General features: G+C 42.0%; 3 protein-coding genes across 6 annotated transcripts in view; 2 read left to right on the plus strand and 1 right to left on the minus strand.

Annotated features, from left to right (window-relative positions):
• LOC144699627 (ras-related protein Rab-40B) overlaps positions 1-13,814 on the plus strand; it is a 73,682-nt gene extending 59,868 nt beyond the window's left edge. For both annotated transcript variants that reach the window (XM_078570703.1, XM_078570704.1), the window contains 2 exons: positions 6,110-6,332; positions 12,771-13,814. In XM_078570703.1, the coding sequence (XP_078426829.1) occupies positions 6,110-6,332; positions 12,771-13,039 (492 nt within the window). In that variant the 3' untranslated portion in view covers positions 13,040-13,814. The remainder of the gene's footprint in view (positions 1-6,109; positions 6,333-12,770) is intronic.
• A 16,456-nt stretch (positions 13,815-30,270) lies between these two features.
• wdr45b (WD repeat domain 45B) lies at positions 30,271-72,871 on the plus strand. Of its 3 annotated transcripts, none has more exons than XM_078570700.1 (10): positions 30,271-30,450; positions 44,138-44,233; positions 45,397-45,498; positions 50,600-50,687; positions 54,000-54,094; positions 57,643-57,833; positions 59,245-59,330; positions 66,130-66,231; positions 67,340-67,461; positions 70,549-70,672. In XM_078570700.1, exons 1-10 carry the CDS (start codon positions 30,384-30,386, stop codon positions 70,602-70,604), a joined length of 1,005 nt encoding a protein of 334 aa, XP_078426826.1. In that variant the 5' UTR covers positions 30,271-30,383; the 3' UTR covers positions 70,605-70,672. The 3 variants fall into 3 exon arrangements, with proteins under 3 accessions (XP_078426826.1, XP_078426825.1, XP_078426824.1); XM_078570699.1 differs by having other exon boundaries at positions 30,275-30,450; positions 44,138-44,212; positions 70,625-72,871; XM_078570698.1 differs by having other exon boundaries at positions 30,277-30,450; positions 70,625-72,871.
• A 21,404-nt stretch (positions 72,872-94,275) lies between these two features.
• LOC144699624 (forkhead box protein K2-like) lies at positions 94,276-199,896 on the minus strand. The gene is made up of 9 exons (XM_078570697.1): positions 199,273-199,896; positions 128,168-128,362; positions 126,209-126,362; positions 123,147-123,293; positions 122,827-123,020; positions 115,776-115,951; positions 100,076-100,360; positions 99,218-99,427; positions 94,276-95,607 (listed from the first exon to the last, which is right to left on the minus strand). The coding sequence occupies exons 1-9, from the start codon at positions 199,788-199,790 to the stop codon at positions 95,411-95,413; spliced, it is 2,076 nt and encodes a 691-aa protein (XP_078426823.1). The 5' UTR covers positions 199,791-199,896; the 3' UTR covers positions 94,276-95,410.
• Between the last annotated feature and the right edge of the window lie 88,462 nt (positions 199,897-288,358).

The raw sequence follows: 288,358 nt of genomic DNA on the forward strand, positions 1-288,358 counted from the left end.
TCAAATTCACAACTCTTCTCAGCACAGAGCTGGTCTCAGGATTTCTCTCCACACCCCTGCCCCCACTCCCAGACAGCCAACACAATTCAACTGGACATCTTTCCTTAAATATTCTTTTTGCATTTGATCTTGGACTCCCTATGTTCCAAGCACCTCTCTGAACACAATTTTTTCCAAAATGTAAAAATCTTCCATGTCTTCCTCTTGCCTCCACTTCCAGGTCAAATAAAATTTAATAACCTGCTCTTGTTTGCCTATGAAACCTTAAGTTGCAAAAGTCCCTTGTCACTTCTAAATTCCCTTTGAAATTTAACAGTTGAAAAGTCAAGTTCCTAATTATCTTTATAGTGCAAATTTCCAACCCAACATATTTACTCGTACATTCAACTTCACCATAGCCTCTCATTATAAATGCATGCATATAGCACCTTTTTTATCTTCCATCTCTCTACCCCCACAGATGAGCTGTCTTTAGTAACCTTTCCCCAGTTTAATCACACACACACATATATACACACACACACACACATATACACACACACACACACACACACACACATATACATACACACACACACATATATATACATACACACACACATATATACATACACACACACATTTACACACACACACACACACATATACATACACACACCCCATATTCTCACAAATACGAAAAGGGACATCCATGGTCCTGTGTAGCCTGTGCACATTTGCACCAATCGTTGGGTTAAGACATTTCTTCAGATTTCCCTATTAGGTTCCTTGGTGATTATCTTATATTGATTTCCTTAGTTGTGCTCTTCCCCATAAATGAAAACATTTTTCCTGTATCCACTCTATAAAAATCTTTGATAATTTTAAAGACCTCTATTAGGTCACTGCTCAGTCACCTTTTTTCAAAAGAAAAGTGGCTTAGCTTGTCATTCTTTCCTGATATGTATACCCAAGTATTTCTGGTCTCATCCGTGTAAATCTTAGCCAGTGCCTCTGCTTTTTTTCTAATTATGGCTACCAGAATTGTAGCAGGACTCTTAAGTGTGGTCTAACCAAAGTTTATCATAACGTCCCTACTTTTCAGTTACATCCCTATAGAAATAAAGCCTGTTTATGTTGTTTTAAGGCCTTGCTAACCTGTGGTGTAATTTTTAGTGGTTAGTATATTTGTACACCAAGATCCCTTTGTTCCTCTACCCCATCTAGACTTGCACATTCCAAGTAATAAGTGCCATCTTTTAGTTGAGATGCATATGTACCTCATCTAAGGCTTATTAAGAACTTCCCGCTGATATCCTTTTGACCGTGTCAGATGATGTGATCGGAATTCCCTTTGTTAAAATCATTGGGCATTCTAGTATTTGACTTGTTGAAGGTTGCATGCGTGTGCTCTCTTTCTCTTGTGCTCTGTCCTCTCAAAGCCGCAACTCATAAGATGGCAGTATTGGTTTGGTACACGTGTAAGGTTGGACTGTGTCACTAGCTATGTACTTCCAAGAGGGAGGTGATGGACAGTAATAAGGATTCAATAAAAACAGAATTTTGCACACTCGTGTGTGAGTTGCTAAGTTCTTTCTTCTCTGCTGCCATTCCCAAGCAAGCCTTTACTATCAAAGACTAGGATTAACGAACTTGGAACACGTTATGTGGAACCTTACCGGACTGTGGTTACCACACCACACAGTGCATTGACCCACTGAACCATTGGAGGGAGGATTTTCTTTCAAAGAAGTCACATTTGGTGAACATGCATTTTGTCAGATACTGCAGAGGCCTTATTACGTTCACAAATTGATGACACAAAAGATTGTAAGAGTTTAAATTACTTTTTATTCTTTCAAATTAGATGGGACATGTTGGAGAATTCCTCCATGGTTACTGTGGTTGTTCGTCCAGCACTAATAGCTCTACTCCTGTCTTACACACGAGTGGTTCTTTATAATGAGTTTTATTACATTGACTAGTAGCAGTATTAGATTTTTGCAACTGCTCTACAGTTTTATATTAAATGACAAGATGACATGGAATTAATACAAACTGGTTCACGGGCATAAAATGATCACGTGTCACAAGAATGATAGCTCTCAGCTATCTGTGTGTCTGTAGGCTTCCTGCTGACTCAGGGTGCTCTGATTGCCAGGAAAACCTGACCTCCTTTGTTTCCAAGATGGAGCAACCGTCTGCAGGCGTCCGTGGATGCTTAAACGCCCATTATTATGTACAAAGCTATATCATTTCTGTTTACTGTCACAGTTGCTGCATTAATTTGGACATTGTTGTCAGACATAATCATTTTAATTTTAAAAGGTGAAAATACAACATCTGTTTAATCTTATCCACAAATCACATGTCTAAATTCAATAATAAAGGGATAAAACAACATAGAAAACTATCTAGGTTGGATATTGTTTGTGACAATGTTTGTGTTTATTATAGCGTGAGTTCCCATTATAGGCTCTATCCCGTTAGGCTAAATGAAGTATTCAATAATACCCCAAGATATAGAGAGAAAATCTTAGATAATTCAAAAACAAAATCTACATTGTTTTCCATAGCAATCATCATTCCTAAAGTTTAAAAACTAGAAAATTTGTGTGGACGTTTAGGATTATTCATCAGAAGATGTTTGAAGATTTTGAAATTTCAATGGGCTGAGGCAATGGTGACAAAATATGATCGATTAAACAAACTTATTTTTCGGCATTTACTCTTCTAACAATGTAACCTCTGACTGACAGGCAATTTTGCTAGTTTTGCTACAATGTTATGATTATGGCGAAAGGTTCAATGCAAAGTATGCTGATTATTTTACAACACTACTTGTTTGGTAAAATGAGGGAACTTTAAGATCTTTCTGGATGGAAGAACTAAAATGGATCCACTGGCCTTCCTTATTGGTGTCTATCATGTAATACATACAAAGGGAATGAATGAGAAGAAACTAATCCAATGTGACTCTGGAGCTGAATCAAAATGTTGTCCTGGTGATGTGTGAAATTACCTAGACCTGATGGCCTTGAAAGCACTGGGCAAAGATGTCCTCTTACATTTGTAAATGGTCTGCTTTTGAGACATGGCAAAGGTTGATTCTTAACCATAAACATAACCAGAAAACTGCAAAATGTACTGATAATTTCCAGAATTATTGGTTGATTTGGAAGTGCTCATGCAGGGCCAGAAGTTATATGGCTAGGGTAGGGTTTGTGTATTTCCAGAAACAGGATCAGCGGTGTGCAGTTGTTGGGAATTCCGAGAGGAGTCAGCTGTGTGGTAGTCTCAATTGAATTCTGAGTGCAAATGAGCCCATTGTGCAAAACTGTCCCAAATTTGCCATTACAGCAAACTCTCGATGAATCAAATCCCAGGGGAACCGCCTTGAAATTCAGGTTACGCAAAGCTTTGTGATAGCCGTGGAGGCCCAATGTGCCACATGAATGCATCTTAATATTAGCCAACATACCTATAGACAGAGTGCATTTAAAATGCTACATGTTGAGTCCTTACTGTGATGCATTAAATACCACCCTAATGCAGTGGTGTGAATGTGTGAAAAGGGGAAAAAAACCTTAATTCCATTTGTTCAGTGAAAGTGTAACTTTCTCTCAGGTTTTGCCAAACTTGCACACTTTGCACATTGCTTCACAGAGAAATCTTGATTTGAAATGATGGCTTTCCAGTGTTTCATATTTGAACGCGCTTTAGGTCTAACCACTCTGCTCTGATTGATCAGTGCAGTCACATGGTGGAAGAAGCTGGCTTGCGCCATGGAAGCACCTCTTTTGCAAAGGATTTTGCTGTTCTCCTTGCCAGTGCCAAACAAAAATTTGGCTAAACCAAATCAGCCACTGAAATTTCTGCTACTCATGGGCATTGTTCTATGATTTTGCTATTCTGCCAGCAGAAATGGTTGATAACTTTGACACTGAGGGGAATTTCCTGTCATCAAAGTTTGATTCGTTGAGACTTCACTGAAATGGAAGGAATAGACAACTTATAGCTGATCAGTTGGATCAAGTACTCCACGGCTGGGTTGGGAGGTAAATCGATCACTCAGTACCACTGGCAGAATCATGCTCCCTGTTAACTACGCAACTGTCAATCTGTATCCTCCTCATTATTAACAACAATTATTTAAGTAATGGAAGGATATGGATTGACTCGAATATTTGAACTTCTAGTTCAATATCAGAAAAATCCAGCATGAAAGAATGTCATTCTTCATGTTAGCTAATCGCATCAAGAAATAATGAAGCAGCTAAAAATGGTTTGACCTATGACACTGTCGTGAGCAACATACCCTCTTTTTTTTTGGTGGTGCGTGGGTGATTCATTTAATTGGACCACTTAGAGGAAACATTAGTTCTGAGGAGCTCCTGCAACAATGTCCTGGGGTGGAAATAATTGACCTGCAACAAACCACAACCATTTCCTTTGTGCTAGGTATGAAATTTTTCTCCTGATTCCTGTTGGCTTCAGTTTTTCTAAGGCTCCTTGATGTCACACTCAGTCAAATGCTGCTTTGATATTAAGGACAGTCAGTCTCACCCTGCCTCGAGAATTCAGCTCTTTTGTCCATATTTGGAGCAAGTCTGTAATGAGATTTGAAGCAGAGTTGCTCTGGCAGAACTAAAACTGAGTGTCAGTGAGCCAGTTGTTGGTCAGCAAGTACAGTCGACAATATGTTCTATCACTTTGCTGATGATTGAGTGTAGGCCAATGGGGCATACATAATTGACCAAATTGGATTTATTCTGCTTGTGGACAGGACATTTCCAGGCAATTTTCTACCTTGTTGGATAGATGCCAGTGTTGCAGCTGTACTGGAATGGTTTGACTATAAGTGTGGTTAGTTCTGGACCACAATTCTCCAACATTACAGCCTGGATATTGCCAGGACCCATATTCCTTGCTTTATTTGTTGCACTCTGCCGTTTCTTGATTTCACATGGAATGAATTGAGTTGGCTGAAACTGGTTTCTGTGATGGCGGGGACGCCAGATAGGGGCCAAGATTAATCATCCACACGGCACTTCTGGCTGAAAATGTTTGCAAATGTTTCAGCCTTGTCTTCTGCGCACTCTGCTATCAGGGGCATGTTCATGGAGTCTCTTCCTCCCAATAGTTTAATTGTCCTCCACCATTTGCAACTGCATGTGGCAGGACTGCAGACCTTTGATCTGACCTGTTGATTCTGAAATTGCTTAGCTTTGTCTGTAGCATGCTGCTTCCAAAGTTTACCATGCATGTAGTTCTGTGCTGTAGCTTCACCACATTGGGATCTCATTTATTGGTACGCTTGGTGCTGTTCCTGGCATGCTCTCCTGTACTCCTTATTGAACCACGGTTGGTCTCCTGACTTGATAGTAGTGGTAGAGTGAGGGATGTGCCAGACATGAGATTACAGATGGTGGTGGAATACAATTCTGATGCAGCTGATGATGTCTCTTTGAGCTGCTAGTTCTCTGCTGAATCTATTTCATTTAGCATGCTTGTAGTGCCACACAACACAATGGAGTGTGAAGACATGGGACAGTGCAGTGATCACTCCTGCCATTACTGTCATGGACAGATGCATCTATGACCGGTATATTGGTAAGGATGAGCTTGTTACTTGATGAGTCTCTGGAGACTGCTCTCCCAATTTTGACACAAGTCCCCAGATGTTACTGAGAAGAACAGTCATGTCCAAATCGGGTGTCTTGGTCAATGTGGGGTAGATATCTGGTTTTATTTTTGTACATTGTTGCCATGGTCTGGTACAACTGAATGGCTCAATTCACAGGACACTTGGGAGTCAACCATATTGCTGTGCCTCTAGAGTTACATAGGCTAGATAGAGTAAAAACAACAGATTCCCTTTCCTCAAGGAATCAGAAGGGTTTTTAATGACAATCCAGTAGTTACATGGTCACCATGACTGATGCTAGCTTTTTATTCCAGATTTATTTAATTAACTGAATTTAAATCCCTCAGCTGCCGTGATGGGATTTAAACTCATGTCTTTGGATTATTTGCCCATGCTTCTGAATTACTAGCCCATTAACATAACCATTATGCTGCTGTTCCTGGTTCTTGTTAAATTGTCCCTTTCTTTTCCTCCTTCCCTCAGCATGCCCCCGGTGTGCCTAAGATCCTGGTTGGGAATCGTCTTCACTTGGCCTTTAAGCGGCAGGTGTCGACAGAACAAGCTCAGGCTTACGCTGAACGGCAAGGCATGACATTCTTTGAAGTTAGCCCTTTGTGCAATTTTAACATCATTGAGTCATTCACAGAACTGGCAAGGATCGTGCTCATGCGGCATGGAATGGACAGACTCTGGAGGCCAAACCGAGGTACGGATTTTATTTAATGCTGTTAAGTCTGAGAAATGTATTTTTCTCTCAAAAATTGCAGGATCTGGAGGGTCAGCTCCAAAATGAAACCTTTTTAAACCTAAACATAAATATAAGAACTTTGACTTTTTTCCTTTTGTATTTGTATTTGTTGTATCTAATGCAAGCTGAGAACAGCACACAACAGGATAGAAAGTACTATCTTCCAGGTGTCTCCATCATAAGTTCCATCCCCCTTTCCCTGGGTGCACAATCAGGCTAGATGTCAGTGGCCTGTTGGCTCAGAACGATACTTCAGACTTCATAAACTTCAAGACAGCTTACTTGCACTCATGCAGCATTGCCTGATTTCTCTCCTCCTCGTTCCCCTCAGAGCCATAACTTTCTTCATCGCCTCTTGATTAGATTTGTCCAATAGTAGTCTCACTGACTGTGGCTTGTGCTGCACTGTCTTGCTTACTCATCATCCCATTGTCAATAAGCTACACTGGCTGAGAGAGCATATTTGAGGATAAGTAATCATCTTGCTCCATCCCTGATGCCCCTCCTTTTGAAATCTTAATTTTCTATCGCTCCCCTGATGACTTCCATTAGCTCAAAATAGCTAAAACTGTTAACTACTGGAGGATTACCCTGGAAAATGAAGGTAACTGAGTTTCTTTTCTTCTGCTGTCTGCTTAGATTCTTAGACTGGTTGAAAATCATTTTCAGCCATAGTCTATTCTTGATTGACATGATACTAGCTATCTCCTGTGCTCCTTTTTCTAAAAAAAAAAGATGGTGCAGAAGAGTTGTGATGAAAGATTTCTTATTCTGAAATTAATATTTCTGAAGCTGAAATGCAGCCCTGTATTTCAGCAGAGAATAATCCACAGTGAAGTTTCAAGTAGGGAAAAACATATGTTTGAAAATTAACCGGTGAATGAATTATAAGCCGTTATGTGCATAATCAGCATTTTAAGATGAGTCCAAATTTTTTCTTTGGCACCTTTCAGTTCTTATAAACCTCCTGACCTTGACTCCTTCAGCCTCCCTGTCTGTCATCTCGGGCTAAATCTCGATGAGGAGCAGATCCTTGCTATCTGAGTTTTCTTTCTCACATTCAGTCTGTTGCCAAAAATACGTTCTTTCACATATATAGGATTGGCTACCTCTACCCCACATTTCTCACTAATCTGTACTTTTATCATCTCAAAGCATAATTTATTCAAAGCTACTCCTACTGGCTTTTGTCCTCCACAACTTCAAAGCACTACAGCCAGGATCTCTTCCTCATGCAGTCAGATTCTCTCTTTCCCTGTCTTTGCCAAGCTTCACTGATTCCCAGTGGCTCCATTAGCAAATTCAAGACCCTTGTCTCCCTTTTCCACAACCATGGCCACGTTTGTTTGTCTCTCCAGCACTGGATATGTCTGTTCCATTCCTACATTTCTTTCAGTTGTAATTCTCAAAATCACTTTGACGCTGTTTTTTTTTTGTCTTCAGTGCTTCTCCCTTTCCCCCACCCACACCCAATCTTTTTTCTTTCTTATCCCTCTGTTTTCCTTCATCTCTATAAGACCCATCACATTATACTTTTTCTTCAGAGCTTTTTATGTAAAGTTGTTCATGTGTCTTACAGTTACCTTATTTACAAGTTAGTGTGTAGAGAATTGGTAACTGACAGCATATATGAAAGTCATGATTTTTTAAAACAATGTTTTTGTCATTGATCCATTTAACCATTTTGATCAACTGAGTGTTTTTTTGGAAATTCCATCATGAGTATATAACACTGCAATCTACAAAAGCTGTGGGATTCAGTCAGGATTTATTATAACTAATTTTAGTGAACTAGCACTCCCCAAAGAGGGGACATAAGTACACATTGCCCATGTTACTAACAATCTTGAAGGGAGTCAGCAATTTGTGGGTTAACTTGTCCAGTAATTTAGTTTCTATCTGATTCACTCAAAAATGTTTAGACTAGACAAATGTGGCATGAAGTATCAGACCTCAATATAATTGGCTCACTACAGGGTAGAGAATATTGACCCATTAGCTATGCTGTCAGATCAGTCCAAAATGTCAGATTGAATGTCTGTTCCACTAGACAGGAAACCTAGCTTTGGAATGTATAGTGTACTGCCACCATCTGGTGTATGTCCTAATGAACTACACGCCATACTTTGACATTTTGCAGTGATTCCTGTTTAAACCACACTAGAATTGCAGTTAACTCTCCAGGTGACAGATATCATCCTGAAACATTTTTTTTCTATTTTATGGTGGATATTCATATGGTTAGGGCAATAAACACTCCACCCAATTTCAAGACTTGCATTTTTCATTCTATTGTCAACGGTGAAAAGGTTTCTGGTTCCCAAACCCACCTCTAAGGAGAGGCCAGCCACTCTGGAATTTTCACAGAGGTGCCCCTGTAATTGACTTAGAGGCAGGTTCCCTCTCCTTTTAATGGTGTCAGGTAGGCTCTCAAATCTGGAGGGCCAATCAAAGGCCGTAAAGATTGAGAGGAGTAGCAGGCTGGCTTTCTTAAACTTTCTTTAACTGACTTTAACTTCCTTAAAACTTCAGATAGAAAACAGATACATCAACCAGACCACCACTGAGGGGGTGATGGGAATCTCTCCACAGTGCTGGCTTTGGCTGCAGCAGCACCCAGGTTGGCAGAGAGCCTCTAGGCCTGCCTGGAGCACTGCTCCCTGGCCTGCAACTGGGTGCTCACCTACAAGCAGTTAAGCTGCACCCCCGTCAGGTTGGGAAACTGGAGGTCAATTGGGAAAGTCCCAGTCGGCCTCCTTTTAGTGCCCTTAGCAAGGCTTTGATCAAGCCTAGTTGGCTTACCCACCTTTTGATGGTGGCTAGCTGTGCCAACTCCAAACCTGGCAAAAATGGCCAGTATTGGGAATGGGTCAGATAACCAGCACAGCAGCTAGCACTAGTCAGCACTCGTCCACCTCCATTTCTGCCCTCAATGCAGCCTGAAAATTCGAAACTTGAATTCTCTTCCAATAAATTAGGAATTTGAATATTGCCGTAAAGGAAGACATGTTGCCGAAGTTTTTCGTCTTGCACTTATTGGGACAAACAAAAAAATGCTAAATTTTAAACGATCAAAACAAGAAGAACCAGACAAGACCAACATCCTTGTGGGGAGGTTTGCTCGTACTGTTGGGGGGGGGGGGGTTTAATTAATTTGGCAGGGGGGTGGGATACAGAGTGGAGGTACAGTAGATGCACAGCCAAATATAGAAGAAAAACTAAGTCAGCTTGGAAGGCAGAGCAAATATAGACCTGTTAAGGCACAAGGGAATAATGCAAGGCTGGGTTGCATCTATTTTAACACAAGGAATCTTACAAGTCAGGCAGATGAATTGGGGGTGTTGATCAACACATGGGAATATGATATTGTTGCTGTCACAGAGACATGGTTGAGGGAATGGCAGGACTGGCAGCTCAATATTCCAGGGTATAGAATCTTCAGGCGTGACAGGAGGATGTAAAAGCGGAGGTGGCTCTGCACTATTGATGAAGGAGTCAATTACTGCAGTAAGGAGGAATGGTATCTTAGAAGGTTCCTCAAATGAGGCCATATGGGTAGAACCTAAAAACAAAAAGGGGCAGTCACTTTGCTGAAAGTGTACTATACTCCTCCAAACAGTCAGGGGGGGATAGAGGAGCAGATATGTAGGCAAATCTCAGAAGTGTAAAAATAATAGGGTAATAATCGTAAGGGATTTCAACTTCCCCAATATTAACAAGGATAGTCTTAGTGTGGAAGGCTTAGAGGAGGCGGAATTCTTAAAGTGCATCTAGGAGAGCTTTTTGAGCAAGCATATAGAAAGTCCTACAAGAAAAGGGACGATGCTAGACCTAATCTTAGGGAATGAAGCCGGGCAAGTGGTAGAAGTGTCAGTGGGGGAGCATTTCGGGCATAGTGACCATAACTCTGTAAGATTTAAGGTAGTTATTGAATAGGACAAAGAAATAAAGGGCCTGAATTGGGGGAAGGCCAATTTCAATGTGATAAGACAGGATCTGGCCAAAGTGGACTGGGAGCAGTTACTTGTAGGAAAGTCCACATCAGACCAATAGGAGTCATTCAAAAAGGAAATAGTGAGAGTTCAGGACCAACGTGTTCCCATAAAGGTGAAGGGTAAGACCAACAAGTCCGGGGAACCCTGGATGTCAAGGGATATAGAGGATTGGAGAAGGGGGGGAGAAAAAGCAGATACGGAGGGCTGAAAACAGCAGAAGCCCTGGAGGAGTATAGAAAGTGTAGGGGGGTACTTAAGTAATTAGGAGAGCGAAGAGGGGGCATGAAAAAAGCACTGGCGGGCAAGATAAAGGAAAATCCCAAGATATTTTATAAATATATTAAGGGCAAGAGGATAACCAGGGAAAGAGTAGGGCCCATTAGAGACCAAAGTGGCAATCTGTGCATGGAGCCAGAGGATGTAGGTGAGGTTTTGGATGCTTTATTTACTTTTCATCTGTGTTGGCTATGGAGAAGGACGATGTAGGTGGAGAAATCAGGGAGGGGGACTTTGATATACTTCGACAAATTAGTATTGTAAGGAAGGTGGTATTAGTGGTTTTAGTAGGCTGAAAAGTGGATAAATCCCCAGACCGAGATGAGATGTATCCCAGGCTGTTATGTGAGGAGGAGATTGCAGGGGCTCTGACACTAATTTTCAAATCCCCTCTGGCCACAGGAGAGGTGCTGGAGGACAGCGAATGTGATACCATTATTCAAGAAGGGTAGTAGGGATGAACCAGGTAATTACAGACCAGTGAGTCTAACATAAGTGGTAGGGAAACTATTGGAAAAATTGAGGGTCAGGATTAATTTCCACTTGGAGAGGCAGGGATTAATCGGGGATGATCAGCATGGCAATCGTCAATCAGCATTTGATTGAATTTTTTGAGGAGGTGACTAGTTGTGTAGATGAGGGTAGTGTAGTTGATGTAGTCTATATGGACTTCAGTAAGGCTTTTGACAAGGTCCCGCATGGGAGAATGGTCAAGATGGTCAGAGCCCATGGGATCCAGGGCAATTTGGCAAATTGGGTCCAAAATTGGTTTTGTGACAGGAGGCAGAGGGTGATGGTCGAAGGTTGTTTTTGTGATTGGAAGCCTGTGATGAGTGGTGTACCGCAGGGATCGGTGCTGGGACCCTTCTGTTTGTAGCGTACATTAATGATTTAGACATGAATATAGGAGGTATGATCAGTAAGTTCGCAAATGACACGAAAATTGGTGGTGTCGTAAATAGTGAGGAGGAAAACCTTAGATTACAGGACGATATAGATGGGCTAGTAAGATGGGCAGAGCAGTGGCAAATGGAATTTAATCCTGAGAAGTGTGAGGTGATGCATTTTGGGATGACTAACACAGCAAAGGAATACACAATGAATGGTAGGACCCTAAGAAGTACAGAGGATCAGAGGGACCTTTGTGTACATGTCCATAGATCCCTGAAGGCAGCAACACAGGTAGATAAGGTGGTTAAGAAGGCATATTGGATACTTGCCTTTTATTAGCTGAGGCATAGAATATAAGAGCAGGGAGGTTATGTTGGAGCTGTATAAAATGCTAGTTAGGCCACAGCTGGAGTACTTTGAGCAGTTCTGGTCGCTGCACTATAGGAAGGATGTGATTGCACTGGAGAGGGTGCAGGGGAGATTCACCAGGATGTTGCCTGGGCTGGAGTGTTTCTGCTATGAAGAGTGACTGGATAGGCTAGGGTTGTTTTCCATAGAGCAGAGAAGGCCGAGGGGGTCCTGATAGAGGTATACAAAATTATGAGGGGCATAGGTAGGGTAGATAGGAAGAAACTTTTCTTCTTAGCATAGGTGTCAGTAACCAGGGGGCATAGATTTAAGGTAAGGAGCAGGAGGTTTAGAAGGGATTTGAGGAAAATGGGATTAGAATAGATAGGTGCTTGATGGCCGGCACAGACGTGATGGGTCGAAGGGCCTGTTTCTGTGCTATATGACTCTGACTGCAAGAAGAAAAGGGTGTTATTTGGTTAGCAAGTCAACTCTGATTGTCTGAAGCATTGCCATGGAGAAAGCAAGGGGGAACTGTAGGCTCCCCAAGTTCCTGGGTAATTGAAAATAGACACAAATTGGGAGGGATGCTAATTGCCTTAACCATATGAACATCTACCGTAAAATAGAAAAAATGTTTCGGGATGATAACTGTCACCTGGAGAGTTAACTGTAATTTTAGTGTGGCTGAAACAGGAATCACTGAAATGTCAAAGTATGGTGTGCGGTTCGTTAAGACAATACACCAGATGGTGGCAGTACACTATACATTCCAAAGCTAGGTTTCTCTGTCTAGTAGAGCAGAGTTTTGCCTTTTGTTTGCTTATGAAGGTATATTGTCTTACTATTCCTAGATAAGTAATTTTAAAACTTTTTTTTCAAACAGTGCTGAGCCTACAGGATCTCTGTTGCCGAGCCATTGTTTCATGCACACCTGTACATCTAGTGGACAAACTGCCCCTTCCTGTTACCTTAAAGAGTCACCTTAAGTCTTTTTCAATGGCCAATGGACTGAATGCCAGGATGATGCATGGACGTTCCTACTCTCTCACTGCTAATGGTAGCAAGCAAAACAGTCTGAAGAAATCCAAGATCATTCGTCCTTCCCAAAGTCCAACACAGAGCTGCAGTCGAAACAGCTGCAAAATCTCTTAGCTAAATCTAAACATGAAAAAGGAAAGTGAAATCTGATCACTACTTATGCAGCCATGACAAGCCGTTGTCTCAGCTGTTCCAGTGAGAGAACTTCTTCGACAATGATATTTGCAAAGGGCCCATAAACTGTAGGTTCAAAGTTTGCACAAAGGAATGAGAAATTATGCTGCTAATTTAAACAGTGATTGTGAAAGGCATGATGGGGATCTGTTTCCCTGTTGAGTGTTTCAATTGAGGCAAGGGCAAGAGTTTGTTTCATGATAGCTCTGTCAAAACTATGTCCATTTTTGTGTGAGCCAGACAACTGAGTTGTCTCTGATTGTTTTAAGTAATTTGGAAGAATTAAGCATGTGTGATGTTGCTGAGTATTTAAATTGATATTGGGAGTTGGAATTTTAACTGCAATGTATGCTATACTGTATGTTGTTTAAAACATTCTTAAATATTGCAGTCAGAACGTGGATCCTGCTAGCAGTTGAAGGATCACTTTCTAGGAATATGGTTTGCCATGACAACTTGCAGGCACCTATAAAATAACCTTCAAATTTTTATGTACAAATCATATGCTGAAAAATATTATGGACAATTTTTATGTTAATCTATTTCCAAGTTGCTCTGCTGGTTGTTAACTGTTGTGAATTAATATGACTTCAGTGATTTGTAAATATAATTTTCCTTGTGGGACAACAGTTTGTTTTGTACAAAAACAAAAAAAAAAACACTACAAAGTTTAATACTAAGGGAATAGAAATGCCAAAGATGATGTTGGTGGAAATGTTACCAGTATGGCGGATGAAGATTTATGAATCAATTATCCATAATGTTTTGTAATTAAAACACTTTGTTTGAAAAAAATAATCTGGGCAGAAGCATAATTTGTAATGATTTTAAGTGTGCCTGTTTTGTAAAAATTGACATCTGTCCTAGGTTTTTCATTCATAATGCTGATGGTGACCCACTTATTTCAGTGGGTTACTGGTTGCATGGTGGTTTTCATAAACAAGATGCTTCTATTGCAAAGAGTGAAGATGCAGTTGCTTTTTAAATATTTAAATCTTGATGAAATGTAAAAAGATTTCAAGAGTGGAGCGACTGTCCTAAAGTTCCTGTGCTGGATTCTGAACCACAGTATCTATGTTTGCATTCCAAGCCTGAGCCTTAACTCGTAGTCCACATAGTTCTCAATGGGAAAGATATGTCAGTTTCTGATCAAGTGCCAAAGCGAAGGCAGAAGAGGCCTGCCAGAACAAGTCACACCTACAACAGTGCACCTGATATCAGTCAGTTTTAATATGTTGATGTTGTCAATACCTGTGGAAAAACTCAACCTCTTTGATCCATCCCAACTTCCACGTTGAAGCATTTTCTCTAGTGGCGGTTGGAATTGTGGAGGGGGGGGGGTCTTGTTTCTTCTTAGTTATCTGGACAAGATCGTTATGCAAGCTAAAGTAAAAACTCTTAATTTTTAAATTGACTAAAGGCTTTCAAGGCAGATCACTACAATGTTAAAATGTAAAGAATTATTTTGCATCTTAATTTGTAATAAAGATGTATGTATCAGTATCCACTGAACTTCTGTATAAAACCAATTCTCAACCATTTACCACTGAGCCACCAAGTATGATAAGCTTATTGCTTGCAGGGCCATCATAAATGCATGTATTTCAACGTTGCATATCAGAGTGTGTTATATACAATAACCTGCTATGACACAGCCACAACCCATATACAAATTATGACGTGTGCCCTTCTAACTGTTTCAAGGTTTCTGGTATAGTATCTAGTGAAAGGATTGAGTTCTGTGTTGTCTTGGTTAATCAAATTTGGGTCCCATGTACATTTTCTGTCACCAATGTTGGACCCAAACAAAATAATCAGCTTACTTGATTGAATCTTATTCTTTATTTGAAAAAAAAGTGAGTGACTGTGGCTTGTAGAGTAGCATGTTAGTACACCAACAGGAGTTCACCAATTTACACCCACAATCTCTCTCTCCACTGACTATGCATTTGTTGCGACATTGCAGTGATGAGCGAGCAAGAAGAGATCAGGTGGGCATCATTTTTACATTCAACAGATATTAATCAACTGATGACCTAAACCTCATCAGAGTACCTAATGTATAATTTATTCTTTTTAGACACACATTAAGATGTGACAAATAAGAAATTGGGCTGCATATTGCTTTTGTCAATACGAAAGAACAACATTTTGTATCCTATTGGATAGGTCTTTATACTTCTGAATTTAGGCTTTTTTTTTGGTAGCGGTCCTGGTACCCCTGTCATTGGCATTATTCACAAATAGCCTGGTGACTCATTGCAATTCTTGATGCTTACTATGGTCTGCACTATAGCTTAAATATGACAGTAGTTTGTCTATTGCTTTAATACAGCAAACTTAAGCTGTAAATCCAATGAATGCAAAAATAAAAATATTACACACCATATTGATGCTGAAAGAGAAGGCCTCGGATATATTTAGTACAATTTCTCAGCACGTCACAAAATTTAAGATGCACGCTACTGTATTCTTCTCTACCAAAAACCCTCTTCCCCAGTTAATTGTATGGTATATTGTTTTTGCTCTGCTTTCCATGATGAAATCATGGTATTTGATTTCTCTTTAATGGGATGTGGCTATCACTGGGAAGGGCAGCATTTGTTGCTCATCACTAATTTTTTTTTGGAAAAATATACTTTATTCATAAAATATCTGAAAGAACATTACAAAACATTTCCAAATGGCCTTCACAAAAATGCAATCAGACTCAACCTTTACGCATGGATCACGAGGTGCTTCAATACAGTCAGTGAACACCACAGACACTTCAACATGGTCATTGCAGATAGACAGACAGTGCAGTGGGATTGGAGTTAGCGACATACATCACGTTGCACTCTGCAGTGCTTCAATACAATTATGATACATTTAGCATTCACTACATACATTTATTGTCCCTTAAACTGACAGACTTGCTGGGCCACTTCAGAGGCCAGTGAGGAGTCAACCGCACTGCTGTCGGCCTGGAGTCACATTTAGGTCAGACCAGATAAGGATAGCTGATTGTCTTCCCCTATAGGGGGCAATTAGTGAAGCAGCTGCGTGTTTACAACAATCAATGATAGTTGCCATGGTCATCATTACTGAAGCTAACTTCATATTTCAGATTTAATAATTGAATTTAAATCCCACCAAGTGCCATTTGAACCAATGTTTCCCCAAGAGCTTTTGTCTGGACCTCTTGATTACTAGTCCAGTGACATTACCACTACACCGCCATTCCCCTCTCTAGAACACAAATAATCTCATTTGTTTATTCTTCTCCTCAACCTCAAAATGTTCTTATTTTTCTGTTACTTGCATAATTATATTACTTTTCTCTCCTATACTTCCAATGGTGCTTTGTAGTTCTGTTTGAAATTGTTAATACAACACTGCAGAGATTTTTCTCCCACTCTTATGAATTTAACTAGGATATGAACAATATTAACAACAACTTGTATTTATACACTAATTTCAACTTAGAAAAATGTCCCAAGATGGTTCACAGAAATTAAAAGACAAAAATGGATGTCAAAGAATGATGTACCAATAGTAACCAGAAGCTTGGTCAAAAGAGTGTTTTTTAAGGACGGCTTTAAAGGACAAAGTGAGGTGGACAACCTAAGAGGAACAGGGAGGAAATTTCAGAAGGTTGGGCCGAGACGGCAGTAGATATGGCCACCCCTATTGAAGCAGGGTGGCTGTATGGGAGCTTTAGGGTCTGAATGAGTGCTTTACCTGTGCCAGGTAGATGCGTGGGGATAAGGTCATAGGTTATTGCTGCACTAATTCCCGCCACCTGCAAGCACAATCTGGTCATTCTGGGCTAGGTCAGTGGTGGCACGACTGACCTGCTTCTGTGATGGATAATGCTGGGGCAAAGGGTGGAAGATATGCACAAGAGACCAGAGGACGAGAGGGTTGCAGGGCCGGAGAAAGTAATAGGGATGAGGAGGCATAAAACCATGGAGGGATTTGAACATATGGAGCTTGCTAGGTCATTTCAGAGGACAGTGAAGAGTCACATTGCTGTGGGCCTGGAGTTAATTTTAAAATCAAGGCAAAAAGGGCAAAAGTTGTCTTAGACACTTGCTTTTGTATATTTCTGTACTGATTATGAATGTCAGAAATTTGAGGATCGAATAAGGAGGTTAAAATTGAGCACAGAGACTCCCAAGATAATGAAGGAAATTGGCCTACTTGGTCCACAGAAATTGGTGATGAGTTAAAGATTCATTTACTATGGAACACAAAGATATGGCTTTCATTATGATAAGTCAGGCGGCACTTTTTAAGAGTAGTAGAGTTGTAGGGAACACTACTAAAGCACAATATTAATTATTCTTAAATTGGATACTTTATAAAGGGATTTGGGGGAAACAACAGCAGTTTGGGGTTGAAAGATCAGGTATGTTGGACCTAAAATATTTTCTCTATAGCTTAAAGAAGTTCTGCACAGAAACAACTGACTAAATGATTCAGCATTGTTTTATATGTGAATTATTTTATAATACAAGAAAAATAATTTTTGCTTTTACCTGAGCTTAATTGTGGAAAATAATTTGGAATAAACACTGTTACAACATTTTTCCATTGGAAAAAACATGAGGGCACACCGAGAGGTTCCCTTTCCATGCTTTTAGTCAGAGGCTGTTCAACAATGCTGGCATAGACCTGGCTTCCCTTTTAGTAATGGAATATCAAGTAGTGCATGGAAGTTGGAAAGGGAACAACACAAATTGATAGACAAAAAAAAAGACCAAAGTCCATTGAGTCTGCTTTGACCATGCTCTTATCTGCATGATATTGACTAATCAAAGCAATGACTCTCTATCCGTTATCCCAAAACACACCCAGATACGATAGGAGGAAAACCCCAGTGGTGGAGAACTTTGGAAATCAGAGGTCCAAATAGTTAAAGAAAAATAAAATCCAATATATATCTTTGGTGCAATGTTTATAACAAACCACCAAGTGGCATTTGTGCAGATGTACTTTCCATTGTGTGATGCCAGCCGTACGTCAGCAGGTGGTGTATGTTGTCAAGTGTAATTCCCTGTTACAATTCCATAAACTGGTGAACTTTTTTGGTTTTTTTTCTGATACATTTTTGAGGGATTATAATAGATATAGGCTGTAGTTATTTTATCGTTGAAATAAATTGACAGTGGATCAAGCTGAAGTTAAGTTAAGATTATTGGTAGAAATGGTCAGCCAGTCTACGGCACTAAACTTTAATATTTTAATACAAAAATCAATTTCTAAACCAATAGTGCAGCACACCATCAAGGTTGGAAAAAGATGAAAGGAGAAAAAACAGGATGCAACAAGAAATAGTAATTAAACATCATGCTTAGGTGCAAAAGTCTGTCTGAAGATAGCAAGATCAAAGAGGGTAAGCAGTTTCAGTTTTGAGGTCCCAGAAATTAATTAATTAGATTAGGAAGTTGCTCAGTGAGTCTTGATTTCAAACTGAGGGTGTAGGAAGGGAAAAGAGAGTATTAAATGGTGTCTTACTCATGGAAGAAACAAGGTAAATTCAAAATAGCATTGATTAAAGTAGCATTGAAGAGTAGAGGTGATAAGGGATATTCTATATGATAAGCTTTTCTTACCTGAAATCTCCATGTCAGTCAGAATCACATCCATTGCTTTATTAGCATAGATAGCCAGATTTTTCTTAATGTGATATAGAATGCTCAGATAGCATTTTAAACAACTTGTGACAGTCAAACAAGACAAGTTTATCTTTTGAAAGATTTGTTTTCAAGCTTTTGCACAATATGAGAGAGTGGTCAGAAGAGCACAACAATGAGGAAATACAGTTTAAGAATTAGGATTGAAGATCAGGGAAAGATCCAGAATATCAATTAAATTGCCAGACCAATTAGCTTTATGAGTAGGCTGATTTGAGGCCATTTAGGATAGCAAAGAACTCAGCATTAGTCTGAGTCTGGGAAGAGTGTCCTGCAGTCAGCATCACGGTGAAGCAGTCTGGGAAGAGTGTCCTGCAGTCAGCATCCGGTGAAGCTGTCTGGGAAGAGTGTCCTGCAGTCAGTTCTTGTCACTCTTGTTATTTTCAACATCACAAGACAGCACGAGAACGGCGGAGAGATCAGAACCACCACAAGTGCGGGAAAGCTTCAAAAAGTGGCATCACAAAGATGAGAGCTGATTGGTGAGTAGTGGGTAAGTGTTTTTTCTCCAGTTTAAAATAGATTAAGCTAAGGAAAGCTAAGAGTTCTAGTTTTTATTTAAAGTACATAAATAATTTAACTTGTTTTACTGTAACTTAAAGCAAGGGTTTTTTTCAACTAGAGGCATGGCAGGGCAGCTCAGTCTCGTGTTATGTACCGCCTGCAACATGTGGGAAGTCCTAGGCGCTCCTAGTGCTCTGACCGACCATGTGTGCAGGAAGTGCCACCAGTTGCAACTACCTGAGCTCCAAGTTTCAGAGCTTGAACGGCATTGAGGTGCATCCACGAGGCTGAGAGTTTTGTGGATAGCACGTTTTTAGATGTGGTCACCCCACAGCTTAAGGAAGTGCAGACATTAGAGGGAATGGGTGACGATCAGTCAGAAGAAAGGTGTCAAGCAGGTAGTCAGGAAATCCCCAGGGTACATCTCGCTCGAGAACCGTTTTTCCATGTTGGAAAACGCTGATGGTTCCTTTGGGGGGTGCCGCCACACTCATGGCACTAAGAGTGGCTCAGCTGCACAGTTGGGGAGGAAAAAGAGGGGAAGAGCAATAGTGGTAGGAGGCTCAATAGTAAGGGGAACAGACAGGCGTTTCTGCGGCCGTGGATGTGACTCCAGGATGGTATGTTGCCTCCCTGGTGCCAGGGTCAAGGATGTCACTGAATGGCTGCAGGGCATTCTAAAGGGGAAGGACAAACAAACACAGATTGTGGTACACATTGGTACCAACGACATAGGTAGAAAAAGGAATGAAGTCCTGCAAGCAGAATTTAGGGAACTAGGAAGCAGATTAAAAAAACAAGACTTCAAATATAGTAACCTCTGGATTACTTCCGGTGCCATGTGCTAGTGAGTATAGAAATAGGAGGTTAGTCCAGATGAATGCGTGGCTGGAGAGATGATGCAGGAGGGAGGGCTTTAGATTTCTGGGACATTGGGACTGTTTCTGGGGGCAGTGAGACCTGTACAAGGTGGACGGGTTGCACCTGAACCGGAATGGGACCAACATCCTTGCGGGGAGGTTTGCTAGTGCTGGTGGGGAGGGTTTAAACTAACTTGGCAGGGGGATGGGATCCTGAGAGGAGCTTCAGCAGGGGGAGATGCACAGCCAAAATTAGAAGACAGAGCAAGTGAGTCTGGAAGGCATAGAAATTATAGGCCAGTTAAGGCACAAGGGAGTTTGGCAAGGTTGGATGGTGTTTTAATGCAAGAAGTCTGACGAATAAGGCAGATGAGTTGAGGGCACAAATTTTCACATGGAAGTCTGATGTCATTGCTGTCACAGAGACATGGTTGAGAGAGGGACAGGACTGGCACTCAAAATTCCAGGATGTAGGGTCTTCAGGCGAGAGAGGGAAGGAGGTAAAAGAGGAGGGGGCTTCACAATATTGATCAAGGAATCAATTACAGCAGTAAGGAAGGATGACATCTTAGAAGGCTCCTCAAATGAAGCCATATGGGTAGAACTTTAAAACAAAAAAGGAGCATTCACATTGCTGAGAGTGTACTATAGGCCCCCAAATAGTCAGAGAGAAATAGAAGAGCAAATATATAGGCAAATTTCAGAGAAGTGTAAAAAATAATAGGGTAGTAATAGTGGGGGATTTCAACTTCCCCAATATTAACTGGGTTAGTCATAGTGTGATAGGTTGAGAGGGAGCGGAATTCTTAAAATGCACCCAGGAGAGCTTTTTAAGCCAGTACTTAGAAGGCCCGGCAAGAGAGGGGGCATTCCTGGACAATTTTAGGGAATGAAGCCGGGCAAGTGGTAGAGATATCAGTGGGGGAGCATTTTGCAGATAGTGATCATAACTCCGTTAGATTCAAGGTTGTTATGGAAAAGGACAAGGATGGGCTAGAAATCAGAGTTCAAATTGGGGGAAGGCCGATTTTAATAAGATCAAATATGATTTGGCCAGAGTGGACTGGAAGCAGCTACGTTTAGGTAAATCTGCGTTAGAGCAGTGGGACTCATTCAAGAAAGAAATAGGGAGAGTACAGGGCCAACATATTCCAGTAAAGATAAAGGGTGGGACCAAAAAATCCAGGGATCCCTGGATGTCGAGGGATATACAGGATTGGATAAAGAGAAAAATGGAGGCTTATGGCAGATACCAAGGGCTCAAAACAGCAGAAGCCCTAGAGGAGTATAGAATGTGTAGGGGGAGGACTTAAAAAGGAAATTAGGAGAGCAAAAAGGGGGCATGAAAATACATTGGCAGATAAAATAAAGAAAAATCCAGAGTTATTTTACAAGTACATTAAGAATAAGAGGATAACTAGGGAAAGAGTAGGGCCCATTAAGGACCATAGTGGTAATTTGTGTGTGGAGCCGGAAGATGTAGGTAGGGTTCTAAATGAATACTTTGTGTCGGTGTTCACAAGTGAGAGGGACGACGTGGGTATGGAAATCAGGCAGAAGGACTGTGATATAATTAAAGAAATTAGCATAGAAAGGGAGGAGGTTCTAAGTGGTCTGGCAGGCTTAAAAGTAGATAAATCTCCAGGCCCGGATGAAATGTATCCCAGGCTGTTGAGTGAGGCAAGGGAGGAGATAGCAGGGGCACTGGCAATAATTTTCAATACCTCTCTGGCCACAGGAGAGGTACCAGAGGACTGGAGGACAGCCAGTGTGGCACCATTATTCAAGAAGGGAGGAAGGGATAAACCAGGGAACTACAGGCCAGTCAGTCTAACCTCAGTGGTAGGGAAGCTATTGGAAGCAATTCTGAGGGACAGAATGAATCTACACTTGGAGAGGCAAGGATTAATCAAGGACAGTCAGCATGGTTTTGTTAAGGGGAGGTCATGTCTGACCAATTTGAATTTTTTGAGGAGGTGACCAGGTGTGTAGATGAGGGCAATGCATTTGACATAGTCTACTTGAGTTTCAGCAAGGCTTTTGATAAGGCCCCGCATAGGAGACTGATAGCAAAGGTAAGAGCCCATGGGATCCAAGGCAATTTGGCAAATTGGATCCAGAATTGGCTGAGTGGCAGGAAGCAGAAGGTGATGGTCGATGGGTGTTTTTGTGACTGGATGACTGTGTCCAGTGGGGTTCCGCAGGGATTGGTGTTGGGTCCCTTGCTGTTTGTGGCATATATAAACAATTTAAACTTGAACATAGGAGGGTTGATCAGTAAGTTTGCGGATGACATGAAAATTGGTGGGGTGGTAAATAGTGAGGAGGATAGCCTTAGATTACAGGAGGATATAGACGGGCTGGTCAGATGGGTAGATCAGTGGCAAATGGAATTTAATCCGGATAAGTGTGAGGTGATGCACTTGGGCAGGACAGACGAGGCATGGGAATACACGATGAATGGTAGGATCTTGGGAAGTACCGAGGATCAGAGGGACCTTAAGGTAGCGGGACAGGTAGATAAGGTGGTTAAGAAGGCATATGGGATACTTGCCTTCATTCGCCGAGGCACAGAATATAAGAGCAGGGAGGTTATGCCGGAACTGTATAAAACGCTGTTTAGGCTACAGCTGGAGTATTGTGTGCAGTTCTGGAATCTGCATTATAGGAAGGATGTGATTGCACCAGAGACAGTGCAGAGGAGATTTATTATGATGTTGCCTAGGCTGGAGAGTTTTAGTTATGAGGAGATTGGATAGACTGGGGTTATTTTCCCTGGAGCAGAGGAGATTGAGGGGAGACATGATTGAGGTGTATAAAATTATGAGGAGCATAGATAGGGTAGACAGGAAGGAACTTTTCCCCTTGGTGGAGGGATCAATAACCAGGGGGCCTAGACTTAAGGTGAGAGGCAGGAGGTTTAGAGGGGATGTGAGGAAGAATTTTTTCACCCAGAGGGTGGTGGGAATCTGGAACTCCCTGCCTGAAAGGGTGGTGGAGGCAGAAACCCTCATCACATTTAAGAGGCATTTGGATGTGCATTTGCGATGCCATGGAATACAAGGCTATGGACCTAGTGCTGGAAAATGGGATTCGAATAGTTAGGTATTTGACCAGCGCACACTCGATGGGCCGAAGGGCCTTTTCCTGTGCTGTAGACCTCTTTGACTCTACTAGTCTGAATGGTTAAAAAAAAAAACTGTTGCAAGTTTTAGCCAAGCTGGTCACTCCCATGACAGCCGAAGCTCCAGCTGCCCTACCTCTCGAGCCAACCTTCCCATCCCGAGCACCTGCTGGGGCTGCAACCTGCCAACCTCCTTCCCATCCTGCTCACCCAGCCCACTATTGTGCCCTTATACTCTGCATTTAAGCCAAAATATTCCTCTGCGATGTGGGTTTTTCTCAGCAAAATCCGCGGCATGGGTGCAGAGGAGTCAGCTGCGCAATATTGCTTCTCTTTCAAGAGCCCTCATCCCATGGATTGCCACACAATAAAAGCATTCTGGCTGATTCCAGGACAATAGCCACTGATGTGCATCATAATAGTTTGGCGGCCAGATATCAGCTAAACGATGTTGTGAGTGCAAACCCTGTCTGTTCATGAAGGTCATGGCATCGATGTGTCAGGCTCCTATTTTTAAAAAAAAATGGGTGTCATCATGGCAAAATACTACAGATGCTGGAAATCTGAAATAAGAACTAAATGCTGGAAATACTCAGATCAATTAGTACCTTTGGAAAGAGAAATAAAGTTAATGTTTCATGTCGCTGACCTTTCGTAGGAAGAGCATTACCAGCATTTTCTGCTTTTATTTGGGTGCTATCTTTGATGTCTTGCAATCAAAGGAGCTCTGTCCCTTCACAAAGTTGTACATCCTGCTCCAAATCACTCATCAGAGGTGGTTCAGCCTGGGATTGGATCATGAAGGGTCAAGTGCCTCATTTTTTTAGACCTCGTGCTCACGGCTCAATTCAGTACAGGGCTTGGAAAATCAGGGCAATTTTTTTTTGTCAGCTAGGAAAATAGCTGGACTATCTGAAAATTTCAGTTATTTCCTCAGGATGTGCATCATCAGCATTTATTAAATTTATGCTGCTAAACTGCCATTGACGTAAAGCACCCAAACTCTGTTCCTTCTTTAAAAACAGTGGAAGTTAAAGTTTAAAAAGAAAAAACAATTGTAGTACAAGAGGGCACATGACATCTTTCAGCATTTTCCACTCTGAACTTTCCACAGTGGATTAACTAAAATGGACAAATGCCAGTCTAAACTATCCCTGATTAGCATTGTCCCCTTGCTGACTTTTCTGACAGTAGTTTAGCATTTAACTCAGCTGCTGTTTCCAGCTTATCCTAACTAGAAGCAATCAGAGCCCTGTTCATTCAGGCAAGTTCATACAAACTGCAGCATATAAATTTCAGTTTTTTAAACTCTGGGAACATTATAATTAGAGGATGAGATTGATGACTATGGAATCTGTTTGACTACACAGTTACCTAGATCAATAGGATTGTCTTTGGGTCTGATACTTTAGCTGGCTTTGTTTTCATCAACAACAGGATGTGAGTTTAATAAATTTATAATTAGCTGAAACCATGTCAGAATAAATTTAGTAGGACTCCTGGTGCTCCGACTTGAGAGTGCCTCAGAACCTTTGGGGTTGCTTTTGAACTATTTCCATCATACTTACTTGCCAAGCATTGTTATCAGAGTTGAGGGAAATCTACAGGCAAGGCAATTATGTAAGCCTGTCCAGCCTCGCAGTTTAAGTGCTGTAAGGTATGCCAGTTTCAACATGGTACTGAACTATATTTAATTCAGTTTGTTTCCCTCCAGTTGGAGACTGTCCAGTATCACTTCCATCATGAAGCCACAGTCTGATTTTTCTATCACCAATAATGGCATTATATAATTAGCTCACACATGATATCATTAAAGCAGAATTGAGTGAATACCATGAGTTTGTCTTCCCCAGTGATTGAAAACTTCAGGGGAATTAATGACTGAAAACTTAAGGGGAATTTTCAACTCATTTCTCACCTGAGGAAAATGTGGTGAGGGACCTAGTGCACCGTTTGCCTGCCTGAATCAATTTTCAGGGAAGAGGTTGTTTAAATATGCAAATTACTTCCCTACATTTGTTGTAGGGCCTCAATTGCAATTTGTGGGGAGATGGGTGGAGTATGCTGGTAGGGTTGCCAACTCTCCAGGGTTGGCCTGGAGTCTCCAGGAACTGAAGATCAATCTCCAGGATACTGCTGTGTGCAACCCTGGAGAATAATCAGAAAATGGTGGGGGTTTTTTTGTAATTTTCTTTGAACATTATCAGGTATAAAAATATTGAAAATGGGGAATAAGGCTGTTTGGCTGACAGCCAAGCATCATCCAATTGGGTAATGTGTCTTTGCTTTCCAATTGGATGAGTTAAGGGTGAGGATTGACACGTGGAATTGTGATATAGTAGCCATCACTGAGACATGGTTGAGGGAGGGGCAGGATTGGCAGCTCAACATTCCGGGATATAGAATCTTCAGGCAAGACGGGGGGAAGGGGGTAATAGAGGAGGAGGCATTGCATTATTAGTTAAGGAGTCAGTTACTGCAGTAAGGCGAGATGATATCTTGGAGGGGGCATTGAATGAGGCTTTTTGGGTAGAGCTTAGGAATAAAAAAGGGGCAGCCACATTGTTAGGTGTTTATTATAGGCTCCCAGATAGTCAGCAGGAAATTGAGGAGCAAATATGTGCACAATTTGCGGAGGTGTGTAAAAACAATAACAATAGGGTAATTATATTAGGTGATTTCAACTTTCCCAATATTAATTGGGATAGACATAGTGTTAAGGGCTTGGATGGAGTGGATTTCTTGAAATGTGTACAGGAGAAATTTTTAGGTCAATATGTAGAGGGTCCAACAAGGGACGGCGCAGTGCTGGATCTAATTCTGGGGAATGAAGCCGGACAGGTGGCTGAGGTGGTGGTGGGGGAGCATTTTAATGATAGCGACCACAACATGGTACAATTTAAGCTTGTTATGGACAAAGAAATGGACAAGTTGCAAAAAAAATGTTTTGGATTGGCGGAGAGTGGATTTTAGTAAAATAAAGCAGGATCTGGCCAAGGTAGACTGGGAACAGCTACTTGTGGGGAAATCTACAGAGGAGCAGTGGGGGCATTCAAAAGAAATGGGGAGAGTACAGGCTCAACATGTTCCCTCTCAGGTGATCGGAAGGAGTAACAAACCCAGAGAACCATGGATGACCAGAGGTATTAAGGATACGATGAGAAGGAAAAGAGAGGCTTTTAGCAGGTACAAGGGGAATAAATCAGCGGAGGCATTAGTGGAGTACAGAAAGTGCAGGGTGGAGCTTAAGAAAGCAATTAGGAGAGCAAAGAGGGGATATGAGAAAGCTCTGGCTGGTAAAAGATGGGAAAATCCCAAGATATTCTATAAGTATATCAATGGGGAGAGGGTAACCAGAGAAAGAGTAGGGCCCTTCAGGGGGCAATCTATGGGTGGAGCCAGAGGACATTGGTAGAGTGTTGAACGAATACTTCACATCTGTCTTCACCCAAGAGAATGAGGATGAAGATATCGAAATCTGGGAGAGAGACTGCGAGGTTCTTAAGCAAATTGATATAGGGAGTGACAAGGTATTGGAAGTGCTGGCAGGCTTAAAAGTGGACAAATCTCCAGGCCCGAATGATTTGTGTCCCAGGCTGCTGAGGGAGGCAAGGGAGGAGATCGCAGGGGCTCTGACCCAAATTTTTAATTCCTCTCTGGCCACGGTGGAGGTGCCAGAGGACTGGAGAACCGCTAATGTGGTTCCGCTATTTAAGAAGGGTTGTAGAGATAAGCCAGGGAACTACAGGCCATTGAGTCTCACGTCAGTGGTAGGGAAACTATTGGAGAAAATTCTGAAGGAGAGAATCTATCTCCACTTGGAGAGGCAAGGTTTGATCAGGGATAGGCAGCATGGCTTTGTCAGAGGGAGGTCATGCCTAACAAATTTGATTTAATTTTTTGAGGAGGTGACCAGGTGTGTAGATTAGGGTAGTGCAGTTGATGTAGTTTATCTGGATATGAGTAAAGCCTTTGACAAGGTTCCACATGGGAGGCTTATAAAGAAGGCAAATGCACATGGGATACAGGGTAATTTGATGAGGTGGATTCAAATTTGGCTTAGTTGTAGGAGACAGAGGGTGATGACAGAAGGATGCTTTAGTGACTGGAAGCCAGTGCCAGTGGTGTACCACAGGGATCTGTGCTGGGTCCCCTATTATTTGTCATTTCTATAAACGACATAGATGACTATGTGGGGAGTAGGATTAGTAAGTTTGCGGATGACACATAGATTGGCCGGGTGGTTAACAGTGAGGTTGAGTGTCTTGGGCTACAGGAAGATATAGACAGGATGGTAAAATGGGCAGACAAGTGGCAGATGGAATTTAACCCTGAAAAGTGTGAGGTGATACACTTTGGAAGGAGTAATTTGACAAGAAAGTATTTAATGGACAGCATGACACTAGGAAGTTCTGAGGAACAAAGGGACCTTGGCCTATCTGTCCATAGATCTCTGAAGGCGGAGGAGCGTGTTAGTGGGGTGATGAAAAAGGCATATGGGACACTTGCCTTTATCAATCGAGGCATAGATTACAAAAGTAGGGAGGTCATGTTGGAGTTGTATAGAACCTTGGTGAGGCCACAGCTGGAGTACTGTGTGCAGTTCTGGTCACCACATTATAGAAAGGATGTGATTGCACTGGAGGGGATGCAGAGGAGATTCACCAGGATGTTGCCTGGGATGAAACATTTAAGTTATGAAGAGAGGTTGGAAAGACTTGGATAGAAACAAAAAGCTACTGCGGATGCTGGATATCCAAAACAAAAACAGAATTACCTGGAAAAACTCAGCAGGTCTGGCAGCATCGGTGGAGAAGAAAAGAGTCGACGTTTTGAGTCCACATGACCCTTCAACAGACCCTTCTGTTGAAGGGTCATGTGGACTCGAAACGTCGACTCTTTTCTTCTCCACCGATGCTGCCAGACCTGCTGAGTTTTTCCAGGTAATTCTGTTTTTGTTTTGGAAAGACTTGGGTTGTTTTCGTTGGAGCAGAGAAGACTGAGGGGTGACCTGATCGAGGTGTACAAGATTATGAGGGGCATAGACAGGGTGAATAGGGAACAGCTGTTCCCCTTAGTTGAAGGGTCAGTCATGAGGGGACATAAGTTCAAGGTGAGGGGCAGGAGGTTTAGGGGGGGATGTGAGGAAAAACTTTTTTACCCAGAGGGTGGTGACGGTCTGGAATGTACTGCCTGGGAGGGTGGTGGAGGCAGGTTGCCTCACATCCTTTTAAAAAGTACCTGGATGAGCACTTGGCACGTCATAACATTCAAGGCTATGGGCCAAGTGCTGGTAAATGGGATTAGGTAGGTAGGTCAAGTGTTTCTCGTGTTGGTGCAGACTCGATGGGCCGAAGGGCCTCTTCTGCACTGTGTGATTCTGTGAATTGGCGTTGGAAGACAGTACATCACCAGGGTTGATGTGTTGGCAAACTAATGGCTGGAGTGTGAAGCAAGTCCTGTGATGAAACCTCCAGGGATACAGTTAACCACAGTTGGGAACCCTATATGCATACCAGGGCACACACTGGTTCAACTTTCTCCAAGTGCTGAAAGGTATTCCCAACTGCTCTTAAAGGGACCGCTGGAAGCCTCTCCGGTAAAGTACGTTTTTGGTTTCTTGTTGAAGATTTTTGTGAGGCCAGGAGAATCCCCTTCAAGTATTTATCCAATTCTCTTCCGAAAGTTATTATTGAGTCTGCTTCGACCAGCCTTTCAGCTAATGCATTCCAGATCATAACAAGCAAGTACATTTAAAAAAATCTCCTCACCTCACCTCTTTGCCAATAGTCTTATATCTGCATCTTCTAGTTACCAACCTTTAGCCTGCTGGAAACAGTTTCTCCTTATTTACTATATAAAACCTTCATGATTTTGACCACCTTTATTAAATCTCCCTTTAACTTCTCTGCTCTAAGGAGAACAACCCAGTTTCTAATCTCTCCGTTCAAATAAAGTCCCTCACCCCTGTACCATCCTAGTCTCTTCTGCACGCTCTCTATGGCCTTGGCATCCTTCTTAAAATGTGGTGCCCAGAATATTCCAGTTGGAACCTAACCTAAAGGTTTAGCATAACCGTGCTTTTGTACGCTGTCTCTGTTTGTAAAGTTTTCTCAACATGTGTTACCACTTGCAAAGGTTTTTGTAAGTTTACTCCCATGCATCTCTATTCTGTACCTGCTTTAAAATTGATTGTCATTTATTAACCCATTAGCACTAGAGGTAGAACCTGCCTCTCGAGGATTGGCCTTCACAGCCATCAGCAAAGGTGTACCAAACAACACTGCACCACCCCCCCCTCAAATGGATGCTGCATGTCCACCGTCTCTCATAAATGGAAGGATGCCAACAAGGGATTAGCCTATATTCCAAGAGACAATTAATTGTATCTTGAAATATTGTCTTCATTGTAGTCATGAATTAATTTTGCTAAGTCTCTAATGCAGGTAGTCCAAAATTAATGAGGTTATTCCATTTATCGACAAGGATGGCAGGGACACTAAGATTAGGAGTGAGATTTCTGGATCAAATAAGAGTGAAACAAAATGCATATCCATTTCGACACGTGTTTCATTTTAGGGCACAGATTTAAAGTAACTGGTAAAAGAAGCAAAACTTGACATGAGGAAAAACTTTTACACGCGGCGACTGCTGGTGCCTGAGTGTGGCAGAGGCAGGTCCAACCGAAGCATTGAGAAGGGAATTAGGTGCTTATCTGGAAAGGAAGAAGGTGCAGGGTTAAGGCGAGAAAGCGGGGCAAGGGCACTCAGAGAATTGCTCACTCAGAGAGCTGGCACAGGCTTGATGGGCTGAATGGTCTCCTTCTGTGCTGGAACAGTTGTGTGATTCTGGTTGGAGCAAATCCAATTGGGTTACATCTAAAAAACCCAAATGAGTGAGGTTTCCAAGCTGCTGTGACCAGTCACTGTGTCTGTCTGTGTGTGTGGGGTGGGGGGGGGCCCTTTAAAGCGAGCGAGCAGTTCGGCGCTCCTCTGGATGCCATGGCGGATCGCTGGCTCGGTGTTTGACTTGTTGCGCTGGAGGAGCGGCTGGCGCCGGAAGTGAACGGGCGCTCGCTCGCTCTCGCTCGGAGGGAGGGAGAGGCGGGGACGGCGATGGATCTGCTGCCGGCCAACCCGCACGGCAACGGCCTGCTGTACGCCGGCTTCAACCAGGACCACGGTGAGCGCCCGGCCCGGGCAACAGGCCCGGACCCAGGGCGGCGGCTGGTGTTGGTGTTGACTGGGAGGCGGGTCCGGGTTGTTGTTGTGTTGGGGGCTGTTGTTGACTGGGGGGGGGGTGGGGGTGTTGGGGGCTGTTGTTGACTGGGGGGGGGTGGGGGTGTTGGGGGCTGTTGTTGACTGGGGGGGGTGGGGGTGTTGGGGGCTGTTGTTGACTGGGGGGGGGTGGGGGTGTTGGGGGCTGTTGTTGACTGGGGGGGGTGGGGGTGTTGGGGGCTGTTGTTGACTGGGGGGGGTGGGGGTGTTGGGGGCTGTTGTTGACTGGGGGGGGTGGGGGTGTTGGGGGCTGTTGTTGACTGGGGGGGGTGGGGGTGTTGGGGGCTGTTGTTGACTGGGGGGGGTGGGGGTGTTGGGGGCTGTTGTTGACTGGGGGGGGTGGGGTTGTTGGGGGCTGCTGTTGACTCGGGGGAGGGGGTGGGGGTGTTGGGGGTTGTTCGAGTTGCTGGGGTGGTTGGTGTTGGGGGTGGTTAGTGGGGGTGGGTGTTGTTGACTGGAAGGTGGTGGTGTTGCGATTGTTGGGGTGGGGAGGGGTTGGGGTTGATGGGATGTGGGCCCAGTTGCTCCGCTCAGAAACCAGGCCCCGAGACTCATATTAAGGGGAAGAGGGGAGGGTGACTGACCCAGTCTCTCCTCTCTGGCTTTGCCTGTCTCTCAGCATCATGTCCAAGCCATACATCCCTTTCCAAGGGGTCGCTGGTGACTATGCAAGGGATGTGTGGGGGTTGGAGCTTGGCAGGGTGATCACTTGTCCTGTATTTTAAGGGATTGTCCCTCCTTTTAACTGTTTGCCCCGCGTCCCTTAAGGGATGCCTATTGTCCTGTATTTCAAGCACAGCCTATGGGAGATGGATTCTGGGAGTCTCCAGGTTGAGTTAGTAAGTTGAGCAGGACTGCAAGTGTGAGTTGGCCAACAGAAAGATGATGATGTTGTGATTCAGCGAGATAAGTTGAAAGTTTTTGTTGATTTAAACTCCCCCACCACACACCATTTTGAAAACCACCGGCCCCTGCTCTAACAGCCCTCAGCACCCGCCACCCTGGTCCCACAGTCGAAGTGTCCCTTATTTTATTTCATAAGAGCTGGTCGCCTTGGTATTTTGTAAGCTTCAGAGCAGGGATGGGGAGGATTTCAACATGAGAGGAGGTGGTGAGGAGGGCCTTGAGACCATAATAGCATGGAGGCAGAGGTTTAAAATCAACTAAAGTTTGCAACTTATTCTGAAGATGAGGAATTTCTTCTCAAGGGGTTTAGTCTTTAGAATTCTCTTCCTCAGAAAGCAGTGGAGACTAGGTCTTTGAATATATTCAAGGCTGAGTTAGACAGATGTTTGATTTACAAAGAAGTCAAGGGTTATGAGGGGCAGGCTGGAGAGCGGGTTGAGTTAAAGTTGCAATTGGATCAGCCATTGAATTGCAGAGCAAGTTTGAGGGGCCGATTGGCCAACTCCTGTTTTTATTTCTTGTGACCTAGAGAGTCACAACATTATCATCTCTCTGCTGGCTGACTCAACTCAAATCACTCAAACTCGCCCTGAAGACTCCTAGGATCAGTCTCTCAGGCTGCCTTGAAAGTACGAGTCAAAATGTATCCCTTAAGAAACAAAGGGCAAACAGTCTAAATAAGGGTCAGTTCCTTGACATAAATGACAGTTGGCCATCTTGCTGACTGAGTCCCCCGTTCCCTACATATCGATAGACGTGGCTTTAAAAAAACCAGGAGATATGTAGTAACAACAAGGGTGCATTTCTGGTGTGAACCCCACCCCTTCATGAATGCACTGTTTGTCTTCCTGAGCTCAGTAAGAAGTAACCTGCTTGCACCTATGGGAAGGTACAGTCTCCTCATGATCTGCTGGGTTCCTCTTAACTTCAGAGGTTGTGTGGTTGGAGCTGGCTGTTGCAATCCAGGAAATGTTGAAAGTAAGGTGTATGATCAAAAAGTAAGGATTGGAAATACCCTTTTAAAACTGGTGTATTTTATGGAGCTAAATCAAGATGGGTAATGTTTAAAATTAAGTCAGTCTCATTAGAAATGAGCGATCTGTTTTTTTTTAAAAAGGTCGTACTCCTGTTAAATATGTTCATTGACTCCTTCACCCCATCCCCCACCTCCAATCTGTGTAGTTGCTGGGATTGTAGAATTACAGATATAGGTAAATAAGATTTGTTCTAAAAAAATAAACTTTGTGCAATTGGAAAAAGAATTATGAGATGTTTGCACTAACTAAAATTTAATGCAGTGCTTGCAGAACCAGCTGATCAAGTATTATTTGAATTATCAATGTTAGAGGTTGAACAGCCAAACAACAGAAAAGTAACTTTTTTTTTGTCTGGTACAATGACTCTCTGCTGTAATTCAGTATAGTGCTTTTACCAATGTGAGTGACCTCATCTTCCGACTAGGCACTTTACAGCCTTCCGGACTGAATATTGAGTTCAACAATTTTAGATCTTGAACACTGTCCTCCATCCCCACCCCCTTTCCGATCCCCCTTTTTTCCAATAATTTATATAGATTTTTCTTTTCCCACCTATTTCCATTATTTTTAAATGTATTTCCATCCATTGTTTTATCTTTGCCTTTTAGCCTATTTTGATCCCTTCCCCCCCCACCTCACCCCCACTAGGGCTATCTGTACCTTTTATTATCACATTCCTTAGATAATATCACCAGCTTCAGCACCTCTTTGTCCTTTTGTCTATGACATCTTTTGGTTATCTCCACCTATCACTGGCCCTCTATCCAGCTCTACCTGTCCCACCCCCCTTAAACCAGCTTATATTTCACCTCTTTTCTATTTTTCCTTAGTTCTGTTGAAGAGTCATACGGACTCGAAACGTTAACTGTGTTCCTCTCCGCAGATGCTGTCAGTCCTGCTGAGTTTTTCCAGGTATTTTTGTTTTTGTTTTGGATTTCCAGCATCCGCAGTTTTTTGCTTTTATCTGAGTGACTGAGGCTTCCCACAAGTGACCAGCCGGTCATAGATTCCCAAGCAGAACTTCGCACAAAGACAGCTGCAGCAAATCACTGACATTCTTAAACTGTGTGAGGACTTGTGGTTGCTCTTCCAGGGTGGAGGTTTTAAACCATCAGATGTTTAAAATGATGGGGTAGGGTTTTTGCTTTGGGCTCAATTATGCTGGCTAGGTCAGGCTTTGTGTTTTGGCTCAAATTAATTTGCATAATCAGAAGTATAAAATTTTCCATGAACCCATATAATTGAGCATTTTATAGGTAACTTTTTTTTTCCTTTCCATCAACAAGTATTCTTTGAGTTGAGTGATAATCGGATGCAATTTTACTCGTACAGTATCACCAATAATAAACACTTTAATTTCTTTCTTTATTCTTTAGTGGGATGTGGGTGTTGCTAGTAAGGCCAGCATTTGCTTACCCCTAATTGCCCTTGATGTGCTTGCTAGGCTATTGCAGAGGACAAACCAACCCCATTGCTGTTGGCCTGGAGTCATACGTAGGCCAGACCAGATAAGGACAGCAGATTTCCTTTCCTAAAGGACATTAGTGAACCAGGTGGGATTTTATGACAATTGATGATGGCTTCATGGTCACCATTACTGAGACTGCCTCCCAATTCCAGATTTTATTAATTGAACTTAAATGTCACCATCTGCCGTGGTGGGATTTGAACCTGTGTCCCCTGGGCATTAGCTTGGGACTCTGGGTTACTGATCCAATGACATTACCACTACATCACCACCTTCCCCCATAAGGGTATCATGGACTCAATTTTTACCTACCCCTCCAAATATTTCCTTTAGTTCAGTGTTGCTTTTTATCAGATCAGGTTTCTGTGAAGTACCTTGGATTTTTTCACATTAAAGATGCTATATAAATGCAAGTTATTTGAAAATCAGATTACCTTTCCCTCCTACATTACAACAGTAACTGCACTTCTAAAGCATTTGATTGACTATGAGGCACTTTGAGACATCCTGAGGTTGGAAAAGGTGCTATAATAAATGCACCTCTTACTTACTTTGTGCTGTATGGCCCCTTAGTTGCAGACTGACCAGTAAACCTGCATTCCAACTATTTCTGTGGCCTCTACCAAAGTAGTTTAGTTATTCTTTCATGGGATGCAGGCATTTCTGGAAAGACCAGCATTTGTTGCCTATCACTAATCGTCCTTGAACTGAGTGGTTTTCTGGGCTATTTTGGAGAGCCGTTGAGTCAACTGCATTGACTGCAGACCCACAGCACATGTAGACCAGACCAGGTAAAGATGGCAGATTTCCTTCCCTAAAGGACATTAGTGAACCGGATGGGCTTTTACAACAATCGATAGTTTCATGCTCACTATTACTGAGACTAGCTTTATATTCCATATTTATTAATTGAACCTAAACTCTACCAGCTGCCATGGTGGGAATTGAACCCATGTCCACAGGGCATTAGCTTGGGCCTACTGGATTACTAGCCCAGTGACATTACCATTATGCCACCATTTCCCTAGTTTGAATGATTAAACCTAAGTGACACAAAATCTTCTGGTTTCAAATCATATCCATTCACTTTTTCTAAGGAAATGGCATCAATTCAAACTGACCATCCTGCACCAATAAATCTAATCTTTAAATTCCTTTAAAATTTCACCAATGTTCATTATATGATGTGAATTAAAGGTGCGGTTTGAACTTTGGGTTTGCCATCATTGTTAATGGTATCTTGACCATCTCTTGGACAGCTCCACTCCCTGAAGACACCCATTGTAATCTGTGTATAGAAATTTCTTGCGCTCATCTGCTTCTCTCTAAGGCTCCACCATGTTTCTCACTTTCTTGTTAAAGTGGTGCACTCAGTTGATTATAAAAGAATGTAAAGGAAGATATTTGTATGCAAAATGCTGTTTTATGTTGCTTACTTTTTTTACAGTGCAGACTGCTGCACCCCAGCAGTATGTGACATTGCTAAGTTTGTGGTATCACAAATGGGCAATGCTGTCTTCAAATGTTCCTATTCCCTGTGCCACATGTTAGGTGAGATGCATATATAAATTTTTTTTTAAAGTTGTAGGGTGGCTTCTAAACAACAGTTCAAAAATATAAAGCGTATTAGCAACAGACAATTAATACGCCAGTAACAGTGTTTTGGCAGTATTTACTACTGAAATAATTGATCCAAATTTATTTCTACCTTTTAATAAATGTATCCTTAGTCAAGCACTTGCTGTGCACGCTAATGGTTTTTTTTTAATGTTGCTGATTTCAGTATTGCTGCAGGGTCAGGGTCTTCACAGGTTTAAAAGTCCTTTTAAAAATATGCTGGTTGCAGACTTGAATCCAGTACTAATGTAAAACAAAACTACTTTATCTCACTTGGTAGTTAACCTTGCCATTATTTGCTTCCAACAGTGACATTCAACAACATGAATTTGCTAAAGACTTGTATTATAGTAATACGTTCATTGCACATACAATTATTTACATGTAAAGGCTCCAAGTAACAATAGTGAGTTATGCCACTAGCTGTACTGTACCTTAATTAGTTGGACCATTTGCACCATCCCTCCGATGGGCTTACTTAAACTAATTATTTTTAAAATGGTATTTGGTGCTGAGCCTGTGATTGTAATTATTGGTGATCGCCAGTTTTATTTATTTATTCACAGGATGTGGGCTTCATGGCTAGGCCAGCATCCATTTATTACCCATCCCTAATTGCCCTTGAGAAGGTGGTGGTGAGCTGCCTTCTTGAATTGCTACAGCCCATGTGGTGTAGGTACACTCACAGTGCTGTTAGGGAGGGAGCTCCAAAATTTGGCTGATTTTACTCCCTGTTCTCGTAACAATATCACATAGATGGAAGCATAATGGTCTCTGTGGCACCTCAGCAGCATAATTTAAAGGATGTCTTCTCACGCTGCATTTAAATGAAGTGCTAAAATGTGTTTGCTGATTTGGGACAGTCATTTGTGGAATTGCAGCATCACACTAAGGGAAATCTAATCTTATGTATGTAAAGTAGTTGATCCATCACAGATTCTTGTAGATGATTTATCATTCAGCTATCTGCTTAAACTCCTGTAATTGTCATCTGTGCCATATGTCTCTGAATGTGGTTATTCCATTGCAATTATCTGATCACTCATTTGCAAATGTTTAACTAATTTTGAACATTATACAACAAATTACCAATTTGTCATTTCAAAATCAAACTGCACTTAATTGCAACCGACTATTGTCATTTATAAATGGGCTTTAAGCTGAATATGAGAGTCAAGAAAATGGGAAGGAAAGGTAGGAGTGAAGAGGCAACGTGATGGAAATGTAGATTTTATTAAAATGCATATAACAATTGAACACTCAAAGAAAATGAATCAATCTTAAACTTTTACAATTGGTAAGTTCCAAAGCCAAGACTCTTGTCTTGGGGGATATTGATGCGTGCAATTTACTGTAAAAAAAAAAATTGATATGAAATCCATTGTTGTCTTTGAGTGAGCACCATTTTATCAACTTGAATAGGATGCAGTCGAAGGAAACCCAAGTTTGAGGAAATTAAAGTTCTAATCACGTAAGCAGCCCTGTAAAAGGAATGTGAGTGTGCAAAGACAGTAGGGGACCCATCTAAAAGAATCTTTGAATTGCTATTCCAGTAAGCAACTGTATTCAGTATCTGGGGAGGCTTTCACCCCCCATGTCGGCCACTTGCGTTAGTTGGTCAGAGGTGACAGATTGCTAACTTGAGTATCACAGCCAGAGAAACAGATTAATTGATCTGCAAGAATCTTCCATGATTGGAAAATACCAAGTAATTATGGCCAGTCACTCCTTGTAAAGGCTCTGACGCGCAGTAACTCAAAACAATCTCAGAACTTAATTACAACAATGCAATTGTCAAAAAATAAGCTTTTACTCTGGGTTATTCAGTATATTTTTTTCAAAATATTGATGTTCTTGTATTTTTAAAAAAAAAATCTGAATAACTGTGAATTTTTCCAAAACATTTCTTTTGGTCTATCGGAGTTGTAAGATATATTTGTCCATGGAGGATTGAAAAGTACAATGGTCAGTTGCTGTGCCAAGTCCAGTCTTCTGCTATGCTCTCTGTTGCATATTTTGACTTTTCTTTCCTAAGCATTGTGTGAATTTGCCATGGTAAATCCATGTTTTCACATCTCTTCGTGGCCTTGCACCTCTCTACCTCTGGAACTCTGCACCCCCCCCAACTCTCCCAAATCTCTGTGCGCTCCTCCAATTCTACACTCTTGCACATCTACAATTTTCACTGTTCCCCTATAGGCAGTTGTGCCTCTGGCTGCTTGGGCCAGGGGCTCTGAAATTCCTTCCCTAAACATCTCCATCTTTCTCTTTTGAAGATGCTCCTTAAAGCCTACCTATGATTTAAATGTTTAGCTGCCTGTCCTGATATGTCATTGTGTGGCTCAATGTAAAATTGATTTGTTTACCCCCTTATAAAAGGCCTTGAGAAATTTTTTACTACATAAGGCGCTTGATAATTTCAAACAACTTGTGTTCATACAGTAGCATGAATATAGCAAAAATGTTTTCTATGGTTGGGGAATCCAGAACAAGGGAATGAAATTATTAAAACCAGATTAGGCTATTTAGAGGTGAAATCAGGAAGCATTTTTTTCCACTCAGGGTTGTAGAAATCTGGAACTCTTGCCCAAAAACCTGTCGATGTAGCAATTCAAATTTTCTAGGTTTGAGATTGATATCTTTACCTAATTTTCTTTACCTAATTTTTAAAAAAACTGAAAGGTTACAAATCAAATATGGATAAAAGAGAATTTGGAAGTTTTTATCACCTGAGGGTGGTGGTCTGGAACTCACTGCTTGATGGCTTGGCGAAGGCTGAATCCTTCATTATATTTAAAACGTGGAAGCATTGTAACCCACAGGACGACAGACCAAGAGCTGTAAAGTGGGATTAGACTGTGTATTATCTTCCCTGCTTGGGAATGTTGGGCCATATAGCTCCCTTCTGTAAATTTTCTGTTTTGAAGATCAGCAACAATCTGAATGGTAGAACTCATGGGACCCAGTCCTGTTTCTATATTCCCAAATGAAGGGAACCATATAACTCCTGAGCAATGGAGTCTTAAGTGATTTCCACAGGTGGTCTTCACAAATAAGAAACATTGCATACAGCAACCTCTATGCATTAATCTTTTCATATGAAATTGGCACAGTTTAAAAATGTATAATATTTAGTGGAATTTTATTTGCTTCCCTCTCCCAATTGCACTCTGTCATGTCATACATGTTCTTGAACAATTGCATTTTGTTTGCTGTTCATCATGAACACTCTTATGTGGAGCAAACACGACAGCGTGCTCAGACAAGTATTGAGCACAAACTGTTACAGTTCCATAAGGAGCTCATGTGAGGTTATTTGGGTTTTTTGTTTCGACTGTTGGATTGATTGGATTATTTCAGTAAATAGAGGAAGTATTTTGTGATTATAAGTATAAGTTCAATTAAAATCCTTAGCATAAATAAGCTAGTCAGCGAAATGGTCGTGCGTGACAGATGCTGCCCGGGGAAAATGATGAACTGAGCAAGCAATGTAACATTTTGGAAATTGTTGGTTTATTAAGAGATGATGATATAGGCACTTGTAATGGGAGAGTCCTTTCAACGTTAAGCTTTCCTTCAAACCTTAGCAAGTAATTTGTATATAAAATTTAAAACCCCAACCTTTGTAGAAGATCTTGCTGTTTCTTTTGCCGCGCCCTTGATTTTAGTCATCTGAATTAGCAGGGGGAGGACTTGTGCAAACTCAGCTGCAGGCATCCATCTATGCAGTGCTACTTGGCATCTGTGAGAGTTGATAAACATTAGTTAATGGCAGTCACGTTACCAGCTTGGAAACCTGTAGTGGGGACCTAAAGCAGCCAGTTACCAACTTGTTCATTAGAGCTGTAAGGAATGGCAATTTTTTATTTCTAAAAATGTAGGGGGGGGTGTAAGGAAAGAAGAATGCATTGAAACTGCTTATCCTTTAACTCATTAAGATATAACTAAGAATTTCTTAAAATCTGCGGTAAATTGATATTCATATTAATTTGATGGAGTGTTGTGTGCTGATTTTCAGAGTGGCATAGTTTAATTTCATGAGTTGTTTTAATGTATGTGAGACACTGACTTTTAGTATTGCAGTAAACAGACAACAGAATGATCTACTAATATACTTGGTCATTTTTGGGGTTTGGGTCTTGTTGCCAAGGCCATGCAGCCTTGTGCATGGTGGTTGTAGTTGCTCCTACAATGCTGTTAGGTAGGTAGGAGTTTCAGGATTTTGACCCACTGTGAAACAAATCTGTCAAGTGGTCAGTGCATAATGTATAGGTAGAAAATGAACATGTCAGCCAGGTATTGATATATTTGTACTATAGATTGGGAGTCAGTGTTCCAAGCATGCCTAAGCCTTGTTAATTTTGCTGAAGTGCAGTGCCTGTGGTGTTTTTTCCCCAATGGCTTGGTATGTACTAAACCATTAAGAGGATCGGGGTAGGCCATTCAGCCCCTATTTGGCACGCAAGTAGTCCTATGTTGTAGCTTCACCGGGTTGACACCTTATTTTAGGCATGCCTGGGCCTGGTTCTTCTTCTGACATACCCTCCTGCACTCTTCATTGAACCAAGGTTGATCCCCTGGCTTGATAGTAATGGTAGAGTGAGGGATGAGGTTACAGATTGTGGTTAAGTACAATTCTGATGCTGCTGATGGCACACTGCACCTCATGGTTGCCCAATCTTGAGTTGCTAGACCTGTTCAAAATCTATCCCACTTAGCATGGTGGTAGTGCCAGACAACACGATGGAGGGTATCCTCAATGTGAAGATGGGACTTTGTCTTCACAAGAACTGTGCGGTGGTCACTCCTACAGACATTGTCATGGGCAGATGCATCTGTGGCAGGCAGGTTGGTGAGGATGAGGTCAAGTATGTTTTCCTTCTTGTTAGTTGCCTCACCACCTGCTGCAGTCCCAGTTTAGCAGTTGTGTCCTTTAGCACTCAGCCAGCTCGTCTGCAGTGATGCTACCGAGCCACTCTTGGTGATAGACATTGAAGTCCCCCACCTGGATTACACTCTGCGCCCTTACCACCCTCAGTGCTTCTTCCAAGTGGTGTACAACATGGAGAAGCACTGATTCATTAGCTGGTGGGGTGGATTGCGGTATGTGGTAATCAGCAGGAGGCTTCCTTGCCCATGTTTGACCTGATGCCATGAGACTTAAGAGGCAACTCCCTCCTGACTCTCTACCTCTATATACCACCTCTGCTGGCTCTGTCTTGCCAGCGTGACAGGAAAAACCGAAGGATGGTGATGGTGCCTGGGACATTTTCTCTTAAGTTTTGGTTCTGTGAGGATGACTATGTCAAGCTGTTGCTTGAATAGTCTGTGAAACAGCTCTCCCAAATTTGGCACAAGCCCCCAGATATTAAAAAGGAGGACTTTGCAGGGTTCTCAGGGCTGAGTTTCCCTTGTCATTTATGATGCCTAGGTCGATGCCGGGTGGCCTGAAACGTTTCATTCTTTATTGACTCTTTAGTGGTTTGATACAACTGAGTGGCTTGTTAGGCCATTTCAGAGGGCAGTTAAGAGCTAATCACATTGCTGTGGGTTTAGAGTCACATGTAGACCAGACAAGGTAAGGATGACATTTATCCTTCCCTAAAGGGCATTAGTGAATCAGATTTGTTTTTATGACAATTAACAATGGTTTCATGGTCATCATTACACTTTTAATTCCAGTTATTTATTGGATTCAAATTTCACCATCTGCTGTGGTGAGATTCAAACCCAGGTCCCCAGAGCATTACCCTGGGACCCTGGATTACTAGTCCAGTGACAATACCACTATGCCACTGCATCAACTTGCTGTTGAGTCCAGAAGGCTGAATTGAAAGTTGAGGTGCTGTTCTTCTCGCTTATGTAGAGCTTTGTGGAAGCAGTGTAGGAGGTCAAGGATAGAGAGGCCTGAGTGAGAGAGGGGCAGAGAATTAAAATGACCTGCAACCAGAAGCTCTGTTATGCTTGCAGACTAAATGAGGATGTCCCACAAATCTGTCACTAAATATGTTTGGTCTCCTCCATGTAGAGAAGACTGCACTGTGAGAAGCCAATAGTAAATTGGAAGTGTAAGTAAATCACTGCTTCACCTGGAAGAATCACTAATATTGTCATCGGTGTACCAGAAAGAGGTGCGAGAGGGAAACTGAATAGAACTGGAACAAAAAGTTCCACATTTCCCATAGAAAAGCAGGTATAGATAGGACCCTATAGGTTTCCATAGCAACAACCTTTTTTGGAGGTAATAGGTGGAGTCACAAGTTGTTCAATGCAAGAACAAGTTCAATGGGGACTGGTGGATGGGAACTGGTTGCGTCATCTTTCAAGGTAGGAGTGAGAGCCCTTGGGCTGTCCTGGTGGGATGTCAGTGTAAAGGGATTAGATGTCTGTAGTGAGGTTACGGTTTTGAGCTTTTCAATGGGCTAGCTACAGCTTTTGGGAATAGAATTTCAGGTTTCTGCTACTCTTTTGAGTGAAGAAATGCTTTCTGACCTCACCTGTGATCATCTAAACTCTCAATTTTAGGATTGACCTGCTTGTTCTGGGCTGTCCCACTAGTGGAAGTAGTTTCTTTCTGTCAATCGACATATTTGATCATCTTAAATATCTCCATTAGATCACTTCTTAATCTTCTATATTCAAGGGAGCAAAAGCCTCGTCGATGCAACCTGACCCATAATTTAACCTTTTTATCCACAGCGCAGGTGGAGAGAGCCTTTGGTTCAGTGGTAAGATTCTTGCCTTTGAGTTAAAGTGTGTGGTTTAAATCCTACTCTAAATTATCTGACTCTGAAATCTAGGTTGAAGTCCAGTGGGGCACTCTCATTTAGTGGGCCTGGATCTCTGGTTTACTTTGTTTGAGCTGAGAGACTAATCATTCTGCTGCTTGTGGCAGTTGAAGGAATGCTCTGAGTTGGAGTCATACCCAGCTCAAAGGAAAATATGGTGGTGGTTGTTGGAGGTCAATTGTCTCGGTTCCAGGACTTCACTGCAGGAGTTCCTCAGAGTAGTGTCCTAGGCCCAAACATCTTCATCTGCTTTATTAATGACCTTCCTTCCATCATATGGTCAGAAGTGGGAATGTTCACTGATGATTGAACAATGTTCAGCGCCATTCGTGACTCCTCAGATACTGAAACAGTCCATGTCCAAATGCAATATCCAGGCTTGAGCTGACAAGTGGCAAGTAACATTGCCTGGCACTTGTATGGCACTAATGACCATCTCCAACAAGAGAGAATTTAACCATTGCCCCATGACATTCAGTGGCATTACCATTGCTCAATCCCCCTCTGTCAACACCTTGGAGGTTACCATTGACCAGAAACTGGAGTAGCCATATAAATACTGTGGCTACAAGAGCAGGTCAGAGGCTAAGAATCCTGCAACGAGTGACTCTCCAAAGCCTGTCCACCATTTATAAGGCACAAGTCAGGAGTGTGATGGAATATTCTCCATTTGCCTGGATAAGTGCAACTCTAACCACACTGAAGAAGCTTGACACCATCCAGGACAAAACAGTCTGCTTGATTGGCATCCCATCCACAAACATTCACTCCCTCCACCACCGATGCACAGGGGCAGCAGTGTGTACCATCTACAAGATGCACTGCAGGAACTCACCAAGGCTTCTTAGAGAGCACCTTCTAAACCCACGACTGCTACCATCTAGAAGGACAAGGGCAGCAGATACATGGGAACGCCACCCCTGGAAGTTCCCCCTCCAAGTCAATCACCATCCTGACTTGGAAATATATCGTCGTTCCTTCATGTAACTGGGTCAACATCCTGGAACTCCCTCCCTAACAGCACCATGGGTGTACCTACACTACATGGACTGAAGCGGTTCAAGAAGGCAGCTCATGGCCACCTTCTCAAGGGCAATTAGGGATGGGCAATAAATGCTGGCTTAGCCAGCGATGCTCATCCCATGAAAGAATGGGGGGTGGGGGAAAAGGTTGCTAATAAGCCTGAGAGATAAGAATGTAAGAAAATTAAGATGGGGAGGAGAACAGAGCTCAGTACTGGTTTTGGAAGTTAATCCAGCCTCCTGACTAGCATAACCTACCTCTGATCAGCATTCTGAGACCAATTCTGATCTAAATCCTGGATCTGAAAAGAAGTGGAGGTTGCACTTTATTTTTAAAAAAAACCTATTGTCCTGAATATTCGTACCTTCACTGGCAGCTTTGTGGAATGTTCAGTGGTTGCTGTGCAAAGGCTAAAAACATTTCGCTAGTACTAGAATGTGCTATCCTTAAAACATTTGCAACTTTTTACCTTGCCTTTTTAACTTTAAATTTCTTTTGTAGGTTGTCATAAGTGATTATGGTCTCTGTTCAGTAATGTATGCATGGCTGTAGGTTACATTTTGGTTGTTTCAGGAGAGCTTACTAAGTTCTTTTGAATCCAAGATACGTCTTGACCACTTTGTTTCAGTGCAATAATGAAAACATCATCTTGTTGCTTGGCTTTTAAAAATGAGCAAGGCTTTTAATTAACAAGTTCCTTCGCAGAACTATGGGTTGTACGAAGATTCTCAATGATTTGTTTCTTGATTGCAGGTTGTTTTGCATGTGGAATGGAAAATGGATTCCGAGTCTATAACACTGACCCACTGAAGGAGAAGGAAAAACAAGGTGAGGCGTATCGCCAGTCAGGTAATGCAGATTTGTGATTACTATTGCTTTTACAAATGTTGAGTTTAAGATTAATTTTGTCGTAAATAAGCCATTAACTTTTGATTTCTGTCTCCATGATCTAAACTATCTGTGAGAAGCTAGATTTTTTTTAAAATGCTGAGTTGTTAATGATGTGAAACATTTTAGCAAGAGGTGCATTTGGAAAATAACGTTCAAGCTGAGGGACAAGAGACAATCTGGTGTCTTATGTGGCTTCTCTTGGCAACAGCACTGGCAGCAGCAAGTGAAAGCATTTGTCTCAGCCAGTGCCACCTGTTTTGTTTCCTTTTTCTTGGCCAAGTTCTCAATGCACCTGTGTAGGCCAACAGTGCAGCTTTCTTGCTGGTGACCTGTGGAGAAGTAATGACATATTACTCCATTGTTGGGTCCCCTGTTTTGAAGACATACTAATCCATGCCCTGCAAACAGTCATAAATGATGCCATGGTACGGATTTGAAGAGAAGCAAGATAGTGCTCTCTTGGCTGCCAACTTTGACCCTTCTTACTAATTGACATACAATGATACTTTTTAAGCAACATGCAAGCTTAAAAGGACAATGGTATTTTCCACTTAATTTTGCAATGCAGCATTTGAGTATTAACAAGTTCTTTGGAATTGATGTACAGATACATTTTGATTGCCTTCTAGTATAAGGTGGTGGTGGTGTGTTACAGTTCACTTGAAGCCTGAGTTCCTATGGCAACACACACTTTATGTGCATGATATAGTTTGAGACTATGACTAGTGATGGCAGAGGCTCCAATGTTCTTTCCATCACATGGCTGACCATTCTTACTACCCGTTATTGATATTTGTTGGAAGGGGGGGAAAAAAAGCCTGGGGTGGAGCTGAAACTTTTAGCTTAGAGGCAGGGACATCACCCACTGCACCACATGACCTCCATTTGCTTAAGATAAATAGGTGTAAATATTATAGTTCCAAGGCCAGACATTTCTGTCCCAAGTGCAATATATCAGTGAGCAAAAGCATGATAGATATTTGGCGTAACAATGTGCTGGGAAGGTTGCATTGTAATTCTTGATTTATTTTATGTTATACTCATTTGGACACTGTTTTGGTAAATCTGTCTATTGTGTGCCATTCGACATTTGAACAACTATGATTTTTTTTCTTTTGCAGAATTTATGGAAGGAGGAGTTGGTCATGTTGAAATGCTTTTTCGATGTAATTACTTAGCTTTGGTTGGAGGTGGTAAAAAGCCCAAGTATCCTCCCAATAAAGGTATAGCTTGGTCAGGGGAAATGTGATATTGAGATTAACCCTTTTGTTGACTATGCCCTTTACCAGCTGTGCCATTTTGAAAAATATTAGGGTGGTTTGTGACTTCAGTTAAAATGCAACTTCATTTGGGTGTAACAGTGTAGTGGTGGTTATCCTACTGGACTAACAATTCTGAGTTATAATCAAACCATGGCAAATTGTAAAATTGATATTCTGGAACCAGAGAAAATTACCGTTAAAGCTGCTAGATTTAAATTAAAACTCAACAGTTTCACTATTTGCCTCCTTCAGGGACTGTAATCCCACAATAGCTATTAATGCACTCTGAAGTATCACTGAACCAATGATTCCAGAAGATCATCTCACCCCAGGGCAAATAGAAATGGACAATAAATGCAGCATTATCAATGTTACCCACATATTGTGAAATTTAAAACAAAAAACAATTTAATTTTGTAATTTTTATTTCTGGTCACAGAGGTGTTGCAGTATTGTCTGGAATTTATCTTTCAATTCACCATATACCAAGTGTTTTTTCACTGATTCATTTTGCCATATCAAGATGAATTTTCTAAGACAAGACAGCAGGCCCCTTGTTGTTCCATATGTGTAGCTTGAACACCTCTTTAAAAATGAGGTGATGTGTGAACTTTGATGTAGTGATATGCATGTTTTGAACTTTTTGTATAATTGAATCAGAGCAGTTGATTTGAGATTTTAACTATTTTTCCACAGGTAGGATTTGAGAGTTGTATTTTGAATGTAGGGATTTTAAAACTTTTTTTCAAAAAGGAAAATAAGCACTGATGATAGTTGGTTAGAATACAAATGGGCTAGACACTGAAGTTATTCATCCAAATTCGAAACGATAAATGATCCTGGATTGGTAATCAATAAACAACTTGCTCTCGCAGTTCGAAATTCACTGGTCTTCAAAGATGGCCCAATAATGTGGGGAGGTACACTGCATTATTTTATATTGCTTTGCCAAGGCAAGTGGCACTGATTTCTGATGTGAATCTTCTCATAACTCATGCTCTGTTCACTGTGTGGGGGAACAGGAGTAGGCCATTAAGCTCCTCGAGCTTAATCTGCCATTCAATGAGACCATGGCTGACCTGTGACCGAACTCCATATACCCATATCCCTTCATATCTTTGGTTAAGAAAAACATCAATATGAGATTCAAAACTTGCAAACAGCATCAATTGTCATTTATTGAAGAGATTTCCAAACTTCAGCCATTCCTTTTGTGTAGAAATGTTTCCTAATTTTGTTCCCGAGAGGCATGGTTCTAATTTTTAGATTGACCCCAGTGAAAATAGTTTCTCTCCATCGACTCTATCTGTTCTCCTTAATAACATGCAAACTTCGATTAAATCACTCCTTTTAACCTTCTAAATTCCAGGGAGTACAATCCTAGTTTGTGTAATGTTTTCTTGTAATGTATCCCTTGGAGTCTGGGTATCATTCTGGTAAAAGCAAAATGCTACAGATGCTGGAAATCCAAAACAAAATGCTGGAAAAACTCAGCAGGTCTAGCAGCATCTGTGGCGAGAGAAACAGAGTTAAAATTTTGAGTCCGTATGACTTTTTCAGAGCTCCTTGTTCGGATGTGTGTCCAGAATTGCTCAGTTCTCCAGGTGTGGTCTAACCAGGGCTTTGTATAGCTGAAACATGACTTCTACCTCCTTGTATTCTAGTCCTCTAGATATAAAAGCCAGTATTCCATTGGCCTTTCTCATTTTTCTGTATCTGTTCAGACTTTTTAAGGATCTATGTACCTGGACTCCCATGTCTTTTTGAACCTCTGCTGTATCTAGTGTTGCACCCCAGTACCCTGTCCTATCCTTTAGGTCTAAAATGGATGACCTCACATTTGCCTGTGTTGAAATCCTTTTGGCCCCCATTTAGTTATTTGCTTAATTTATCAATATCTTTTTGATTTTGGCTCATTGCTGCCTATCTTTGTGTCATTGGCAAATTTGAATTGCTTGTAAGTACACCGAATAGTTGAAGCTCCAACACAGATCCTTGTGGGATGCCATTAATTACATCTTACTAGAGCACCTGCCCATTATCCCTTCTTTTGGTTCTACTGCTGCATAACCTAACCAGATCAGTAATTTGCCTTTAATTCCATGGACTTCAATTTTAGCTAACACTATCTTAAGTGGGGCATTATTAAATGCCTCCTTGGTTTCCATATAAAAATAGTCATAGATATTCTCCTGTCCTGTATTTAAGTCATCTCGACAGAAGATTCAACCGAGCTCATCAGGCATGACTGACCTTTCGTGAATTCAAGCTGGCCATCTCTCTGAACAGTTGAGAATTGCAGTGGTTATTCATCCTATCCTCGATTATAGACTCTGGTAATTTCCTGACAACAGATGTTGGATTAACATCTGTAATTCCATTGTTTTCTCCTCAATTTTTTTAAAAACGGTGAGTGAAAGGCACCATTTTCCAATCTAAAGGTACGGCTCCCAAATTGAGAGGACTTTTGATATTACAATTAGGGCATCAGAAGTGTTCTCACCTATTTCCTTTTAAGCTCAGGGATGGAAATCATCTGGCCCTGGATATTTGTCACTGTGGTGCCAATATTTTTTTTTACTGTTATTTTGTCTGTTAATTTTGTTGAGGGCCTGCCCATTTTAAAAATTCATTTACGGGATGTGGGCTTCGCTGGCTGGGCCAACATTTATTTCCCAACCCTAGCTGCCCTTGAAAAGGTGGTGATGAGCTGCCTTGAACCACTGCAGTCCATGTGGTGTAGGTATATCCACAGTGCTGTTAGGAAGGGAGTTCCAGGATTTTGACCCATGAAGGAATGGCGATATATTTCCAAGGCAGGACGGTGAACGACCTTGGAGGGGAACTTCCAGGAGGTGGTGTTCCTATCTATCTGCTGCCCTTGTCCTTCTAGACGGTAGAGGTCGTGGGTTTGGAAGGTGCTGTTGAAGGAACCTTGTGAATTCCTGCAGTGCATCTTGTAGATGATGCACACTGCTGCTACTGTGCGTGTGTGGTGGAGGGAGTGAATATTTGTGGATGTGGTGCCAGTCAAGCGGGCTGCTTTGTCCTGGTTGGTGTCAAGCTTCTTGAGTTCTTGAGTGTTGTTGGAGCTGCACTTGTTCAGGCAAGCGGGGAGTGCTCCTGACTTGTGCCTTGTAGATGGTGGACAGGCTTTGGAGAGTCAGGAGGTGAGTTACTTGTTGCACGATTCCTAGCCTCTGACCTGCTCTTGTAGCCACAGGATTTATATGGCTAGTCCAGTTCAGCTTCTGGTCAATGGTAACCCCGTCTCCCTCCCCCTCCCCCCCCAGAATGTTGATAGTGGGGGATTCAGCGATGGTAATGCCATTGAACGTCAAGGGGCGATGGTTAGATTCTCTCTTGTTGGAGATGGTCATTGCCTGGCACTTGTGTGGTGCAAATATTACTTGCCAATTGTCTGCCCAGGTCTGGATAATGTCCAGGTTCTGCTGCATTTGGACATGGACTGCTCTCTTGTTGGAGATAGTCATTGCCTGGCACTTGTGCTGCTCCTGGCATGCCCTCCTGCACTCTTCTTTGAACCAGTGCTGATCTCCTGGCTTGACCCTAAACTTGTAGCATTTAATGGGAACTACCTGAGATTCTAACAGACATGAGGTGTTCTTTGATTATTGAAATTGTTAATTGCTTTTGATCTTTGGGGAAACAACTTCAACACCTAGGCTGTTAGTATTTAGCCAGTATTCTGTTATCTTTTTAAAAAAAAAATGCACTGATGACTAAGATGATTCAAAACATATAAACTATCTTCAATAATGTACAAAAGTATTATGTTGCAAACTTTAAATATTATTATTTGATTTTTGCATTGCAATGGATTATGACTTGAGTTCTGAATGTTGCTGCTATGAAAGTTAATTTCAATAATTAAAGTTGCCTCCAGATAATAGTAAATAGGAATGATTAGAGGAATTTTTTTTTAAAGCTCCTTGGTATGTGGTTTGCAAACTTGAGAAATTTCTAGCCAATTCGCTCTAGTCTCTCAAAGTCCCACAGATAGCAAGCATGGATTAACAACCTGGAATCTGCTAGCAGTTAATGGCTATCTAACTTGGTTGGCATCTGTCCTAATCTGCCAAAATTTGCTGTAGGAGTGAATCTAACAGTGAATGCCCTTGGTTAGGTTTACCATTGCTAGTTTAATATCGACGATACTTAATGCTGTAAATTACAAGCATGAGCTGAAAAATTCTGAAGGAAAATGGGCACCTGGGACCTGAGCAAACAGAGCAAGCAATTGTGTACTTCCTTAACTTATCAGGTTGAAGGATTGTGAATAAACAGAGCAAGGACTGAAAAAGGAGTGTGAATTGTTTCTCTTTCTGTTAACCATTTCAATGGTGGGGGAGGAAAATTGGATTTGAGGGAGGGAAAAGTTTGTTAAGATTAAATTTCATGTTTTTAAAATATCCAACAATCAAAACTCGAAGGAATGAAATTCCACACTTATAATGGTTAATTTTTCGTGCTTGAGTGTTTGTTTGGCTGTAATGCACAATTCGCATATTGTTAAAAGAATCTCTGGACAGGCTTAATTAAAACAAAAGCAAAATGCTGCTGATGCTAGAAATCTGAAATTAAAATAAAAGCAGGAATTGCGGGAAATACTCAGCAGATCCGCCTGTGGAAAGAGAAACCAAGTTAATTTTCAGGAACAAAAACAAAAATACCTGGAAAAACTCAGTGTGTCTTACAGCATCTGCAGAGAGGAATACAGTTAACGTTTCGAGTCCGTATGACTCTTCACTAGAACTTCTTCAGAATGTTTCAGGAAGTTACATTTAATATTTTAAGCGGACAACTAGAGGGAAGGCCTGTGAAGAAGTAGAAGGTGGTGTGAGTAAATAACAAAAGGATAATGGTGCAAGGGAAATGCAACAAGTAAGAAATAAGATCAGCCTAGAGTTTGATGATCAGCAATTGTATTTCTTGTAAGGTCCTGAAGAAAGGAAGGATAATTATTCTGTTAAGCTTATTTTGTAGAATTGACTTGATTTCATATTGAGCAGAAATGACGAAATGCTGTGGTATTTTACAGTAATGATATGGGATGATTTAAAGAAGAAGACTGTTATCGAAATCGAATTTTCTACTGAAGTCAAAGCAGTTAAACTACGGAGAGACAGGTAACCTTTGGAAATGTAATCACCCTCCTTGAAATTTGGCTTTCTACTCTTTTCCCATATGTGTTCCAAGTCTAAAATTCAATGTTTAATTGAATATTGAAGACTGCTCAATTTCAATCAGCATTTTGCATTTCTTACTTAACTAGATCACAAAAGAATTACCATGAGGAAGGCTGTTCATGTTCATCTCAGTTCATGCTCTTAGGCCTTGAAGTTTGCCATTATGGCTTATGCATTCCCAACATTGCATTAGCATAATAGAGAGGGGTGACCTAAGTTCAGGAAACCAGGATGTGGAAACGGTTTGGGTAGAGATGAGAAATGGTAAAGGCAAGAAGTCACTTGTGGAAGTCGTGTACAGGCCCCCTAATAGTAACCAAATGATAGGATTGAGCATAATGGGAGCTTGTCAGAAAGGCACGGTGATAATCGAGAGATTTTCATCTACATATAGAATGGAAAAGTCAGATGGGCAAAGTTAGCCAAGATGAGGAGTTCATGGAATGTTTCCAGGATAGCTTCTTAGAACAGCATGTTCTGGAACCAACCAGAGAGCAGGCAAAACTAGACCTGGTGTATTGTGCAATGAGCTGGGATGAATTAATAACCTCATAGTGAAGGCGGCCCTAGGTAGCAGCGACCATAATATGATTGAATTTTACTTTCAGTTTGAGGTGGAGAAGAGTAGGTCTGAGACTTTTTAAATAAGGGCAATTAAGAGGGCATGAAAGCAGAGCTGGCTAAAGTGAATTGACAATTAGGTTAAGGAATAGGTTAATAGAGATGCATTGGCAAACTTTTAAGGGGATTTTTCAGAATACACAGACCAAAATACATTCCAACGAGTAAGAAAAAGTCCAAGGGATGGGTATACCATTCGTGGTTAATTGGAAAGGTTAAAGGTAGTATCGAACTTAAAGAAAAAGTATATAATTGTGCAAAGATGGATGGAAGGCCAGAAGATTGGACAGAATTGAAGGAACAGCAAAGGACGACTAAAAGATTGAGGAGGGAAAAACTAGAGTATGAGAGAAAGCTAGCCAGAAATATAAAAACGGATAGTAAGAGTTTCTATAAATATTTTAAAAAGAAACAAATTAACAAAGTGAGCGTTGACCCTATAGAAAGTGAGTCTGGAGAATTGATAATGGAAAACAAGGAAGTGGCAGATGAATTGATCAGATACTTTTCATCAGTCTTCACTACAGAGGATACAAGTAACATCCTAGAAGCAGCTATAGATCAGGAAATGGAAGGGAAGGAGGAATTCGGGAAAATTACAATCACCAGAGAAGTGATACTGAGTAAATTGTTGGAGCTGTGGGCTGACAACTGCCCAGGTCCTGATGGACTTCATCCTAGGGTCATAAAATAAGTGGCTAGTGAGATAGTTGATGCATTGATTTTAATTTTCTGAAACTTTCTAGATTCCGGGAAGGTCCCATTATATTGGAAGATAGCAAATGTTACTCCATTATTCAAAAAAGGAGGGAGACAGAAAGTGGGAAACTTCAGGCTAGTTAGCCTAACCTGTCATAAGGAAGATGTTAGAAGCTATTATTAAAGAAGTTATACCAGGGCACTTGGATAAGTTCAAGGTAACTAGACAGAGTCAACATGTTTTTGTGAAAGGGAAATCATGTTTAACCAACTTATTGGAGGTCTTTTGAGGAAGTAACATGTGCAGTGGGTAAAGGGGAACTGGTGGATGTACTGTACGTAGATTTCTAGAAGGCATTTGATAAAGTACCACATCAGAGGTTATTGCAGAAAATTAAAGCTCATGGTAAGGGGGATAATATATTGGCATGGTTAGAAGATTGGCTGGCTAATAGGAAGCAGAAAGTAGGCATAAATGGGTCTTTTTCAGGTTGGCAAGGTGTAACGCATGGCATGCCGCAGGGATCAGTGCTGGGACCTCAATTGTTTATAATTTACATAAATGACTTGGATGAACGGATGGTTGCCAAATTTGTTGACACAAAGATAGGTAAGTAAGTTGTGAAGTGGATATAAGGAGGCTACAAAAAGACATAGGTTAAGTGAGTGGGCAAAGATATGGCAAATGGTGTATAATGTGGGAAAATGTGAAATTGTCCATTTTGGCAGGCAGAATGAGAAAGAAGCATATTGTCTAAATGGTGAGAGATTGCAGAGCTTCGAGATAGAGGGATCTGGGTGTCTTTGTACATGAATCGCAAAAGGCTAGTATGTAGGCACAGCAAGTAATAAGGAAAGTGAATAGAATGTTATCATTTATTGCGAGGGGAATTGAATACATAAGTAGGGAGGTTATGCTTCAGTTATACAGAGCACTAGTGAGACCATATCTGGAGTACTGTGTACAGTATTGGTCACTTTATTTAAGGAAGGATGTAAATGTGTCGGAAGCAGTTCAGAGAAGATTTACCAGTGTAATACCTGGAATGAAAGGGTTGTCTTATGAGATACGGTTGGACAGGCTAGGCTTATATCTGCTGGAGTTTAGAAGAGGCGATTTGATACAAATAAGATCCTGAGAGGTCTTGACGGGGTGGATGTGGAGAGGATATTTCCTCTTGTGAGAGAATCTAGAACTAGGGCTCACTGTTTAAAAGTAAGGGGTCACCCATTTAAAACCGAGATTAGGCAATTTTTTTTCTGATTGTTGTGATTCTTTGGAACTCTCTCCCTGAAAAGGCTGTGGAAGCAGAATCTTTGAATGTTTTTAAGGCAGAGGTGGTTAGATTCTTGTGAAGCAAAGGGGTGATAGGCTATCGGGAATATGGGATCATATTATCAGATTAACCATGATCTAATTGAATGGTAGAGAAGGCTTGACACTATTAAAATAGATAGAAATTGGATGGAATAGGAAATCTCAAAATAGGTAGGACTCTGGGTTCAAATGATATGCATCCAAAGGTGCTGAGATGGTAAGGTGTTGAGAGTCTTTGCCCATAACTTCAATAGCTCTATGCAATATGGGATAATTCCTTTTTCGATGGAGGGTAACTCATAGTTCCAATTTTCAAAAAGTAACAAATCAGTGCCAGGGAACCACAGGACCATCAACCTGTCATCCATCATTGGGAAGATGCTTGAAGTGATCCTAAGAGATGTCCCTTAAGATCACTGAGAAAGAGAAGAGGCCATAGGCGTTTCTCAACATTAAAAGATGGATGTTTCTTAGATAGCTTTTTTTTTGGAAGAAGTTACTTAATTAATCGATAAGTGTAATCCGGTTGACATTGTTTACCTGGACTTTTGAAAAACCTTTAAGTACAATTGAATGTTTTTCCTTCCCTGCTATTTACTTTCTCTTTGTTACAGAATTGTAGTAGTTCTGGATTCCATGATTAAAGTCTTCACATTCACTCACAACCCTCATCAGCTACATGTATTTGAAACCTGTTACAACCCAAAAGGTGAGTTAGTGTTTATCAGAGGGTTCAGCGCAGAGCTTTCCTTGTACTGTTGACATCTTTCATTATTGTGTTATAAATTTTGGAGTTTATTTCTATGGGTAACTGTAGCAGTGAAGAATTCAACTCTATTCTAGTTTGGTTTTCAGCAAAATTCAGGATATGAAAGTATTGAAAGAAATTCTTGTGATGAGTTTGCAGGTGACATCAGATTGGGCGAGGTGGTCAGTGCTATTAATCACTGAAAATTCCAAGGGATTGATATAGACTATCTCCGTAGTAAAATTGATTCTAACAATAATCAGTGTAAAGTTATGAGAGGGGGCAGAAGTGAAAATGTGGAGTAAATATTTAATATGATTTAGGTAATAACACAGCAGAGAGAACTGAATTTCTTTGTATACAATTAAGTCGGTTTAGTGTTTGCAGACAGTTAAAGCAAATAAAATGGCATCTATATTGAACTGGTTTGTGATTTTGAAGTTGTTTACAGCCTTGATGAGACTGCATCTGGAACACCTTTTTTCCCTCCTTTTTTTACTATATATAGAGGAATTTAGAGGAGAGTTGGACACTAATTCTTAAAAATTAAAGGGCTGATTTATAAAGGACTACTGAACGTGGGATTTACTCTCGAAGTGAGTGAAGGACAACTTGATGGAGGCTTTATTACAATTTCCAGGATTAGCACAGTATTCAAGGATGAGAGCATGCAAAAGAAAATAAACTTCTCAATATTTTTATACTGTCAAAATTGCTGTTGATAAATAAGATTCCTTTTTGAAAACTGCAATAAGAAACCCGATGGGAGTTTTGGAAGGATTGGCTTGATTGCTGCTCAAAACATTACTATGTGAGCTGCTAATCCCAGCTTTGTTGCTTGAGGGGACTGGAGAAGGGCTTGTCCAAAAGACTAAAAATTGGAGCTAGACTGTTGCTTTCTACCTCATAAAAAGGGTATTGACAGAGGACTGGACATGGATTGTCTGCTCATCTTCTAAGAGTAATGATGCAAGGGAGCCTAAATGGAGAGAGGAATTAAAAATAAAAATACTGAAAAATGTTTCTTTCAGCAAGTATTTTCAGGCTGGTTAAGTGGCCTTTCTATTTTTATGCAAATCATTTGCTACATGTTGTCCTTTGCCACTTTGATAGTGTCTGACATCAGTGAAAACATTTCACCAACTGCTAGAAGTCATCTTTTGTAGTAAACTAGTTAAAAAACACAACATTTGCATTCTTAACTGTATAGTGAACTATGATCTTGATGTGTTTAGGTGAGCTAATAAATCACTGTGTAACTTATTTTAATCACTTGTCAAACATTGTATAAAGAGAATACATACCAAGCTAGAGAAAGCGACTTATCTTGTACATCATCCATGTGTAAAATATATTGTAAGAAGGCAAGCAGCAGCACCCACAAATAGACCACAGATGTTCTATGGTTAGTGTTTTTCAAAAATTTATATACACAGTGGTGAAACACAAACCTCGTGATAGGCTTAAATTATCCAAATCCAGCCACAATATTGGTTTGTGGGAGTATGATAGCTTCCACCTAATAGAATATTAGATTTACTGTGTCTTTTCATTTTAATTCCCACAGTCTTTCAACAATACAGATTTCAGCAATTTGGCTTTTTAACCGGCTTTAAAATTCACTGCAAAGGGAGTGATTCCATGAAATTAATTCAGAGTTCTTAATATGTTTGCACTAATTAAAATGCTGTGCTCCATAATGTATGTTAATTAACTCTTGGCAATACATTTGATGATTAAAATTGTGCAAAGTGTAAAATTAGAACATTTACAAGGATGCTATGAGTCAATGATTGACTGTAGTACTCCATGCACAGCCCATTTTTCTATTTCAGTATTTACAATGAGAGCCCATAGTGGAACAGGTGCATTCTGATTACTGTTGCCATAAAGCTGTCCACCAATTACAGTACTTGAACCTGTTATTATAAAATGCTTTTTTACTCACCCCAGCATTTTTCCTGGTTCCATGAAGTTGCTGATTTTTCTTTCTCACCCCTGCGCACCTCCCCCTTGTTTTACCAAGTGGGTCGTTGATATTATTTCAAGGTGCACACCAATCTTTGCCTGTTTCTCCTGCTGATCAGTACCAGCAGCGTGATAACGTATAAGCCATGAGCATGCAAATTGTATTCTCCAAGTGTTCCAGTCAACCCCACTCTCGTACCTTTTGATTAGAAAGCAGTGATGACCTGTCTGAACTCCCTATCTCTGTAAATCTGTATGTGCAGACAATTGCTTTCATTTTGCCTTCCTTTTCCTTCGATAACTGAGGTCCTGAGCTAAATGTATTTGCAAATTGTTCATCAACTTCAGACGTATTTTTTAAAAGCTTCATCCATAGCTACCAAAACTTGATAAAATTTTAGTCATTTTTTTAGGGTAGAACTACAAAAAAAATGTGCATTTATAAATTTAATTGCTAAATTGTTACCTCTTTGCTATACTTTGGTTTTGAACTTTGTTTCTTTTTGTAGCTAGGCTCCCAAAACAATAAAGAAGCCCACCAATAATGTATAACAAAACAGCAATATTTTTCTCACACCTTCAATTTATGATTACAGGAAGAGAAATTATTTTCAAAAGCTATTTGAACTTAGTGCAATATAAAACCCATTATCTATCCCTTTAGATATTCAGCTTACATGAGAATTTGACTAGAGTTTAAATATTTGCACAAGGAAAGGTCATTTTCTGTGCAAACTGATATGCCAAAAGTGCCTTGCCATTCATCTGCTTTCAACAAAGTTTAAAATGAAGATTTAGTTACTTTACCTGTAGCTTGAATCTTGCAACTTTTCAAATGAAGTAAATGGAGCTTGTAGAAGCATAATTCAGTAAAATTATTGTATTCTTGCATTAATATGTGGCCCTTGAGATTAGTGGACCACTAGTGATTTAAAACACTTTTTAACCAATTTTAGTGGAATTCTTTCAAGAGGTTACTGATATGAGACTGAGGGAATGAATGTTATCCATCTGCGATTCAGAAAGGTATTGCCAACTATGTATTATACATCAGACTGATTTGCAAAGCATGTGTCTGTGGGATAGATACAAACTATTGACCACATCAATGCTTAGCTGGAAAGCTAGATAACAACGTGGCGGTATTTGGAAGGACACAAGTGCAGTAATTACCTGTTAGCAGAGCCCCATACAGGTTAGATTCAGTGTTGTTTGAAGTTTTTAGAAGAGGATGGAATAAGATTCCAAGATTTTAAGTTGATAGGCAAACCCAAAATGGATACTGAGGCCATTGAGCCTTCATCCAAATGGACTTTGAAATAACTAAAGGCACGACCGAGTAAGTTCAATACGGATAAATGCTCTTTTCAGCACATTCTGTATCCTAATGGCTTAATGCATATGTAATGTGTTTGGAATTCAGGCTATAAATTTATTCTATCTAAGGGAAACCAGGCTTATTTTAAAGATTTTGGCAAAAATAAATAATACACAGTAACCTTATTTAACTATTGTTTTGCCTTACCTCCTCTTCCTTCCAGGATTATGCGTTCTTTGTCCAAACAGCAACAATTCCCTTCTAGCATTTCCAGGAACACATACCGGCCATGTCCAAATAGTGGATCTTGCCAGCACAGAAAAGCCTCCAGTAGATATACCTGCACATGAAGGAGTTCTAAGCAGTATTGCTTTAAACCTTCAGGGGACACGTATAGCCACCGCTTCAGAAAAGGTAAGTAAAAAATGATTCATTTGGACAATAATGAACGTAATGTCTTTAAAAGTAAGCTCGTTTTGCACTAAACACCCATTGTCCTGTTCTGTAGGCAATTAAGCAAAAGGTTATTGATCAGTAACTTGACATTTCAATTTAATCCCCCATGTAGTGGGGCTAAGGTAATGGTTCCTCAGTTTTTATCATTCAGCAGTTTAATCAAGTTCATAAACAAAATAATTATTTTACAGATTGAAAGCATTTCAAATTGACTTTTTAAACCTAGTACTTGAGATGGATTTTTCAAAATTTGGCTTGCTGTCTCTGAAATGCTAGATATTAAACCTATTGAAACACTCTGCCAGTTAAAAAGGGGTCAAGCATGACTGATCTGATGTAAATCAGCCTTCCCATTTTTCTATTCCTACTACCCCCTAATGTGTGGGCAGTTGCTTGGTCTTCTACAGCACTTTCTTTCTTTCTTCCTCTTTCTCCCCATGCCGCAACCACTACCACACCACCCCAACCTCTTAGTACACCAGAAATAATGGTCTCACATTTTGAAAAAACACAAAGTTACACCCCAGTATTTATCCAACCAAAGAATAACATGTATTGTATTGGTACACCAGTTTGCTATAGCTTCCTGGGAAGGATAATGAATGACTGTGCCTAAAAAAACAAACATTCTATATTTGGGAAGCTGAATTTTTCCATCAGGAACAAAGTGAGTGATCTCATCCACAAATGTGCTGATGCTGGAAATCTGAAACAAAACAAAAAAAATGCTGGAAATGCCCAGCAGGTCAGACTCTTGGTAGAGAACTCATTATGGATACAGACATTTGTCAAAAGTAGAAAATATTACCAATGAGAGTATTTCAAAAGGAGGAGGCATTGGCATCACACCCCAAAAATATAATTATCTGTACAGTACTTAAGTGGATTACATGAGGGAGTTGTATAGCAGGTGTGATATTTGCATGAAACAGTAAGTGGCAAACAAGATAAATGAATAAAAGACATCCATCTGTGAAGTGTGAATAGCTAAAAATGAGGAAATTAAGTGGTTAGAAAGGGAAGCATGAAGGTGGATAAGTATGTTGATACCCAAGATTGCAAATTACCAATATGGTTATGTGTTAGCCATCTTGTGATACTCTATGATATGATGAAACAAATTTGCTTATCTGCATAATAGTAACTCAGCAAAGAAATTAAATATCCCTTACTTGAGACTCTTTCCCCCATTATCTAATTGTATAGTATGTCAAGATATTTCGTAGAAGAATCTGCAGTAGAGCAGCAGTTGACTGATGACCATGACTGGATTTGCCAGAAGTTGTAAAATTGATTTTATATCTGCATTTAAGACATTTTAAAAATTGTAACTTGAATATATCTAGAGAAATTTTGTTACTTTGCACAGGGAACGTTGGTCCGAGTTTTTGACACTACCACCGGACAACTCATCCAAGAATTGCGAAGGGGATCACAAGCAGCAAACATTTATTGGTATGTTTAAAACTCTGCACCTCATCTCTGCATCAGTTAACTGGTTCTAGCTGTATGATTTTTGTCCTTTTAAGAATACAGTGTGTTGCTGAGTTTCAAAGCTAGTGCCTCAGTTTGTATTTAAATAGAATTTATGCCTGTGATCAATCTGATAAATTGTTTCAGCAAGATTCTTTTCAATTGCATTTACTGGAAGTGACACAAAACCAGATGTATCACTGACTGAAGTATACTGACCAGGAAAGACTCAGAAGCATTCAAACATTTATTTTTGTTTTACAAACTAATTCAGAGAATAAAGTTTGATCTGATTTATTTTTGGAACAGATTTTTAGTCCTAGATGATGTAATTTTCATGCATTCATAGTGTGCACTTCCATACGTCATTCTGAACCTGGCCAGTTGAATGCACCCCCTCAGACGGTCCATTCGGATTTTAAAAGGGCAGAGCGTGGCAGTCAATTAATACTTTGGCAAAAATGCTGAGGTCCGCATTTATAAACATGTTTTTGTGCATCATCCAGTCAATGTTCATGGAAATTGCACAAAGAAATGTTGCCTAAATGCACATCCACTTAGATCATCATCTACACAAAGCTGACTTGTTTTTGCCTAGCCTTGAAATCTATTCTTTTATGCTGACCAATGAAAGTCTTTATCCAGTTATAGAATGTGTTTAACATTGCAATGTTAATATTCCTTTATTCAGGTGTGTTAACCTCTTCAGTACTGAGTATTGGAGGCTATAGCTGCACAAGCTCAAACCATGTTAGTAGTCATCCAGCCTATTGAATTGTAGGTTGGCAAGTCCGATGTATTTGCTTGCGTCAAATCGGGACTTCCCTGACATTTTTCTTGGGGTTTTCCATTTAAAAAGGTGTGTGTAAGCTCTCCACTAATTATAACTTCAAAAACAAAACTAGCCAACATATGCCATAAATTCAAGTGTGGATAAAATTGATTTTGGGTTTTAAAAGACTGGAAAAAATAAAATGAAATATCAAAGTACATAACAGATGGTAAGCCATTTTATAAGCCCGTAAGTAACAAGGAGAATTAAGAGGAAATAAATTTGCAACTATTTGAATTCTTTGAAGAAAGCAGTGGTAAAGAGCATTCCAGTGGATGTGGCATACAAGGAGTTTCAGAAGGCCTTTGATAAGTTACCACATAAACTCACTACATGGTTGGTGGTATTGGGGCTAGCCTCTTGAAAAGACTGTCGACAAAACAAGGCTGCTGTTGCTTTTTAAGAAAAATGTGCATTCCCACACCACTTTCACAAATGTTAACAGATACTGGTCATAGCAAGAGCTGTTTGAATAAGAACAGTCTCTCCTTTTGATTTAAAAACAGAAAATGCTGTAAATACTAAGCAAATCGGGTAGCATCTGTGGAGAAAGAAACAGTTGTTAACTTTTCAGGTTGATGACCTTTCATCAGAACTGGGAAAAGTAAGAGGTGTAATAGGCTTTGAGCAAAAGATGTGTGGGACAAGGACACAGGAGGGTCTGTGATAGGGTGGAAGATGGGAGAGATTGAATGAGGGAAGACTTAGTCTTACAGGGCCTAAGGGGATGGTGATGGGACAAGAAAAGAAACAATATGTGCCTAGGGAAGGTGTGCTGCTGTGTGAAAGCAAAAAAAGAAAAATCAAAACATGCAAAGAAAAGAAAACAAAATTGGAGGACAAGAGTTTATGGCCTGCAATTATTGAACTCCATGTTGAGTCCAGAAGGCTGTAAACGCGCCTAGTCGAAAGATCAGGTGCTGTTCCTTGAGCTTGTGTTGAGATTCTTTGGAACAGACAGGCGAAGGACAGATGTCAGTGTGAGAGCAAGGTGGAGAATTAAAATGACAGGCCACCGGAAGCTCAGGGTCATGCTTGCAAATTGAACTGAGGTGTTCCACAAAGCGGTTTGTCAAATGCAATGTAATTGAATTTTACAGAATGCCAATACTGTGTATGGAATTACAGCCCCCATGAGATGTAGGACTGGTACCAAAATTGACCTTATCCCTCATTATAGGACAACCTGATGTAAAATGTTACCGTAAAATCTCAACTAGGCCTGCTGAGGCATCCACAAACAAAACACATTCAGACCAAACTTGCTCACATGGAGGAGAAAAAGACCTTCTCGAACAACTCATTGATTAGTACTACCTTTACCTAAAACGCCATCCAAATCAACCTGGCAAGGTAGACACCAAGCCCTGCTCACTTGTTGGCACAAACCTAAAAACAATGCCTTATCCAAGACCAGAAGGAGAAGTTGGATCTCCTGAAAACTCTCAAAAAACCAGGAGAACAAGGTGTCCTAATAAAAATGGAATCTAGAAAGAATTCACTATTCTTTGGCGTTGCAAAACCACATGGGAAGTGGAGATTAGTGGTTGAATATACAGCCTTAAATAAGGTGATGGCCCCCACGTAAAGCACAACAACAAATTCCACAGCCCTCCACTCTGAAACCAAGAGGGGAAAATATACATCTTTGTATTGATCTCGTTAATGGCTTTAGGTCACATCTAATCGCAGAGACTGGCCAACAACAGCTATGACTGGACCCGATGGGTATCAGTTCTGCTGGACCAGGTTGCCCACGGGATTTCAAAACAGCCCTGTTCTCTCTCCTGCTCACGCCATTGATCTTTTAAAAAACCTGCTCAACGTCAACCCTTGTGTGGAAGATATGTATCTTCCACACAACGACCTCCAAGAGCACTTGAAAACCACTGATAGTGGCAAGTCTGGATAAAAACACTGCTACACCTAATCAACATCAAAAAGAGTCAACTGGTTAGGGAAGAGAGATTTTCTGGGCCAATGAATAACTGGAAACAGTAGAGGATTAACTCTTTCTTGCAAAGAAAAATTGGCCACTATCCAATACTTTATATGCCGACCTTCACTGAGCTCTCAGCACCCCCGCTCCCCTATATGCTACAGTGGGCGAAACAGCAAAAGGGAGCATTTGTATTTTCACCGCTGTTACTCAAAACTGCAACAGTTATGCAGAGAGGGTACAGAAACTACTGACCTGGAACAGTGATTTGCAAGTTCCCCCTCATTATTCACATCAGGACATCACCTAAAGCAGCAGCTGTTTTTTTTGCAATGAAAAGAGCATTGTGCCCGTTCAGTTCCGTTCTTATAACGACTTCAATGTTGAAAGAAGGCATTTTTTTTTAAAAAAGGGTCATGACTGGTAGTCCAATGCCTCTAACACAATCCTTGAAGGGGGATGCACCATTATCCTCTATACTAAAGTACCTGGCTTGAGATCAGTACTGAGAATAGCCTCTGAAAATGGATCCAAACCCAATGTGATAAATGGGCATTGTTCTTTAATTATCCCACACTCATTTTTAAATTCCTATCCTTGGAAATGGACTTCGATATTTCCCCATTAGGGGGATGATATGGAAGAAGGAATCAAACACATGCCTAAGGCCACTTATAGATACCGTCAAGTTATGTACTATGATGGTTCATAAATGATGGCTTTAAAAAAAAAAAGGACATTTTAATGATCCTCAGCTGGGATGAGGATGGTAGTTAGGACTTTTCAAGATTCTTGTTTTCTTTATTCAGAAGAGTTACCCTTGGCCATAAGACACAATGGTATGTTGAAACAACAGCAGTACTTAATGCTTTAGAAAAGGATGACCCTGTACCCACATTAACTGTACAGATAGTGACTATTGTAAAAGAAGATATGACCAGGATCTAGTATTGTGGGAACAAACAAAGTTTACCAATTATAAGGGTAAACCCATAAGTCATTATGCAAAAATCTCCATTTGAGGACGGAGAAACAAAAATTGTCAGGTATTTCATGTATATGGGCATACCACAAGGGCAGAGTTTAAACAAGCGAAACGTTCGATCTACATAATGCCCCCTTGAGAGTGGTCTTCAAAAGTTAGCGTTATCGCTAGGGCAGAAAGAGCAGCTAATCAGGATGATGAACTGATTCAGCTATTGGATCCAACAAAAGAAATCCACCGGGATATCCATCAAAACACTCCTTTCTCTGCAGTTCCGAGAGGGTTTACTACATTAATTGCTGGAAAAACTCAGGTCTGACAGTATCTGTGGAGAGGAAGACAGTTAACGTATCGAGTCCATATGACTCTTCATCTGAACATCATCACTGTTCTGATGAAGAGTCATATGGACTCGATACGTTAACTTGTCTTCCTCTACACAGATGCTGTCAGACCTGCTGAGTTTTTCCAGCAATTTTTGTTTTTGTTTCAGATTTCCAGCATCCGCAGTATTTTCCGTTTACTACATTTATACCTGAAATGGGCTGTTTGTCTTATGAGGAAATGCTGGACTGGCTAGGCTTGCATCTGCTGGAGTTTAGAAGAGTAAGAGGTGACTTGATTGTTTTTTATTCGTTATGGGTGTTGTTGGTTTGGTCACCATTTATTGCTCATCCCTAATATTGAAACATATAAGATCCTGAGGGGATTTGACAGGGTGGATGTGGAAAGAATGTTTCATCTTGTGGGAGAATCTAGAACTTGGGGTCACTGTTTCAAAATAAGGGGTCTTCCATTTAGGACAGAGATGAGGAAATTTTTTTTGAGAGTTGAGACTTTGGAATTCTTTCTCTCTAAACTGTATCCAATGCATTTACACTTTTCCTTAAATGAGGGAAGCAATGCTGTACAGAGTTCTTCAGATGTGGTCTCACCAATGCCCTGGATAACTGAAGCATAACCTCTTCTATTCAATTCCCCTTGCAATAAACGATAACTTTCTATTAGCTTTGCTAATGACTTGCTGGACCTGCATACTAACTTTTTGCAATTCAGACATTAAGTGACGGTGTTGAACGAATACTTTACATCCGTCTTCACCCAAGAGAATGAGGATGAAGGTATGGAACTCGGAGAGAGAGAGACTGAGAGGTTCTTGAGCAAATTGATATATGGAGGACAAGGTATTGGAGGTGTTAGCAGGCTTAAAAGTGGACAGATCTCCAGGTCTGGATGATTTGTGTCCCAGAGTGCTGAGGGAGGCAAGGGAGGAGATCACAGAGGCTCTGACCCAAATTTTTAATTCCTCCCTGGCCACGGTGGAGGTGCCAGAGGACTGGAGAACAGCTAATGTGGTTCTCCTATTCAAGAAGGGTTCTAGAAATAAGCCAGGGAACTACAGACCAGTGAGTCTCACGTCAGTGGTAGGGAAACTATTGGAGAAAATTCTGAAGGAGAGAATCTTTTTCCACTTGAAGAGGCAAGGTTTGATCAGGGATAGTCAGCATGGCTTTGTCGAAGGGAGGTCATGCCTAACAAATTTGATTGAATTTTTTGAGGAGGTGACCAGGTGTGTAGGTGAGGGTAGTTTATATGGATTTCAGTAAAGCCTTTGACAAGGTCCCACATGGGAGGCTTATAAAGAAGGCAAATGCACATGGGATACAGGGTAATTTGATGAGGTGAATTCAAAATTGGCTTAGTTGTAGGAGACAGAGGGTGATGACAGAAGGATGCTTTAGTGACTGGAAGCCAGTGTCCAGTGGCGTACCACAGGGACCTGTGCTGGGTCCCCTATTTGTCATTTCTATAAACTGCATAAATGACTATGTGGGGGGTAGGATCAGTAAGTTTGCGGATGACACAAAGATTGACCAGGTGGTTAACAGTGAGGTTGAGTGTCTTGGGCTACAGGAAGATATAGACAGGATGGTCAAATGGGCAGATAAGTGGCAGATGGAATTTAACCCTGAAAAGTGTGAGGTGATACACTTTGGAAGGAGTAATTTGACAAGGAAGTATTCAATGGACGGCATGACACTAGGAAGTTCTGAGGAACAAAGGGACCTTGGCTTGTGTGTCCATAGATCTCTGAAGGCAGAGGGGCATGTTGGTGGGGTGATGAAAAAGGCATATGGGACACTTGCCTTTATCAATCAAGGCATAGATTACAAAAGTAGGGAGGTCATGTTGGAGTTGTATAGAACCTTGGTGAAGCCTCAGCTGGAGTACTGTGTGCAGTTCTGGTCGCCACATTATAGAAAGGATGTGATTGCACTGGAGGGGGTGCAGAGGAGATTCACCAGGATGTTGCCTGGGATGAAACATTTAAGTTATGAAGAGAGGTTGGATAGACTTGGGTTGTTTTCATTGGAGCAGAGAAGACCGAGGGGTGACCTGATCGAGGTGTACAAGATTATGAGGGGCATGGACAGGGTGGATAGGGAGCATCTGTTCCCCTTATTTGAAGGGTCAGTCATGAGGGGACATAAGCTCAAGGTGAGGGGCAGGAGGTTTACTGAACAAATTGCCTGTCAGCATGTGTGACTTATTTTTCTGTCATCTAAACAGTTGCAGAGTATATTTGTTTAGTTTTTGACACAAATGGCTGATGTAGACTGCAAAACTGACCCTGGATCACAAGAAAAACAATTGAAATAATGCAAACTAACTGTGCTTCAATTCTCATCCTGCCATCTACTGGCATGAGCTGGAATTTTTTTTCTCTTTTGTTATCCCATTTCTTCCTTTTGACTTTTTTACATTCAGGCAAGTTGTTTGTGGTAACTGAAACAGAATGGTTAAGGTAGAATGGTTTTGCTCTATCCCTTCTCTCACTGCTCCTCCCTCATCCTGGAGGCAGATTAGTTGATGGGCAATTTTAACTTTAATTTCCTTTTTCTTTTGGAAATATGTAAGTAGTCGGTGCTCCAATATTTAAGCATTTATTTTTAATTTTTTTTCTGTTGAGATTTCCTTCTCTTGCAACTAATGGACATTTATTTATTTATTTTTTGCCTTGCAGCATTAATTTTAATCAAGATGCGTCCTTAATCTGTGTATCGAGTGATCATGGGACTGTTCACATTTTTGCTGCTGAGGACCCCAAAATGAATAAACAATCCAGGTAATTGGCATTTGGCAATGAGATTTAAAATGGTTGTGCAACATCTTAACTTAAAATTAATAATTCAAATGAAGCAATCATTGCAAATTTGCCTCTGGTGCTGTTTTGGTTAGACTGAGCTGCCAGACAATTTAATCCTTTTGAGCAAAAAAAAACCCCCTTGAATTTAGAAAATTATAAGGAGAAGCTTATTTTGAAATTCAAACAAATGAATGATAACTTAATAGCTTTGTGAGGTAATTTAAGAACGTTAAACATTTTCAGAAAAATCTGAATTTGAGCTCTTGTAAGTGTAAGAGTAGGCCATTCAGCCCCTTGAGCCTTTTCTCCCATGTGATTTAGATATTTGATCTATATTTCCAACTGCATTTACCGACTTTTGTTTCATCTTCCTTGAGACCCCTGCCTAACAACAACAAAAAACTGTTGCTCTCCATCATAAATTTCGATTCACTCAGGATCCCAAAACCCAGCTATCAGATTTTTACTACCTTTTTGTGTGGCAAAAGTGCTTCCTGATTTCACACGTAAAATGGCCTAGCTGTAGTTTTAATATTGACGTCTCTTATTCTGGACTCTCCGACCAGACAAAATACTTTTTGAATCTACCCTATTGAACCTCGTAATCCTTTTAAATACCTCAGTTACATCCACTCCGTTACCTTCTAACTTGAGGGAAATACAAATCAGGTTCATGCAACCTGTCCTCACTATTTAACTCTTAAAGCACTGGCATGATTCTGAATCTCCACTATGCTCCTCCTAGGTCAATATATCTTTACAGAAGTTTGACACTAAAAAACTGGTGCAGTACCCCAGATCGGGACTGACAACTGAAACATCACCACCTCACTTTTTTGAATTCCAATCCTTTTGAGATAAGGCCTTTCTGGTTTACTGTGTTGGAGTGCTTGGGCCTGTTGCAATCTGTGGGCAGAATGACCAAAATTGCAGATTTCTCACCCAGTGTTGCATGCAGCCACAGTGTATTTGACAAACTCTGGATCCAAAATACTTTTCTAAAGGGTGGGGGCGGGAAACTTTGCATTCAATAAATTTTATCGATGAGTTTTAGCAGTCGCTAATTTTTCTCCAATTCTAATTGCAGTTTAGCATCTGCAAGCTTCCTTCCAAAATACTTCAGTTCTAAGTGGAGCTTCTCCAAGTTTCAGGTTCCTTCTGGCTCGCCTTGTATCTGTGCCTTTGGTACTGAGCCAAATGCTGTTGTAGGTAAGTTCTGTTCTTTTCCATCCAAGTGCTAATTATGTAATAACAGAGACCCACAGAACATTTGTGGTGATGTCAGTATTTTTATTTAAATACATGATTTTTGATTATTCTTTCACCAAATACTTTAGCAGAATCCAAACTTCTCACTCTGAAAAAAGCTATATAAATCTCTGTTCTTGTGTAAAAACAGGCTTAGGAATACAAATACAAATTTTATCAAGTGATACAATATGAAAGTCTAATTGGGAACTGTTTTCTCTTGAGTTGAAAAGGCATGTTTAAACTGATGGGTCCAATATTATTTGAGGAATAAATACCCTTTCCTTGAAATCTGCCTGTTTATAATTTCAGCCTCTATCGTCAAAGTAAACAGCTTCCTAACTACCAATCTTGTTTCTTGACAAAGTCCTTGTTTACAATTCAAGTTTGTAGCAATACTATAACAGCTCCTTCCCTGAGTCTAAGCTGGTGCAGTGGGATGCCTATTGAAGTTAGACTGAGAAGTACTGGAGGGTATGAACTGTTACCGTCGTCTACAAAGTCGTGGCGAAGTATTTTTTTTAATTCACCTGGCAACTTTTTCTAAAACTTTTTTCATTCAAATCTAATGAATCTTCATTTTTAGCATAAAGGTGAACTTTCAAATGTGATATTGAATACATCAATAGTTTCACCAAATAGAATATCAGTACAATTGGACTCTTAGCAAAAAGTTTACTGGTATCTCGGTTGAATCTGAATTTTCCATCCCCTAGTCTTCAAACACTTTTTTTTAGTTTGTGTCCTTCTCATGTTTTTTTTTTAAGTTTGAATTTCTTAAATTGTAGCCATATATTGCTTTTGTTTAATATAGCTTCCTACAATATACCCTCTGTTCTAGGAATAACGGATGGGAGCTGTCAAATCACATCCCAGCAATGCACTTTTCCCTCAAATATAATATCGTTATTATTAAATCATTACTTAATCCATTGTTAAGAAATAATTTTTCTAGATATTCTTTCACGAAAAACTAATGGAATCAAAACAATCAGACAAAAGAAGAGGGCACTCAGGATGGTGATTTGTGCTTCACTGTGGTGTTAGCGCTATATATTAATACAATTATGCGGCTCTTCCTTGAGGCTTTTCCCTACTTGTTTGATGCTCTGTAGCTACAAAGCTGAAGAGAGAAGATTTTTTATTAAGAGCTTCCATCTGACTCAGGAGGCTTCAGACCAATCCACATCCAACAGCCTGCTCTGAAAACACACACACAGTTGTCAAAATGTGAGCAAATTCCACCACAGCAACTGAGACAATCCACAACATACTTTTAAAAAAAAAGTCAGTTCACCGTACCTCCAAATATTAACGGATCCTTTAAAAAAAGAATTCCAGGATTCCGATCTACTGCCAAAAACTCTGTTCTTCCTTGGGCCATACCCTATCTGTTTAGTTGAAATCCGTCCATTAGTTTTTGAGCTGTATTGTTTGCGGACAAACAGACTAATGGGCAAAAAGATCCCATCTGTCCACTTCAGTGGCGGAGGTTTTTAAAAAAATAAAAATAAAAGCCAGGGAGACCCAGAAAAGGAAACCATCCTCCAGTCTGAAATGCAGTCTGTTACCGCACTTGTTTTCTGTCCTGAAGCCATTTTAAAAAAATATCTACGCTAATGCTGATCCTCCTATTTCACGGGCCTCAATTTTGTTAACCAGCCTTTTAAGTAGTTGAATTTGTGATCCTTGCTCTGTGGGAATGTTTCAGTATTTGGTGAGCATATTGACGCAGTGACATGTTGCAGCTGTGAGCTGACAGTTGGCTGAATAGATGATAAAACATTTCATTACAACATTACGGCACCGTTTATATTGAGTGGAGCAATGTTTGCCAGGCGCTGCTCACCAAACACACCAGCAGACACATTACTTAAACTGACCAGTCAAAACAGTCTGGACAGATAAAAGCTGTGTGTTTATAAATTGAAATGTGTAGGCATAGATTAAATGTATTATATTGCAACTCCTGTGTCTGTCTCTGCATCATGCTTCATAATTCAAAATGCAAGAATTCAACTAACTAAAAGTGTACTATTAATAAAGCACAAAACGGAATCAAATCGCCCAACTTAAATTAAAATCTCTTGGTTGTCATTTTATTATAGTAACTGAAATTTTTTAAAGTTGAGAATGTTAGCATTTTAAACCTGGAATTTTGGATCCTATTCAGATGAATGTTCACTCTTTCAACAGTTTTTAAAATAACTACCTGAGGAAGAGATTAGAGCGCCTCCGTTTTACTTTGTTTATGCTGAGGGCTTGTTTGCATAAAGATGTTTTCGACTAAACGTGAGGCACACCTTCCCTTGCACCACAATATTTGAATCGGTTTTTCTAAATTGTTTTAAACCACCTGGTGAATGCATTTTTTCTTTTTGGAATGAGAGATTTGCATTGATGACAGTGCTTTTCCCCAAATGCCAAATATTCCAAAGCACTTTTACAAAAAGGTATTTCATTGGCTGTAATGTAGGAAACGTAGCAGACAACTTTCGCACAGCAAGTTCCCACAAGCAACACTGTGTTAACAAAATATTGAAGAATAAATACTGGCCAGGACACCAGGGATAACGCCCCTGTTTCACTGAAATAGTGCCATGGGATCATTTACATTTTATCTGAGAGGACAGGTGGGGCCTCAGTTTACACCTCACCTGAGAGATGGCATCTCCCACAGTGCAGCTAACAGATGCAGGGAAAACATATTTGCTATATTTTATATAATATATATAAATCCACATACTTTGTTTCCATCGTGTGTCTTGCCATGAATCTTTTTATGAAGTTTGAAGCTGAGTTCCTTTTTAATACTTGGAAATCCTAGAGCGTGGTAATGGCCACCAAAAGCACAATAAGGTGAACATTTTCGCTATTCAAAGTTTGCATACTAGAAAAAGTTACAATTGCACATCAGTAGTTTTTTTTTAAGTCGTACATCTTTAGTTAATTCTAATGTAAGGTAGCAGTGTTAACCAGCCAAATAATTTTCTATTTAATTTTTGTTCATTTTATAATGAGATTATTTTAACCTTTATTTAATTTCAGGTGGTTATAAAAATGCTGAACAGAAACTAATTTTCCTTAGAAATAAAATTCAGTAATCTGGTCTGTTTTGTTGCAGCGATTTGCGCAGATGGCAGCTACTACAAATTTTTATTCAACACCAAAGGTGAATGCACCAGGGATGTCTATGCCCAGTTCCTGGAAATGACAGATGATAAGATATGACGGCAAAAGATATGAATGCAGATAATTACTTTACAAACCGGTCTGCCTGTTGCTTTAGCCTGCCACCTAAAAGAGGAAAAAGTGTTACGTGACTAAACAATGATAAAATGAGGAATATAATGAACCTCTAGCAATGGACTATTAGGCAGACAGCATACAGATGTCTCTGTTTATTATTTTTTTATCATTTTCCAATTCTGTTCTGGAATGTTTTGGGTTGGGGGAAGAATTCACTTTTTATTAAAACGAATAGAAACACTTAACCTTTGTGACCATAAGGAAGTAACCAATCCTTCAAACTTTTCTTTCATAAAAGAACTCTTGAACTAATTGTGCCTGTTTAAACTTGTTTCTTTGTGACTGGATCTTTACGGTATGAAATTTTGAAGCAGGTTTTTCCTTAGTTTGGTTTGCTTGCTGGCACAGGAAATTATCATTGCCTAATGTGAGCAATTACTTGTCAAAGAAGCAAGCCCAAAGGATGGTACAGTCATCTCAACTCTGTTTCATTCTAACTATATATATTGTGGCCTGTGAATGTGAAAAGCTTAAATGGACATCAAATTGCACAATCGTGTTAACAGCTAAATTGTTAACTTCAGGTCAGCTCATGGAGTTAAGTGCACAGTGAATTTTGCTTTTTCCAGTTTGGAATCCATGAGTACAGAAAGTTATAAGCTGGTGTCTGCTTAAAACAAGATGCCCAATTTGTTAGCATAAGTTTTGTGCTAAATGTATTTACAGTACAAAACTCATTTCTAGTTACAAAATGCTGTTTTTAAAGTAGTCTACACACTAATAACTTGTATATTGCTGATGTAGATTAATTTTTCTTTGAAAGAAGGCCTGATACTTTTTTTAAAGGAAAGGTGAGATTTATTTTTGTCTGATGGTGATTCAGACATTTGTACTTGTCTGTATCTGGTGCACTTAAGTGAATAAATTGGCATCCATGTTGAGAACAAATCATTGTAGTTTTTGCAGAATAAACTAATACAAACCTCTACATAAAATTTAGTGGCTTAAAACTAATTTTGTATTGATCACCTTTTGCATTCAATCTAACTTTCAAAGGGTAAGTAATCTTCTGAATTTATTTGTTCCCTTAAGTTGGTAAATTTGACAACTAAGTTTAATTTTAACCGATGTAATAGTGTAACATAATTAGACCACCACAAACTCTTAGAAAAATCCTCCCTGTGACCTGACTTAACATCCAGTTTGGGTTTCAATTTCATTAAAAGGCTGGCAAGTAAGCTAAAGCTTTTTCTGCAAATATTTCCTTAACCAGACTGGGTGTTTGAACAAAAACTAGTTCATTAAATGCATAGCATTTTATTAAATATTTTGGCAGTTTTTGATCAGTGGTATCTTGTAGGAAAGGATTACTTAGAATGATTGTTATCCCACAGGGTTTTTCCTGGAGATTGTCAGAATAGACCCAAGTGAAAACTGACTTTCTTTCAAGTGTTAAAGTCTATTTATTTATCCAGACTAATGTAGATTTATTATGGATTTTCTGTTGGCATGTACAGAGATATGGTTCATATGTGGAGGTGGTCCAGTAATATGTGCTATATTTTATGGACAGAAAAGGTTCACAAATGTAACTGACAAACTACTGTTAATCAGCAAAGTTACACTATAATCTTTCCTGCTTTTATAGAATTTAAAATATGTGCAGCACTGTACCTCAAACATAATACAGTTTGAAATTGTAATTAATAGGACAACTGCATGCAGACATATTGAAAAATTCAGCTTAAGGTTTCTACAAAACTGCTTCCAATAAGCTTCAGGAAATTTACAGTTGAAACGGCATTGGGTTAAGCTGTTACATGTAATTAACAGTTTTCACTATAGCTTTTACTATAGCTATGTTCCTGTAATTGTACAGTTATTGAACTGAATCTAATGAGTTCTTAAGATAACTTCATAATGCACCTTTCTTTGCTAATGTTAGCCAGTGTTTTGAGCACCCATTGTTCATTCACTTCTGGGTTCTGTAGTGTAAATTAAAATCAAGTAAAAATGATGTACATACAAGCATGTGCCTGTGTAAATTCTGTTAATGAGAAAAGCTCACAGTTGTGTCCACTTTTTACGAAAAATGTTTGATTGTATTAAATTTTTTCACTAACTTGTTTGACCCATGTCATTTTTTTGTATCTTATCTGGTTTCCATGCACTAATAAGATCATATGTAGTAACTTTAAACAGTTAATTTGTACTATTGCAGGGAAGATGCAGCATTAATTCTAAAGTACACTTGGTCCAAAGCATAATCCAATTGTGTTGTGCTTAATTTGTCATCTTTCCTTATACTACATCATAATATTTAATTTATAGTTTTAGTTGGATGATAGTGCAGGACAGCACTGGGGTTAAAAAAGGTTGAGAAATTGGTATTGAAAATAATTGATGGATTCTCTTTAAATAGTGTAGAGATATTTGCAGCACTAGTTCTATGCTTTGCAATTCACCTAATTGAGCCCCATTGTAAAGCATGTTTGTCATTTGCGGTTTTGCTGTTTGCGAGGTTTCATGGGAATATAACCTCCATGAAAGGCAGGACTTTACTGCATATAGCTCAACTATTTACTGCCTTGTATGGCTGAGTCACTGAGCAAAGCTCGCTACACTCACCTTCGTATTTACAGTCTTTCCTAATAGCCAATCGTTAGGGGTACATTGTAGTTATGTCACTAGACAACCACTCCACAGATCCTGCTTAATGCTCTGGGGATACTGGGTCAAATCCAACCATGGCAATTAAAAGATACGATGAAGCTAAGCATAGTGTCCTAGGCCTGTATAAAAGACTTCTGAGGTTCAGAGAGGTAAGTAAGGCAATGGAAGGGCAGAATGCAGAAAATAGCAAGAGGTAATTTCTGGTTAGGTTTATTAAATGGCATGTTGGAGTAGAGCTTGTTTAAAGGATATTTTCAAAAGAAAGACCAGAGCTGATCAGTAAATGGCAGATTGATTACAATTGTTCACAATGTCAAATTAAGACCGGTCAAATTTTATAAAAACGGAAATCCAAAAAGTATCTGGTATCAAAGAAGTTTAAAACATTAGGATGTGAAGTTCACTGAGCTGCCTCCACATTACTTGATCAATTGTCCACCACCATTCTTCACGATTGAATGAAGCAGGATTGCAGGCTCCAAAAGGACCACCGGCATCTCTTGCAGAGAGACAAGTGGTTACATAGCTTGTGGGGTACCACTCTGCATCAAGCATGGGCAAAGGCAGCCCTCTATGAACTCCCACAGTCATCACTGTTGGCAATATTCTAGCTAACTGGCCCCCCAACTGAAGAATCTGTATTGATATTCAAAAGCAAAAGTGAACCATAGGCCTAGAAATTCTAGACCAGCTAATCTTAATATCTGGGGAAAAACAATATAATGGGAAAACTGGGGAGGAATTATTGTGCAGATGAACAAAGCCATTGGTCCTTTTTCACTTTTCACTAACCTACTGGACATCTAGAGTACTATATATATATATATATATATATATATATACATAATTTGCCTTTATATGACCTAAGGACTTTGTAATTTCAAAAGCAATTATGTAAGACATCTTTGTGGATGAAGGCTATTCAATGGACACAATTGTCTTCCATTTCCAAATAGCTGGTGAGTATTTCAAAGGTTAAGGCTGATGGACTTAATCATGGGCAGAATCTTTGGCTCAGCGAGTGGGAGCGGTGCCCGCTCACTGAGGGGTAAAATGATGTGGGGTGATGTCGGGAGTGCGTCATTTAGATTTTTAGTTCGGTGGGCTGACTCAGCTGCGTACCCACCAAACTGTCAAAGGCCTATGAAGGCAATCAGCTGAGCTGCCCGTCCAAGTAGGCCAAGAGCCCAGGCGGCCTTCACATTTTTCATTGAACCTCATCCACGGGCGGGATGAGGTTTCATGAATGATTTAAAATTTTCAGAAAGAAAATGCACATGTCCCAGCTCATGTGACAGTTTCACATGAGGGGACATGTCATAAAAATTATCTCGCCACTTCATTAAACTTTTTGGACTTAAAACTAATCTCCCTGAGGCACCTTTGTGCCTCAGGGAGATTTCTGTGCTCTTTCACGTGCACTCCCGACTCAGGCAACCCCCAAACCCACCCCCTCCGGCACGGGGAGCGCAGTAAATTCTGCCCCATATATCAGTTTGCTGTATTGTAAACCTATTTAGCATTAGGAAGCAGGGGGTACTGATCAAACTTAGTTTTGAGGCAGTGCCTAATTTGAATGAGGCCTTTATTTGGGGCCAATGTTATTCAGAAGCTGCTACTAGGATAGAATTTCCGCTGCTACCACCAATCTATGCGAGCAGCTGGTGATGCCAAAATTGGGTGCATCAAAGTTATACTATGGAATGTACCCAATCAGATCATTGGGCGCTGTATGTCGTGCAAACTCTAAAGCAGCCACTTTTTGGCCTGAAAAGTGCCCATTCTACCTTAAATTACCCTGGAAGGGTGAGGTGTCTCAATAATTTGAGCAGCAAGTGAAGTTGGCCATCTCATGCTGCTACTATGCAGTCGCAACATGAGAGGTATTCTCCACTAACAGGATGTGCTGCCGCCAAAGCAAAAAGATGCCCTGCCTTCCACACAAATGAGTAATGTGGTATTTGAATTTCAGTGTCAGTGTGATACCAGGTATGTAGGCCCTATATGTCCCTATGACTGAGGAGTCGTATCAAACAGCACGTCCCTTTGGTTGTTTGCAACAGGCAGAGTACTGACTGTGCCCAACCAGCCTGTGCTTGCAAAACCCAGCACAGCATCCAATATTAGATGTGATTCTTTGATTGGACAGTGCTTGCTGTACAATCCTGAGTATGCTCAGAATTACACTAACAACCAATTTAAGGTTATCAGTTGGGCTCACAATATGGCTCACTTATTCTTGTTAAAAGCTACATATATTCTTACACAGGCCCCTGTCCTCTGTAAACAGAAAGATGAGAATGACTGTCCTTGACCTCAAGGCAGCATTTTACTGAGTATGGCATCAAGGAGCCATAACAAAACTGGAGTCAATGCGAATCAGGGGGAAAACTCTCTTAGTTGGAGACATACCTAGCACAAAGGAAGGTGGTTGTTGGAGGTCAGTCATCTCAGTTCCAGGACATTACTGCAAAAGTTCCTCAGGGTAGTGTCCTCAGTCCAACCATCTTCAGCTGCTTGATCAATGACCTTCCTTCCATCATAAGGTCAGAAGTGGGGATTTCACTGATGATTGCACAATGTTCAGCACCATTCGCGACTCCTCAGATACTGAAGCAGTCCATGTCCAAATGCAGCAAGACCTGGATAATATCCAGGCTTCAGTTGACAAGTGGCAAGTAACATTTGTACCACAAAAGTGTAAGGCAATGACCATCTCCAACAAGAGAGAATCCAACCAACGTCCCTTGATGTTCAATGGCATTATCGTCACTGAATCCATCACTATCAACATCCTGGGGGGGTTACCATTGATCAGAGACTGAACTGGACTAGCCATAGAAATACTGTGGCTACAAGAGCAGGTCAGAGGCTAGGAATCGTGCGAAGAGTAACTCACCTCCTGACTCCCCAAAGCCTGTCCACCATCTACAAGGCACAAGTCAGGAGTATGATGGAATACTCCCCATTTGCCTGGATGAGTGCAGCTCCCACAACACTCAAGAAGCTTGACACCATCCAGGACAAAGCAGCCCACTTGATTGACACCACATGCACAAACATTCACTCCCTCCACTACCGACGCACAGTAGCAGCAGTGTGTACCATCTACAAGATGCACTACAGGAATTTACCAAAGCTCCTTCGACAGCACCTTCCAAATGCACAATCACCACCATCTAGAAGGACAAGGGCAGCAGATAGATGGGAACACCACCACCTGGAAGTTGCCATCCAAGTCACTCGCCATCCTGACTTGGAAATATATCACCATTCCTTCACTGTCACTGGGTCAAAATCCTGGAACTCCCTCCCTAACAGCACTGTGGGTGCATCTAAGCACATGGACTGCAGCAGTTCAAGAAGGCAGCTCACCACCACCTTCTCAAGAGCAATTAGAGATGGACAATAAATGCTGGCCCAGCCAGTGAAGCCCGCATCCCATGAATGAATGAATAAAAAAAAGAAAATGTCCAGGCATTGCGCCTTTTTCAATTAAATCAAAGCTTTCAGGCAACAATTGTTCCCTGGTTCATTCCCCATAACAACACCTCGACAGAATCTATTTGCCTTTTTAACAGAAGCAGAACTTGTTCAATATGGGAAAGTGTGAGCTTTTCCACTTTGGATCCAACAAAGACAAATTGGAATATTTCTTAACAATGTCATTGGATATTCCCCAATTTGAGATAAACAGAAATGGATTGAATTGAGTGAAAGCTTTTAAAAAGTAACCTGTAGCAAGTAGGAATAGCAGATCATTTAACCAGATCGATCAGCATCTCAACTCAATTTACCCTTTGCTCCATATCTGTTAACACCCTTCACTAACACGAATCTGTCCAGCTTATTTTTAATTTTTTTTTAATTGACCTAGTCCCCACAGCTTTTTGAAGGAAAGGGCTCCCGATTTTCCACTACCATTTATGTGAAGAAATGCTTCCTGATATCACCCCCGAACAACCTAGCTCTAATTAATTTTAAGGTTATGGTCCATTATACTGGCTCCTTACTTGAGGAAGTATCAACCCTGTCTAGTTCTCTAACCATCTTAAACACTTTAATTAGATCACCCTTTACACTTCTATACTCAAGGGGATTAATAGGGTTGCCAATTCAGGTTGAACCTATTCCTGGAGGTTTCTTCACATGACCTCCGAACTCCAACCACTCTGCCCCCACAAGCTTACCATTGGTTGCCCGAAATGTCCAGCCTGATGGTGCATTGACTTTCTATCCTGATTGGAAAGTAACTAGATTCTTCATTGTATTATTCTTGACTTTTAGGCAAGCAGTGATTATTGCCCATGTCCAGTATTTTTGTAATAGAAAATGTTGGAAATACTCAGCAGATCTGGCAGCATCTGCACAGAGAGATAGAAAGACAGAGAGGGGTAGGTAGAGCTAATGGTTCAGGTCAATGACCTTTATAGGAATGCGATTCATCAATTCTGATGAAAGGTCATTGACCTAAAGCATTAATACTCTTTCTCTCTACAGATGCTGCAGACTTGTGTTACGATCCAGCTGATGTTAATACTGGACAAGTCAGGTTCCATCTGATGTTAATACTGGACAAGTCAGATCCCAGAGTGAAACCTGGCTTGATAGATCCTAACATTTTATTTTAAGAAACCATGGGGGAAAGTTACTTAACAAATTCACAGGAGTCTGCCGATGAACTGTTAACACAAAAGAATAAAACATTTAATAAACAAATAAAATGAACTATATTACACCAGACAAAAAGGTTGGAAAGATCTCAATACAAACACAAGAAAATGATTCCAATTCATTGTTCCTTTTATTCCCAGCAATACCTTTACAGACACATGTAAAATGAATTTGTATAAGATAAAACAATTTACAATATCTATCATATACTCTAATATTCAGGATAAGTATGAGGTACATGAGAATTAACAGGTGAACTGTGGTCAGACACACTGCATTCCAAAATAAATGACAGGTGTGACCAAAGCAGATTCCATGGATTTCTCAACAACCCACCCAGATGTTTGACACATCGTGAGCCAACCAGTCTCATGGAAACTTTGTATTTCTCACGAGAGTTCCAATTTCCACATTTGAAGAACTCGCCAGGAATTCCCTTCGAATGGCGCTCCCACCTGGACAGCCTCAACAAAGATGCACCTTGAGGTTTTCAATCTCACCTTCCAAGATTCCTTCCCCTGGATCTCAGAGTACACTTGAGCTTCACCTTCCTAGCACAATTTCAGATCTTTGACCGCCTGAAGTGGAACACCTCTGCTCCAAAAGCTCACAGTAAGGAGTCACCAACCTTCAGCTGCCTCCTCAGATCTTTAGGGGTTCTCTTGAGCCCACTTTGCTTCAGGTCTGCTCCTTGCAGCTTTGTCTTTAATTCAGAGCCTATTTCTCTGCTCCTCTCTTTCAACTTTACTTATCAAGACCTATTTCTGACTCCTGTCTCTGTCACTTACCTGGGACCTCTTTCTGATCCCTGTCTTTGTCCCCAGGACAAAGGATCTTTCTACTAGGACCTCTCCCTGTCCCCTTCCCTGGAATGGTGCTCTGGTTTCAGGTCACCTGACCTGCTTTTCATGCCGTTTGGCTTCCTCTCTTCTGCTCAGGCATGCAGGGCTGATTCTTGGCTCGAAGAAGGGAAAAAATACCTGCTGCACGTGTGCGGCCACTTCCCGGCTGACGTGTGCGCAGGTGACCCCAAGCCCGCTGGGAACTGGAGTTCCCAGCCTCTGACTTTAAATCAAGGTAAGCACTTGCGTTTCTTAACACTTGCTAAATATTTCCAGTATTTTCTGTTTTCATTTCATAGTTCCTGCATCCAGAGTATTTCACTTTTGTCTAATATTTCTAGAATGGGTAAACAAAAAAGTGTTAAGATTTTTTTTCCTGAACTTTATTTTATTGTTCCTAAAAATTTTCACAAGACCTGCTCATTGCAGCATCTTGGATCTTCATTTTTCATTTCTATAACTTTAAGGGCAATCATGCAAGGGCTATCTGACCGTAGAATACACGAATACACTCTAGTCTACGCAGGCTGGTCTACTCATTTAACCCTTTTAATCCCAGTGTCATTTGAGAGGGGATCTATATTTATAAAGTAATTTAAAACCTACCTCAAAACAGAAGCCGAACGAAAATGAAACCAAAAGAGAAGCAGGAAGGGTAAACAGAGAAATGAAACTGAACTTCCCAGTTTTGAAGGAAATCAGGAGCAAGCAGAGGTTGGAAAATTGAAACTAATCCTCACTGAAAGGCACAAAAGGACACAGTTCAGACCAAGCTGTGCAGTAGCAGTTGTTGAGTCCACTGGAGAAGAACAGGAGACTGAAGAACGCTGAAGACTCAAGAGGCTGTTAGATCCAGAAGCTGAGAATAAGTGAAGAGAATATGTTTCTACAGCCGTTTCTGTTCCTTGAGAATAACATCTATAGTCTATGCCATCCAGACCAAGTCGAGCAAGTTCTGCAGATGTATGCCACTTATGGTGAAGACCAGGTCCGTGGAACTTGTACTGGTTGTGTGCTGATGAGCTGAGGATCAGGAGAGCTCCCAGAAGAATTGGAGCTGAAAGTCAGTGTTTGAAGGGCTTTGTAACTCACTGGGATCACTAAAATCCAAGTGAGCTGCTGAGCCAATTTGTAAGATCTTAGTTGTATCGGAACTTTAATGTGCAATTTATAGTTTATATTCGACCACAATTTGTGGATTTCTGGATGTTGGAGGATAGGATAGATAGTATTTAGTGTTTGCTTTGTTGACTCTTGTAAAGAAAAATTCTTGTTTTAAACTGTGGAATCATTTCTTTAGTAAATAACTGGGATTTTCTATTTTGTCTTCTTTAAAATAAAAGTCACTGATCATTACTGAGATTGTAACACATTCTGGTGATTCTGCACTTCACCTTGCCACAAAATCAATATATCCTTTCTAAGGTGTGGCGTCCAGGTCTGGATGCAGTACTCCAGAGGGGTACACTTGGAAGACACCTAAAGACAGTTAGTGGTATGTCATATGGATCCATCTTCACACCACAGCCGTGGATCAATTTTATAAAATGACTGAGATAAGTCAGCTCAAACTTACCATTATAAGCTGACCTTTGAAGCCTCAAAAAATCTTTGCATACAAGCGACCCCCATTTCAGGAGAGTATAAAATGCAAACTGCCAGTGTGGGTACAGGCGGTCGCCATTTTTGAAATGCTTAAAAAAAACACCAGTAATTCAAATTAAATCAATGTGATACTTTTATTGAATGAATTAATTCTACAAGCATACCTTTAAACATCAAAATGTTTTTAAAATAGTCAAATTCATTGTTTTCAGCATCCAATGCAAAGAGTTAATCAAGTTCATTCTCAGTCACTTTGGTTTTGGCATCATTGTTGTTATGATCGTGGTCCAGACCCTCCAAGGTTTTGATACAATCCAGGTGGGGGCCAAAAACACTGTTTAAAGTACACAAAGTTTGAGATTCAAGACAATTGCTAAGAGAATAAAGCCATAAGATTTCATAGATTTTGTACAAACAAAAATAACCTTTACAAGATCAAAAAGATTAAATAATTTACAATATCTATTTTATACTCTAACATTCAGGGTTAATATGAGGTACATGTGAATTAACAGGCAAACTGTGGTCAAACACACCACACTGCACAATAAATGGTAGATGCAATCAAGACAAATTCCACAGATTTCTCCATGGAATAACCTACCCAGGTGTCGGTAAACACTGAATAAACAAATCTCGGTGCAATTCAGTTTCTCTCGGGTATTCCAGTTTTCACTTTCAAAGATCTCGCATTGGAATTCTCTCCATAAGTCACTCCAACTCAGACGGTCCCAATGATGGCCCTGTCAGGGTTTCCATCTCGTTTCCCAAGACTCCATTTCCGTGGATTCCCAAGTCTGCACCCCAGCACTAACTCACAAGCACAACTTCAGCTCTTTAGCCATGCTGAACAGAATACTACTGCTCCAAAGGGATGTCTTTGCCCCAGTGGCCCGCAGCATGGAGTCACCATCGTTCTGCTGCATTCTTAGATCTTCAGGGCTTCTCCCATTACTTAACAGTCTGCCAACTGCAGCCCTTTTTCTGCTTGGATCCTCCTTTTCTGCACTCTGTTTCTTCCTGAGACCTCGCAGTGTCTGGGATTTTTCTCAATAATGGCACGCCATTCCTGGTCACGAGATCCAGTTTTCATACCATTTTCTTTTTGTGCAAGTGCACTGGGCATGGTCTACGCATGCGCGGAACTCCCGAGACCTACCGAGTCTTGGAGTTCCCAGCCTCCACTCTTGACAAGATTGAAACCCTGCGAGGTGGGCTGTTGTTGAAGCCACCCAAGTCGGAATGACTTTTGTAGAGAATTCCAAGGCGAGGTCTTTGAAGGTGAAGATTGGAATCCCTCGTGAGAGAGATGGAGCTTTGGTGCGATTGGTTAACTCAGTGTTTCCGATGTCTGGCTGCGTTGCTGAGAAATCCATGGACTCCGTCTTGGTCACATTTGGCATTCATTGTGTAGTGTGGTGTGTTCGACCACAGTTGGCTTGTTAATTCACATGTCCCTCAAACTTACCCTGCATGTTAGAGTATAAGATAGATACTGTAAATTGTTTTATCTTTCTGACCTTGTATGGTAAAGTTTATTTTTGTTTGTTTAAAACTTGTGAAATCTGTGATGTAATTCACTGAGTGTCTTGAGCCTCAAGCTTTGTCTACTTTAAACAAAACATTATTGGTCCCTAACCAGAACTTACCAAATACATGAGCGTCTGGTCTAGGATCATAACAATACATAACTGTCATTGTTACATAAAATCATAAGGATCCTACTCTAGATCAGATTTGGCACTTTTGTTTTCAGAATTATCCCTCCACAACTAATCATCTTCCTCTCCATCCATTGAATTGGATAATCTGCATTTTTTGAATAATCTGATGACAGTTATTTATTGTTATAATCCTAAACCAGACCCTCATATTTTTGGTAAGATCTGGTTAGGGACAAATAACGTTATGTTTAAAGTAGACAAAGCTTGAGACTCAAGACACTTATTTAATGAATTACACCACAGATTTCATGAGTTTTAAACAAACAAAAATAAACTTTACTATACAAGGTCAGAAAGATAAAACAATCTATCTTATACTCTAACATTCAGAGTACGTTTGAGGGACATGTGAATTAACAAGCCAACTGTGGTCGAACACACCACACTACACAATGAATGCCAAAAGTGACCAAGACGGAGTCCGTGGATTTCTCAGCAACGCAGCCAGACATCGGAAACACTGAGTTAACCAATCACACCAAAGCTCCGTCTCTCTCACGAGGGATTCCAATCTTCACCTTCAAAGACCTCGCCTTGGAATTCTCTACAAAAGTCGTTCCAACTTGGGTGGCTTCAACGACAGCCCACCTCGCTGGGTTTCAATCTCGTTTCCCGAGATTTTGTTCTCCTGATTCCCGAGTCCGCACTCAAACCCCAACTCACAAGCACAACTTCAGATCTTCGGCGTGCCAAGCAAACACTACAGCTCCAAAGGGGTACTATTGTTCCAACGGCCCACAGCATTGAGTCGCCAACCTTTGGTTGCCTACTTGGATCTTCAGGGCTTCTTCTGAGCCCACTTCACTGAAAGTCTGCGACTCACAGCTCTTTCTCTAAATTGGAGCCTCTTTCTCTGCACCTCTCTCTCTCTTTCCCTTAACTTAACTGGGACCTGTCTCTGTCCCCTACCTGGGACTTCCTTTTGTGACCTCTCCCTATCTGGGACACTTGCTGGCTATGGCGCGCTCGCTCCCAGCCACCCGATCTGACTTTTCACGTTGTTTTTATTCTATGTGTTGGCGTGCTGGGCCTGCCCTTGGCCCAAAAAGAGCTTACACTGCCAAACTGTACATGTGCAGCCCACTCCCGGTCTGTGCATGTGCAGGAAGTCTGAGGTTTGTTGGGAGTTGAAGTTCCTGTCCTGACAGTTCATAACAGTATTAATGACGTCCCATGATGACCAAACTACATGAACCATCAAGTGGGGGAAGCACACATATTTCCACTCTTTGTGAAAGTTCTTTATTCATTAACTGTCTGCCTATTCCATTGGGCATTAACATGATCCTTGAATGGCATGTTGAGACACATCCAAAGGTTGAACGACAGACCCCCTGGTATAAATGCAATGTGGGTGTTATTTCTTCACAGGGACCTCATGATCTCATTGGTTATATGAACATGTCCACACTAATAAGCTGCATACTTTATGTAGGGCACATATTTATCAATTCAGTTTCACTCCATCCTCATCCATCCAATTGTTGTCAAAGACATGCACAAAAATTCCTGTAGGAGCTTAATTTTTAAAGTGGTTTTACATTTGAAAATTATCATAGGATTTAATTTCATTCCATTGGCCACCAGGCTGGTACCACCGTGAATCTTTTTTTAATTCATGGGATGTGGGCGTCGCTGGCTAGGCCAGCATTTATTGTCCATCCCTAGTTGCCCTTGAGAAGGTGCCTTCTTGAACTGCTGCAGTCCATGTGGTGTAGGTGCACCCACAGTACTGTTAGGAAGGGAGTTCCAGGATTTTGACCCAGTGACAGTGAAGGAATGGTGATACATTTCCAAGTCAGGATGGTGAGTGACTTGGAGGGGAACTTCCAGGCGTTCTCATGTGTCTGCTGTCCTTATCCTTCTAGATTGTAGTGGTCATGAGTTTGGAAGGTATTGTCTAAGGAGCCTTGGTGAGTTCCTGCAGTGCATCTTGTAGATGGTACAGTTACGGCCACAGCCGGTGTTATTTGCTGCACAAACCAGATCCCAGAGGAAATGTGTCTCATTGTTAGTGTCTTACTGATACTAACCTTTTTTTTGGTATTTTGAAAACGAGGAGGAAAAGCTACTGATCCCACAAGCATAGAACTCCAGTTACACCTTTAGGATTTTAAAACGTTGAAAGATTTATTAACACGGAAAACTTAAGCATATAAGATTAAAATTACACAATTGAAACAGTCCTACAAAAAAATCCCCCCCAAAACACCCACTTGGTCAGAGCACACAAATAAACTACCTACCTTACAAATTTTAACTATAAAAATCCAGTAATATTATCCCAAGGCAAAACTGCTGTTACTTTAGTAAAGATATACCACACAACTCCTCAAACACTTCCATTCTCCAAGAAAGTTCGGGACACAAACTGCTTTCTGAAACAAAACACTTTCCTGGTTTGACTGGATGGCTGCATCAGATTTCACACCTTCTCCCAGCACAGAGCTGGTCTCAGGACATTTCCTGCATGCAGCCACACAACTGAGCTCAACATCTATCTTCAAGTGTCCTTTTCCCCTTAGATTTCATTGTCCTCAGAACTTCTCTGAACTCCACTTATCCAAAATATAAAAATCTTTCATGCTTTCCTACTGCCTCCACTTTCAAGTCAAATAAAATTTAATAACCTTCCCTTGTTTACTTATGAAAGCTTTGTAAGCTGTAAAAGTCCCTTAAACTACCCTTTGAAATTTAACAGCTGGAAAGTCAAGTCCCTACTTATCACAATGCAAATTTTAAACCCAAGTTCACCATAGCCTCCCATTACGCCTTTACCCTTTTATCTTCAACTCTCACAGACAAGCTGTCTCTATGAACCTCCCCCTCAGTTTCATTAATCCTTCTTTACAGAATATCACGATATTCCCAAAATTTTAAAAGAAAATAACATCCATCTTGACAGTACACGTTGTGTGCCAGTGTGTGTCAAAGGTGTAGGGACTGCCAATCAAGCAGACTGCTTTGTCCTGGATGGTATCGAGCTTCTTGAGTGTTGTTGGAGCTGCACTCATCCAGGCAAGTGGAGAGTATTCCATCACACTCCTGACTTGTGCCTTGTAGATGGTGGACAGGCTCTGGGGAGTCAGGAGGTGAGTTACTCGCTGCAAGATTCTTAGTTTCTGACCTGCTCTTGCAGCCACAGTATCTATATGGCTAGTTCAGTTCAGTTTCTGGTCAATGATAGCCCCCAGGGAGTTGGTAGTGGGGGATTCAGTGATGGTAATGCCATTGAATGTCATGGGGCAATGGTTAGATTCTCTCTTGTTGGAGATGGAGCTTGTGTGGTGTAAATGTTACTTGCCAATTGTCAGCCCAAGCCTGAAAGTTGCCCAGGTCTTGTTGCAGTTGGACATGGACTGTTTCAGTATTTTCCGGAAAGTGTGAACTTTCAATGGGTGATTACCCTGCTCCCCGGGGCCCTCTGAAGAAGTCTGCAACCCTGAGTTAGAGTCAGAGACTTTGGACAGTTCTGGCTTGCTTACCTGAAGTTATCCAGGAAACTTTAGACTGAAAAATCATAGTCTAACTCCTGGGTAACTATACAACTGACCTCCCCAATCACTCACACTGACCACCCCCCCGCCCCCCCCCCCCCACCTACCTCCCTACACACTTCCGCACTCATCCATTCACTTACACATGGAGAAGTTTGGGGATACTTACCAGAATACGGCAGCTGGCACCATACAAAAGGAGTGTTGTTTCTGCGCAGATTCTCTTCACTGCTCTCTGTGAGGAGGGAGTTCCTCTGCATCATGGATTGGAAATTGGAGCCTTTTCAACGTATGCAGATAAGTGGGTGGTTTTCTGTTTGATCAGCGTTGGACACACGGTTTCCGACTTTGATTGGAAGTTTTGGGCCTGTGTTTTTGTACAAGGACATCAAAATCCCTCTGAACACCAACTCTTAGAAGTTTCTCACCATTAAAAGAAAGTCCTGTTATTCTATTCTTACCAACGTGCCCTCTAGTTTTTTGGGGGAGTGCGCCATTTAAGTGCACGGACCCTTTAAATATTTTTTGCATGGCTGAGTTGTCTGGGGTCCTTCAGGTCACTGCAGCTTTCGGGTCGTTTCCACACAGAGAACATTACTTTCCAAAAAATTCCCCCACATTATACTCCATCTGCCACCTTCTTGCTTCAGTTAGCCTGTCTATATCCCTTTGCAGACTATAGGCCCTCCTCACAGCTTTCCTTCCTGCCTAGCTTTGCATCATTAGCAAACCTGGATACATTACACTCAGTGCCTTCCTTTAAGTAATTAATATAAATAGTTGAGGCTCCAGAACTGATCTAACAACTGCTTCCTAAACGGTAAATGACCATTTTATTCCTATTGTTTTCTGTTCTATAACCAAGCCTCTATCTGTCCTAATACGTTACCCTATCCCTCTGCGCCCTTCTTTTGGCAATAATCTTTTGTGCAGCGCATTATCGAATGCCTTTTGAAAGTCCAAATAGACCACTGGTCCCTCTTCATCCACTCTATTACATCCTCAAAAAATTCCAATTCATATCAAACACTATTTCCCTTTCATAAAATCACATTGATTCTGTCTATGATTTTCTAAAAGCCCTGTTATTACTCCTTAATAATGGATTTTAGTATTTTCCCCAATGATAGATGTCAGGCTAACTGGTCTGTAATTTCTTACTTTCTCTTTGCCTCCTTTTTGAACAAGTTCCTTCACTGAGTCACAGGAACCTAACCCTATATCAACATGCCAGGCAAGGCCCTGCTTTTCAATTAATACAAGCAAACTATAACCATTGAGTTTGGGAGATAGCTTTATGTAAAAGGTAGCACTTTTGAATTGCTTCATCAATCTAGATGCATATGTCCACTTCACGTTGTTAGTTTTCCTTTCATCTCTTGTCCCTCACCCAAAGTCTGAAAATGGGGTTGAAAAAAGCTGGTGTTACTAGAACTGAACCAGCAAGAGCCTGGTCTTGAATGAGCCAGGAAAGAGGTCATTTCTGCTAATATTCTTGTCCCTTTGACCTGCCATTAGACAAGATTGCTTGTAGTTACCAGGGAACTTCCTGGGATTGTTCTAGTATCTGTGGTAGTTTTACTTGTCTGAAAACCTAACAGTACTTGATATAAAACTAGAGATTCCACAAGTCATCAACTGGAAAAAAAACACACACAAGACATAGTTTTCGCTATGGATTGATCACCCCAATACACTACTGAAATTATTAAAAAACTAAACTAAGGCATTTCCTTTAAGACATTACAAAACTGCTGGGAAGAAAAACAAGTACAAGTAATACAAGTGATTAAAGTGCTGAAACAACACAAGTGACAATTGGGGTAATCCAGTGTCTTCACACCCAAGTTAAGGTTAAAATGTATTATGGAGGGCTTCGCCCATTGTTCTATTCCTCATCCTCACTCCATTAAGATGGATGGACTCATGTTCACATAAGAGGGGGGTGAATCTTTGGAATCATCTACCCCAGAGAGCTATGGAGGTTCAGTCATTAAATGTAGAGATTGATAGATTTCTAGATATTAAAGGTATCAAGGGATACAGAGAAAGCGCAGGAAAATGGCGTTGAGGTAGATGATCAGCCACAATCTTGTTGAATGGCGGAACAGGCTCGAGGGGCCAAATGGCCTGTTTCTGCTCTGATTTCCTATGTTAGTCTTTGCAAACTGATGTAAACCTAGTGAATGCTTACAAGCATTCAAGCTTGTGTATTTGCAATTCAAATTAGGGCGGAAGGAATCACTCATGCCAGGATTGTTATTAAAACAGAAACAGGAGAACAGAGCTTTTTATTTTGCAGTCATTGATCTGCCATTTGTGACAGCCCTAGGAAATATTTGGATCAACATTTTACAAGTATGTTGCAGGTGCTATACTTTTATGGGATTAGATCCAAATTCATACACATCAGGAAGTTGACTAAATAGACAATTTCCTCTGGTAGTTTGGGGTGCTCAGTTAAAGTTCCCTTTGAGGGCTAGTATTAGTCAATAATCAAATTATTTCAAATGAGTGCACAACTGAGTTTAAAAAAATGCCAATATGTTAACCAGTGGGCTGCCAGAGGAAATTAAGCACCAAGTGTTTAACATATATTTAACCATCAGCAAGTATCCATAACCTCTTGTAAGATTCAGTCTTGTAACTCTCTGAAACAAGATTAAGTGCCATTGCTGATGCTTTATTTAAAACAAAGACTCCCATAATTATTTTAAAAGTGAATATATCAGTTATCCAGTGCATTCAAAAACTTAATTTAACTCCAGTTGAATTTTTGTATGTGCACATTGCAGAACACTGGTTTCTCTTTAGTGGTGGTTTAAAATGCCTGTTCTGTCCCACTGCTGAACAGTGGGAAAGAGCACTAACATGGCATCTTGTATATACATTTACACCATGCAAAAATATTTCTCTCTAAATTAACTAATGAGATAAAATTGTAATTTTCCGAAAATTTACAAAACAAAAATTACACAAGTGAAACTACTTTTGGCTTTGCAAGAGGAAGTGGGCTGATGAGAGCTGGGTCTTTTTTGGAAGGAACCCAATGGAAGTTATAATGGATAGTTAAAATCTGTTGTGTTTCAGAGTTGAAAGAGGATGTATATTCTACTGGATTGCCACATAATCCCAATGTTTAAAAAAAGCAGCATCTGTTTAGTAATCTGTATTTGAGATTGCTTTGTTCCATTGTTCAGAAAAGATAGTATTGAATCAGTATTTATTGCAGGAATCTCCTTTGATGGATAGCACAAACTGAAATGTTGGACTGACTATTCCCATTGACACTAATGTTGTGTATAAAATATCTATTTCCAGGTGGCAGCTAACCAGCATTAATAGAGCCATAACACTGAGATCTCTAGATAATAAACCAGCAGTTATCTCCCTTTACATTGAATAAAACATAAACATGACATTTTTGGTGACGCCATGTTCAAGAATATCTGTGCTGAGAAATGAGCCTAATTATCCACAGCAAGCACCCACAGGTCAGGAACAATCTGGGTTATATGTAAAGTAAAATTTCCTCTACCGCCCTCCCCAAGTGTCTTTAATGTCAACTCTTAAGAGCATTCCTCTGTTTCAGCATTAAGAATATTTTCTTTTCCCGTGCAACTTTTTAGTGGCAAATTGAGTTGTCCTGAGCTTGTATCGTCCATGAACAACATTAAAACTACCCTATATTGGGCCTTTACAACAGTCTGTGCCTGATGTGAATCCAGACAGATGAAAGGTCTTCATCTTGTTGCACCATCCAGCCCAATGTCTGTTTTAATATGGGATTAACAACTTTCACAAGCGCAGATTTCCTTTATCTCATTATTTCCGCCCCATGAGGGGAAATGTGTAACCTGCAGCCACTGTTCTGTAGTAGCTGTAGTAAGAACGGCTCAAGGTTACTCATCCCTCCCTTGAGAGAGTAGCATGGCTTAGCATCTTGCGTCTCAGACAAAATTTAAACTGTTCATTTATCTTTACCTCCCCACATCAAAGGTCTTAAATGCATTATACCTAGCTGCCCCGTGCCACGCTGTACTAATGATCCCTTTCATATACCTCAGCTAACCAGCAAAATACTTTGACAGTCACCATTTCTGTGCAGGTTCAAAGATCTGGTCAGCAGTTGTTTAGACATATTGTGAAACATCAGAAGCATTCTCACTGTCTGGGTTCCAGATACAACCAAAGCATTATTAGGGAGCCAAACAGATGTGCAAAAGATACTCAAGGCACTAAAATGCTTTGATCTTAAAGATATAAGTTAAAATACTGTCAGATGGGATAAAGACTAACTTTGCTGGTTCTGAGGGTCATTTATGAAATGACCACATGAAATATACACAATATACACTATGAAAAGTACAATTGTGCAGAAATAGGTCCACAGTGAGCTTCTTTCCTGTTCGGCCAAGTTTTTTGTGAATCCGTATTCACATTGGCAGCGTGAAGGCTGGAGAGTTAAGCATTTTAGGACTTTGGAACCTGTATCAACAACTACAATTGCAGATTATCTAGAGCAAAACAATAGTAAACCTACCTTATTATGGCTTAGTGATGCACGTTCTCCAGAACTTCAAAAGCACATTCGCCACTGCAGCATGAATATTCCACACCACCCACCCCTGTGCCACCACAAATCATTTCCCACGCAAGTAATCACTATAACCTCCAAGAATGCTGAGTGGCACAGTATGTTACACCATGAGTACGTAATGGAGTGCTGGGTTGAAACCTTAACCGAAATACATTTACTTCCCAATTTCTGCAGTGTTAAGGGATGCGCTAAACAGAACGTTAGGCACCTTACCACAAAGAGAGAAAAATCGGGACCACCACTGGCCTATTCCTACTCATCTGCTGATTGATTGAAGAATAGGACTGCTGAAGTCTGAAAAAGGTTTGCACAAACTCCCTCTTACCTTCCTGTTTCTTGCATCACTAAATATATAACTTTGTAAAGCATGGTACATTTTTCAATGAGGGGAGGGAATGAAGGGAGAGAGACTGAAGGACAACATACCAATCCCATGGAAAGAAAGTGAACTGAACTTTGGAAATATACAAGGTGCTAACCATAATATCCTACCTCCATGTGGAGAAGGCTGCACTGTGAATCTGTATTCGCACGCTATAAAGTTCTATTAAAATTAACTTTATAAATCTGGCTGATGTGGCTTGTTGATTTAAAAAAAAATCTGTACACTGCAGTGAAAGGGAAACAAGCTTTGAGTGCAACAGATATTATTAAACTACTTGCTAATACATATTAAACATTTTCCCCTTGCTTCCCAAATGGTGATAATATGGAATTTGAAATGTCGATAGTTTCAGCCAACATTGCGGTGCCCAATCAAACTGTTGTCCTTATTAGTGACAAAACCTAAACAAGCCTGTAGCAGCTGATATTTTCTGCAATGCCAGTATTGTTTTACAAAAAAAAATCTTTACAGTCCTCCTATAGTGCAGAATACATTTGCCCAGCAGCCTGCAGGTAAGAAACTTGCCTTCCAATGTACAAAAGATTGAATTGAAATTAATTGCTGCCCCCTCCACCAGAACACTTAAAACACACTAATCATTCCAATATGTTGCAGTTTCCTTGCTTCTTGATGCTGTACAAGTTTTAATGTTCAGTTGCAGTGCAAAGAGGGTAAACTTTTCATTTTGTTCTAAAAGGTAAAGAAAGTTACAAGGTCATACTCAACAAAAGGCATATTAACACAGCAAAGGTTGTGATGTTAAGACAAACAAATGAAGTTTAACTCTAGCTGATTAATGGTATTCAGCCAAGTACCTGATGCAATTTTTCAGTGAGTTTAGATATAAAACTAAATCCAGTTGTACTAATCTTCCAATTTACCAAAAGAATACATTAATTAGTGGTCAAACTACCTAGATGCTGCTTTCGCATCCTCTTATTTATTATCTCGTTTTTCTGAATTCTTTCAGTGACAATCCTCACCTGGAGAAAGACATCACTTTAGCAAAGCAACTGTACATTGGAATTATGCCAGATGTGAATGTTAGCAACGTTATCTACCACTGTACAGTTTTTCAGTAGTCAGCCTCCTCGTAGCTGTTCTATTGACATTCACAAAGGGTTAAAATACTCTAAAAATCCAATCATGGGCAGCTGCTGCTTTGGACTATAGCATAGTGAGGGGTGGGGGGTGGGGGAGGAGTGGGAGAAGAGAAGAGGGAAAGGAGGGTCTTTTAGATGAAAGAAAGGTTTACATTTATACAGCACTTTTTCACTCCTTTCTCAAACATCACAAAAGTGCTTCGTGTACAAAGAATTACTTAATAGTGCAGTGACTTGTACAGGGGAAAATTGGACAATGTAATGGTTGCTGTAGAGCTGCACTAATCTTTCTAGATTAAGCGATTTAGCATATTTAATATTGTGAACACCAATGGGATGATCTACAAAGCTTATCTACAGCAATTTAGTGTCAGGAATTTTCAACTCAAAAGTTAAAGCACCTCCAATAGGACACAACCATCTTGAGTTTAATGAGATTGCACTATTTAATATATGGCTTAAAATATGAATGAGTTATCAACTCAGTAAATACATTTGGGTTAAATCTCATTGCCTCTTGAATAATCCATTTATTTTATATACATCTACCCATCTTTTGTGTTTTGCTTCTTCCCAGGTTCAAGGGTCCTTGCACTCCCCAACAGTCAGCAGGCCAACCATTCTTGATCTCGTTTCTGGTGCTACATGGACAGCAAGTAACATGGTGGCATAATTGACTAACTTTTCTCACCCATTCTTACAGCAAAGGCTTCAGATCTTACCTGAACTAGCAATTCAAGTGATTGAGAATTATGGCTGCACTGCTCCAATTATCCTACCAACATCAGATTGCTCCATTTTAACTTTGGTTACATTTCAATCTTTATTTGCTCGCGTTTACTTTCTTAATACCACAAACATGATTTTAAAATAGCGTACTTGCCTGCAATCTTTGACAGAGTACACCATTATCCTCCAGTGCCTCCCCACTTCTGTCCAGCTGGGTAGGGCTCCACTCATCTGGTTCCATTCTTATCTAATCATAGGCAGAGTATCACTTGTAAAGACAACTCTTTCTACACCCATACCATTATTTCTGGTGTCGTCCAAGAATTTAGCTAGAGCCCCTTCCTATTCCTCATCTACATGCTATCCCTCAGTGACACCATCTGAAAACACAGCATTAGTTTTCACTCGTACGCTGATAATGCTTGGCTCTGCCTCACCACCAGCTCCCTTCACTCCTGCTAAATTATTCGACTGTTTGTCTGACATCCAGTACAGGAGTGGGCAGAAATTTCCTCCAATTAAATACTGGGAAGACCAAAGCAGTTTTCTTTGGTGCCTGCTACAAACGCTAATCCCTAGTTAACAATTCCATCCCTCTTCCTAGCAACTGTCTGAGACTGAACCACACTGTTTGCAGCTTTGGTGTCACATTGGACCCCAAAATGAGCTTCCAACCACATATCCATGTCATCACGAATTGTTTATTTCCACCACTATAACATTGTAACTCTGCTCCTGCCTCAGCTTATCTGCTGAAACCCTCATCCTTGCCTTTTATGCCTTCAGGCTTGACTATTCCAATAATCTCCTAGCTGGCCTCCCACATTCTACCCTCCATAAACTTGAAGCCATCCAAGACTTTGCTGTCCATGTCCTTACTTTCACCGGGTCCAGTTCACCCATCTGCTCACTAACCTGCACAGGTTCCTGGTCAAGCAACGTCTCAAATTTAAAATTCCATCCTCATTTCCAAATCCCTCTATGGTCTCATCCCTTTCTCTATAATCTCCCTCAGCTCCAGAGTCCTGAGATATCTGTACTCATCTAATTCAGGCCTCTTGAGCATCTAAATTTTACACCATTCCACCATTTCAGCTTCAGCTGCCCCGGCCCTTAGATCTTGATTTTGTTCTCTATACTTCTCCACCTCGCTTTCCTCCTTTAAGACCCTATTTTAAAATCCCTCTCTTTGACTAAGCTTTCGGCCATCTGCCCTAACATCACCATAGGAAGCTCATTCTGCTTTACAATGCTCCTGTGGAGCACCTCTACTTGCTTTATTATGCTAAAGGCAGTATATAAATATACGTTGATGTGTAAACCACTGAAGAATATAATAGAAATGTAATAGGGAGATTTTTTTCGGTCATTCACATGAGCCATAAACCTAGACAGGTTATTCAACCCTGGGACATCACAGATGAGCCTCACCCTGTTACTGGTGAGGCAGGGTCTACTGGATAACTATTATGAGTGCGGAAACTGGCTGATAAAATCCACTAGAGGGCCCAACCGAGGTCACCTAATTCAGCAGGCCTAGAATTGAACATGGGACCTCCCTGGTCTATGCAGCTCAGCTACCCTGTGAATAAAAGCCACTAAACTGCTGGACATCAAGAAAAATGGACCTTGCAGATATGTACATTTTGTGCCCATTCATATTTTGAATATTTGTCATCCTGACTACATGGACATCATAATTAAACAAGGTTTTTATTCTGCAGTTTGATTTTTAGCAACAGTTACCAGGTCCCAATAGCCCAGAACAGATATGCACTTTTCCCCCTCCTCCTCTTAAATAAACAGTTTGCAGCAATGTGTTTTTCTCCTTTTCATTTGAAATATAGCCTGCAAAACCAAGCCAGGAATAGCCAACGTCAACACAAAGTAACAAATAAGCAAAGAAAGCAAATAAGCAGTAGGTAAGTGCAGCACCGGTCAAATTAATAGCTGTTCATTTAGGTCAGGTAACGGCTCAGTTACATTGGCGTCTTGCCCAAAACATGCAAACCCGAAGCATTTGATCACTACACATTAATAAAAATTGATTAAATTCATCAGGAATCTGTTAAAATATGAAAATCTGCAGGTGTAAAGTAGATTTATCTGGATTTAAACAGACTGAAGTAAACTTTTAACCACTCCATTGGTTATTTAAAAAAACATAACTACATTCATTTTCACTGAACATAAAATTAAATTTACGTACGAAAACAGTTGTGATTCCAAAGCTTCTGAAATATAAAATGGAGTGATCTGAAATAATAGTAACCCCATTTTCATCTGCAGAAATGAAATACACCCAAAAATATCCTAATTCCACATGTGAACAAAATACTGCATATTTACTAACAACTGCATTAGGTAGGTCATTAAAGGCTAGCTGCCAGATGTAGGAAATGGGTCCACACCTTTGTTTCCTTTATGTAATATACAATCTTTTGTAATTGGTGTACAGTAAGCATTTGCCATGCTGCCGTCACACTGGTCTGCTCAAGTCTTTAAGTATCTGATGAAGAACCTCAGATGTGCGTGGCTAGTTGTGGCCCTTCCCGTCTCTCCCTTTCCCAGTGAGCACTGAGGTAGTTGAGCAGGAGGAACAGCCTCTTATGAGGGGAGTCATGTTTTTAAATTTGTTCAGTTTCCTTAATTTATTCCTGTGTTTTAAGGCTTCCTGTTTCTCAGTGCTACAGTTTACAGTCACTCATACAGGTCCCCTAAACCCATAACGAGTCAACACATTCTGAAGTTCCAGATGTTAAGGTAGACTTGTCCATTTGGCACCTTGCATTTGATAAAAATTAAGCATTGTTTCCCATTCCCCAGTCTTTAGTTTTGGCTGTTGTGCACACTTGCAGCCATAGCTGGAGCTTCCACTTTGACAGCAACAAGTATGCTTTCTCCATCTTCCGTTTTGATACGTTTAATCTCTGGCTGCTCTCCTTGGTCTCCATTTTGGCGTTTTGTGGGAAGGGATGCTGATGCGGAGGCATGGGTTGCCAACATGTGTAATGGGCTTGCAGCAGCTGCAGGAAACAGAACAGAATGTTTATAGGCCTATTTAATGAGTCAATTCCTAATAAGCTTGCCTTGATAGCTCCCCACAATTATTAAGGATCCTTCTGAATACTTGCATTGAAAAGTTCTAATTTAATTTGATGCCCATATTCAGTTAAATAAATTTGCTTCATTTTTTAAGCTCGTTAATATCCGAAAAAATATTAAACCAAATATGAAAAAGCCTGAAAAGATCAAGTTCAGTTAAGATTAAGTTCTAATGAAGGGTTGGTTACATTGGAATTATTGATCAATTGTTTCTCTTTCAGATGCCGACCTGCTGTTGATCATTTTTGGTTTTCGTTTCAAAACAATTTTTTACAGTGCAAGTCCTCTTCTGCTGGGAGATGAGAGGAGGGACAGCCATCTGGCTATCCTAGAATTTATGGCGGGGACATATATGGTCACTGTGTTTACAAAGCAAAGTCATAAACAGAATGTCATGATCACCAACCTATCTAACACTTCATCAGGTGATAAACAGGATTTTAGTTACTTCTGTTCTCTTAATTCTGCAACAACATGCCCAGTGTAATGAGATTATAACATACATTGATTGGAATTGATTACACACATTTTATGATGGACATGGATTGGGAGCACATCATCTATCTAGTCAATCTCCTAGCCAAAAGCAACAGGACAATCACTAAAGTAAATGCTTGAGAGTGCTTTGAGCACTAATGGCTTGCCCCTTGACTCACTCGTGCTCTTCATTTTGTATAGAAAGCCCTTCTGTGCATATTGAATTCTTTTCACAGAAGTAAAGGTACGCTCAAAAATACATTAACTAACAGTGACTATTTTCAAATGATAACTAAGTACATAACTTTCAGGTTTAAAGAGTCTGAGATCAGCTGAACACATTGGTGGAGAATGCTTCCCACTAAATGAAAGCATGAATGAAGCTGTGCCTAATCGAAAACTAATCTATCTTTCAACTTCATTTGAATAATTGACATCTGTCTCCCATCTTTTGGGCTTTGCATATAATTTCAGTAACAGATAGCAGCAAAAATGAGATTTTCACTGGAAGACAAATTTACCTCTCTGGCACAATAGTAACATTCTTCAATGATTCATACACACTCTAAAGCAATCAAGAGACAGATCCCACCATTATTTACTAACTTCAAAAGAAATATCCTCTGCCTAAAAAATCAGACTCGATTTTGGGGGTTCTAACAATAAACAGGGTTAAGCAAGTTTTGAAATGAGTCAACTTCCATTTTTTAAACTTATGGAATCTTATACAATAAAAGAAAAGAGCAGATAAAATTCTGCAACCACCAAGTCATGAAAACTTCAGATACAGCACCTCATGAAATTTCTTCAACTGAACCTAGTCCTCTTGTGTCTTTAACTGCTGCGGGTTATTAGGTTTGGCAGCATGTAGATGAGAAATAGGTGGGGTGAAGGACAGATGATTGGGGATACGTAAAGTAACGGTACCAAATCAAGAGAAACCATTGAAGGTGATTCTGTAGCCAATTTGATTCTCACCATCTGATATCAAGAAATTGCTGAGCATATTGGATGCAGCAGAGGCTATGGGCCCCAATAACATCTGAGCTTTAGTGCTGAGGATGTGCTGCAGAAGTAGCTGTGCCCCCTAGCCAAAGTATTTCAGTACATCTACAACACTGGCACCTACTTGAAAAAGTGGAAAATTGCTCAGCTATGTCCTCACACAAAAGGAAAGACAAATGAGGACTCTATCAGCTGCAAAATGATGAAGGTGTTACTGAAGGTGCTTACCAACATGCTGCAATTGGGTTCATTAGCAAAACCCTGAATGTAGGTAAATAATTGTAATTTTAATTGGAGAAAGTCAAAGAGTGGGAGAGAAATCTCAAAATAAATACTTTTTGGAAGTGCTTGACAATGTTAGACAAAAGTGAAAATGGAAGGATGAGGAATGCTTACAAATTTCTCTGCCCATCACCCAAAAAAGTGGTCAAAATGGGATCAAACAAGATTAGGGAGGCAATAATATCCAGTGCCAACTGGCACCTCAAATATACATAGATAAATGGATCACAACAATCAGTACTGAAAGCTGTCATCATTCATTCTTAGTTGGCAGCCTTTGAACAATAAATGGTGGAGATAAGGGATATCTTTATTTGTTGTATTATCATCGACATGTCAGTGCATTCTGCCACAAGTTCTTTCAGTCAAATACATCATTATCATCAGCTAGCCTTTTATGAATTCACAAAGTACGTTTTAAAAAAAAAAACATTTACTGCTCCACAAATATTTTGATGAAACGTGCACAATAATGACATTTTATCGGTTTGTCGTGTGAGACAGAGCACTTTTTCCTATGATTAACCCAAGGTGAAGTGGTTAAACCAAACCTCTTCAATCCGATACATGCATGGCCTTTGTCCAGCAAATCTGATCACCAGGTCACGTTGCTTTCTGCTGCACTACATTAAACTGGGATTGTGTGTGTACTGAGTGAGCTCTATATAAATTCTTTCATTTCCATAAAAATTAATTGTTCCCTCCCCCCTCCCCCGCCGCGAGAGACTTAATTCTGCTGTCCTGTTTATCTGATTGAAAACAAATCATTCAGATCGGTCTTATCATCTGTGAAAGTTAAATAGCAGGAAATATAGGCACACTGTAAATATCAGGCTAGTATTCAAAGCACGAAGCTCTACGAATTGAAAAAATAATTCAGTATTAGTGATGGTTACTATGTGCAGTTAATATCTAACGATGTCTTTAACTGAGTATTCAATTTCACTGGGAAATATTTTCAAAATATGTTTCAACCTTGGCTCAGTGACAGCACTCACTTCTGAATCAAAAGTTCCAGTTTGGAGACTTTTGCATACACCTAGGCTTCAGTGCTGTACTGAGGGAGTACTGCACCATTCTGCGGTGCCAGCTTTCAGATGAGACATTAAACCGAGGCTCCATCTTACCTCTCAAGGTAAAAGATCCTATGTTTGAAAAGGGAGTTCATTCTATGCCCATTTCTCTCTCAACCAACAATAGATTATCTGGAAAATTATCTCTACTACTTGTGGGATCAAGCTGTGTATAACTGGCTGCTGTATGTTTCTACATTATAACTGTGACTATGCTTCAAAAAGGTATCAAGGGAAACAAATAGGGTTGATAGAGAGAAATCATTTCCGCTGCTTGAGGACTCTAGGACTAGGGGGCATAGTCTAAAAATTAGAACCAGACCTTTCAGGAATTAAATTAGGAAACACCTCTACTCACAAAGGGTGGTAGAAGTTTGTAAATAGCAATTGATGGTGGAACAATTGCAAATTTTAATTCTGCGATTAATAGATTTATCATCCAAAGCAATTTAGGGATACGCAGCAAAGGTGGGTGTATGGAGTTAGGTTCCAGATCAGCCACAATTTTATCGAATGGCCGAACAGACTCAAAAGGCTAAATGGCCTGCTCCTGTTCCTATGTTGTTTTTATGTTACAACATTAGTATGAAATGCCCTGAAACCTCAACTGTAGGTAGGTATTTATATTCAATGTTTAAAAGAAATGTGGTGTACAGTCAAACCTATAAAAGGAAGTACAAAAATATATTATTACCAGTGTTAGGTTGTCCTTGTGTTGCTGAAGAGATGGGCACCACGTGTGTTCCATTCTGTGCAACTGGTTTAAGGGGTAACTGATGCTGGCCCAAAGGAGCCTGTTGTAGTATAGTAACTGTCTGTATGGGTGTACCCTGTGAAGTCTGAATGAAGCGACTAGCAGTGCCTATCGAAGCTGGTGCAATTGCAGGAATAGGCTCCACTTTGACTGCAGAACAGAAGAGAAGAAAAAGTGTCACATATCAAAATTACACTTAATCTATCACTGATTATAAATCAGTGTCCTCATTTCTTTTCCAATTAGAGTATTAGAAACAACTGTTGCATTTCTTGATATGTTTTGCCTTTTGTCCTCTTCTCCCACGAAAAAGATTTAGGCATAATCAATAATGCATACATTTTTGTAATAAAGAACTGAAATGCAAACCACAGTGGCAGTGTGAGCACTAATCAATACAAGTTCCATTTTCATTATTATTATTTGGGAAAGGGGGGCAAGAAATGTTCAGAATGCAAATATGAAAACTAGTTTTACAACAACTCAATATTTTCACCAGCGAGATTATTGCATGAGGTGAAATGTTACACATTTAGTTTTGAATTGTGCAGCTTTCAAAATTTAACATAATCTTCCACCTTGCATTCAACACCAGTTTTATCCTTCCTCTATATCTTGTCCAAAATTACTGACAATTGATAATGCTTTTGTATGGAGGTTTTATTAGTCACTGAAAAGCTTGACCAGCAGAATGAGAGAATAAGACATCATAATTGATAATTATCTTGCCTGAATACACAGCAATGATTTGGTGCATTATATCAAGGTGCGGCATTTGAAAATCCTAACTCCTATTACCTTTCACTTCTTTATGTTCCCCATTTTCTGGCCGATCCATTTTAGCCTGGCTGACCATAGCCTGTGTCACAACTGCCTGGTTTGCTACAGTGTAGCTGTTTGCTGCCAGGCTAGCCATAGTAACAGACACAGTCGGTATCTGATGAACCACATGAACAGTTTGCAACATGGACTGCTGGGACGTTGATGTAACAGGTGTGGCCACGGTATATGTAACAGGTTTCATAGACTGTGAAATTTGCCGTTGGACGGTGATTAAAACTGGCTGAGTGGACAGAGGTGATCCTGAGAATAAGAAGAAAATTAGAAAGCAATTAATTCCTCCGTAAAGGTCTACTTCAAAAGTTGTAAACATGACTTTAAATATATTCATGGATGACACTCCACATCTCCTTTACTACAGAAAGAATTCAACATCTTCAACAAATTAAATGACAGTTTGAAAATGATCTTTCCAAACATCATATCCTTACTCTACACAGCAATAGATTTGGCTAAAAGTACTGTAAAATGGCATTAAGTAGACTTATGCTAATTTTCTTATAGAGGCCACTTTTGAAATGGTCCTCAATTACATTAGCTTAAGCTCATTTGTTAGACTGCTCAACATTTTATTTCATGATTGAAGCTGGACTATTGACGTTATTATCTTCAAACTATTTCATAAATGAACATTATTCAGCACCTTTATACTATCCAAGTAGATTCTGCACGGTGGAAGTTTTGGTTATTGTTTACGCCGAGAAAGGCAGGTTTAGCCAGATGTGTTTATTTATAATGGGCGCTTTAAAAAAAATATATTGAAGTAGTATCATAATTAAATCATTGTCAAGAATACATTGAGGAACTTGGCTGGAAGGCCATGGTTTGTGGTATAGAGAAAAGATAAAGTAAATCTTCATCAGATTTCATTGACCCCAACTCTACCAACGTGAGCCAAGGCACAGAGCACATTAACTGAATGCATTGCAAAAAGAGTGGGAAGTTGAGAAACCAGTGAGAGTGGGATTCTATGGTAAATTTGAGGGTAGGTCAAACTGAAATTTAATCTTAACATTAAAAATTGTAAAAAGCAGTTATCAGTTAAATTTTCAAAGTTAACAGTCAGCCAGTTGTATGTGCCTGCCTGAATGGGGTCAGTTACTGAGAGCTGGAAGCTGAATGAGCAGTTGTCACCTGGGTGTGGCTCAAAAGATGTATAAAAGTAGAGGGTTTAGGGCACAAGAATGCAACATTAACTGAGTGTGTCATGGAGGGAGTGAGAATTCAGTGGAGGGAGATAGGTGTGTATACTTTTAGTTAGTTTAGGATAAGATAATTAAATTCATTGCATAAAACTTGAATTACTTAAATGCATAAAACAAGTTTAGATAGAGGTCACGGTGAAGGAGGCCACATCTGCAGTGTTAGTGGAGAGGATTGTGATCCCAGGCAACAACTTTCAACTAAAAGTTTCTGCAATTCTAGAAATTTCAGCTCAGAGTTGTTGATCTGAAGTCTGAGGTGCTGACATTGCAATGAATTAGGAAGGGGAAAAGAGTTACTTTGACATTTTGACCCAGGAGGCAGTAACATTCCTTAGGTTAGGTAGTGAGGGGCAGGAGGCTGTGACTGTGACTCAGGAAGATAGAGGGACTGCAGATGCAGTAGTCAAGGAGTTTCAGTCTTTGCCATGGTCCAACACATACGAGGTACTTGCTACCAGTGTGGATAAGAACAAGGGTTGCAGAAGAATGGCAAACTGACCATGGCAGGATGGTACTGTCCAACATTCAGTTGGGGTGAGGGTAGGAATGTGATAGTGGTAATGAATAATACAATCAGGGAAATAGATCTCTGTTCTCTGCAGCTGCAAGAAGGTGGTGGTTGCCTGACAAGTACCAGAGTTAAAGATATTCCTCGAGACTATAGAAGAACTTGGAGGAGGAGGAGAAAGTTCCAGTTGTTATGGTCCACATAGGAACTAACGGCATTGCTGGGACTAGGAATGAGGCTCTGCTGAGAGTGTTTGAGGAACCAGTGTACAAATTAAAAAGAACTACAAAAGATAATCTCTGGTTTACTATCTGAGCCATGAGCAAATTGACATAGCACCAGTCTGAGGTTTAAAGAGTGGCGTGGGATATAAGGGTTTCAATTCATGGGGCACTGGTACTATTTGGTACTGGGGAAAAGTGTGAGCTGTCCCCACTGAGATGGACTCCACTTAAACCAGGCTGGAACCAATGTCCTGGTGAATCAAATAACTAAGGTGGTAGATAGGGCTTTAACTAATATAGGGGAAGGAGGATTCAGATAAGTGCAAATTTAGCAGTCTGAAGTGACAGAACAAGACTGAATAGCTGAGTAGCAATTTGGGTAAAAATCAAGCTGATTATGTCAGGAAGGGACAGAGTTTAATTATGGTAATATGACATTATTACTATTTTTCCCCAATATGGCTTTAATCAAAGAGTTAAAATTAGAGGTGCCATATCTGAATGCATGTAGCATACATAACAAGATATTTGTCCAGCATTTATTATCCACCCCTAATTGCCCTTGTTCAGAGGGTATGTTTAAGAGTCAACCCCATTGCTGTGGGTCTGAAGTCACATGTAGGCCAGACAAGGTAATGTCAGCAGATTTCCTTCCCTAAAGGACAGTAGTGAACCAGATGGATTTTTGCGATAATCGGCAATGGTATCATGGTCATCATAATATCACTATGCTACCGTCTCCTCCCAAAATGAATGAATTAATTAGGGGGAGATGTGGTGGCATAGTGGTATTGACACTGGACTGGCATTCCAGGAGACCTAGAGTAATGTTTGAATCCCACCATGGCAGATGGTGAAATCTGAATTCAAAAAAAATTCTGGAATGAAAATGACCATGAACCATTGCCGATTGTCGTAAAAACCCATCTGGTTCACTAATGTCCTTTAGGGAAGGAAATCTGCCGTCCTTACCTGGCCAGGCCTAGACCTACACCAATGTTGACTCTTAAATGCCCTCTGAACAAGGGCAATAAATGCTGGCCTAGCCAACGATGCCTACACTCCATTTACAAATAAATAGCAGACGGCTAAATGGGTTTAAGCTAGTACCCATTACTAAGACATGGGTGCACCGTGACAAACATTGGGAACTAAATAGTCTCAACTTTTAGAAAAGATAAGCAAAACGGAAAAGCTGGTTGGAGTCCTGATAATAAGGAATGAGATAAGGGCACGGGACAGAAGACTTAATCCAGAAGATCAGAATGCTGTAACAATGGAGCTACAAAATAATAAAGAGCAGAAAACACTGGTAAGAGTAGTTTATAGATCCCATAACAGTAATCAGGTTGTTGGACAGAGTCTAAATCAGGAAATTAGAATATGTGACAAGGACATGGCAATAATTGTGAGGGACTTTAATCTAGATAGACTGGACAAACCAAACAGGCAAAAATAGTTTGAAAAACAAGTTCATGGAATGCATTTCAGACAGCTTTCTAGAACAAGAAATGGAATCAACTAGGGTACAGGCTATTTTAGATCTAATATGATGTAATGAGACAGTTGATTAGTAATCTTATAGGAAAGCATTCTCTGGGAAAAGAGTAACTATAATGATATAATTTCATATTAAGTTTCACAGTCATGTGGCTAAGTCAAGCTAGAGACTTAAATTTAAATAAAGTCAATAATGGAGGTATGAGGAGTGACTTGGTGAGGTAGACTGGAAAATTAGATTAAAAGATATGAAGGCTGATAAAAAATTGAAAACTCTTAAAAAGAAATAATTCTCACCGAATATACATTCCTGAGGATTAAAATTCACCGGAAAATTGGTACAACGATGACTACCTGGAGAAGTCACGGTAAGTTTTAGTTTAAAAGCAGCCTACAATGTTGCCAAAAAGGAATAGTAAATCTGAGGATTGAGAAGGTTTTTAAAGTCAGCAAAGGATGACCAAGAAATCGATAAAAAGAGGAAGAAAATAGAATGAGTAAACTAGCAAGAGATATAAAAAAAAGTGCAGGTTTTTTTTATAACAAATTTACAAAAAAGAGATTAGCAAAAGTAAACGTGGGTTCCTTAAGAGGCAAAGACAGGAGAAATTATAATATGAATTAAGGAATTAGCAGAGATGTTAAACAAATATTTTGTGCGTGTCTTCACATTAGAGGACACAAGGGACATACTGGAAATTCTGCCGAATCAAAGAGGTAATGAGAATGAGGATTTTAAAGTAAATATTATCCCTAAGGTTTAAAATAGCGCACAATTTGGTGGTAAAATTAATAAAATATATAAGAAAGCAACATAAATAAGTGATTAATATAATTAAGTGATTATTTAAAACGCATTAACGATGGCAGGACATGTGATGCGTCAAGGCATGTGGGAGCTCCTGGAAAACATTGTGATCCAGGGCAAACGCATCTGCAGAAAGTGTTTGCGGCTGGAGGATCTTTGGCTCAGAGTCATTGAGCTGGAGGCTGAGCTGCAGACTCTGCGACACATCAGGGAGGGGAAAAGTTACCTGGATGCTTTATACCAGGAGGCAGTCACACCACTTAGGATAGGGTCTTCTAATTTGGTCAGTTGCCAGGGACAGGAGTGTGTGACTAAGAGTGCAGGTGTGTGAGCCTTTGCAATCGCCCAACAGGTTTGAGGTTCTCTCAGCTTGTTTGGATGAGAGTGGGGGCTGCAGGGTGGATAAGCAAACTGACCATGGCACCGTGGTACAGGAAGCCACCCAAGTCTGGGGAGCAAAAAGGAATGCAGTAGTAGTAGGGGACAGTATAGTAAGGGAGATTGACACTGTCCTCTGTAGCAAAGAGTGAGCGTCCAGGCAGCTTTGTTACCTGCCCGGTGCAAGGGTTCGGGACATCTGCTCAGGGATGGAGAGGAAAGGACTCAGTGGGTATGGTCCGTGTAGGTACCAACGACACAGGCAGGGTGAGCAAGGAGGCTCTGCATAGTCAGCATGACTAGTTAGGTACCAAATGAAGCAGAACCTCAAAAGGTAATAATATCTGAATTATTATCTGAGCCATGTGCAAATTGGCATAGGGCAAATAAGATTAGAGAAATAAACCTGTGGCTCAAAGATTGGTGTGGGAGAAGTGGGTTCTGGTTTGCGGGGCACCGGCACCCGTATTGGGGAAAGTGGGATCTGTACTGCTGGGGCAGTCTACACCTGAACCGTGCTGGGGCGGTGTTCTTGCAAGCCATCTGAGGGTTTTAAGCTGAATAGTGTGGGCAAGGGATCAAATTTGGGAAGATGTGGCAAACCAAAAAATAAAAACAAGACAAGAGAGACAGGTATTAATATGGGAAATGATAAACAGACTCTGACAGTCAGGGACAGAGAGCACAAATCTAAGAGTAAATCAGCAGGTACGGCTAGACGCTATAAAAAGGACAGAAGGATAGAAGTTAGGAAAAGGTGGCGAGGCGGCTCTGTTAATTAATAATGGTAGTAGCACATTAGAGAGGGATGGCCTAAGTTCAGGAAACCAGGATGTAGAAGTGGTTTGGGTTGAGATGAGGAATGAAAAGGCAAGTAGTCACTTGTGGGAATGGTACATGCCCCCTAATTGTAATTACAAGTAGGACAGAGTATAGGAGAAGAGATAATGGGAGCTTGCCAGAAAGGTACAGCAATAATCACGAGGGATTTTAATCTACATATAGACTGGAAAAATCAGATGGGAAAAGGTAGCGTAGATGAGGAGTTCACAATGTTTTCAGGATAGTTTCTTAGAACAGCACTTTCTGGAGCCAACCAGAGAGCAGGCTATACTAAACCTGATACTGTGCAATGAGATAGGATTAATTGATGACCTCTTAGTGAAAGCACCCCTAGGTAGCAGCAGTCATAATATGATTGAATTTTATATTCATTTTGAGGGAGAAACGAGTGTGTCCAAGACTAGTATTTTAAACTTAAATAAGGGCAATTGTGAGGGCATGAAAGCAGAGCTAGCTAAAGTGAACTGGCAAATGAGGTTAAGGGATATGTTAATAGAAGTTCAGTGGCAGACATTTAAAGGAATATTTCAGAATACACAGAATATATACATTCCAATGAGAAAGAAAAATTCCAAGGAGAGCCCACCATCTGTGGTCAACCAAAAAGTTAAGACAGTATCAAGCTTAAAGGAAAAGCATATAATTACGCAAAGATGAGTGGCAGGTCAGAAGATTGGAAAGAATATAAAGAACAGCAAAGAATGACAAAAAGATTAATAACGAGGGAAAAATTAGAGCATGAGAGAAAGCTAGCTAGTAACAAAGACAGATAGTAAGAGTTTCTATAGATATTTAAATAAGAAAAGAGTTAAAGTGAGCGTTGGTCCTATAGGGAGTGTGTCTGGGGAACTGATGATGGAAAGTAGAGAGATGGTGGATAAATTAAAATGCTTCAGTCTTCACTATAAAGGACACAAGTAACATCCTGGAAATAGCTGTAAATCGGGGAATTGAAGGGAGGGAGGAACTTGGGAAAATTACAATCACCAATGAAGTGGTATTGAGCAAACCGTTGGGGCTACAGACTGACAAATCTCCAGGTCCGGATGGACTTCACCCCAAGGTCTTGAAAGAAGTAGCTAGTGAAATAGTTGATGCATTGGTTTTAATTTTCCAAAATTCTTTAGATTCGGGGAAGGTTGCATTAGATTGAAAAGTAGCAAATACAACTCCTTTATTCAAAAAGGGAGGGAGACAGAAAGCAGAAAACTATAGGCCAGTTAGCCTAATGTCCGTCATAGGAAAAATGTTAGAAGCTATTATTAAAGATGTTATAACAGGGCACTTGGAAAATTTCAAGACAGTCAGGCAGAGTCAACATGGTTCTGTAAAAGGGAAATCATTTTTAACCAATTTATTGGAGTTCTTTGAAGGAGTCACATGTGCTGTGGATAATGGGGAACCAGTGGATGTACTATACTTAGATTTCCAGAAGGCATTTGATAAAGTGCCAATCAAAAGTTATTGCAGAAAATAAAAGCTCATTGGGAAGGGAGTAACATGTTGGCATGGATAGAAGATTGACTAGCTAACAGGAAGCAGAGAGTTGGCATAAATGGGTCTTTTTCTGGTTGACAGGATGTGACTGAGTGGTGTACCAAAGGGATCAGTGCTGGGGCCTCAACTTTTTACAATTTCTATAAATGACCTGGATGAAGGGGCTGAAGGAATGGTTTCTAAATTTGCTGAAGACACAAAGATAAGTAGGAAAGTAAATTGTGAAGAGGACGCAAGGAGGCTACAAAGTGACAGAGATAGGTTAAGTGAGTGGGCAAAGATCTGGCAAATGGAATATAATGTGGGCAAATGTGAAATCGTTCATTTTGGCAGGAACAATAAAAAAGAAGCTTGTCTAAATGGTGTGAGATTGCAGAGCTCTGAGATTCAGAGGGATCTGGGTATCCTAGTGCATGAATCACAAAAGATACAAAATGTATGCAGATACAGCATACATTATTAGGAATAATTAGGAAAGCTAATAGAATGTTAGAATTTGTGAGGGGAATTTATTACAAAAGCAGGGAGATTATGCTTCAGTTGTAAGGGCATTGGTGAGACCACATATGGAATATTGCGTACAATACCAGTCTCCTTTTTTTTTAAAAAGATGTAAATGCGTCAGCAGTTCAGAGGAGGTTTACGAGACTAACACCAGGAATGGATGGGTTGCCCAATGAGGAAAGGCTGGACAGGTTAGGCTTGTATCCACTGGAATTCAGGAGAGTAAGAAGTGATTTAATTGAAACCTTTAAGATCCTGAGGGGGTCTGGACAGGGTGGATGTGGAGAGGATGTTTCCTCTTGTGGGGGAATCTAGAATAGGGGTCAGTGTTTAAAAATAAGGAGTTGCTCATTTAAGACAGAGATGAGGAGAAATGTTTTCTCTGAGGGTTGAGTGTCTTTGGAACTCTCTTCCTTAGAATGCAGTGGAAGCAGAGCCTTTGAATACTTTTAAGGCAGAGCTAGATAGATTCTTAATTAACAAGGGGGCGAAACGTTATCAGGGTTAGGCAGGAATGTGGGGTTGAGGTTACATTCAGATCAGCCATGATCTCACTGAATGGCAGAGCAGGCTCGAGAGGTTGAATGGCCTACTCCTGTTCCAAATTCGTATGTTAAAGAAAAAGTACTGGAGCACCGTAGGGTCTTAAAAGAAGCAGCTGCGAAGATAAAGGATGCACTGTTTTTGATCCTCCTGAACAGTCCCCATGGATTGGAAGGTAGCAAATGTAACCCTGCTAATTAATAAAGAAGGGAGTGAGAAAATGGTTAGCCTGACCCATTAGTAGTAAGGAAAAGGCTAGAAACTTTTGCTAAGGACATGGTAATGTTTTCGCAGGGCACTTGGGAAAATATTCACAATAATTAGGCAGAATCAACAGTTTTATGAAAGGAAAATACTGTTTAGAACATAAGAACTAGGAGCAGGAGTAGGCAATTCAGCCCCTCGAGCCTGCCCCGCCATTCATTACAATCATGGCTGATCTCACTTCAGCCTCAACTCCAATTTCCCGCCCTCTCCCCATAACCTTTCAACCCATTACTGATTAAAAATCTGTCTATCTCCTTAAATTTATTCAGCGTCCCGGCATCCACTGCACTCTGAGGTAGTGAATTCCACAGATTCACGATCCTTTGAGAAAAGTAATTCCTCATCTCAGATTTAAATCTACCACCCCTTAGCCTAAAACTATGGCCTCTTGTTCTAGAATGCCCCACAAAGGGAAACTTCTGCTCCACGTTTACTTTGTCTATCTCCTTTAGCATCTTATATACCTCAATTAGATCGCCTCTCATCCTTCTAAACTCTAGCGAGTATAGGCCTAAACTGCTCAATCTCTCCTCATAAGACAAGCCCTGCATCTCTGGAATCAATCTAGTGAACCTCCTCTGAACCGCCTCCAGTGCAACTACATCCTTCCTCAAGTAAGGGGACTAAAACTGTGCACAGTACTCCAGGTTCGGTCTCACCAATGCCATGTACAGTTGCAACAACACTTCCCTATTTTTATGCCCTATTCCTTTAGCAATAAGTGCCAAAATTCCATTTGCCTTCCTTATTACCTGCTCTATCTACATACTAGCTTTCAGCGATTCATGCACGAGGACACCCAGATCCCTCCACAATGAAGCATTCTGAAGTTTCTCTCCATTTAAATAATAAGTCGCCTTTTTATTCTTCCGACAAAAATAGATAACCTCACTTATCCACGTTAAATTCCATCTGCCAAATTTTGGCCCATTCACCTAACCTGACAATGTGCATTCGTAAATTTCTTATTTCTTCATTGCAGCTCTTATTTCTTCATTTGATAAATTTATTGATTTCTTGAGAGCAACTGGTAGTTAAGGAGGATCCAGTGGATGTAGTGTATTTGATTTTTGGAAGATATTCGATAAGATGCCACACATGAGTTTGTTAACAAGATGGCTCATGGGACTATAAGTAATATATCAGCACAGATTGGGAATTGATTATAGAACAGAAAACAGAGTAGGAATAAATGGGTCATTTTCAGGATGGTAGGGTGCAACTAGTGGAGTGCTACAAGGATCAGCTATTTACAATCTATATCAACGACTTCGATGAGGGGACTGAACGTAATATATACAAAGGCAAAATATTGTGGATGCTGGAAATCTGAAATAAAAACAGAAGATGCTGGAAATATTCAGCAGTTCAGTGGAGAGAGAAGCAGAGTTAATGTTTCAGGTTGATGATCTTCTGTATATTTCCAGCATTTTCTGTACTCGTAATATATACAAGTTTGCTGATGATACAGAGCTAGCTGGGAAAGTAAGTTGGGAGGAGGATGCAAAGAAGTTGTAAAGGAATACAGGTTGGTTATGTGATTAGGTAATAAGGTGGCCGATGGAGTATAACATGGGATATGTGAAATTAGCCACATTGGTAGGAAGAATGGAAAAGCAGGATTTTTTTTTTTAAATAGTCGAGGGACTTGCAAAAGTTGGTATTCAGAGTGATTTGGGGTCCTTGTAGATGAATCACAGAAAATTAACATGCAGGTACAGCATGCAATTAGGAAGGTAATGGCATACAGGAACATAGGAAGTCAGAGCAGGAATAGGTATTCAGTCCCTTGAGCCTGCTCAGCTATTCAACTAGATCCTTGCTGATCTTCTACCTTAACACTATTTTCCTGCACTAAACCCTTACCATATATTTATTGCAAGGGAGTTGGAGTACAATCGTGTTATTGCAATTATATAGGTGTATAATTGTTATAAAATTATGATTATATAGTAGTGTGTACAATTTTGGTCTCCTTACCCAAGGAAAGATATACTTGCCTCAGAGGAGGTGCAACGAGGGTTTATTGGAGTGATTCCTAGAATGAGAGGGCTATCCTATAAGGAAAAGCTGAAGAATGTGCCTATGTTCTTTGGAGTTTAGAAGAATGAGAAGTGATTATGAGAGGGCTTGACAGGATAAGATACTAAAAGGCTGCTTTTCCTAGCTGGACAGTCTAGCACTAGGAGTCTCTCTCAGGGTAAGGCCATTTAGGAAAGGTGAAACCTCTTAACTCAGTAGGAGTTGTGGAATCTTTAAAATTCGCCACCACAGAGCACTGTGGATGCTCAGGCAATGAGTATATTCAACAGTGAGGTTGATAGATTTTTGGGTATTAAGGGAAATTGTGGGGGGATGGTGGTGAAGGTGGTGGCATAGTGATAAGGTCACTGACTAATAATCCAGGAGCCCAGGCTAATACTCTGGGGACATGGGTTCAAATCCCACCAATGGTGGAATTTAAATTCAATTAATAAAATCTAGAATTGAAAACCGATGTCAGTAATTGTAATCATAAGAACCCATCTGGTTCACTAATGTCCTTTAGGAGAAGGAAATCTGCCATCCTTACCTGGTCATAGGACTCCAGAAAAACAGCAATATGGCTGACTCGACCTACAAGGGCAAGGGCAATTTGAGATAGGCAACAACGCCCACATTCCATGAAAGAATAAAGAAAAAGGGATATGGGGATAGGGGTGGGGGTGGAGAAGTGCAGTTGATGTAGAAGTTTAGCCGAGATCTTACTAGATAGTGGAGCAGGCTTGATGGGGCGTAAGGTCTACTTTTATGCCTATTTCTTATGTTCCACCTATCAATGAATCAATTTGATTGTACCTAGTTCCACCAAATTGTATATTTCCCTGAATTGAACGTACTGACCAAAATATAAAATTAATTATCTTTGCCCATTATAGTCTGATCAGGCTTTGATGGCTTTTAAGCTAACTACATTCCTCGAAACTTAGGAAGGTGATCATGCCAAAATCAAAGTTGAAGCAGGGGACTGCACTTATTTTTGAAGACATTAAATCTGCCCAAAGGAAAGAGCCAACGGCATCTTTCCAGGCAAATCTGAATTTTGCAAACCATTTTCAAATAATCTGCTACATTCCAAAGTATTTTAAATTGGACACTAGCTGAATAAAAGTATGAAAATGTAGCAGCTTTAGTGCAGTGCTGACAAACCCATTTATTATCACCAAGATATTGATATAAAAGTTAATACTTTTTCATCAATACCATCCCAAAAGTGTGTTTATGGAGTACCATAGAAACTTCAGAAAACGTTGATGACAAGGAGGAGTGGGATAGAGAGTACCCCTGCCTAACCCCTCTGCACCATCCTATAAATGGCAACAGAAGCCATTGACCTATAGACTGCTGGAGCCAAGTTTCCTCAAAAGCTGCAGAAGAGGGAGGCATGGACAATCACTTTCCAAGAAGGGAATAGTAGATTAGAAGTGGTGAAAGCATATCTTGACTCCATCTATCCTCAATACATAGATTTGCTTTGGTGCCATTTTGAACATTTTTTCTCTACGTTCATGATATCTAGACCATAGGTTTTCAAACTGAGGTCCATGGTGGGATCCCACAGGAACTATGAATATCTTTCACCATGATTATATTGTCTTGAGAATTCTGCACTCTTATTTTTTTGTAAATGTTGTTGCTGTATACTAATAGAAATCATGCCCTGCAGTGATGGGACCTTTTCCCTTTGGACAGCTTAACCTACAGAAAAGTTTGAAAACCATTGATCTGAATCATGTGACAGTGGACAGACTCCACTTTTGAAGTAGTTAAGTGTTCAGTTAGCATTATTTCCACAACTTGCATATTGTGATTGTTGACATACTTCAGTTAAGCTTTGTTGAAGTATTTTCTAACTGATCTAACTTAGCCTTGCTCACCTTTTTCTGCGTGGGTGATTAATATATTATCCTTCCTCTAACAAAGGCCTTGTATGCTTTCCACTCTGTACCAAGAGAGGAGGTGCATTTTTCATTAATTGTGAAATACTTTTTCATCCTTTTTGATAAACTCTATATATTTGGTGTTTTGTGTAGTGACACACTGACGTGTCATTAATAAATTCTAGGGTTTGCTAAGATTACTGAGAACTTGATCACTTTCAAAGATTACTTATCAAGTAAGGTACAATCATCATTTGTCCAATAAAGTTCCCGACTAACTTTGGGCATTCACCAACATTGTAAATATCTAAAGTTTTATAATCAAACATCAGTCCCTTTGAGGGTATGCTATCCTTATTCAATTCCCCATTCTTACATATTATCTATACTCAAAATGTATTTAACCCTATTAGAAAAATAAATATCCAGAAACTCAATGCATCAATAAGGATGGGCTCAGGCCCAAGTCAGTTCCCTCCTTACACCAACAGAAAATGTAAGCATATGCAATATTCCCATAATGTGTACTAATAATTAACCTCTCACTGGAATTTATGGCAATCAAACGTTGCAAGTTGGAGAAATGACCAGAGATCCACTAAGGATAAACTAAGCATTAGTCCCTAGAAGTGACTAATGGCAGCAGTGCTATATAAATTAAGCCCCTTATTGTGTCATATCTACCTACAGGATCAAGAAAAATCCAAGTGATGTTCATGGTAAGCCTGCTGTCCAAATACGAAGTTGTGCTGGTAGAAAATAACCCGAGAGCCTTCAATAAAGCCGTAAACCACTTAACATTTGCCTCAAAAGCAAGTCCAGTGAATTACATCTTCAGTAACAGTGGGTAAATATGTAGGAATGTTGAACAGATGACAACATAATGACTACCCCCAACAAAACATTCCACACAACAAAACCCAAATTTTGTAGAAGGAAGGGAAAGTAGCCATTGAAGAGAACATTACCTCTTAAGCAGAAGATTTACTGACCTGAATTGCACTAAGAATTGAGATAAGCAAAAGTCATCTCATATTATATCAGCCATGATCTCACTGAATAGCAGAACAGTCTCGAGGGCTGAATAGCCTTACTCCTGTTCCGGATTCCAAATGACAAGCAATGTTATATCTGACCTCCTGTCTTACGCCTCTCCAGAAATTGAGAGAACATAAGAACACAAAAAATAGCAGTCAGCCATACAGCCCTTGAACCTGCTCCACCATTCAGTAAGATCATGGTTGATCTTCTACATCAACTCCACTTTCCCACCTTATGCCCAAATCCCTCGATTCCCTTAGTCTAGCACTTCCTAAACTATTTCCCCCAGTGTGACTCCATTTTAATGCCCCAGACTACATGTGACCCCAGAGTGAAAATTTGGGGATCCAAGAGTTGTTGAGTGGGGAGGCTGGGGTGAGCTTCAGCTATTGAGCGGGGAGGGGAGTAAGGTTAAGCATAGTTGGAAGTGTTTAAACTGCAGGGTTTTTTTTTTTAGAAACCTACCCTTTCATAGCCAATTTTGCAGCAGAATCAGGCCTCAAAGATCTGTCCGTTAGGCCACGCCCACCATTAGAAAAAGACGTAAGAATTTAACAGGGCCTCGCAGCTGTTAGCACCCAGACTGAGCTTCACACCAGTCATTGCTGCCTCGGAGCTGGCAACCTAAATATTTCTGCTCGTGACCCCACTGGGGATTGCAACCCACAGTTTGGGAAGCCCTGCCTTAGTGCCCTAAATCCTAGCAATCTCAATCTTCAATGTATGCTCATCAATTGTACAGGCACAGCCATCCAGGGTAGAGAATTCCAAAGATTCACAACCCTCAGTGAAGAAATTTCTCATCTCGTCCTACATGGCCAACCCCTTGTCCTGAGACGGCGACCCCAAGCTATAGACTCTCCAGTCAGGGAAGAGTCTCTCAGCATCTACCTTGTCAAAGCCCCTATGAATTTTATATTTTAAAAATGGGATTGCCTCTTTTTCTGCTAAACTCCAGAGAACATAGGCCCTTTCTACTCAATCTCATCTTGAAGGACGGCCCTCTCGTCTTATGAGGTACTTCTGACTAAAGGTAACTTGTTTGGAATGATATGACTGCTTGAGACTTCGCATTTTACAAGCCTGAAGCTAGTACTCAGATGTGGCTGAATGATCTGTCAACTGGAGTAGATTTCCAACATGGTTGTGAATGACAACCTCCTCTACCAAGGGCTTTGTGCTTTCTTGATTTCTAAAAACTTCAGTGATTGCAGAAGAGCACATACTCCCAACACTAATTGTGGAACAGTGGCCTATTTTTCTTAGGAACTATCCTATCAGATTCAAGGTATGATCATGTACCCAATTTTAAATACTTGATTAATATATATTTTTAGAATCATTTTTTCTGCAGTTCCTTAAAATGAATATAATTTCCTCTCAAAATAGATCTCCCGGTTGATGAAATATTGCTTTCCTATTTATTGACTTTGTAACCAAGAGGAGAATAAATTAAAGAGGAAGGGCCGGGAACATTTAAGTTCTAAATTTTTAGATTTCTGGATTCGTCTTACACAGTTGCAGGAGAAAGATATATTGAATACCCCATCTTCATTCCTGGGGGTTAGAGTACAAACTGTCCAGAGTATTTCGCTCAGTTATATTAAGATATTCCCATTGTGCGACAGATCTGATATATCTTCCTTAAAACTTTTAATTTAAAGCTGCCTGGACTCAAAGGGAGAACAGAACTTAAGCATACATACAAACCAAACGTTTATTGGTTGGGGAGGTCGGGGTTGGTGAGGTCGGGGATGGTAGAGAGAGAGAGAGGGAAGAGTTTATATACAAGTTTGAAATGCTGGAATCAGGTTCTAATGCAACTGTTTGTTTGAAATGTAGATTGAACACTTCCTGATATAATGAAAGAATTGGCAGTGTTGAAGGGGGAAGTTAATTCCATTTTCCCATCGAGTACTGGATTTAAACAAACTTTTACAGTTTTTATTTGAAGGGCATTTTGTTAGGATAATGGATGTGACTATGTGGCACCATGATTTAACAAGATTAACATACCTCCATTACAACATTGCTTACCCCCACCATCAAAATAAATAAGATATTCAACTTTATCCAGCATGATTTTTATCATCATAAATGCAGGCTTTAACATTTGTCTTTAACTTTTTGTGAAAAAAGGAAGTTTAGTTATTTTCGATTGTTACGTAGATTGCAGCTCATGTCAGTCAGCTTGAGAGGCTAGCGGTTTCAACCCAATAAAAATGCAACAAGTCATATGCATGTTACAACCAAAACAAGAATTAAAATCTGATTAAAGTCCAATTTGGAAACAGGAATTTCAGTTTCATAACTGGATTAAGAAATGAAAGATTTCTACTGCATAAAATAACATTCCTTCCTTAATAATGGCTTAATTAATAATGCATTTGCTTACAAATTTGGATTTTTACAGCACTCACCTGGTGCACTCTGAGCATATCTTGCCTCTTGTATTACTGCTAACTTGGGTTGCACAGTGTTAGGTTCATGGTCTGTGGGGACTGGAGAGCCTTCCCTGGACAGGCTCTCTGGAGTTTGTACACCGCTGGAGTGTGAGGAAAACACACCAGGATGGCTTGGAGAGGCTGGTGCACTTCTGTGGCAGGAGGTGAAAAAAAGCAATAAGAGCATCACTTAAGTAAACACCAAGAAAGCCTTACAACAGACTGGCAGTTTAAATAGCGACCAGTAAGTTTAATTTCATCTGATTTCAAACTAAAGCTGGAATACTTGATGTTGGAAGGTCCTGAAAATACCAATATACATGTTAATCAATTGGAACTCAAATATTTCCTCAAACATTTTGCGTGTTCAAAAGGCAATCAAAAGTTACTCCCTTAAATAACTCAATCTACTTCAAACTTAGTTTATTTTTTGGCACAGTGATAAGTTGATTGTCATCACTAGAACATGCATGTCAATTGTATATGCATAAATTGGATACATGCTGCACATCAAGAATGCATCCATGTTACATTCTGATCAATCTTCTTCATGCAAACAGTAGTACTCGTTTACTACAGCAAGCTGTACATTACTATAGTTCAAAGAAAAAGACTTGCATTTACATGGTGTTATTCACAACCACCAGTTGTCTCTAAGCACACTGCAGCTAATGAAGTACTTTTTGAAGTGTAGTTACTGTTTTATTGCAGGAAAAGTGGCAGCCAATTAGTGCACAGCAAGCTCCTATAAACAGCAATGCGATAATGACCAAATAATTTGATTTCATGATATTGATCAAGGGATAAATATTGGCCAGGACACTGGGCTAACTCCCCTGCTCTTCGAAATAGTGCCATGAGATCTTTTGCATCCACCTGAAGGGGCAGACGGGGCCTCGGTTTAATGTCTCATCTGAAAGATGGCACCTCCGATAGTGCAGCACTCTCTCAGTACTGCACTCGAGTGTCAGCCTTGATTTTTGTGCTCTGATCCAGGAGTGGGGCTTGAACTCCGAACCTTTTGAGTCAGAGGCAGTGATGGTGGAACAGTTAGATTGTTTTCTTCCCTCTACAGATGATTCGTGGGAGTGTTTTTTCATTAATTTCTGTCATGGAGAAGAAGTGAATACATTCTTTAAAATATTGCTCTTGGAAAGTTTTATCAGCTATTGGTTATGCACTCATGCACAATGCCTGTGAACCCAGAAATTGAACTTCACTGGGAACTACTTGATAAGTAAATATGTTATTAATTAAATTAGTCTGCTTAATTTAGTTAGTATCACTCTCGTGTGTCAAGTTATGAGTTCTATATCCACTCCAACAGTCGAACCTAATCTAAGCTAACAATTCCAATGTAGCAGCAAGATAATGTAGGAACGGCAATCCTTCAGGTGAGGGGTTAAACTGAGCCCTCAATTGCTTGCTTCGGTTGATCTTTCAATATTTCACAAATTACTCGTGTACGACATGAACAGCCAGTTTGTGCTGAAAATTATATGCAGCGACTGAAAGAACAGAAAGTTCTCCTGGTTTCCTCACCAACGTTTCTCTCAAACAAACCTTGTCAGAAACTCATCATCATAAAGAGACATTCAGTTCACTGCAGTCTGTGAGATCTTGTGCATAACAGTCGCTGCATTTTAAGTTAATTGAATGTGAAGGTCTTCGAGATGAGGCACAAGATTTCAAGACTTCCTTGGGCATTTTATATTTAAACCTTCTGTAGCTTGGATTGCAAGATTCTGCTGAGGTACACGATCATTGCTGTCCTGTGGTCCAAGCTATAGAAATCCTAAAGGTACAAGCACCATATAAGGTGATTCTGTAAAGAAAGGAAGCAGCAGCTATTATATTTGACCATCAGCTAATGTTTGTACAGGATGGAATGGTAACTTTAGTACACACTGTTGTGCAACCTAATCTGACCAACTGGAGTAGCCTTAAATGGAAAGTTGTTACCGTAGACCAGTAACTCATCTCATCAATAGACTCTGATTTCATCTGGCAGATTTAATTTGAAAAGCAGGTAAATAAGACTTCCAGTCCTATTTTCACAGAGATTAGCCAAAAATCAGAACATCAAGTGACAGGTGAGGCTATTTCCAGAAGCAAGTCCGATTTACAAATGGTCCCATCATGATTCACCAGATAACTTCAAGAATTGTTTTAAATTTTTCCCACATGCTCTAAGAATGAATGATCGGAGTTAAATATTGTGCCCAGTTTAATGTTGTGCCCAACTTCCATACCTGTTGTTTAAGAAAATGATCACCCGCTGCATCTTTATTGCTAAGATATTGCTGTTTACCAATCCAGAACAAGTGGGTAGCAGAAATGCCAAAAGATAGCAGTCCAATTAAACAAACCAAGGTTATGCACAAGAAAGTTAAACTGGATCTTCAAAAATGTGATCTTTTCTTCAAGTCCAAGAGGTACAGATATCAATTTATGTGGCACACAAACATCCAGTACCAGATTTTGCTGGGCCACATCATATTCTACTCAAACCCATTTGCCTCTTCCCAAACTATCCACTATTTTAAGTTCATCCTGGAGGGAAAAGACAACTCCAAGCTTCTTTTCTCCACAACCAACCATCTCCTTAAACTCCAAACCGCCTCATGCTACCTCCTTCCACCCTAGCATACAACAAGACCGAGGAGTTCATGGACTTTTGTTACCAAGGTTAAGGCCATCCATTCAGCTGCTGCTACTGTTTCTTCTCTTTCCCTTGCCCACTGAGCCAAACTGCCTCCTGGGCCCCACCTACTTTCTCTCCCATTCCTCCACCCATCCACCCCTTCATTCCCTCTTCAAGGTCACTTCATCTCATTTATTAACATTACTGTCTTGATCCCATTACAATGAAATTGCTGACCACTGGACCAGCCTTCCTGGTCCCACATGCTACCTGACATTGGAATGTTTTAAAACCACTATCATATCATGCCCTTTAAAATAAGTTCATCCTCAACCCGTGTAAGCTACTTCCCTATCTGCAACCTTCACTTCTCTGAAGCCGCCCCCATACTCACGTTTATCTTTTGCAACTCCCTATTGAAATTCTTCCCAATTGATTTTCCACCTCTGCCACTGCATGACCGACTGTCACTTTGGTACATTGTCTCTTTTTGTCCTCCTTGAATGCTATGCAGTCTCAGGCATGGTTGCTCCATTGAGATACGCACTTGGGTGCGTACTTTATTCAGTGGGTATAACCCATATTAAATGGGTGCTATTTTATCCCAAACCTATCAATCAGAGGTCCTACATGATATAAATGGCTTGACTGGTTCTTCATCCTCAGCAATGGACTGCTGCATATTAAGATGGGTTTTTTTGCCCTCTGCAATTGACCATTTTGTAGAGTAGTTAAAAACTTCCCATCTGAAAAAAGCGGTGCTCAAATTACTGCTGTCAGATACATAAATTGGAGCAAGCAAATGTGTCACCTTTGGCATTTGGGAAGACATGTCAACAACTGTAAAGAAATCAGGGTTTGACATGTGGTACGTGAGTGATATCAAAATCCGAAAAGTAAATTGTTAAAAATTCATTCAGCTTCTTGGCTTGATGATTCCATCTCATCTATGGTGGAGCAAGCAAGTAGCGAAACTAGCTGGAAAAGGAAATCTTCAAGAGAGCTCTAAATACTTGTGACTGCCAACAACTGTTACAAAGCAAACCCATTATTAGAATTTCAAAGCCATAGAGACCATTGAACCTAATGAGGATAGCCTTTTCAGAGCCAAGTTCCAGATTTCGAACATCAAAGAGGTTGTGTTGTTCAGAAGGTTATGACCAAAGCAGCAGAACCATTTTTAGTGCTTTAACAAGACCTTCTCATTCCTGCCAGGAACTGCTTCCGACTCAACAATTTTTAACCAATCCAAGTGGTTCATTGAATAGCAATGATGAACTTTCACACACCATTTCTTTTCCCTGTGAAGCTCTCCCAATCAATGTTTTCACCAATGTGCACACAAGTCAAACACAGTATTGCTGAATTAGGTTGCTGGAGCATCTAAGATGATAAAATCCTGCAGTTTGGCCACCAATTTCTCAACAAAATTTTCTTCATTCCAATGATACGTTAGCATATTATGTTTGTCTCCAGCCTCATCCTATTATTCCAGATTGTTTGAAAAAGAACCAAACAGTGAAAGGTTTAAGGAGGACATTTCATCTCAGTCCATAATGGCACTAATAAAACAATTCTCAAAAATATCAAGTGAGGCCTGTCCGGATGGGAAATCTTCAACAGAAAGGGGGAAAAAACTCCCAAACATTTGGTCAAATTCTTGTAAAAGCAAACTGACATCTTACACTAGCAAATGCACAATGAGTCTTCAAAAAACTTGAGCAACACTAATGTTATAAATAATTTTTTAACAATTACAAGATTTTTCAAAAAACACTGGCTACACAAGGACGTCTGATCAACAAATGGTTTCTTGTTCTGCTCAACTGAACAGGGCAAAGAGCTTGAAGCGGTATTCTGCGCTGTACTGACACTGTCACTTCAGTGAGTTCTGATGGCAATGGATAATAATCCATTAGGATTTTTCCCAAAGGGACCAGTCAAACCAACATATAGCAATCTCTGTTTATAAAATCGAAATACTGCAGATCTGAAATAAAAACAAAAAAGTGCTGGAGAAACTCAGCAGCTTTGACTGCATCTGTGGAGAAAGAAACAGAGTTAACGTTTTGAGTCGAATATGACTCTTCTTCAGAACCTATGAATAGCTATTTTAACCAGGTGCGATAGCAAACCCACAAGGTTAAATCCACTCCCCCCCCAGCCTCACTTATCAGATGATCTAAAATCAGTAGCATTGGGACTAAAATTCATCCAAAAGATGAAAAGAAACTTCTTTGAATAGCAGAAGAGGAGCTACAGCCTGATGCTAAATAAAAATGAAATACATTTTTATCCAGCTAACAGAATAATCACACCATTAGATATCTGTGAAGTGGCTCAGCAGGACATTGGAAGCCATTGTTCTGTGTTGCACTCTCCACTTCAGATTCCTCAGGGTGCAGGGGAGCATCCCCAAATCTAAGGCTTCTCCCACATGTCTAAACAGAATGTAGGGCTGTACAGTAATGCAGGAAATTCCATAGAAAGATGGAATGTCAGAGGAGACTCTCCTTGTGAGGGAGAGATTCTTAAGGGGGATTCTATGGCTTTGTGCTGACCAGCAACTTTGCCCTAACGTGGTGAAAAATATGAGACTGTTTGACACATCCAATGGAGTCAGGCCACAGGAAGTTTTTCGTGCCAAGAGCTGGACATTCAGGGCAGCCACTACCTCTAGTCCAGTTCCCTTTGCCATCATCCAGTACGTTCGCAACCCTGGTTACTTCTGCAGCAAAGGTTCTTTTCTCTTCCAGTCACGTGTCCTTAAAGAACAACATTTTTTTGTGAAGTTGTACCAAGCATCAAGTTACATTTTTTGGGGCAGAATGTCTCAGAATCCCCAGAAAACAACTTGGTGCCTCCAGTGGGTGCATGAAAGATTTTGACATTTTTCTAAGGCTTGGTCAACAGTGAGAACAGTGGGGTTAGTTAAGTAGTACTTAGTATTGATTTATCTGTCCATGGGTCAAAATCCAAACATTTAATTCAGAAGCAACAGCACACAAAACTCTTTCAGTCATAATATGCTAACTCCCAGGTCTAAAAAGGGATAAGCCTGGTGAAAACAAAGATCAAGACCCAGGTTGGAGAGCAATTGCCCCACAATTGGTTTAAGTCGATGCCAAAAGTAAATAATCAAAATCTAAGTTGTTTTGCACACTTTATATATTCTACAGCTACCATTTTAACATTCCTTAATTGTTCACAGCTCCCTTGTCTGTGTCTACAGTTTTACTGCCAGTGATGTCAGCAGACAAACGCTTAACCCATTAGTATGACATTCCACATTCTGCTATTTCAATGGAGTTGCTAGCCATGATTAATATCTAGACAAGTATTACTACATTTTACACATCCCTCTGTTTTTGCTGGATTGTCAGTATGCTATCTTTACATTTTTCTGATTTTCCACCTCACTTTTTCTCAGCTTATTCAGGTTGAAGGATAGAAGTCAGTTCTATTAAGCATATGTCACATATGTTTCTCATAAATGCATGAGCAACAAACCTCAAATACTTATACCATGAATCATGTTATAGCTATGACTACGACTGTCACAGGCAAGGTCACTTCTGGCTATCATATAAGCACAAAATCATTAACCGGCACTACAGTTTTAAGTGTGCACTTCCCCCCTACCACAGCATCCCCCCCACCACCCCTCACCCCCCCACCCAAGTTTTCTCAATGATTACTTGCTGAACGGACATTCTTTCTTCAGTTTCTTTAGCATTCCAGCAGATGGCACTCTAGAGAACTTTCTAGACCGCAGTTAAGTGGATGTTTCTTCCCTTCATGCAATCCATAATGCAATTTAATACAGTGCTATATATTTAGAAAGACAGCAGCTGTACAACACCAACTGAGTGCTCTCATTGCATCGCTCCTATGTTTAGAATTTGTAGATATGTAACTTTTACAACATCACTGTTACGGAATAGAAATTTTAAGTACAACCTTTTTAATACCAATCTTCCAATTACATATCTTGCCTGAATATAAACTAAAAAGCATTTTCCCTTAACCAAACTCTCAAAATGGGTTCAATTTTTAGGGTTGTGTTAGAGAATCCCACATGAAGCCAAATTTAAAAATTTATTTCCCAGTCTGTGCTTGTCCAATTGTAATGAAGAATCACTTGCAAAACGATCAATAGCAGCCCCCAAAAATCTGGGTTTTCTGAGCATCAGTGTGTAACTATGCTGATCAAAAAATAAAATCCCAATATAACATACGCTTATTAGGTAGAATACTGAAATTATGAATAGATTTTTTAAAACCTGAATGCTGTTATGAATTATTATGTCACTAATGGAATGTGTTAAATTCAAGAAATAATACTCGTTTAAGTGGGTCAAAGATTACATGCAGTTTGTCTACCTGGAAGAAAGAGGTCCCATTGGAGTTCTGAAGCAGGGCACGCCCCTGGGCCTTCTTTTCCTAAAGGCCTGCTCTGTTAGTTTGCTTTCAGAAGCAGGGTCTATCCTCCAGAATGAGCCTTTCCCAGGCTCCTCCTGGGAACGTGGGACCTTAATGAAGTAGCGATTCAGGGAAAGATTATGTCGGATAGAATTCTGCAGGAAAGAAGAGAGAAACAGGATATATTGTGTGTTCTACTGAGATGCATAAATGATTTTGAAACCACACAGGAAGTCTTGCATCACAAGTTTTGCAGATATTAACAAAAAATATTTGTTTACCTGCCAGCCTTTGTCTGCTGTCCTGTAATATGGATAATTCTTTGTGATGTGTGTATAGATTCCACTTAATGTAAGCTGTTTATCTGGTGCTGTTGTGATGGCTTGAACTATTAACTGTGCATAGGAATAAGGTGGCTTGGCATCATCCTGTCATCAAAGAACATTCTGTTAATGCTAGAAAATAGAAAATTTATGAGCTTATTTATTCAGTACTTAAAAGTCTTAATTTTTCCTAAAAACAAAATTGGTATTGCATGTTGCTCAATATAGTAAGTTTTCACTTTTCTACGCATTCAAAACCCTTCCACCAAAAAAAGTTTCTTCTGACTGATCAGTTATACTATGTTGCTTCTGAGCTCCATATTCATAATCATTTATGAAAAAATGTCCCTAATGATTTTAATTAATTTAAAAAACAAATGCTTCTAATGTACTACTGCTGCAGCTCTTTTATAGTTTTCAGTGCAGCTTTAGAAACAGAAGTTTAGGATTTGCTTTAGTCAAATGTTTTTTGAAATTATGATTTTATTATTTTGGTGGATTCAAGACTGATGTTACCCCTCTTTTCCCTAGCTAGAAGAGTTATAAATAAAATGTGTTTGGGCACTCAGCGAAAAGCCAAAGCAGATGTACATTATATAATGGAAAACAAATTGCAACTTGTGTCAGTCTCACTTAGATGGGTATTAAAAATTAATGCAACGGGGCTGCTCTAAGGTTGGTTATGGCATATTATTTGGGTAGAGCAGACAGAACTGTATATTACACCCAGTCTATGCTTTATCTAACTAGCAATGCTCAATGTAAACATACATTCACCAAAAGGAAATTGAAAATATATCTGGCTCTTTAACAAGCTGCCTTTTCAGAAAAATGTATTAAGAGTTTTAAAATTGTGGCAAGATGTTTCCCATCATTTTGAATCTTCTTTAAAATGGAAAATTAAAGAAACATCTAGTGTAAACTCCTTACTACATACTTAGAACTTTGCATAGTTTAATTCTGAAGGCAACTTGATGTAAATTCGCATGAAATAGTACAACCACCAACTTTGGTTAGTACAGGTTAAAACAAATTTGATGCTGTTAAAACAGTAACTGCTGTATAACCAATATTTATAAACACAAATTTAGTCAAAATATGAGATTTTCAACCAATAAAATGCAGTCTTTATATACTTTTGTTACTGCAGTTGTCATGGAATAGCAAGAAGTTAATCTCTGTCTTCTCTCTCAGGTAGACATAAAAGATAATAAGTTAACACTCAAAGAAGGGCCGCAGAGTTCTCCTGGCCATTACTCATCTCAACCAAAAATAATGAAAACAGATATTCTGGTCACTTGTTTCTCTGCTGTTTGTGGAATCTTGCTGTGTAAAATTTGTTACCACATTTCCCTACGTCACAACAGAGATTAAGCTTGAGACATACTTGACCGGCCATGAAGGGTTTTGAGGTATCATGAGGGTGTGAAAGGGACCATATAAATGGAATTTATTTCATTCTTGGGACGAGCAGCAATGTGGAGGGCAAGCAGATCCATGACACTGTTATACCTTAAGTATCTGGTGTAGAATAACACCACACATATCCAAATAGCTCATTTATCTACCCTCAAATCAAGAAATCATGGAGGATATTAAAAAATATAAATGGGGTACAGATGTTTAATATATATAGGTGATGGTGCACAAGAGACAGAGCGCGCGAGAGACGGCGATGGGCGTTTAATCAGGCTGGAGGATGGCAAGTGGAGACTCCGCCACTTCCCCATCTCTGCCCTGATTAAGTTCGTGGTGGGAAGGCCTGTAGGCGGCCTTTCAGCCCCACGGCCAATTGTGGCCCTTGTGTCCAATTGATGCCCATTAAAGGGCCTCAATCCTCTGCCGCTGGAAGGACTCTAGGCGAGGAGCATAACAAGCAAACCCCCTAGGGAGTTGCTTCAGGGCTCCAGGGGATGAGGGGCAGCTCTAATTCAAAGGCACTCTGTGCATGATCAAGGAGCCCACATCGGGAAGGGTGGGTGGGGGGGGAGCGACTACTGAGAGTCACACCCCTGCCCTTGTTGCCCACACCCCTCCCTGCGAACAGCACCCCCACCCCACCATCACTCGCCTGTGGCCTTGGTCCAGTGACAATCCTAGCCTTGGCTAGGTGTTGTACCAGCAGCAGCCTCAGCCTGTCCAAAGGCACTACTGATTGGCTGGCAGCTCTTGGCAGGTGGGACTTCCACCCCCGGGGTCCTTGATCCTTGCTGGCCTTGTCAAGTGCCTGAGCAAAACAGGATGTGGTAGGCATTCCCACAAAGAAGCAACATGGGTTCTCAAGCTGGCGGCCGAGATCACGGTCAACGATTCCACCGTGTGCGAGAGTGGGAGAGGGAGAGAAGAGAGAGAGAGAGAGAGAGAGAGGGAGAGAGAGAGCGCGAGTGAATGAGTGAGAGTGCAAGAGAGGTTGGAGAAGAGAAGCAGAACTTCAAATCTTCTACGGCAAAACCATTAAGAAAAGGAATACTTGCTTTGGAGATGGTACAGCGAAGGTTCGCTAAATTGGTCGCTGGGATGAGGGCCGTGTCCTATGATGAGAGGCTTACTAAATTGGGCCTATGTTTTCTGGAGTTTCAAAGAACGAGAGGTGGGTGATCTCATTGAAACATACAAGATTCCGAAGGAGATGCTGAGAGTATTTCCGCTGGTCAGAGAGTCTAAAACATGGGGACACAGTCTTGGGATAAGGGGCCAATCATTTAGGACTGAGATGAGGAGAAATTACTTCACTCCAAGGGTTGTGACGTTTGGAATTCTCTGCCAAGAAGGTTGGGGATACTCCATCGTTGAATACGTTTAAGACTGAGATAGACAAATTGACAGATACATTGACAGAAAGGTGCTCTCTACCATTTAATCAAAAAATCACATTTATATCCACAGGGTGTGAAAGGCTCGTCTGCCAATTAAGAAAATGATATATAATTTTAGACAACTCTGATTATTTACTTTCCTCCTCATTCAATTTTGTTGCTCAAACAGGCTTTAAAAGCAATTATTTCATTTTGGGTACTGACCTTTGGGCTGTCTCCATCTGATGTTTCCTTATCATTCTCAGAATTGTTCTGTCCGTGGTCAGACATTATTTGCAGGTCAGAATGAAGTCCACGACTTATCCGGTAGCCAGAAGAACCTGCACCCCTTGGACTAGAGGGGCAGGAGTTTGCAGCACTATGAATCAAACCAAGTAGTCTCAGTGCATCAAATGTTGCAGCAAAAATGCAACATAAAATCAGTTACAAACTGAACTTTAAAAGTTAAATGATTAATTATAGTGGCACTAACTTTGAAAAGAGCATAGGTAAAATATGATGAGAGGAGAACACTATAATATGATAATGAGGACAAGGAATATATACAACACTTTTAACATAGGGCACTTCACTGGGGAGTAAAGGAGGCCTTTAAGGGGGGGGGTTAGGAGAGGTGACCAAAAGCTTGGTAGCAAGAATTTGACTTGGGAGGGCAGCAGGCAAGGAATTTATTTGAAAGGTAGGAGGTGTGGAAAAGGATGAGGTGACTGAAAAGAAAAAGGTAGAACTTGGCAGTGAGAGTCATGTTGCCGCTGTGGTATGGGCACGGCACAATGTACAACCTATAGCCTGGTAACAAGGTTTCAATGAAAGGGGAAGGGGTCATCATCTGTAAGCTAGGTTCTTGTCAGCTTCAGGCCATTAACTCATGTTTTCCCCCAATATGGTCATGGGTGGATAAACCTCATTTGTGAGAAAGTAACAATTTGAGGGTGGTGTTACATGGATTAACTGTTGATGACCAGTGAGACCTTGGGAAGAGACACTGGGAGATGAGACTATTGGGGCTGATACTCAGTGAAAGCCAGTGGCTTGTGCCATGATGGGAGCACCAAGAGTGGAGCAGAGGAAAGCCGTGGGCTTGTTGATATGCGGTGAAAGTCAACAACAACTTATTTGTATAGCACCGTTAACATAATAAGGTGCTTCACAGGAGCATTATAAAACAAAATATGACACTGAGCCACGTCAGGAGATATTAGGTCAGATCAACACAAGATTGCTCAAAGAGATAAGGACTGTCTTAAAGAAACAAATCGAGAGGTGTATGGAGGGGATTCTAGAGTTTGTGGGCCTAGTCCAATAAGGGGCAGCCACCAATGGTGGAGCAGTTAAAATCAGGAATGTTCAAGAGGATAGAATCAGATGGGTGAAAACATCAGAGGGTTGTGGAACTGGAGGAGATTACAGAGGTAGGGAGCGGCAAAGCAATGGAAGGATTTGAAAACAAGGATGGGATCAAGACGCTGGTTGGCCAAGACCCAATGTAGGTCAGCAAGCAGAGGGGTGATAAGTGAACAGGACTTGGTGGAAGTTAAGACACAGGCAGTAGAGTTATGGATGACCTACAGAGGGAAGAATGTGAGACACAAGTGAGGAGTGCGCTGGAATAGCCAGGCCTAGAGGCAATAAAGGCATGAATGAGGGTTTCAGCAGCAGATGAGCTGAGACAGGGGTGAAGTTGGGTGACACTTCAGAAGTGCAAATAGGCAGTCTTAGTGATGGAGTGAACATGTGGTCAGAAACTCATCAAGGTCAAATATAACACCAAGGTTGCAATCAGACTGGCTTAATCTCAGACTGTCAGAGATGTTCAGAGGCTGTGAGGGAGGTGGGAGGAATCCAATTCCCGAGAAGGTGGGTCATGAAAAGGCCAAGGTTAGCAAAGCTGCATCTTACCATTCCCAGATCTTTAACTTATATAATATAGTAAATGTGCTGGGTGTCATGTTGCAGATCACCTACATCTCAAACTACTCTCTAGAACACGCTCTTGCAAATCTTCCTCTGTCATATTTCACTCTTCATCTTCAAAATCTGAATGCCAACCTTTTCAATGAAGATTTCAGTAGTCTCTTCTAACTCTGTCTTCAATTTGCACTGTAATGAATTAGTATAATGGCAGAATTTGGAGTGCAGAAATAGGGTTATCCAGCAGCTTACCTGATTGTTCCAGTAGGAGAAGGGAGGGGACTGATCAGATCAGCTATGTTGTCTGGAATGTTTATCTTCAGAGGGGAGATTTGTGGTTGGACTGGCCTCACTGGAGATTCTGGAGCCTCCTGTTTTTCCTTCTTTTCACTGCACAGTGCAGTAAATGAGATCTTAATGTTTGTGCTCGGGAACCTGAAGGTACATCTGGAAAAGACAAAACGCAATTTTCTGTTATTTTTTGGCTTTATGGTTTCCTTATCCATTTATTGATTTTATTTTTAGATCTTGCACAGATACAATAAACTGTAATTTCTGGAGGTGCCTAATGAGCAATAATAGTCTAAAATATTTGTGAAATATTGTTTTAAATATTACATTAATACTATCAATTCAAGGGTGACATCTGCTCAGGGTTGCAAGTTTCTGCCATGGGTCTTCATGTAACTGAACAGGCCAATTCTTGACCCACAGATCTACGGGCACATGGGGCAGAAAGTCCCACAAGGGAATGGGATCTGGAGTGTAAGATTTGCTTTCTTTCCTTTCCTTCTCTGCCACCAATCTGTCTCATCATTAAGACGTTGTGACTCAAAGCGTGATGCAGCTTACTGGACAAGTTATCACCATTTTGAATGATCGTTGACAAGTTCCTCCTCCCTTTCATTACTGTCAATGCTGCCGCTCTTCAAGAAGAGCTTCAAAGTGTCTTTGGAGCATTTTCTTTGTCTTCCCTTGGAATGTTGCCCATTTGAGAGTTGAGAAAACAGGACCTGGTGGGGACACCACCGTGGTGACCATCCAGACACCGTGTCCAGTCCATTTGATTTTGCAGGATTTTTGCCTGAATGCTTGTGGAGCTGGCTTCAAGAAAGACATTAGCGTTTGTTTGCGCTCCTCCCAGTGGATCTGGGAAGATGCAGCGGAGGCATTGCAGATGGAATTTCTCTAGTGTTCCTGAGTCCCCGATACACAGTCCAGGTCTCACTTTAGTACAGGAGTGAGGTGACTACAACTGCTCTATACACTAGGATTTTTGTTGACTTGCAGAGGTCTTTTTGTCAAACACTCACTGCTGTAGTTTGTAGAAGGCAGAGCTGGCGCAGCTGATCCGTTGTTGGATCTCCTCATCAATGGTGGCCTTTTGCGAGAGGCGGCTGCCAAGGTATGGGAAGTGCTCAACATAGTCCAGACTCTCTCCTTCAACATATATGGGAGGTGGAATATATGGCTGACCAGGTGTGGGTAGATATACAAGTTTTGTTTTGGAAACATTCAAAGGTAGGCCGAGTTTCTTGTATGCAGAATTGGAGAGTGGTTTGTAAATCTGGTGTTGATTGGGCAATGACACTGTAGTCATCTGCAAACTGCAGATCATTTACGTCTATAGTGGTCAGTTTAGTTATGGGCAACTGAGGTTGAAGAGTTTTCCATCTATGCAGTATTTAATACTGACACTACAGGGCAGTTGATCTTTATGAGGCAAATAGTCTCTGTCAAGTAGCTTGTAAGTAGTATGGGGGCTATCACACAGCCTTGCTCGATACCAGTCGGATTTTGAAGGCGTCTGTTTTAGATCTCCCAGTCAAGACAGTTCCAGTCATATCATCATGAAGAAACTGCAGGGTTATGAAGTAGTTTCTTGGTCATCCAAATCTTTGAAGCACAATCCACAGAACCTCGCGATTTACTGAGTCACATGCTTTGGTCAGGTCGATGAATGCAACAAAGAGTCCCTGGCGTTATCCTCCACATTTTTCTTGGATTTGTCTGACAACAAAGGCCATGTCAGAGGTTCCTCTGGAAGGTCTAAAGCCACACTGTGTCTCTGGGAGGATTCCCTCAGCTACAGGAAGTAGGCAATTCAGAAATGTCAGGATTTCCCCTGCTATGAACAAGAGGGAAATACAGCGATAGTTTCCACAACCTGATTCATTTCCTTTCTTGAAGATAGTTGCAACTGTCACATTTCTGAAATTGGGGGGAGGGAGAAAGAGGGAGAATGTTCTTTTTCCTCCCCTGTAGGATGAGTGCATGGAGCTTTGATGCAAGCAAAAGTCCACTAGCTTTGAAGGCCTCAGCTGGAATACCATCGGGGTCGGAGTCTTTGTTTTTCATCTGTTTGATTGCTTGTTGCCGCTCTCCCATAATGGTAATGCACTCATGGATTCTACCACAGGGTACTGGGGGATAACCTAGTGAGAATCAGCCGCCACTGTGGATTCAGGATTGAGTAGTTGTTGATAATGTTCTTTCCAGTGTTCTCAACCATTAATGCTATACACAAAACTACACACTCAAGTTGATAGTTTCACAAAGTAGACTTTAAAACTACTTATGAGAATGTTTGGAGAAACTGCCTTTCTGGACCTTAACCCGCAATTGTAAGCAGCCTGATCCGCAAATCCTAACCTCAATCTCTTGGATAGTTAATACATCAGTTAGTGCTACAAAAGTTAGGCAGCTTATGTAGGCAACACTACATGTACAAGGTTCAATAAACCAGTAAGGATTCAATTTTAAATTGACCTGCAAGATTATTTTATAAAGTAAACACTAATTCACTTCCTCCAGAAGGTAAACAAGTAGAAATTCAACAGCTGCATAACAATTTTATTCATATATACTGCTGCATTTCATAATAAGGGAAATGTTAAAATGAACCACATTTAAGAATCAACTATGTTGGTAAACAAATGGACAACACATTCCATATTGTAGTCACCATAAACATCGACTGCAACTCTTAATTTCAAGAGAGCAAAGGGCTATTTATAGATGATACTGTGAATAAACAGTCTCACTGAGCATTCCCCAGCAGGGCTATGCACAACGTACGGACTGCAACACAATCACGCCCATGTTATTGGCTGGCCCAACCCCCTATGTTGATCAGTTGGTACTGTTTTCTGTGGTTGTTTGGCATTCTGCCTGAAGTAAGGAGTTAACTCCGAAGTTGTGTTTAAGCATTTCAATTCAGGCAGATACCAAGAGCAACTAGTGATATAGTATTATCTGTGGATCAAAATCACAGAATGCAGCCACACTAGTACAGCAATGTTTGCAATTAAAATCCTGACGTTATTAAAACTGCTGCTGTCTTTATCGCAGTCACATTCTGAAAACAACTACACCTCCTATACAAACATTTTAGAAGAACTGAACTTTTAAAAATTGTTCCAAGAGCTTAATGAAATTTTTGAATTGACATTTACTATATTGTTTTGATATTTTAGAAACATTTTAAAAAAGTGTTGTTCATGAGGAGCAAAACTTGAAAAGCTTCTTTTGAATGAAACCACTTGACCACAAATTCAGATTCTGAATTCATGACAAACAAGAGAAGGCGAACTAAATCACAGTTCACTTGCATTTGGGCACAGTATTGCCAAATTAAAATTTAGTTTCAGGTTTTTTAAAAAACTTTAAAAAAAAAGATGGGATTGTGCCCATTTAGTTGGACAGTTTTGTATTTTTGTCCCAAACCTTCTTTCAAGTTCTGCACCCACCTACCGCCTTTCAGCTAGAAGGAACAAACAATTTGCATTTATTTAGCACCTTTAACATTGTAAAGCATCCCATGGTGCTTCACAGGAGCATTAACAAACAAAATTTAACACCAGGCAATGCAAGGAAAGACAACCAAAAGCTTGGTCAAAGAAGTATATTTTAAGGACAGTCATAAAGAGACGCAGAGAGGTTTAGGAAAGGAATTCTGGACTCACCAATGGTGGAGCGATGAATATAAGGTACGTAAGGCCCAAATTGCAGCAATGCAGAGATCTGGTAAGGTTGTAGAGGTACAGGAAGTTATAAGGATAGAGAGAGGGGAAGCCATGGAGGGATTTAAGGCAAACATGAAAACTTTTAAAATCAGCCAGTTGGTGGACAAGAAGTCCATGTAGGTGAACAAGCACAGGGGTGAGGGGTGAACAAGACTTGATGCAAGTTAGGATATGACCAGCGGAGTTTTGGATGAGCTCAAGTTTATGTAGGGTGAAAGATGGAGGCCTGCCCACTTGAGCATTCGAATCGTCAAGACTGGAGTTAACAAAAGCATGAATGAGGGTTCTAGCTGCAGGTGAGCTGAGGCAGATTTGGAGTCAGGCGATGTTAGAGGTGATGGAGCAGACATGTAGTTGGAAGCTCATCCGGGGCACAGATTTGAAACCAAGGATGCAATCTGTTTTGGGCTCAGAGAGATGACAGAGAAAGAGAAAGAGATAGAGTTAGTGTGGAAGGGGCCGAAGACAATGGCCTTCAACTTAACAGGGTGCGTTGCATTGGTAGAAGAGGAACTGGGAAACCTGCCCGCATGCTGTAGAGTTTAAACTCTATGGAATGCATAATTTTTGTTTTGCAAGGACCTCCCACCCAGAAATCAGCCTGATTGACAGGCTTGGCTTCCAGTTAGGCAGGAAGTACTCCAGGGCAGCCAAGATGCCAGGCAGAGAGCCTGCAGTTGCTCCTGGAAGAAAGAGTGCATATATGGGAGGTGGATGTGCATATTTGGACATTGCAATTTATTAATTTAACCACCACTGTCATTCAAGGATTGCTAAGTTTATGCACCCAAGTTTAGATTGTGCAGCAAAAACTATTTATTTTATTCTTTCATGGGATGAGCGCATTTCTGGCAAGGCCAGCATTTGTTGCCCATTCCCAAATGCAGTCCATGTGGTGTGGGTACACCTACAGTGGTGTTGCGGAATTCCAGGCTTTGGCCCCTGTGACAGTGAAGAAATGACATAGTGTACTGCCTTGGAGGGGGACTTGCAGGTGGTGGTTTCCCATGCCCTTGGCCTTTAAGTGGTAGAGGTCATAGGATAAGAAATATACTGTTGAAGGAAGCTTCACAAGTTGAAGTGCATATGGTACAAACTGCTGTCACTGTGCGCCAGTGGTGGAGTGAGTAAATGTTTAAGGTATGAATGGGGTGCCAATCAAGCAGGATGATGTCAATCTTATTCAGTGTTGTTGGAGCTGCATTCATCCAGGCAAGTGGAGAATATCCCATCACCGTCCTGACTTGTGCCTTGTAGGTGGTGGACAGGCTTTGGGGAGTCAGGAGGTGAGAGTTACCCACTCCAGAATTCCCAGCCTCTGACCTGCTCTTGTAGCCACAATATTTATAAGGTTGGTCTGGGATGCAGCAATGGTAATGATGTTGAGTGTTTAGGGGAAATGGTTAGAATCTCTCTTGTTGGAGATAGTCATGGTCTGGCACCTGTGTGGAGCTAATGTTGCTTGCAATACATTTCAGGGTGATAAGTAGCAAGTAAACTGAAGATTTCACTGCCATACAGCCATTAGAATTGTTTTTCTGCAATCTGTGAATGCACAAGCACCAGTAACCATAACAAAAACAGAAAATGCTGGAAAAACTCAGCAGGTCTAACAGCATCTGTGGAGAGAAAGACAGAGTTAACGTTTCAAGTCCATATGACTCTCCTTTGGAACTAAAGAGAAGTAAAAATGTGATGAAATTTATACTGTTTAAGTGGGGTGGAGCAGGTGAAGCTGGAATGAAGGCCAATGATAGGTGGGGGCAAAGGCAAAACTGACAAAGACGTCATGAACAAAAAAACAAAGGAGTGTTCATGGTACTGGTAAGGGCTAAAGGAGGTGCTGATAGTGGCATTAAGGTAAGAAAGCAGAATGTGGTAATAGCAGAACAATGGTAAGCACTCTGAAAAGAACAACATGAATAAGTTACAGATGGCCCTTGTGGGGGTGGGGTGGGGGCGGACGGTGGCAGGGAAAAAAAGATCGAAAATAGGATAAAAAGTGGGGATAAGACAACGAATGAATGAATGAATCCACTTAAGTTCATTTATTTTCATTCATTGCTTTACCCCCACCTTGTATCCTATTTTCGAACTTTTTCCCCGCCACCGTCCCCTCCCCCACCAGGGCCATCTGTCACTTGTTCATGTTGTTCTTTTCAGAGTGCTTACCACTGTCCTGCTATTACCACATTCTGCTTTCTTACCTTAATGCCACTATTAGCACCTCCTTTAACCCTTACCAATACCATTAACATCCCTTTGTCCTTTTGTTCATGACGTCTTTGTCAATCTCTCCTTTGTCCCCACCTATCTCTGGCCTTCTATCCAGCTTCACCTGCTCCACCCCCTTAAATAGTACAAATTTCATCACATTTTTACTTCTCTTTAGATCCAAAGAAGAGTCATATGGACTTGAAACGTTAACTCTTTTTCTCTCCACAGATGCTGTTAGAACTGCTTGAGTTTTTCCAGCATTTTCTGTTTTTGTTTCAGATTTCCAGCATCCGCAGTATTTTGCTTTTATATCAGTAACCATAATCATGACCTGAAACACTGTTCAGCATTGTACAAGTTTAGAGCAGTCCGAGGATTCACATTCCACTGCTTACTAATTTTCAAGCGAACTTCATTGTTGAGCTGTGCAATGTGTCAGAGGACTGATAAGTTACATCAGGCAGTGAGAATGGCAGTTTAATCTCCATTCCACCCCACGTCAAGTCTAGGATGCATTATTGTAAGGAGCCAAGAAGCAGAGGCCAGGTACAGAAAAGGAAATGAGTAAAAATGGCACCCATTTTCAGTGGTACAGGAAGGGCGTGGTGAGTAATTTGCTCATTTGCCTTCAGCTATATGTTGTGCCTGGCTGAAGAAGGGCATTGAAAAAGTCCATTAGAATAAAATAATTAGGCACTGTTCTCATGATGAAATTTGTGTGGTCTTTTCCAACATAAACTGCATAAGTAAAATAAAAGGTCCTCAAAGCCCAAGGGTGGTGGTGGTTGGGGGTGGGGGGGGGGGGGGTTGCAATGAAGAAATCAAGTTGGGTCTTTTAAGCTCCTCCAACAACAGGATGGTTTTGTCACAAATTCTATTGTGGTTTCTGGTAATGGTGCGCTGCTTCCCAAAGAGCCATGACCCGACCACATAAAAACATTTCTAACATAGTTTTCATCTTACTCTCTGAGCATTCATGCACATTCAGCAACTTGGGTTGCTAATAGAAGTCAACTCCAGCGGACCTTTTGATGGATTATATGACTAGCGGTCAGAGAAACCTCTCAGTACCCACACAAGACTAACTTCGGTTGATAAAACTCTTCAACTGCTGGATAGTACAAGTCACAATATGGCAAGAAAATGGTGCACTACTACATTTGATACAGAATGAAAGCAATTTATTTTAACCTTCTACTATACTTCTGCTAGCTAGTGTATAACATACAGACGTCTTGCAGTGGAAAAATAAAGCAGAGAAAGGTAAGAAAAGGGATGAGAAAGAACAAGAAGAAAAGGAGAAAGAGACGAGGAATGAGACAGAAATAATTAGCATTTACATATCTTTCATAGCTTTACAACATTGTAAAGCGCTTTACAATTAATAAAGTACTTTTGAAGTGCAGTTACTTTCATAAAGTAGAACAATTGTGCATAGTAAAGCCCCCAAAACAGCAATGAAATAAATAACCAGATGAACTGTTCTAGGTGTTGGTTGATCGATAAATGTTAACTCCCCAGCTTTTCAAACTGTGCAAGACATCCTTTTGAAGGTGCAGATGGAGCCAATGCTCTCTTTAAGCTGTGTGGAATACACAGCAATCCAAAGGTTTCCGTGCAGGCTGCATACAGGTTGGCCCCTTTTGAGTTACCAAGCAATAATGTTTAAAGGGGCCGCATACGCCAAAAAGAAAATTAGAAGGCATGTTAGATGAAGACACAGTTTTGCATCTTATCCAAAAGGCAGCACTTCTGGAAATGCAGCAGTTCCTCAGTACTACACTGAAGTGCCAGCCTAGATTATGTGCTCAAATCTCTGGATTAGAACCCTCAATTTTCTGACTCAGGTGAGAATGCTAAAATTGAGCCAAGGTTGATGTTCAATAAGATGACAAGGCCAGAAAATGCTGTCCAGGTGCTTTTTCCCAAAATTATAGCGACTTTACATACCGTGCATCACTTCATAAAAAGTCCAATGCATAAGCATGAACAAGTTTGAACTTAACTGAACTTGGATGTTGGTCAGGGAAGGTAGCTTCTCCCACTGTCTTAATAAGACTGCGAATATAACTACCACTGAAATAACCTCCAACTGCCAAAAGCAAAAATATCTGCCCTATATTCCAAAATCTCAACTACAGCAGCAACTATTTCTTTGCCAAACTCCCAGTTAAAACAACCATAACATAAAACATAACATAACATAACTCACCAAATTCTGGCTGGTAAGTTAAGACCTGCTTAGTCATTCCCAAAGCAAGCATAACTTTGAAGCCTATAGAGATTGCAGCAGTAAATTCTTAATGCGCAGTACCAAGGGAGTGTTGCACTGTTGGAGGTGCTGTTCTTGGGATGAGACGTTAAACCGAGGCCTCATCTGCTCTGTCAGTTGGGAGTAAAAGCTTAACACTATTTTAACGAGCAGGAGAGTTATCCCTTGTGTCCTGGTCAATATTTATCCTTCAATCAACATCACAAAAACAGATAATCTGGTCATTATCACATTGACATTTGTAGGAACTTGCTGTGCGCAAGCTGCCTTCCATGTTTCCTACAATAGTGAATATACTTCAAAAGTACTTCATTGACTGTAAAGCACTTTAGAACTTCTGGCACTTGTGAATGGTGCTATATAAATGCAAATCTTTCTTTTCTTAATCTAGCAGAAATATAAAACCTCTAAGAACAAATGAACAGCTGAATCAAACTTAATCAAAATATTTTTTTTAAAAAAAGGCATCGAGAGCCTCATGTTAAATGCTTTCCTGACTATGACTCAAGATATGTTGGTGTTAAATCTGTGCGTGCTGAGGTTCAGTGAAAAATTAAAATGGTGCATTTTAACTGATTGACATACTGCTACGCTATACTATTTTTATTTTTAAACTGAACATAAAAATTCAAAACAAAACATAATATTGCATAATATCCAATGTGGACAAGTGCATAGCAAAATTAAAACTGTATTAAACAAATTCAACACTATACTCTCATTTTCAATGGATACCAGGGAGTTCCTCACCGACAGAAATTACACTGATATGCGAATAGTTTATCATTGAATTCAAAGATTAAACTGTTAAGCACATTTCGTGGTGTTTGTTATTTCAATCCATGTTATGAACTTAATGTATTCTAGGAAGTGGAACTGTTACCCATGGCACTCTCCATCGATGGATTGCCAACAGTGTATAAAGTGAGGTGATGTGCTTTGTTGGGTTGTAAAGTAGAACTTCGCCCAGGACTCATAACTGAAAATGTTCCACTTGTCTGCTAATATTTTGAACTTCCTAGAAATTATCAAAAATATTAAATCTTGACTGTTTCTTTGCACAGCAAGCATGAAAATACTTACCCACATTTGAAATGGCAGTAGTGAGGTCAGTGACTGCCCTTGACATCAAGGCAGCACTTGACTAAGTGACCATCAAGGAGCCCATCTTCAGCTGCTTCATCATTGACCTTCCCTCCATCATAAGGCCAGAAGTGGGGATGTTCGCTGATGATTGCACAATGCTCAGCGCCATTCACGACTCCTCAGACGCTGAAGCAGTCTATGTCCAAACGCAGCAAGACCTGGACAATATCCAGGCTTGGGCTGACAAGTGGTAAGTAATATGCACCCCACACAAGTGCCAGGCGATGACCATCTCCAACAAGAGAGAATTTAACCATTGCCCCTTGACATTCAATGGCATTACCATTGCTGATTCCCCCACTATCAACATCCTGGGGGTTACCATTGGCCAGAAACTGAACTGGACTAGCCACCTCAATACTGTGGCTATTAGAACAGGTCAGAGGTTAGGAATCCTGTGATGAGTAACTCAACACCTGAATCCCCAAAGCCTGTCCACCATCTACAAGGCACAAGTCATGAGTGTGATGGAATACTCTCCACTTGTCTGGATGAGTGCAGCTCCCACAACACTCAAGAAGCTTGACACTGTCCAGGACCAAGCAGCCTGTTTGACTGGCACCCCTTCCACAAACATTCACTCCCTCCACCACTGATGAACAGTGGCAGCAGTGTGTACCATTTACAAGTTGCACTGCATCTCACCAAGGCTCCTCAGGCAGCACCTTCCAAACCCATGACCACTACCATCTAGAAGGACAAGGGCCGCAGGTACATGGGAACGCCACCATCTGGGAACGCCACCATCTGGAAGTTCCTTTCCAAGCCGCCCATTATCCCGATTGGAAATATATCGCCATTCCTTCACTGTCGCTAGGAACTCCCTACACCTGTACCTACACCACATAGGCTGGAGCGGCTCATGAAGGCAACTAACCACCACCTTCTCAAGGCCAAATTAGGGATGGCCAATAAAGCTGGCCTAGCCAGCGACGCCCACATCCCATAAATGAATAAGAAAAAACAAAGATGCTGTCAGACCCACAGACCCAGGACTCTCAGACTGACTGCAAATCCATTCTCTGAAGGGAAAGACTAACTATATTGCTTGATTTAACTTTACTGATGCCAAATGACCTATGATGTTATTCAGGCATATTAGGTGGACCAGGCCCACTTTAAGCCAGTTTTGACAAAAGAAAAGCACCCATTACCATTAATAATGCAATGGTTACATCAATAGGAAGGACAAAGAGGTAAAATGAAACTTGGTTCAACCTGCTGAATATTGCCAGTGTATTCTACATTTAGGAGAGGAGAGTGGAATGACAGAAAACACAATGGTTGTCATCAGGCTTCCAAACATCAAAAGATTCTTGCAGGGCTCAATTTGAACAATACTCTAAGGTTCTAGACTGTACTAAAAAGTTACTTCAAAAAAAAAATCCGTATGTTTTATCTTGATGAGTCCTGATTCAAAGAAAAATGCACTATTTCTTTTCTACAATTTAAGCAATGTTTTTGCAACCACATATACTCAAGGGAAGAAAAAGTAATTTATACAAAACTTTACCAGACATGGCAAAAAACTTCACAACCAACAGATTAATTTTCAAGTGTAGTCATTTATTATGAGTGTAAACATAGTAGCCAATCTAGACTCAGCAAGATGAGATAAACTATTAGTCATAATGGCTAGGAGTGTGGGAGATCTTGTTCATCTTGGGAGTAGTGCCCTGATAAGGCAGACAAGGTCCAGGTTTTACATCTTTTCAAAAAATATTACTTCACACAATACAGCACTCACTCTCTTCTGCACTAATGTGGCAATTCTAAGTTCCATACAAGGTCTGGAATGAGGCTAGAACTCTCAACCCAGAATCAGAGCCAAGAGTGCTGGGAGAAAGGGGCAAGAAATGCCACATAGTTGGAGTATGCAGCTCCTCAATTCCAGTTTAGAACAGTTGGTAGCATTCTTTTCAGTGTCAGAAATTTATAGGTCCCACAACAGTACTTCAGCATATAATCCAGACCCCAACATTTTCAGAGGTACTATCATTTGAATGAGATACTTGACTGTCCCAGTGGTTCAGATGGACAATGTACAGCTTGCATTACCAAAGAGCATAGAGTTCTCATCATGCATGGCCAACATCCTTCCCTCAACATCAAGGCCTCTTTCATGTAGTGTTTAGACTTACTGAATTTGTATGTAACCTAGGTTGACACAGCACTGCATTACACAGCAAGTGCTACATTGTTTATTGCCAAAATGGCTGCTACATGCTCGCTGATTCAATGACAATAGCTCATTTAATGAGACATTTCTGAAAAGTGATGCTGGCGAGAGCGCCACAAAATTTTAGCATGAACAAAGTCCATTATAAAAGGTGACTTTAATTATTGCAAATGCTCTCAATTTGCAATGCAGAATGGCAACAAGAACTAATTTTGTGATTTTTGCTCTCATCTATAACTGTAAACGATATTAGGTGCTTGAGATGCATTTCCCAAAAGTCTACCTCAGCCTTAAATATATTTAATGATGAAGCATCCATAAACCTCTGGGATAGAGAATTCCAAAGATTCATAACTTTTTTGAATGAAGAAATTTCTCATCTCAATCCCAAATGATCAGCTCCTTATCCTCAGGCTATGCCTGTGTTCTAAATTCCCCAGCCAGGGAAAACAATCTCTCAGCATCTACCCTGTTAAGCCCCTTCAGAATCTTGAATGTTTCAATGATTCTTCTAAACTCCAGAGAATATAGACACAATTTAGTCAGCCTCTCATCATAGGAAAACCCTCTCATCCCAGGGACCAATCTAGCGAACCTTTGCTGTACTTCCTCCAATGATTATATTTGGCATGGCTAAGCCTCAATGATATCACCAGTCTATAGGAATCACTATTGTCATGAAGCTATTAGTGTATATAATATTTTGGAAAATATTTTTCTTTTAAAATAGAGGTTTAATCTGCGGGTATGTCTTAATTGGATTAAAACCAGCTAGTCTGGGTGCTTTGATGTACTAGTTTGAGATGCAAACAGAGAGATAGTGTGCATTTTCATTTTTTGAATACAGCATTCAAGAAGTGGGGTGAAAATTGACGTCTTTCTAGCAGCTACCAAGCAATATGTTTATATTACTAATAAAATTGGTATTATGAAATGGGTTTCATTGTTAAAAGGTGAAGTTCAAAGAGGTTGTTGCTACAATGAGAAGTAACATTCAATGGGGCTGGTAGGTATAACTTCAGTTGTTTTCGGGTGTGCAGGCAGAGGCAAAGGGCAGCTGCAAGCTTCCAACTGGTCCAACTTGCTCCACAGTGAAAATAACCTCATTTTGAACTGGTACGGTGAAAATGCTTTGCCTGGTGTTTGGTTAAATCTATAGGTTGCTGTTGCCTTAATGGAGATTAGTTTGGAAATTTGTTAAAAGTTATGATAGTAGTAATTTGTAGCCATGTGTACATATATTTTAACCTATGTAACTTAATAAAATGTTTCATTTAGTTTAATGTAAAACCTCGAGAACTAGTGGTCTGATCCCTGAGTTTAGAGTCGCATCTCAAACGTAACACTTAAAATTATTGGTTATGACAGTTGTTTAAAGATTCCCTCTGGGGTTTTTAAATAACTCAACTGTACCAACTGCATCGGTTATGGCACTATAAACATCAGTGGGACATTGGGATTTTTATTCTTAACACTATAAATACTCAATACTAACTGGTTCAGCCATAAACTTAAAAATGCATATACCCTCAATCAAGCCAGAGTATTACAGTTAGGATTCTTATAAAAGGTAGTGATGGAAATTTCTTTTGCAATAGTGAGTGTTAATAAATTGTCGAGAGAATTACTGAGTTTTACACTGTCAGGACTGCTGCCAGAATAAAACCCTGGCTAGTAATTGACATTTTAAAGACAAACAAGGCCATCTGAGCCTTTAGAGTTTTGGCCTAATTTCCCGTCTGTGCATATGATCTGTATTTAAGAACTGAAAATCTATGCAGCTTGTCATATACTCATCAGTAATTAAAGGGATTCACTGTCTTAGACTTTCCTATTGATTTCTACTAGTTATCTATCATATTGTTCTTAAAATTGAGCTCTCATAAAAGGCAGTGGTAAGAATTTCATACAGGAACATACTTTGTTTACATCCACAGTTTATCTCCCTGCTAATTCTAATATGAAACCACGGAAACTTAAGGTTTAAAGAACTGCAACCAGTCTCCTGAATACAGGTATGGTTAGCATTAGTTTTCTAATATTATCTTTCAGTTCCAAATGTAATTTCAAAATAACAATTCTGTGATCGTGAAAGTAATTTTTCTCCAAAACTCCTACTTGCCTTGTTCTTAATAAAATTATCCAATGTAATTAATTAAAGAGGTGTTCACACTGATAGTCAGCTTCCTTCACTTATGGCGCTTGACCCAGATTCTTAGGCAATGCACAGATTCGATCAATTTACAACTGTATCCAGGACTATACTTCTATGCTATTTTGAGATTTTCTACCTAGAATAATGTGAATTTCTTAAAGAAACCAATTCTTGTATTCTTATTCGCAATCATGAGCAGACTGTTTTTGTTTTAAAAAAGCAGTACAAATAGGAAATCACTCAAAAGTCAAAACACAGCCAATATTGGAAATGGAAAATTTACACTACAGTAAGAGTTTCCAAGCATCCATCTTCGTAGGTCATAAAAGTTCATTTCAAATATGGTTAAGTTGTCTATGCTTTTGGAACCACAAGTTTAAGCCTGGGGTGTACTGGAGTAGTGAGTGTTTGTCTGAGGTTAAGGTAAAGCAGAGACCTTGCACATGCAAATAGAACCAAAAGTCTAAAAAGTGAGCTATCCCAAGCAATATGACTGCTCTTATTACTGGATATTCAGTGGAGGTGGATCCCTCAGCGGTCCCAGTTCCTGATTTTTGGATCATGCACAGCTGCAACAGCCTCAGTAAAATTCTCTAAATCCGGCTGCTGGGAAGACCCAATTAAAGTATATTTTATGCTCAAATTAGTCTGAGGTTCGATCCCTGAATTCAACGGGGACTGCAGTAGAATTGCTATTGTTTGCGTCAGGATAATTGTTTGCGTCAGTATCCTGAAGTTGACATGAAAATACCCAGGGTTACAAGGAAATTCAATGGTGGTGCTGAGAGAATAACATAGAATACGTAGCAGTGGCAAGTCATTCAGCCCAGCCAGTGCATGGTGCTTACATGCCGCACATTCCACCTGCCTCACTTCAGCCTTTCAGCAGATCTTTCTATTCACTTTTTCACACGGTTTCCTTTTGAAAGCATCCTGGTTATTTGCCTCAACTATTTCCTGTCACATTCTAATCACTCAATCCTTACTCCCGATTGGATTTATTAGTAATTATTTTGTATCTTATTTATGGCTCCTAATTTTGGATTCTCCCGTAAGGGAGTCAAGGGTTATGGGGGGCAGACAGGAAAGTGGAGTTCAGACCACAGCCACGATCTTATCGAATGGTGGAGCAGGCTTGACAGGCCAAATAGCCTACTTCTGCTCCTAAATCCTCTCCACATTTACCCATCCAACCCATTCATGATTTTAAAAACCTCCATCAGACCAGCTCAAAGTTTTATAATTTCTACAGAAAAAAGTCCCATCCTGTTCAATTTTCCCCCCGATAGCTGCAATCTCTTCATTCTTCTAAATTGTTTTTGCATCGTCTCTAGTGCTTCTTTGTTCTTTTTTAAAATAAAGATAATTTTGAGGGTCCACTCATGGTGCACAGCCTTGTCATTGGTCATCACTGCAGAGTGGGCTGCAACAGTCTAGCTCTGAATTTCCAATTCAAGTTTGTCATTAACAGTAAGCCATCAAATCAAACTGCATTCTGCTTTTTAGGTGTGAAGGTTGGGGAGGTGGGAAGAGAAAAGGGATCAGAAGAAAAATAAACTCCAAAACATGCACAACAGATGGGAAAGGAGTAATACTGTTAAAATCATACAGATCAGTAAACTAAAATTTGAAGTCCTTTTATGTAATCCAAATTCCTATTCCAAATGCAATGTCCATTACCATAAGGATATAACTATTTCCCCTTGAAATAGGAGGATGTAGGAGGGCCGCTTTTGTTCATATTTACAAACATACAAATGAGGAGGGGTAGGCTATTTGTCCCCTTTTGTAGTGCAAAACAAACTTACTTAAATTTATGATGTCCCAAAGCTTCATAGCCAATGAAGCATTTTTGAAGTGTAGTCGCAGTTGTAATTTGACATTTAAGACAAAATGCAACTTTGTCAATAGAGAGGTTCGAGCAGCATCTCCTTCACAACTCGGCAATTTTGGTTGTACCAATTACAGAGCACACTCAGAACTGATCCTTGAGCAGTTTTATTATAAACAGCTAAGGAAGAGTGCACAAGCTGGGAAATTCCCAGCTTGCAATGAGATTTCCCGGCTTTATGCAGCTCCAGCTACTTGGGCTAGCTTGACATTGCAGCTGTCACTGTTTGTACCACAATGGTTCTGGGCCATTTCTCCAAAACAGCCTGGCAAGGAAGAAGCCCCTCCCCAAGGATCTCCAAATCGATGATAAAGTTGTCTTCTGTGGAGGTTGCACTTTGGGGGGAAAAAAAGCTCTCCATGATTATCCTTCTCCTTTAAAGCCCAACATAAACAGTAGTTTTTGTCCAAAGAAGTTCTCTCTTGTGCCTACTGGAACCAACACAAAAGAGATTGAAAGCACCCAATCAATAGGAAGCTTATAAAGCTTCACGTCACATCTGTTGTTCAAAAACCAGACGCTAATTCATTAAAGCTGCTCGTGTAATGCCTTTGGAATTTGAGTCTTCTCAGTCTCCAAGTACAAAGACAAAACTCCTATGGAAATACAGCTTTCTTGTCTTTTGTTTTACTGACAAAAAAACAACTACATGACATGCTTTGGGGGCCCTAAATTTTTCTCTAACTAGTCATATACAACGCAAATAAAAAAACTATTAAAATGCAATGTAATCACCACAAATTCTCACACATTGACTACATGGTCTGCATGCAAAATATCCAAGCTTTAGCTGTGTAACACTCACTTCAACAACTTCAAAGGACTGAAGCTACATGTGCAATTTTAGCTTGTACTATTTTTCTAGTGCCCCCCACTGCGTGACAAAATCTCAACAAATGATACTTTGATTCAAACTCTTCCGTTTCCCAGGACGTTAGTTTAGATTTATAATTACATCTCACCAGGCTGCTCAAATATATGCTAATTTAAGTTGTGTAATTTTTCATCAATGGTTATTGCCTCAATGATTAAGTATAAATGTACTCATTTATCAAGTGGATCGTTTCTCCCCAAACTCCGAGTTAACTGTGCTATCGACAAAAAGATTAACTGTAGCGGAAAATCACAGAAACAAAGAAAGATTAGAGATATAGTAAGCACTTTGCTTTTCTGTTTGCTGAAACTGGAAAATAACGTCCCTTTAGCTCGATGATTTCCACCCTCATTTGGTGCGAGGAAATTAATTCTTCCGAGGAGCAATAAAGAACAGCATAATATCTGCGAGGAATGCAACATATTATGGATGACAGGATACGTTGACAAAAGCTTGGCCACAGAATATATGATACTTGTCTTCAAACATATGGCAATAATGATGAGGTCTTGCATCATCACAAACAAAGATTTTTTTATATTGAACATATATAACCTCAGTTACTTGCAAGAATATTCATAGCACTACAGAAGCTTACAGCTCAGGAACGATGGACACAATGGCCGCATCCTGTGCTGGCTCTTCAAAAGAACAATCCAATTATTCCCACTCTTTCCCCATAGGCCCACGTATTTTTCTCCTTCAAGTATTTATCAAATTCCCTTTTCGAAGTTAATGAATTTGCTTCCAACACCCTTTTACCCAGTGCATTTCAGAACATCAGAACTCACTGTTTAAAAGTGCCTGGTCCCCCCTCTGGTGCTTTGGCCAATTATCTTAATTCTGTATCTTCTGGTTACTGACTTGTGCCAATGGGGACAGTTTTTCTTTATTTACCAAGTCAAAACCTCCCATAATTTTGAGAGTTTTTAAAAAAATAACCTCTATTAATTCTCCTCTTAGTCTTCTCTCCTATAGGAGAATAATCATAGCTTCTCCAAATAAATGAAGTTATTCATCCCTAGCATAAATCTAGCAAATCTTCTCTACACCCTTTCCAAGAATTTGACGTTCTTTCTAAACAAGGGTTCTCAGAATTGGGCAATCTTTTCCTTGGGAAGTCCCTTGAGATAATGGATGACTTGCTTCCAGTCCGGTTCGGTGGGTTCCGGGATGGTTGAGAAGTCCAATGCACAATCTGCACGCACTGCCACAAGGTTGGATAGATGGGCTGTTTGGAGGTTTGTGCGAACGCTTTACTTTCTCCTCTACACATTCCCAACAAAGTCTCTTGATGTATTTGGTGCCTTCCTGAAAGGGCCTTCTCCATTTTGGCTGGCCATGAACCAGGGTCTCCCATGAGTCGATAGGTATGTTTGACCTCTTCAGGGATTACTTGAGGACATCTCTAAAGTGTTTCTGCTGTTCTCCTGCAAGTTTCCTGCACAACAGTTTCAAACAGAGCAGTTGCTTCGAGAGTCTGGCGTCAGGCACACGAATGACATACCCTGCCTATTGGAGCTGCTGAAAAAGTTGGCCTGGGGATAGAAGGCTGCAATTTGAATGCTTTTCTTGCCACTGGATTTGGAGGGTCTTGTGAAGGCACTGCTGGAGGTATTTCTCCAGTACTTGGAGGTGCCTGCTGTAGGTCATCTAAGTCTACAAAGCATTCAGGAGCGTGGGGATCACTGCTGCCCAGTAAACCATGACCTGAGTCTCGGGTTCAAAATCTGGTCCTCAAATACTCTTTTCCTCAGTCGGCCGAAGGCGGAGCCGGGCATTTGAGGTGAAGAAGAATTTCGTCATCTATATTTGCTTTTGTCGCGAGCAGGCTCCCAAGATATGGAAAATGGTCCACGTTTTCCAGGATTTGACCTTAATCGATGGGGGCGGGGGTGGTGTTTTGCTGTGGGAGCTGGTTGGAAGAGGGCCTTAGTTTACCGGGTGGTTAGTGAAAGGCCCATTTTCTCCATCTGCCTTGGAGTCAACAATTGCCTGGCACTCAGTTTCTTAGTAAGCATACACACAAGCATCATCTGCATCCTGAAGCTCTAAGATTGAGGTTGGAGTAGTTTTGGTTTTGGATTGAAGGCGGTATAGTTTGAACAGTTTCCTGTCTGTTCTGTAGATTATCTCCATGCCTGTGGGTAATTTGCTGGAGGTGAGGTACAGTATTGCAGTGAGGAAAATGGAGAAAAGAGTTGGTGCAATGACACAGCCTTGTTTGACCCTAGTTTTCACTGAGATAGGGTTTATGGCAGTTCCATTGGAGGGGGTCACAGCTTGCACATCATTGTGGGGTAGGTGGACGATGGTGACAAATTTCTGAAGGCAGTCAAATTTGAGAATACTCCATAAGCCTTTGCAGTTAACAGTCAAAGGCTTTCACAAGGAAAAGCCATGTACAGCGGCTGTTCCTTGAATTTGACGTACTGTGAAGAATAGCCCAGACTTGGATAATATGCTAGCTGAGGCCAAAGCAGTGATTTATAAAGGTTTGGCATAACCTGCCTTCTTCTGCACTCTATACAGAACTTATTAACTGATTTTAAATGTTAAAAGTTTCCACTGAATTTAACCTTTTAAATTGACTGTGTTTTTCTATAAACTCCTGATCAAAATATTTCAGGAATCAAACCAAAATCAAAAAGGTGTCTTCTTTATTGGCTGTGGGCATAAGATAGACCAGTAAAAATCCAGTTCATGCACTGGAGTACGCATGCAGTTATTCAAATGGAAGTTGTTCAGTTTTCACCCTGCTGTGCCAGCAACAAACATTAATGTGGCACCTCAAATGTAGCAAAATGTCCCTAGTTTGACAGGATTGTCAAACAAAAATTTGATACTGAGCCATAAGGAATATTTTGGATCAAAAGCTTGATTAGAGGTAGGTTTGAAGGAGGAACGAGAGGTGGAGGGGTGGGGGAAGGAATTCCATAGCTTAGTGTCTATGCACCTGAAGGCATGGCTGCCAATAGTGGAGTGGTGCAAATCAGGAATGTGCGAGAAGCCAGAATTGGACGACAGCAGAGATCTCAAAGTTGTAGGGTAGCAGGGGATTAGAGACTTGCGTATGGGCGAGGTCATGGAGGGATTTGAAACAAGATTGAAAATTTTAAATCAAGACGTTATTGGGGCAAGAGTTCACGTAAGTCATCGAGCACAGGGGTGATAATTGAACCAGATTTGTGTAAGCTAGAATACAGGCAGCAGAGCTCAAGTTTACCGGTCAGAAAGCATTGGAATGGTCATGTCTTAAGGTAACAAAGGCATGGATGAAGACTTCAGCAGAGATGAATGAGGTAGGGGTGATGATGAGTGATGTTCCAGAGGTTGATGTAGGTGGTCTTGGTGACAGAAAAAATATGGTGACAAAAGCTCAGCGTAGGGTCAAATAAGACACTGTGGTTGTAGAAGGTTTGGTTTAGCCTCAGACAGTGACCAGGGAGAGGGATGGAACTGGTGGCCAAGGAACAGAATTTGTGGCAGGTACTGAATACATATTCGTTCTTTCCAATTTTCGGCTGGAGGAAATCTTTGTTCTTCCAATACCAGATATCAGGCAAATAGCGTGTATAAAGAAGGGCACTAGAGAGGTCCAGAAGGATGCTGTTGAGGTAGGGCTGGGTGCAGCAAGAGAACATGTGGAACCTGACATCATGTTTTCAGATGATTATGCTGAGGGGCAGCATACGGATCAGAAGTAGAGGGGCCAATGATGGATCTTTGGGGAACTCCGAAGTAATTGTGCAGAAACAGGCACACAAGCCACCACATTTTTTTTTGCTGTGACTAGATAGATAGGAATGGAATCATCAAGAAAAAAAGCATTCTTACTTTTTCTCTATTAAGAAACAAACAGAGAGCCCATATTGAATCAATGTTGCTGTACATATTGCTGTTGGTGCATACATTCAATTGCAACAAATTCCTTATTACAAATAGTGCAGGAAAGAAATAATTAGAACAATGGAACTATACAATATATGCAAACTTAGCAAACACAATGTTTTTAAAAGATGAACGATTATAATTAAAACAGCGAAAAAAAGTGTCCACAGGCAAGTTATTAATATCACATTGCTGGACAAACTGTACGAACAACATAAAGACTTAAATGTAATCATTTTCAACACTGTACACATTGTTACCAAGTTCTAAACATTACACCTTCATGTTGTTACTTCTGCCCTATAATAGGGAAAAAAATAAGCTGTCAACCAAACAGAAGTACGGAGACCACAGGAGGCAGCATAAAAGGGAATGTACTGACTGCATTGCTTTCTCTTTTAACAAAACCCTGACACTGCTGAATACAATATAAATGCAATACAGGCCTAAAAATTCTCACTATACTTGTCGTTACTAAACATAAGCAAAACCAAAGAACACAAGCATTTTGACAGTTCAGTTAGCATGTGAGAGTTGACAATTAACTTACCATGTGACAGCATGTAATTACTGAAGTATATTTAAACAGACTATTTAGTCATCATTGACTAATATGACTATTACTACAATGGCAGCCTTGCAAAGAATATTAACAGCAGCACACCATGACTCAGGCTAAAAAAAACCGAACAAATAGAATGACTGCTAGTTTACACGTTAGGAATATAAATGCTATTATATTACATCGTCAATGTTGAAAACATCAATTGCAATTTTTTTCAACTTCTTTATTTGTCATTTTTAAAAAGATCTACTTTCAGCTTCCCATTATTTAAGTTACTTTCTTTTCCTATTTGCATTCACAAGGGATGAGGCAAAGGCTTATCCCTCGTGCAATTACTCCCTCCGACAAGTATGCCTCCCTTTGACATCTCCCCAAACAATTCAGCAGGGGCCAGAAAACCAGGAAAAAAGTTGTGACAAAAACAATTAATACAAGATTTCTGCACTGGGAACAAAACTTAAAGAATTCCTTGCTTAGGGAGGTGAACATCAGAGCTCTCACTCTTGTTGCAAGTGTGAAGGCAAGGTTAAGATCAGTCTCTGCTGTGATGCCAACCCACCCTAATACTTGACTAGCCTATTGATGCTCACTGTCAAAGCTATATAACTAATAGGTTTGTAGGCTCAACCCCTGTGGTACCAAACTCCAGCGAGAAATCAACAGCTAGGGGGAGAGGATGGAATGAGAGGCAGTATATTGGCCCACGTTCTTGAGTGAAATAGTTTCATTTCTGGATGGCAGTAAATATTTATTTATTTTTTGTCATGAAAATATAATAATTCCCTCAATATTGTTGTGATTTATTGTAAAGGTAGGTTAATAGCGGGGTTTGGATAGTTTCTGTGTGCGTGAATGAGGGGATTTAATTGAATTGGAGACAGCTGGTCTGGAGGCTTCGAATCATCAGAAAGAAGCTAGGCTTGAAATGCTAAATGGAGGTGTCAGCTGTGGCTCAGTTCATAGCACCCTCGCCTTTGAATCAGAGGGTTGTGGGTTCATGTCCCACTCCCGGAAACCAAGAACTGTGATTGTACTCGAAAGAGTTGCAATCTGTGACTGTTGATAACTCGAAAGAGTTTGAAATGCTAAATATGGAAACATGGCTGAACTATTAGAATGTGAGGTGTGAGGAAAATTTGCATTTATAGCTAAATTAGGGTAGTTTGAATTTCAAAGGGACGGTAGGATGTTACATCTAGCCAGAAGAAAGTAAGCTAAACAGTGTGCTTATTTTTTCCCCAAAGGTTACTGATAAAATTAGTATTTTGAAAGACTTATGAGAAAAGTAAGGTTGCAAAAACATATGGGAACAATAGAATTTGCATTAAAAGGGAGTAACATGTATAAAGTAGATGAGGCTATTTGTAAGAGAGGAAAGAATTCTAAGATCTAATACAAGTGTGAGAAGCCTCCAGCCTCTGTACATCAAGTTGCTGTCTACAGGGACTGAAGTTGAGAAAACTCACTTTGAACGCAACTGTCCAGGGTACTGTGTGACTTTGCCTGGGTCTGTTTAAATCTATTTGTTTTTACTGTTGCCTTAATGAAGGTGTAACTGAGAGCCAGATTAATTAGGGGTTTTAGGAGTTGTTATAGTAGTAATTTGTAGACCTATGTATGTGCTTGAAATCTTTTCTTTCGTTAATAAATATTTAACTTAGTTTCCTAAAGACCTCGTAAGTCGTGGTAGTCTTATTACTACTGAATTCAGGGCACGGGTCTCGAAATAAAATACAAATTGCAAAACAGTTATGACCGCGTGATCAAGTTTCGCTCGTGGATTTGATCCGCCTGGCACATATCATAACATTTTTTAATTCATTCATGGGATGTGGACATTGCTAGCGAGGCCAACATTTATTGCCCCTCCCTAATTGCCCTCGAGAAGGTGGAGGTGAGCGGCCTTCTTGAACCGCTGCAGCCTTGTGGTGTAGGTATACACAGTGCTGTTAGACAGGGAGTTCCAGGTTTTTCCAGTGACAGTGAAGGAATGGTAACATATGAGGTGAGAGTGACTGCCCTTGACATCAAGGCCACATTTGATCAAGTGCGGCATCAAGGAGCCCTAGCAAAACTGGAGTCAGAAGGAAAACTTTCCACTGGTTGGAGTCATACCTAGCACAAAGGAGGGTAGTTGTGGTTGTTAGAGGTCAGTCATCTCAGCTCCAGGACATCACTGCAGGAGTTCCTCAGGGTAGTGTCCTCGGTCCAACTATTTTCACCTGCTTCATCAATGGCCTTCCTTCCATCATAAGGTCAGAAGTGGGGGTGTTTGTTGATGATTGTACAGTGTTCAGCACCATTCATGACTCCTCAGATACCAAAGCAGTCCATGTCCAAATGCAGCAAGACCTGGACAACATCCAGGCTTGGGCTGACAAGTGGCAAGTAACACTGACGTCACACAAGTGCCAGGCAATGACCATCTCCAACAAGAGAGTGTCTAACCATTGCCCTTGATATTCAATGGCACTACCATCACTGAATCCCCCACTAATATCATCCTTAAGGTTACCATTGACCAGAAACAGAACTGGACTAGCCATATAAATGCTGTGACTGAAGAGCAGGTCAGAGGCTAGAAATCCTGCGACAAGTAACCCATCTGACTGCCCAAAGCCTTTCTACCATCTACAAGGCACAAGTCAGGATGTGATGGAATACTCCTCGCTTGCCTGGGTGACAACACTCAAGAAGCTTGACACCATCCAGGACAAAGCAGCCCACTTGATTGGCACCATATCCACAAACATTCACTTCCTCCGCCACCGACACAGTAGCAGCAGTGTGTACCATCTACAAGATGCGCTGCAGGAATTCACCATGGCTCCTTAAACAGCACCTGCCAAACCCAGGACCACTACCGTCTAGAAGGACAAGGGCAGCAGACACATGGAAACACCACCATCTGGAAGCTCCCCTCCAAGTCACTTACCATCCTGACTTGGAAATATATTGCCGTTCCTTCACTGTCACTGGGTCAAAATCCTGGAATTCCCTTTCTAACAGCACTGTGGGTGCACCTACACCACATGGACTGCAGTGATTCAAGGCGGCAGCTTACCACCACCTTCTCAAAGGCAACTAGGGATGGGCAATAAATGCTGGCCCAGCCAGCAAAGCCGTAATCCTGTGGATGGGGTGCCAATCAAGTGGGCTGTTTGTCCTGGATGGTGTCAAGTTTCTTGAGTGTTGTTGGAGCTGCACTCATCCAGGCAAGTGGAGAGTTTTCCATCACACTCCTGACTTGCGCCTTGTAGATGGTGGACAGATTTTGGGGAGTCAGGAAGTGAGTTACTCACCACGGGATTCCTAGTCTTTGACCTGCTCTTGTAGCCACAGTATTTATACTGCTAGTCCATTTCTGATTCTGGTCTTAAGGATCTTAATGCTTGACATTCTCAGGAACACAACAAGGACAAAAATTTTTTACTAAGGTCCAGTAGAGAAATCAAACTTCAAAAATAATTGAGCTTCAACCTTTCATTCAGTAATCTACACCCTGTCCTAAACTGCAGATCGCCAACTCATCATAAATCTTTCTTTGCAAGTCTTATGGCCAATAATTGTGTGCTCTTTGAACTGCACTTAAAAATTTTGTTGGAAGGCTTTTAAAAAAAAGATAGTTTGTATTGCATTAAGGTTTCTTAAGAATGCGATTTATTTGTGCAGTGCTCATATTCGTGATTAAAATGTCTGAGTTACATAGAAATCTGCATTTGATTTTTTTTATCTTTTGCTGCGGCTGGAAGTTAGTCCATTTCATAAACAAAGTTTTAACTACTACACAAATTTATCCACCCAATTCAAAACCCAGAGTCACTTTGACATCTGGATGTGTATCAGTAGAGATGCTCCCTTCGGTATTATTCAATTTCCTCGCCCTTTCCCAGAAGTACAAGATACATTTTTTGTGGTGTTTCTGTGTCCTGTTGAATAGCTGCAATGTTAAAAGATAGGGCTTACACAGAAAAGTACACAGCTGCTCATCATTAACTCATCCATTATATTCAAGAAATTTTAGCAACCAAGCTGCCAGGTTTTGTTTGCACAGCGCAGTAATATTTGGTAAACCATAAAAACTTACAGCACAGGAGGTGGCCATTTGGCCCAAAGTGCCTGTGCTGGCTTTCTGAAAGAGCAGTTGTGCTTAGTCCCAAAACCTTGCTTTATCATTCTATCCCTCTATGTTTGCTGCTGTATCCAGGATCTTGGACTTCAAAACTAAACCGGATCTGGTTATCTAGATATCTAATTATAAGTAGACAACTGAAGAGTACACAATAGATGAATTGAAAGTATGAATTCTATTTTAAGCATTGAATTCCACCTTAGTGGTTTTACTTACACATTGCTTAATTCAAGTTATTGGATTATTTGTTTTAATTTAGCAATGGGAGGGCCTGGGAGGTGTGGAATGAGGGATGGGAATGATTTGAAAGGGATGAAAGGAATGGGATGGGTATGACATGAGATGGATGGCATGAAAGAGGATTTAAAAAGTACTGTTGCAATTCATTCATTTGTATATGCTCTGCCCAAAGGCAGGTCCTTTGTCTCATTGTTTCTGATACTTTATCCTGAGGTGTTTTCTTGGCAGTTTTTTTTGTCAGTGATGGTTTTCCATTGCCTCTCACTCTCAGGAGCAGGGCTCGAAGGCAGGTCTACCTCACCCAGAACAGGAATCAAACCCATGTTATTCTGAACCAGATGCTAGCGATCTAGCCAACCAAGTTAGCTGGCCCCATACTTCATTGCAATAAAGAGATTAATTTCATTGCAAATGTTTTGCAGGTCTCTGCTAGTGTTCACGTTAACAGCAATCTTATGAGAATATTTCACTTTTTTTAGATGTTTTAATAGATCTAAAAAAAAGGAAGTGGCAGCTTTGCAGACCAGTAGCAATGAGCACTATAAAGGTACAAAGTCCTCAATTGTCTGTATAAAACAGAAATTAAATGCAAGATTGTGGGCCACATTCACAGTTATATCCAAGGTGATTTTAGAATTTTGCTCTACTGGCAAGGACAGCGTTGAATTAAGATTCTAAGAGTCTTCTGCATACAAATACAAAGAAGGCTTCTGCAGTGAATCCGAAATGACATGTTTCAATTCTGACTAACTATATTGTGGCTTATGCTTCTATCATAAGAACACTGTAGGGGTGGAGAGGAAGAAATAGAAGACATCCAGTTCTGTAGTGAGCTTTGACATTTTCATTTGTATTCCTCTGGTAACCTTGGGCTGGGAAATGAAGCAGTTCTAAAAGATACAGGAATTTAAACCTTTCGAGATCTAACAGAAAAATCATTTTACTCATTCTCAGCATGCAGAGCACACAGCAAGCCATCAAGATGCCTCCATTCTAGGCTTTCAAAATAAGACCAGGGAAAGGATCCCAATAGGCCAGCAAGGCCAATAGATTTCTGTCAGTCTTTGATCATATTTCCTTATTTACTGATATTTCCAGCACACTATTTCTGAAACAGCACAAATGAAAAAGTATTTTCCCCCACAATGCTAGAATTTTTTTTTAAATAGTGTTTTGGATGTTAGGACAGGAGGTCCCTAGGAGTACATCAGTCTTTGCAAAGGGTCCCCTGAAATACATTCTATTGGGTGTCCCAAATAGAAAACCTTAAAAACTACTGATCAATATGGACGCACAACAAACCTCTCACTGTCTACAGAGTTTCTTCAAGAAACGAAGATTGGATTAGGTTGGGTGCACCAGTCAAATAAACAGTATCTTTAAATTTTGGTTAAGTTTTAGCAATTAACAACAAACGTTTTGTGTGATCTGCTATTTTGGGAATCTTCAACTTTGTTATGAAAGAAATCAGGTTTTCACACAACATAGTATGCCCAACCAAGATGGGTGTCAGTAAAAAAGATTACAAAACACATCTTGAATTTCCAATGTGTATGATAGTATGATAGAGCTGCGATCAACCATCATGTGGTCATACATTCCTGATCCAAAACTTCTGGCATAAATATGCTGGGTTAACTGGAAGAGTCACCATCAATTCCAGGTCCATGATAGGCCTTAAGCAACAGATACAGTACAAGTCTCAACAATTGCTAAATAGCTTGCTTCCCATCTTCATGTTCACAGTGCTTTTCGGTGGAACTATTTTGTCATAGTTTAGAAGCAAATATCAATTACTCTGCTTTCTCCCTTTACCATTCTTATCATACTTTTCCTCCTTGACGTGTGACCGTCTGTTGTTGTGAAGATATTCCCTTTTCAACTACCTCCAAGAATGCTGCCTGATCTCTGGAGTGACAATGGTTTTATGAAAAATCTACCCTGTCATGCTTTTAAGAATATTTTTCCATTAGGGCAATAGTCTATGATGCTGGAATTATCTTATAATTGAGCCATTTAACAACGGCTTGGATTTGTGAACCAAAATTGAAAGTTGTTCGTATGCCATCTCGGTTTCTGCACAGCTAAATTTTAAAACTGTAATTCCTTCCCATTTTAGTAAATTTTATAATTGATTATTTTAATTATTTTAAACTGAATCACCGTCAGCCTTGGCTGAGTGGTAGTATTCTTATCTGAGTCAGAAAGGGATGGATTCAAGCTCCACTCCTGTGATTTGAATACATAATCTGGGATGACACATTATTGCAGTACCGAGAGAATGCTGCATGCTGGAGGTGCTAGCTTTCAGCAAACATGTTAAACTGAGGCCCTGTTGCTCTCAGGTGGGCCAACATTTCTTTCTCAACCATCACCACCAAAGCAGATATATGGTCATTTACCTCATTGCAATTTGTGGTACAGAATAGAAAAGCAGCATATTATTTAAATGGAGAGAAGTTGCAGAACTTTTGAGGTGCAGAGTTGACCTGGGTGTCCTGGTACATGAATCAGGAAAAATTAGTATGGAGGCACAGGAAGTGATTAAGAAGACAAATGGAATGTCGTTGCTTATTGGAATGAAAATGAAATATAAAAGTTTTGCCTTTATGCTGAAGCCACATTTAGAGTACTGTGTACAGTTTTGGTCTCTTTAGGAGAAGGTTCATTCGACTTATACTTGGCATGAGGTGGGAGGGGGGAGATTATCTTACAAGGAAAGCTTGGACAGGCTGGACCTGAAGATTGAGAGGTGATCTTATTGATGCATATAAGATCCTAAGGGGACTTGACAGGGTGGATGCTAAAAGGGTGGGCAGTAATCTCCGACTAGTGTTGGAAAGTGCTGGCCAGCAGAAATGAATACCTACTTACCTATTCTTGAAAATTAGGCTGACGCTTCCGTTCGCCGGAGCTGCTTGGGGCCTGCATCGAAAGACTCCCCGCAGGCCCCAGTGAAGTGTACATCCAGCAAATTCAAGGAGACCATGCCCCCTTTTTTTTACGGATTTAATTTTTCTAACTTTTTCTGGGTAACTATTGATATAATCCCGGTGGAACCATCCGAAGTTTGCGATTTAAACCGTATTTTGTGATGGTACCCAGTGCAGTGCAATTGCCCAGAGGAAGTGTGCACTTCTGGGCAATTACTGTGAAAACCCTTACCAGGGAACTTGCCGGTGGATTCCCCAGCACATCTTTGGTACCCCCCAAATCTGCATTGGGGAGCATGGAGGTTATGGATCGATGTTTCCCTTTGTGGGAGAGACTAGAACTGGGGGGCACAGTTTAAAAATAAGGTGTCTCTCCCACTTAAGTCAGAGAAGAGAAGAAATGTTTTCTTAGAGGGTCGTGAATCTTTGAAACTCTTCCGTATAGAGCGGTGGAGGCAGGGTCAATAATATTTTTAAGGCGGAGGTAGATAGATTCTCGACTAACAAGGGAGTCAACGGTTATTGGGTGTAGGCAGAATGTCACGTTAAGGCCACAATCAGATCAGCCATGATTACTGAATGGCGGAGCAGGCCCAAAGGGCCAAATGGCCTACTCCTGCTGCTAATTCATATGTTTGTATGTACTGCTGTGCACAAGCTTCCACTGTATTATAACAGCGGCCTTGAGGCATTTTGAGGTCATGAAACCAGCTACATATATGCAAGTTCTTTCTTTCCAGACCTCCCACTGTTTTCTTGCCATCAACCAGCCATCTGCATCTGACCACACAATTTTTTAAAAAGTGGCTTAACTCCTGCTTTACCCACATTTCTGGAGGTCTTGTGGTGCAGAGGGTAGGTAGCATTCCAGCTCTGCGCCAAAAGTTCCGGGTTCAAGTCCCATTCCAGGACTTGATGGCCATGGAAGATAGGTTCATAATGTGGCCAAACAGGTTGATTATTAACCTGCAAATCCTTCCAACATGTCTATGGCAGGCAGTAAAAGTGTAAGAGTCTTCTGGTCAGCCAAGCTTGATGCAAAGAAGCACCCCTCAAGCTATAGCCTCTAGTGACAAGTTCCAGGAAAAACTAGCTATGGAAATGGACATAAAGCATGTGCACCACTATGCACAGGAAGAGAAAAGATGCTCACGTTTAGGACTGCACAATGTTCAGTACCATTCATGGCGCCTCAGATACTGAAGCAGTCTGTGCCTGTATGCACAAAGACCTGGACAATGTTCAGGCTTGGAGTGAAAAGAGACCAGTCACATTAAGGCCAGACGGCCATCTCCAGCATGAGAGAATCTAACTATCTCTTTTTGATTACCATCACTGAATCGCCCACCATCAACATCCTGGGGGTGGGGGGGGTGTCACCACTGACCATAAATTTACTGGATCAGTCATAAACACTATGGCTACAAGGGCAGGCCAGAGACTGAAAATTCTGGAGACTAATTCCCCTTCCTGATTTTTCAAAGCCTGTCCACCATCTGCAAGGTACAAGTCAGGAGTGTGATGGAATGCTTGCCACTTACCTGGATGGGTGCAGCTCCAACAATACTCAAGAAGCTCGACACCATCCAGGACAAAACAGTTTGCTTGATCAGTACCCATTCCACCACCTTAAACAAGGTGCACTGCAGCAACTCGTGGCTCATTCAATTGCACCTTCTAAACCCACAACCTATATCAACGAGAAGGACAAGAGCACCAGACACATGGGGGCACCACAACCTGCAAAGTTCCCCTCCAAGCCACACATACCACCCTGAATGTATCAATGTTCCTCCATTGTCACTGCGTCAAAAGCCTGGAAAGCCTGGAATTCCCTTCCTAACAGCACTCTGCCTGTACCTATACCAGGTGGGCTGTAGTTGTTCAAGAAGGCAGTTCACCAATTTCTCAAGGGCAATGAATAGGCTTTGCCAAAGATGTTCACATCCTATGAATTTTTTTTCTTCTGATGCTTTTCCCAATAATGGATCTTTGTTGTTCTTGTATCCCAGTTTTCATCCAGAGGCAAACTTCACTGGCCCACTCCAGGCCGTGCCTCAGTCCTGCCCGTTTCCTCAGTTAGGACTCTCTGTGTTTGGTTGTTCACACCCATTTGGCTGTTGCTTTCCAAAGCTGAGGCTCTTTTCATAAGACATGTCTCAAGACATTTCTGTTCTTTACTTTAACCTATTGCAACCTTGGCCTGCCTCAATGCTTCCTCTTCACTAATATCAAAGATGTATCGTATTCCTTAGCTCTTTGTAGGCAGCTGCTACTATTCATCTTGGGGGCAATTTATTTTAAGTGATTAGCAGCAGAGATTTTGATGTCATTTTTCACTAACCACTACAAGACTGTAGCTTTCGGTATGGAGGCAGTCTGAGTGAAGTAGACCTGGCAGTGCTTGGTACCTCAAAAGAGAACTGGTACAATGGAAGAACTCAGCATTATGAGCCACAGTTACTAACAGTGCTCAGCAGGAAGGAGGTTTGGAATTAGGACTGACTGACTGATTCCATTGTGAAGCACCATATGATTTTGCCAATGATCAGAGAAACAATAATTAGATTCTCAGTGATTAGGCTGGATAATGATCCTCCAGTTTTCACACTTAAAAGTTTTTGCTTTTTCCTTTATTTTATCCCCTGCCAGATTCACAGTTAAGTGTTCTATTCACAGCCTTCAATCAGTGGGCACTTCTGGAATGTCCTGTTCTTGGGGTGTCCCACATACTTAACTTACATGTAGCCCATTCTCAACCACCACTATTCTACTGGTCAGCTGCAAGGTTATTGTTGGCTGACTTCATTTATTTTATGGGGAGTTTGTAAGCTTTCTACCTCATCTTTTTTCAATAGTTTTATTGGTACCTTTAAAACAGTTCTCAAAAGTTGCCAGCAAAATATGAGTCATCCCCCTTTGTCCATTTCCCCAGCCCTCTCCAAGCCCACATCATCGGAGGACTACGGTTAATTTAATTAGGATGTGACAAAAACATCCACTAGTTATTTACTAGTTCTTCCCCCACCCCACTAATTTCTATCCTCTTGCAGGAAGAATGCCCACTCCTTCCCCTCTACCCTGTCAAGCACTTAGGTCCTCTACCTTTCCTTGTGGAAATTCCATAATTTGTTGTCCTGGCCTCAAACCCCTCTGGCAAGATCAGGTCTAAAGAGCCCATGGACTCCCACCAGAATCCCACTCCTCATAGTTTGTCACTCTTGATAAGCCTATTCTTGTCCAAGATGTTTGGTAGTTATGAGTCGTTACTTGTTGCAATGTATTTTTGAGTGACTCTTTCTTGGCATGTTGTAGCCACTATAATTTAATTTCCAAAATGTGTATTTAGTAAAAGGGTATTTGTGGTCAACAATACAGCAATTCCAATTAAGTGAAAGAGAATTTTCCTCAATTACACCCTATAAATATTTACTGGGTTCTTTTAGAGTTGTGATTCCTAATGTGCATTCCTCATTTGCAATGGGTAGTGATCATGGCAGCATTTTGTTACTCAAATGAGTAGTACATTGGCATACCAATCAAAAACTGGATCATGCATCAAGTAATTTAATATCCATAAGTGATGGACAAGTCCTTTGGCAATAATGAAGTAATAAAACATTTACCTGTGTTTTCTAAAAAAAAATTCTGCCTACTAAATAGGCATTTCTCAATTATAAATGAAAATCAAAACAAAGATTAGTATGGCAAGATTTTGTTACACAAATGGGTGGGTAGTGTCTGGTCAATCAAAATTAGGTTTTGCACTAAGTAGTTTACTCTGACAGCCTGCTGAAATGTAAATCACTAAGAATAAAATAAAGAATAAGGGTAAAACAAATACTGAGATTCTATAAACACCTGCTATTGGCGAAAGCAAAATACGTGGATGCTGGAAATCTGAAATAAAGTGAGAAAATGCTGGAAATACTCAGCAGCATCTGCAGAGAGAAACACAGAGTTAATGTTTCAGGTTGATAACCTGTCAGAGCTTACTGGCCTGAAACGTTAAGTCTGTTTCTTTCTCCCTCCACAGAGACTGTCTGACCTGCAGAGCATTTTCCAAAATTTGGCCAAAAATTTTAATCAGTAAAAATCAAGATTGTCTGATGTTTTGTGTTATAATAATTCTAACATTTGCAAAAGTTGAGGTGTGCTTGACTTATCAAGAAGAGATATTGTAAATACAAGCTGATTCTGCACATGGAAGACCTTTCACACCACATGAACTTCTGACAACCATGCTATTAAAACTGTTGCGGCGAAATCCAACTCCTGAACTACAAGAAAACAAGCAGCAGAAAATCTAACAAACTAAATTAATACAGATTTTCAGAAGCTACAGTTCTAGTCCTCAGGCACATTTTAGCAGCAATGAATTATAATCAAATGCAATTCTGTTTTTGTGAATTTATTCGTTCTAGCTATTAAGTTTTAACAGATAATTTCACCACAGTTTACCTTGGGGATGGGTTTTCTGTTCTGAAGCAAAAATCCATAATTTATATTTTCAATTGTAGCTGAGGACTGCCACACAAAAGGTCAGACAGAAACTTTCGCCCCCTCAAGCTTGCTCTGCCCATCAATAAGACCATGGCTGATCTTTGACTTCAACTCCACTTTCCCGCCTAATATTTTCTTCCTCGATTCCGAGTCTAACCGTCTATTGTTTGCAGCCTTGACTATACATAATCATCCACAGCCCTCTGCGGGTAGAGAATTTCAAGGATTTCCAACCCTCAGAGAGGATATTTGTCATCTTACTCCCAAATGCCTGATCTCTTATCTAGAGCCCAAAACGCCAATTTTTTGTGTGCAAGCGACTTATTCAAGTGAGCAGGCACTTTAAGTTACTGTGGTGTGTGGCCGTGCAAAAATAAAGGGGCTGACTTGCACAAGGTCTATGCAAGAACTTTCAGGTTGCTGCATGGCTGAACAGCTTATCTTTTGTTTTTATTTATGAAACATATCACTTTCCTCTGAAATAGTTGTCAATGACATCCTTGGCTTGTGAGTCTTTTCCATAATCCTTGACAACAACACAACTGCAGCCTACAACCTTGCGAGGTTTCCCTTCTCGGTCTATTTTGCACAGGCCTACCCATTCACCAAGTTTCTTGTTGTCATCAACCTTAATCAAGTTGATCTGATGCTCAGCACAGAGTGCCTCTACCAACTTAACATATTGTGCCTCATCGCAATTGCCTGCCAGGACACACAAGTGAGCCTGTCGCTTGTCCAGCACCTTGACAGCTTCCCGGAGACCACAACACAAGCCATCGTGGATGTACGCAGTTTTCGAAATCCAGCCAGGGGGAACAGCCTCCCAGCATCTAACCTGGCAAGCCCTCTCAGAATCTAGTGTTACAAAGAGATAACTCTCATTTGTCTAAACTCCAGAGTGAAAAGGCCATTTTATTCAATCTCTCCACAGAGGATGCCCTCTCATCTCAGGAATCCATCAAGTGAGCACCTTTGTTAATTTCCCTTAAGGCAAGTAAATCCTTCCTTAGATATGGAGACCAAATTTGTACACAGTACCCCAGGTGTACAAAGCCCAGTACAAGTGCAGCAAGACTTCCTTACTCTTATAATGGGGGAGGTAGTGGTATTGTCACTGGACTGATAATTCAAAGATCCAGGGGTAATGTCTGGTGACCCAGGCAGATAGTGGAATTTGAATTCAATAAAAAAAAATCAGGAATTAAAAGTCTAATGATGACCATGAAATCATTGCCAGTTGTCATAAAAATCTGTTTCACTAATGTCCTTTAGGGGAGGAATTCTGCCATCCTCACCTGGTCTGGCCTACATGTGGCTCCAGACCCACAGTAATGTGGTTGATTTTTAAATGCCCTCTGAAATGGCCTAGCAAGCCACTCAGTTGTACCAAACCGCTACAAAGTCAATAAAAAGGAATGAAACTGGATGGACCACCCAGCTTTGACCTAGGCACTGGAAGCAACAATGGCAAACTCGACCATGTTGACCCTGCAACGTCCTCCTTACTAACATCTGGGGACTTGTACCAACATTGGGAGAGCTGTCTCACAGACCTATCATGCAACAGTCTGACGTAGTCATACTCTCAGAATCATACCTTATAGACAATGTCCCAGACACCACCATCACCATCCCTGGGTATGTCCTGTCCGACAGGACAGGTCCAGCAGAGATGGCGTTACAGTGTTATACAGTCGGGAGTCCCAGTTTCCCTGGGAGCGCTCAACTTTGACTCCGGTCCCCATGAAGTCTCATGGCATCAGGTCAAACATGGGCAAGGGAACCTCCTGCTGATTACCATGTACCGCCACCCCACCACACCACCCCTTCAGCTGATGAATCAGTACTCCTCCATGTTGAACACAACTTGGAAGGAAGCACTGGGGGTGGCAAGGGCACAGAATGTACTCTGGGTGGGGGGCTTCAATGTCCATCACCAAGTGTGGTTTGGTAGCACCACTACAGACCAAGCTGGCCGAGTCCTAAAGGACATAGCTGCTAGACTGGGTCTGCGGCAGGTGGTGAGGCAAATAAGAGGGAAAAGCATACTTGACCTCATCCTCATCAACCTGCCTGCCACAGAAGCATCTGTCCATGACAGTATCGACTGTGGAGACAAAGTCCCATCTTCACATTGAGCGTACCCTCCATCGTGTTGTGTAGCACTACCACCATGCTAAATGGGATAGATTTCGAACAGATCTAGCATCTCAAGACTGGGCAACCGTGAGGCATGTGGGCCATCGGTAGCAGAATTGTACTCAACCACAATCAGTAACCTCATGTCCTGGCATTTCCTCCATTCTACCCTTAACACCAGTGGATCAACCCTGGATCAATGAAGAGTGCAGGATGGCAGGCCAGGAGCAGCACCAGGTATACCTAAAAATGAGGTGGCAACCTGGTGAAGCTACAACACAGGATTACTTGCATGCCAAACAGCATAAGCAGCAAGTGATTGACAAGAGTTAAGCGATTCACAAGCAACGGATCAGATCTAAGCTCTGCAGTCCTGCCACATCCAGTCATGAGTGGTGGTGGACAATTAAACAACTCGATGGAGGAGGCGGCTCCACAAATATCCCCATCCTCAAAGATGAGGGAGCTCCGCACATCAGTGCAAAAGATGAGGTTGAAGCATTCGCAACAATCTTCAGCCAGAAGTGCCGAGTGGATGATCCATTTCAGCCTCGTCCAGATCTCCCCGGCATCACAGATGCCAATCTTCAGCCAATTCGATTCACTCCATGTGATATCAAGAAACGGCTGATGGCACTGGATACTGCAAACGCTATGGGCCTTGATAATATTCTGGCAATAGTACTGAAGACTTGTTCTCCAGAATTTGCCACGCTCCTAGCCAAGCTGTTCCTGTACAGTGACTACGCTGGCATCTAACCAACAAGGTGGAAAATTGCCCAAGTGTGTCCTGTACGCAAAAAGCAGAACAAATCCAACCCGGACAATTACCGACCCATCAGCCTACTCTCCATCATCAGAAAAGTGATGAAAAGGGTCATCAACACTGCTGCCATGTGGCACTTGCTTAGCAATAACCTGCTAAGGAGCGGGTTATTGTTAAGCAGAAGCTTAGCAATAACCTACTCCTCCAGGTATCGCCCTAGGCCCAAACATCTTCAGCTGCTTCATCAATGACCTTCCTTCCACCTTAAGATCAAAAGTGGGGATGTTCACTAATGATGATTGTACAACGTGCAGCACCATTCGAGACTCTGCAAATACTGAAGCAGTTCGTGTCCAAATGCAGCAAGGCCTGAACAATATCCAGGCTTGGGCTGACAAGTGGCAAGTAACATTCATGCCACAAATGCCAGGCAATAACCATCTCCAACAAGAGAGAATCTAACCTTCGCTCCTTGACATTCAATGGCATTCCCATCGCTGAATGCCCTGCTATCAACATCCTGGGGGTTACCATTGACCAGAAACTGAACTGGACTAGTCACAAATACTGTGGTTATAAGAGCAGGTCAGAGGCTAGGAATCCTGAGGCGAGTAACTCACCACCTGACTCCCTAAAGCCTGTCCACGATCTGCAAGGCACACGTCAGGAGTGTGATGGAATACATTCCGCTTTTTAAAAAATATTCATTCACAGGATGTGGGCGTTGCTGGCTGGGCCAGCATTTATTGCCCATCCCTAATTGCCCTTGAGAAGGTGGTGGTGAGCTGCCTTCTTGAACCACTGCAGTCCATGTGTTGTAGGTGCACCCACAGTGCTGTTAGGAAGGGAGTTCCAGGGTTTTGACCCAGCGACAGTGAAGATATATTTCCAAGTCAGGATGGTGAGTGGCTTGGAGGGGAACTTCCAGTTGGTGGTGTTCCCATCTATCTGCTGGCCTTGGCCTTCTGGATGGTAGTGGGTTTGGAAAGTGCTGTCTAAGGAGCCTTGGTGAACTCCTGCAATGCATCTTGTAGATGGTACACACTGCTGCCACTGTGCGTCAGAGGTGGATGGAGTGCCCATCAAGCAGACTGTTTTGTCTTGTACGGCGTCAAGCTTCTTGAGTGCTGTGGGAGCTGCACTCATCCAGGCAAGTGGGGAGTATTCCATTACACTCCTGACTTGTGCCTTGTAGATGGTGGACAGCTTTGGGGAGTCAGGGGGTAAGTTACTCGTCGCATGATTCCTAGCCTCTAACCTGCTCTTGCAGCCACAGTATTTATATGGCCACTCCAGTTCAGTTTCTGGTCAACGGTAACCCCCAGGATGGTAATGCCATAGAATATCAGGGGGTGATGATTGGGTTCTCTCTTGTTGGAGATGGTCATTGCCTGGCACTTGTGTGGCACGAATGTTCGTTGCCACTTGTCCGCCCAATCCTGGATAGAAACATAGAAAATAGGAGCAGGAGTAGGCCATTCAGCCCTTCGAGCCTGCTCCACCATTCATTATGATCATGGCTGATCATCCAACTCAATAGCCTGCTCCCGCTTTCTCCCCATATCCTTTGATCCCTTTCGCCCCAAGAGCTATATCTAACTCCTTCTTGAAAACATACAATGTTTTGGCCACAACTACTTTCTGTGGAAGCGAATTCCACAGGCTCATCACTCTCTGGGTGAAAAAATTTCTCCTCATCTCAGTCCTAAATGGTCTACCCCGTATCCTCAGATTGTGTCCCCTGGTTCTGGACTCCCCCACCATCGGGAACATCCTTCCTGCATCTACCCTGTCCAGTCCTATTAAAATTTTATAGGTTTCTATGAAATCCCACCCCCATATTCTTCTGAACTCCAGCAAATATAATCCTAACTGACTCAATCTCTCCTCATATGTCAGTCCCACCATCCCAGGAATCAGTCGGGTAAACCTTCGCTGCACTCCCTCTATAGCAAGAACATCCTTCCTCAGATAAGGAGACCAAAACTGCACACAATATTCCAGGTGTAGTCTCACCAAGGCCCTGTATAATTGCAGCAAGACATCCCTGCTCCTGTACTCGAATCCTCTCACTATGAAGGCCAACACACCATTTGCCTTCTTTACCACCTGCTGCACCTGCATGCTTACCTTCAGCAACTGGTGTATGAGGACACCCAGGTCTCATTGCACATTCCCCTCTCTCAATTTATAGCCATTCAAATAATAATCTGCCTTCCTGTTTTTGCTACCAAAGTGGATAACCTCACATTTATCCACATAATACTGCATCTGCCATGCATTTGCCCACTCACTCAACTTGTCCAAATCACACTGAAACATCTCGGCATCCTCCTCACAGCTCACCCTCCCACCCAGCTTTGTGTCATCTGCAAATCTGGAGATATTACATTTAGTTCCCTCATCTAAATCATTAATATATATTGTGAATAGTTGGGGTCCCAGCACCGATCCCTGCGGTACCCTACTAGTTACTGCCAGCCATTTGGAAAAAGACTTGTTTATTTCTACTCTTTGTTTCCTGTCTGCCAACCAGTTTTCTATCCATCTCAATACCCTACCCCGAATCCCACGCACTTTAATTTTACACGGTAATCTCTTATGTGAGACTTTGTCGAAAGCCTTCTGAAAGTCCAAATAAACCACATCCACTGGCTCCCCCTCATCAACTCTACTAGTTACATTCTTGAAAAATTCCAGTAGATTTGTCAAGCATGATTTCCCTTTCGTAAATCCATGCTAACTCTGTCCGATTCTGCCACTGTTTTCCAAGTGCTCAGCTATTAAATCTTTTATAATGGACTCTAGAATTTTCCCCACTACCGACATCAGACTGACTGGTCTATAATTCCGTTTTCTCTCTAAAACCCGTTGTCCAGGTCTTGCTGCATTTGGACATGGACTGCTTCGGTATCTGAGGAGTCGCAAATGGTGCTGAACATTGTGCAATCATCAGCGAACATCCCACTTCTGACATTATGATGGAAGGGAGGGCATTGATGAAGCAGCTGAAGGTGGTTGGGCCGAGGACACTACCCTGAGAAACTCTTGCAGTGATGTCCTGGAGCTGAGATGACTGACCTCCAACAACCGCAATCATCTTCCTTTGTGCTAGGTATGACTCCAAGCAGTGGAGTCCGGATTCCTATTGACTCCAGTTTTGCTAGGGCTCCTTGATGTCACACTCGGTCAAATGTGGCCTTGATGTTAAGGGTAGTCACTCTCACCTCACCTCAGAATTCAGCTCTTTTGTTCATGTTTGAACCATGCTTTCCTGCATGAGTACAGCTCCAACAACACAAGAAGCTTGGCACCGTCCAGGACAAAGCAGCCCGCTTGATTAGCACCCCTTCCACAAACATTCACTCCCTCCATCACTGACGAACACTGGGAGCAAATAGCAGTGTGTACTATCTACAAAATGCACTAAAGAAACTCGCCAAGGCTCCATTGGCAGCATCTTCCAAACCAACGACTACTACCATTTAGAAGGACAAGGGCAGCAGCTACATGGGAACACCACCATCTGGAAGTTCCCCTCCAAGCCACTCATTATCCTGACCTGGAATTATATCACCTTTCCCTCCCAGTTGCTGGGTCAAAATCCTGGAACTCCCTCCCTAACAGCACTGTGGGTGTACTTACATTACAGGGACTGCAACGGTTCAAGAAGGCAGCTCACCACCACCTTCTCAAGGGCAAGTGTGGACGGCCAATAAACGCTGGCCTAGCCAGCACATCCCGTAAATGAATAAAAATAATTCCAACTCCCTTTGTAATAAGGGATAACACACCATTGCTTTCCTGCAAATTATCTTTCTATCTTTCATGTACAAGGAAACCTAAATCCCTCTGAACATCAACATTTAATAGTTACTCACCAAATAAAATGCTGCTTTTCTATCCCTGATACCAAAGCAAATAACCTTACATTTCCTCACATTATACTCCATGTGTCACATTCTTGCCCTATCTATACTCCTTGGCAGACAAGTATTAAGTTTAGTCTTAACTGTACATAGCTCTTGCTTCTTCTTCAGAATCTGAACCATCAGAACATACATGTAGTTTTGTAACATAGTTACTGCCCGAATGATAGAAAATTTCTAAATGTTAAGTACTTGCACTTTATAAAGACTTATAAAGCTGGCTTGAGGTAGACTGTGAGAATAGCATCATTAAAGGATTAATTTAATACTGAAGTTTGAGCAGTTAATAAAGTCAAACAAACTCAGATCCAGTTCATCAGTGCAGTCTTATAACTTCTTTTCAATATAAACACTAAAATGGTCAGAAGCAGAAGCTTTGGGTTAGGGAGGTCACATGGTTCAGTAACAACATGGTAGTCTTAAGCAATTTGTGTTCACGATAAACAGCATTGATTGAGAAAAAGGGATGCTAACAAAAATGGGTGAAACAGGTTATGCTAATGGAGAATACAGCTTACATGTATGTATAATAACTTCAAAAAGATGGAGCTCCTAAGGTGCCGTTTAAAGACTATTCAATGTAAAGAAAAATGACTAAAATAGTGGTGAATGCAGCAATATATCATTCATTCATTCATTCAACAATAGAATTTTAAAAATTTAAGGTTTTTTTTAAGCCAGTGCTTAATTTGGAATGTCAGTAACAGGCCCCAATAACACCCTGGCTGCAGCACTGAAGACATATGCTCCAGAATTAGCTGAACCTCTAGCCAGGTTGTTCCAATTTAGCTACAACACAGCATTGACCTCAAAGTGGAAAAAAGCCTACAGCAGGGCAAATACAATCCAGCCAATAACTGCCCTGTCTAGTATGAACCATCAGTGTTCAAAGAAGTTATCAACAGTGCTATCAAACAACACCAACTCACCAACAACTGCTCACAAATGCTCAGTTCAGGTTCCATCAAGGCCACTCGGCTCCAAAACTCACTACAGCAATAGTTCAAACGTGGATGCCTTTCAATTCCATGTTTGCATTTGTTCCTATGTGCTCCCGCAGGGCCATATAGAAACCTAAATCAGCAGCAGTACATCTCAAATGGTTTCCAGAATTTCAGTTGGGCTCTGCACTTCCTTGTGGAATGGGACCCATACAAAGGCAGCAATTTTTAGCCCAAATACTTAGCATAAAATTAGTGTTGGTTTACAGATATAGAAGAGAAAAACCTTGTCAGCACCAAAATATTTATATTCTTGCAAACCAGGCTTCAAAACTGAACTGACACCTCAAATGTTGATCCTATTTAATAGAACAGAAAGGTTTGTGAGGAAAATGATTACTGGAGGTACTGTTAACATTTAACTCACTTCAGGAAAGATCACCTTGGCAACATACCATCGAACAATCTCAATGTTAGTTGTCAGTCATCCGAAGTATGCCATCCTTGTAGTAACAACTCCAAAATAAGTGTTACATTAACCAAAAGCTTCCCAAATGCTGTATGCATTGATAGAATTTAGAGACCGTTTCTTTTTACTATCCAAATCAATTCTTTCAGTATTTTATTGTTGCAAGAAAGCAAATCAATGTTGTTATGCAGGGAAGATAAAACAGAATCATTCTGATTATTGTAAGATGCCAACCTTGGCTTGCTGGTAGGATGCTCATTTCTGAAGATTTGTGGACCTGAGCCCCTAGGGCTGGTACTTTAATACATGATCTAGTTTGAAACCTGAGGGCAATGATGAGAAAGTGTTACACTCTTGGATGTGCAATTAAACCATCAGTTGGTCATAAAAGAACTCTGCATCAATTAGAAGAGCACAGCAATATTTATCCCTCATCCAACATCACAAACAGATTGGTCACTATCTCACTGCTGTTTGTAGGTCTTTGCGTGTAAATTGACTGTACATTTCCTACATTACAACAGTGACTACACTTAAAAAAATAAATTCTGCAAAGTGCTTCAGAATGTCCTGCGATCATGAAAGACGCTATAGGGATACAAGTTCTTTTTAAATGAGATCATAATTTTTGAATTTTATCAACATTTGCACCTCAATCCTTTACAGCCCCAAAGTATTTTTCATAAGTACTGAAGTAGTGAATAATTTATTGGCTCTGATTGAAGCGATTACCAAATACAAGGCAAGTCAACTCTCATGTGTTACGTGAATCCTGCAAATAAAACCATTCTTTTGTCACAAACTGTTTAAAATCCAAGAGTAGCCAGGAGCTTCAAGTCCTTGACCACAACCAGGACTCTGCCCTGGACACGGCTGAGACCATGCACTGCACCCCTTATTCTGGGCAAATTTTGGAGATGGTATTTCCTTGATTTCAATACTGGAGGACTGACATCCCTGAATGGAGATAAGTGTTGCTATTCCTACTTTCTAGGATAGATGTAACTTATTCAGGATCAGAAAGTTCTATACAAGAATACCACAAAACTTTAACCTATCTTTTCAGATTCAGATCTTTACCAGCGTGGACACGGGCCGAATGGCCTCCTTCTGTGCTGTAAGTGTCTGAGATCAACTCGGTGTGCATTCTTGTGTTTTCAGCGCACACTGTGTATTGGAATTTCTCATACTCTTAAAAGAATGCTCACTTTTTGCTGATGAGTTCAGCTTGGAGCACATTGCGATCAAACAAGTTATCTGCAATAACATGCAAAGTTCCGCACCTTCAGCCAAGGTGCTCAACACTCTAAACATCATTTTGAAATGATTCTGCGGTGAAGGCACATGTCATGTTTTGATATGGTGGCTGCTCTAAAGTAATGCAATTTCAAATTTCCTTAAAATGTTATGTAAAATGGTATGCTTTTTATCTTTTAAGAAAACCATGTGCACTTCCTCTTTCATCAGTCTGTGCAGCTGGTCCAATTCTTGTGTAAACTGCAACTGCAGAAAGCAAATAATTAAACCACAGGAAAGGAAGTTGCAGTCTTTGTTCTCTTTAAAATCGCAAACAGGTCAATTTTATGAATGACTGCAGTTCTGACCAGCAGGATTTCCTTCTTTCTCCAGACCAAACATGGAGAACTTTATGGATTATTTTTAAAAATAGCTCATGATTCTTTAATTAAGAGTCTCTTCATTATTCAAATGTGAATCATAGGAAATTTGTAATGTAAACTAAATATAACCATAGCCTAAAAATCTGCCTTTTTAAAAAAAGGTCAAGAACAATACGTTTGAAAAACTCAAGTAGAAAATATCCAGTCAGTGGCCAGGAGACAACCGTTGCAATCTTTCTTGCTAGGGTACGACTGATTTTAATGTCATTGGGCTATTCAGTTTTGTTTTTATTTGTTTACAGATGTGGACGTCACTGGTGAGGCCAGAGTTTACTGTCCATTCCCAATTCCCCTTGACGTTATGGTGGTGAACTGCCTTTTTGAACTACGCCAGCCCATCGTTGCTGTTTTGATGCAGTTGTGTGGCTTGCTAGAACACTCCAGAAGGCTGAGAGTCTGGAGTTACATGTAAGCCTGATTGGGTAAAGATGGCAGGTTTCCTTCTGCAAAAGAAAATGAACCGTTGGGTTTCTACAACAATCTGGCAGTTTCATGGTCACCATTAGTTATATTAGCTTTTTATTCCAGCTTTATCTAAATTCCCCAACTGCCATGTTGGGATCTGAATTCACATCTCCAGATTATTAATCCACTCCTTTGGACTACTAGTTTAGCAACAGATCCGCACCCAATGTGTACATAATCACAACTGAACCAGAGCATTTTTCAATGATGCATAGAGAGAGTTGAGCACCTTGGCTGAAAATGCAGAACAATGCAACCAAGTTACTTGCAACAAAATGCAATCAACAGCGGGAAATTTGACTGAAAGACAAAAACTAATTGTAGCATCCCAACTGCCAAGCAAACTCTGTGCAGCTGGGAAATTGAACTTGGAACCTTCTGTTCTGCATGGCTTAATTCTATACCAGGCAATGTCTTCACCCACCATGCCATTGGAGGTACATATTAAAACTCTTGTAGAAATAATCACATTCAAAGGATGATCTGGAATTTCAGATCACCTTCCCTGCTGCTTCATAATCAGGAAAACAAGTTGATTCTGAACTCAAGGGAATGAGGTAAGCTTTAACCATTTAAAAACACCTGTAACCAGTCTTTTGTAGACCTGAAAGCTTATGTTACTACCACTCATTAAAAAGCGACTAAATAAACTTACAGCCTCAAATGTTATTACAATCTGATGGACCAACTAGAGGACATCAATTTGAGCCCCATTTCTTTTTTTAAAAAAAGCATCAAATGGCACCAATGAAATGAGAGAACACAGCACAATAAATCCTTAAAAGGAATGAATTTCGGGTTATGTCCCTTCAATAGCCTTGTCCTTAAGTTTCTCCAGCAATAAAAATATTTGAAAAATCTGTGAAAAATTTTGGAACAACCTCCCAAATTGACCTTAATAGGGCATCTTTAACTCATTTTAGTCAAAAAGTACTAAATGTTATGTTTATTCAGCCATCATTTCTCAGCACTTCTTTCCCTATCCAATAAAGCAATGACAAGCCTAGAGTGCTGTTTCACAGGAAAAAGACCAAGGGAGTACAAGCATGCAAGATATATTGGCTCCCGTGGGACTGCAACATCCAATTCATGTAATAACAACCAGATAGAAAAAGGAGCTCCTGAAGGTAAACAGTATAGGAGACTGATCCTTTACAAGAACTAGTTTTTATAATCACTTCTACAGAACTACAACACCCAGAGTACACAATGACAACTAGGCAGAAAACTACATAACTGTGAATGATGAGGAATGCATGGAAGAAAATGTTTTTTCTTGTTGATCAAAGAAATAACAAATGAAAGGACGATGTATTGGGGAGGAGGAAAAACAGAGCAAAGGTCTTGCATCTTAAGCTTTTTGCTCCAACAACACAGTGGGATATAGGTATGTAAATAACTGGGAATAAACCTTTAGGGAAAGAACAACAAAATACCTTGCATCTTTTTTGTAAAATTGTAGGTAAATAGTAGTCACAAACCTCAGAAAAACATTTGTTATGTCAGTCAGGTATGCAATACTTTTTGGCAATCGTGTTTCAATAAGTTCACAGGAATAAATTACAAGGATAGCATTTGCACCATCAATCCCATCCTTCCCTACAAACCTGTGATTCTCCCCCATCTACCCCCGCTACTGCCCCAACCCCAAACTCCCATCGCAGCTAAGTTTGCTGCATTACAATTATAGGTAAACCACTGCTCTGTATAGACTGCACTAAAAGCACAGCAAACATTAAAACCTGCATGCACCTGATTCCAGGCTGTTTACTGCATCGTAAGAGATCTACTGTATATACTCCTGTAAAAATTTAGTCTCTAAGACTAAATTTTTAGCCAGAAAAAAAAGGTAGACTTTTGCATGAGTAATATTTTCAAGGAGTTGAAATCCACCCTCCCCATCATCTCACCATCGAGTTGCCAGGTTGGAGACTGTTCATGCCAAGCCAACCCTGAAAAGTAGGGCAAAAAGAGCCATGAAGTATTTTTATTATTTTATTTATAAGTAAATAATGACTTCAATGGAAACAGACATTAATATTTGTGTGCACCAAATTTCTCAAATTCATCAAAAAACAAAAGCCATATACACAATTTCATTCAGTTTTTTTCATGGCCAGTTGTCTTCATTAACACTGTTTTCTCTCCAACTTTGCTCACCGTTTGACTGGCTGACATGTCAAAATATTCCCAATACAGAGCAATCTGTATACGTTCTTTTGTCAATGTTTGATCATAAATCGCTGAAATATGATAAGCCGGTCATCAAGTTCTGCTGGGAGATGCTGTGAAATCTTGGCCTTCTGTTGCACTGCAAAATTGTTTCTCTTCAGGTACACACAACATCCAGGTCTGGCTTTGAAATCTGCAACGGTCAAGTTTCTTGCTTGTTTCAGGGTGAAGATTCACATAGGTCCGCGAGAAACAGAGTCTATTCTGGCTATTTTCATTGACATATTTTCCAACTGCATTTTCCCCATGCGAGGCTTTTCTCTGTTTGCATATTTATTCTTAGGCGCTTGTCTAAGCTATGTAATGAGCTTTCCTCCAATCTCTAATGTTCTCCTCTGATATCTTGAATTCCCCAGCTGCACAATTATTTGTCTGCTCTGCAATCTCAATGGCGTAAGTTTGAATTGGGCTGGAAATCGAATGTACCTTCCTGATACTCTGTTACGATAATAGAGTGCGGGATTGACAGAAATGCAGCATGCGCCAGTGAGGTGGCCAGTGAGCCTGGACAGTATGTGTTGATGTGCGAGACACGAAGAACGGAATAGCTGCCTTCAATGTGTGCTATTCTATGATTCTATCAATGAGTAGTTTTGCACCAGTGTAAATTTGACTTCAGCAGCAAGCAGGTGTTAAGTACAGAGTTTGAATATTTTGGTCAAAAGTTAGGGTTAACCTTTACACGAATTCCACCATTACTCAAGTATATATAGTAATATAATAAAAAAAATTTCATGCTCATCTGAAATGTTGCATTTTTCGAAGGTTGTGTGTCCAGGAGTTGACTATAGTAGTTCTGCTCAACAGGCTGAAGAACACTGACCTGCTTCAGAACGCAGAAAAAAGACATGCAGGTCTAAATACTTGATTATAACAGAATTCTCCATACCAGAATCCATCTCCAATATGCAGGAAGGTTATCAGTTTTCAAAATTGATGACCAAAGCATCAGAGTTTCTAGCAATCCTTAATGTTTATACCAGAGAGAGTGAAACCTGTAAATTAGAGGGCATGAAGGGACTTGAATCTGGATGTCCTTCATTTGCAGGTATCCTCATTTTTGAAATGGTCATTGCATGTGCAGTAAACTGGCTGATCCAAAATTCCAGGATCGGCTAGTTCTCCTGGAGTGTTTCTTCTATGCCTAATTCTGAAGTCCTGTCAGCAGGCTGTGATTTGCTTGTTTCCTGTCATGTTTCCTATTTCATTGCTGTCTCTTGGTCCTACTCCATTTAGGAAGGGATGTCCTGATCCTTGGGTCTGCTACATTGGCAGCCTGAGCAGGGCAAGATGGCTGCTGTAGTGCTGGAGTGCTTGGTAGATCCCAGCACCTTCCAAATCCACGACCTCTACCACCTCGAAGGACAAGGGCAGCAGGTACATGAGAACACCACCACCTGCAAGTTCCCTTCCAAGTACACACCATCCTGGCTTGGAAATATATCACCATTCCTTCACTGTTGCTGGTTCAAAATCCTGGAACTCCCTCCCCAACAGTACTGGTGGTGTACCTACACCACATGCACTGCAGTGGTTCAAGGCAGCAGCTCACCACCACCTTCTCAAGGGCAATTAGGGATGGGCAATAAAAATGCGGGCCTAGCCAGTGGCACCCACATCCTGTGAAAGATTTTTTTTAAAAATTGGGGGTGTCCCCTATCCAGGTCCTTCTTCCTCCAGGTGTGACAGCTGCTATGTTTGAAGTTGGGGTTGGGTAGGAGACTGTTAGTAGCTCATCAATACCTGATATGCTGGTGGAGAAGGTCTGCCAATTCTAGTTGAACATATTCCTGGAAGTTTAAGCATGTGATGTTCTGACGATGACATCAGCAGAATGTCAGTGAGTCACATATCCTATCCCCATCAGCAAGGCATCCAGGCAATCACCTGGGATATTTAACAGGGGTTCCCGGATATGAATTCATCAAGCTACAATGGGAATAATCCCAATCATTTGAACGATGGGGCCCTGGCTGAGAGATGGGTTTCTCAGATATAAACTGATTAAATTACAAAGGGGAAATACACTAGTAATGACCAAGCTTGAATCACTGGGATTGTAACAGGCCCACCCAATGAATGTCTGCTTTTTCTGCAATAACAGGACAAGAAGCTGAGATACTGATGAGAGAAAACCCAAATGAGGTCCCTCCTTCCTCTCCCTCTCTCCAAACCACCTTGCAAGCTTTGAAGCCTATCTGCTGACCATGACCACCCAGGGACGCCCCTGCTGCAGGCAGAATTCTTGAAGGAAATGAACCCCACACTTGTGTCTCCAGAAGGAAGCCAAATCAGCTGTCAATCATCTTTAAACTGCATCCACGAGGGAAACAGGAGGACCACCAAATTCATCTCAAGGACAGCCATGCTACCAAACTACAGACTGTATACCCCTTTTATTTCTCTGGAATCTACCCTTCTCCACTCTGTAATGTATGCGAGAGCACAAAGCACGAGGGAGTAAGAGTGTGAAAACTTGTCCATTTGGTTCTTTTATGATCACAGCATGTAAACAGTTAAACACCCACTGAATTGGCAAATATATCCTTTTCACAAAAACTCTATTAAAGTCAAACAAGGAGTGGAAAAAGAGGGGAGCCATCCGACCTCCCCCTTCATGTGATCATATGTTACATAGCCATTTGGAAAATGCAATTAGAAACTCAAAGACACAAACTAAGCATGGTAAGGATTTGGATCAATAAAGAGTACAGAGAAACAGAGTTGTGCCAGGAAAATGAGAAGAGTACCAAGACTCGGGTGACAGAATGAGCTGAATGGCATTTTCCTGTTCCAACATCCTCATGTGATTACATGATAAATTCTATTAGCAGAAATCAAGTTGCAGGTATTTCAGAGAAATAGTATAAAACCACAAACAAAAAAATATGTCAAATGACATCTGCAGAGAGAACACAGTATTTTGGATGCAGACTCAAAGAAACTTTACGAATGATCTGCGTGCAAGTTAGAATAGAGGCAGCAAAATTTTGGATGAGCAGAAACGTAGAGAAGGTGTAAAGTTATAGGACGGCCAGGAGTGCCATGGAAGTCAAATCTGGAGGTAACTAATGTGAGGATAAGGGTTTCAGTAGATGAGCTGAGACAAGGGTAGACATGGATGTTGTTATATAGTGGAACTCTTCTTCTCGCTACACATGCTGCTTAACCAGCAGAGTGTTTCCAACATTTTCAGTTTTTAGATTTAATATTTGCAGGTTTTATTTTAAAAACTGCAGATTTAAGTAATAAACCACTCAATGTTTTAATAATTCCCAGGTAAAGGTTAAGCGAGGACAAATTTTGACACAAGGTTACCAGCTGACTCTCTGGTCACAAATGGAGGTCAATGTAATACTAGGTTATCTCACTCATCGGAAAGATTACCTGTCTATAACTTAAATCACCACACAATCATGTACGGCAAGGTTAGTAAATGAAGTTGATATATAACTGCATAATTGTCTTTAAATTGAAGTCAGCCGTATTATCAGTAATACCAGAAGCTGAAATTTCTTTAATTAAAGATAGTCAACAGTACATTTTACTTTGGTACATCAAATGGGATATCTCATACTTGAGGTATGATGCATCTTAATCTACATCCAATACTTTCCAATGTTATGCATTGTGGGTGACCCAGCTTTTCTATGCAGATGGCAGGATGTGGCTGGCTTCACTGGGTCTCCTTGTTACCAAGAAAAGAATTTGAGTTCCTTGAAGGCAACTGTGACTCTGCTAATTTGCTAACCAAAATGCATTCAGCAAATGTGTATTGGGGAGAAAATTAGTTCAGATTAATTAACTTATTTTTTAACTTAAGTAAGTACCCAACCTCTACTCAGTGCTGAGATCATCAAATTAGAATTTAATATAGTGCACTACATGCTTTCCCGGTCAGAAAATTGTAAAAACAACTTTTAAAAAAATAATTCTTAGGATGTGGGTCTTGCTGGTAAGGCAAGAATTTATTGCCCATCCCTAATTGCCCTTGAAAGGATGGCAGAGAGCTACCTTCTTGAACTACTGAAGTCCATGTGGTGAAGTCACAGTGTTGTTAGACTAGCAGGACTTTGAACCTATGACAATGAAGGAAATGAGATAAATTTCCAATTCAGAATAGTAGGTGACTTGGAGGAGAAAATGGAGCTGTTAGTGTTCCCATATGCCTGCTGTCTAGGTTGTAGAGACTGTGGGTTTTGGAGGTGCTATTTAGGAAGCCTTGGTGAGTTGGTGCAGTGCATCTTTTAATTGGTTCACACTTCAGCCACGCTGCACCAATGGTGGAGGGGGTAAATGTTTAAGTTAGTGGATGGGGTGCCAATCAAGCAGGTGTTTGACCTCGGTGTTGTCAAGCTTCTTGTGTTGTTGGAGCTGCACTCACCCATTTAAGCAAAGAGCATTCCAACACTCTAGACTTATGGTTCAAAGAATGAATGAAAGGCTTTGAAAAGTCAAGTGATGAGCCACCTACCACAGAATACCCATCCTCTGACCTGTTCTTGTAGCCATCATACTTATGTGGTTGGTTCGTTAAGTTTCTGGTCAACAGTGACCCCCAGAATCCTAATGCTGGGGGATTCTGCAGTGTATTGAAAATTGCATTGTGCATTTTGTCCACTTAAGGCTACCATACCCATATAATCAGCAAATGGAGTCTAAAGGAATCACGTTTTGACAGCATGTGCAATACTGATTCTGAAAGCTTCTTAAGTGAATTTTATTGCTTCTTCCCAAGAACTTCACAGTGGCAACAAAGAGGGTGAAGATATGAAACACTGCTTTCAGGTCTGCAACTTTTGGAAGGTGTTTGTCTACTTTCTGCAGACAGACAGCATTTTAACGTCGGAGATTTAGGTGGGAAGACATGGAGGCTGTAGCCTGTTGTTAGACACACTAGAGGCATTCCAGCTCAGTATTAACAAGAGAAAGGCCTGCACGGTGTACTCACACACTGCTCTTGAAGATAATCATCCAGTATGAAAAAATTAATCTTGGATCATCACAGCGAAGATTTTCTTTAGAAGGAATGTGATCCTGGATCTTTGATCTCACACTATCACTGATCAATATGGTATTATATATGCCCAATCTACCACATTACAATGTGTACTCACAGCCATCATCTGTATTGCCATGTTGGCAAAATTGGCTACAACATTTCAAAGGGTTGATGCCAGGTTTTGCAATCTCAGGTGACAAAAGGAAAAATGTCTTAAAGTTTCCCACTATAGAGAGAGGCAGATGTTTTTGAGACACTAACACCTGAGCAAAATGACCATGACTCAGCAAAAAAATGCACTAACAACCTATTTCACATCGAAGAAAAATATGGAACATTGCACTTAGCAAGATGCAAACAAGACAACTGACCAATATTGCACGTTATTGAGGCAACTGGTAAAAGTGATGCTGAACATATCAAATGGGAAATCAAAACACAAATAATTGAAGGTTGTCAGTCTAGTCAGCTATGTCAAAAAGTGCTCGAGAAAGACAAAGCTGTGAGAGCTGTTGGAGTTAACAAGATCACTATCACTTTCAGACCAGAGTTGTTGAAGTTGAGCCTGCCAAAAGCAACTGTTGTGATATCACTTGAGCTTTTTTAAAATTCATTAATGGGGTGTGGGCATTGCTGTCTAGGCCAACATTTATTGCCCATCCCTAATTACCCTCAAGGTGGTGGTGGTGAGCTCCTTTCTTGAACTGCTGCAGTCCATGTGGTTTAGGTACCCAGAGTACAGTTAGGGAGGGTGGTTCATAATTTTGACACAGTGACAGTGAAGGAATGGCGATATATTTCCAGGTTGTGGTGTTCCCATGTGTCTGCTGCCCCTGTCCTTCTAGATGGTAGAGGTCGTGGGTTTGGGGGATGCTGTCGAAGGAGCCTTGGTGAGTTCCTGCAGTGCATCTTGTACATGGTGCACATGGCTGCCATTGAGCATTGGTGGTGGAGGGAATGAACGTTTGTGGACGGAGTGCCAATCAAGCATGCTGCTATGTCCTGGATGGTGTCAAGCTTCTTGAGTTTTGTTGGAGCTGCACTCATCCAGGCAAGTGGGGAGTATTCCATCGCACTCCTGACTTGTGCCTTGTAGATGGAGGACAGGTTCTGGAGTTTGGGGGGGGGGGGGGGGCGCTGATGAAGAGGTGAGTTACTCACCGCAGGATACCTAGCCTCTGACCTGCCCTTGTAGCCACAGTATTTATATGGCTAGTCCAGTTCAGTTTCTGGTCACTAGGGAATTCAGTGATGGCAATGCCATTAAATGTCAAGGTGCAATGGCTAGATTCTCTCTTGTTGGAGATGGTTATTGCCTGGCACTTGTGTGGCGTGAAATGTTACTTGCCACTTGGCAGCCCAAGCCTGGATATCGTTCAGGTCTTGCTGCATTTGGACATGAACTGCTTTAGTCTTTGCGGACTTGCTAATGGTAAACAATCATCAGTGAACATCCCCACTTCTGACCTTATGATGGGAGGAAGGTCATTGATGAAGCAGCCGAAGATGGTTGGGCCTAGGACACTACCCAGAGGAACTTCTGCAGTGATGTCCTGGAATTGAGTTGATTGACCTCCAATAACCACAACCATCTTCCTTTGTGATAGGTATGACTCCAACCAGTGGAGAGATTCCCACCTCCCACCAGCGATTCCCATTGATTCCAGTTTTGCTAGAGTTCCCTGATGCCACACTCGTTCAAATGCGGCTGTGCTGTCAAGGGCAGTCACTCATCTCACCTCTGAAGTTCAGCTCTTTTGTCCATGTTTGAACCAAGGCCGTAATGAGGGCAGGAGCTAAGTGACATTGGCAGAACCCAGACTGAGTGTCAGCGAGCAGGTTATTGCTAAGCAAGTGCTGCTTGATAGTGTTATTGATGACCCCTTCCATGACTTTACTAATGATCGAGAACAGACTGATGGGGCGGTAATTGGTCAGGTTGGATTTGTCCGGCTTTGTGTACAGGACATTCCTGAGCAATTTTCCACATTGCTGTACTGGAACAGCTTGGCTGGGGGCATGGCAAGTTCTAGAGTACAAGTACTATTACTGGAATATTGTCAGGGCCCATAGCCTTTGCAGGATCCAGTGCCTTCAGCTGTTTCTTGATATCAAATGGAGTGAATCGAAATGGCTGAAGTCTGGCATCTGCGATGCTGGGGACCTCTAGAGGAGGCCAAGATGGATCATCTATTTGGCACTTCTGGCTGAAGATTGTTGCAAACGCCTCAGCCTTATCTTTTGCACTGATGTGCTGGGCTCCCCCATCATTGAGGATGGGGATATTTGTGGAGCCTCCTACTCCAGTGAGAGTTGTTTAATTGTCCACTACCATTCACAACTGGATGTGGCAGGACTGCAGAACTTAGATCTGATCCACTGGTTGTGGAATCGCTTAGTTCTGCCTATCACTTGCTGCTTATGTTATTTGGCACACAAGTAGCCCTGTGTTATAGCTTCACCAGGTTGATACTTTATTTTTAGGAATGCCTGGTGCTGCTCCTGGCATACCACCAAGCCAAGGGGTCAACCCTGGTTCAATGAAGAGTGCAGGAGCGTAAGGGTAGTGTGGGGGATATGCCAGGCCATGTGGTTACAGATTGGGGTTGAGTGTAATTCTGCTGCTGCTGGTGGCCCACATGCCTCATGGGTGCCCAGTCAAGTTGGCAGATCTGTTTGAAATCTATCCCATTTAGCATGGTGCTAGTGCCACACAACACGATGGAGAGTATTCTCAATGTGAAGATGGGACTTTGTCACCACAAGGGCTATGCAGTGGTCACTCCTACCGATACTGTCCTGGACACATACGTCTGTGGCAGGCAGGTTGGTGAGGATGAGGTCAAGTATGTTTTTCTCTCTTGTTGGTTTCCTCACCACCTGCCACAGACCCAGTCCAGCAGCTATGGCCTTTAGGACTTAGCCAGCTCGGTTAGTAGTGGTGCTACTGAGCCACTCTTGGTGATGGGACTTCAAAGTCCCCCACCCAGAGTACATTCTGCGCCCTTTCCACCCTCAGTCCTTCCTCCAAGTGGTGTTCAATATGGAGGATCTATCAACTGAGGGGGGGAATGGTACGTAGTAATCAGCAGGAGGTTTTCCTGCCCACGTTTGATCTGATGCCACGAGAGTTCACAGGGTCCGGAGTGAATGTTGAAGACTCCCAGGGCAACTCCCTCCCGACTGTATACCACTTTACCATCACCTTTGTTGGGTCTGTACTGCTGGTGGAACATGACATACCCAGGGATGGTGATGGTGGTGTCTGGTACGCTATCTGAAAGGTATGATTCCATGAGTATGACTATGTCAGGCCACTGCTTGGCTAGTCTATGAAACAGCTCTCCCAATTTTGGCACAAGTCCCCAGATGTTAGTAAGGAGGACTTTGCAGGGTAGACAGAGGTAAGTTTGGCATGGTCCTTTCCAGAGTTGAGGTCAATGCCAGGTGGTCTGTCCTGTTTCATTCCCTATTGAATTGTTTTTAGCGGTTTGTTGCAACTGAGTGCCTTGCTAGGCCACTTAGGGCAATTAAGAGCCAATCACATTGCTGCGGGTCTGGAGTCACATGTAGGCCAGACCAGGTAAGGACAGCAGATTTCCTTGTCCAAAGGATATCAGTGAACCAGATGGACTTTTATGGTAATCGACAATGGTTTCAAGACTTCTAATTCCAATTCAAATTCCTCCATCTGCCGTGATGGGGTTCAAACCCAGAGCATTACCCTAGGTCTCTAGATTACTAGTCCAGTGACAATACACTACGCCACTGCCTTCCCTCGCAAATAGTGCACACATTATCACTGAACCACAATGTAAAACACCATAGAACCACAGAAACATTATGGCGCAGAAAGAGGCCATTCAGCCCATCGTGTCTGCACCAGCCATAAGAGAAATAAGAGGTTAGCTGCTCATTTGTAATCCCACTTTCCAGCACCTGGTCCGCAGCCTTGTGGGTTACAGCACTTTGAAAATCTCAATACAACCAGGCAGAGTCAACATGGTTTTGTGAAAGGGAAATCATGTTTGACTAATTTATTGGAGTTCTTTGAGAAGTAACAATCAACATGGTTAAAGAGGAACCTGTGGATGTGCTGCCAGCAGGCTGCATGTGTTGAATCTGTAAAGAATGTATCTTTTTATTTCTGTTGGACTGTGGACTAAAATTACAATGGCTGCAGTTTGAAAGACATGTCTACTGGAACAGTGTGAGGGATACATACAATGTTGCTGTCCTGGAACAGAGTGCACCACGAAAGACAGGATGGTACTGAGGAGGAGTCCAATCTAATGGGGAACTGCCTGGCAACAATGTTTTAATTGGCTCCTGACCAGGTGGCCAAGGTTTGTGTGAGAGCAGTGCAGCTGAATAGCTCCTAGCCTGAAAAGAAAAAGTTCTAAAACCTCTTGCTCCTGTTTGTGTCAGATTCCAGTAATTCCACAGTAACAGCTAGCTGGCTTTTTCTCCTCATATCTCTATAACCTGCCCTTTCTCTGAAAACCCCTGTCAAGAGGCAAAGGGGGAAATCACTTTTAGAGACATTGAAAGGCAAGTGCTCAACCAGTGAACTAAAGACTGAAAGTGCTGGAAGACCACCTTGTGTCATCAACAAAGAACTGAAAGGAATTTGGAAGACATTGATCAAAATCAACCCATTAAATCCTGTACTCTGGAATTGGTGCTACTGAACTGTTTTATCCATCCTTACAATCCATGCTTTTGTGTGGCTTATGTGTCTTGCATGTGTGTGTATAGGGATTCAAGAAGGGGTAGAGTTTAGGTTATAGAGCTAGAAATGAGCAATTCATATTTCTTTCTTTTGCCACTGGTTAAATTTGTTCAATAAGAAGTTACTTACTTATTAAGTTTACAAACCTGGTGCTCGTATTGTTAACCTAAATTAAACAATTAGGTGGGCTGATCAAACTTTTTTACATTTGTCGCGGCTCGGGCAGCAGTGGGGCTTGATATTGCAGCACGCTATTTCCAGTGAGTCATGACAAATCTCTAGGTTAGATCTTTTCGCTGAGCTTTCCTGTAACTTGTATATATTAGTTCTAGGCTTCAAATAAAAGAGCAAATTTACAGTTTACCAATCCTGTGTATGTGATTGGTGAGAGTTGGTACAGTACAGGCTGCCTGCAGCAAAGGCAGAGGCTGCATATACAGTGAAATTGTACCTCTACAGACAGTACTCGGGCAGGACAGTGAGTACCTGATTGAAGGGTAGCCCGATCAGTTGTGTTAGGAAACAGTGAGTCAATTCATGGTCCAGACTGTGTAGTTAGTTGGTCTCAAGTTGGGCAGAAAAGCTGTATGGCCATTGAGGTGTCCTCAGGTGCTGTTCCCATACAAAACCGCTTCATGGTCAGGGCTAGGGATGAGAAGCATGCAAAATGGGGCAACAGCACAAATGGGATAAGTGTAGCAAAAACCTCAACTGTAGGCAAAAGATTAAAAAAAACACCAGCAACATAGCAGAATTTCTCTATCAAGATATTCAAAGTCCCCTGAAAATTGGGAGCCTCTGCAAAAAGCAGGGAGCATCAGGAACATACAAAATAGGAGCAGGAGGCCATTTGGCCCCTCAAGCCGACTCCACCATTCATTAAGATCATGGCTGATCTGTTTAGGTTTTGAATTCCACATTCCCAACTACCCTTGAAAACCTTTGATTCCCTTGCCTGACAAAAATCTATACCTCCACTTTAAAAATATTCAATGATCCCGCCTCTACCGCCTTCTGAGGCCGAGTTCCAAAGTTGCAACAACCCTCAAATAATTTCTCCTCATCTCTGTCCTAAAAGGGCAACCCCTAATTTGAAAACAGTGTCCCCTAGTTCTGGATTCACCCACAACAAGAAACATCCTTTCCACGTCCATCTTGTCAATACCGTTCAGCATCTTACATACTTCAATCAAGTCACCCCTCACTCTTCTAATCTCTAATGGAAACAAACCCAGTCTGTCCAACCTTTCCTCATAAGACAACCCGCCCATTCCAGGTATCAATCTAGTAAACCTCCTTTGAACCGCCTCCAATGCATTTACACCCTTCCTTAAATAAGGAGACCAAAATTGCACACAATATTCAAGATGTGATCCCACCAATGCCCTGTATAACCAAAGCAAAACATCCTTACTTTTATGTTCAATTCCTCTTGTAATAAAGGACAGCATTCCATTAGCCTTATTAATTTCTTGTACCTGTATACTAATTCTTTGTGACTCATGCACTAGAACATGTAAATCCCTCTGCACCTCGGAATTCTGTAGCCATTCTCCATTTAAGTAATACTGTGCTTTTTTATTTTTCCTGCCAAAATGAACAACTTCACATTTTCCTCCACATTATACTCCATCTACCATATTTTTGCCCACTCACTCAACCTATCTATATCCATCTGCAACCTCATGTCCTCTTCACAACATACTTTCCTACCTATCTTTGTGTTGTCTGCAAATTTAGCTATCATGCCTTCACTCCCCTCAACTAAGTCATTGATATAAAAGTTGAGGCCCCAGCACAGACCCCTGCAGGACTCCACTCGTCACATCCTGCCAATCACAAAAAGACCCATTTATGCATATTCTGTTTTCTGCCAGCCAATCATTCTATCCATACTAATACGTTATCCCCTACACCATGAGCTTTTATTTTCCACAATAACTTTTTATGTGACACCTTATCAAATGCCTTCTGGAAATCCAAGTACAGCACATCTACAGGCTCCCCTTTTACCTAAAGTTCATGTTACTCCTTCAAAGGACCCCAACAAATTGGTTAAACATAATTTCCCTTTCACAAAACCATGCTGATTCTTCCCGATTACCTTGAGTTTCTCTAAGTGCCCAGCTATAACCTCCTTCATGATTGATTCTAAGAAAGATGACACCAAATTCCCCAACATGAACTGAAAGGCCTCAAATGTCCTATCCAAGTTCAGACTTTTCAGAAAAATTATGGAATTATGCTTTTTAGATTTATCTATTACAGAACCGGATAAACAAGTCGTGAAAACAAATATAGCCATTGGAAATAAAGGAATCTACAGAGTCAACACTGTGGGCCAATCTGAGGAGGATCAGAAGGACCTTGTTAAGCTGTGGGGACATACAAGAGGATCAACTTTCTGTAAAGGTGAACTTCAGGATACACCGATTGGAGCTGATGATTTACAGACAACAGCCACAAGAATCAATTCATCAGCTTGTCAGCCAGGGCTGTGACTGTAATTTTTCGGAAGTCAAGCTGTCCGAATGGATAAGGGAGCTAACCATAGCTTCAAGGCTGATCGACTCCTTCCTAGAAGATTTTTTTAAGAGAAAAAGAATACGATATTGACACACTTGGTTGACAGAAAACACAAAGCCAAGGTGGCTGGGCGACAGCACTTGCAAGCATTGCGTGTGGCTACAATTATTGGCACAGTAACCAAGACGCAGAAACCAAGCAAACTGTGTGGAAGTGCGGTCTTCTGCGCTCACAGAGCAGCCCTGTGTTCTGCAAGGTGCGCAGCATAAGAGAGCATTGGGCATGGCAGTGCAGGCAAATCTGGTTCCAGAGGTGCAAACAGAGATTACAATAAGACACAACAAAACAAAATGTATGTGTAACATACCGGCAGCAACATGGAGTGCACCAGACACCAACACGAATGCTAGCACATACATAAGGTTAGTGGCGAAACAGACCAGGGAGAAGATTCAGAGTGGGGAAATCTTCAACTAGAAAGCAAGCAAGCATTCAACATGGTGTCACATTCAGAATGTGAAGAAGTCACATAGTTATAGGGTTTTGCTACTATCAGCACCATATGCCTGAAGGAAAGCGGCAAACACAGGCTCACCGTCAAAGTCAACAGTGACTAAGTGTGAGCATCTTGCTGTTCAGAATCCTGAACAACATGTATCTGAATCACTTGAAGTCAATGATACAAAGTATAACAGCCAAAATAACTGCATACAATGGGTCAACATCCATTGCATTGGTACATTGACATTGAAGTGCAGCTATAGCAAGTCACATGGGCATTGCAAGTATTTTACCCAGTGGACACAAGTGGACTGGCAGTAGCAGGATTACCAGTATGTACAGAACTCAACATTGTCAGCATATATGAGTTCACCAATTGCGGCAGAAAAGATAACATCGAGTCAGTCCGTGACCTACAACAGATGAACCCAGGCTGATTTGATGCTGTAGGAAACTTCAGAGGTGATGCTGTACTACACTCAAGAGAAGATATAACTGACTCTGCTAGAAAGTGCAGCGTGCACATAAAGGAGAAATTTATGATTAAACTGAATGAAATGGAGTGTTACAACATTATCCATCGTGTGCATCATCACACCAACTCGGTGATGTGCGCACTGAAAAAAGATGGCACAATCTAGGTATGCTCAGACCCAAAATGTTTAAACCTCACCTTAGAAATGCCCACACAAGATCCCAACATTGGAAGAATTGAATTTCAAAATCACAGGAGTGAAATTTTTCTCCAAGTTGAACGTTAAACACGGGTATTGGTTGGTTCATTTGGCAGAGGGACCTCAAGAGGTCACTACTTTCAGGACACATTTGGAAAGATACTGCTTTCAGAGATGACCTGTTGGTTTATCTGTTAGTCAGGATCTGCTTCAACAGTACATGGATAGAATTACAGAAAATATTCCTGGATGCGCATGCATTGGTGATGGACAAAACTCACTGATGTTTTGCAGCTCATCGTGAAGGGCTGGTCTTCAACAGCAGGAAATACAAGGTGAATGAGAGTCATATTAATTTTTTAGGCTCTATTCATCGAGTTCCGGGATCCAACTTCACCCAGGCTGAATCGAAGCTGTATGGCATATGCCTCTCTCCAAGAAAAAGACTTACAGAGATGCCTCAGATTATTCAGCTTCTAAGCGCCATACCTACCAAACTTCACTGAAAGAGCATCATCACTAAGAGCGCTGTTAAGGATGGACCTTCCATTTGTATGGCAGGACCATCAGCATATCTCAAGTCAATTAAACAGGTATTTTCAGAAGAGATGTGTTCTACAATACTATGACCCAAGGAAGTGACAGTATTAAGAGGTTGCGCATCTCAGAAGGGGTTAGGAGCTTGCAATATGCAAGACAAGAAACCAATTTCATTTGGCTCAAAGTCTATCACAAGCTCAATTATTCGAACACAGACCATGAGACTCGCTCTGGTATTTGATATCAAGATTTTACACATATCTATTTGGCAAACGATTCACTGTAAAAACTGATCACAAGCATCAGAGATGATTTGTCACTAGCCACTGACGAGCGCACCACCCAGACTGCAGTGAAGTATAGGAATGTGATTGTGAAATCCGTTACAAACTGGGTAACAAAATGGTTACTTCAGACACACCGACCAGGTTACCAAATTAAAAAAAAAAACTGCGGATATTTCGCTGGACCTACAAGTAGATGGCATAGACATGGTAGATGTACTCGATGTTGATCTGATGAGTTTTGGTCAGTACAAGTGCAGCCAACTTCAGGTGACTGCCTTCAGTCATGGATCTTTAGCTTTGTGTAGAGCTATTGTAGAAGGATGGCCTGATGTGATACAAGTGCCAGACACCCTGAGATTTTTTTGGCTGTATAAAAGACAAAAACGCTATTTCAAGAGGCACAATTTTCAAAGAAAAGCAGGTGCTTGTATCTGAAGCACTTCGCCAGGGTGTATTGTCACAGTTGTACCAGAAGCATATGGGTACAGAGCAGACAAGGCACCTGGCAAGGGAGACTATGCACTGAACTGGGATCAGCAGCAATATTGAAAAGGCAGCGAGGATGTGCAAGTCACCAACCACACCAATACAAGGAAGCATTACACCCTCAGGAGATCCCAAAATTGCAAAAGATTTATTCATTGTCCGTGGCGACGATTTTTTCCTCGTTCACGGTTAGTTTTCCAAGTTTCCAATCATCAAACAATTGAATGATACCTCGAGTGCATCCATGGCAGATGCAGTGAGTGCAATATCCAGTTTGTTTGGTACACCTGAGGAGATTGTATCAGACAATCTCCTCAGGTGTACCAAACAATGGGCCACAGTATACTGGCAGTCCTTTTTGGGACATGTGCGCCAAATGGGGCATAAACTGTGTGACAGCCTCACCACACTACCCCAAGTCCAACTGTCTTGCCAAGCGAATGGTCTGTACCATGAAGGCACTAATCATGAAGAAACTAAACAAGATCTCCCTATTACCTTGTTGCACTTGAGAACAACACCTTTAGACATGAGCTTACCGTCATCAGTAGAAATCATGTGCGTGAGGCAAGTTAAGATGGCCTTGCCAAGCCATCGCCTGTCCAAATTCTCAGGAATACAGGAGAACTTCTCAAAAAATAGAGGATGAAGACGGCACACGACCAACAGGCAGGTGTAGAAGTGCCTAGTCTGCGCATAGGACAAAGGGTTCGGTTCATATATCCCACCCAGGGAACTCGGATTCTCGCAGGAGTATCTAAAGTGTGCAGAGGGCCTAGATCCGATGAGGTCAAAACACCAAATGGGGTGACATTAAGGAAAAAACAGAAGCCAGCTGAGAGAATTGTCTAGCTGTACATCACCCAGCACTTCAATTGCATCAAGAACACATTCCAGGGTGAACTTGGAGTGAAATTATGGAATAATTGTGGAATGAAAACAACCAGCGCTACGATAATACACAGGATGCCAATGCACCTACAAGTCGAGATCACCTAAGTGATGAGTTTAGACCTCAGGAAGGTTACACCGTTATGAGATTCAGAAGCATTAGTAAACCACCAATATGTCATACAGACTATTAAACTCTTAAATGATGAATGGAGATCTATCTTTGGTGTAAATAGTTTTTGCAGCCACTCTGTGTTATGTATATTTATTCTTACTGTATGTAACGTTTATATTTGGAAAGGAGGATATTGTGATATTGCTTTAAGTGATTATGAAAATAGTGTACGTCATTGCCGAACCAGAATGTAAAATAGCATGTGACCAGTAAGAGTGAGTGTGTGTGTGTGTGTGCATGTGTGTTGAATTGGTTAGACCAGTTTTCTGAGCTCTCCTCTAACTTGTATATATAGTCATCAAATAAAAAGAACATTAAGTATGTAAGTTTATCAATTCATTGTGTGATTGGTGAGTTTGTGTGAAGAAAGCAAGGAACATAACAGTAACTATCACACTCCAAGTTCAACTCCTCTGAACACGGTTTATTGCTCAAGTGCCAAGAAACCACCCATAAAGCAACAACAGCAGTCTCATTGCAACTTGTCTAAGGAATGTTTCCACTGCGGCGGTGCTTATCCACATCGGACAGGGTGTCCTGCTACTGGCAAAGTGTAAAGCCTGTGGAGAACTCAACCATTTTGCTTACATTTGCTGCTCATCAGCAAAATCAACTACTAAGGCCAATACCATCAGAAGGGTGCCACATGTGCATACAACAAAAGGGCGAGAGAACGTAGCCAATGTAGAGGGGAATGACCCTGAATATACTTCTATGTTCTCTTTCAGACACAGCAACCAACCACATGTTGACAGTGACCACTGGCTGCGCAGACATAGATGCTCTCATCGATACAGGAGCATTTGTTAATGTCATGGGAGACAAAACGTTCAACAAACTTCAGATTGCCTCATTCTCTGCAATTAGGAAATTCTCTCAGAGTGACATACTACAGTTTTCAGGGCATTTTAAATACCAATCTCATTCAAAGGCACTAGAATAAATGCTATATTCTATGTCACGTCTGGAGAATGATACACGTTTGTCAGTTTCCACACAGCAACAGATCTGCCCATGATTGCAGTTATGTACACAATTCCTAAGCATATCAACAACATTCTCAAATTGTATGTTGATTGATTCACTGGTTTTGGCAACTGAAGGGGTTCCAATGCAAGCTGCATACAGACCCTAATGTGCCCCCAGTCATACATCAACAACGACGAATACCATCTCATATCAGAAAACAGACAGAGAAGCAACTTCAGCATCTATTTGACCTTGACATTGAAGAAGTTGGGATGAGCCTACCCCTTGGGTCTCACCCTTACAAGTCATTAAGAAACCCAAGAGAAAGAACCAGGTTAGAATCCACATTGATATGCGGTGACCAAACCAAGCAATACAACGAGAAAGACACTTAGACACTGACAATCGATGACATCAGAGAAAATGAATGGTGCTAAACACTTCACTAAACTTGACCTCAATGCAGGCTACCATCAAAATCGAGCTTGCAGCAGGATCGAGGCATCTTACAGTATTCTCCACTCACATCGGACTTATTTGATTAAGAGGCCCAACTTTGGATTCAATTCAACAGCTCAAGTATTTCAGCACATGATTCAGTCCATCCTTCAAGGAGCTGAAGGCGTATTGAACAGTGATGAAATTCTCATCTACGGTTGCACTCGGTGTAAACTCGAGGCACACTTACAATGTCTTAGAGAATGCAACCTTAATTTAAACAAACCTGTTCAATGAAAGCAGAATTTAATTCTTCAATCATGAGCTCAGCAATGAACAAGTGCTACCCAATCCAAAGAACTCTAAGGCCATTGCAAACAATGCGAATCCAACAAATGTGCAAAAGTCCAGATTCTGCTCAGACTCAACACCGACTGTAGTCACTTCATTCCTGACCATACTACGTTATCTGTCCCCCTACATGATCTGACAAAAAGAATGGACTATATTACACAAACAGGCTGTATACTAGATCAAATGACAGCTGTTGCACATATGCCTATTTCGCCCGAGAAAACACCCCTCAGCTAGTTGTGGATGTAGTCATGGAGCTAGTGCGCTGCCTTCTTGAACTACTGCAGTCCATGCGTTGTAGGAACACCCACAGTGCTGTTAGGAAGGGAGTCCCAGGATTTTGACCCAGCAATAGTGAAGGAACGGCGATATTGTTCCAAGTTAGGATGGTGTGTGGCTTGGAGGGGAATTTGCGGGTGGTGCTGTTCTCATGCATCTGCTGTTCTTGTCCTTCTAGGTGTGTTATGACACAGCAGTTGGTAAAGGTCGAGTGGTTTAAATCCTAGAGGGAAACTTGAACATAACCTATATTTTCAATTGGGATGTTTGAGATGCAGCTCTGAATTCAGGAATAAGACCACCGAGTCTCAAAAGATTTTAACTTTTAAACAAATCCCCAAATTATTCACTCCGAGGTAAATCTTCACCAAAGCAACATTAACCCATAGACTTTAAACAGACACCAGCCAAAGCGCATTTGACCATACAAATTCAAAATGAGGTTCCTTTCAATTCAGTTCCTTTGCAGGCACAGTTGTAGGCTTACAGGCTGGTTAGATCTTAAATGCTTCTTAACTCCTTATTGTTCATACCTAGCTTCCCCTTTGAATGTAAATTTTCCATTGTAGTGCTAGGTTTTTAAAAAATTTCGCCCCTCCTAACAATAATCCTTTCATTCTACCAATTTTATTAATCATATAAACACATTGCTTGGCGTCTCCCAGCTAGGTGCAAGATTTTACCCATTCTTTTGAATGGTTTATTCAACAAATGCAAATAAAATTTTACCTTCTACTCCTTACGCTTATCTAAATTAACATCTCAAACTACTATGCATCAAAGCACCCAGACTAGCTGACTTTAATGCAATTAAGACACATACAGACACACCCATAGACAGAACCTACTATAATTCCAATTTAACAATAATTCCCAATAACATTATAGACATTAATATCTCTTCATGACAGGTAGAGGCAGTGGGTGTAGAAGGTGCTGGCAAAGGAGCCTTGGTGAGTTGCTGCAGTGTATCTTGTAGGTGGTACATGCTGCTGCCACTGTGCATTGGTGGTAGAGGAAGTGAATGTTGAAGATGCTGGATGGGGTGCCAATCAAGCCGGCTGCTTTGTCTTGGATGGTGTCAAGCTTCTTGAGGGATGGTGGAGGTGCGCTAATCCAGGCAAGTGGAGATCATTCCATCATGCTCCTGAGGAATGAGTTAAATGAGACCACACCCGATATCAGATAGGTCTTGCTGCATACAGGCTTGGGCTGCTTCATCATATGAAGAATTGCAAATGGAGCTGAACACTGCAATCAGTGAACATTGCCAGTTTTGACCTTACGACAGAGGGAAAGTCATTGATGAAGTAGCTGATGAGAATGGGTCTATGACACTAGCCTGAGAAACTCCTGCAGCGATGTCCTGGGGTTGAGGTGACTAGCCTCCAACAACCACAACCATCTTTCTTCATGGTAGGTATGTTCCGCCACTGTTCCCACTGACTTGAATTTTATTCGGCGTCTTGAAGAAACAGTCAAACACTACTGACATCAAGGATGGTTATTCTCATCTCAGCTCTGGAATTCAGCTCTTTTTCTTTGTTTGGACAAGGCTGTAATGAGGTCTGGATTTGAGTGGTTCTGGCAGAATGCAAACTGAATAAAGCTGAGCAGGTTATTGGTGAGTAACTGCAGCTTGTTAACACTGTTGACAACATCTTCCATTATTTTGCTGATAGCTAACAGCAGACTCATGGGATGGTAATTGGTCTGATTGGATTTGCCATATTGTGTGTGAACAGGACGTAACTGGGCGATTTTTCACTTCGTTGGGTAGATGCCAGTATTGTAGTTGTCTTGGAACAGCTTGGCTAGAGGCCCAGCTGGTTCTGGAGCATCAGCCTTAAGCACTACTATCTGGATTTAGTCAGGGACCAAAACCTTTACTGCATCCAGTGCCCTCAACCATTTGACATCATGTGGAGTAATCAGAATTGACTGAATACTGGCTTCTGTGGTGGGGGCCCCTCAGAAGGAGGTCGAATTGGTTCATCCACTGAGCACTTTTGGCTGAAAGTAATTGTAAATGCTTCAGCCTTGTCTTTTGCACTCACATTCTACACTCTGCCATCACTGAGAACGGGATGTTCAAAGAGCCTCCTTCTTCTATTGGCTTATTTTTTAAAAATTGTCCACCATTTGTGACTGAATGTGGGGCACTGCAGAGGTTTAATCTGTCCTTTGGATGAGTTCACTTAGATCAGTCTAAACCATGCTACTACTTGTTTAGCATGCATTTAGTCTTGTTTGTAGCTTCAACTGGTTGGCACAGCTTATACTTCTCCTGGCATGCTTTTCCACACTCTTCACTGGACCAAGTTTGGTTCCCTGGCTTGATGATAAAATGAGGGATATGGCAGGCCATGAGGTTATAGAATGTAGTTGAATACAATTCTGCTGCTGCTGATGGCCCATTGTGCCTCATGGATGCGCAGTTTTGAACTGCTGGACCTATTCTGAATCTAGCCCATTTAGAACGGTGGTAGTGCCACAGAATGTATCCTGTGTGAAGACACAACTTTGTCTCCACAAAGGTGCGTAAGGTCACTCCTACCAATACTGCATCTACGACAGGTAGATTGGTGAGGACAAGGTCAAGAAGTGGTTTTCAGGCTATGTTGGTTCTTTCACTGTCTGCTGCAGACCAAGTCTGGCAAATGTGTACTTCAGGACTTGGCCAGTTCGATCAGGAGTGATGCTACTGAGCTACTAGGTGATGGACATTGAAGTCCTCCACCTAGAATACATTCTGTACCCTTGGTACCCTCAGTGTTTCTTCCAAGTGGTGTTCAACAGGAAGAAGTACTGAGTTCTCAGCTGAGAATGTTAAGTGGTAATCAGCAAGAGGACTCCTTGCCCCAATGCTATAAGATTCCGTGGGTTCCAGATTCAAGGTTGAGGAGTTTCAGGGCCTCTCCTTCCCAACCGATACCACTTTTCTGCCTCCTCTGGTGAGTCTGTCCTGTTGGTGGAACAGGACATACTCAAGGGTGGTGATGAAAAGGCTGAGATGTTGGCTAAAAGTATGATAGTGAGAGTTTATCTGTTGCTTGACTAGGCTTGTGGAACAGGTCTGCCAATTTTGGCACAAATCTGGAAATGTTGAGAAGAACTTTTCAGGGTTGACTGGGCAGGCTGTGCCTTTGTTGTGCCAAGATCCACTATCTAGGTCAATGCTAGGTGGTCCACCCAAATATTTTTCTTCATTTTTACAGTGGCTTGCTAGGCCATTTCAAAGGGCAGTTAAGAAACAACCACATTGCGGGAGGGTCGGGAGTCACATATAGGTCAGACCAGGTAAGGATGGTAGATTTTCTTCCCAAACAGGCATCAGTGAATCAAAAGTATTTTAATAAAAATCTAGAGGTTTCATGGCCCCTTTCACTGATGCCTGCTTTATTAAATCAATTAACTGAATTTAAAATTTAATACACCAAAACTGTTCTGGATTAAAATTTGATTTGAAGTTTAAGCCTTGTATGTATAGTTATTAATTTACTGTGATAACACTACCATTATCTGCCATTAAATTCCGATAACATACTCGGTGTAAGCAAATACATACACACCATCTTTAATTAGGTTGTGGTTCTAAATTAACATTTTACTAAAAATAAAAGATACTTGATATACTTTACAGGTTTACACAATGGGTTAATCCTGTTCTCCCAGTCTTGCATTATATGCTTGGGAGGCGGGGGAAATGAGAATGCAGAGGCTGCAAAACTATGCACTTAGCAGAAATGGTACATAAATAAAAATAAATAAAGCATTCCCGTTACCTATGCCTGAATCACCACTTTGAGTATGGGTGGGCTGAGCATATTGCTGCTGCATTTTTCCAGTCACCTGCTGCCTGACCCCATTTCTCAGACAGTGCGTGATAAAGTGACTGATGCTATAATCTCACCAGTATACAGCTCCATTGCCAAGCAATACAAATGCCTACTGGGTCGCATATTTGGCTTCAGTCTGTGAGACAGTTTACTCTACTGCTGCTCCAAAAAGACAATATCATAAAATTCACTGACAAATATAAAACTCTTTTTCTGGAACTCATTATTCAGCGGTTACACATTCAGATTCATCTGGGAGCTAAATCCTCACAAAGCTTATTTTCGCATTATTGGTGTAGATTTGATTTACGGAAATAGATCACAATGGTCAATTAAATTACATTTAAAGTACCAATCAAAATTTATATAATCACCAGGTTGGTAGAGAATTCAGGAAATTGATATAAACAAACATTCCAAATGCACAGGTTGGAAAAGGCCAGCTGCTCTATCAAGCCTGCCCCACACATGTTACACCCTCTTACAAACTCCAACCCCCACCAAGCCAGGAGATCTTCTGGGTCAAGCTACCTCTAAAAATACTTAGCTTTCGGAAGATGCAATCTTTGCCCCAGTCAAGAACCAGTTAGTTGAAAATATCAGATGAAAATGGTCCTAAATATGATCTGCCACATTAATATGACAATTTCTCAAGCTTTCACCTTGCATGTTTTAAACCAATAGGTTAACAGAAGATACTAAATTAATTAAGTGCACATCTAACTTCCTCAACCTGTCCGCAGCTTTTGACACCACCATCCTCCTCCAAAACCTCTCCACCATCATCCAGCTAGATGAGACAGCTCTCACTTGGTTCTATTCTTATCAATCCAGTCATAGCCAGGGAGAGGATCACCTGCAATGGCTTCTCTCCCTGCTCCTGCACCATTATCACTGAAGTCTCCCAAGGATCTATACCTGGACTTCTCCTATTCCTCACCCACATGCTGCCCTTGACAACATCATCTGAAAACAGTGTCAGTTTCCACATGCATGCTGATGACACTTTGACCTTTATTGCAAGGGGATTGGAGTACAAGGACAAATGCTAGAGGGCTTTGGCGAGGCCAGAAGTACCGTGCGCAACTTTGGTCTCCATATTTAAAAGAAGAATATACTTGCATTGGAGGTGGTACATTGAAAGTTCACTAGGTTGGTCCTTGGTATGAGAAGGTTGTTCTATGATAAGGTGAATAAATTGGATCTATATGCTCTGGAGTTTAGAAGAATGTGAAACATCCAAGATTCTGAAGGGGTTTGACAGGCAAGACAGAGGCGTTTCCCCTGGCTGGGGAATCTACAACATGGGGGCACATTCTCAGGATAAGGGGCTGATCAGTTAAAACTGAGATGAATAGAAATTTCGTCACTCAGAGGATTGTGAATTTTTGAATTTTGTACTCCAGAAGTTTGTAGGTGTTCCATTAAGGCCAAGATAGTTAGATTTTTGGTCTCTCAGGGAATCAAGGAATAGGGGCAGAAGGCAGGAAAGTGGAGCTGAATCCAAAGATCAACACTGATCGTAGTGAATGGCAGAGCAGGCTTGATGGGGCGTATGTCTACCACTGCTCCTAATTATGTTCTTACTCAGCTCTACCTCACCGGTACATCTCTTCACCCATCCACTGTCTCTAAGCTGTCAGGCTGCTTGTCTGACATCCATCACTGGACAAGCAAAAAAATTCCTGCACTGAAATACTGAGAAGACCAAAGTCATTGTCTCAGGTCCTCAGCACAACCTACAATCCCTAGCCTCCCATTCCATCCCTCATCCTGGCTACTGTCTGAGGCTGAACCTTGATGCCAATACTGACCCCCAGGTGACCTTCCAACCATAATTCTGCACCATCACTCAAAGCCGTCCACTTCCACCTCCGTAAGATTGCCCGACTCTACCCCTTCCTCATTTTCTGCTGCTGAAACCCTCATCTATGCCTTTGTCATCTCTAGACTTTGCTAGTCCAACTCACTCCATGCCAGTCTCCCACATTCAACCCTCCATAAACTTAAGGTTATAAATATGATGATTCAAACCAATTCACCCATCTCCCCTGTTGCTAACCCACATTGGCTCCTAGTTAGCAATGCTCTAGTTTTAAAATTCTCAACCTTGTCTTCAAATCCCTCTAAGGCCCTCGCTCCTCCCTATTCCTGTAATCTCCTCCAGCTAGGGGACCATCCCGAGATATCTGCATTCCTCATTCACTAGCCTTGTGCACATCTGATTTTAATCACTCTGCCACTGGCAGCCGTGCTTTCAGTCAGGCTTTAAGCTTTGGAATTCTTGGGCTGAGCCGCTCTGCCTCTCTTCCCTCCTTTAAGATACTCTTTAAAACCTTCCTCTTTGACCAAGCTTTTAGTCACCTGTCCTAATATCTCCTTATGTGGCTCGGTGTCAAATTTTCTGAAATAATGCTTCTGTGGAGTGCACTGGGATGTTTTTCTGCAGTAAAGACACTGTATAAATACAAGCTGTTGTTGTAAAAACGAATACTTTCTAAAACTTTTGAAAGGGCAGCTACATTGAAAATTTTCTGACCTGCCTCACAGAAACACCAAATTGTCAGTATAACCACAGACAAACTGGCCTCAATTCAGGACTTCGTTCCATCTGCAAAACTGGATTGCTTCCAGGTGGCGGACACAAATGAAAACGTGTACAAAGTCAACTTTTTGAAATTTGAAGTTAAAAACACTCCAAGTTTTAAAGTTTCTAATGTTATAGCTATGATTGTACGTTTCAGACAATCAAAAAAATTCCACCAGCGGATAAAGCAAATTCGCCACATATGCTGGCTGAGAAATCTACTAATCCTTGATTAAACCGTGCAAGTATAACTCAGTATCCCCCCCTATCCCATACACAGCCAAAAGAGCAGACACCAATAATTTAACGTCTTACATTAACGTACTAAGTACAAATCCAAACATTTCCAAATCCATTCCTGAACTATTAGCATATCTCATGGATAAACTTGACCCCTTTTTTGTCAAAGTATACAGGGGCCTCTTCCCAAAATGTTAACATTTTAGATACTGCCAGGCCTGCTATGCATTTCCACCGCATGTTTATATCCTGTTTACAGAAACTTGGCGAACTTAAAAGGTTGTGCGACCATTATGAACAAACATTTTAAAAATCTGAACGTATCCAACGTTGCTAAGCGCTTTCGATGCGATTGTTGCCCAATGCACTGATTTTATACACACACACACCGTCTTGCAATAATAAACTCGCCTGCAGGGGCGAATACAATTACGCCAGACTGGTCACGGAAATGGGACATGAATTATTGCAGGTGTTTATAGAGTAAAAGTGATTTGTATACACACACACATTTAATATATAAAAGAAAGTCGATCGAAAGCATTGGCCAGGACTTTGCAGGGGGGTACTAAAAGCAATAATTACGAAACCTACAAAAAAAAAATATGGACACTAAATTAATCCATTCCTTCCCCCCAAAAAGCCTGCCCGTGTACACACCTTCATTGCGGATCTAGAGACTTGGGATGTAGGTTAATATAACGTGGCAAGGTTAGAATTATGTGAAGCCTCAGCCGGAAACTGTGTTTAAGGGGGGGGGGGGGGGGGGGGTTCATTCCCCCCCCAAAATTAAACTTCTTTAATAAAAATACATGAAATGAAGGGGACAAGGACAGGCTGAGTTAAATGACAACACGTGTTTATATTGGAAAGGGTGACGGATGGACTGGTCTCACACGTGCGGTTTACAGACACGTTTAATTAAAAAATTTAATTAATTTAAATTAAATAATTCAACCTGGGTGGATTGTAGCACCAAGGTGTTAAAATATGTAGAGTGGGAGTGTTTATTTTTCATATATATATACATATATATACACACACACACACACTGTCTGTGCTCACACGTGTATTACAAGCCGTGTTATAGTGCAGGAAGATGGCTGATTGAAGGTTGCTGAATCAAGGTTAATGCTGATGTATTATTGATCCGCTCTCTGGGAGCCGGTGGGGGTATTTATTTTATTTACTCACACTCTGGGGAGCTGCAGAGGCGGCGCCCCTCTCCGCTGGAAGACGCCGTCCACGAACACCCCGTTCTTGCCCAGGCATTTCAGGTAGAATCCGGCCGGGGCGGCGGCGCCGGCGGGATCCCCGCCGCGGAAGATCTCCAGGTGGCGGCGGGAGATGAAGCTCGAGTGGCCCATGTTGACGTCCACCTGGCCCTGGCTGGAGTTGCGGCCGATGGTCACGCTCTGCTTCTTCATGAGGAACTCGAAGTCGCGGCCCTCCAGGCGGGCCAGCACCTCGGAGCCGGGGCCGGGGCCGGGCCCGCCGGAGCCGCCGCCGGGCTGCTGCTGATGGAGGGAGGCCGAGGCCGAGCAGGAGGAGCCGCCGCCGCCGTTCAGATCCTCCTCGGGCTCCCAGTGAACCTGGAGCCGGGACGGGCTGCACGGAGCCGACTTGAGGGCCAAGAGGGCCCGGGCCCCGCAGTCGGTGCTGTTATTATTGATGGCGCTCGAATCGCTCAGATCCGCGGTTGCCGCGGCCATTTTAAAGATTATTATAGGTTTTTTTTTTCTTTTCCGAAAATTAACGGGAATAAATTATATTATATTTTTTTCCACAACAGCAGCGGCGGCGGCGGCCGTGAGAGGGGAGGGGAGGGGGGGGGAGGGGAGGGAAGGGGAGGGGAGGGAGGGAGAGAGGGAGGGGGAAGGGGAGGGGGCGAGCCAAAAAAAAAGACAACCAACCCTGACGCCAGGAACAACGTCGGGCGTCACAGCGATTGACAGTCCGGCGGACCATTCAGCGCCCCTCCTCACCGGAGAGGTAGGGTGATCTCCGGCTCCGCCCATGGGCTGCTGAGGGAGGGGAAGGGGGCGGGGTTTCCAGCCGCCAGCAGGTTCGGTTGACGCGCGAGCGGGTCGGGGCTGCGGAAAGGAGGTGGAGAAAGGGGGAGGGAAATCCCGGCTCTGGATCTTCCCGGAGCGGACTGCCCCGTGTAGGGGGGAATTAGCGCAGCCGGGAGGACCGAATAGTCACAGTGCAGAAGGAGGCCATTCGGCCTGTCGTGCCTGCAATGCCATTACCCCTTTCTCCCCATAACATCACACATTCTTCCTTTTCAGATAAAAATCCAATTCCCTCTTGGATGCTTCAGTTGAATCTGCCTCCACCGCACTCTCAAGTAGCGCATTCCAAATCCCAACTCAATCGGTGCATGAATAAAGTTTTTTCCCTTATCACTTTTGCTTCTTTTGCCAACTACCTTAAATCTGTGCCACCTCATTGTCAATCTACAGCAACTTGGACTCTCTGAGTGAACTGTAACACCTCTGCTGCCACCACCATCCCCCCAACCTTTGTGGAGTCAGCACAGATTCACTCAGTATTGAATTGGAGTCTGTGTTGGCATGAAGGTTTTGTGCCAATTCTGCAACCTGCCGTCCTCAGCTGGTCTGCCTACACATGACTCCAGACCCACAACAATGTGGTTCACTCTTAACTGCTCTCTGAAATAGCCTAGCGAGCTGCTCACTTCAAGGGCAATTGGGGATGGGCAGCAAATGCTGGCCTTGTCAGCTCTGAAGAAGAATCATACAGACTTGAAACGTTAACTCTGTTTCTCTCTTCACCGATGCTGCTAAACCTGCTGAGCTTTTCCAGCACTTTCTGTTTTTATTTCAGATTTCCGGCATCTGCAGGATTTTGCTTTTATCCGACCTTGTCAGTGATGCCCACATCCCATCAAAGAATAATTGAGGGGCATAGATAGGGTAGACAGGAAGGAACTTTTCCCCTTGGTGGAGTGATCAATAACTAGGGGGCATAGATTTAAGGTAAGGGGCAGGAGGTTTAGAGGGGATGTGAGGAAGAATTTTTTCACCCAGAGGGTGGTGGGAATCTGGAACTCACTGCCTGACAGTGTGGTAGCGGCAGAAACCCTCATAGCATTTAAGAAGTATTTGGATGCGCACTTGCAATGCCATGGCATACAAGGCTATGGGCCTAGTGCTGGAAAATGGGATTAGAATAGTTAGGTACATGTTTGACTGGTGCAGACTCGATGGACCGAAGGGCCTTTTTCTGTGCTGTAGACCCCTGTGGCTATAATAAACTAAGCCAAGCACAATTGACATAATCAGCTTTAATATTCAATATTTATAGCACGGAAGGCATTAATATTGTAGGAAAGATGTTTCCCCTAGCTTTTGGAGTTCTAGAACCAGGGGACACAGAATAAGGAGTAGACCATTTAGGAACGAGATGAGGAGGAATTTCTTCACTCAGAAGGTGATGAAACTTTGGAATGTTTTTTTTTACCCCAGAGGGCAGTGGGGGCTCAGTCATTGATTATATTCAAGACAGAGATTGATAGATTTCTAGATATTAAAGATCTTAAGAGATGTGGGGAAAATGGCATTGAGGCAGAGAACAGCCATGATCTAGTTGAATGGCAGAGCAAGCTCACGGGGCCGAATGGCCAACTCCTGTTCCTATTTATAGGAAAAGATGGAGCTGGGCTTGGGCTGGTGGCGGCGGCGGCAACCCGGGTGCCACGCCGCTCGCCCAAGCGTTACCAGGAGCGTCCTTGGGTTGTGGAAGCGCACGGATCCAGTCCGGGTTTTGCGGCCGGCCACCACTTTGATTACCCTCAAAGGAGCCCGCTCCGCTTAATGGAGCCGGGGGAGAGAGAGAGAGAGAAAAATACAAACAAACCCTCACAATCCTTCCTCTCCGTGCACCCGGCTCTGCGGGTGGTGGGGGGGAAAGAGAGAGAGGGTGTTCCTGGGTTGTGGGCTGGGTGTCCAGCTCCAATTCCCCTTACCCCCTCCCCACCTGGTGCGCACAGACATGTGCTCCACTCTGGCCCTACCCCTGGCGCTAGGGGAGTGTTTGTAAACACTGAGCAGCAGCAGCAAGGGAGGGGCAGGCAGGCACCTAGAAGGCGGCACACTTCACACTGCACAGCCAATAGAGCCTCACGGCATCACCTTCCTCAGCACATGCACCATTGCTCGTGCACTTGACAAAAGTTTTGCAATTTAAGATAAAGCACACTTGCACTGAGACTCGCAGCACTGAACATCCAGCCCAATGGCTCCCACCCTGGCCTTTCTACTCTCGCCCCTCTTTATCGGCATACCCTCCTGTTTGCTTTGGCTGAATATATTTACGGTGCCACAGGATTGTTACAGCATTGAAGGAGGCCATTCGGCCCATCGTGTCTGTGCCGGCTCTCCGAATGAGCAATGTAGGTAGTGCCATTCCTCTGCCTTCGCCCAATAACCCCACACATTATTCCTTTTCAGATAATAATCCAATTTCCTCTTGAAAAAAAACATAATTACCTGGAAAAACTCAGCAGGTCTGGCAGCATCGGCGGAGAAGAAATCAGTTAACGTTTCGAGCCTTCATGGCCCTTCGGCAGAACTGAAGCATAGTTAGGAGAAGGGAGAAATATAAACTGGTTTAAGGTGGGGGTGGGGAAGAGAGACGTTGAGGGTGTGGTGATTGTGGAGATAAGCAGTGATAGGAGCAGATAATCAAAAGATGTCACATCTTTTGATTATCTGCTCCTATCACTGCTTATCTCCACAATCACCACACCCTCAACGTCTCTCTTCCCCCCCCACTACCTTAAACCAGTTTATATTTCTCCCTTCTCCTAACTATGCTTCAGTTCTGCCGAAGGGCCATGAAGGCTCGAAACGTTAACTGATTTCTTCTCCGCCGATGCTGCCAGACCTGCTGAGTTTTTCCAGGTAATTCTGTTTTTGTTTTGGATTTCCAGCATCCGCAGTAGCTTTTAGCTTTTTGTTTTTATCCCTCTTGAAAGCCTCGATTGAACCGACCTCCACACACTCTCAAGCAGCTCATTCCACATCTTAACCATGTGAAAAAGTTTCTCCTCATGTCTCCACTGCATCTTTTGCCAAATACTTAAATCTGTGCGCTCTGGTTCTCAATCCTTCCACCAGTGGGAACAGTTTCTACCCATCAACTCCGTCCAGACTCCCATGATTTTGAATACCTCGATCAAATCTCCTCTCAACCTTCACTTCTCCAAGGAAAACAGTTCCAACTTCTTCAATCTACCTACGTAACTGAAGTTCCTTATCCCTGGAATCATTCTCCTGAATCTTTTCTGCTCCCTCTCTAATGCCTTCATGCCTTTCCTAAAATCTGGTTTCCAGAACTTGATGCAACACTCTGGCTGAGACCAAACCAGTGCTTTATATTCAAGTTTAACGTAGCCTCCTTAAGACTGAGATAGACAGATTTTTGGTCTCTCAGGAAATCAAGGAATTATGGGGAACAGGCAGGAAGGTGGATCTGAAACCCAAGATCAACCATAATTATATTGAATGGCGGAGCAGGATCGGCAGACCCTATGGTCTACTCCTGTTCTTATTTCTTATGTTTTTGTTTGTGTTTATCTTGCTTCCCCTTAAATGCATCTATACTACTCACCTCAACTACTACTTGTTCTAGGAATTTCACGTTTTAACCACTCTCTTGAAGAAGTTTCTTCCGACTGCCTCTTTTGATTTATTGCTGACCATATTACATTTATAGCATACCAGCTCTAGCAGAATCTGTGGAGAGAGAAGTTAATGGTTCAGGTCGTGACCTCTTATCAGAACTGTTTTTGAAGTCAGATTTCCAGCATCCTTAGTATTTTGCTTTTATATTGATAGCTCCTAGTTTTGGGGTCAGAAAACCAGAAATGAAAACAGCAAGTGCTGGAATTTGCAGCATCTGTAGAGAGATAAATTGAGATAATGTTTCAAATCAATAACCTTTCACCAGAACTGATGTAAACTTATACTGAAAACTTGTTTTCCCCTTGGAATAGGATACCTAACTTTTTTCCTATGTATTGTTTTCTCCATCCAGGCAAAATGTTGGATGCGGAACTGAGGCATATAGATTAGGAATGTATCAGGTTCAATCTTTGTTGAATTATCTGTTACCAACCATTTGGATTATGTGATTCAAGCTTCAGTCTGCTTAGGCTAGAAAGAGAGAAGAAAATCACCAGGAGTTTATTCTCCAGTTTACTATCTAGTGAAGCTTGTTGGAAAGTCCATGCCTGCAGATCAGTTGAGAATTAAAGGGGAGATGGTGCTGTAGTGGTAATGTCACTTGACTAGTAATCGAGAGGACCATGTCCTCACCCTGATACAATGCTCTGGGGGGTATGTGGGTTCAAATCCCACCATAGCAGCTGGTGGAATTTAAATTCAATTAATAAAATCTGGATTTGAAAGCAATGAAGGAAATTGCCATCCTTACCTGGTCTGGCAGGTTGAAATCCACATGGTTGATTTCAGAACTGCCTTCTGAAATGGCCTAGTAAGCCATTCAGTTCAAGGGCAATTAGGGATGAGCAACAAATGCTGGCCTTGGCAGTGATGCACCTCTGAAAGAATAAATGGAAAAATAAAATGACCTGGCTGACCTATGACCCCTCCAAAGTCTAAAGACCCCTTACTATTCATTTCATTACCTCTGCTTCTAACTTTCCACAAGAACCCCAGCTCATGTGTTTGTCACCTTGAGGCTGGGCTCCTCAGCCAGTCGCCATGCATAAGACTGCAGCAAGGCTTCAATTCATTGACAATGTTGTGGCCCATGTTCTTACCCACATACAACCCCATTGGAGATAGAGATTGTGATGAACCAAAAAAGGAGGGTGTACGATGCCTCTCAGGTGAATTCTTCGAATACAATAGGTTGTGAGGGGAGGTGAAATGGAAAATAAGACTGGCAAAGAGAGAGTGTGTCAATAGAATGTCAGTCAACATAAAAGAGATACCAAAAATCTTCCACCAGCATGTAAATAGTAAGAGGTGGAGTGGGTCCTATTAGGGACAAAGAGGGTGATAGATGCTTAGAGGTGCAGGGTAAGGCTAGAATACTTAATCAGTTATTTCTATCAGTGTTCACTAGGAAAGAGGAACCTGACAAAATAACAGTAGAAGCGAATATAGTGCAGGTGATGGATAGTGTGAAAATTGAAAAGGAGGTGGTATTGGGGAGGCTGGCTGTGCTTAGGGTAGATAAGTCACCTGGTCTGGATGGCTTGCCTCCCAGGTTGCTAAAAGAAGTGGGGTGGAGATAGCGGAAGGGCTTGCCTTAATCTTTCAATCTTCCCAGAACAAGGAGTTTATTATCTAGTGAAGCTTGTTGGAAAGTCCATGTCTGCAGATATCAGTTAAGAACTAAAGGGGAGATGGTGGTGTAGTGATAATGTCACTTGACTAGTAATCGAGAGGACCAGAGGACCCATGTCCTCATCCACATAGATATAGGGGAGGTGCCAGAGGATTGGAGAGTGGCAAAAGTGACACCCTTATTAAAGAAAAATAAGGACAGTTCCAGCAATTGCAGGCCAGTTAGTTTAACATCAATGGTGGGTAAGGTTTTGGAATCCATAATCAGGGAAAAAAAGCAACAGGCACTTGGAGAGGTTTGAGTTAATTAAAGAGAGCCAGCACGGAATTGTAAAAGGCAGATTGTGCTTAACTTAATTAATTGAAGTTTTTGACAAGGTACTACATATAAGGTTGGTTAACAAAATTGAGGCTTATGGAATAGCAAGATCAGTGTCCACTTGGATAAAATATTGGCTTAAGGACAGAAAGTAATGAATTCACGGTAGATAGTTGATGCCCAAATTGGTTTGCAGCGATTCATCATAAGACATTGGTAAAAACATGAGTACCCATTATGACAGATCAACAAGGTGAAATGAACTGGACTAGTCATGTAAATACTTTGACTACAGGAGCAGGTCAGAGGCTAGGAATTCTGCAGCATGTAACTCACCTCCCGAAAGACTGTCCACCGACTACAAGGCACAAATCAGTAGCGTGATGGAATACTCTCCACTTGCCTCGATGAGTACAGCTCCAACGATACTCAAGAAGCTTGACACCACCCAGGACAAAGCAGCCTGTTTAATTGGCATCCCATCCACAAATATTCACACTCCACATTCACCAATGCACAGTGGCAGCAGGTAAAAACAAAAAACTGCAGATGCTGGAAATCCAAAACAAAAACAGAAATACCTGGAAAAACTCAGCAGGTCTGGCAGCATCGGCAGAGAAGAGCACAGTTGACGTTTCGAGTCCTCATGACCCTTCAACAGAACTAAGTAAAAATAGGAGAGGGGTGAAATATAAGCTGATTTAAGGTGGGGGGGGGGTGGGGGGTGAAGTAGCGGGGGGTGTTGGTTGTAGGGACAAGCAAGCAGTGATAGGAGCAGATAACCAAAAGATGTCACAGACAAAAGAACAAAGTGGTGTTGAAGGTGGTGATATTATCTAAAAGAATGTGCTAATTAAGAGGACAAGCAAGGTACGGATAGCTCTAGTGGGGGTGGGGTGAAATAAGACTAAAAGGGCATAAAAGGTATAGATTTAAAAACAATGGAAATAGGTGGGAAAAGAAAAACCTTTATAAATTATTGGAAAAAACAAAAGGGAGGGGGAAGAAACGGAAAGGGGGTGGGGATGGAGGAGGGAGTTCAAGATCTAAAGTTGTTGAACTCAATATTCAGTCCGGAAGGCTGTAAAGTGCCTAGTCGGAAGATGAGGTGCTGTTCCTCCAGTTTGCGTTGAGCTTCACTGGAACAATGCAGGAAGCCAAGGACAGACATGTGGGCAAGAGAGCAGGGTGGAGTGTTAAAATGGCAAGCGACAGGCAGGTCTGGGTCATTCTTGAGGACAGACCGAAGGTGTTCTGCAAAGCGGTCGCCCAGTCTGCGTTTGGTCTCTCCAATGTAGAGGAAACCACATTGGGAGCAACGAATGCAGTAGACTAAGTTGGGGGAAATGCAAGTGAAATGCTGCTTCACTTGAAAGGAGTGTTTGGGCCCTTGGACGGTAAGGAGAGAGGAAGTGAAGGGGCAGGTGTTGCATATTTTGCGTATGCATGGGGAGGTGCCGTAGGTGGGGGTTGAGGAGTAGGGGGTGATGGAGGAGTGGACCAGGGTGTTACGGAGGGAACGATCCCTACGGAATACCATTCCCTCCGTGACACCCTGGGAAGAAGGGGAAGGGGAAGAAACGGAAAGGGGGTGGGGATGGAGGAGGGAGTTCAAGATCTAAAGTTGTTGAACTCAATATTCAGTCCGGAAGGCTGTAAAGTGCCTAGTCGGAAGATGAGGTGCTGTTCCTCCAGTTTGCGTTGAACTTCACTGGAACAATGCAGCAAGCCAAGGACAGACGTGTGGGCAAGAGAGCAGGGTGGAGTGTTGAAATGGCAAGTGACAGGCAGGTCTGGGTCATTCTTGAGGACAGACCGAAGGTGTTCTGCAAAGTGGTCGCCCAGTCTGCGTTTGGTCTCTCCAATGTAGAGGAAACCGCATTGGGAGGAGTGGACCAGGGTGTCACGGAGGGAATGGTATTCCGTAGGGATCGTTCCCTCCGTAACACCCTGGTCCACTCCTCCATCACCCCCTACTCCTCAACCCCCACCTACGGCACCTCCCCATGCATACGCAAAATATGCAACACCTGCCCCTTCACTTCCTCTCTCCTTACCGTCCAAGGGCCCAAACACTCCTTTCAAGTGAAGCAGCATTTCACTTGCATTTCCCCCAACTTAGTCTACTGCATTCGTTGCTCCCAATGTGGTTTCCTCTACATTGGAGAGACCAAACGCAGACTGGGCGACCGCTTTGCAGAACACCTTCGATTTGTCCGCAAGAATGACCCAGACCTCCCTGTCACTTGCCATTTCAACACTCCACCCTGCTCTCTTGCCCACACATCTGTCCTTGGCTTGCTGCATTGTTCCAGTGAAGGTCAACGCAAACTGGAGGAACAGCACCTCATCTTCCGACTAGGCACTTTACAGCCTTCCGGACTGAATATTGAGTTCAACAACTTTAGATCTTGAACTCCCTCCTCCATCCCCACCCCCTTTCCGTTTCTTCCCCTTCCCTTTTGTTTTTTCCAATAATTTATATAGATTTTTCTTTTCCCACCTATTTCCATTATTTTTAAATCTATACCTTTTATGCCCTTTTAGTCTTATTTCACCCCACCCCCACTAGAGCTATCTGTACCTTGCTTGTTCTCTTAAATAGCACATTCTTTTAGATAACATCACCACCTTCAACACCTCTTTGTTCTTTTGTCTGTAACATCTTTTGATTATCTGCTCCTATCACTGCTTGCTTGTCCCTACAACCCCGCCCCCCCCTTCTCCCCCCACCCCCCCCACCTTAAACCAGCTTATATTTCACCCCGTTCCTATTTTTACTTAGTTCTGTTGAAGGGTCATGAGGACTCGAAACATCAACTTTGTTCTTCTCCGCCGATGCTGCCAGACCTGCTGAGTTTTTCCAGGTATTTCGGTTTTTGTCACAGTGGCAGCAGTATGTACCATCTACAAGATGCACTGCTGGAACTCACCAAGTCTCCTTAGACAGCACCTTCCACACCCACAACCGCTGTCATCTAGAAGGACAAGGGCAGCAGATAGATGGGAACACCACCACCTGGAAATTTCCCTCCAAGTCACTCACCATCCTGACTTGGAAATATATTGCTGTTCCTTCACTACCGCTGGGTCAAAATCCTGGAACTCCCTCCCTAACTGCACTGTGTGTATACCTACACCACATGGACTGGAGTGGTTCAAGAAGGCAGCTCACCACCACCTTCTCAAGGGCAACTAGGGATGGGCAATAAGTGCTGGCACAGCCAGTGAAGCCCACATCCCATGAAGGAATAAAAAAGAAATGGATGAAACACGCATGAATTTCAATGTTCCCAGCAATCAAACTGTGAGGTGGAAATGTTTGAATGCAGTTCCAGTGAAAACCACAGGACATGAATAGACAAGGTTCACGGTTGTACTAGCCTGCATGGCTGACAGAATGGAATTATGGTAATTTTCAAACCTTAAACTATGCCAAAAATCAAGGTACCTGCAGGAATTTTTGTACATGTCTATGATAAAGGTTGGTTGGATGAGGATGGAATGTAGTTGTGAATCAATAATGTGTAGAATAGGCATTCCGGTGGTCTATACAAAGAACACAGCTTATTAGTGTTGGACATGTTCAGATCCAGGGCTCGGGAGAGGGGTGTGCAAATGGTGCCAAACATCAGGGCTAGTAGGGGGGCCCGGGATCCGTGTTTTAAACAGAGTTCCTTGTCTTCCAGACTGAGCAACCGGAGCTGCAGACCAGCTTAAAAAATCAGAACTGGAGAGTTCTGATCTTTTTAAAGCCAGTCTGTGAGTGTTGGAATGGGGATTGGAGGTGAAGTTCAATGGCGGTTAGGTGGGAGGCTGGTGGGGAGGTTGGGGGGAGGTTTGAGTGTGGGTTGGAGGGGGTTGATTGAGATTGGAGTGAGGTTAGGGGGTATTGCAGAGAGGTTTGTATGCGGGTTAGGAGAGGTTAGAGGGATGGAGGGAGTGTTGTGGGGGAGGTTGGAGGGGAGATTTGAGTGGGGGTTGGAGTGAGGGTTATGGGGAGGTTAGCTACAGATATGAATTGTTTTGTAAATGTGATTTCTTTGAGGCCACTTTCATAGTATCAGTTGATTGCTCTGTGGTTAATTATACTTAGAGAATCAGCATTGAGCCTCCAATTTCACCATTGCTACAGCCACTCTGCCTAGTGCATGCAGGTGTAATGAAAGAAAGATAAAATTTACATTTATACAACACCTTTCACAATATCCCAAATCGCTTTACAGCCAAGTAAGTACTTTTGAGTTGTAGTCATTGGTACAATGTAGGCAATGCTATCAAAAGACAGAGTAGACTTGAGGGGCTGAATGGAACAACTGTGAACCTTGTCTACTCATGTCCTGTGGTTTTCACTGGAACTGCTTTCGAACATTTCCACTATACTCTGTGTTGCATTCTGGGGTGGATGAGATGAACAGGGCTAGATGGCCTTTGTAACCCATAATTATCTTGTGAATAGAGGGTGAAATCATGGCTGGAGTTCTGTCTATTTTGTTGCTAATGCAGGTTTACTGTGAATGGGCTTTGTCGGGTGAAATTACCAGGACAGGAGTGCATAATGGGCTCATAGCGAATCAGTAACCTGTTTTACACTGCACATGATCCTCAAGTCTTTTCCATTGACTTCAAATTTGTCCTTTTGCCTACTTACCTATTATCCCACTCTATCTTGGTGCTTTTTATTCGTTTTTTTGAAGTGTTGAAATATCGTGATAAAGTTGTGTTGCATAGTAGATATTGAAAATATATTATAGTGAGAAGCAGCAATCAGCAGAGTCTTCAGACTTGCTGATCAAGAAAACACAGATACAATTGTGAACCATTCAGACTTGTGCTCTGGCCTCTTAAAAGTTGTGTTACACAGACACACCTGAGGGGTCCAACGTTTCTCACTGACAGTGAAGACCTATGTTGTTCAATCATTTGGCTTTGTTGCTCAGGAGGCATATGATCTTTCTACCCTGAAAGATTACAGATAAAATCAAAATGAATTACATCCCATGTATGAAATAATTATATTGAATAATATCATGCACCCAGGAAGAAGAAAGCCTTCTTCTACTCCTACAGAATAGAAAAGATCTTGTGCAATTTATCTGAGTTGCAAGTATTGAATATTTCCCCCAAATGTGAATTTACTGTCACCGTGTCCATATCGTGCAATATGCTGAACATCTTAATGAGGGCTGAGACAGTGTTATAAATAACTAATGGGATACTTTCCTGTCAATTTAACAATATTGCATGATGCTGTTAAAGTCAAATTTGTACTTTCTGGTTTGTTTAATAGTCAAGGTGGGATCACCTATAGGGCACACATAAACTAACATTGCATTACATTGTTGCTGCTCTTAATATTAATGAGCCATGCTGCATATATGTCAGATGATATTTGTAACCAGATGCCAACAATGGGCGTCATCATTTTACTAGGACCTTTCTCTGATTGTTTGGTGAATTGATTGGTGAATCTTAAACGTGGTAAAAAATCATGCATGATTGAGGAGAAGGGCTAAAGTGGGGGCAGGGAGGAGGAATAAGGTAGCCTGGAACAGGAGAAGAACTAGAGCCCATGATTTGTCTCCTTGGCCCTGTTCAGATCCCATGTAACCAATGAGATTAAGAGGTGCCTACAAAGAAATAACACCCAAATTGCAATTATTCCAGGGGATCTAACATCCCATAGTTCAGCCTTTGGATGTGTGCCTCAAAAAGCCATTCAAGGATCATGTTCGGGCCGAACAGAATAGGTGAATGGTTGATTCAGTAAAAAACCTTCTCAAAGAGTGGAAATATGCGTGCTGGCCACTTGATGTTTTGTGTGGTTTTATCCTCAAATCGTGGGAATGCTACTGATGCACAAACTAACATTGGATCATTCAAAAAATGTGAAATATCCAATTCAATGGATGGAAAGGAAGGTGATCTATTGTAGAGGAATTCTGATTCTGAAACTGAACGTGTCACATCTGATCCAGAGTGGGATTCTTACGATGATGCAATAGCCAAAGCGATTCAGGATGAAATCGATGAACTCTGCATCAGATGACAAAGTCGATGAATTTGATGGTTTTTAAAACATTGTGATTGTGCTTCAAACCATCCTTGTAGAATTGTTTCATTAAATAAACTGTGATACATTGATTTGATTTGATTCGAATTTCCGGTCTTATTTTTTGTTGCATTTCAAGATGGGGACCACCCACACCAATACCAACACCAGTGGTTTACATTATATACCCGACATATAAGCCAACCCCCAATTTTTGGAAGGATTTTTTGAAGCTTAAAACTTGACTTATACACCGTGTACTTCATTAGCTGCAAAGTCCTTTGAGACACACGGTGGTAATGAAAAGTGCTATCTAAATGCAATTTTTTTTCACTGCTGTAAGTAACCTTATTATTTTATGTGCTTTCTAAATTCACTACAAAAATGCATTATTACATTTAACCGTTGGCGAAGAAGACCTGACTGATTGCAAGAGTCTCCCAATCAGATAGCAAAGAGTTTGTTTATGATCCTGGCATGGGAAAGTGGGATTTGCAAGGATGGACATGTCGCCGACCAGTAACAGGAAGTGGGACCAGGGCAATTGGAGGGGGGAGGTCTTGTGATGATCAAAGATTGCATAGGCTGGGGTTGTTAGGGACAGGGGAGGCTGAGGGGAGATTTAGTTAAGGTGCATAAAATTATGAGGCGCCTAGCTAGAGTGAAGAGGAACTTTTTCCCTTATCAGAGAGGTCAATAACCGGAGGGCATGGATTTAAAGTGATTGAGTGAATAGTTAGAGTTGAAAGTAACTTTTCATCCAGAGGGTGACTGGGGTCAGTAACTCACTGCCCGAAAGGATGGTACAGGCCGTAAATTCTCACAAGATTTTAAAAATACTTTGATACGCGATTGAAATGCCGTAACCTACAGGGACACAGACCAAGGGGCTAGAATGTGAGATTAGGCTGGATAACTCTTGGGCCAGCATGGACATAATGGGCTGAATGGCCTCCTTCTGGGCTGCAAATCTTTCTATTTTTTGATCTGCATTTTTAATATGTCCAACTAAAGTTACCAACCCCTTCATCTATTCGCTTCAAAATTTCCTATCCTCACTTTCAGATGCCTCCAAAATCTCTTCCTTGCTGTTGATCATTTGCCTCATATCCTGCATACATCTTGCACTACCCTTACACCAAGCCTGTTCCCACTCCCTCCTCCTTCTCCCTACCTCCGGTAGCTAGTTATCTAGGCATAATGCTTCAGCTCAGTTCCTTCAAGATTTCCACTTCTATTCCTGCTTTCCAAAACCCTTCAACTGTCCCTTAGTTCTCTCTCTCCATCTCTTCTCTCTCTCTCTCTCCTTTCTTCTCCTCTCTCCATTCTCTCTTTCCTCTCCCCCCTTTCTCTCCTTTCTCTCTCTTTCTTCTCTCCCCTCTGTCTCTGTCCTAAACCATATACTTACTGTGGCTGAAGACCTTGCTCCTAGTGTTCCCTTCCAGATGGCGGGCAGCAGCAATCTGATGATAACTTCTGATTTTCTCTCACTCACCATTAAAAAATGCATTCTTTGTTTAGCACTGTGTATGATATCCTGGACAATATCAGCGATGGTGCAAGCGAATGCCTCTTTTTTGCACTACGTTCAGTGCTTGAATACCTTGCTTGTTTCACGGTAACCAGAGTTGGATGCAGTATTCAAGGTGTGGTCTGGCCAGAGCACTATTTCATTACCTCATCTGACCTATTTTCTACTGTTTTGGCAAGGTGTAACATCCTAGTAGCTATGTTGATTGATGTTGTGCATTAATTAGACATGTTTAGTGTTGATACTGTCACCTACCTCTCCTTCAGCTTTATCCTTAGATATTCCAATACAATTCATGGAAGTATGAACATCATCTACTTTTCATTCCCAGGGGTAGCACTTCACTTGGACTTTGGATTTAATTTCTCATAGACTCATAGACTCAGACATCTACAGCACAGAAGGAGGCCATTCAGCCCGTTGTCCTGGAGGCTTTGGCAATGCAAGTGGGTAAGGTATTTACTACTTTAATCGCTTATAGTTTAAGGTCTTTTTTGTGGTTTACAGTTTGTGGTCTACAGTAACGAGGATCAGGATAGAAGGGCCCTAGAGTAATTGACTTAAAAGGTTTAATTTAAAGGGATAAGTCATGGCAGGAGTGCTCAAAGCCGTGGTGCGCTCCTCGTGCTCCATGTGGGAAGCCGGGGACATTTCCAGTGCCCGGGACCAGCATGTGTGCAGGAAGTCCGTCCAGCTGCAGCTCCTGGAAGCTCGGGCTTCAGAGCTGGAATGGCGGCTGGGAACACTGTGGTGCATCCGCGAGTCTGAGAGCATTATTAGTTAAGGAGTCAGTTACTGCAGTAAGGAGAGATGATATCTTGGAGGGGGGATCGAATGAAGCTTTGTGGGTAGAGCTTAAGAATAAAAAAGGGGCAACCACATTATTAGGTGTTTATTACAGACCCCCAGATAGTCAGCGGGAAATTGAGGAGCAAATATGTGCACAATTTGTGGAGGTGTGTAAAAATAATAACAATAGGGTAATTATATTAGGTGATTTCAACTTTCCCAACATTAATTGGGATAGACATAGTGTTAAGGGCTTGGATGGAGTGGATTTCTTGAAATGTGTATATTTTTAGGTCAATATGTAGAGGGTCCAACAAGGGACGGTGCATTGCTGGGAGGGGTGAACCTAATTCTAGGGAATGAAGCCGGACAGGTGGCTGAGGTGGTGGTGGGCGAGCATTTTAGTGATAGCGACCACAACATGGTACAGTTTAAGTTCGTTATGATCAAAGAAATCGACAAGTTGCAAAAAAATGTTTTGGATTGGGGGAGGGTGGAATTTAATAAAATAAGGCAGGATCTGGCCAAGGTAGACTGGGAACAGTAACTTGTGGGGAAATCTACACAGGAACAGTGGGGAGTGTTCAAAAAGTTTCCTAGCTCATTCCTAGGGTTTGCTCTGAATCCCCATAGCTTTCTCAAAGCTCTTTTGAAGTCAAAACACGTCAGGTTATCAGTTCCTGATAACAAGATCAATCAGGCAATATCTTCCAATATATGTAAGTATCTTTTTCAGCCTGGCATCCTGTATGATTATTAACATTATTGGATTGTAAAGCAAAGGATAGTTATTTAAAGTCACAAAAAAACATATTATATGTTCAAAACACCACTAATGAATAATTATTATTTAAAAATTGGGTTCAAAGGGAGGCCTGGTGAACAACAAAGCTAGTGATGTATTAACAATGACTAGCATTGGACGTCTGGAAATTCGAAGGCAAATTAACCCATGGTGCTCACTTGATTCCAGGTCACTGATTATAGAATGACTTCGAAAGAGAAAGAAAGTTACTCAAATGGGTCTCTGGTCAATGTGCACCATTTTTCATTAAAATACATGTTCAATATTTCACAATAATCTCATTTATCTACCCAGTAATTAACCAGTAATTAAAATAATTTTTCAATAATTTTCCATTTAAAAAAACATTAACATTCATTGAACAAAAACAAAAATACCTGGAAAAACTCAGCAGGTCTGACAGCAACTGCGGAGACGGATACAGTTGACGTTTCGAGTCCGTATGACCCTTCATCAGAACTAAGACATATAGAGATGAGATGAAATATAAGCTGGTAGAAGGGGGTGGGACAGGAGAGCTCGATAGGGGGCCAGTGATAGGTGGAGGCCAAGAAGAGACTGCCAAAGATGTCATAGACAAAGGGACAAAGGGGTGTTGACGGTGGTGATATTATCTAAAGGATGTGCTAAAGGGGACATTAAGGGAAGCAAGCAGGACAAGCTATTGGCAGATGGCCCTAGTGTGGGCGGGGTGGGGGGAAGGGATCGAAATGGGCTAAAAGGTGGAGATGAAACAATAGATCGAAATAAATTTAAAAATAGGGAAGAAAAGAAAAAAATATAGTTATAAAAAAATTATAAATTATTGGAAAAAGGGGAATCGGAAAGGGGGTGGGGATGGAGGAGAGAGTTCATGATCTGAAATTGTTGAACTCAATATTAAGTCCGGAAGACTGTAAAGTGCCTAGTCAGAAGATGAGGTGCTGTTCCTCCAGTTTGCGTTGAGCTTCACTGGAACATTGCAGCAGGCCAAGGACGGACATGTGGGCATGAGAGCAGGGTGGTGTGTTGAAATGGCAAGCGACAGGGAGGTCTGAGTCATGCTTGCGGACAGACTGAAGGTGTTCCGCAAAGTGGTCACCCAGTCTGCATTTGGTCTCTCCAATGTAGAGGAGCAGCGAATGCAGTAGACTAAATTGAGGGAAGTGCAAGTGAAATGCTGCTTCACTTGAAAGGAGTGTTTGGGCCCTTGGACGGTGAGGAGGGGGGAAGTAAAGGGGCAGGTTCTGCACCTTCTGCGGTTGCATGGGAAGGTGCTGTGGGAGGTGGTTGATGTGTAGGGGATGATGGAGGAGTGGACCAGGGTGTCCCGGAGGGAACGATCCCTGTGGAAAGCCGCTGGGGGGGTGAAGGGAAGATGTGTTTGGTGGTGGCATCATGCTGGAGTTGGCGGAAATGGCGGAGGATGATCCTTTGAACGCGGAGGCTGGTGGGGTGATAAGTGAGGACGAGGGGGACCCTATCATGGTTCTGGAAGGGAGAGGAAGGTGTGAGGGCAAATGCGCGGGAGATGGGCTGGACACGGTTGAGGGCCCTATCAACCACCGTGGGTGGAAAATCTCGGTTAAGGAAGAAGGAGGACATATCAGAGGAATTGTTTTTGAAAGTGGCATCATCAGAACAGATGCGATGGAGGTGAAGGAACTGAGAGAATGGGATGGAGTCCTTACAGGAATCGGGGTGTGAGGAGCAGTAGTCGAGGTAGCTGTGGGAGTTGTAATGAATATTGGTGGACAGTCTATCACCAGAAATTGAGACTGAGAGGTCAAGGAAGGGAAGGGAATAACATTTATTGCTCATTCATTTGTTGTCATCATATCTTTAATGTAGTCATTGACTTTGCCTTGCTTCTTCTCTGTCTTTCTCCCTCAGTTCACGTCTTAATGTTATCCACCCATCTGATTTTTTCTTCTTCCACTTCTGTTTCTTCCCTGAATTTCTCTTTCAATTTTTACAGGACAGGGATGTCAGGTCTTTGTGAATGTCCATTCTTGCCTGCCTTTCTCTCTATAACTGTACTTAACAAACATTTTGATTCCTGAACTTCTACTCTTGATCTGACCCACTCACGAGCCTTTCTGTCCAAACAGCCCATTCTGAGCATCTTCTGCCACACCCACAGCTCAAAAGCTGTTATCCTCCTCTCATCCTCTTTTTTCAGAGTCCAACTCTTGAATCCATTGAGTGCAACAGTCAACGCTAGTGACTGTACTGGTCATGTTCTCATGATGATGCTTTTGGGCTACTTAAGTCACTGGTCACACCTCTTGCTGTAGCTAATCTAACCTGGATTTCATTCTTGGATGTAATTTCGGTGTCTATCATTGAGCCAAGGGACTTTGTATTTTTATAACAGCTTTAATGTTAAAAAAATAAGGTGCTTCATAAAGTAATATCAAACAAAAAATTGACGCCAAGCCAAAGAAGGAGATACTAGGAAGGGAGACTAAATTGTTTGCCAAAAAGAAGAATTTAAGGAAGAAAGAGGTGGAGAGATAAAGAGGTTTAAGGAAGAAATTTTAGGAGTGACCTTATGGCCAAGTATGGTAGGGTGATGGAAGTGGGGAATGCACAAGAGGTGGGAGATAGGGAAACACAGAGTTCTCTAAGAGTTGTGGAGCTGGAGAAGATTAGAGAGATAGGAAGGGACAAGGGCAAGGAGGGACTTGAACATGAAGATGAAAATTTTAAATTTAAAATGTTGATGGATTGGGAGCCAAGATAGACTACAACGTTGATGGGTGAGCTGGATTTGGAGTGGATTCAGAAATGGGAACCAGAGTTCATGGAGGGTGGAAGATGGAGGTCCAGCTAGGGGAACGTTGAATAGTTGAGTTGGAGGTATCAATATTACTTATGAGGGTTTGGCAACAGATGGGTGATATTCAGTGGAGTTAGGCGATCTTTGTAACAGAGAGAATATGGGGTTGAAAACTCAGTTCAGGCTTAAATAGGATGCCTAGGTTGAAAACAATCTGTTTCTGAGACGTTAGCCATTGGGTGATGGAATTGGTATTGAGGAATGGAGTTTTTGGCGGGGTCTGAAGATAATGACTTTGGTCTTCTGCATAAAAACAGAAAATGTTGGGAAAACTCAGCAGGACTGGCAGCATCTGTGGAGAGAGAAACAGAGTTAACGTTTCCAGTCCGTATGACTCTTCTTCAGAGCTAAAGAGAAGTAGAAATATCATGGATTTTATAATGTTTAAGAGGGGGTGGAGCAGGTGAAGCTGGATAAAAGGCCAGCGATAGGTGGGGACAAAGGAGAGATTGACAAAGATGTCATGGACAAAAAGACAAAGGGAGTGTTAATGGTAGTAGTAAGGGCTAAAGGAGGTGCTGATAGTGGCATAAAGGTAAGAAAGCAGAATGTGTTAGGAGGGAGGAGGTAAAGGGGCAGGTGTTGCACCTTCTACAATTGCATGGGAAGGTGCCATGGGAAGGGGATGAGGAGTTGGGGGTGATGGAGGAGTGGACCAGGGTGTCATGGAGGGAACGGTCCCTATGGAAGGCTGACAGTGTGGGGGGTGGTGGAGGGGGGGGGGGGGGAAACGGGAAGATGTGTTTGATGGTGGCATCATGCTGGAGTTGGCAGAAATGGTGGAGGATGATCCTTTGAATGCGGAGGCTGGTGAGGTGAAAAGTGAGGACAAGGGGGACTCACTCTATCATGGTTCTAGGGCAGAGGGGAAGGGGTAAGGGCAGAGGCACGGGAGATGGGACGGGTACGGTTGAGGGCCCTGTCAACCACTGTGGGTGGGAAACCTCAGGTAAGGAAGAAGGAAGACATGTCAGAAGCATTGTTTTGGAAGGTGGCATCATCGGAACAGATGTGACGGAGATGGAGGAACTGAGAGAATGGGATGGAGTCCTTACAGGAAGCAGGGTGAGAGGAGCTTGTAGTCGATGTAGCTGTGGGAGTCGATGGGCTTGCAATGAATATTGATGGACAGTCTATCACCAGAAGAGGAGGGGAAGTGTCAGAGATGGTCCATGTGAGGGTGAGAGAAGGGTGGAAATTGGAAGCAAAATTGATAAATTTTTTCAGGTCCAGATGAGAGCATGAAGTGACACTGATATAGTCATCGATGGACTGGAGAAAGAGTTGTAGGAGGGGGCCTGAGTAGGACTGGAACAAGGAATGTTTCACATACCTCACAAAAAGACAGGCATAACTGGGGCCCATGTGGGTACCCATGGCCACACCTTTTATTTGGAGTAAGTGAGACAAGTTTCAGGAAAAATTATTCAGTGAGAAACAAGTTCAGAAGAGAGTGGTGGTGGATGGGGATTATTCGGTCCTCAAAGAAGTGGAAAGCCCTCAGACTGTCCTGGCGGAGGATGGAGGTGCAGAGTTTTTGGACATCCATGGTGAAGAGGAGGCTGTTAGGGCCGGGAAACTGGAAATTGTTGATATGATGTAGAGCATTAGAGGAATCGCGAATATAGGTGGGAAGAGACTGGACAAAGGGAGAGAGAATGGAATCAAGATAGGAAGAAATGAGTTCTGTGGGGCAGGAACAGGCTGACACAATGGGTCTACTGGGACAGTCCTGTTTATGGATTTTGGGAAGGAGGTAGAAGCGGGCTGTCCAAGGTTGGGAGACTATGAGGTTGAAAGCTGTGGAGGGAAGATCTCCAGAGGAGTTGAGATCAGTGACAGTCCTGGAAACGATGACTTGATGTTCGGCAGCTGGTCATGGTCCAGGGGGAGGTAGGAAGAAGTGTCTGAGAGTTGGCACTCAGCCTCTGCAAGGCAGAGGTCTGTATGTCAGGCAATAACAGCATCACCCTTGACGGCAGGTTTGATGGTAAAGTTGGGGTTTATCACCTATCCCTGACCTTTTATCTCATTCCACCCCCTCTTAAACAATATAAAATCCATCATATTTCTACTTCCCTTTAGCTTTGAAGAAGAGTCATGCAGACTTGAAACGTTAACTCTGCTTCTCTCTCCACAGATGCTGCCAAACCTGCTGAGTTTTTCCAGCATTTTCTGTTTTTATTTCAGGTTTCCAGCATTCGCAGCATTTTGCTTTTATCTTGGTCTTCTGCATGTTTATTTGGAGGAAATTGAAGCTCATCTAAGATTGGATGTCATATAAACTGGCTGACAACATGGGTAGTGGATGGCTGGTGAGTAGAGCTGGGCATCATCAGTATACACAAGTTGGCATCAACTTAATGCCATACCTTTGGATAACAAACACACAGATAACAAACATGAGAGATCTAAGGATAGACCCTTGGAGGACTCCAGAGCCAATGGTGCAGGGACAGGAAGAGAAGATTGCAGGAGATTTTGTGGCTTCAACTGGCTATGGTGAGGGCAGTTCTAGCTATTTGGAGAATGGAGGAGAGGCATTGATTGACATCGTCAAAGAGGTTGAGATGGACAAAAAGCAATAGTGCACCATGGTGACTGTTGCAGAGGATGTCTTACATACTTATATTAGGACAGTTTCAGTGTTGGGATAGGGGCAGAAACCTAATTGGAGAAGTTCAAACATTTGCTATTGAAAAGATGGGCATAGATTTGGGAGGCGACAACGCATTCAAGGCAATTTTACTGAAGAAATAAAACTTTACATTTTCCCTGAACATTGTTTCGACAGCACCTTCCAAGTCTGTGACCTCCACCATCTAGAAGGGCAAGGACAGCAGATGCATGGAAACACCACCACCTGCAAGCTCCCCTCCAAGCCACTCACCATCCTGACTTGGAAATATCTCGCCGTTCCTTCACTGTCGCTGGGTCAAAACCCTGGAACTTCCTCCCTAACAGCACTGTGGGTGTACCTACACCACATGGACTGCAGCAATTCAAGAAGGCCGCTCACCACCACCTTCTCAAGAGCAATTAGGGATGGGCAATAAATGCTGGCCTAGCCAGTGGCGCCCACATCCCATGAAGGAATAAAAAAAACCTGGGTTGGGGCTTTTCATGCCCACTGGCATCAGGTGTGTTCAGTGCTGTGAGTGGATAATATGATGAGAAGGCCAAAAATTGGTTTCATGATGTCGTGAAACCAGTTTGCGCTCATCCGCTCCACCCGCCAATGGCAGGCTGCGATTCCTGCCGTTTATCATCGGCAACCTCATTGTAATACATCAGCGTACTGTTATAAGGCTGGCCACTGGACTCATTCCACCACGCCCTCCCCCACCCCCATGCTGGCACATCCGCCCATGTTGCTGGGAAAATACACTGGTGCAGAACACGTCTTGACAAGCATGATGTTCAGAAGCCGGGACTTACTGCCAGGGCTTTGCTCACATTGTGGATATCCGAGGAGCAGAAGATGCTGGCGCCTGACAGCAGCAGGATCCTGGAGGAACGCCCATGTCATGCTGTGTGGATTCTCATGGACATGGCTCTGCTGCGAAGCAGCTCATGGAAGTTGGAAAGTCACCGTTGATGCTCACAATGAATGATGGTCAAGGGGGTGGGAAAGGAAGGTTTAGGAAAGGCTGGGAGAGGAATAGGTATCGGTGGGGGGGTGAGGTTGGGAGGGGGGATGGAGTACAGGGGGATGAAGGGATAACCGGGGAGAAGATGGCAACTGGGTAGGTAGGTGTAAGAAGGATGGAAGGTGTAAGGGAAAAAGTTCGGAGGGGGGAAGGAGTGTGGAGAGAGGAGGGAGCAAGGGTGGTGGAAGAAGTGGTGGAGGAAAGAGTAAAGCTGGAGGAAGAAGTGAGGGTGTCTGAGGGAGTCAGGAAGGTGGAGGGACTAAGTGGTGTGGAGTCCAGGGAGTGAGAGGACTAAGGGAGGGGAAGGGGTCTGGGGCTGGGAAGGGGTTCCAGATGGGAAGGGTCCAGAGTTGGGGGATGTCCAGTGAACGTACAGGGAAGGGCCTGATGGGTCCATAACTGCCTCCTGGGGACTGAACTGAGGGTGGGCATGGTGTTACGCCTGTTGATTGTTTTCCTGATGTGGCAACTGTAAAAGCCTTTGTGTATCTATTTACAATCACCTCTTGTCCCCAGTTATAGACTTTAGAGCCATTCTGCCTTACACGGGTCATTTTTCAATTATGCTACATTCCACAAATGTTTGGCCTTGGATGAAAAATCAATGCAAAAATCATCACTGTAGAAACTTTACTTTCAGATTCTTCTTCTTTTGGCCCCTCCCATTTTATTTGGGATCACTACAATGCTGATGTTGATCGCCCTTCCCCCTCTCCTTCTGTCACTCACCAATTCTTCTTCCAATCCTGCTGCATTTAACTCTCTCCCCACCACATCTTTCTATCTGGTATGAAGCCTTCCTCGTCTCTTTCTTCCTGACAGTCCCATCTCCATCACTCGCCTCACCTCCCCCCCTTCGCAACAGATGACCATACCATTTCAATCTCTTCTTGGCCACTTTCTTCGATGCTCCCACAATCTTCATTGACCCCCACCTGATGTGCTGGTTCCTGATTTGGTCCTTTTCTGTTACTCCACACATCCATCTCAGCATCTGCATCTCATTCGTAACCAGTCATTGTTTCTCTCTCTTTATGTTGCCCAAGTTTCTGCACTATATAACAAAGCCTGTCTCACAACTGTCTTATAGGTTCTTCCTTTCAGTTTCTGCAATATTTTTCTATTATGTAACACCCCACTGCACTCCTTCCAGGAGGCCTTGTGGTGCAGTGAGTAGTGACACTGCCTCTAAGCCAGGCACTCTGGGTTCAAATCCCACTCCAGCACTTGATGACTAAGGAGGGTGTATTCCTAATGTGACCAAACAGGTTGAGTATCAATCTGTAAATCCTCCTGACATATGCCAAAGGTAGGGGCTAAGCATGGGAGAGATTCCTAGGCCAGGATTTTTTACACAGGCGGTCCAATTAAGGCCCGCACAGAGTGATACGCGGCCAGTAGCGCTACTTGTGTAGGCGGCGGGGGGGGGAGGGAGAGTCGGGGGTAGCGCCCTTTCGTGCATGGGTGTGAAAGAGCACAGAAAATCTCCCTGAGGCACAGAGCTGCCTCAGGGAGATTGAATGAATATTAAAATAATTAAAGAATTGAATTAAAAATTTATTTAAACATGTCCCCTCATATGATTGTGTCACATGTTTTTATATCTATGAAAATTAATTAATTTATTTAATAAAAGCTTCAGAAAACCTCATCCCGCTCGTGGATGAGGTTTCCTGAAAAATGCGAAGGCCGCTTGGGCTTTCTGCCTGCCCTTCAACCTTAAGGTTGGATGTGCAGTGTTCACAAGTGGCTCAGTTGGTTTCTTAATGGCCTTAATAGGCCGTTTACATTTTGGCGGGCGCGCAGCTGACTCCGGCGTAACCGCCGAATGAATATCGCTATGGCGTGCAATGATGTCGGGATGCATGCCTGACATCATCACGCGTCATTTTACACGTCGGTGTGTTGGGCCCTTCCCCACATGCCGACCGGAAAATTCTACCCCTAGTCAGCCATATGATGGAAAGAACACTTGAGCCTCTATTATCACTATTCATAGCTCCGACCACAGCAACTCGGTCCCCTAGGGGGCCGATTGGCTCAAATGGGTGGTGTGGACCAAATTGGTGCCATATCATGGGGTTTGACCCCTGTCCTGGCTGGTGTGGATTTGGGACCTGCCTCCCTGCCCTACCTGTCATGGAGGTCACGGCACTGTGGGTTGAATCTGCCTTTGGGCAGAGAACTGAAGAAGAAAGCACTTTTTCCAATTACAACAGCCAGAGCTAATCCATTGCTTAATTTACTTCCAGCGTTTTAACTAATTATTAGTATTCACCTGATGAGATTCTGCACGCAATCAAAGTGCACTGCATTATATGAGTTTGACGTTTTTATGAAACACATTTGTCCAGATATTGCTGAAGACATAACGGTGCATGAACAATGCATGTTTTCCTGGCGCAAATCAGCCATCAATTTGTAGTGAGGAAAAGGCATCCTGTGAATTGCAAATCACCACAATTTGTTGATCAACTTGTGATGCTCTGCCATTAACTTTGGGAAAACAGCATCTCTCCCCCTAACCTCCCTGTGTTTTTCATGAAGATGCTGAAATTGGACGTTAATTGGTCTTTAAATTTGCCACAGAAAGTAAGTCTACCTAGTAATTATCAGCATGAGTACACTTTTAATGATTTGATAATTGTTATTGACTAACAATCCCTCTTATCCAGAAAGTAAACAACTAAACGTGTGAGGTTTCGCTCTTTTCTGTTGTAAATTGATTGTTTGAGGAGATTTTAAAAATGTTAGAAAAAAATCCTACTTTTCCTTTCTCTTTTTCTTACTCCAAATTTTCTTTTGCTCTCTCACTATTTCTCTTCCTGAACCTGATTTGAGTTCACCCACTCTAATTTACTTTCCATCTCAGCCCTTCCTTTGTTTGGTTCTCAATCCTAAAATGTCACATTAGTTAAGGAGATACCCTGTTTGTCCCGTGTTTATCAATATCCCAGATAGCCCTTTTGCCCTCACTACGTTATCAGCTCACACTTCCAGCAACTTTGTGGCCAAAACATTACAAAAATCCCAAATGTGCAATTTTAAGTCTCATTAACAGGAAAACCGTGAGGTGTCCTGCACCAGCAAAACCTGGCCTAATAAATTTATCTCAAGCAACCCAAAATGCAAAGTTATAAATATGTTGTTTGTGGTTCAAGCAAAGTTTCTAAAGCTTAAAAAAGCTCAATTTATGACCTACTTACCATCTACAATTATTTGCATGCGCAAGTTAATAAGATCAGAAATAGGTAGTCAATAACTTTCTAGTGAGATTCTTCAAGGATCATTGCCTTCTCAATGTTAACATGTGACGTTGTTTATGTACCAATAATGTTGTTCAAAGGTGAGGAAGAACAACCTGAGTTGACAGATTCTCTAATTTTTCAATGTGGCGTGCTATTTGTTAAAACCTTACATATAAGGTTAGCGCTTAAAGCAGCAGCGATGCATTGATCAATTTAATCAACTGAATATTCTTTTTCTGTGAGATTGTAGAAATGTTCTGTTGTGACAATATCCTGTGCAAAAGTTTCCTAGGCACATTTTAATATTGCTGCTGATATTTGGTTACTGTTTCTCTGGGACAGTAAGTGATGGTTCACTTTTAACCATGCCCATAGATATGAATTATTTCAAGAAGTGGACTTGGGATGCATAAAGAATGTACACTGTATCACAGAGCTGCTGAATGCATTATTTATTTAGTAAAGGATTGAACAAAATAACACAGGCACTCTATTGTGCAGTGCTCCCAGAGCAAATCCTTTGATGTTGAAGAAGATGGTCTGGCTTAATATTTAATAGTCTTAGAGTAGCTCTTTGTTAGAAAGAAAAGAAGGAAGCATGAGGAGTATGCGAAAGCAATAAACCGAAGCCAAAGAAGCAGAAAAGGAATGAATCAACTGGATTTGCTTCACCCCTAGAAGTTCTCTGCTTTGCTGTCTCTCCCCCAACCTTAAAAATACCTCCTCCAGGTCTAGCTCTTGGACCTTTAGTCACCTCCTCTAACCTTTCTCTTGCTTCTTCGTGATATCCAATCTATGAAGCACCTTTGGACACTCTGTTAAGGCATAAAGGTAAATTGCTGTTGCTAAATCGATGACAGGGGTCAAAAAGAAGGGAGACTGAAAAGCTAGAAATTAATTTCTGACCTTGAAATCACTTGCAGGTTACAAAAAAAGGCCGAATGATTTGAAATTGGACCACTTTTTTGTTCCCTTGCTATGTATTCTATATTGAAAACTTTATCAGCTACAGTACTTGTGTTTAATAGCATTTACCTCAGTAATAAACAGGCAGTTTAATGACTCTTTCGCTTGTCTAAACCTGCCATAATCTCATAACTGCACAATGTTAACTAAACAAACTTGTTTTTTCAAAAATGTATTTCGTAAGCAGTGATAAGCTCCCAGTGAGTTTAAGAACTTCAATAAGTTATTTTTTAATGTATTCTCTCATGGGATGTGGGCATCACCATCATTTGTGGTCCATCCCTAATTGCCCTTGAACTGAGTGGCTTGCTAGGCCATTTCAGCAGGAAGTTAAGAGTCAGTCACATTGCTGTGGGTCTGGAGCCACATGTAGGTCAGACCAGGTAAGGTGGCAGATTTCCTTCTCCAAAGGACGTTAGTGAACCAGATGGGTTTTTACAGCAATCGATGATGTAGCTTCATGGTCGCTATTGCTGAGACTAGCTTTATATTTCAGACTTTTAAAAAAATCAAGTGAGTTCAAATTCCATCAGCTGCCATTGCAGGATTTGAACCCATGTCCCCAGCACATTAACCTTGGCCTCTAGATAGGCCGTCCTCTCCAAGCCTATTGTAAGAAAGATTAATTAGCCCATTGAGTTAATATCTTTTGCAAGCAACACTCTCATAGAAAAGAATGTTCAAAAACAGCTGATTGTACCAGGTTACCTGTTTGCATGCTTAATTTCTGTATATGCAAGGTCAGTTGTAGCAACAAAACTATTACCTTGGTTGAGTTTGCATAACAGCAGAGACATTCTGCTGAATCAGCACAACATTTGGCAGAGACTTTAACATTTGGCCGTTGGGGAAACCAGTGTAGGTTCCTTGAAGGAAATATTTAAAAGCGGAACCCGGTCTTACTTCCTAATGGAGGCTGGGAGGCAAGTGAAAGACTAAAGAAGGTCATCAAGAAGTTTTAAAATGATTAATCTTTGGAATGGGTTAGATTCTGTCCAGTTAGGTTAGGTTAGATGGCAAATAAATAACACTAAAATTAAAGTAATAAAAATAGGCTAGGGGAGAGAGAATGCAGGAAACAGGGGATGACAGGATTAAAGTATTTATTTTTATTGGAGATTTTGTGCTGAGTCCATTTTGAAATTTAGGGTTAACACTACAGCAATAAACCCATTTCTAACATCTGAGTGGCGTGATTACTAATTGAAAGTGGACAGATTACAACCTTAACTCTGGGATGGAAAAGGCACACGTGAGTGCCCCCTAGTGTGATACTGCAATTTGTTTAGAGTTGTACAGCTCTGTCAACATTGGCTGGGATTTTCTGCGCCCAATTGGGGCGGGCATGTCCGGCAGGGCGATCGGAAAATCTCGCAAGAAGACCCTAGTCGCGTTCCCGGCGATGTAAATCCAGGATGCAATTGTCTCTCCTCCCCACCACCGTCGTCAATGCTGTCGAGCGTCCAGAACTTAATTTTCATCAACCTGCACCTCATTATTGTGGCCACATGCTGGAATCATTCCCCCCCCACATCAAATTTAAATCCCACAGCGGCGTGACTTCAGAATGATGTGATTAAAACTGTCTTTAAAAGGCATGCACCTGGCGAGCTGAACTTCGAAAGGAACTCGGAGGTGAGTGCACACAACCACGGATCCCCCATAGGAATTCAAGGAAGTGGATTCACAGGGAGAGGAGATTTGGATGGGCCGATCACTCCCGGAGTCACCTGGGAGGATGACCCTGGGGTGTGCACCTGCTGATCCTGCTCCTTGTGGGTGCCTGAGGGCCCCTGGCTGACCCCTGGAGAGAAAGGGGCAGCTGGAGTGAGCTCGAGATGTCCTGCCCCCTCTCGCGTTGACACTGATGGATGCCAGCAAGTGCCTCAGCGATGGAGTGCAGCTCCTGCAGCAGTGCAGGACCGATGTCCTGGACCAAGGTCTCCACGGTGACCACCATTCTACTAGTGTTGACCTCGGTGCTTTGGCATGCCAGTGCTATCACCTCAGACCGAAGGCAGATGGACTCCTCCATTGTGCCTTGCAATCTCAGGAGTGCAGCGAATCCCTTCCCAATGTTCCCAAGCTTGTCTTTGCAGCTCCAGCAACTGAGGCATGACTGAGTCCAGAGGCTCATCATCTGACTCAGACTTGTCAGATTCCTGGCCTCCAGCTGTCCTCCGAGTGCTGGCACTTCGGGATGTCCCTACCGCTGTGGATCAGGCAGTGTGCTGTACTCACCAGACTGCGATTCCCGAGGCTCCTCTAGAACTAGGCCCCACCAAGGTGTGTATCTCTGAGCTGGTGGAGGTTGGGTAAGCGCTGTGACAGGTCTTCAATTAGGGTGTCATCAGATTTCTCTTCCGAGTTGTCTTTGGGCCTTGAGTTGAGGGCCTGGCTTGTGGACCCCCCTCGGCTGCTTCCCAGATGTGTTTTTGAAAGCAAGGAGGGATAATGAGTGCATTGCAGGAGACTGCGGAACAGTAGACATCACTCACAGTATGGTTGTCTAATGGAAGTTGCAGTGCAGGTGTCACGACTCACTGGGGATAGCGCGCTGTATTATCAAGCCCCACTGCTCCCCGAGCTGAGACAAATGTGAAAAGCTTGATTAGACCACCAAATTGCCCCAATTCTACCTAACTGTTTAATTTAGGTTAAAAGAATACAAGCACCAGATTTGTAAACTTAACATTAAATAACTGTTTATTAAACAAATTATCTGTAACTAGTGGCAAAAGAAAGAAACATGAACTGCTAACTTTTAACTCTATAACTTAAACTCTACCCCTTCTTGATAACTGGCCTATAACTACTTGGATTAGCTCTGTTTCCCATTTTAAAATGGTGCACTATTGGCCACTCTCCCATATTGGAAACACACTCAGTAGAATCAGCTCTAGATTCCAAAATTTTCCCTACCACAAATGTTAACGAAATTGTCTTAAAATGACCCATGTTAGCTCAGTCTCCTTTCCTGAAAATGAGTATTATATTGGCCACCCTCCTTTGATACACATAAGTTTTTAATAGAACCCTGATATATAATTTCTAGGGCGTCTTCTCATTTTTGCTAATTTCCCTTAGGATCCTTGGATGTATCCCATTGGATTTTGGTACGTTGTCCTTTAGATTGATTAATTTCCCTATTTCTTTCCTTTCACTTATTAGAATATATCTCACCTCTCTTTTAACCAATTTAGAGTTTGTCTTCCAACCCCTCAACCTCCTTCTACTTTATAAATATTGAAGTAAAATCATTATTAAGTATCCCCACCAATTCTCCTTTATCCTTTACTAGGCCCTTTCCTTCCTGGAGTTCCACCTCACATCCAACAATTTTTTGTTTACTGATATATATGTAGATTAATTCAGTCATAAATGCTCAGCTGGAAGGCAGATCCTTGGCTTATTGTCTGTTGATGCTTCATCCTGAGCTGCTTTCTTGGCAGTTTTTTTGTCAGTGGTGGTTTGCCATTGCCTCTCACTCTCAGGGAGAGGGTGAGGAGGCAGGTCCCAAGTCTACCTCAGTTGGAACAGGAATCAAACCCACACTGTTGGCATTATTTAGAACCACATGCTAGCCATCCAAGCTAACCAGCCCCCTCAAACGTATATGGTGTGTGGTGCATTAAAGTTCACTCAGGGAGTCCAAATTCATGTGGCAACATGCACTTTTACATGCATGGCGTAGTCTGGAGCTTCGAATAGTGATGGTAGAGGCTCCGACTTTCAGTCCATCACATGGCTGACCAGGAATATCTCCCCCTCTTAAAGCCTGCCATTGGCATGTGTTGGAAGGATTTGTGTATTGGAAGGTTGATACACAACCTGTTTGGCCACATTATGAATGCACCTTCCTTGGCCATCATGTCCTTGGGTGAGACTCGAACCTGGAGCTTCTGACTTAGAGATAGGAGGCCCTACCCACTGCACCACAAGACCTCCTAGATGTAGATACCTTACTGCTATTTTTAATATTTTTGAGATTCTCTCCTCCTACTTCTTCCTTGCATTCCTTATCCCACTCTCAACCACAGTCTTTGTTTTTTTTCATATTCTCTCTGACTTTGGGGTCACACAAGGACCATTGGAGCCCTGGAGAGTTGCTTTAGATTCTTTAACAAAGAACTGTGTGCTATCAACTTAGCACTCCCCTCTCTCACTCTGAAAGAAACATGTTTGGCTCCAACTTTTATAGTCCTTAACATGTGGATGCTATTGGTTATGTTCTAATTATGCTGAAACTACGCTGGCCTTTTATTCTGATTTAAGCTCAATGCTACAGAGTCCATGTGCCTTCTCCAATTTGAGTTTGTTTCAAACCTTGTTATCTACTGCACCTTAAAACTTGAATTTGTCTTTTTCCCCTGTAATTATTTTTCTTTTTTATTTGAACCTTACACCTCATCATAATATGGTCACTGTTTGGGAGGTGCTCACCAACATTTAACTCAATCGCCTGGTCTATTTCATTGCGAGTAACTAGACATAGTAGTGCCTCTCTCCCTGTAGGCATAAAACATATTTCTGGAGGAAGGAATCCAGCACACATTTTTGGAATTACATTCCCTTTTTCCATTTACTCCCTCCCTGTCTCAATCAATGAGTTTGGAATTTCCTAGAACAATAGTTTTGTTATTTTTACCCATCTCCCTGATCTGAAGGAGAATTCCTCTTTGTCTTGTACAATTGGAAGGGTCCATAGCACATCTCCACCAATCCTTCTTGTATCTCTGATCTTTAAGCATGTTGACTCTGTCGGCACCTCTTTCTATGGACGTTAGCCCTTTACAGCGTATACTCCTTTGTCGCGAGTATTGCCTCACCTCCTCCTTTCATACTTACTCAATCCCTCTTAAAAGTATTATAACCCAAAATGTTTATTTTCTACTTAAATTGCAGCCAGGTTTCTGTTGGTGCAAATACACCGAGATCTTCCCATGATATAATTGCTTCTAATTTCCCCAGTTAATTTCTCATCCTTTGAGCGCTGGAGCACATGTACATTTTTGATTGCACTATCAGTTACTTTCCTTTTAATTTAGAGTTTCAATCTAATGCATTGTGCAATCAGCTGGGGAAATAAAAAAAATCAGCCAGGTTTCCCATTCCTCATCTAGTGATCCATACTGAAATAAGGGTGACCATTGGACGAGAACAGAATTCGGGTCAGCAGTGATGAGCTTTGTAATAAACTTGGAGAGTGCAGGATGGTTTCTTGTAAGAAACAGTGAACTTTATTAACAAACTTAAGAGGAGGCTACATGCTTGTTCCAAGACCAAGGCTAAAAGCTCCGCCCTTAAGATTCCCGTGCTTAGGGCTGATTCGCCTATATAGTCACATGATCCCATAACAGTAAGTAATGGTTTAACTTACAATCAATACATTCCTCCCCCTTTACTTTTGTTTTACCCTCTTATTTACAAAACACCTTAACACATATTATATACAATTATATACAGTTCATGCCATTATAAATTTAGTATTCGAGGAGGTTTTCAGATTCAGGTAGAGCGACGCAACTCTACAACTGGAAATTCTTCCATTGGATTGACTTGCACAGGAAGTGCAGCTTCAGGGACATCCCTAGACGATGGCAGTTCAGAATTATTTACTTCAACAGAGACATCAGGAATGTCCATTCTTTGTCGATCTGGCACCTTGGGTGTCTAAGTTTCGACTGCGATTTCAGGTGGATTAACAGGTTGTTGGAGGGTTTCTTGACTTCTGAGGTGATCCACGTGTTTCCTAACAATCCTGTTTTCCACTTGTACCTGAGAAGATAAAGGTCCTGTTTTAGAGACGATTGTATCAGGGACCTACCTCGGTCCAGTTGCAAAATTTCGTACAAGAACTGTCTCTCCCGCAGTAAACTCTCAACCTATGTTGTGAATGTTATGATTTACTTTCTGACTCCCCTGGTTTCTCTCCACCTTCCCCTCTAACTTAGGGAATACTAGATTCAATCTCGTATGAAGTCGGCGCTTCATCAACAATTCTGAATGTGTTAAACCCCAATGGTCGCATGAGGAGTTGTGCGATAGCTGAACAGGAATCTTGAAATTCGTGTTTCTAGTTTTCCCTCTGATAGTTTCTTTATGCCTGTTCTAAAGGTTTGTACTGCTCTTTCTGCCAAGCCATTAGAAGAGGGGTAGTTCTGACGTGTTTACGCTCATTTAGATTCACGAATCTTTGGAATTCAGTGCTAGTGAAAGCCGTACCATTGTCTGACACAATAACTTCAGGTGAACCATGAACACTGAAACTCTGACACAGTTTTTCAATGGTTGCAGATGAAGTGGGTGATCTCACTTCAAACACGTCCATCCATTTGGAATGTGCATTGATAATCCCGAGAAACATGGTACCTAGAAATGGACCTACATAGTCCATACGTAGTCTAACCCAGGGTCGACCAGGCCACTCCCACTGATGCAGTGGAGCTGAAACCGGTAACTTCTGCTGTAGCTGGCACTGGGGATAGTGTTTCACCATTTTTTCTATACCACTGTCTATACCTGGCCACCAGATATAACCTTGTGCGAGCATCTTCATTGTCGAAATACCAGGATGCGCACTATGAAGTTCTTCCAATAATGGTCCTCTTCCTTGCGCAGGGATAACTCTTGCTCCCCATAATAACAACCATCTTAACAACTCAGTTCAGATCTACGTACAAAGAATGGTTTTAATTCTTCAGGAACTTGCACATTTGACCATCCTTGTAATACTTGTTCATGGACTCTTGCTAAAATTGAATCCCAATTTGTCCAATTCTTTATCTGACTCGCGCAGACTGGTGAGGAGTCCAGGAAATTTAATATAAGTACTACCTCTTGAAGTACTGGAACATGTCTAATACTATCGGGTAAAGGGAGATGAATGAGGGAGTCTGCATTTGCTATATGCACACATGGACGGTGCATAAAAGTATACTCATAAGACAACAAAATTAAAGCCCACCTTTGAATTCTAGCAGAGGCTATTGGTGGGATTACCTTTTCTTCACAAAACAACCCTAACTGTGGTTTGTGAACTGACACTGTGGTGAAGTGTCACCTGTGCAAATATTGATGGAACTTTTTTATTCCAAGTACAATAGATAAGCTCTCTTTTTCAATTTGCGAGTACCCTTTCTCAGCTGCAGAAAGGGTTCTGGATACATATCCAATTGGTCTTTCAGATCCACCCTTCATCTTGTGCAACAATACTACTCCCACCCCATAGGCAGATGCATCCCAAATGAGTATCAATTTCTTAGATGGGTCATAGTGCACTAGCAGACACAATGAGTATTAAAGCTTCTTAACTCTAGTGAAGGCTTCCTCTTGCTGAGCCTTCCAGGACCATCTGTGGTTCTTCTTCAATAATAAGTGTAAAGGGGCTAACACTGTAGATAGATTAAACAAAAATCAATTGTAATAGTTTACCATGCCCAAAAAAGACTTGAGCTCCGTGACGTTGGTAGGAGAGGGCACTTCCTTGATTGCCTTGACTTTCTCCTCTAATGGGTAACCCTTGGGCATCCACTTGATGATCCAGATACACAATTTCCTTTGCTTGGAATGTGCACTTTTTCTTTTTTTAAATGAACGCCAGCCTCAAAATCTCTTCAGAGCCTCTTCCAGGTTTGCCACATGCTCTGCTTCTGTGGACCTTGTGATCAGGACATCGTCCAGGTCCTCTATAACTCAGGGAAGTCCCTGTCGTAAACTTTCCATTGTTTTTTGGAAAATTGCACAGGTAGATGACACACTGAAGGGTAGGCGTGTATATTGGTACAGGGAACCAAATGTAATAATTCCAAGTTTGCTGACAATACAAAACTTGGTGGGAATGTGAGCGATGAGGAGGATGTTACGAGGCTTCAAGGCGATTTAGACAGGTTGAGTGAGTGGGAAAATACATGGCAGATGCAGCATAATGTGGATAAGTGTGATGTTATCCACTTTGGTAGGAAAAGCAGAATGGCAGAGTATTATTTAAATGGTTGTAGATTGGGAAATGTTGATGTACAAAGGGACTTGGGTGTCCTTGTACACTGATCACTGAAAGCAAGTATGCAGGTGCAGCAAGTGGTTAAGAAGGCAAATGGTATGTTGGTCTTCATTGTGAGAGGACTTGAGTACAGGAGCAAGGGTGTCTTACTGCAGCTGTACAGGGCCTTGGTGAGACCACACCTGGAGTACTGTGTACAGTTTTGGTCTCCTTACCTAAGAAAGGATATACTGGCCATAGAGGGAGTGCAGCGAAGGTTCACCAGACTGATTCCTGGGATGGCAGGATTGTCGTATGAGGAGAGATTGGGCTGACTAGGCCTGTATTCACTGGAGTTTAGAAGAATGAGAGGAGATCTCATTGAAACATATAAAATTCAGACAGGGGTGGACAGACTGGATGCAGGGATGATGTTTCCTCTGGCTGGGGGGTCTAGAACAAGGGGTCACAGTCTCAGGATGCGGGGTAGACCATTTAGGACTGAGATGAGGAGAAACGTCTTTACTCAGAGGGTGGTGAACCTATGGAATTCTCTACCACTGGAGACTGTGGAGGCCAAGTCACCAAATATGTTTAAGAAGGAAATAGGTAGATTTCTGGACTCTAAAGGCATCAAGGGGTATGGGGAGAGAGCAGGAGTACAGCGTTGAGATAGAAGATCAGCCATGATCATATTGAATGGCGGAGCAGGCTTGAAGGACTGAATGACCTACACCTGCTCTAAAAGGACATTGGAGAACCAGATGGGCTTTCTAACAATCAATGCAAATTTCATGGTCACCATTACTAAGGATAACTTCATAATACAGATTATTTTATCTAATTGAATTGAAACCTTACCAGCTACCATGGTGGGATTTGAACCCATGTTCTCAGAGAATTAGCAGGGGTCTTTAGAATACCGGTTCAGTGACTACACCACCATCTCCCCTTGGCAATAGCTTTCAGCTGAAATCTAGAGCAGAACCACATTGGGCTTTAATAGCAATCTAATACAAAGTTCCTGACTTAGACCCACAGCTTTGTGGTCAACTAATGAGAATATTCACAATAAATGAAATGTTGTGGTCTAAGTATAATATTAACTATCGACTAATACTGCACAATATTAATGAATTCACCATTAGGCCCCTAGGTGGAGCTTCTTCCCTTTCTTACCAGCTAAAAGTAGCTCTCTGTTGGTTTATCAGTTCATCAGTGTTTGAAACAAAAGACATTCATGACCTATGGACAGGCCAAAACAACTTACAGTCAATTAATAACTTTCGAAGTGCAGCCACTATTGTAATATAGGAGTTGCAGCAGCCAATTAGTACATAGCAAGCTTCCACAAATAGCAATGTGATAATAATCAGATCATCTGTTGATTGAAGCATAAATATTGGCCAGGATGCAGGGACATTTCCCTTGCTCTTATTCTAAGTACTGCCATGGGATCATTTACTTTCACCTGAGAGTGCAGGGTGTGCATCAATTTACCGTCTCAACTGAAGGACAGTACATCCGACCAGGACAGTGCTTGCACAGCACAGCATTGGAGTGTCAGCCTAGATTTTTGTGCTTCAGTCTCTACAGTGAGACTTTAACCCACAGTCTTTTGGTTCAGAGATGACAATTGATGTGAATGCAGGGCCTCGCAGTCTAAAACGGGCCCAATTTTCTGGATAGAGTTTCTGCTTTGGATGCAATCAGAAAATTGCACCAGAACTGAGCTTGAAACTACATTGGTTTGGTAATGGTTTAAACTTCCATTAAAATTAATTTGCATAACCGCACATATAAAATCTTCTATGAGCTACCGCGATTAGGCAGCGTAACAGAAGGTAATGTTCATTATTCTCTATCCATTCCAAAAAAGAATACAAGCAATAGCACAGATCCTAGCGAACAGGAAAGATACAAAGAGCAGCGAAGCAGATAGGAGATACAAAAAGGGAGAATGAAAAGAAATTTGCAACAGATATCAAAACCAACCACAAAACACTTTTACAATTACTTTAGGTAAAAGACGGTGGTCAGAAACAATGTGGGTCCCTTGAAAGCTCTTAACAGTATTATTGTCAATGAAAATAAGGAAATGGTGGACATGCTGAATAATTACTTTGCATCAGTATTTACAGTGGAGGAAAAGGTCCATAATCCAAGCATCCCCGGGAAAATATTATTGAATCAAGGACAAGGTTGCAACAAAATGAATGTAAGCAAGATAACAGTAATGGAGAAATTAACAATGCTAAAGAGCGATGAACCCCCAGGACCAGATGGCTTCCATACTAGGATTTTAAAAGGAGTAATGAGAACAATGCAGATGCCCTAACTATAATTATCCAAAGTTTTCTCAATTCAGGAACCATTCCTTTAAATTGGAAAATTGCGCATGTCACTCTGCTATTTATCAAAGGCTGCACAGGGAAACGGATGATTAATAGACCGGTTAGTTTCACATCCATTGTTGGGAAATTGCTATAATTGGAGGTCACAATTAAGGATAGTGTGACTGAATACTTTGAAAATTTTCAGCTGATCAGACAGAGCCAGCACGTGTTTGTAATAGGTAGGTCAAGTCTGATAAATCTGACTGAATCCTTCGAAGATGTGACTATGTAGTGGACAGAGAATGTCTATGCATTTTATTTATGTGGACTTCCAGCTGGCATTTGATAATGTCCCTCATAAGAGACTGTTGGCTGAAGTTGAAGCTCATGAAATTGAAGGCAAATTATTGACCTGGTTAGGAAATTGGTTGAGTGGAAGAAGACAGAGAGTCGGGATGATGGGCAGATACTCTAATTGGCAGGGTGTGATAGACTTTCAATTGCTGGTGGAGTCAGGAACAGGTATGGGCACAATTTAAAAATTGCGTTGCTGGAGGGCATCTTTGGGACATGCTCTGATTTTCAAAGGGAGGGCATGATGGGGGATGGGAACAAGGGACCTGCTCATCTCCAATTCACAAAGTGATTACGAATGAGATAAGTGATTTAGCTTAAATTGCTTCATCCATCCAGAATGATTCTAATGCATTCTCTCCCATTGCAGCATCTCATCAAAATGATGCTGAAGTTTTTGCATCCAATATTTTGTGCATGAGTCCAATTCATGTATAGATCACACTTTGTGTGAAGAGAAGCTTATTAGCTTGAACCTTTGTTTCCCTACTCTTCAGTTTAATTTAATTTAATTGTCCAGATATATCTTTTCCACACAGTCTGCAATCTTATATATCTCAATGCACAGGCATTTCCACTCAATGCAGGAAAGTCCATGTTTCTCTAGTCTTTTTACATAACTTAGATCTCTGACACTAGGGTTCAGCGAAGTGGCTTCTCAATGCACTGGCTCCACCACTTGAATGTCTCTCTTGTGTTTCAGTGACTAGAACAAGACAGATTACTCAGGATGTTCCCTGACCAGAGCACTATAATGTTTGATCACAACTTTCTCTAACTTGTGCACCATTCTTTTGGCCTTATAGTTCAAAATTTTATTGCCATTGTTGATTGCACTCTGTTGATTGGACAGCATTGAATCTGTAAAGGCTCTTGGGTCCTTTTCTGTATACATTGCTCAGTTTTCTTACTAATGACAGTTCTTTACATGTGTCTATTGTAAATTTCATTTGCCCATTGTTTTCCTTGCATAACCTATTTTTTTCCAATTTATTCTGCAAGTTTTACATTGCCTCCTCCAATTTCACTGTTCCCCCCTAGTTTGGTACTGCCTATAATTCACCAGTTTACATTGGGTGTCTAAGTTCATGGTATTGATTCAAATTAGAAACAGTTGTGGCTGCAGTACTAATCTCTGGGACACCTCACCCAGTATTTCCTCCCCATACCAATGCAACAAATGATGTTGTTTTCTACTCTTTGGACAAATTCACATCCGTACCTCAGTTTTACTCTGAATCTCAAAAGTTTTTAGTTTAAGTAATAGCCTTTCCTATGGAGTTTTGCCAATGCCTTGTGGTTTTCTGGGTGCCTTACGTTGTTGAGATTACCAGAGTATACTTGGGACCTTCACCAAAGAAATGAAGGATCCTCTACAGGCAGGATTTTCTCTTTCTGTTGTTTATTGAGTCATGATAGCACAGGCGATCTTCAACTTTGTTTTAATTTTTCCATGTGATGTGGGCTTCGCTGGCTAGGCTAGCATTTATTGCCCATCCCTAATTGCCCTTGAGAAGGTGATGGTGAACCGCCTTCTTGAACCGCTGCAGTCCATGTGGTGTAGGTACACCCACAGTGCCGTTAGGGAGGAATTTCCTGTATTTTGACCCAGTGACAGTGAAGGAACGGTGATATATTTCCAAGTCAGGATGGTGCGTGGCTTGGAAGGGAACTTGCAGGTGGTGGTGTTCGCATGCATTTCCTGCCCTTGTCCCTCTAGGTGGTAGATGGTACACACTGCTGCTACTGTGCAAAGGTTGTGGAGGGAGTGAATGTTTAAGGTGGTGGCTGGCGTACCAACCAAGGGGACTGCTTTATCCTGAATGGTGTCAAACTTCTTGAGTGCTGTTAGAGCTGCACTCATCCAGGTAAGTGGAGAGTATTCCATCACACCCTTGACCTGTAAATTTTACACCTAATAATCAAAAACATTATTTTAGACCAAATTTTTAATGATAATAATGATCCTGCAGTGACTGGTATCTGATTAATCAACTTTTTTGATTAAGAGCAACATGTTAACCTTTTTCCAATCCACCAATAACTTTCCGTGCCTACTGAGTCACTTATAATTATGGTCAATGCCTCACAATGCCTTGTCTCTTTTATAACTACTATCTATTCCTGGCAAACCTGAAAATCCATTTATTATTGAACATTGTGCATGAAATTACCATTCACAAAACTTACTTCCTGTTATTACAGCTTGTGATCACACTTTTGTGTCAATGTGTAATGAATTGCTAGGTCAAGATCCTCATCCAATTTTGATGTTACTTGTCATAATGTAGTCACAGCCCCTGACCACAAGGTGGTTCTCTGGTATAGATCTCTTTCTGAACTCCATTACCATGCTGTGTATTTATCAAAGTTATTTTTGTCAGCTGAACAGGCCAACACCACAGCGCAATAAAAATGTATGGAACGATACAAGTTCATCAAACGTTTCCAGCTGTAGGTAATGTAAACTGGAATGTACCAAAGCCCAAAACAGCATATCCACTTTGCTGACTTTCTGAAAGATGCATTAGCCATTCCCCCCACCCTCTTTGTTGGTGGATCCTATATAATGCTTGTGGAAGGAGTCCAGGCTCTGAAGATAGGTGGAGGACAATGCTGGGGTGGGGTTGGGTGGTGGGGGGGTGGGGGTGGTAGGGGGGGAAGTGGTGCTTGGGCTGGGGAGGAGGTCGTTGAGTGGTCGCCAGCAGTCCTGAACGTTTTTGTGGACCAATCATACTGCTTTTGACTTAATATAGATCTGAAAAACAGCCATCGTGGGTATCTTCTGAGCCACCTCTGCAGACCCTTCTGGGACCATTGGATGGGCTGCTCAATGCCGAATGCTAATGGCTGCACACAGTGAGCACCCATCTGCTCATTGGTACTTGAAAATTGTAGCAGAGCCATATGACCAATGTAGTATGGCAATTTAATGGTGGCAGTGGTAATGCCTCTGTACTAGTAATCCAGGGGCCCAGGTAATGCTCTGGGTACATGGGTTCAAGTCCCACCATGGCAGTTGGTGGGATTTAAATTAAATTAATTAAGAAAAAAATCTGGAATTGAAAACTGGCCTCAGTAATGGTGATCATGAAACTATTATCAATTGTCACAAAAAACAATCTGGTTCACAAATGTCCTTTTGGGAAGGAAATTTGCCTTCCTTACCTGGCCTGGCCTACATGTGGCTCGAGATCCACAGTAAATAGTTGGCTCTTAAATGCCCTCTGAAATGGCCTAGCAAACCACTCAGTTCAAGAGAAATTAGGGTTGGGCAACGAAGGCTGACTTTTCCAGCAAAGCCAACATCCCATGAAAGAATAAAAAAATTTATTTAAATAAGGCTTCTGCCTGTTTTGGATGAGAGCACTTGTTCCGATTTTGACTGGAAAATCAAGCCAAATAGCCAATGGGTGGGATCTCTTTTCAATTTTCAACTGCTTACTGTCTTGATTTTCAGTGCGACAGGGTATGCAGCAATTGAAAATCGCCCTTGTGGCATGATACATTTCATGGGTAAGACAGATAGCATTGGAAGTAATCAAATTTAGAGGGCGGTGGGTGGTGGTTAAGGGTCCATTTCATAATGATGATGGTAAATATTGCTGAAGATTGTTGTCCCCCAAGGAGCAATTAAAGCTCTACAATATAATCTCCATCTTTTCATTTATAGCCAGTTTTCTTTAAGATTGTGGTGACAGAATTGTCTATGCATCAGAAATGAGGATTCCAGATGTGAATTCAAACACTTATATCTTTATTAAGGATTAAGTAAACATATATACTGGACCTAAACATACAATAATGTTCTGCTGTAGAAGATCATATTTCAGTTGTTGAATTCCATCTTTCTAGATGTCTCCCTGTTTGCTTAATCTTCTAACTTTACATTACAGTTTTGTCATTTTATATTTTTCTAATTGTATTGCTTTGCATGACCTTGATGCGGTTGGCACCAGTTGTCACCAGCTTTTATCAAGAAGCCCCAGGCTCTCTGTTATGGCACAGCTGATGGTAAATGCTGAGCTGTTCAAATCCCAAAGGGAAACTTGAAACAACTGCCACAACTTGTTTTGCAATTTGTATAAATTTTGAGATGCGGAACTTGAATTCAGTAGTAATAAGACCATCAAGTCTCATAGGTTTTTACAAAACTAGATTTAACATTTATTAATAAGAGAAATGATTATAAACACATACATAGGTGTACAAATTACTACTGTGATAAATTCTAACTCCCCTACTTAATTTGAGTCCCAATTACACTTTCGTTACGGCCATAGTAAAACACACAGATTTTAAAAGACCTAGGCAAAGTGAGACACAATACCTTGAACCAATTGAATTCAAAGTGAGTTTTCTTAACTTCAGTTCTTTGAAGACAGCAGCTTCAGGCTTAGATGCTGAAGGCTTTTCACAGTTGTTAGATCTTAAAAATGTCTATCCTTACACACAACCTTCACTCCTTTATACATATTTTCCCCTTGAAGCAAATTCCCATTGGTTCACTATGCCTTTGGACTTTATCTTTCTGATAATAAAAATCTCTCATAGCATTAAGTTTTACCAGTAACCTTTGGGAAAGTTCAGAGTTAAATATAATTAGCGTGTTGTTTAACCTTGAGACCAGGCTGCCTGTGATCTCTGTAAAGTCTTCAAAGTTCTGTTTTCAAAGGCTTTTAACTTTAGGCCTTGGCATAAAGTGATATTCGTTACTTGCTCCATTTGGATAATAAGAATGCATTATTGCTTTAGCCAGTCTCTTCTGCAGAGCATCTCATCGAACACATATTAAGGAACTTGAACCAGGTAATAGGCACTTTAGTGAACATATGCAGGGTAAGCATCGAAAATTTATTTGCAAATAGGAAAAAAAGCACATTAAATTCATGAAATAATGCTGATGGCATATTACATTAAAAGAATGTTTCTGTTTTGAATAGTGACCAGGGTCTAACTATGTGGATACTGTTAAGAAGACACAGTGGTCCTGTGATTGAATTTTGGCTCCACTAGATCATTTTTAGCAGCAGAACCCGAACAGAGGGTGGAACTTTTGGTCGTGATGGGCGTGAGAGAATAATATGGTGGGAAAGTCAAAAGTCGGTTTCACGACGTCGTGAAACCAGTTTCCAATCGTCCGCTCTGCCTGTCAATGGCAGGCCGCGATTCCTGGCCCTGCATGTTGGAAAATTCATTGTGATACATCTGCATATCATTATAAGCCCAGCTCGCTGGAATCATTCCCCCACACTGGATCATCCGTGCACGTTGGCGTGATTCATGACTGAACATAAGTGATGGACACTTGGCGAGCTGCACTTCGCTCGGGACTTCGAGGTTTGTTTGTCTATCTTGCTTCGGGCAGCACTCACGGTCATCAGTGCCAGGCTTCGCAGGCAGCACCACATCACTGTTAGGGAGGCTCATGGACAGGTCTCTACCTACCAGATTGGGGGGGGGGGTGCTTTTCAATGGCCGCAGGTCTAGGGGTTGCTTAGGGAAGGGGGAGAAGTGGCCTTAGGCAAGGGAAGAGGCTGTAGGGTGAGGGCTGTGCTGGGGAAGGGGGGGTTATCCCAGGACTTGGGGGGCACATGTTGATCTGTGCAAATGGCCTCAAGATGGTGAGGGCTGAGGAGGCATCTCCAGAGGAGATGAGGCCAGATGGAGATGTGAGGGAGTGTGAGAGAGAGTGAGTGGTGATGTTCCTTGAGCTGGCAGTGACTGAGATGCTAGTGAATATGTGATGAGCTTGTGAGTGTGTCAGTTCAGAGTGATGAGATGGGATATTGCCTTACTCTGGCGGCACAATCAGATCATTCATCCATTTTCTGCCCTGGATGGCCGACTTCTTCTGTGCAGCTTTGGCACTGACCGCCACTGCCACCAACTCCCGAGCCGGAGTGGTGACATTGAGGGGCCTCCTGCGTGTAGAGCAGGGATAAGAGGACATTGCGGTGGGCTCCAAAACTGTCCAAAAGGGGGTCCCAGGGATGTGTCACTGAATCGGGGGTCCCAGGGAGGTGTCACTGAATCGGGGGGCTGCAGCCTTCCTGCCTTTCAGGGCCATGTCTTCTGTGCAGCAGCCCTGGGCTGGAAACACTGATGGGTGTGCGTGTGGATGCACTTTACATATGACGCCTGGTGTGATGAAGTGGTGAGGTGATGGCGTGACAGGTGAATGAGAGCCTGCCCGCTGTTGAACAGTGAGTTTCCTGTGAATGCACGATTAGTGAGATTGGCCCGGCACGGTGTGAAAAGCTGCCATTGCAGCTGATGGGTAAAACGTTCATTTTCCCATCTGTTACCCCACTTAGTGCAAATCTGGGATGATTCCACCCAGGGAATTTTAAAATTTACTTGAGGCTTGTCAAAGACTATCTATGGTGATGTTTTATTTAACTTTGAAGTTGCTCAGCAGTTTTATCCTAACCTCTCTACTATTTTTTTTTTCTTTGGACATCAGGGAAAGAGGAGGACTGCTTGCACATAAGAGATGAGTAAAACATTCGGCTTTAGTAAGTGCGGTAAACCGTTCAGAGTGGTTGCCCCAGGAAACACCCTGGAGTCATTAAGCAGAGGGACGTTTGAGGTTATTTATCTTGAAGAGGAAGTCAGAATGGTTTGCTTGACAAACTGAGCAAGTGTACCTTGGGCAGGGAGGACCTTGATGTTTTTCTGCACGAGACCTAGCAACCTGACTAAGAATGAACCAGGCGCATCACAAAGAGCGAGGTGACTTTAAATACCATTCATCAACAGAGACTTGGGTATAAAGCCACAGAAACGAAAGACAAGTGTCATTCTCCTTCTCTGCCAGACTCTTCACAAAAGTACAAAAAAATGAAATTGTTTTCCTGCTCCCAATAAGCCTAATTGGCTATTTACAGTTTGTGAAAAAGCTTTTAACATCCATTAGGTAATTCATTGCAGGCTCCTTTGAATTTGCAGAAAGGGGAAAGACGGAATGCTTTTAGCTGATTTGTGTGTTGTAAAGTGGAAAAAACCTTTCATCGAACACCACAGAGCCCCTCAGGAAATTGCTCATCTTATTGTCTTACATAAAGCTCAATTCCCTTTACTCTTAAATTGAAAGCTAAAAGATTATAAGCGTCTCATTTCTTAAAAATCAACATTTTCAATTGTTGCATAGGAGTAAGCTATAGAATATTAGTTGGGCTATTATTATGATGTGGCAGGTGATGAGTGCCAGGCAGACCAAATCCACAAGGGAAACTTGGTTGCGTTATCACAATGGTTTTGCAATTTGTATTTATTATGAGAAAATGTGTGCGCTGAACTCAGAAGTAATGAGTCCACCAAGACCTTTAGAGATTTAAAAATGAAATAAAAATATTTATTAACAAAATAAAAGATTTCAAAAACATACATAAGACTACTACTATAACATATCCTAAAATTCCTAACTGACCTGACTCCCAGTTACACACCCCCTTAAAGGCAACAGTCTAAAATACATTTTAGGTTTAAACAGAACCAGCAGGTTAACACAGTACCCACTTGACAGTGGAATTCCAAATGGCTTCCCCAACTTCAGTTAGCAGATTTATGCACAAATGGCTGGAGGATTCTTGAAGGCTGTTTCACACACTCCTGTTAGATCTTACATGGCCTTCTCCCATAGCCTTTCATTCTCCTTTATATATGTTTCTCTCTCTTTAATATGCAAATTCTATTGTCCCATATGTCTTTGAAACTGTATCTTCCTCATAATATAAAAACTTTCATGTTGCCAATATTGTCAGTAACCTTTGGGAAAGATACACACACCCCTCAGCCTTGCTTATCTGACTAGTTGTAAATAGACTGATATTCCTTTGAAATCCATCAATCCCTTCATTTATCTAAAAATGCAAATTCCCTTCACACCTTACATGTTAAGCCAGCATCCATGTTTACTCATTAGCATGTCATGCACATTTCTACACCTAGCTTCTTTTGATGATTTCAAGCTTGCAGTCTACTTGACTCCAAATGTAATTAAATCACACAGACAAAACCACCTATACTTACCCCCATAAACCTCCTTTACAATAAACCAGAAAATTATGAAAATCATTATACTTTCGTCACACTATTAAACTTCTAATGTTGAAACTACAGTTGATTACCTGTTGTCATTAGATGTCTGTTTCTGTCTCCACATCATAAAACTACCTTGAAATATGCAGTGATGCATCAACATTTTATATTAACCCCATTGTCTGCCTTTTTAAATGGAACAGTGGCCACATGAATGCAGTCCCCTTAACATCCAGCACAACTACTAGGGGTGAAATGTGTACCCAGAATGATATTAAACCATCCGTATGAAGTCTGCGCTAAATAGTTATTGAGAGAAAGTGGCCATACAGATGCCTTTTCAATACTCACCAAATTTTAGAGTTTAGTTTTTAATATATAATTTTATTTCATTACAAAACCTACTTATATTCAATCCTGGTTAGTTATTGAACTAAATATAAATGTAAAGATAATAAATTTGAATGAGAAAATCCAAATGCACTACACCATAATTTTTGCCCTAAGTATTTCACCCACTTTCTGTGATGCCTTTCCAAGATGCTTCTGCAAATATGCTTCAGCCATTGGTGAAGAAGATTCGATTTATGGTGGAACAGACACTTCATGAAATACAGCCACATATAATGTCAAATAAAGGTTAACAAAGTGTGAAACAAGATTTGTTATTATTTGTACCCTTGTGACAAAATAACACGGTAATAATTAGTTAGAAGTATATTTTATAGGGAATGTAATCTAAAGTATTGGATGCCCATATCAATAAAGCTTCCAGATGGAATTAATGTTGCATGAAAGTTTGATTTTACAATGAAGGTAATGACCCTTGCATTACTGAGCTTTCTGTGCCCTCTCCAGAGAATCCCTGTTGTCTGTAAATGGAGAATAGTTGAAGGAACAAGCAATTTTCCACCCTGGTTTCATGTTTGGCATTATTCAGAACACAACGACTGTGTGTGCTCAGTGGAAGGTAATTTCATGCAAGATTATAGGGAAGCGTTGCTCACTGATGTATTGTTTACAAACTGTTTTAACTGGGTTCTGTTAATAATTCTTACTGAATTGATGCCCGTCAAGGAGGCGACCGAGCTCCAAAAGACCAACCACGATTCAAATTCCTGGCCGATTTTGCAGACCAATTCCAATTTCCTTGAATTTGGATACGTTGGGCAGGATTTTTCCTATGGCGGGCGGGCTGGGCGGGAGAGGGTGGGGGTGGGTGCGGAGCTGATTGCCGCCCGTGAAAGGCTCCGCGCCGCCATTTTAGGCGGGCGGGCCAATTAAGGCCCGCCCGGTGTAACACACGACTGGTAGCGCTCAGCGCTATCTGTGCGGGCGGGGGGAGGAGGGAGAGTCGGGGCCAGTAGCATGCGAAAGAGTGCAGCAATCTCCCTGAGGCACAGAGCTGCCTCAGGGAGATTGAATGGATATTAAAATAATTAAATAGACGATAAAAAAATTTATTTAAACATGTCCCCTCATGTGATTGTGTCACATGAGTTGGGACATGTTTTTATACTTACGAATATTTATTTATTTAATAAAAGCTTCAGGAAACCTCATCCCGCTCATGGGCTTGGGCTTTTCACCTGCCTGCCAACCTTAAGGTCGGACAGACAGTGTCACTAACGACAATAATTGCTCTCTTAATAGGTTGTTTACATTTCAGCGGGCGCCCAACTGACTCCGGCGTGCACCCGCCAAACGAAATAACCCGATGGTGCATGATGATGTCGGGACTCACGCCCGACGTTATCGTGCGTCATTTTATGCGTCGGTGTGTGGGGCTCGCACACCGACGGCAAAATCCTGCCCATTGATTCTGAATTCAGGCTGAAATCTGATTTATACTAAATATGATTTTATCGGGCTGTTTGAATTCATCTGAGCTACAGTGGTCCACCAAAATCTGAATTCGCCCATTTCAAATCAGAAATGAGACAAATCATTTGAGAGAAAATTTTACAACAAGCATGGATAATTTAATTTGAAGAAAGGTATTAGATTGCACAAGAATGCAAACAAATGCAGGTATGATAATATATAACATCAGGGCTTTGAGAGCTTAACCTCACAGCTTTGTATGTTGGTTGATTGGAGTAGGAGTTTGAGGAATCTTAGCCACATTGAAATCACTCCTGCCTCATTCAAGGCAGTGCCTTGTGTATAAGTACCATTCCAATTCTCTTCTACCTCTTGGCTAAGAAATAATTGTGACATTTTACACTGAGCATAAGATACCTGTCACACTTCACAACATTGATAAAGGTCAGTCAACCCATCTTGGCCCATTCACCCAGGTTGACCTTACATTCCACCAATCATAACTTGTTTTTAATTTATTCCAGGGTTTTTGCCTTTGTGTTCCAACTCAGTCTACTCTCTGTGGACTTATTTTCCATACTGGGTAAAAACATTTTAGCATTTTAATTATTTAGTGATTACCTCAGTTGCCTAGTGTAGTTTAGTTGTTCATGAACATTGTAGCACTGAAATAGTTTCCTGCATTAAATCAGTCACAATTGGTGCATTTTGCAAACTGCATAATGGTTGCTACTGTTAAATATATAACGTTTTTTCCCATCTCAGCCCTTCACATGTTTACTTTGAAATCTATAATAGAATGAAACAACATTTAAATAGTCAATTACAAATTGCTTTCAAAAGGCGATGCATATTTTATATTTGCAGTGAAGCAAAGCAACAATTCAACCTCAGATCCACCAGGTTGCATTGACATGGCCGGGATCTTCTGGCTCTGCCCGTGGGGACCTGTTGCGGGTGGGATGGAAAAGCAAACCCCCCCCAGCAAAAAGCCCACTGAGTTTCGGTGAGAATTTCCGGTCCTGCCAGCCCGGACTTGTGAAAATATAAAACTGACCTGAAATGGATAATAAAAGAGAGTGGATAATAATAGAAAGATTGCATAGTTTTAAGGCAAATAATTTTGAAGTTAAATTATAAAACACTCAGGGCTCTGTCCAATAGTGTAATCAGTAAATGTACCAAACAAGGTTGTTGGTGCCCATAGAAACTGTATCCCAGCATGATTTGATGCCAAATGAGAAAAGGGAAGATAAGGCATAGAAATTGGTAAAATATAGGCTAAATGAATTAATTCCTTAATTTGCAAGCCTTGTTGCCATGGTTTATGATGCCAAAATATCTCATAGTTACCTAAGATAGAGCCAGTGTTCCTCACTCCAATGTAGCAAATTTTTAAATATTTGTTCATGGGATGTGGGTGTTGCTGGCTAGGTCAGCATTCATTGTTCATCCCTAATTGCCCTTGAGAAGGTGGTGGTGAGCTACTGCAGTCCATGTGTTGTAGATACATCTACAGTGCTGTTAGGAAGGGAGTTCCAGGATTTTGACCCAGAGACAGTGAAGGAACAGTGATATATTTCCAAGTCAGGATGGTGTGTGACTTGGAGGGTAACTTGCAGATTGTGGTGTTCCCATGCATCTGCTGCCCTTGTCTTTCTAGGTGGTAGTGGTCATGGGTTTGGAAGTTGCTGTCAAAGGAATGTTCAGGGAAAATGTAAAGTTTTATTTCTTCAGTAAAATTGCCTCCGATGAAAGTGAGAAAACCACAGGGTATATTACCCTCTGTCACTAATGTGAGTGAAAAAGTCAGCATGGTACATTCCCTCCCAAATTATTCTTGCATTCACTTTTTGCTTGTATCAGTGATATTTTTTCCTATGTTATCCATTCTTCTTGTTAATGTATGTGAAACGTAACAAAATCCCAGGGCTTCTTTTCCTTACAGCTGCTCTCTGGTACCTTGTCCAGTTGGGAACCATGACCAGCAAGTGAAGGTTAGAGGTCAACTGGCTGTAGAAATATCACAGCTGGAGCCTGTGCTGTTCTTAACTGACAACCACACTTGTGCTCTTCCAATATGGGTACTGTACAGTTTTGAATTTCTGTTGCTTGGTATTATTGCTGAAAAGAGAGACATGTTGCTGAAGCTTTTCATCTTGCACTGATCAGGACAAATGCAAGAATGCCAAATTTCAAACAAGCAAGAGAAAAGTATGCTGATTGATTGGCAAATTGACTCTGATTGGCCGAGGCATTACCATAGAGAAATCAATGGGGAACTCTAGGATCTCCAATTTCCTGGGTAATTCAAAAAGGCACAAGACTTGTTTGCAGAGAATATACCTCTGAGTATGAATGTATGTCACATCTAGAAAGTGTACGTGAGCCACATTTTGAGCTCGACTGATTATCTTAAATTGGCTGCTAGTGTAGCTATTAGCACATGCAGGATTGTTCAGGAAGTGGGTGAGTGTCTGTGCCAGTTTTGATGCAACTGGGATGCCCACCTTAGGAAATTAAAGCAGGTACTAACTATGGTGTTAGAGAGCCAACCTAAAGAAATGGCATTGGGAAAACACTAGCTTTCAACCCTCACATGCCATGGATGCATTGTCCCTGCATTTCCTGAGAACATAAACGCCATTTGCTGTCTGGTAACCTGGAAATCTAGGTGGCTGGAGAAAGAGATGGAGACTCTGTTTAAGTTGGTGGCACCCCTATTTCTGCTCTATTTGGCTTACGTCCACCTGAATATGACACTCTAACATCAGAGCCAGAAAAATCTTGGTTCCTAACTATATAAGCTGTTTGTATGATTGTGTACGTAAATGTATGTGTGGGAATGAGTTAAGACATACAACTACAACTAGTTGTGGCGAAGGCCCACAATTTCACCTTCACTTACTTCCTTAATATTTCTTTAGGCCATGATGGCTTCTGCCAAGAGAGTCAAGGGCTTATGATTTCTGAATGGGACTTCACTTCAGCTCTGATTCTTTGTATTATGTTCCATGTTGTTGTCGATGCGGAGAGTGATACGTTGAAGGAGCACATGTATCATGACAGGCCATCCATGATACTATTAAATTACCATCCATCATGCAGCTTTGACATGTTATCGTGCTTTGCATCAAGGGAGAACTCTTTCACGACCTCAGGGCATCTCAAAGCACTTCACAGCTAATTAATTACTTTTTTTGAGTCACTGCGATGACACTTATATGTATGAAATTCTTTGAAAAATATGACTGTCAGGCCTTTCAATCATAACTTAAGGTTGAAGTGCATTCCCCATTGGTATGCATGGTTAGCAATGAAAGAGTTGAAAATGTGCACAGGTTGTACAGCACCTGGGCATTCACTTCATGCAACAGTACCTTAAAGTAATGAGTGTTGTGCCACTCCATCATTTGTCTACAGTTTCCTGCCTCCATATTTATCATGCCAGTTACTGGGTTTACCAACACTTTTTGTTGCCCCAAATAGCTTTAGGAAAAGCTGAAAGTTGTATCTAAATGTCAATCAGTCAGGTTCTATAAATGGCTTGTCCACCCAAGTATTTCTTTTTGAAGTCCCTATACCTTTTCTTAATACCACTCATAGCTTAGCTCTTCCTCTTCATAATTATCTATTACATTTGCTTTTGGACTAGCCCAAGGAACATGATTCAGCCAAATGGTACTGAATTAATGAGAGGTTTTATTCCTAATGAATGGATTTTAAAATCTCTTATGGAAAGGAATTCATTCAACAAATGCTTTGTGCTTCCTGTAAAGATAATTACACCAAAGAGATACATTACCTTCTGCCTGTTGGTTTCTGCATGGTTTACTAAGATTTACTGTTAAAGTCTACATTTCAGGAAAACAGTCTTTGTGCTGGATATTTTTTTAACATCGTACAGTTTGTGACTTAGCAGAGAAATGGAACAGATGGTTTGCTCATTCTTTGATGTTTTATATTTCTCTGCATTTTTCATCAGCTGGATTTCGAGGCAGAGAGCTGTGTGCGTTAATCCTTATACTTCACAACTCTTGTTAAAAATAAGAATCATTGACTTGTGTATGAACAGTACAGCATTGGAATTTTGCTTCAGTTACAAGTACCAGACCACAAAGTATTTAACAACAAAACAATGGTACGGATTTGCTGTTAGAATTTGTGTTTTAACCAATGGCAATGCATGAAGGGTATCAAAATACACCCAAAATGTAACAAGTATGGATTAAGAATATAAATTAATTGTTAGTTACCCTAACTGGCCTAACAGTGCACCCTAGAAATTCTGGACATCCAATTTACATCAGCTCAGGGCAGTTCTGATGAAAAGTGATTGACCTAAAATGTCAACAGTTATACTATCCCCACAGATACTGACTGATGTGGGGAATATTTCTAGCATTTTTTTTTACACTGAATAAAGTTTGCAACATAATTCATAAAATGTTATAAATTTACAAAAGAATGATTATACAATCATTCTGACTCCCAAAGCCTGTCCACAATCTCCAAGGCACAAGTCAGGAGTGTGATGGGATACTCTCCACTTGCCTGGATGAGTGCAGCTCCCACAACGCCCAAGAAGCTCGACACCATCCAGGACAAAGCAGCCGGCTTGACTGGCACCTATTCCACAAACATTCACTCCCCCCACCACTGATGCACAGTGGCAACAGTGTGTACCATATACAAGATGCACTGCAGGAACTCACTAAGGCTCCTTAGGCAGCACCTACCAAACCCACGACCACTAGAAGGTCAAGGGCAGTAGATAGATGGGAACACCACCACCTGCAAGTTCCCCTCCAAGCCACACACCATCCTGACTTGGAAATATATCACCGTTCCTTCACTGTCGCTGGGTCAAAATCCTGGAACTCCCCCACTAACAGCACTGTGGGTGTACCTACACGACACGGACTGCAGCTGTTCAAGAAGGCGGCTCACCGTCCCCTTCTCATGGACAATTAGCGATGGGCAATAAATGCTGGCCCAGCCAGCGAAGCCCACATCGCTTGAATGAAAAAAAAATTGGAAATGCCTGTACCAATGTTTTCTGTTGGAAGTCCATATGCATTATGAACAAACTGAACTTTAGGTTTCCAAGCTGGTCACTATGGTAGGAGAATTCTAATCTAACACCAAATATGTTTGCAACTAAACACTTTATTGTGTTTAACCAAGTCTTGAAATGCACAATGTCTAAACAGTAACCATACAAAGAAATAAACATTGTAACCTATGTGTCCTCCAGATAGAGAGACATTGATACTTTCAATCTAGCCTTCCATTACAGACAGTGACAGAAAACGCAAGCACTTTGTAGGTCTCTAAGCAGGCATACGGTGACTGAACCAGACTCACAACCTTGGTATTTGACCCTGAGCTGTCCTTCCACTATGTATCCATCACTAAGCCCAGCTATTTCCACCTCTGTAAAATCACCTGATTCAGCCCGTTTTAGCTCATCTGCTGTTTAAAAAACCCTAACTGATATCTCTAGACTTGGCTACTCCAATTCCTGGCCAACTTCCCGTCTTCCATCCTCATTAGGCTTGAGGTTATTCAAAACTCAGTTGGTTGTGTCCTCACTTGCACCAAGTCCTGTTCACTCATCACCCATGTGCTCTCCAATGTACACTGGCTCCAAGGTAAGCAAGGCCTTGATTTTAAAATTCTCATCCTTGTTTTCATATCCCTCCATGCCTTTGCCCCTCCGTATCTCTGTAACCTCCTCCAACCTTAAAACCCCCAAGGTATCTGCTTTGTCCCAATTCTGGCCTCTTGTGCATCCCTGATTTTAATCACTCCACCATTGGTGGCCATGTCGTTAGCTGCCAAGGTCCCAAACTCTGGAACTCCTCATCTAAACTTCTCTGCCTTTCCACCTCTGCTTTTTCCTTTAATATGCTGCTTAAAATCTACTTTTTTGACCAAACATTTGATCACCTGTCCGAATATCTCCTTATATGACTCAGTGTCAAATTTCGTTTGATAATGCTACTGCGAAGCACCTTGTACATTTTACTACGTTAAAGGTGCCATATAAACACAAGTTGCTAACAATAGACCCTCTCCTTGTTTACAAAGCTCTTTCTTTTCAAATGCGACTAATATGCTGAAGCAGCCTGGGTATGAACTTAAAAACAAAAAGCTAAAAGCTACTGCGGATGCTGGAAATCCAAAACAAAAATAGAATTACCTGGAAAAACTCAGCAGGTCTGGCAGCATCGGTGGAGAAGAAATCAGTTGACGTTTCGAGTCCTCACGACCCTTCGGCAGAACTGAAGTATAGTTAGGAGAGAGGTGAAATATAAGCTGGTCTAAGGTGGGGGGCGGGGGGAGAGAGAAGTTGAGGGTGGGGTGGTTGTGGGGATAAGCAAGCAGTGATAGGAGAATATAATCAAAAGATGTCACAGACAAAAGGATCAAAGAGGTGTTGAAGGTGGTGATATTATCTAAGAAAAGTGCTAATTAAGAATGGAAGGCAGGATACGCAAGGTACAGCTCTAGTGGGGGTGGGGTGGAAAGACTAACAAAGTTTTAGTTTTAGATTTAAAAATAATGGAAATAGGTGGGAAAAGAAGAATCTATATAAATTATTGAAAAAAAAGGGGGAGGGGGAAGGAACGGGGTGGGGATGGGGGGAGGGGGAGTTTAAGATCTTAAGTTGTTGAATTCAATATTCAGCCTGGAAGGCTGTAAAGTGCCTAGTCGGAAGATGAGGTGCTGTTCCTCCAGTTTGCGTTGGGCTTCACTGGAACAATGCAGCAAGCCAAGGACAGACATGTGGGCAAGAGAACAGGGTGGAGTGTTGAAATGGCAAGCGACAGGGAGGTTTGGGTCTTTCTTGCGGACAGATCGCAGGTGTTCTGCAAAGCGGTCGCCCAGTTTGCGTTTGGTCTCTCCAATGTAGAGGAGACCGCATTGGGAGCAACGAATGCAGTAGACTAAGTTAGGGGAAATGCAAGTGAAATTCTGCTTTACTTGAAAGGAGTGTTTGGGCCCTTGGACGGTGAGGAGAGAGGAAGTGAAGGGGCAGGTGTTGCATCTTCTGCGTGGGCATGGGGAGGTGCCATAGGTGGGGGTTGAGGAGTAGGGGGTGATGGAGGAGTGGACCAGGGTGTCCCGGAGGGAACGATCCATACGGAATGCCGCCGGGGGGGTGAAGGGAAGATGTGTTTGGTGGTGGCATCATGCTGGAGTTGGCGGAAATGGCGGAGGATGATCCTTTGAATGCGGAGGCTGGTGGGGTGATAAGTGAAGACAAGGGAACCATTTCATTCTTTCTAGTTGCAGTACAAAGTTGTGAGGTATTTACAAATGACAAGGCAACAAAACCCTGAACCTTATAAGATTAAACCAAATCCATTGCTACGTATATATGGATACACGTATGGGATATCTTACAGTTTTCCTCTTTGAGAGTGAAGAAATCACTTTCTGATACTTCAGCTTTATTGAACAGCTCCATAAAGTTTTGATTGTTCATTCTGGTGTTTTAAGCTGCCCAAAAGCCTTTGAACACACCAGACACTAATAAACAATATTAACAATTTCTACCAAGTGGAGGCTGTGTCATTGAACATATTCAAGGCTGAGTTAGGTAGTTTTTTGATCTACAAGAGAGACGAGGATAATGGGGAGTAGTAAGGAAAATGGAGTTTAGGCCATAATCAGATCAACTGTGACCTCACTAAGTGGCGAAACAGGCGTGAGGACATGAATGACTACTCCTGCTCCTATTCCTTGATGTTCTTATCAGGACAATGAGGTACACAGCTCAACCCACAGTACGCCTCCTACATTGCCCACATTTCTCCACCAGGAATGAGCCCTAACCCTCTGTAAATCATCTGTAATTAATTTAGAAAGCTTTCCTGAAGCAACCTCTTAAATACACTACATTTTTACAGCCAAAATGTACAAGCTCTCATTCTATTTCTGTCTGGAGATTAATTTTTACTTCTGCACCCTAATATCTTATACCCAATTTAATCATTGTGGTTCTTGTTCATTTAAGACAAAATATTGACCACTGAACAATAGCAACAACTGCAACTTATTTTATATGATTGAATGGCGGAGTAGACTCGATGGGCCGATTGGCCTAATTTCTGCTCCTATGTCTTATGGTCTTATGTCTTATTGCCCTTACTGCAATAAAATGCCCCAAGACACTTTGTGGGAGCATTGCAAAACAAAATATGACATGAAGTCACAAAGAGATATTGGCCGGGATTTTCTGTGCCTGCTGGCGTCAGGCGTGTTCGTGGCGTGAGCGGACAATATGGCGAGAAGGCCAAAAATCAGTTTCACGACGTTGTGAAACCAGTTTGCGATCATCCGCTCAGCCCATCGATGGCGGCCAGTGTTCCCCACCTTCGGATGTCGGGAACCTCATTGTAAAACATCAGTATATCGTTATAAGACCAGCCCACTGGACTAATCGCATCCCCCTCCGCTGGATCATCTTCCCATGTCGGCAGGAAAATGCGCTGGTGTAGAAAACATCTTGACAACTGTGACGTGCAGGAGTCGGGACTTCATGCTAGAGCCTTGCTCACATCGCGGACATCCGAGGAGCAGAAGATGCTGAAGCCTGACAGCAACAGGACCCTGGAGGAACGTCCATGGCATGCTGGGTGGATTCTCATGGACATGGCTCTGCTGCAAGGCAGCTCACGGAAGTTTGGAAGTTGATGCTCACCACTGATGGTGGTCGAGGGGTTGGGAGAGGAAGGTCTAGGATCCACTGGGAAAGGAAGAGGTGTCTGGGGTTTGTGAGGCGGGGGGTGGGGGGTGGGGGGGGGGGGGTGGTGGTGTGGGGTGGGGGGGTGAGGTTGGGAATGGGGGAAATGAAGGTGTCGGGGGGGGCCAGGTTGGGAGGGGGGAATGAAGATGTAGGGGGTGAGATTGGGAGGGGGTGGAGGGAGTACGGGGGAGGAGGGGGTAATGGGGGAGAAGATGACAACTGGGGAGGTACCTGTAAGGGGAGTGGAAGGTGTAAGGGAAGGAGTCCAGGGGGAGGAAGGAGCACAGAGAGGGGTGGGAGTCCAGGGGGAAGAAGAAGTAAGGGTGGAGGAAGGAGTCAGGAAGGGGGAAGGAGTAAAGCTGGAGGAAGAAGTGAGACTGGAGAAAGAGGTGAGACTGCAGGAAGGAGTCGTGAGGGGGGAGGACTAAGGGTAGCAGAAGATGTGAGGGTGTCTGAGGGAGTCAGGAAGGGGGAGGGACCAAGCGAGGGGAGGTGAAGTCCGGTGGGTGGGTGGGAGGATTAATGGGGGGGAAGGGGTTCTGGTGGGGGTGGGGGGGAAGCGTCCGGAGGGTGGGGGGATGCTGAGGTGAACATGCAGGAGATGGGCCTGATGGGTCCATGACGGCCTCCTGGGGAGAGAAGCGAGGGTGGGTATGGTGTGAGGGAATGGTGAGAATAACTGAGGGTGTTCGCCCGATGTCAATGCGCAGTTGTGCGATATTTCGTTCAGCAGGCACGCGCCGGAGTCGGCAAGGCACAGGCCGACAATTAAAAGGCAGGTTAAGGCCATTAACAAGGTAATTAAATTACATTTTTTGCTGCCTGTCCAACCTAACGGTAGGTGGGCAGGCGAAAAGACCAAGCGGCCTTTGTACTTTTTAGGAAACCTCATCCAGGGTGGGATGGGGTTTCCCTAAGCAAATAAAAATAAAATAAAAGATGTAAAATTTAATTAATAACATGTCCCTGCTCATTTGACAGAGTCACATGAGGGGACATGTTTTATTACATCATTTATTTCTTTATATATTTTTTTGAACATGTTTCACCTCCCTGAGGCAGCTCTATGCTTCAGGGGGATCATGAAACGCGCATTCGCACGCATGCGCAAAGTTTGTGCTGGCCCCGCTCGCCCTCCTCCCACCCCGCACAGACAGCACTGAGCATTGCCGCTCACCTTTCACGCTGGGTGGGCTTTAATAGGCTCACCCAGCGCAAAACCGCCTTCTGGCCTTGAACACAGGCAGTGGGCGGCTTCCCCACCCCCGTCGAGCTCTCCCAACAAGTGCAGGATTCTGCCCTTAATATTTCATCATGTCATTTGCCTGCAATAAAATATTGGCTTTCTTTTAGATGAAAATAATAGTGGAGATTCTGAATTTTACAATAAATGCAATCAAAATCAGTTTAACTAGCACTTAATGGTTGGCTTTAGTTAGAAGACAGGTGGCTTCCGATTTGTATCTCAGGTTCGGACATGAGTACTCAGAGTGCTATTCAAGGAGATACAAATCAAATTTCATGTCTCTCTATAAAATGTTCCATTTATACTGTATGCTAGATGAGTATTTCCACTTACATCAATTTCAAATGCTAACTATACTGATGTGTAATATCTGACAGGTTCTGATTTTGTGAACCATTACCTCTCATTGAGCTGAATTTTGCCCTTGACAGGCGGGCGGGCAGCCGATTGCCGCCGCCGAAATGGGCCCCGCCGCCATTTTACTTGGGCGGGCCTATTAAGGCCCGCCCAGCATGACAACCGATGGGAAGCGCTATGCGCTTCCTGTGCGGGCGGGGGGATTCCCCAACTGCCAGAATGCGCTCTTTCACACATGCGCACGAAAGAGCTCACATCTCCCTGAGGCTAAGTGCTGCCTCAGGGAGATCGCTGAAAGGTTGTGAAAGTTGAAAAATAGAAAAATAAAAAAATCATTAACATGTCCCCGTCATGTGACAATGTCACACGAGATGGGACATGTTAATAAAGTGCACAAAAACTTTATTAAACTTTTTAAAATCCGAAATCAAACCGTATCCCGCCGCTGGATGAGGTTTATTAAAAAATCACCTACTCGCCTGCCCGTTGGGCCTGTGCGCCGAGCCGAAGTTCGCACGGGGCCCCTCAAAATCATTGCCAGACTTAATGGTCTTAACAAGGCCTTTAATTAAAAGGCACGCCCGCCGACCTAAACATCGCGATGCCGCGCGCTGACGTCGGGACGCTCGCACTGAGGGATCCGCTACCCGCACGTCAGCCTGAAGATTCAGCCCATTGTGTTTCCTATTTCTGATGATGTAATCCCCATGAAATACAAAAAGTATGTTTTGGAAATGGTATTAAGTAGCAAATGAGTGGAATTTTTTCTATCAATGAGGCTTGTGTCTGACTTATTATTAGTCAGCAAAATGACATGGTAAGAAGCTGCTAGAAAGACATTTGAAAATAGAATCTGAGTTTGGTTTATCTGATTAAAACTGTTAGGATGATTAGTGAGACAATAAAATTAACAGTCAATAGACAATGTTGGCTCCATGACATGTTTGAGGATTGAGTTTGGGGAAATTCTCTGATTAAAATACCTATTGGTATTTTTCGAAAAAAATGGCAGAAGTAAACTGATATCTGAAGACTCAGTCATTTTTTATTAATCTCTTTAATATATCAATATTATACTTGATATTGAACAAGGAATGACATTTTACATTGGAACCTCCAAGGACTAAAGTCTGTGATTGAGGCTAGACAATAATTTTCCATAAATAATAAATAAACAATGTCTCAGTCTGAGGGTCACACTGCATGTAGGGCTGGATAAAAACTTGAATTAGATTTAAGAAATTTCAAAGTGTTAAATTAGATCTGACTTTACTGACAGACATTACTCAGACGTGAGATTATTGGATTATTTCATGTGAAACTGTGTCCTGTTTGGGTTGAAATTTATTTATTTGCCTATTTTAATAATTTAACTTCAAAATTGCAGGGGCTAACTTATTACGTCCTGCATTTATGAGATTCAAAACTTTATGCTTTGATGTAATAGCAATGGGATCCTGAAAGAGAAACATTTGCATTTGCTCTTGTATTCATCTGGTTTGCCAGTATTAGACTATTTTGCATAAGTTAGACAAGAATTGCCCTTCCACCCACCCTCATGGGGGACTGGACAGAGAATGGCTGTGATATCCCTCGGATGTTAGTCATAGCCTAATATAACTCTGGAATTGATCATACAATGTAATATCACCCTTTCAGCTTTGAAATACTCCTTCCAGGAACAACTCTAGCAACCTTGCTTGTGAAGAACACTCTGCAATTCCTAGAAGCTTATGTTGAACAGGGCAAAAATAGTGAAAAATACATCAGGTGAGGTATTGCCATTATTTGGCCCTTTGCAAAATGCCTGCCAATGTTAGGATGTTACTGTACGTCCCTCCCTCACATTCGACGCACAGAGCCATAAAATGTTAGAGACGAATAGAAAGCCAGTAGCTCAACAGGATTCACAGTAGGGGGAACTGCTATAACCCCATTAGAAACCTGGGCCTGAATCTTCTGGTCGGCGTGTGGGGACGGGACCCGCTCGCTGACGCGTAAAATGATGCGCGGTGACATCGGGCGTGCGTCCCGACGTCACCGTGCGTCATTCAGAGTTGGTTGCGCGGCTGCCGAACTGTCAAAGGCCTGTTAAGGCCGTTAATAATCTAATTAAGCTGGTTAGGCTATGACGGTGATCTTACAGGACTAGTAACCAGGGCCTATGACAGTGATCTTACAGGACTAGTAACCAGGGCCTATGACAGTGATCTTACAGGACTAGTAACCAGGGCCTATGACAGTGATCTTACTAGATTAGTAACCAGGGCCTATGACAGTGATCTTACAGGACTAGTAACCAGGGCCTATGACAGTGATCTTACTAGATTAGTAACCAGGGCCTATGACTGTGATCTTACTAGATTAGTAACCAGGGCCTATGACAGTGATCTTACAGGACTAGTAACCAGGGCCTATGACAGTGATCTTACTAGATTAGTAACCAGGGCCTATGACAGTGATCTTACAGGACTAGTAACCAGGGCCTATGACAGTGATCTTACAGGACTAGTAACCAGGGCCTATGACAGTGATCTTACTAGATTAGTAACCAGGGCCTATGACAGTGATCTTACAGGACTAGTAACCAGGGCCTATGACAGTGATCTTACTAGATTAGTAACCAGGGCCTATGACAGTGATCTTACAGGACTAGTAACCAGGGCCTATGACAGTGATCTTACAGGACTAGTAACCAGGGCCTATGACAGTGATCTTACAGGACTAGTAACCAGGGCCTATGACAGTGATCTTACAGGACTAGTAACCAGGGCCTATGACAGTGATCTTACTAGATTAGTAACCAGGGCCTATGACAGTGATCTTACTAGATTAGTAACCAAGGGCTGGTCTCAGGCGGCCTTCGCATTTATCATGAAACCTCATCCACGGACAGGATGAAGTTTCCTGAAGTGTTTATAAATTGAATAAAAATTTTCATTTAAATTCATTGACATGTCCCAGCTCACGTGACTCCGTCACTTGAGGGGATATGTCTGAATAATTTTTTTTCCTTTATTCAAAATTTTCATAATCAAACTAATCTCCCTGAGGCAGCTCTGTGCCTCAAGGAGATTTCTGTGCTCTTTCGCGCAGGTGTGTGAAAGAGCGCAGGCCCCGACTCAGCCTCCTCCCCCTGCCTGCACAGAGCTTCGGGGCGTGTGTCGCACTGGGTTGGCCTTAATTGGCCATCCCATGTAAAATGGCGGCATGCAGCCGATCGCTGGTGGCGAGAAAATTCTCCCCGAGCTTAGTTTCTAGCAGTTTATATCTGATAACATATATTTGAGATAATAAGTTATTTACTTGCTTCCTGAAACTCTGAGTGGCTTATTGAATGAAAAAGGAAACCATTAAAGGAAACAAAAATGGAAAATGCTGGAAAAACTCAGCAGGCCTGACAGCACCTGTGGAGAGAGAAACAGAGGGCAGAATCTTCTGGCTGGTGTGCGGGTGGCGGAGTCCGCACGTCAGCGCTTAAAATGTCGCGCGAGCGTCCCGACGTCAGCGCGCGGCATCGCGATGTTTCGGTCGGCGGGCACGCACAGCAGTGTGACACTAGCCCTCCATTAATTGAAGGCCTCGTTAAGGCCCTTAACTTGCCAATTGACGAGGATTTTGAGGGGCCCGTGCGAACTTCGGGTCGGTGCATGGGCCCAAGGGGCAGGCGGCTAGGAGATTTTTTAATAAAACTCATGCACTGGCGGGATATGTGGACTCAGAGGGGTTGTTCATGTTTCCACGACGTTTTAATTGCTGAAAGTGTTTTAAAGTTGCCTGTGTGATTGTTAGCAGTTCACATCGATTTCCAAGTGCTTTTTATGTACTTTGAAACCAGTCTGCAGACAGTAATCTTTCTTGGGCCTGCAGCTTTCCGGAGGCCTCCATTTAGCCTGGGGATATGGGTTCTGACATCTCCACTGGAGGCAGTTCCTCTGAGGAGGAAGGGAGGGATAGAATCAGGAGGAGGCCAGGACTGGACAATCAGCCTCCAGGGTAGCTACCTTTGGGAGGCCAGGCGCAGGCACAAGAGGTGCAGGGCCAAGAGGTTGTCCAAGGCCACAGAAGATGCCACTATCCTGCTGCCAGGGTTTACAGGCGGCGAAGCAGCTACCTCAATATGACTGAGGTGCAGTGCCGAAGGAGGCTCTGACTCTCAAGGGAGACAGTCAGCTCCATCTGTCAGATGATTGGCCCTGAGATATCTCCTAACTGTGTGGGTGGACACCCCATGCCAGCGGCTCTGAAGGTCACAGTTGCCCTCCACTTCTATGCCTCTGGCTCCTTCCAGGGCTCAGTGGGTGATCTTTGCGGTGTCTCCCAATCAGCTGTCCACACTTGTGTCAAGCAGGTTACAGATGCTCTGTTCAGACGGATATTGACCTTCATCCAAATCCGCTGGGACCAGGCAAGTCAGACACAGCGAGCCAGAGGCTTTGCGGCCATTGCTGGCTTCCCCCGTGTCCAGGGTGCTATAGACTGTACACATGTGGCCATCAAGGCGCCAGCAGGTGAGCCCGGTGCCTTCGTCAACAGGAAGGGCTTCCACTCCATGAACATGCAGATAGTGTGTGATCACAAGATGCTGATTCTACAAGTCTGTGCAAGGTACCCAGGCAGCTCCCACGATGCCTACATCCTCAGACATTCCAAGGTGCCAGGGCTCTTCAGTGCTCCAGCCCGGCTGGATGGATGGCAGCTGGGTGACAAGGGCTATCCCCTCAGAAGGTGGCTCATGACGCCTCTCCGCCATCCAAGAACAGAAGCTGAGCAGCGGTACAATAGGAGCTAGGGCACCACAAGGGCTGTGGTGGAGAGAGCCATCGGTCTTCTCAAGATGCGCTTCCGTTGCCTGGACCACTCAGGGGGCACACTCCACTACCCCCCAGATCGCGTCTCTGTGATAGTGGTAGTGTGCTGCACTCTCCACAATCTTGCGCTGGAAAGGGGGGATGCAGTTGACGATGAAGATCTTGACGCAGTGGATGAGGCTGCACATGATGAATCCAGCAGTGGCTCAGAGGATGAGGAAGCACAGGGTGATGATGAGGGGCAGCACGCCGACCTGATACTACACCAAGGAGCCAGGGACACCCGGGACAATTTAATCTAAAGAACCTTCGGCTAGCTCCACACACATGGATCAGCAGGAACAGCATTGCCTGGTACTTCCACACATGGCACTTAGGTGCCACATCTTCCACCTGTTCAGCTGCAACTAAGGGCTTAGTGCAGAAACATCAATGTCCACTCAAACACTCATGATATGCCTGTGAAAAAGACAAATGCACCATTTATTGGGGCTGATCGCTCATGTACTCTGCATGCGCACCCCGCACCCCAACCACAGTGGCCATCTGAGGTCTCCAGCGGCTCCTGTCTACACCACTGGTGATCAGTCACCAGAAGATAGTACGGCTGCTCCCAACCCCCTCTCCCAACGGACACCTTGGACACATTCGGTGTCCATCACTTTGAATAACACACGGGTCTTAGGGCCCATAGCAAGGAGGCGCAACTAGGTGTGGCACTGAGGCCAGCAGATGGCTCTTAGCCACGACACCTTGAGGCTCCCCTTGCACCATCTCATCACCATCAATATGACATGTGTTGGAGTTCTGAGTATGTGTCTAGGGGCCTCCCCTGCAGGTTGCCCCCAGACCATTCAAATGTGAGTAACACCAACATATGTTGCGGGGAGAACCCATCTTCTCCTCAACCACTAAGGCTGATGTAAGCATGGTCACTATCTGTTTGCCCACCCAGCGTGCGCCAAATGCCCAATGCAGTAATGACAGCAAGATGTGGGGGTGGGGGGGTGCTCACAGGCTAAGGCTACCTGCTGGGTCAAATGGCCAAGGCTGACATGGTCCTCACCCTTCCAGAGCGCAGCAAATCATTGAATCGTTTGCGGCACTACATTCCTGTGTGCCGCACATCATCATGGGAGCTTACAGCATCATCCACCTCCTCCCACACCTGCCTGGTGATTTGGGGGGGCCCTTCTCCTCCCATCCTCCCGATACAAAATATCCTGCTGGCTGGACACCTCTTGGAGGAGGACAGCAAGGCAGGCATTAGAGAAACAAGGGGCACAATGGCCCCCCCTCCCGCTGGCCTCTCCTGCAGCCTGCCCCCCTCCTCCTACCCCTGCTCCTGCTCTCTGACAGCAACCTCTCTCCCTCCCCGAGTGGCCATGGTGCACTGCCTCGCGCAGGCTGCCTGGCCACTCTTTATGTAGGCAGCCGGCTCCCCATTGGAACCGGCAGTCTGAGGCCGCCCGCCCACGCCACTATTTTCCCGTTCTCCACGGGAGTCACTTACCCGCTGGGCGGGCCTTAATTGGCCCCCGCCCGCGGAAAATGGCGTCCGCCCGTCAAACAGAAAATTCTGGCCAGAGTTAACATTTCGAGTCTGTACAGAGCTAAAGAGAAGTAGAAATATGATGAAATTTATACTGTTTAAGGGGGGATGGAGCAGGTGATGTTGGATAGAAGGTCAGTGATAGGTGGGGACAAAGGAGAGATTGACAAAGATATCATGGACAAAAAGACAAAGGGAGTGTTAATGGTAGTGGTAAGGGCTAAAGGAGGTGCTGATTGTGGCATAAAGGTAAGAAAGCAGAATGTGTTAATACAGAACAAGGGTCAGCACTCTGTGAAAGAACAACATTGGGCAAGTAACAGACGGCCCATTTGAGTATGGGTTGGGCAGAGGGTGGTGGTTGGGGAAAAAGGATGGAAAAAGGGATAAAAAAGGGGATAACAAAGGGGATAAAACAATGAATAAATGAATAAAAATGAAGTGGATAAAAATTAAAAATAAATTTTAAATTACTTTTTAAAAGAAGGGGATTAAAAAAGGGATGAAAATGGAGGAGAGAGTTGCTTCACTTGAAAGGAATGTTTGGGCCCTTGGACGGTGAGGAGGGAGGAGGTAAAGGGGCAGGTGTTGTACCTTCTGCAATTGCACGGGAAGGTGCCGTGGGAAGGGGATGAGGTGTCGGGAGTGATAGAGGAGTGGACCAGGGTGTCCTGGAGAGAATGGCCCCTAGGGAATGCCGACACAGGTGGGGGGGAGGGGGTGGGGCGAGGGGGGCGCTGGTGGTGAGAGGAAGATGTGTTTGGTGGTGGCAACATGTTGGAGTTGGCAGAAATGAAGGAGGATCGCCCTTTGAATGCAGAGGCTGGTGGGTTGAAAAGTGAGGACTAGGGGGACCCTATCATGGTTCTGGGAAGGAGAGAAAGGTGTGAGGGCAGAGGTGAGGGAGATGAGTTGGACATGGTTGAGGCCCCTGTCAACCACAGTAGATGGAAAACCTCAGTTAAGGAAGAAGGAAGACATTAAAGGCCATTAAAATCATTGAAGGAAACATACACCAAAAGTAGAACGACTAAGTTCTTCCTGCAAATGCTTTTCTCAGATCATGTCAATAATTTCTATTTAAAGTATTTGTACAAATCTTATTTAAGTGTCAAAATTAAGTTAAATATCAAGGAAATGGCTCTGTCACTTGGTACTTTAGCAGGATTGTGAAGAGAGGGTGCTCAACCAAACAATAACAGGGTGATATTATGTAGTTGCCAATCACATGGTGCTATACTTTGGATTATAGATTGCCGCATAGGGTTGGGAAGCTAATACATTGTATTATGTAATGTAGGAAAGAGCTTTGCGACTTTATCCCCCACTATGCTGAATTCCTAACTGTACCTGCTACTGTCAATAGCAGGAAGTAGTATCAAGCTGATTCACTACAGTAAGAATAATAATATGAGAATGAGTCACCTTGGATCACTCGATTGCATCGAATTTCAGAACTGAGATTGTTAGATTATTGTTAGACAATGGCATTAAAAAACCGGAACCAAGGTGGGTAGATGGAGCTAAGAAACAGATCATCAAAACTCGTCGCGCCAGGTGGTGAAGGAAAAATCACTGGAGCCTCATCTATCTTCACTTGCAAACTTTTATTTACAAATGCATACATTGCAATTCTGCACAAAACCCCTCTTTCAGCTGGTGCTTTCTTCTCGCCTTGCTTTCACTGGTGAGGGTCAGGAACTGCGGGAAACCCCTGGAGCCAAAGTTAAGCTCCAAAATGCGTGTTGACATAATAACATATTCTCCTGCGGGGGCCACTCTCACACAGTCTGCGTGCTGCAGTTAAATGTGGAAATCGGTCTGTTCAGGTTGACTTCCGATTGTGTTCGCATTTTTCTGGGGTTTCGACCCCCACCCAAAACCCACATGCTCACCCACATTAAAACTCCCTGCACTATCTCTCAGAGACTATATTTAGCTTAACCACTAATGCATGGATGAAATAAGAAACACAATTAGACGGGTCTCCAGTTGATCAAAGCAACAATCACTCGAAGATTGTTGAATCTTTAGATGCCTTCTTTCCATCAGACAAGGACCTATCTGTCCTAGCTAACTGCAGTATAGGGGTGAGCCATTACATTTATATATTCTTTGCGTCCATATTTCCTGTGTGATTCTCACATGCGCATCTCAAGAATATTTCCTTCAGGCGTGCCTATGCCCCTTATTGTTCAAGGTTGGCTCAAAGCTTAGTGAGGTTACTTCATCAGGCACATCACTTGTTGCTGCCTAATGGTGTTGATCACAAGAATGTTCCAGTCTGTCCCATAGCAACCCAAGATTTGTCCTTGGTTACCAGCTGCTCTTGTCTGTCAGATAATGTCCTTTTATCTTCCTGTTTCTCCGCTTGCACTTTAAGTTGATTTAACCACCATTAAAGTTCTTCTTGTTGGTGGGGATGTTTAAAACAGATTTATCCTTCTCAGTTGAAGAAGAATTGCCTACTCTTGGAAAAATAAAGCATTACTTGTATGCATGGGAGCAAAAGTGGCATAGAAATTAAATCAATAACAATGAAATTCTACCAGTAAGTAGCCTGAAAGCTTTGGGATGCCAATGTCTTAACTGTAAACGAATACATAATTTACCAGAGGAAATAGAGAAGAGACTGTTCAAAGTAGATTGAGCCAAATGTATAAGGGATTGGGGAAAATGAAGTAAATCAATTAACATAAGTTTGAAATACATAAACAATTTCTTGAGACCGTGAATTGAAATTGGAATTGTAGAAGTGGAAAAAGAGTTGATTTATTTCCCCGCACCAGGCCCTCAAAATTAAATCACTATTACTTTCGGGAAATATGCAACTTTAAAGCAAAAGGAACGTTAATCAGAATATCAATTACATAATTTAAACAAAACACAGAGAAAGAGGCTGCACAGGTTTAAGAGCAAATGTTTGCACTTCTTATGGTAAAGAATTAACTCTGTGTGTAGGTGGACGAGTGAAGCAAAATATCAGTTGAACCCTGAATTTTAATATATACAATATAGTGTGTTATGACAAATACTTGAAGAGTAGGAAATTAAAGATCCAACAGCACTGATTCATTCCTTCCAAACCCTTTGCCGCCCCTTGGGGAAAAATGATTGATTTCTGGAGAACTGGTCTGTAAGGAACCGAAACAGCACCATTGAAATAAAAGTCAGAGAAATGGATAATTTACTGTAAAAATCAAAGGTTTTGAAATTGCAGTCAAAAAAGATTGCCCTTAAACTATGCTTCCACATTTGGTGAAATAATAAACAATTAGTGGTTTTCACAAAGCAAGTAAATTGCAGTAATCATACAGGTTAGAAACAAACCACTGAACTGAGGAATTTGGATGCTTTGGATGACTGGTTGTGTAAAATGATGACTACCACAATGGAATGTTAGCTAGGTGCAATTAGGGATACACTTTCCGATAGACATGAGCTTGAAGCTATCAGAGCCTCTGCAAATGCTGGGAACTACCAGTTCAGAAGTGGTACCGGTTTAATTAAACGCAAGAAGCTGTCGTTGATGCGGTGCTCTGCTTTATTAAAAACTGTGACATCAATAGTTCAGGGCAACTTAAGAGTGTTTAGGCTCAAAGTTTGCTACGAAAATAATGTTCTTGGCTTTGAATCAGCAATACAAAGCTAGTTTCAGTAATAGTACATGACCACGACTACTATCATCAATTGTCATTAAAAAAACCCATCTGGTTCACTAATGTCCTTTCGCGAAGAAAATCTCCTATCCTTACCAGGTCTGGCTCCAGTCCCACAGCACTGTGGTTGACTCTTAATTCCCCTCTGCAATAACGTAGCATGCCACTCAATGCAAGGACATTTAGGGATGGGCAACAAATGCTGGACTTGGCAGCAATGCTCCCATCCCATGAAATAATAAAATAAAACATGAGGATATCAAGCAGGTGTTCCATTTTACATCATGTCTTTTTTGTGTGAGCAGTCTTACTTACTTAACAGATGAAGGTGAGGTTCAGATTCTATAGTGTTCTAGAGTTTCTTCTTCCCTAGTTTTTTATTGCTTATTATGTTTTAATTTGTGGCTGACCATTAAAAATCGCAAGGTGGTCACAACATTGCATGAAACTATAGGTTAGAGAACCAGGCTGCTACTTTACGACGAACTGGAGAATGAGTTAGCCACATTAACTCCAACAATTCCGACCAAGAACCTCCTTGTGATTTCTAAATAATTCCGGGAAACAATTCCTCCTACCGTAGCTGGTAATCAACAAGGACTAAATTCAACTGGAAACACTGGCGGTCCTGAAGCATCATATCAATATTCCCTTTGTATTCCCTTCATAAACAAGAACTCAGAATTACATGCTGAATAGCATGCAGCAATATCTCCATTTGATTGCAACAAAATGAAGGGAAACTTGCCCCAGCAATACATAGAACTAGACAGAATAAAGAGCACAGAGAAGAGCCAGGATTAAAGAGGCCAGAGTCAATCTGTGCCCATATGCAGCAAGACCTGGACAATATCCAGGCTTGGGCTGATAAGTGGCAAGTAATATTCATGCCACACAAGTGCCAGGCAATGACCATCTCCAACAAGAGAAAATCTAACCATCTCCCCTTGACATTCAATGGCATTGCCATCACTGAATCCCCCACTATCAAAATCTTGGGAGTTACCATTGACCAGAAACTGAATTGGACCAGCAATACAAATACTGAGACTACAAGAGCAGGTCAGAGTCTGGGAATTCTGCAAGGGTAACCCACTTCCTGACTCCCCAAACCTGTCCACCAGGAATGTGATGGAATACTCTCCACTTGCCTGGATGAGTGCAGCTCCAATAACACTCAAGAAGTTTGACACCATTCAGGACAAAGCAGCCTGCTTGATTGGCACCCCATGCACCACCTTCAATATTCACTGCCTCCACCACCAATGCACAGTGGCAGCAGTGTGCACCAGCTACAAGATGCACTGCAGCAACTCAACAAGGCTCCTTCGACAGCACCTTCCAAACCTGTGATATCTACCACCTAGAAGGATAAGGGCAGCAGATGCATTGGAACACCACCACCTGGAGGTTCCCCTCCAAGCCACTCACCATCCTGACTTGGAAATATATTGCTGTTTCTTCACTGTCACTGGGTCAAATCCTGGAACTCCCTTCTAACAGCACTGTGGGTACACCTGCATTACATGGACTGCAGCGGTTCAAGAAGGCAGCTCATCACCACCTTCTCAAGGGCAACTAGCAATTGTCAACAAATGTTGGCCTAGCCAGCGATGCCCACATTTTGTGAAAGAATAAATAATTCCAGGCCTCATTTAAACAGACTGGATGATCTTTCAGCACAAGCAGGTGCCCCTGTGCACCTTGTGATGATCTACAAAAAATTCACATTGTTTTTAATCCAAAACTTGGTTGCTATAATTGGATGCATGGTGCTTTGATGTATGGGTTCATTCCCTTGTTGTCAGCATTTGAAAGCTTCTACAGGCCACTTACACTTTGAAGGTTTTCCTATGGATTCCCTTCAAAGCAAAGCATCTGAAAGCCATCAGAATCAGGTTAAATCAACTTAACAAGAGAGGCCTGTCTTGAAACTGCACTGAAAAGGGCTGAGATCTCTCAAAATACATGGCTCATGATCGACTGAACCCTGAGTGCTTCACGATTCTTGAAAGACTTTCTGACAAGCAATTCAACAGTTCCTGTACAGCCTCTATTGCCATGAACACTCTCATTAGAGAACACAGAGCAGGTCTGGAAATAATCCAAGTTCCGTACAATCCGTTGCTGGGTGGAAGACAGCACGTGCAGTGACAAAATGGGTTAGTGATTTTGCATGTCTTATCAAGCACCCTCTTCCATTTGAAAAGCACATTCAGTGATAGCTGGAAATCACTGCAAGCTGTTGGGAATTTTCCTAGGCCTGTGGAGGGATGATTAAAAGATTAAGAGAAGAGGGAGGTTTTAAGGAGTATCCAACGGAAGGAAAGATAAAGAAGAGAGACGGAAAGCTTTAGGAGAGGGAATTCCAGAGCGTAGTGAATAAGCAGCTAAAGACACAGCTGGTCCATGGCAGGGTGAAAGGAGCGGAGGATGCATAAGGACTGAGCTAGTGGAATGCCGAGTTGCCTGGGGCTCTCTGCAAGGCTGGAGGAGGATACAGAGATAGGAAGGGGTAAGGCCAAGGCACGATTTGGACACAAGGATGAGAATTTTAAAATCTCAAAGGGCAATTAAGAATGGGTAATAAATGCTGGCCCAGCCAATGTCACCCACATTCCATGAAAAAAAATCATGCACTATTGCTGGTAAGCCAGTTGTATCCTATAACGAAAACAAAAATACCTGGAAAAGCTCAGCAGGTCTGACAGCATCTGCGGAGAGGGATACAGTTGACGTTTCGAGTCCGTATGACCCTTCATCAGAACTAAGATATATAGAAATGAGATGAAATACAAGCTGGTAGAAGGGGGTGGGACAGGAGAGCTCAATAGGGGGCCAGTGATAGGTGAAGATCAAGAAGAGATGGCCAAAGCTGTCATAGACAAAAGGACAAAGGGGTGTTGACGGTGGTGATATTATCTAAAGGATGTGCTAATGGGGACATTAAGGGAAGCAAGCTAGTGGCAGGTGGCCCTAGTGCGGGTGGGGTAGGGGAAGGGATCGAAATGGGCTAAAAGGTGGAGATGAAAGAATAGATCAAAATAAATTTAAAAATTGGAGGGAAAAGAAAAAAATATAGTTGTAAAAAAATGATAAATTATTGGAAAAAGGGGAATCGGAAAGGGGGTGGGGATGGAGGACAGAGTTCATGATCTGAAATTGTTGAACTCAATATTAAGTCCGGAAGGTTGTAAAGTGCCTAGTCGGAAGATGAGGTGCTGTTCCTGCAGTTTGCATTGAGCTTCACTGGAACAATGCAGCAGGCAAAGGATGGACATGTGGGCATGAGAGCAGGGTGGAGTTTTGAAATGGCAAGCGACAGGAAGGTCTGGGTCATGCTTGCGAACAGGCCGAAGGTGTTCCGCAAAGTGGTCACCCAGTCTGCGTTTGGTCTCTCCAATGTAGAGGAGACCGCATTGGGAGCAACGAATGCAGTAGACAGTTGTATCTCATGTTGCTCATTTTTAACCTGTCACAAAGTTTGTCTACTTGTTCCAGGAATAAAAAAAAGAGGAGCAATGGATTTGAGATACAGATCAGCCATGATCTAATTGAATGGTGGAACAGGCTTGAGGTGCTGAATGCACCCCTGCCCCCTCTCCCACCTACCCCCCCACCCCCATTAGTATGGGTGGAATTTAATCCAGGTGACGGGAGTCTTGTCCATTGGCTGGAGAGCTGGTGAGAGCCTCGTGTTGCCTCCGTTGGGGAATGCCATATTAAGTTTTTTTTATTCTTTCATGTGACTTGAGCATCGCTGTCTAGGCCAACATTTTTATTTCCCATCCCTAATTGCCCTTGAGAAGGTAGCAGTGAGCTGCCTTCTTGAATCGCTGCGGTCCCTGTGGTGTAGGAACACCCACAGTGCTGTTAGGAAGGGAATTCCGGGATTTTGACGCAGTGACAGTGAAGGAATTGTGATATATTTCCAAGCCAAGGTGGTGAGTGGCTTGGAGGGGAACTTCCAGGTGGTGATGTTCCCATGTGTCTGCTGCCCTTGACCTTCTTGGTGGTAGTGGTTGTGGGTTTGGAAGGTGCTGTCTAAGGAGCCTTGGAGAGTTGCTGCAGTGCATCTTGTAGATGCTGCACATTGCTGCCACTGTGAGTTGGCTGTGGAGGGAGTGGATGTTGAAGGTGGTGGATGGGGTGCCAGTCAAGCGGGATACTTTGTCCTGGATGGTATCGAGCTTCTTGAGTGTTTTTGGAGCTGCACTCAATCAGGCAAGTGAAGAGTATTCCATCACACTCCAGACTTGTTCCTTGTAGATGGCGGATGGCTTTGGAAGTCAAGAGGTGAGTTACTTGCCATAAAATTCCTAGCTTGTGACCTGCTCTTGTAGCCACAGTATTTATATGGCTGGTCCAGTTCAGTTTCTGGTCAATGGTAACGCCCAGGATGTTGATAGTGCCCATTGCGCACTTAAGTGGCCACAATCAGGCCTTCCCTGGGATTAAGGAACCTGGGGACAGAAATCCACTCCCGTGAGAGGTACTGGCCAACCAGAGGCTGGAAGCTCTCAATTGCAGGCCATGCTGCTGAATACTGCACCCAGCAGAAGCCTAGGATCAACAAAAGCCCAAAGCCCAAGGAGAGCGAGTGTGGGATAGGGGGCATGGTGTGTTGGTTGCGGGAGGGATTCAGAGGCAAGGGCGGGGGTGGGGCAGTGGCTGTTAGTGCACTCCCCGCCCTTCCTGATACCAGGTTCCTCGATCAGGCACTCAGAGCCTTTGAAAGTTACCCCCCTTCCCACCCCCACAAGCCCGCAAGCAAACTCAACAAGGCTGTCCACTAGCCTTCCTGCCCTGGGCATAACTGGGCAGTGGTGGGAAGGCACTGGGATCCCCATTGGCATTTGCCCACTCGATTCAATACGTCCCCAGCCTCATTGGGGGTGGAGGGGTTAAATTCCACCTTATTAGCGGAATTTAATTCCCTTCCTCATGGTGAGTTTGATGGCAGGGGGGCAATTAATCAGGTGGGTGGGTGGCAGACGGGGTCCCTACTGGCTTCCTGCTTCTGATTAAGAATCATGGCAAGGAGCCTTGTGGATGGTTTTTCTATCCAATTGCCAATTGATGCCCCTAAAATGGGCAGTAAATGTCCACTTAAGGGCCTCATCCTGCCACCGCTGATATTAACCCAGCGACGGTCAGGGCACTTGCTATATAGAAAGCCTGAAAAGCAAACCCTGGTTTGTTTGCTTATGGGCTTCTAGTGGGGCAGTGGGCTGGGGGTGCCCTCCTTCAAAAGCATTCAGTGCATGATTGAGGGACCTGGCATCAGGAAGGATGGGGGTGCTGAGAGCCATCCCCTGCCTTTGCTGCTGACCCCTGATCCCCGTCAACACCGACCGACCACCCCCCCATCATCACTCACCTGTGCCTAAGTCCATCCATGATCCCAGGTGGGTGTAGTACCAGCAGCAGCAACTCCTCCCCAGTGCCACTGCTGATCAATGAAGATCTGCCTGTCTCTGATTGGCCGGCAGCTCTTGGGCAGACGGGATCTCTGTCCCTGGGATCCTCGATCTCGGGGGAGGCTCATCGCTCCTCAGTTAAGTGGCTGATTGGCACTTCAAGAGTCAGGTCATTCCAAAAAAAGGCCATGCAGGACTCTGGCTGGCTCTCCAGCCAACGGGCGAGACCACAGTCGCCTCCAATAAACACTGCTCTATGTTCCTAAAGTCGTTTACAGCACAATTTCCTGTAGAGAACACAGAGTGTTGGAAAGAGTTCTATATGTTGGCCTTACAGAACCAAGACAGAATGGATTTCCATTGCTTTGAGTTAAAAGCAATTTATTTAATTTTTAAAAAAACCTAAGTGACCTTTCACCCTAGTCATATCGCAGGAGAGAAATGGAAATATTGGGTGGAATCTATTGGGTCCGCCAGCAGCGGAACTTAATTTGGCGTGAGACCAAAGGTCAGTTGCCTGACAACGGGATGAACTTTAAGAATTAAGTTCTTGGGACTTTAAAGGCAGATTAAAGGTAGGTCAAGCCTCTTGATGAACAATGTTGGGAAGCCCTTTTGCATGCATTAGCATGTCCTTAAAAGGTCAGCTGGCAGGAATTAATTCCCCCTCCCCAAATTAAGTTCCCTACCAGCGAGAAATTAGAACATTCACTTTTGTGACTGCACATAAATAGCGTGCACCTGGAGAGTTTTTCTTCTTCCATGATTAACAGTGAGTTGCCGCTGCATTGTCCTCTTTGGGGAGCGTCTGTAAATGCCAGCCTATGCTGGAGACTGGATGGCAGCAGTGCAAGCTGTGTGGAGGATGACCAAGGAAGGGAGGAAGGATTAGCTGGGAAGAGTGGAGCAGTGGCCGGGCAAAGGTGGAAGGGACAGTGCAGGTTGTCCGGGTGCCTTTTAAACACGGTGCCCAGACCTTAAACTCTATAAGGTAATGGTGGGGATGGCGAGTTCCAGCCTGGCCCCACCGCGAGGATTGGCGAGCTCTTCGGGGATGAATATGTAATGAGCTGAACAGTGCAAGGTCGCATGTGGTCAGCCATCCTGCCCCACAGAGGAAATCACTCCCATCCCCACACTCTCCACCAAGCGTAAAGTCCAGCATGGAAGATTCCGGCCATGATGTGTCCTGTCAGTTTTTTTAGGGGTTGGGATTTCATCCTTTCCTGTTCCCCTCCTCTAATCCGAGAATTATCTTTGCCTCTTCCCAAGTCCAAATCCTCATATAGACTGGGTGAGGGCTGGATGGAAATACACCTGAGATTGGACACTCATTTCAGATTGAGAAAGGGAGGTTGGAGGTTGGTATTGTTCTAAAAGGCGTGTGGCAACAAAAAAATCCTTAGTGTTTTTTACCTTCCTGGTTTCTGTCAGAACAAGCAGCCAGATAGGCTCCAGCTCCATGATACCCTAGAACAAAAGAAAAGAACTTATTAAGGCTTAGTTGCCAGGAGTTTCCTTGCTGATCGTCCAATCTGAGGCGCTGTCATGTCTAATTTCTTCTTTAGGAACACAGCAACAGGAATAGACTGAAACAAAAACAGAAAATGCTGGAAGAACTCAGCAGGTCCAATAACATCTTCTTCACAGTCAAATGGACTCGAAATGTTAACTCTGTTTTTCTCTCCAATGATGCTGTTAGACCTGCTGAGTTTTTTGCAGCATTTTCTGTTTTTGTTTCAGATTTTCAGCATCTGCAGTTTTTGCTTTTAACAGGAATAGACTGTTCAGCTCCTCGAGCCTGTTCTGCCATGCAAAGAGATCTTTAATTGTGACTGTCAGAAAGATTCCTCAAAAAATAGCATGACAGAGTAATTTCAACGCTATTTCCAAGAGAGCTGCCTGACAACCACATTTTAATTGACTCCTGATCAGGTGACCAGGCTTTGCGTGAGAGCAGAGCAGAATAACTTCTAGCCTGAAAGGGACAAGACCTAAAACCTCTTTCTCTTGTGTGCTTAAGATTCCAGTAATTCCACAATAATAGCTAGCTGTTTTTTTCTTCCTCATATCTCCATAACCTGCTCTCTCTCTGAAAACCCCTGTCAAGAGGCAAAGGGGAAAATCACTGTTAGCGACATTGAAAGGCAAGTGCTCAACCAGTGAACTAAATACTGAAAGTGCTGGAAGACCACCATAAAATCGATGTTTTTGTGTGTATTATGTGTCTTGTATGTGTGTGTACAGGGATTTAAAAAGGGAGCAGAGTTTAAGTTGCAGTGTTAGAAGTTAGCCGTTCATATTTCTTTCTTTTGCCACTGGTTAACGACAGTTTGTTCAATAAACAGCTATTTACTTATTAAGTTTACAAACCTAGTGCTCGTATTCTGTTAACCTAAATTAAACAGTTCGGTAGAATTGGGGCAATCTGGTGGTTTGATCAAACTTTTTCACATTTGTCACGGCTCAGGGAACAGTGGGGCTCGATATTACAGCGCACTATCCCCAGTGAGTTGTGACATTCTCTTAAGGTTAGATACGACTACGCAACAAGCAATAGCATTAACTAACATCTTATTTCTACATCTTTAGCCAGTCATCATCCAGGTGCTCTGATGGCTACCTTCCTCATCACTACTATTTGGCTCCATTGTTGAAATTATGGTCAAGTCAAATCTGCTTCACTGCCTTGCTGAATTATAGATGAGCTCCAAGAATTTAGAAAAGAAAGCCGCTTGATAAGCTGATTTCAAAGGAATGAATACTGTATGTTTTATTTAGTTCTGGCCTGATTCAGCAAGCTATTATTGCAGATAGGAACAGTTCCTGATACAAACTAGCAGGCTGAATTTTGCAAATAGCACAGGGAATGGTTCAGTTCATAGCTCACTTAATATGACTTTGCATGCATGGTGTGGTATGGTAGAAAATGTATCCAGAACAGATGGGTAACACAATGTTAAGTGACTTATGGAGGAAACTTCTTAAAAGAATTATATAGGAATTTATTTAGCAAATTAACTTTAGGACAATGCCTATTGTCTTGTTTACTGATCTAGAAGTGACCTTCCGTGGACAGGTAGGGCCAATTAGTACAAGCTAAATTTCCTTATGCTTTACATGCATTGAAATGGAGCCTAATGAATAGTATTTTACCACACTTATACCACAAGGTAAAAGGAGCCTAGAAATGGACTTACGTGCTATGGCAACTGACTGGCTAGAAGGTTTAAACCTATTCAGTGGACCATAGTAGGACCCTCTGTTCTCCATTTGGCTGGCAAACACATCCTGTCCTTGAAGGTTAACAGCTGACTGGAACAGTGAGAGAAGATCAGGAAAAGACAGAAACAAGACAGCAGAGAACTATGACAGGACCTTCCAAACCCCCAATCTCTACCACCTAGAAGGACAAAGGCACCAGCTACATGGGAACACCACCACCTGCAAGTTCTCTGTGATATTCTACTCAGTTGGTGCCACTCCTTCTATCAGCTAATGAGCCCCCACTAATGTGTGTCTACCAGTACCGGTGGAGGGTGTGCTGTACTCGTGCAACAGTCCATCCTCAGAGAGCTGCTCTTCATCTGAATTCTGCTCTGCCTCCTTACGTGGCTGTTGCTGCACCTCTGCCATTGTCTTCCGTGGGAGAGAGAAGTCCACAGTTAGTATGAAGCTGGCAGAAGGGCAGATGGTGGTGTAGTGATAATGTTGCCGGACTAGTAATCCAGGAGCCCAGACTAATGGTCTGGGGGACAAGGGTTCAAATCCCAACACAGCAGCTGGTGGAATTTAAATTCAATTAATAAAATCTGGAATTGGAAAGCTAGCCTCAGTAACGGTAGGTATGAAACCATTCTCAGTTGTTGTTAAAAAAAACCCACCTGGTTCACTAGTGTCCTTTAGGGAGGAAAATCTTCCATCCTTACCTGATCTGTCCTACATGTGACTCCAGACCCACAGCAATGTGGTTGACTCTTAAATGGCCTAGCAAGCCTTCTACACCATAATGATTCTGTAAAGCCACTCAGTTAAGGGCAATTAGGGATGGGCAACAAATGCTGGCCTTGCCCACATCCCATGAAAGGATAAAAAAAGGCAGAACCTATTGGGTGCCTTTTGTTGGTATTGAACTGTGAACTTTTGGATATAAGTAAACAAATGAATGAGATGATCAAATCCGATTGGATGGTTAACATGTTATGCTTTCATCTGCAAAAGCAAAATACTGCGGATGCTGGGAATCTGAAATAAAACCAAAAAATGCTGGAAATACACAGCAGGTCAGGCAGCAGCTGTGGAGAGAAACAGAGTTAATGCTTAAGGGGGGAGTGACCTTTCATCTCTGTTTGTCCACATAGATGCTGCCTGACCTGCTGAGTATTCCGAGCATATTTGTTTTATTATGTTTTCATCGACTGTCTGTAAAACTCCATTTTGCCTTCGGTGATGTAAGCCTCTTGCCACCCTGCCAACTCCAAGGGCTTCCTCTGCCATTGGTGCCAGGATGGCAGCAAGAGGGATCCACCCCCAGCCCCCGGTGTGACCCCTCACTAGGGTATTGTGCGCTCTCTTTTGCAAGGTGAATAACAAGAGTGTGATTTGTATAAAGGGTGCACGGCTGCCTCATGAGGCACTGATACATTTGACGATGTTCACATTCGAAAGGGCAGTGACCGTTTCTCAGTGCTTCAGACTGATAAGAAATGGACCTGGGCACACATTCCTCTGTGTTGCTGTCGCTAGTGTGACTTTCAGGTGTTACATCCAGATGGTGGCTGAGAATGCGACAAATACGTAACTGCCACTTGAGGGTGACAGGGCATTCCCCTTGCCAGACCTCAGAAGGTTACTCAGCCACAGTATTCATATCCTTCTGATGACTCTCCAGCTACTATTCTCCTGCCTTGGCCCTGAAGCCTTGCCAGCTGGTTGACCTCCTCCTGCTCTCAGGAAACAGGACACATCTCTGTGCCCTTGCTGCCTCCAAGGGAGGTGTCTATGAAGTGTGGTCTAGCCCTTCCTCACCTTGGTCCACCCTCTTGTGTGCCACTCTCTTCAGCAGCAGTACCCTCAAAGCAGTCACAGTGCAGGCTGCCAGCTGCAGTTTAAAGGCTGCCTGCTGATGCCTCCTCCTGTCTCCTGAGCCATCCCACCATCCCTAATTACACAGCGCTCATCGAGGTGGGCTCTTAATGGACCACCTCCCACAACATTGATTCAGAAGCCTGCGGCTGTAGCGAGTGGTCCCGGCTCCCCCCCGATGTTTTTCTAAGTTTGGAAAACTCTGCCTGCAGAGGCTATAAGAATCAACCAAAGGGGGAATGAGGAGCCAAAGTTGACAGAATTACATAAAGAGGGAGAGAGGAATAATGAGACAGAGATGACAAGAAAATAAGGTGTGTCAGAACCAGTGAGAGAAAGAATGAAAGACTGCAAGACAGACGGAGGGAGAGGGAATGAATTAGAGATTGTGAGAACAGCAGAGAGAACAAGCATTCAAAAGTGGCACAAAACAGAAAATTCTGGAAATACTCAGCAGGTTTTGTTAATGTAAATGTACCATTAAATTTGTTTTACTCTCCGCAGTTGGTGGTGGACCTGCTGAGTCTTTCCAGCATTTACTGTTTTTTATTTCAGACTTCCAACATCTACAGCATTTTGTTTTTGTATTCAAAACTGACAGCTCAATTACATTAAACTGCAAACCTCATTCATGGAGACCAATGGAATGTGGAAAAACATGGGTGTGATCTTTTGATGTTGGGAATAAAGATTAAAAGGTGTTTGCTCTGCACTGAAACTGTGTTGGTGCCTTATCTGGGAATATTTGAGACCAATACTGAGTACAGAGTGGAGAAATACAGTTTCACTCTTTTCCCACCCTTACCCTATTCCATTTTGATTACAAAAGTCCACAGGCCTGTCTGTACCATGTCATTCTGCTTTTGTAAAGCAAAAACACACCTTGGTTAGTCTACGCACACAGAACAACACTTTCAGTGAGGAAACTGCTTCCCTTAACTCAGGTCAGTAATACTATATATCCAGATGATACATTCTGGTACAATGGATATATTCATAATCTGTCACATTTGCCCTCTCTTTGCCCTTGAGACACGTAGCTTGATTTTCAACGCTATATTGTTCACCTATGCTTACATCATGCAAGGTCAGATTCTTTGTAAGCTAACAAGATGACACGTTCACTTTCTTCCTTATCACGAATCATTTACATATATGATTGTTGACATGGCTCATGCACAAGCTCCTGGGTCTTAGCCTGGAGTATTTTTTTAAGAGGAATACATTGGCATGAAACAAACTCACGTTTATTTTGAGAATAGCGGCAAGCCCTGATAGGAATTTCCTTCCCGAAGATGCTGACTCACTCTGCAGTGGTTCCATGGTGCCTGCAACACCCTCTAACGCAGTACACAAACCTTTGCTCTGCCTGACCTTTTTTCCTCCTCTCTAACCTGAGTGTTCTGAGGCTAAATGTCGTGTTGCTCCACTGCAGCCTGGCCTTGATCAGAAACTCCGCAGAGATCCAATGCACAGCATGGTTTTTTGGGATGGCTTAATCCCATTCTCAGTGGATGCAGCTATCCACTGAGCAAATAGTCTCAGGTCATACTGGCTGGAAGGCTGAGCCCTGACCTGCCAAGGCTATCCTCCAGCCCATAATGTGGCTAGGGCCATTAGGAAATATATCCAACACTAATTAATATGTGTTTCTAAATCAGTTGCAGGCTCACCCTAGACTCTTGGGCCCCAGTGTTTACAGGAAGGTGGGGTATGCTTGGCGGAGGCCAAAACAGCTGAAGAATCTGTGAGTCTTTTTGAAAATCCAGATAGATTACATCCACCATATTACCTTTATCCTTCCTTCCTGTTACTTCTTAAATAATTCAATAAGGTTGGGCAAGCCTGACATTCCCTTTTTGCAATCCATGCGAGCTATTGTTTATTCCCTTTTCAATTCTGGATGTTTTTCAACTACACCATTAAGTAGTTTTATACAATAAGTTAATTTATCACTTAATTTTTTCTGTAAAACCCTTAGCACATTTGTCAGGCATGTCTTTGTCTAATTTGGAATTATGCTGCGATTATTGCAAGTTTTGTCTTAATTATGGAGTTGTTAATTGTTTGGGATATCCTGGGCCAGTAGCGTCGCATGCAGGTGGAGCAGGTCAGACACCAGACACCCAGAGACACAGTAAAGCTGATCGCTTTCACTTGTTTTAATTGTACACTACATTGACAGTGGAAGAAAACACCTGGGATGTAATCTTTCATAAATGTTCAATTATAAACAAAAAAAAGCTTTTGGTTCCCTCGCATGAAATCAGTTTAAATATTTCACTTTATTTTAGATTAGTGCATTTTGCCCTTTTGTTACATTTTGTTCTCAGTTGTGCTTCATGGGCTTGTTTAAATATTTCTGTATTTTAAGCTCTGCCCAATCTGTTGTATATTTTCAGCTAATTGGAGCAGGTAGAAGTCTTGCGGTACAGTGGTAGTGTTGAAACCAGAAGTTCTGGGTTCAAGATCCACTCCAGAACTTTATGGCTATGGAAGGTGTGTTCATAATGTGGCCAAACAGGTTGATTAACAGCCAGTAAAAAAATATTTTTCTGATTATGGCTGAGGGCAGGAACTAAGACTGGGAGAGTTTCCTGTTCAGCTATACGACAGAAGGCAATGGCAAACCACTGCAGTACTTTGCCAAGCATAATCATGGGCCAATCCAAATAGAAGTCCGTGGTCACCAATCCCCTCTTAGGGTTTGGAACGAGGAGGATTTGGACCAAATTGGCCACTAAATCAATGGTTGCTCTTTCTGAGATATTAATCATTTTAGTATCAGATGTAAATTATTGTACAGCACAAATGCCCATTGCAAGGGGAGACAATGGCATAGTGGTATTGTCGCTAGAGACCCAGTGTAATGCTCCAGGGATCCAGGTTCAAATCCCACCATGGTAGAATTTGAATTAAAAGTCTAATGATGACCATGAAATCATTGTTGTAAATAAGACACATCTGGTTCACTAATATCCTTTGGGGAAGGAAATCTGCTGGCCTACCTGTGAATCCAGACCCACAGCAATAGGGTTGACTCCTAACTAGGGATGGGTAATAAATGCTGGCCTGGCCAGCAATGCCTACATCCTGAACAAATAAGAAAACAGCTGTAAAGTGGCAGCCAAATATCTAGCAGCATTTCACCAGCCCTTTAATTTTTAATCCATCTGTTCCACTTATTTAGCAATGTTGAGTAATGCTGAGTAATGTGTACAACGTTGCTAAGAAAAGACAAATCATCAAATTTCCCATTATTAACATTAAATTATTAAATATAGGCAAGGGTGCTCAGTGCATGCTATTACCTTTGGTGGGAAACCTGGGGAGATAAGTGAATGCCAAAAAGTCAGTGTAGCAGCTCACTGATCTGTCTCCTGACCTCACTTACTTGGCTAACCTCAAAAACGAACAGTGCTGGGGCGGAAACTGCTCCTTGACAATGAAGGAAAAGGATTTTCCAGTCAGATAAATAACACTTTGCGATGACAGGAAATTATTTCAATCTCTGAAAGTAGAACTTGTCTGATAAATGTTAACCAATCCCATACTGCGCGTGACATTCAATAGCTCCATTGAGATTGAGTTTTGAAGGCACAGGTGCTGAGGTAACCAGATTTTCAGTGTGCCTTCTTCACTGCATCTTTAGAATGTCGGGATTAATTATTAATCATTATGGCAAATTGCCGTTGCTTTTCCTTTTAGCTTCCACGCTTCACCACTTTATGGCAATTGCTGCACTCTTAAAATCTTGTGTTTGTTCTGTGATCATTTGGAGTGCTGTATACAGCCTCTGCTCTACCACGCTGGGCAGCGCATTGTACAACATTCCCTTTGCTGATTGTTTGTTATACTTTCTTGAAATTTGGGAAAAATCAATAATAGGTCATTTAGCTTTGCAGTTGGCAGTGTGATTAGAGGACAGGTTATAATCTCTATCGATTATTATATTATCAGTTTAAAAAATTATTACAATCTCTATCAATTTGTAGTCATTTACATCCTTGGGAACAGAATTGTTTCCTGTAATACCAGTCTACATGCTTAAATTTAGCCAAATTCATTTGACAGCAACTGTGATATTTTCACAGCGTAACAAATGATTAGGACTGAGCCTTTGGCTTAATGGTAGCTGAGTCAGAAAGCTTCAATGTCAACAGCCCCAGTGAGTAGAGATTAGAATATGATATCCAATTACTGGGTTGATATCCAGCCTTGTGTCCAGGCCAAGTGACCACTGGCTTAGTGGTTGTATTCCCGCCTCTGAATCCATGGTTGAGTAAAGGCCCTACTCCAGAGAGCCTTTGTGACCAGAGCTACAAGATTGTGAATTGATGTCCAGTGAGGGTGCTTGTGTTTGATGGGTGCAGGTACTGAGCCAGCAACACACTCTCCTGCAACCCCTTCCTCACCACCTCTGTTGTGAAGAATTGGTGGGGTTCTAAGTTTGGTTGGATCTCACCTAGATAAAGGTGGAGGTAAAACCATGAAGGTGGTAATGGGAAATCACCTCAGCTACTCTTTCCTCATTTGTGGTTTAAGATCCTCCTGTGTGACGCTTGAATCAGGACTTGCCCTGGAGCAGAACACAATGGATGGATGGGTCAAACTATTTTAGATGACAAGTCTGGAGATAGTTTACAGTCCATGGAGATTGTTTCTTAGTTTACCTACTTCCAAACAGATATTCCTTACTCCTTCTTGGGCATTTCCTTGAGGATGACTTGCTTCCAATCTGGAAGATGGCTGATCAGTCCAATGCATGATCTGCAGACTCAGCCACACATGGGGTGCTTGAAGGGTTGGGTGGATGGGTTGTTTGGAGGTTTGTGCACTCCCTCCGATGCCCCGATTTCGTCTCTGAACGTTCCCAACAAATTCTCTCAATGTGTTTGGTGCCTTCCCGAATGAGCCATCTCTATTTTGGTTGGTCACAAGTTAGGGTCTCCCATGAGTTTGTGGGTATGTTTGACCTCTTCAGGGATGCTTTGAGGAAATCCCTAAAGCATTGCCGCTGTCCTCCTGCAGGTCTGCTGCCACAAGTGAGTTCTGAGTAGAACAGTTGCTTCAGGAATCTGGTGTCAGGCACACTAATGGAGTTGGTTTTGAGTGACTAGTGCCTCGAGGCTGGGCAACTTGGCTTGGGAGAGGATGCTGCTGTTGGACTACCTTTCTTGCCACCGAATTTGGAGGATCTTGCGAAGGCGCCACTGGTGGTATTTTCTCCAGTGCTTTGACGTTCTTCTGTAGGTCATCCAAGTCTGCGAAGCATATAGGAGCGTGGGGATCACTGCTGCACAATAAAGGAGGGTTAGAGATCCTGGTCCTCAAATATTCTTTTCCTCAGTCGGCTGAAGGCTGAGCTGGCACGTGGGAGGCGATGATGAATTTTGCCGTCCATGTCTGCCTGCATCGAGAGGAGGCTCCCAAGATATAGAAAATGGGTCACAGTTTCCGGGATCTTGCTGTTGAATTTTCTCTTAGTAGTTCCTAACTTTCACATTGTTGTACTGACAATCAGGTTCAAGGATTGGAGAAAATATTGGTCCAGGTAAGGCGTTAAAGAGGTTGGGAGGATTATAGATATTTTGGGTTGGGGAGGAAATTGTGATTCGGGGAGGTGATTATGGGTTGCAGAGATCACAATGGGTGGCAGTGGCTGAAAGAGGTAAGAAAGCTCCCTTAGTTCTGCATTGAAGTGCCAGCCTAGATTTTGTGCTCAAGTCCCTGGAGTCAAACTTATTCTTACTCCTCTGATTTAGATGCAAGTATGCTACTACTGAGATCCAGCTGACATCTAACTTCAGCTGAGGTATCACAACATTCAGGTGGTTCAACTTAATGTTCTCAATAATGCGATTTCTATTTCGATCGGGACTAGTCTGGTTATTTCCTTCTTTGGATATGCAGTGTGAGAAATGCCTTATATAAATCATGAATACGAGGAAAGAAATGGGTAAATAAAAAGTTGAATAGTGCAAGTATGCAGCCACACCTGGTTTCATTAACTACTTGCAGATGGATTATATGTCTGTGTTATTTCAGGTTAATGGGTTTAATAAACCCATTGCCTAGCTGGCTGCTCTAATGCTGATTAAACCAAATATTTAATGTTTGCCTATATATCTACTGAGATTGATGAATTTAAAGAAGTCTTGCTCTAGATCAGCTGACAGGAGGTGGTAAAAATACCTTGCGGTGCAAAGGTATGTTACTTTGCTGCATTCTCCTCTTGCCCAAGATTCAGGCTGTGAAATCTGGTAAGGTGCATTTCTTCAGGCGCAGGTAGCGCACAAACTTGGTGCTACCCACCCATTAGCATGAGGCAACTGTGCAACCTACACTAGGTGTGCTCCTTGGCTGCAAGTCTGAGCACGCGACACAAAATCATGAGAGACTTGGACCACTTAAAGCTACTTCACTTCTTAAAGAAGAGGCGCGTTCTAGCTGCAGCGAGGTGTTGGAGGTGGCTGGGGAATAATGCCTGAGGAGAAAGAATCACTGAAAAATGGCACAAGAGAGCAGAGAGCATGCTCTCAGTGTAGCACATTACAACATCTGAGCATTTTGTTATATTACTCTCTCTGCTGCCCTCTCTGTTGGGGAGGTGTAAATAAAGTTAGTTCAATAAAGGCTGCCTGCAGGAGAGCACGTGTTATTCCTGCTCAGTGCAGGACACAAGAGAAAGATGGAGACAAGGATGGGATGGAATTTTCTTTTACATTTCATTTGAGAAACTAAGGACTGAAGAACATCATGACACATTCTTGGAACCCCTAAAGTCGATTTTGGGCAGAATCTCAATCTGAGCAGGAAGATTTCCTGTGTGCGCACACTGTATTCAGGTACACTGTGAGTCAGCATGGTATGTAATTGAAAATATGGCACAAAGGGCATTTGAGGGACGATGGGGGTATTCAACCCTGACAAAGAGGACTGGTGTAATTAAAAACTAAGGTTACACATTTGGCTGAAAGCCAATAAAACAGGAGAAGAGGGTAAAGTAAATATTTTGCTCCCCATGAGGAAGGCAGATGATTTTGAGCCAGTGTATAGCCAGTGCTCTCCGAGAGATCCTAGTTTGATGGAATACGCTGAAATGAATGAAATTCCGGACGTATATTATGGCACGGCCAAAAATAAAATTGCGCTGAGTAACCAACAATCTCTATCAACCATGACTCGAACCTCACGTTCTTAGCTTCACCTCAGCTTCACACCTTTGGCACTGCTGTAAGCCATCCACCTACAGCACTCAACTTACACCGCCAGCCATGACAATCACATCACCCAACACATTGCACTACACTCACTGACAAACTTCCGTCTTCCTTCCAGGGCAAAGTGGTGCATAGCTGGAGGCAGCACCACATAACTGGCAGGAGACACATACGTCTGCGTGTCTTTACGGTGCATGTTAGCATTGGAGTGGCCATGATTGAAGCTGTGGTCAGCATTCATCCTCCCGTCACTGCCACTCGGCCATTGTGCCTGTTGTTACCTCTTAGCTAGCCAGTTAGCCCAGGCTGCTGCACCCATGCTGCGATGGTGCAGGCTGAAGCCAAGCCTTCTAGGGCCAGCGCTGTGCTAGGTTGTCCTGCAAGCCTATCCACAGTGACCCCAGTGAAAGGCAGCAGCCTTCCACCAGCCATGCTACAGCCACTGGGTTAGTATTGTGTAAAAGCACTAGGGCATACGTGAGGTAGGCAGCAAGGAAATAAACTAGGGTCATTAGTTGACTATTGTGTGGAATATTGGATGGTTTGATTGATAAGGTTGGTGTGGAATGTTTGTTTTGGGGTGGTTTTTATTTCAGCATTGTGCCCAAGAGGATACTTTGATGGTCAGTGATATGGGAGGCTGGGGGAAGGTAAAGTGTGGGACTGTGGCTAAATGGGGAATTGGGTTTGCTTTCACTGAGTCTGCAGTCTAATAAGCCAATCGCAGACCACTGGCTGAAAAGGGGATGTGCTGGTTGCCTCCTCCCTTCCTCCTTCGCCTCCTCAGTCGCTCCCTGCATACCTAGTAGCAAAAGGCTGTGTTCTTATGATGCTGACATTGTGTAGGATGGAGCAGACCATGATGAATCATGACACACACTCTGGAGCCATTGTTTGAGCATCCCAATGGTCTGCCCGATGACATTTTGTGTGGCAACGCGGCCCCCATTATCTGCATGCTGGCCACATGTGAATGGATTGCGTACTGAAGTCAAGTGCCAGGTGGGCAGTGGGTAGTCCTTGTCACCCAGCAGCCCTCCAGTTTCTTGTGGTGGCTCAAATGGTAGAGTGGAGTGGTGCAGGATAAAGGCATCATGACTGCCGCCAGGATAACAGGCCTTGCCCTGCATGATATGCTGAGTGTGATTACACACCACCTGGATATTGAGGGAGTGCAATCCCTTTTGGTTGTGGTACACATTGTGTGGTGTCTGCAAAGTGACATGTATGCAGTCACACTGCACCAGTGCCCACTGCACACTGCGCACTAACCTGGCGAAGCTGCCTGCTCAGTTCACCTGCATGTATTCTTCTCTCTCATTGTATGTAGAGCATTGGTGACCTCCTTTAAACGGCAGTGTATGGAGAACAGCAAGGTGCTGCAGATGTTACATGCTACAATGTGGAAGGAGCTCAATGTGAGCAATGGTAACATTTACAGGCACTGGCAATGCCATCATCACCCTGCTTGGAGGTTACAAACCTGCCTGTGGCACATTTCAGCGAACATCTCGTTAGTGAAGTAGGGACAATGCATGTACTATTCCTCACTGTGCCTGAGCTCGGAACATTGCTCCCTGAAGATCTTGGGTTGATATGACCTCCCCCTCCTTCTCCTCTCTCTTCGAACAGCCTTTCTGTGATCTCTGCTCAATCTCCCTGTCATGGTGCAGGCCAAGGGGGAATAGAAACTACAGCAACCATGACTGAGAACAAATGACCCGAGAAGGAAACTTGAAGTGGCGACCGAGGCATTGACCACGTGCCACACCACTCCCTGTAGACTTCAACAACCTGAAGTAGCAGTAAAAACCTCCAAACACTGCTACTAACTCAACAACAGCCAATAGGTTTCAATCAGAAAATAACCTGAACGCGTTTGATAGCTCTGCTTTATATTTGCTTTATATCAAGCTATGTTTGACAGTGCTTTAAATAGCGCTGGTTGGGGTGGGGTGGGGTGTGTGATCTTTCTTGCTGTTGAGTGCATGTTCAGCTGTGCAAGGTTAGGGAAAGGCGTTAGCTGGAGTGTTCCTGGCAAAAATGGCACTGCTAGAGCCAAATTAGGGTTACGCGCTGACTGATGTCACAATCTGCTGGCTCTGCGTACTTCTGACACACGTTCCCAGCACCCACACTACCGACCTACCCAAAATGGCATCCGGCATGGCCTGCACCAGAAGTGTATGGATGAAATCCGAGTGCCATTTTGGAGTTGAACCAGCACCCGTAGCGCTGAAAATATGGGCGCCACGCAACCAAATCTTGCAGCCTCAACGTGATTGCAATTTTGTTTTCAAAAATTCAGCTCGCCAATATTGCAACACTCCCCGAGATCACACAATGTGCGCAAAAAATGAAACAAGCGCAGCCAATCGTCTTCACTGTTTGTGTGGATTGACCTTCTGGGTCCTTATTTTGTGCGGCAGTCTGACATTTCAGTAATCACAGCTGTACAGTGGCGTTCCTGTGTGTCTGCTGCCCTTCTCCTTCTAGATGGTAATGGTCGTGGATTTGGAAAGGGCTGTCTATTATTTCATTTATTTTTCCTTCTGAAACAAAGGTTAAAATGTCCTCATTCGTGCTTGGCACACTGTTCAGAACTGTTGTCACTCTAGGGTTTCTGAGGTGGCTGAAAGAGAATTGCAATCTGTGACATTGTACAGCTGTGATTACGCGAGTGTTTTTTTTTCCGTTGGTGAACTCCCACTTAGATCTGAAATATTCAGTCAGGCTAAGTACCCAGGCATAAGCACTGCTTTTAGCAATTCTGAAATGCTAGACTGCTGCACAAAATAAGAACCCAGAAAGTTAATCCACATAAACGTTGAAGACTGGCTGCGCTGTTTCACTTTTTGCGCACGTCATGTGATCTCTGTGAGTGTTGTAACATTAACGAGCTGTAAGTTCCCTTCCAAGCCACTCGCCATCCTGACTTGGAAATATATCGCCGTTCCTTTGCTGTCACTGGGTCAAAGTCCAGTGGGATAGTGGTAATGTGACTGGACTAGTAATCCTCAGGCTACTGTTCTGGGGATATGGGTTCAAATCCCACTCATGGCAGCTGGTGGAATTTAAATTGAATTAATAAATCTGGAGTATGAAGTTAATCTCAGTAATGATCGCAATGAAATATTGATTGATGTAAAAACCCAATATCTCTTCCTCAACCTAAACAGATTAGTCATGATGAGTCTCATTGTTTGCAGAGCATAAACTTCAGCTGGGTTGTTTTCCTACATAACAACAGTGAATACACTTCAAAAGCACGTCATTGGCTGTGAAGCACTTTGGGACATCATAACCTTGTTATAGAAATGAAGTTCTTCCATGCATGCTGATAATAAGCCATCGAGCTCCCCAAAATTGCTTTACATTGGCTGCATTTAGTGCCAATGCCACGCTAGTTTTTTCCATCATGGTCCCTAACTGAGTTTTTTGCTTCCCTTAGTTCTGGTTCAAAATGATGTTTAACTTTTTTAAAATGAGGTAACGTCAACAAGCAGACCAGGAGACCGAGCACTAGGATCCAGGTGTTTATTGAAACAAGTGGTTTTAATCTGATGTCTGTTTTGTAGCCCAGCACTGTCACAGGTCAGTGACATCATTGGTTCCTCAAAGACAAACTTTCTTGGACTTCAGAGTGCAAATGTTTCGAAAATGATTTTCATCTGCTGTTTATTTTCTTTCAAAGCCAGATTTCTCCACTGTATCAGGTTTATTCCATCTTCTCTGGCTGCTGACAGTTGGCAAACGCAATGGAAGACACAAACAGAGCTAATTGCCCAACTGCCATTCAAAAACAAACCTTCTAGGTTTTGTGCTGGGGCCCACCCTCTGCCTTGTGCCTTGGGCTTGGTTTGGTTCTAAGGCTACCATTTTTGCAGCTTCTTTGTGAGCTCCGCTGTCATCCCTTGCCCAAAATCCTGCACTGAGGCTATTCTTCCCACTCTGAATCATAGAATCATTGAATGGTTACAGCACAACAGGAGGCCATTCAGCCTGTGAGTCCATGCTGGCTGCCTTGAAGAACAACTCACCTGGTCCCTTTCCCCTGCCTTTTTCCCATAGCCCCGGGAATATTTTCACTTTAGATAATTATCCAAT

Source organism: Cetorhinus maximus, chromosome 24 (assembly GCF_964194155.1).
Source record: "Cetorhinus maximus chromosome 24, sCetMax3.hap1.1, whole genome shotgun sequence".
NCBI classification, from domain to species: domain Eukaryota; kingdom Metazoa; phylum Chordata; class Chondrichthyes; order Lamniformes; family Cetorhinidae; genus Cetorhinus; species Cetorhinus maximus.

What these genes read in the sequence shown, in the direction of transcription:
- wdr45b (XM_078570698.1), top strand. Translation starts at nt 30,384, where the DNA reads ATGGATCTGCTGCCGGCCAACCCGCACGGCAACGGCCTGCTGTACGCC. An exon ending in AACCTGTTACAACCCAAAAG is followed by an intron (nt 54,095 to 57,642) that starts GTGAGTTAGTGT and finishes TCTTCCTTCCAG; the next exon opens with GATTATGCGTTCTTTGTCCA. An exon ending in TAGCCACCGCTTCAGAAAAG is followed by an intron (nt 57,834 to 59,244) that starts GTAAGTAAAAAA and finishes TACTTTGCACAG; the next exon opens with GGAACGTTGGTCCGAGTTTT.
- LOC144699624 (XM_078570697.1), bottom strand. Translation starts at nt 199,790, where the DNA reads ATGGCCGCGGCAACCGCGGATCTGAGCGATTCGAGCGCCATCAATAAT. An exon ending in CCTCTGCAGCTCCCCAGAGT is followed by an intron (nt 128,363 to 199,272) that starts GTGAGTAAATAA and finishes TGTCTTTTCCAG; the next exon opens with ATGTACCTTCAGGTTCCCGA. An exon ending in CAGCAGACAAAGGCTGGCAG is followed by an intron (nt 123,021 to 123,146) that starts GTAAACAAATAT and finishes TCTTTCCTGCAG; the next exon opens with AATTCTATCCGACATAATCT.